The sequence below is a fragment of the Opisthocomus hoazin genome, chromosome 2 (genome assembly GCF_030867145.1).
Source record: "Opisthocomus hoazin isolate bOpiHoa1 chromosome 2, bOpiHoa1.hap1, whole genome shotgun sequence".
NCBI classification, from domain to species: domain Eukaryota; kingdom Metazoa; phylum Chordata; class Aves; order Opisthocomiformes; family Opisthocomidae; genus Opisthocomus; species Opisthocomus hoazin.
The window spans coordinates 78,822,638-79,044,590 of NC_134415.1; the positions used below are offsets into that span (position 1 = coordinate 78,822,638).

General features: G+C 42.7%; 3 protein-coding genes across 9 annotated transcripts; 2 read left to right on the top strand and 1 right to left on the bottom strand.

Moving 5' to 3' along the window:
* The first annotated feature begins 12,363 nt into the window (after nucleotides 1-12,363).
* METTL24 (methyltransferase like 24) lies at nucleotides 12,364-60,671 on the top strand. Its single transcript, XM_075447090.1, has 5 exons — nucleotides 12,364-12,729; nucleotides 34,545-34,643; nucleotides 38,114-38,253; nucleotides 43,769-43,997; nucleotides 59,164-60,671. Exons 1-5 carry the CDS (start codon nucleotides 12,427-12,429, stop codon nucleotides 59,476-59,478), a joined length of 1,086 nt encoding a protein of 361 aa, XP_075303205.1. The 5' UTR covers nucleotides 12,364-12,426; the 3' UTR covers nucleotides 59,479-60,671.
* A 9,205-nt stretch (nucleotides 60,672-69,876) lies between these two features.
* On the bottom strand, nucleotides 69,877-115,917 carry CDC40 (cell division cycle 40). Its single transcript, XM_075414222.1, has 15 exons — nucleotides 115,492-115,917; nucleotides 102,369-102,455; nucleotides 100,678-100,807; nucleotides 88,882-88,965; nucleotides 86,735-86,874; nucleotides 86,028-86,124; nucleotides 84,168-84,307; nucleotides 82,547-82,621; nucleotides 81,836-81,881; nucleotides 80,338-80,439; nucleotides 78,923-79,038; nucleotides 78,706-78,839; nucleotides 74,049-74,125; nucleotides 72,165-72,309; nucleotides 69,877-71,212 (listed from the first exon to the last, which is right to left on the bottom strand). The coding sequence occupies exons 1-15, from the start codon at nucleotides 115,681-115,683 to the stop codon at nucleotides 71,035-71,037; spliced, it is 1,743 nt and encodes a 580-aa protein (XP_075270337.1). The 5' UTR covers nucleotides 115,684-115,917; the 3' UTR covers nucleotides 69,877-71,034.
* A 493-nt stretch (nucleotides 115,918-116,410) lies between these two features.
* WASF1 (WASP family member 1) lies at nucleotides 116,411-214,116 on the top strand. Of its 7 annotated transcripts, XM_075414224.1 has the most exons (10): nucleotides 116,411-116,775; nucleotides 183,839-184,001; nucleotides 184,103-184,263; nucleotides 195,687-195,821; nucleotides 205,319-205,472; nucleotides 206,170-206,287; nucleotides 207,078-207,250; nucleotides 209,353-209,532; nucleotides 210,881-211,515; nucleotides 213,217-214,116. In XM_075414224.1, exons 2-10 carry the CDS (start codon nucleotides 183,982-183,984, stop codon nucleotides 213,372-213,374), a joined length of 1,734 nt encoding a protein of 577 aa, XP_075270339.1. In that variant the 5' UTR covers nucleotides 116,411-116,775; nucleotides 183,839-183,981; the 3' UTR covers nucleotides 213,375-214,116. The 7 variants fall into 7 exon arrangements, with proteins under 7 accessions (XP_075270339.1, XP_075270340.1, XP_075270341.1 ...); XM_075414225.1 differs by lacking the exon at nucleotides 183,839-184,001; XM_075414226.1 differs by lacking the exon at nucleotides 183,839-184,001 and having other exon boundaries at nucleotides 116,411-116,736.
* The last annotated feature ends 7,837 nt before the right edge of the window (nucleotides 214,117-221,953 follow it).

Genomic DNA, 221,953 nt, shown 5'->3' on the forward strand with positions numbered 1-221,953 from the left:
CAACATCTTGTGACAACAGTTTTCACAACAGGAGACAGTTCTTCTCCCAGGCACAGAGCTCTTTGCCTTCATGTTTGTCTTGAACATGGAAACATCGTTTGATGCTCCTTTCTTGCATCTTATGAGAAGTGGTGACTAGTTATTCTCCATGACCATCTTGAATTTACAGAGCCGTAGCATTTTCCATCTTGGACTCTTCTTCCCCACCCTGAAGAATTTTGGTTTATGTAGCTGTTGCCCACATAAAGTCATCCCCTCTCTTTGGTCTTCCTTGTTGCCCATCTTCATGCCTTTTCTCACTCTACCATACGCTTTTTGAGATGGAGGAACCAGAGCTGCACACAGTACTCGTGGTAGGGGGTGAATCCTGTATTTACTTGATGACATCTCTCTTCCCTTCCTAATAATTCCTAATATTCAATAGTTCTATAGTCACTAATGAGGTTTTAACTGTCATTTGAATAGAACTACCTAACTCCAAGATATTTGTCCTGAACAGTACTAGGTGGTGGAGACCATTGCTGAGACTGGGTAGTGAGGGGGTCTTCTTCCAGGGCAGTGAAACACTGGAACAGGTTGCCCAGAGAGGTGGCAGATACCCCATCCCTGGAAACATTTGAGGCCAGGCTGGACAGGGCTCTGAGCAATCGGGTCTAGTGTAAGATGTCCCTGCTCATTGCAGGGGGATTGGGCTAGATGACTTTTAAAGGTCCCTTCCAACCCAAACTATCCTATGAGTCTATGATTCCCAGCTCAGCCATATGTTTTTATTTGCTGTTATCCACACTGAATTTCACCTGCTGTTTCATTGCCCAGGCTCATGAGATTTTTTTTTGCAGCTCCTTGCAGGCAGTTTGCATTTTACTACCTTGAATAAGCTGGTGCCACCAGCAGTCCAAGCCTCTTCACCATTCACCACCTGACTGATGGGTATGTGGATTAGCGCTGGCCCTACCACGGATCCCTCTCAGATATCGTTGGTGACTTCTCTCCACTGTGAAAAACAGATGATTTATCTCTCTATCCGATATGCAGTTGCTGACTCATGAGAGGATCTTCCCTCTTACCCCACGCCAGATTAGCTTCTTTGTGAGTCCTTGGTGACAAACATTATTAGAGGCTTTCCAGAAGGTGAGCAGATCGTACCGAGCGGATCACTCTAGTCTGCAGCCTCGCTGTTTCCTCTGAAGCCGTAAGAGGATGGTGAAGCACAGCTTCATAGCTCTTCACCGCAAAGCTCTGCTGATTCTTCCCTCTTAGTCCCTATCTGTCCTTGCAACTATTCTGTTATCATGGCTTTTACTGTTTGCCTGATACACGTGTCAGATTCAGTGGTTTGCATCTCTCTAGATCCCTCACAGCACTTAAAACACTGCCACGTGCCATCCTCTTTTTTCTTTTTAAGTAAAGGATCATACACCAGCCCTAACAGTGCAAAGATTTCCCATTAGAATTCCTTAAAAACCCATGAGTGAGTAACATCTGCTTCTCATGAATTTGTTACTACCCGTTGCATCTATTTGTTCTAAACCCTCGTCTAATGGCCCTTCAACCGGAGGCAGGCTCTCTGTGTCAGCCCCTTAACAAATGGCTCTGCCATGGGAATTTCACCAAGGTTTTCTGTGCTGAACGCAGACACAAGCAATCTGTTTCGCTGTTGTGTTCAGACTTGGTTTCTCTCAGTGCCTCTGCCACTCCGCTCGCCTGCTGACGGCGCACCCCAGTCACCTGCAGACCCGCCGGCAGGCTCCGTGCTCCTGCTGGGGTAGAGGAAGCTTTTTGTCTATTAGCAAGTTATTTCCTCAAAATCTTTTTTTAGTCTGCCTTTCTGGTTTTGCTTTCTTTTCTCTGCTTTTAATCTGTCAGAGTTCGTGTCCTTTTCCATTTCCTCATTCGGACAAGAACTATTTTGGTTCTTTCCCATGTAATTTTTATCATGCTATTCCGATCAGCCAGTAATGAACTTTCTTCTGCAAAGTCTCTGATACTTCAATAAGCATTTTAGTCCCGCATCTTATCTTCAGACTTACAGGAAATATAAACTTCCATGACTTTCCATGCTGATGAAAGGTGCCCTTAAAGAAAGGCTTAGCTCTCACCTGTGCGAAGCATTTTATACTTGTGCCGTTCCTTAAGCCCGTGCATGTCCGGACAAAAGTTAACCAGACCGTACTTGAGTATTCCCTTCTTATCCACACTTCCTGATTTACATTGAATAGGCACTGCTGGCAGATGGCAACCGATCTGTCACACTCACACGGAACTTCAAAGGCATAATTATTGCATAGAAAGGGAACGATTATATTTTGAGACATTCCTATCAATCCTTGCGATTGCAGACAGCAGATGGGCTGTATGATGGATCTTAGAGCTTGAGCACAAAATAACAGTTTTCTGCAACAAGGAATTTTGTTGATTTTCTTTGCAGAAACAAAGCCATAAAGACCTATTGTCTCCATATAGGCTTTTCCCTATATTTAAAACAAATTTGCCAAATTTCTAAAAAAATACATTCGTTACAATTCTTTTCTGGTCGAATACTATTTGAGACAAACTTTAGTGTGATATATTCAAATTCATTTGGAATAAATGCAGTAATTAGAAAATCATGGCCTGGACCCAGATTTGTATTGTTTTCACTACTATCTTAAATCAATGTGTATGTCGTACGAGGCTTTCTTCCCTGTTTTCCACCAGAGGGAGATGTTGGATCAAGCAGTTGCTGAGAGACGCCCACACACTCCATCTCCAACAGCAAATGCAGTGAGGCTGAGCTCGGTGGAAATGTGGGTGCCAGTCGGCCTCCCACATACCTATAAAGCTTGGAGGACTTGGGTGCTGCAGTGGAGCTTAAGACATAATCGTGAATCAGTTAGGGCTGTAAAATGTCTGCTTAAAAAATAGGCACGCTGAGGAAACAGAAATGTGAAGGTAGCCGCACACCCAAAGCTGCTGTTAATAAAAATAAGGGATTATAATCCTAAACAAAGCTGTTGCTATAGCAGCGTGTCCCAGAGCTTTTTCCCCCACCAAAAGGCTGGAGGAGAAACTGCTGCCTTGGGTAGTCTTGAGTAGCCAAGTGTCCTTGCTTCCTCGTGCTGTTGGGCCTTGGGGTGCCTCAAGCTGTGCCCGGGCTGGACGTGTGGCGGGGGGTCCCTGCGGGGCTGCAGCCTGGCCCCTGTGTCTGCTGCCTGGCCCGGCTCCCCGCGAGCCCGCACACCACTCTGGGTGCTCAGCTATCAGGAACTGTCACCGGTTTAAGGCTGATCTGAAATGGTCCGATTTCTTTCTGGGAATTTTCCCCCCACACGCCTGTTTTTCTCAATGAAGAAGCTGAAGTTACATATTTGGTAAAAGCAAAAGTGGGCATGAGTCAAAACTCCACTTCATGAGGAAAGGGGGCAGCTGGGGAGAAAAGAAAGTGGAACGAAAACTTTTCTGAAAGTGAACAACTTTATAAAACCAGTATTTTCAAATGTAAAGGAAATTTCAAGGGAATCTTTTTCCTGAGATTTGTTTTTCCTCCTCTGAGACTGTCTCACACTGCTGACAGCAGCCAGCACCAGGAGAACACTGTCCCACACTGCTTTCCTCCGTTCCTGTTCACGTCTGCTACCTACCATGGGGCCAACGCGTTTCTCATGTAGCAAGAGCTGTGCACCACGTGCATCACACGCTGCGCTCCTGTCACTGTCACCTCTGCTACCTTTTTATTTAACTTCTGCAAAGTCTCAGTGGACCAGCTGATACACAAGCCTTCCATTAGCCTTTACTTACATTTATGAGCCAAACAGGGGAGTGGAGGTTTGTTTAGTTTCTGTATCACCAAAGAATTCAGCAACTGAGCCAGCCGCAGGTGTTTCTGAAGCACTTGCATGCTCAACTCCAGCTGGCTTTCTGGCTAAAGTGAAGGCCTGGAAAACAACCCTTCCCTCAGGGAATGCACTATAGCCACGGAAGGAGCCTCACGCTCACTTTCCTTCTTGCCAAATGAGTGCACGGCTGGGCTTCAAGGAGATGAAGCCTCTCCTCCCCGCACGCCTCGCAGCCTGGTGAGCTGAGTGGTCTGCTGGTCGGTGGGACAGCTGATCTCCTCTGAGCGTGCAGAGAACTGGATTTGGGCTTCTCACATCCTGTATTGCTGAGAGAGTGGCTACAAGAAGAGCAATTCCACTTTCAGGTGTGCTTTGAATAAATAAGCTCCTTTCTATTTTTGAAAGACAGGGGCTGAGGCACCTAAAGCTCAGGAAAAGACTCCGAGAAACAACCCGCTTCTCCACAGTGGTTAATAATAAGGCAATATTTCACTGCAAATGAGCTTTTGAAAAAGCTAGGTGGTTCTGTGGCAGTTCTGTTATCTTGCTCTGTAGCAGTTCCATAGGATGGTGGCTTGAGCACAGTGAAAGTGTAAGTTAAAAGACCTTGAGAAGCACTGGCTACCCCACTTCTGAAAATCCCTCCGCAAGCCTTGGTGGGCAAAGTCCGCGCCTTTCTCTGTGCAGTGAGTGTATCTGCACAGCATCAGCACTCCCGGAATAATCATGGGGTGAATTGCTACAGAGATTTGCAGCAGGGTAATTGGCTCAAACAGAAGGATAAATAGCTTTTTCTGTCATTTAATGGGCCTCTTAAGTGAACAGCAATAAACTCTGTGCGAACAGATGTTTTCCCTCTTTTTTCGTCCTCTTGCATCTCGTCCATAATTATGCACTAAAATGTTCTTGTCTGGGTTGCTGAGAGCAATCTTGCTGCTGTTTGTCTTCCCAGCGTAAGGCTGAGCACTTCAGCACAAAGATTGAGCACAAAGCCCTCGATTCCTAAAGGCTCCGGTTGCTGCACATCAGCGATCATCGTCTTCCCTTCGCATTAAGCCTGAGGGAGGAGTAAGAAGCCAGTGTGAAAATTTGACTCCTCCAGCCACTGCTCTGCAGGTCCCAGCGCTGGGGTCTCTCCCTGCCTGTGCCGGGAGGTTCCTGCGCTCGCCTGGCTTCGGGCATTGACCCAGCTACGGCCCAGAGCAGTTGCTTCTCCTTTGCCTTGTGGGAGAGGTAAGTGCCCTCAGAGACAGTCCTGCCTGCTCCGTGCCACCTCTGCTGCGCTGACAGGACAGACAGCAGGGCAGGCTTTCCTCCGCAGCTTTGCCTCCAGCCTTGCCACCAGGACAGCTGCAGGCACCACGCGTGCTCTGAAAAGAGTCTCTGCACTGTTAGAAGCGCGTACTTTACCTCCTGGCAGAGTACAGAGAAATGACCTTGTTCCTGAAGAAATTCAATGCATTCTGGCAAAGGGTTCTCCTCCTAACAAGGAGCCTGCAAGCAAGCCGGGAGCTGGGGCACAGCCACAAGCGTTAGCCTGGGTGAGCGTTCATCACCCAGAGCGATGGCTGCAGGGGTGTCTGCACCTTCACAAACCTGCTTCGTCCTTCCCAGTGCGTCTTCAAAGAGCCCGGTTGAACTCCTGCTTTCTGTGTCCACGGCTGAGGACGGAGGCAGACACGCTGTGGGAAGACACATGCCGAAGGGATGACCCCTGCGGTAACACCTAACCTACATACAGACTCCAGGCTAAGGAGGTTATTCTACTTTGGATCGATTCTGATATCTGCACAACACCACTGCTGCTCTAAATGGTATTGAGGGCAAACTGCCCTCAGAGGAGCCTGCGGGAAGAGGACAGAGTTTTATCCTCACCATCTGGTCCCGGCCAGGCTGCTCGGCTGCAGGGGAGCTGTGGCATCTTTTCTGCTGAGGGCAAGGCTATTTCTCTCCTCCTCATTAGGATTTTGTTTCAGATATTTAAAATGCAACCAGTTGCAGGAGAAGTTTGGCTGGCCACATGGCAAGAATTCAGAAAAGCCACCCTGTTGTTACAGATTAAGACAGTGATACTGAATTTAGTGCGCTGCAAAGATGGGACACTTTTCAGACACGTGGGTGAGACCTTTATTAAAGGTGGATGCATATTATTAAATTGGCCTGTGTACTGGTCCAGGACATTTTTGCATGCCTCCTATCCTATGAAAGCTGCTTTTTGCCCATCAGGTCCATCAAGGATGCTGCCAGCCACTCCCAGCTTTTATTTTATCCTGTTGCCTTTAATGAGGCATAAACTGTACAGACACATGCCAGTATATCAAATAACATTGCCAGACAGACTGCAGAAAAAGTGCACAGCGCATTAATTCTGGGTCTTCGTTTGTTTGTGAGACTGCTACCTGGAACACGTTGCTGCTGTTCATCTCCTTAGCAGCCCCCGGCGCTCTGCCTCGCATCTCTTCACCCCTTGGAGAGCTCTTTTCCCTGAGCGCTTGCAGATGAAAGTCGCTCTCAGTGATCAGATTGTGACATCTGCTAGATTACTCCAGTGCTGTTGCTATCCCCTGCATAAATACTTTGGCATTTGTATTGTACTATGTAAACCCATTAAAAACATGCAATAAAAAGGTTTATATAACTCCTTAAAGCCGTAATTACTACTCCAGCTGTGGTGTTCTGTAGAATTCTGAGCATTATAGATTAATCTATTTGCCAAATTACATTTTTTAATGAAAGACATTAATCCTCGAGCTTAGAAGTGTAAAAATGACAGTAAAATTTATTGCATCCGAAAAAAGGGAGAAAGATGAGCCCAGAGTAACAGCAAGGTAATCTTTAAAACATACAGAAAACAGGAGTTTGTAATAGAAATGCGGGGTAATTTTTAAGCAAAGCTGGATATCTGTTTGGGATTACAGTATAGATACAGGGGAAATACAGACAACCAACTCATATTGCAAAAATCTTTGTGCAATAGCATATGAACTGCATATGAGCTATCACTGTTTAATTTCTGTAAACTGGAATGTTTTTTTTAAAAATGGCGATACCTGTTTTCAATTTTTATACCAGTATCTGCTCAAGAAAATTGCCAGCCCTTACTTTAAAAAGCAGGCAGAGCTTTCCTTGTTCTGAATGATTAGACAATTCAGTAGAAGGCAGACCGTAAACTCACTGTTGCTCCTCTCCAGGAGTGAAATATGGCTGCTGGAGGCAATAGCTGCATTCGTAGGTACCACGAAGACTAGGGTTAAATAAATAAAGGTAAGGCCCAGGGACAGCAGAGAGCTGCAAAGCCTCTGCTCCTGAAGGACTGTCTCATCACCCTTCTCACTCCTGCAGCGAATGTATGTGCACAGGTACAGGTATGTATGCGTGCAAATGCACGAGAGCGTCACTCGGAGGTAAACCTTGATCTACAGACTCCTCTCCAGGCCATTAATTATCAGATATCTCTTTCATCAAATCCGGAGAGTGCGGCTAGGCTGCGATGTTTGAATCTCTCTGCAGCTGGAGGGAGAGGAGAGCTGCTGCCTGTGCCTCGCGCTGAGCTGCTGAAGAGCAAGATCAATCTTGCGTTAAGCTGCCTGAACAGCCCACGAGCTTGAGGAGACCTAATGGGAGACTGCATGAACATATCTTTTTTTCAGCTGTTATCTTCACCCCGACCAGTGGCGAGCTGAGAAGTGGTTTTACTGATCCACGCAGCTGAGCTTTAGCCTTGACAGCTGTTCAGACGCGCATTTCTCAGCCGCGGTAAGTGGGTAATAGACCAATGTGGCCAATTTAGCTCTCCATTGCTAACATCTAAAAGATAACATAAAGAGATTCTTTCTCTGAGTTCTCAGTGGGATTTAAGGCACGGGAAGGAGTAAGGGCTGTACCTCCCTTGAGGAGCTGCTGGCTGCGTGCAGGCTCCAGGGAGGTCTGTCGCTTGGTGCACAGAGAAATACTTCCCAGGATTTCCAGCTGCAGTTTTAAGGGGCAGAAGTGAGACCAGGCTTGCAGCGAAGCCACCTCTGAGAAGTCTCCTGGGGAGCTATAAACATTTCATCCCACGTTCCTCAGGGCTGTGGCAGAGCTTTGGCATGTAAATGTGCAGGGCAATAAAACAGACTTGGACCAAAGCTCCGCCTCTTGCAGGCTCGGGATCAGAGGCACACGCATCTGATCTGCGGGGAAGGACACACTGTGCTTCTCTTCAAGCAGCCACTTTTAAAACGACCTTGTGAAAGTTTCTACACAAAACCTCTCTGTTTCCATGTACACGGACTAACGTCGCTCCGGTTTGCAAAGCATTAGCCAGGAGTGTAGGAGGGAGGAAAGGAGAAAAAAGTCTTCCATCGCTCTGTCCTGTGGATTTTGGCAAGTGGCTTGTACCAATTCCAGTGGGGTTGTTAAGCAGAGTCCAAAATAGTATTTTTATTCATTTATTCATTTTATAGGAGGAATGTTTGACTTCCATTAACAGCCCTTGGAGAATCCAGGGAATTCCCAGTGGAGTTTTTCCTGCCTGGGGTTTAATTTTGCGCAGGGAGCTGGGCAGACATTTTGACTACCCAGAAGATAAACAGAAGCCCTGACAGTGGGCGGAGGCAGAAGACGGATGGTGGCAGGCAAGATGTTTGAGCTGAAAATGGCCATAAAACAGAACAACATGAAGTAACTGCTGCAAAGGAGAGATTTTGCTACCAGCAACATCCCAGGCAAAATGTAATTCATAAGCAGCAAAGACAGCACCGAAGAAATGGACATTTTCCTTCTAGACGTTTAGCACTGTGCTCTTACCATAGACAAGTTTGTAAACGTGGGAAGAATCTTACGTTTTTAAAGACTTTTCCCGGAGAAATTAAGGGAGCTGTAGAAATCTGTGGCACCTGCACAGAAAGTAGACACAGTAGAACCACTTTCTGATTTGGGTTATCAGGGCATAATGCTCGCTGCTCTCAGCAGAAGTTGCATGCTCATGTTCAGAGTCGCTGTTTCGGTTACTCCTTGCATTACACGGCAGTACTTTGTGCTCTGTTGGATCCAGCATGTTATATTTTCCTCTAACACTATACATCTTGGTTTGGGGACAACAGGGAGGGGAGGCTATTTGCTGCCTGACTCACAGAGTGAGTATGTTTAGGAGAAGCTGTGAAACTTTGCAGAAGCTGTATTTCCCAGCAATCACTTCAAAAAGGCCCATCTCTCTAAAAGAGACTGGGGAGAAGCATGAGAAATTAAATCGTTTGTTAAAATACAAAAGCAAAATGAAAACACCGAGTTGAATTCACAAACTGTTCTTTATCAGCATCACTCTTAGCAAACTCACAATTTTGGGGCTGATCAGCTTTCTAAGGAAGAGAATGTCTCTTACAAGGTCAGCACGTCCAGTTACAGCTCAGCGATGACACGAAGAGTGGCTGGATTCAAGTATTTGAACTTTCTGTTGAAGCTATACAATGAGAGAAGAACAACAAATGAACCTGTGATGCTAAAACCAAGGAAGACCTTGTGGTTTTTATTCTGCTCAGTCAGACCTCTTTTATTTGAGTATGCATTATTCAAGCTTTTAGGAAAGTTTTGATTTCTCAAGGATTAAACTTCCAGAGAGAGTTCTAAAATTTATTTGGGCACTTTATACTTCTTGAGTCTTGACCTTTATACTCCTGCCTTTAAGGTTTTCTCCATAACCATGCAAAGACAAACTTTTATTTTAATAAGACCTTCACATGCCATTATTTATTGACCAGATGCTGATAGTTTAAAACAACCTTAGTGCTAACAATTTTGTGATATAATGATTCTGGCTAAGCAGTATTGCAAGTCTTGTGTCTTGTCATGTTTATCCCTGCATCTAGTGTACTCGGTGTATACACAAACCTCTCTTCCCTGAGCAATGACGTTGCTTCTGTCCTCCAGAAGAACGACGCCATTTCACACGGAGGAGCAAAGTGATGCACAGGTGGCCCTGTGCCTGCCTGAGTGACCTTCTGTTGATGAACTCCAGGCAATGCTCATGGATGGCGTTGGGTGCCCGTCTCTCTTAAGCTGGTATCAGTCGTGGTTGTTGCAGCCACACTCTCCCTCTGCCCTCATAAATGTGTTCCTCCTTCGCACTAGCACCAGGGCTTGTCTGATGCACTCTTGAGCCACCTAAAGGGAGTGGAAACAAAGCAAAAGTGTTGTCAGACAGGTCAGCTGCCAGAGCCAGCTCACTTACCTGTGGCAAGCACCAGCTCAAGGGAGGGACGGGGACCCCTGAGCAGGGGCAGGGGGAGGAGGGCTCTGATCTGCACTGCATTTCCCTGGAGCCATAAACCACCCGGAGGCTGTCCCACATTGGCTGTAGGCTGACTATAAGACAGGATGGTACCGAAAACGGTGTCTGGGTCTATTAGGAAGCTGGTCCAGATAGAGTTTTTCTTGAGTCAGTTTTCATCTGGGTCATTGTCCTGGTTTGGCTTAGCTCAGGACAAAGGAGTCCCCCTTCTGCTGCAGGAATGGCAGGCAGGGCTGCCACCTACCCCCTTCCAAGAGGAGCCTGCATTCAGGGTGGTTGAAAACAACCATGGAATTGCTTTAACCTAATGTAGCAGAATAGTTTACCTTAAAAAAGACAACACCAATATTTAAATGGCAGGGAGCATGCGGCTGGCCTGCCAGTGGACCTGTGCTTGGAGCCAGGCTTGAAATCCCACATCTGCAGACAGATCACGGCTCCCTCCCTTATCTTCCCGAGCACAGCTCCTCTGTCCTGCTGCCAGCAGGTCCCGGTTGCTCGGCTGCTGCAGGGCTCCACTTCTCCCAGTGCTGCTCTCTGACCTGCTCCCCTAGCAGCAGCCAGTTCCGGCTCTGCCCCAGGCTGTGGACACACGGGAGAGCTCAGAGAGGAGCCATGCAGGCTGCTGCTGGCAGAGAGGACAGCGGAGAGGAGAGAGGAGGAGCTCAGTGCAGAAAGCCTCTCTCTTGCCAGCAGAAAAGCCAGGGGCACTAGAAGAGCAGTGCTGCACGCAGGGGACAAGAGTCACAGCCTCCCTCCCCTACTCGGTGAAAGAAATGGGGATTAGGTGTGTGTCCGTGTCCTGCACGTCCCACCTGGGAACACCCTCCTGCCACCGATGCCTCTCCCCACCCATGGTTCCTGCTTCAGAGAACCCCACCAACCACCACCACTCAGTGACGGTTTAGCACTGTACCTTAAGACCAAAGCTGGGCTGCGCACTTCGGTATTTCCGTGTGGCGTGTCCCTGTTTGAAGACAAAAGGCCCTCCCTGCCCCTGCACTGCCTCTCGGCCCTGCTCAGCTCACCCAGAGCCCTTCCCTCGTGGGTGAAGCCAAACCGGGGCACCCGAACTGCGGCTTCATGCAGGGCTCTCACACCCTTCAAACGTCCCAGTCCAACACGATTTGACTGATGACTTACACCCACGCCACCTGTTACTAATCACAGTAAAACTTTGCAAAACAACTCTATTCCTGCAGCATTCTTGCTGCTTTCCTGTTGATACAGATGTCCCTGGAGCCAGCCTTGCTGGAGTTACTCATCCATAACACCAGGCGATGCTGGGAGGGCTTCAAAGACGTGTCGGAGGGGCTCGGGTGCTGCCATGGTCTTGGCTGTCCAGGGGTGCCCTTTATCCTTCATGGACAGCTCCAACCTTCCACAAAGTCCTTACTTCCAGGGCTGGGCTGCCCTTTCGTTTACTTAAGCATGAACAATACCACAGAACCACAGAATCACAGAATGTTCGGGGTTGGAAGGGACCTCTGGGGATCATCTAGTCCACCCCCCCTGCCAAAGCAGGGTCACCTACAGCAGGCTGCACAGGACCTTGTCCAGGCGGGTCTTGAATATCTCCAGAGAAGGAGACTCCACAACCTCCCTGGGCAGCCTGTTCCAGTGCTCCGTCACCCTCAGAGGGAAGAAGTTCTTCCTCATGCTCAGATGGAACTTCCTGTGCTTCAGTTTGTGCCCATTGCCCCTTGTCCTGTTGCTGGGCACCACTGAAAAGAGCTTGGCCCCATCCTCCTGACACCCACCCTTCAGATATTTATAAGCATTTATTAGGTCCCCTCTCAGCCTTCTCTTCTTCAGGCTCAACAAGCCCAGCTCCCTCAGCCTTTCCTCGTAGGAGAGATGCTCCAGTCCCCTCATCATCCTCGTAGCCCTCCGCTGGACTCTCCCCAGTAGCTCCTCATCTTTCTCGAACTGGGGAGCCCAGAGCTGGGTGCAGCACTCCAGCCGGGGCCTCACCAGGGCAGAGCAGGGGCGGAGGACACCCAGCCCTCCGGCAAAACTCCACCGCCTGACGAGGTCACAGCGATTAACGCGAAGCAGCACGGACGCGCTAACGAGCGAATCCTTTCCACACCGCGAGGCCGGGCTGAGGTGACGGGAGGGCAGCTCTGGCGTGGTCCGGCTGCCCGCAGCCGCGTCCCCCGGGCCGGCCGCAGGCGGGCACCCCCGGCGGCCCGGTACAGCGGCAGGGGCGCGGCGGCCCCTCCCCGGCCGGCCCCGCTCGGGGCGGGGTCTCCCAACTTTCGGCGGCGGGCGGCGGGGCCCGGCCCGGCGGCGGCATGAGCCCCGAGGCGGCAGCGCCGGGCAGGGCGAGCCCCCGCCGCCATGCCCAAGGAGCGGCCGCTGTGGCGGGGCCCGGCATTCCGCCTCTGCCTGCTCTCGGCCGCGCTCTTCCTCTGCCTGCAGCTGGGCATCAGGCGGTCCCGGTGCCCGGAGGAGAAGCCCCGGGCGGCAGGGGCGGGGGCGGGGGCGGCGGGGCGGGCGCCCCCCGCCGCCCGGGGCGCGGAGCGGCAGCCGGGCGCGGCGGCGGCGGGCAGGCGGCGGGTCACCTACGTGCGGAGCGGCCGGCGGGGGAGCGCCGAGCCCGGCTGCTGCTCCCCGCAGCCCCCGGGCGGCCGCCGCGGGAAGGTAGGGCAGGGCAGGCTGCGGGGGAGGAGGGGGGGTGGATGTCGCCCACTGTGTCGCGACAGGAGGGGGCTTGCGGAGCCTCTTCTCCCCGTGAGGCGGAGGTGAGGGTCATCGGGCTCCCGGGGTGCCCCCGGTCGGGGCTGGGCTCTGCGGCCGCTGGGGGACAGCCGAGCCCCGTTGCCCGCTGCGGAGGGGTCGATGGTGCCCGGGGAGGGGTGGCCGGAGGGTGTCGGTGTGGTGAGGTGAGGTGGCCTGAGGTGAGGTGGCCTGAGGTGAGGTGGCCTGAGGTGAGGTGAGGTGGCCTGAGGTGAGGTGAGGTGAACTGAGGTGGCCTGAGGTGAGGTGAGGTGTGGTGATGGCTTCCCAGGAAGGCATCTCATCGCCAGGGGAATTGTTCTGGGGGATGCTGCTCGGCTGCAGGAGAGGTGGAGCGTGCCGGTGCGGGGGCTGACCGGGGTCAGACCTTGGTCTGGAGGGGTGGCCTTGGCCCGGGGTCACCAGGCTTGCCCGGCAGGCTGAGGCACCCCCAGCAGCAGCGAGCTTGGGGAAGCCCTCGGCCCTTTGGCGTTCTCGGTATCCAAATGTCACTCCGTTTGCAGAAGGATGTCAAGAAACGTTTCTGAGACGCAGTCCCCGTGAGGGTTAATGTGTTGGTAAATGGACCTGTGATTAGGTTCAGGCGTGGCAGTGGTTGTGAAGCCTTTTGGAGACGTGAGGACCATCTGAAGTTTGGCAAGCGCGAGGAGCGCCAGTACTGACCTCTTCCCCCAGCGAGCTGCCGGTGTGACTGGCAGCGGGATGCTGCCTGCTTCAGCAAGCTGCTGCGGCAGGTGCCGGTTTCTCAGCAGTCACTTACAGATTCGGATGTTTCTTCTGCTGAGTTTTCTTTGCAGTCTTTCAGGGTGGGGGAGCCAGTTTTCGAAGGCTGGATAAGAGTGGTTGGTCACCTCTTTTGAGGCCCCGCTGTCCAGTGCGGTGGTAGTGGTTTGTGCGGAGGTGTGCAGATACTTAAAGGAGCTGGAGTGACCATGAACAGAAGCAAATGGGATTTTGCTAGATGTGGGACTGGCTTCGTGGTCAAAGTAAATGACTATTTCTGATGTTTGACTTGGCAAGAATAAAACCAGAGTTATCTGTGGAATGGGTAATCCTTCTTCTGTTCTTGAACTGAAGCTTTATCTGGGTTTGCTCGGGCTCCCTTGAGGAAGAGACCTCTCGCTAACATCCAGCCCACCATTGGAGCAGATGTCCTGTGATCATGGGGTCTCCTTTGCAATTCTGCTTCCTTTTCTTTGCCTGTGCGCCCCCAGTAATTGATTTTTTATTTAAAGAGGAGATGGACAACGAACTCATGTATAGTTTAAATTTTAGATTCGCTTCATCTTCCATGGGGAGCTGTGATGGAAAAATAAAACTGTTGTTTTCTGTCCCTGATTTCCTGAGAGGTTTAGGAGGAGGAATGAGATAATCCCTTACTTCCTTCACCACTGTGGCAACGATGACGATGACATTGTCATGTATTTCTTCAGCAGAATGACTATGTGGCATCCTGATGTGCTGTGGTATTGATACCGTGTTGAGGCATCTAGATTTTGCAGCGTCAGTTTTTGTGAGTTTTTGTTGTCAACGCCATGTTGCTTGGTATTCTCCTAAAGCCCCACTTTTAAGTGATTGTAATTATGGAAGAACTTTGGCTTTCATGAGGGGGAAAAAGGTATAATCATGTGGATTTCTTTTCAGTGGTGCCCAGTGACAGGACAAGGGGTGGCGGGCACAAACTGAAGCAGAGGAAGTTCCAGCTGAACATGAGGAAGAACTTCTTCACTCTAAGGGTGATGGAGCACTGGAACAGGCTGCCCAGGGAGGCTTTGGAGTCTGCTTTCCTGGAGATATTCAAGACCCCCTGGATGCAGTGCTGTGCAGCCTGCTGTAGGAGACCCTGCTTTGGCAGGGGGGTTGGACTAGATGATCCCCAGAGGTCCCTTACAACCTCTGCCATTCTGTGGTTCTGTGGATTCAGATAGTTTCTTGAAAATATGTGCGAAGCATGGCATCAAAGAACAGGAGGCAAAAGTAAAGCATATCCTAATTTACCTCAGGAGTTTTGAGGAAATCATGGTGGAGAAGCAGCATCAGGAGAGGCTGCTCGCCGTGCCGGAGAGGCGGCAGCGCCTCGTGGCGCTGGAGAGCTTGAGACTCTGGAAAGCCCACGGCATGTTTTCGTGCGTCTCCGGGTAAAACATCACCGCTGTGGTTTGTGGTGGTTGGCACGTTGCTCCTGTGGTCTCATTTGGATCCCAGTAATTAAGTCAAGTGAATAATATTAGTAAATATAATATAGGGTGGAGTTGTCAGGTTAAGTTTGAGACCGTCAGGTGTCTTCTGCGTTCAGCTATTTGGCTTGAACACACTGCTTCGGGCGAAGAAAACCTGTTCCATAAAGTGAAGATAAGGCTTTGGAGACAGTGGGAGTGAAATTCTGGGCATTACTGGTTCTGAAGTAGAGTTGTTGAATAGAAATATACTGGGGGGGAAAAGTGATGAGAAGTAAAGCAGAAGTGGTCAGACTAGTGCCATTTTTTCTTGTGGAAGTGGAGATCGTGTGTGATAGCTAAAAAAAATAATGGATGATGTATTTTGGTTTTATATTTGTTTTTTTGATCAGGAAACATTGCATGTCACTTCAGACTGTTTTAAGACGAGACGGGGGTCTCTTAGCAGAAAAGGCCGCTGAAACTGGCGATCTGTGCCTTCTGCCAGCACCTCTGGGGACAGGCGGCAGCGTGCTGGCGCGTGTGAACGCTGCCTGGGGAGAGGGACGGGCTCCCTGCTGTACCAGCTTGGGGTTGCCTTTTGCTGTGGGCTTCGTGTGCTTTTGTCTCTTGCGTCTGCCCATAAACCATTGTCAGTCCATTTCTGAGGATGACAGATAGAGCATTTCCATAGGTCTAGTTGAATATACTGCTTTGTGGCCACATAAAAAAAAAATGGCAAAAACATGCAGGGAAATTATTTTATGCCTACTGTGACTCACTGTAAAATTTCCTGAAGCAGAGATGTGTTATTTATTTCCCAAGAACAACTGTAGTCAACCAACCAACAGCACCAAAAGGGGAAAAAAAAGCAAGCCCCGGACGGGGTGGGAAAGGCGCAGAGCAGACTCCTCCATCCACGGCCCTCGTGTCTGCGGGAAGCTGCCCGTGCAGTCGGGCACTTTTCCTGACTGCTGGTAAATCTCCAGCGGCGGAGAGGGTGGCTGCGCGGCAGATGGAAGGGTTTGACCGCCGAGGTTACAAGTGCCTGTTCGTGCATAAAAATTGCGTGCCTAAAAATTGCTAACTGAAAGCAGCGGGGAATGAAGTAACTGAGCTACGTGGCGGCTCTGGGGGCTGCCGGAGCTGCCTGCTCTGGTGCCTTTGGGAGCTGCGTTGCTCCCAGCTGTTTTGCTCCCGGTGGAGCTTACCGAGGAGCAGATGCTGCTGCTGCTCTTGCTTGACAAATAATAAAGAAAATTCAGCACTGAGAGCGTGTGATGGTCGTCTGAAGAATGGGAAGAATGATACGTTGTGCTGTGAATGTAAAGCAAATGGAAGTTTGTAATCCTCATTTGTATTTTGGTGGGAGTGTGTAAAACTGTGTTGTTGATCATAAAACGCCCAACAGTGTTTATAAACTGGGATTCTAAGCTCTGGTTGTGTTAAGCACTGGTCTGGCAGTGCATGGAGCAGATAAAAGCTCCAGCTGCATGGAAACACACAAATTTTGCCACGTGTGCCTGCTCTTGCCATAGATGTTAGTGAGCTCTGCACCCACATAGCACCACAGGTGCGAGGTGTGTTTTAAAGTATTATTGCAGGGTGTGATGATTTAAAAAAAAAAAATTTAAAAAATTGTTGTGTTTGGAATTTGAGAGAACAGCTAATTCTTATCACAGTGATTGCAGTAACTAGGGTATGTTGGCTCTTTTGCTCTGAAATGGGGAGGAGCCCTTTCCCGGAGTCTGGTTAAGAAAAGCTGGACTTCTTTGCTTTCTGGGCAGATTTATTTCCATGGAGGAGGAGGAAAAAATAAGAAGTTTCATATGGTTATGGATGAAAGAAAAAAGGCCGATGTTAATCCAGGCAGGTGTTTTAAGTTCCTGCAGTTCTGCTTGCTCACGTAGCGAGCGCTGTGACCGTCTCCCCTAAAAAACGAGGTTCAGGGCCTTGCTTTCTGCATGGGTGTAGCAGAGCTGTGCAGCGGGGGACCCCTGGAAGGCGCGCTCGGAGGAACGTCGGAGGCTGCTGGGCTGCAGGCACGGGTGCGTCTGCGGAAAGCGTGCCGGTGGCAGGCAAGCAAAGTACTGAGTTCGGTTTGAGAATTGTAGTATCAGCTGGAAATCATGTCGTCTGTTGTTCTGGCAGCCCGAAGGTGGGGAGTGCGGTACGCTGCCAAAGTTAACCTGGCGTTATTTTGGATGCTCTTTCATCTCATATCTAGGGATATAAAACAGTTTGCCTTCAGTGATTAAAAGCTGCTGGGCCCGTTTGTATTTTGTCTTGGGGTTGTAACATAGTTTGAAACATGAAGTATCATTGCCTAAACCAGAACAATCTTATGAGATTATATTTTTATGGGCATTGCATACACTTTTGTACATTTGTATTTTGGTTCTTTGTAAATACGGACTAATTGTTTTTTGCTGTTGCTTGTTGGATTGCAGGTTTTGTTTTTGTTTAGATAGGAACTGTTTCTGAGAGGGTACCACTTCTCTGCAGTAATGACTGATAACAGTCTTGTCTTTAATGTAATTGAAATCTACAAATTATTTTGAAGTCGTGGCTTCAAAGTTATGTGGAATAACTGCCTGGTAGTTAATAATGCTGCAGGTTCAAAATAACCTCATGCAATTTGGCATTACATTATTGCTAAGATTTTACTTAAATTTTGCATTAGATTTTAGTTTAAAAATGACAATGCTACTAATGTTTATGTCAGTCATATGTAGGGCTTATGCAGAGTCCTTTTTCATTCTTCTACAAATCTGGTACAAAAATGTGTCATGTTTTCATAGTCTATTTGTATGTATAGTGTTTTCAAGCTGACTTCAAATCTGGTAAAGTTTGGGCACTACTTGCCTAGGAAGATACTCTGCCTCTTGATGAGCAGGAGCCAAAATTCTTGGAGAAAACTTGGTTATTCGGAAGTCAGATGTATCCGTCTGTTTTTCCGTATCCCACGGTGTAATAGCTGGCCCGTTTTGGACTGGGACTTGACTTATGTAACAGTTTATTCATTATGTGTGCCTGGAGCAATGTTTTAACATTGCAGCGAAGTTTAACACGACAGGGCTCTGGAAACTGTGCTGCGAGTCACATCAGGCTGTGTTTAAAGGGGCAGATTTGCCCGGGTTGAGCCAAAGCAAGGGAGCTGCTGGGCCAGCCTTTTGGGTGTCTGAGTGAATTTAAATCCAGAGCTTATTCCGGTCAGCTCGCCCCTGCACCAGGCCTGACAAGCTTCACGGCGTGCGGCACTGTTGCCCGAGTGCTGCGGCCAGGGGTGAACAGCGTCCTGGCTCTGGTGAGCGTGAGTCGCAGCTGCGATTCTGCTGTCGCGGAGGGGTGCGGTGCTGAAGAGCTGGATGTCGGTTATTCTTCGGAGCATGCCTGCTTCTGGGCACCTCCGCTGACAAAGGGTAGACAAACCCAAGAGAGTCTCAATGGGGGTGAGGTAAGAAGGTGTTAAGAGGTGCAGGAAGGCAGGCCTGACAGAACTGGCACTTGTTTTGGATGGGGAAAAGTAGGTTTGGAGAGGAATGTGCCAAGACTCTTCAGGCTGAAAAAAAATAATTTTTTTGAAGGGCATAATGACTGATTGTTCCCTAGGTCCGCTGCAAGTAGGGCAAGAAGTAACTGGCTTAATTTTCAGGCAAGACGTTAGGAAAATCTTTTAACTCTGCGGTTGGGTAAGCAGTGGAAAGGCTTCCTAGAAAAATGTGAACTCTGGGTATCCACACAGGGAAGGTCTAGGTATATTTAGTTGCGCTTTCAGGGCAGGGAGGTAGAGTCAGTCAGCCTCCTGAGGTCCCTCCATCTATGTTTACCTGCACTGCAATTAGAGAAGCAGTCTGGCAGGTACAAGGTGATTAGCCGAAGTGGAATTTAGCCTGAAGAATGATCTAACCACTGTGTAATAGAAAGAGGTGATGGGGTCTTTAAAGACTGTAAGCAATCCTTGCCCTGGCTTAATACCTCACTGGAGAGACCAGACCCCACCATAACTGTCCTGTGATGACTTAGTGAACCCCAGCGGAAAGCACGCTACTTGACAACATTTTTCCCTCCATCGCTTGGAGGTCTCTTACCAAATATAAACTGACCCAAAGTTGCTTAGCTTGTAAGATTAGCACAAGGTAGGAGCTGATGACTTAGGCCATTAGTACCTAGAAAACAGCTGTGGGAGCCTTGATTATTTTTGTTCAAATATTCAGGTTAATAGCACAGACTGAGAGAGGTTATTGTGTGTAGAAGAAAAGAACAAACTTTTATTTTTAGCAGTTTTTGATAGCAGACAACCAAATCTGGGGAGCACCAGCCAGCTCTGCCTTTAGACAGGGGCAGCTGAGGCACTGGAAGGTGCCCAAGCACAGGAATCCTTCTCCAAGTAGCCAAGCAAGGGAAATACTGGCCTTTCGCTGTCTTTTAACTGCAGATGAAATATGTTTATGGTAGACCGTAAAGAGGAGATTGTTATGTTTTTTCTGACAGTGATGTTGCTTGTGAGGTAGATGATCACTCAGAATAACCTTGATTCTTACACGCATTACCTAAAATAGCTTCTTCCTTTGTGAATTTTTGAGAAGCAGCTGGGGAATATTATCCTTCAGAAAGTCGTTACAGCTTCATGAGACTTAATTATATCCAATAATATAGATTTCTTTCATATACCTACTCAAGTCTTTCTTTCGGCATATAAAGACAGGGGAGTAAATTTTTCTGAATAGCTGTGGCACAGGAAAAATGTTTTTCAGGATATATAAGCTTTTCTATTGAAGAACATCACCCAGGGACCATAAACTTGTGGCTGAGCAGCTCTGGACATGGGCTCTGTGTCCCACAAGGGCAGCGATTTGTTAAGCATGTCCTCTGCTCTCACCTTGTTCTTCGCCCCTCCATGGTTCACTATGTTTAGGGTACTGGACTGAGTTGTGTGGCGTACTGCTGGTTATCGGACCTGATTAGCAGCGGCCAGGCAGGACTCCCCTTCATGTGCTGTGTATGTGCTCGGATGAGGGAGGACGTCTTCTGCATGAGAGCAGCTGTCGAGCAGGAGGTGGGAGGAGGTGAGCACTGGTGTGAAAGTCAGTTGTACAGCAAGTCACAGTCCTGCTGTGGGAAAAGAGCAAGAGTCCCTGAAAGTGAGAAATTTTGCCAGCATTGAAGAGAATGAGCTTAGTACCAAAAATCATCTTTTGTCATGTTTTATGTTTTACATGAGAAATAATAGAAGTGAGGACAGTTTTGAACTTGTGGCTTTCCTTACTCTAGCAGTTCTCAAGGTGGCCAAGCTCACTTCATTCCTATCCAAAACTTCCTTCTTTGGAGAGAGAAGAGGCCAGAAAGAGAGATCTGGGACAAGTAAAATTCTCCCAGAAAGCTTTAGGGTCTTTCCTTTGCATCTCTGACCTTTAGCTGCTTTCTTGTGAGACAAATATTTAACTTTGTCGCTAGTAAAGTTTACATCCAAGCTTGTTCAGTCAATTCACATCAATATTTACCCATCCAGCCAGGCAGTTAAGAGGTGTAAGTCTGCTTCAAAGCTGCATGGTAGTTGCTACCGTGCCGGCCATCTCTCTCGTGCCACTTTTATGGAACTGTGGGCACAGCTGAGACTCAAGTGCAGCTGATGGGTCTTTGGTGCGAACCCAGAGTGAAACTCCAGTGGCCCATGACGAGGGATGCAGTACTGAAATCCAGCAGTGAGGAACAAAACCTTCTAACAGCTGCCTTGCAGACTCGTACAGACAGCATGATAAGTGCATCATCTCACTTACAGAACATATGTAGAATTTGGAGCTTTGGATAGCATTAGTGAGGGACCTCCAGTCTTCACACAAGCAGTTTGATTTGGTTGTGGTAGACCACACTGTCCTCCTCCTGCAGCCTGGTAGTGACAGCTGTCACTCACGGCACAGCCTACATAAGAGACTTAACGCCTAGGTGAGAAAGTCTGTGTGAACCACTGCTAATCTTTGATGGCATCCGCAGCAGCCCCCTCTTATCGCTTGTTCTAATATTAACTTGGCGCTGTGTTTGTCTTGGGTGGCCGTTCAGCTCCTCAGAGCTTCGTGTGGTGGATGTGAGTCATTTAATCAACTGGAGTGTTCTTGTAGTGAGCAGATACAGAATCACAGAAGGGTACTGAGATACTTTTGTGTATGATGAAACATTGTCCAGAGCGCTTCCGCACGGTTGAAGTCTGAGATCAAATAGCATTCAGTTCAGTGGAACAAGTAAAAGGGGGAAAAAAAAAGAGATTTGATTTAATGTTTCTTTTAATTGTGGTATAGCATGTATATCCTGGAATCCATAACATACATTACTCACCCCAACATTGTTTATGTGAGTGTTTCTGTATACAGAAGTGACGGGGTGAGACACTGTTCTGTTTTGAGTTAGCAAATCTCTGAGGGTAATAGAAACCATGTGCGCAGATGGACTGACGTCTTTGGTAACAGACAGATGAAAGCCGTGATTCTGAACTCGCTTTTACGGCAGCAACTTGGTCACTTTGAGGAGGAGATGGCAGAAACATTCCCAGCTGTTTATGCAGTACTAAGTGGAAGAGTTTGGATCTTTAGTGACACATGTTTTTCCCTGCCTGATCTTTTGTACCGTCTTCAGTAGTCTTAATTTTAAACGTGCCATCAGGCTCAGGTGCCATCAAGAAAAGGCTGTGAGGGAATGGGTGGACGGGGTGTCCTTGGGTGACTGCTGACCCCTTGAGGAGCACAAGTCCTGGGTCTGGCCCTGGGGGAACCCTCTGGTGGTTATTTTGCTTGCTTTTTCATTTTTTTGCAACATTTGAAAACTAGCCCTGTAATTTATGTCCTCCCTGACACATGTATAAATACGATAAATAAACCTTTTCTTTGTGTAGTGAAAAATACATTAGTTCCAGCAGCTGTTACCACATACACAGATATCTTGCTTCTCATCAGTCTTCTCTGTATGCTCTGCAGACAGGAACGGAACGTCTTTGCAGTGTTCTTCAAAAGTCAGTACCGCAGAACTGTTTTGGCTTTGCAGATCCCAGATCTGGGGGACCCTTGTGAGGGATGTTCCTCCTGCCGCCACCTCTCCCCATCACCCAGTGGGGGCTTCTCTTGTCTCTGGGAATGTAGGACCAGGAGGACTTTTCAGTGAGCTGTTGGCTTCTGAAGTCTTGTAGGATTTTCAGGTCAAGCCAACTGCTTCAGATATTACATGGAAAACCTCTGGGTTGCAGAAAGAGCTGATCAACAGCTCGTTTAACAAGTGACCCACTGAAGGTTGCTGTGGGTTCCACTTTCTGACAGATTTCAGGTGCAGCTTCAGGTGTGTTGCTGTAGGTTTTCTTGGAAGTGACAAAATTCTGGGTCATTTCCAGGACTTACCCTGTGGCTCCTGCAGACTGAAGGAGTTGAACCCTCTGCCTTTCTTGGGGTGTGGGACGCAAACTTTGTGGGCCTTGAGAGCTTAGCTAGGAAAGGCCTGCAAAGAGCCAGTTAGGCAACTTGTCTCTCTTGGGGATATTGCTAAAGTAGTGGATGCTCTGTGTTCTTGCTGTTGGTTTTCATGACTTAGTAAGTCACTTTTTTTGTGTATGTGACAGGGTGGTCTGCTGGGGAAAATTAACCTGGACAAAAAGTAAGCAAAGAAGCAAATATTGGTGACGTGCCAGGGGCTGGTTGGGAAATGCGTGCAGTTGAAAATGGTGTTAGAACGAGTGAACTTTAGCATCGTAGAGCTGCTGTCTCTGCTTTAACCTCCCTGGCTTCACCCCATCCATCCCCAGCCCTCTTCCTCATTCCACTCCCAGCAGGTAGCTAAGTCAAATAGTGTAACTGCAAGCTTCGAGCTTCGAAGTCAGCGCCCTTTATTTAGCATCCTCTTTCATGTTTTACAAAGAGACACTGTTTGAAATGCTAGGGGGAAGAGATGGTAATGTCTATTGATGTGGCATGTAATGTTGAATAATACTTGCCACTTAGAAGCCAAAAAATGACAAGAATCAGTTTGAAATCCTTCCTGCTCCCTGCAGAGTTCATGGCACTAGTGGAGGATCGAGATTTATCCCGGAGGTGAACGCTGCAGGGTAGGAGCTGCCTGAAAAAAACCCAAAGGAACAATAAAATTTGTTAACACTCATGTCGCGTCTCTTTTTGGGCTTTGCTCGTGGTTGTTCTGCAGCACTGAAACTTTCAAAGAAGTGAACTTTGTTTCATCCTGAATAGAGCAAAGCAATGGCATCTTGTTCCTTTTCCCTCGCTCTTCTGAGAAAATTAAACAAGAATCAATTATGTGTCAATTGACTGCTGCTGAGCTGATGTGTTTCTTCCTAGTTACATGTCTTGATTAATGGTTTGATCTTGCAATTATTATTCATTATGAAATCTGTGGGAGTTCTGGGTACATCAGGAGTTCAGGGTCAAACCGTGTAGCTGTTCAGTGCTATATTCTGTATAATGCTTAAAATTAGCGATGAAACATTGGAAATTGTCCTTAACTAAAGAGGAGGGTGACTGTTTGCCCAAGCCCATCCTGCATGGGCGTATGATACCTGGGTCTATACTTGTCTTGAGCAAAGTAAAATCAAAATTGTGTGCTTTGAAATGAGCTTGATTTTCTTCTTTATGAATTGGAAAAGAAATGTATCATCTTGTACTTAAAACTGTGACAACTTTTAAGCCAGCTCTTTTTCCCTTTCTAGACATGGGGAACTAATTGCACAACATACTGTTTTATTTTGCTTGGAAGACTTTTACATAGCTCTAGACTAAGGGCAGTAATCCATAATCATATTAAAAACAAGATAGGGAGTATGTTTGTAGACATTTAAAGCTAGTATACATTTCGTTCTGTGGAGTTCCATTACCTTGTTTTATTAACTAACGCTTGTATGAAATAAGGAGTTGAAGAAGAAAAAAAGTGAAGTTTGGCTTTTTAAGTCTTCCCTGGCTATCCAGTAAAACGCAGGGTGATGAAATGAATTGGGGGTGCGTTGGAGGGACAGAAGCCCCTAGGTACCTCTTGTGAATATTTTCTATCTTACCTTAGGTTTTATGCTACAAAATCTAAATACCCGTAGAAGTCACTCCGCCTGTCGGTTTACCCATGGATAAGAATTAATGCTCACTTTCTTTATATATATATTTTTAATATATATATTTATATATTTTTATAGCTGCCCAGTGACAAATACTGCCCTCTCCTGCTGCCTGGGCGCAGAAGGTCCTCCTGGTCCCTGCCCAGGAGGGGCTGATGAAGGGGAAAGGGTCCGATGCTGCAGATCTCCCTTTAGGCTGGAAGGTGTGGTGGATCATTTCTGTTTTAGACATTTGCCCTCCACTTAGATGAGAAAGCAAGCTGCACCAGTATGAAATGCTCTTATTTCTGTGAAAGCATGAAGTCTGGCTTTAAAGCACCTTCTTTTTCCCCTGTTCTTAGCCTCAGGCAGAGCCTGCTGAAGTCAGTGGATAGGCTGCCAGAGGCATCCCTATCTGTAAATCACAATTAGAGTGCTGGAATTTGCACAAGATAAACTCGGCTTATCTGGCTAGCTGAGCATTTACTGATGGATTCTGTTTGTTTGTTGTATGCTGTGGTTTGAATGTTGCAATGAAGTCAGCCTAGAGGAAAACAGCTTATGTTTTTCCTGTTGTATGGATTATGACATCTCCTGTATTTTCTCAAACAAAGCTCTTCGTTTAAAGCAGTTACGAATACAGGTTGAAACCATGATCTTGCCTCTGCTTAGCTAAAGTCTGAATTTGACAAGTAATGACCAGTAGTTGCTGTATCTGTTTTTTGCCGTTATACTAAAGTGTTGGCAAAGGCATGCAGGCACTGGAAATAATTCAGCTGATTGAGTATTACAGTGCTTAAGCAGTTTCGAGAATTTGCTTCCATAAATTTCAGTCTGTTCTGGCTCCTGGTTTTATCTCTGTCAGATATAAATTACCATGCTGTCAGCCTCTGGATAGTGCTGGAATGCTGCTGCCTGATTTATTTATTTTATTTTATCACTATAGCAGAGAAATCCGACTTGACTGTTTTCAAAGCCGTGTGTCTCTTACCAGAATAAAATCAATCTCTCTTTTAATAAAGGTATATTTCTCCTTGATGTTGCTGGGATTTCCAACGGCACCTGTCAGTCTTTGGTGAGCTTTAAAGGTCTGAGGAGGGTCCCCCGGTGCAACGCTGCCCTTCCCTACCTCTGCAGCTCTGAGCTCCTTTGGTTGCAGTGGATTTATTCCTCAGAGGTAGCGAGGGGTGGCAGTTATGCTGTATAAATAATAAATTAGATGCAATACTTTCCAAATTCATAAGTACCTACAAACTAGTATTTTGGCAAGTGTTCTGAAACACGTGCTGCCTGTAGGTCACAGACCTGCACCTGGGGTGATGTACGTTAGTTGCTGAAGACCAGGTCTGGCGCTGAATTTACCGGGGGGGGGGGTGTGTGTGTGTGTGTGTGTGTGTGTGTGTGTGTCCACAATGGCTAATTTAAACCTGGTAAGCTGGTTCCCAGTCCCCTTTTCCTGAGGAAGTCAGGGTCTCAGTTTGAATTCAGCAGAGCATTAGTCACCTAAATTCCTCTACAGATCTGGCCGTGTCATGTTAGTTTTGGAAGGCGCTCCTTATTTTTCCAAAGCTATTTCTTAATTTTTCAAGTGGTATAATTTCTGTCACTTAAAGTCACTGCCAAGCATCCTCTTTTTTCTGCCTATGCTTTTCTAATGAGACACTTGTTCGGGGGAAAAGACACAAAACTGAAAGTAGAGCTGGAGAGAGCTGGAGCGAGGGCTTTGCGTGTGGAACACTGAACCTCCCAAGGCATCGAAGTCGTTGGTGTTTTGCATCGAGGTTGCTGGCGTGGGCTGCCTGCGGGTTAGGCCAGCAGTTCCCTCGTGAGCACAAGAACTGTAATTTGTGTGCGTGTGGCTCCGTTTCATACCATCAGGTGGGAAATTGGAAGCAAAAGGAGCAGAAAATAAACATGAATATTAACAAAAGGAGAGCAGAGGTGAAACGCTTGGTGATTGCTGCCTTTGCAGGGGATGTTATGTGTGCATGTTCAGTTCACACTGATTTGCTCTGCAAGGGTAAAGACATTTTTGGTTTCAATTACCATGCAGTGGCTGAAAGCTTTTGTAATGAGAATCCAAGTCAAAAAATTGTTTTCTTCATTTCGGTGTGAAACTTTGCATTCAAGGTGTATTGCTTTTTTCCTTTTCCCTGCTAAGCCTAAGAGTTTTATTTAGGGTGCAAAATGCAGCCTTGGGAAGCAAGTGCTGATGAACTGCTCTCTGGCGAAACCCTCTGGGTGATGCTCAGAGCTGCCTGAGCTGGCTCTTGCAGCAGTCACATCCTGCTCTTGGGCAGACAAACGTGTGCTGCACTGCAGAGGCTTGGAGGAGGTGATGCATAGAGAGCAAGGAGCTGGGGGAGAGTTAAGGGCATCCTAGAAGTTCCCTCTTCAATAAAACAAAACACACACGTCCAGATGTAGAAGCACCTCTAGGTATTAAAACTCTTCATACACAAGTTGTGTCGAAAACTCATTTAAATTGGAGACACCCACTTATTAGTGCAGAAGATGCTCTTATCACAGGACTAGTTTCCCTAGGCAGGGTTTACTCTGGTAAGTAGCCTTGCTGCACGGGAGAGCCTGAATGTGTGTGTTATCTTGCTTGCTTGTCTTGGCACAGGGCTTTTGTTCCTCAGCCTAATGTTCTCCCATCAAATCTTCGGATAAGATCATGGAGTAGATCCTCCTGAAAGATACGTCAAAACATGCTGAAGACAAGGAGGTGGTCAGGGACAGCCAGCGTGGCTTCATGAAGGGCAAGCTGTGCCCGACTGATCTAGTGGTCTTGTACTGTGGAGTGGCTGCATTGGTGGACAGAGGAAGAGCTGTGGATGTCATCTGCCTGGACTTTTGTAGGGCCTTTGACACAGTCCCCCACAACATTCTTTACCCTGCTTCGGCAGGAGGGTTGGACTAGATGACCCACAGAGGTCCCTTCCAACCCCTACCATTCTGTGATTCTTACCTCTAAATTGGAGAGAGATGGATTTCATGGGTGGACTGTTAGATGAATAAGGAATTGGCAGGATGGCCGCATCCAGAGAGTTATAGCCAACAGCTCAATGTCCAAGTGGAAACCTGTAATGAGTGGTGTCCCTCAAGGGTCTGTACTGGGACCGGTACTGTTTACTTTGAGCAACCTGGTGCAGTGGAAGGTGTCCCTGCCGACAGCAGGGGAGTTGGACTAGCTGACCTTTAATGGTCCTTTCCAACCCAAACCATTCAGTGGTTCTGTAACGAACACACTACGGTTTTACAGTCCTGGAATTGGTCTGCAGGAGGGAGTCCCTACGTGGCCTGCTTGTCCCACCACACCAGTCCGATGCATGCAGAGGATGGGGCAATCCTGCAGTGGCTGGGTGTGAAGAAGGCTGCGTGGCTTGCGTGCAGTGTCATCAGAGATGCCTCTGCTTCAGATAATCTCGGAAAAGTAAAAAATGGGGAAGTAGAAAGATTTCCTATATTAAGTTTTTTTCATTTCATTATGGACTTCGTGCAGTGCATGGAAGTTTTGCTGTTGGAGTGGAAGTTCTCAGTTTGGATGGCTGCAGGACCAGACGTCAGCTGTGTTCCCTGTGATGCTCCTAATGCCTGGCACCTCAGCGGGAACCTACTGCTTATCTCGCAGTGCGTGCACGTATACAGAGCAGGAGTGTGTGTAACAACTTCTGCAACATGTTTTTTTAGGCGAAAGATGCATATGTTTAAGAAAGCCAAACTGCAAGTAAAAATAGAAAATAAAAGTAATAATACAGAAAAAAAAAGGAAGGAAGCAGTTCAGACTTGTAGGGATGAGATACCTGTAAAGCCAGCCACGATCAAAATTAATCCACTCGGAGCTTTAAAGATGAGTCATATTCACTTTGTAAGCCTGTATTTTAAGTTACAGCTTACTGAGCTTGTGTGTGGCCCTGCTACTTCTAAACGGACGGTGTAACGTAGCCTGTTTTTATGGACATACCTCTTGTGAGGCCTGTGTATAGTGCTGATTGCGTTTAGCTGAAGGGGAGCTGCTGAGCTGACCTTTCTCAAGGAGGTCTTCCCTGAGGCTGAGGCATACTCTTTCTTTCCCATTGAAATCTCCGCTTTGAGGTGGAGTTCGTTTTACTTGTGCCACGTGTTGCTGCTCCAAACGTGAAACGTTTGGTGTTACTCAACTCCGCTGAAGAATAAAGCGCAGTTAAGTGTTGCTTGAGGCTCACAACCAAAGAGGAGGCTCAGCCCTCCGAAGCAGAGGTTTCTCTGCAGCACAGCGTGTGTGATGGTCTGGGCTGGGGTTCCTCTGCTGTGATGGTGAGTGTCTTGTGGTTTAGGTGTTTCTGAGCCCATCCTCCAGGCTTCCTTTGCAGGTTGTGGAGAGACATGGACGTTTCCAGTGCATGACTCATCTTCCTTATTTCAGATGTCTATTTTATACTGAGATGAATCATTCCCTTAAAGAGCCTGTCTGCCTCGTCTGTCCCATCCAGTAACTCAGCTCCCCAGCCCGCTATGGGAGCTTGGTCCCTGGTTGTCCGCACTGCAGGAATGTTTCTTCGCTCCCAGCTCTCCCTTGGAGCCGACCAGCTGATTGCCTCTGAAACCAGATGTGGGCGTTCACGAGGGATCGTTCATCGCTGGAGCGGCTCTGCGTCACCCACGAAAGGAGCAGCGTGCCAGGCTGGACCGCCTCCACCTTCCACAGCCCTCCCGCTTCTCTCAGCAAAGCAACAAGACCACTACAAAGTAATATGCTTAAGGCCACAGGTGCTCCAGAGGGAGCCCAAAGAAAACGATGTCCAGCCCCTGTAAATCACATCTAGGGACAATCCGCTGTCACAGGGACAAGCCTTCAGTAATGCAATCCAGTAAATACATGTTTGCCTGGCAGATGTCTGAAATTTTGCAATCGGAATCCCACCCATTATGTTTTCAACTGATGAAGCCCCTGCAAAATTTCACCCCCGAGCAAGCTCTGTTCCGCTGTACCCTTCCCAAAGGGGTGAGCGTGGTGGTACACAGAGTACAGCCAGAACGGTTGGAGGCGAGTATGTGTGTGTCATTTGTTTCTATGGCTAGCAAATATTTATGGCTGTTGATGGGGTTTATTGCCACAAGTGCTTTCCACTCACATTTGGTCCTGCCTCAAATGTAAAAAAAATATTGTTGCACAGTTTAGTCAGAGGATTTTATATTTTTCCCTTGATTAAGGCATCTGTGTATGTATTGACAAGTCTTTTGTTACTTCATCGGAAGCAACAGACAGCCTGGCAGGGCAATAGGATTCCCAAATTTTTGGTTATAAATATGGCTAATATGTTTCTGTATTTTAATAGGCTGCTAAAAAGGAAGGAGACTGAAAGGAGGAAAAAAAAAATTTAGTGGGTTAAAAAAGACAGAAGTATGGAAAACTTACTAATTCCCTTGCAAATGTAAGCAGAAGGGAAGGGAGGGGTTGGGCTGTTTGAATTACTGCACTGAAACTAGGATTGATCTGGAAAGAATTTAATGATTTACGTGTTCAAGTTGATGCTAGGACCTGCAATTTTACACCTGCTCGTTTGTGAGCCTTTTGCACATGTTAATTTAAACTTTATATTATGATTTCAGATTTTTAGGACAAATGATACCATAGGTATAGAATCATAGAATCATTAGTTTGGAAAAGACCTCTGAGATTAAGTCCAACTGTCAACCCAACACCACCATGCCTACTAAACTATATCCCAAAGTGCCACATCTACACATTTTTTTAACATCTCCAGGGATGGGGACTCAACCACCTCCCTGGGAAGCCTGTTCCAATGTCTGACCACTCTTTCAGTAAAGAAATTTTTCTAATATCTAGTCTAAACCTCCCCTGACACAACTTGAGGCCATTTCTTCTCATCCTATTGCTAGTTACTTGGGAGAAGAGACCAATACCCACCTTACTGCAACCTCCTTTCAGGTAGCAATAAAGTGCCCCCTCAGCCTCCTCTTCTCCAGACTAAACAGCCCTAGCTCCTTCAGCCGCTCCTCGTAAGACTTGTTCTCTAGACCCCTCACCATCTTCGCTGCTCTTCTCTGGACACGGTCCAGTACCTCAATGTCCTTCTTGTAGTGAGAGGCCCAAAACTGAACACGATATTTGAGGTGCAGCCTTACCAGTGCCAAGTACAGGGGCACGATCACCTCCCTACTTCTGCTGGCCACACTATTCCTGGTAGAAGCCAGGATGTCGCTGGCCTTCTTGGCCACCTGGGCACACTGCTGGCTCATGTTCAGCCGGCTGTCAACCAACACCCCAAGGTCCTTTTCTGCCAGGCAGCTTTCCAGCCACTGCTCCCCAAGCCTGCAGCGTTGCATGGGGTTGTTGTGACCAAAGTGCAAGACCCGGCATTTGGCCTTCTTGAACCTCATACAGTTGGCTTCGGCCCATTGATCCAGCCTGTCCAGATCCCTCTGCAGAGCCTTCCTACCCTCAAGCAGATCAACAGTCCCACTCAACTTGGTGTCGTCTGCAAATTTACTGAGGGAGCACTCAATCCCCTCATCCAGATCATTGATAAAGATGTCAAACAAGACCGGACCCAGAACTGAGCCCTGGGGAACACCACTTGTGACTGACTGCCAGCTGGATTTAACTCCATTCACCACCGCTCTCTGCGCTCGGACATTCAGCCAGTTCTTTATCCAGTGAAGAGTACACCCGTCCGAACCATGGGCAGCTAGTTTCTCCAGGAGGATGTTGTGGGGAACAGTGTCAAAGGCCTTACTAAAGTCCAGGTAGACAACATCCACAGCCTTCCCCTCATCCGCTAGGCAGGTCACCTGGTCATAGAAGGAGATCAGGTTGGTCAAACAGGACCTGCCTTTCATGAACCCATGCTGTGTACTACAGATTATTAAGGGATTATCAGATAACTATCATAGATGGCTATGAGGGGGAAAAAATCTAGAAAGAAGTGGTCTCCAGAGAGAAGTCACTGCAGATTACTGTCAGATTGGTTTGAAGGAGACATCAGTCCTTATCCTTAAGTGTGAAGTACCTGGGAAAAACATCAGACCTTCAAACGCATGCTGGTTTTCCTAACAAAGCAAAGGCATTGCGTTAAGATTTTCTTTGCTCTGTGGTTATCTTAAGTGGTTAAAATTTAGATATGACTCTGGATAACAATTTCTGGATATCCGTTACCCTTCTAGGGTAGCTGAAGTCAGTGTCTGACCAGTGCCTGTGATAAAGCCTTTCTGAAGACTGATTTTTCTCAGTGCTAATTTCAGGTAACAGATCTGTAAGTGAAACTATATAAATAGAGGGATACTTCAAGATACTCAGTATGATATTTTTTAAGTGGTGTTGTAACTTTCCAGCTACTGTCACCTCTTTATATTGCGGAATCAGGGTATATTGGTGTTTGGGAAACACAGTCATGGTGTCATGGTGTCTCCTTGGCTGAGTCCTTACCCTGGGGAGATAGCACAGCGGTGGTGATAGCCAGGGATGCAGAATGTCTGAATCAGTTTTGTGGCTCCTTCTGGGTGACGGTGGGGAGGTCTGTCTGAATTTCATATCCATAATATGGGCCATAATACCTCCTCTGCTCCTCTTGTGTACTTGCCGTAGAAGCTCCCTTTGAAAGGAGCTGCTCCTCAGCCTGCTTTGTACAGCAGCTGCAGGGACCTGCTTTCAGTTATTTACTCTGGAGGCTTCTGTGATACAAGTGGGAAAATCCAAATTATGATGCTACAGTCAGGTTTGCTTTGAGGAAGTAAAATTGCAAAGACTGGAGGGGAAAAGTTCCTGAAAATAAGGAACATGTGTTAAACAGGAATAAACCTGATTTTCACAAAGCAGTTGGTTCACAGGGAGCGGGTGCATTTTATCTGCAGAGTTTGTTTGAGAAGGGTTACATGGAAAAACTATGCAACAGGCTGAAAATTACCTGAAAAATAATAAACAAAGGCTACTGCTGTACATAAAGAATGGCTCCTTCAGGAGGATATTTTGTGAGTGCTGAATATACCCATACCGCATCACCGACATTGGCGGGTTACCCGCTGGGAGGGTGTACCGGCTCCAAGCGATGTACTGGATTTTGACCCCGGTTTATCGTCTGTGAATCTCATTGTGATGCAGCTATTGAAGCGCCCCGTAGGGGTGTTAGGAACAGACCTCTCTGATGAATTCGTTAGTGAATGGAAATGGGCTGCTGCTTAGGAAGGAGCCGGGGACCAAGTGTGAAGTTTGAGAAGCTATTCAAAAGCATTGCCGTTTAGCGGGAGCTCAGGTCTGATCTGTCACAAAAGCAGCGTCTATGTAGTGCTCCTGTATTGAAAGAACTATATAAAACGTTGATATATTTCTGTTTTTTTTCTTTCTTTCTTTTTTTTTTTGAGTGAAACTGCATTATTAAGTCACAGGGATTTTAATCTTCATTTTCGTGTTTATTGATACATTTTGGAGTCAGTGGGAAGGCAGTTTATCACCTTTGAGATTTTAAGAACTGGAGAGTAAACCACAGTGGCTCTTGGATATTGCAATCTGCTGAAAAAGAACCTCGTTCACATGGTTAATTATAGAGATTTTTTTTTCTTCCCTGTCAACTCTATGCAGAGGGAATTCTTGCTGAATAGTGCCACAGTGGCCACCCTGCAATTCCTCTACTTAATGAGCTACTCCTCACACAAATAGATTTCAGAATAACTGGGCACAGACGTTTAGGTGTCTGGGGTTTGGGGTCTTTTTTTTTGCCTGAAAATGATTGTCAGTCTTCATTTTAATTTCAGCTTTCAAGCCTGTTGAAACGGCAGCATTCCTGTCATTGCAAACGTTATTCAGCGCTGTGAACTGTGACTCATTCTGAAAGATTACAGGCGTTTCTCTCCCCGGCGTGCACCTATCCTCCCGCTGTTAGCTGCTGGCGGGCTGCCTTCTGCGGTCAGAGGGGCAGGGGCAGGGGCTACTGCGGAGTTTGCTTGCGAGCTTGCTTCCAGCCTTGTGCTGTGCAGGGTATAGGAGCCCCTGTCTGCTGCAGGCAGCAAGTTTCAGGGTGGGAAATGCTACTTTTGTCTGCTTCTGGGGAAAAAAAATATCTCAAATGTCCATTTCAGCATCTCTTTACAGTAAAAAAAAAAACACAAACCAAAGAGCAAACCCTAAAGGAACAATAAACCTCATACAGACCTCCTGGCTCGCGTTCACTCCAGACTGTTTACTTAGGCTGCAAAAATACCAATTCATGATATCAGCTCAAGGCAAACTCCATCTAGTCTCATGATCGCCTTTAATCATCTTCCTTTTCTAGTTTCGCCTTCTCTTTTTCTTTCCTGCGTTCCTCTCTGGCGTCGGCAGATCCCTGCTGTCACCGTGCTGTTTCTTCTCCTGGTGCCGCAGACTGGTCCTGGCCGGGGGCTCAGCACCTTGCCACTCTGACCCGCCGCCATCCTTGTGGGAAGAAACCCCATCCTGTTCATTATGGAAGCTCAGTTAATTGGGGATGGTTAAAAGGAAGCTTGATACTACCTGCCCAGCCATAGACGTGAGATGGCGCCTGAAGATGAAAAGCCACGAGGAATCAATCTTAATTTAGTACAACTTAACACTTTGCTTGTATTTTTATCTACTTGAGGGCAAGAGGTAACACGTCTGAACTTCCCAGTGTGACAAAAGCGGGCAGAATTTGGAGAAGGTGGTGCAGATGGGAGCGCAGAGCCCCGTTGTTCTGAAAGCATGTGTCTGAAAGACCTCTTCTGTCCTGCTCTGTCTATGTGGGAAGTGTTGCTGGAAAATCTGACGGGATCCCTGAGGTTCAGAGCTGAGGGGCCTTGCAGGGAGTGCAGAAAGCATCCACCAAAGCTGCATCCCTGGGGCTAGGAAAACGAGGAGTGGTAGGGCTGCCGGCAGCCACGCTGATGGTTTCTCAGGAAAGCAAAAAATTCTGGTGTATCTCGTCAGGCAAGTGTGGGAGAGGAAGAGGACTGATCTCAAGGACCACAAGAAGTTTGCTTTTCTATTGAATCTAGGTTTTAAAAAAGGAAAAAGATTGCTTGCAGACATTTCCTTTGGTGATTAGTGTTTGCAATCCAAGTTCTTGTTTCAGTGGACATTCAAGCGGAGATATGCAATAGATATAAAATTAAAATTATTTCACTGTTTTCAGATGTTTGCTAGAGGATTTAGTTATTCAGATCTTGGTTTTCTTCATGTGTTTCTACAAGCCAGGGCTTGCTTGGGTGTCCTAGGATAATTGTGTTGACACATGTATCCTGGATGAAGAGCCCTTTCTTTCTGAATTACCTACTGCTTTCAAAGCTGATCATGATAAATTATAGTTCGGTGCTCTTTCACTGTAGTTCAAACCCTGCTTTATTCTGAAATGACTTTCATGTGTAGACAAGCCCCTAGGAAACTCTTTTTGTTTGTAATTAACTCTCCTTCATTTATTAGCGTTTGCATTTTATGCTTGTACAGAGAAATGAATCCTTTTCCTTGAAGATGTTTTTGCTTTTGCTTTGCTTTGCAGACTGTAAGATGGCACATTGAACTACAGCCGTGGGCGAGTCCAACTCCTTCCCTCAACTATGAGGCCTTGAGGTTCCTGAAGTACATTAGCACTTCTCAGGTAGGTTCTTCATTTCAGTCTCCTTTTACAAAGCAGTTTGCCTAGCACAGGCTGTTCTCTTTCAGATGAGAAATTATCCTCACACCACACAGTTTTCAAAACTGCTTTATTTCTCAAGTTCCTTAGCCTACCAGTGATGGTCAACATGAATGTAAAGGTCAAAACACAAGAGTAGAAAGAATGCGTGATTTCTAAGCTTTTTATTTCCAGATGGGTTCGTGTCCTGACAGGAGTACCATACGGCTGAAGCTCCAGAAGCGGTTCCTTTCCTGCTCGCTCTCTCTTGCTCACTCTCTGTCAGACACAGAAAAATACAGAGCATCTGTAGCGAGAGAACTGTGTATTCAGCCACTCCACCTCTCAATAATAATGTGATAACCAGACTCAGTTTAGCTTGAAAGGATGCATTTGAGGTTCCCAGTAAAATGAGAAGACGGTATCAGTCCCTAGCTTGGACAAGTTGTCTCAGTGGTACCAATAGAATCCTGATATTTTGATGCCGAAAATGATGACCTGGAAAATTAGTGGGTTTATGTGTTTTTTCAAAGGTGACATTTCCAAATCCAGATTGCATTGACAGTTACTTCCAGGGTTCAGCATGTATGGAATTGGGCTGACGTGTTAATGGAGGCATCACTTCTGCACAACAGCATTTACACATGCATTTCCTGTAATAAAAAAAGGAAAAGGTCCTGGATGCCTGTGGTTCTGACAGGGCGAGCCAGGTCTATCAGCATTTGACCCTTGAACACGGATTTAACTGCACCACCGCCTACACTGGAGAACAGCAAAAAGCCTCAGGTGCTAATGCCAGCAAAATGTCATTCACATGCAAAAATTTTCGTCAATGAAATGCTTTCAAGGCTGAGACAAGAGATTTGTTTGAAACAGGTCTAAAAATAGACTGCTGTGCTGGTGGTGTGGCAACTGGGAGGGCAGCAGTGTTCACTTGTCCTCCAGCTTGTGGGTACCCCTCTGCCTCCACTCGTGCCAGCACTGAGAGGGCAGGAGGCAAGACGATGCATGTGGAGACAGCAAGAGATCTGTGTAGAGCTGCTTGTTTTGTGGTACAGAATTTTAGGCTGCGGCAGGTGTATTAAGCTGAAAACATCCTTCATCTCAGTGACTTGATAAACAGTGGCAGACGCTGCTAAACTCCACTAGTTGGGTCAAAGCCTACAGGGACATCAATTAGCAGAGAGTTTATTGCTTCTGACACACTAATCGAGAAGTTTCATTCCCAGAGAAACTGACCCTGGTGGGGGGGACAAGCGAAAGTGAAAGCAAATAAAGGAGATAAATCCTTGTTCCTGACTTGGCAGATGTTTTAGGATTAATAACTGACAGGATAACACCATGACTGGTATGAGCACTTCTGGAAATGGGATCTTGCTGATGTAGATGAGCGTGGGATCTCATTTTCCTTGTTTGCTGAGCAAGAGTCTATTAATTACTGTGCCTGAGTTCAGCTCCCTGCCATTAGTGCAGAATGACTTGAACTGCTGGAGAGGGAAAGATGCCCTGTCAGCAGGGTTGAGGTGTGGCCAGAAAAAGCTTTTTCAGTGCTGGTATCTAATGATCAGAAGAACCATCTTACATGTGCTGGTTTTTGTATGATGTTAGTGAGTAGAAGCCCAGAACACGACCTGAGCTCGGTGCATCAGGGTCTGTAAATCATGCAACAGACAGGTGGCGGTGCTGAAGGCAGGGTTCATTTTTCTTTTTTATTTTTGATAGCAAGAACTATTACGTAGCAAGAGCTAGTAAAATTGCTCCAAATCCTGAGTGTTGTAATTGCTCATAATGCCATGAGTCAATTAAGTGGCAGCACTGCAGAATCTTAGTTTTCTGTAGAGAGCACATTATTCGTCTGTGTCTTAAAATTAGTGCTTGTTATTGCAATGCCATTTATTCCTTGATTGTTATGTGACTGAAGGAAATGGGTAGTGGGGCGCAGTGCAAATCATTGCTTAAAACTTAGTGAATCCTGAGAGCAGCATGAAGAGATACTATATTAGCTTTTATGAATTTTCCGTGGGAATTATGAGCTGAGCAGGAGCAGGGATGTGGTGGTGCAGCACGCAGCATGCAGCTCTTTGGATGCAGTGCTCCAGATAATGATCTTTCAGAGCTTAAGCTTCTTAAAGAATGAGAGTTTTATTTATCTATTATAAGGCACATGGTGGAGAGTGCCTACCACGCCAAAGGCTGGGTTCCAGTTTTTGCTCTCACCCTTGTGTAAAATTGTTCCATTTCTGTGGTTCTAGGTGGGGCCAGGCCAGTGGTTTTTAGTTTGGCTCAAACCGAGAGCGGAGCCTGGGCAGTCTGCTGTAGAGGAGGGAAGGAAGGAGCAACAAGAGAACAGTCAGTTCAGGACTGATGTTTAACCTGGGCTGGTCTCTACCGCTGTTCTTTCCACATTTTTATTGTTGGCTTTCTGGCTGTGCCAGCTCCTGTCGCTGCAGCCAGGGTTGGTACTGGGCCCAAAGAACAGCTTTTCGTCATGGTGACTCAGCTGGGTTCCTGCAACTCTTTCAGTCTTTGCTTTCCTGTCTGCCTGTTAGCAGCCTGTGCCCTGCAACCTCTGAATTTGATGGCTGGGCTGCACGTGGTTTGAAAAGCCCTTCAGCAACCAGCTGTGTGCTGATGCTGGGGCCATGGCTTCTTTAGCTCCATCACCGCTGTGTTTCGGCTGTTTCAGGCTGCTGCTCAGCTGCTGGCAAAGCTGCCTTCACCTCTCAGTTCAGTGGTTTTTGACATTTGCAAGTTTCTGATGAATCCAGCAGGTTTTAGTCCTTGCTTTTGTGGTCTTTAGCAGGACTTTGGCTTACAGTGTTCCTCCCTGCAGGGTCTCTATCTCTTCTCCTTTTGCGGTGTTTTTATCCTGGCTTTCGACTCTAGATGTCTAAGGCAGCACAGACACACGTGCTATGACTCCTCTGTTTAGTTAACCACTTGCTTAAATCCCTTTGTGATTGGAGAGAGAATATGTTGGGATAATCATTAAATCCCTTCTGGAACTGAGATCTAGGACACTGTAGGTAAGGTATACAGCGTACATTGCAGTGAGTGCAACTAATGATTACAGTCTTGAATTATGACATGATGTTAACATGATTCAGGATGCAGAATCTACTTGAAGGTTTGAAAAGAAAAAATTGAATATTTTAATGCCGAAATAACTTGTTCTCCGGAAAATTGATTTTTGGGTATAGTACTAATGCTTAATTATTTGCTTTTCAAACTGCATTGCTCTCTGGGGGATTATGCAAGCCTTAAATTTCACCAAGCAGAACAGACGAACAAGGAGAAAAAAAATCATCAGATCTCCATAACTGTGTATCAGATTGACAATCAGAGTTAAATGAAACCAATTAACATTTTTCTTCTTTCCACTCTTTCCCCAGAAGGCAAATTAAAAACTAATTACAAGTCATGTCTTAAAACAAAACATCCTTTGATATTAACAGATTTCATGTGAACACATGAACCTGAACAGCCTGAGAGGGTACTCTGAAACCGCAAAGAAGCCCTGGTCTATCTGTCTTGACGAGAGATTTAGCCTCATTCATCGAATCAGAAGCAAGCAATGCCGTCTCTATTCCCTTGGGTAAGTGCTCTCTTACAGCAAATTGTTTCATGACACCTAGCTTCAGAAAGCCCTATAAATGCAACACAGGCTGCAACAAGGTTGTCTTTTAAAATACAGGCTTTGTTCAGGTGTGTTTGTTACGTGTTGATGTGCTTCTGTAAACTCAGGAAAAATCTTTCTCCATGAGGGTCTCAGTTTTCCTTCACCTTTCTGATAATCAATGAAAACAAATAGTTTGATGGTGAGTAGTGAGTGGTAGTTCATGTAGAGGAAGGTGGAAATTAATGAGCTAAACTGAGAAGCCTACAGCAGCATCCCTGAGCAGAAATGACTTGTATAATGGCCAGGTACTTCAGCAGTATCATTACAAAACTTCATTAACTACCCCTGGGACAAAATAATACATTTCCGTATGAGAGGGTGTTTGCTGAGCACTTCAGGGGTGACATGTGCTGAAGAGATAATAATAAAGGCAGTTACGGCTTTGTTTTAAAATGTTTGCAGTGTTTATGATATTTACAGCACTTGAGATTGAAGTTTTCACTCTTCACAGATCAAGTGCTTTCACAGGTAGTAAAATCACAGATGCAGCCTGTTTCCCTGCTAATAAAACACTCTGCTTCCCAGGAGGACGGGGGAGGTCAGTCCTCAGAGTTTGTCAGGCTGCTGGCATTTTGCATTGCCCATCAGTGCACAGTTGCCTGAGGAGAACGATTGCTGGGATCTGGAGCTCATTTCACACAGATTACTGCACGGCTGCTGCCTAATAAAACAGTCTTTGCCGTCCTGGTAGCCAGCTTTAGGTTAGAGGTGTATGGAAAGGCTTCATCTCCTTGAACCAGCACAGTTCATTTCTGTGACTTTGCTGCTGTGGGTTTACAAATGTTGGGTAGCAAGGAACTGTGTCTGGGTGGCATTTCTCAGTGATTAGCACGTGGCAGTTCACACCAGCAATTGATGTAAAGTGGATGCAGAGTGCACCGCGGTCAAAAGGACTTTTTTTCTGTTGATTTGGGTGGGCTTATATTTGGATCGAGCTTATATTGAGCTGTAAAGGCCAAACTCAGAGGGTGAGGAGCTCTCGGGTTTTGTTCAGCTGCATCGCTCGGTGGCAGAACAACAACAACATGCCCCTCAGAGACAAATCACATATACGGAGAGCAAATGCCTCTCAACTACTGTTGCTTCTTATTTTCTGAATGTTCTTTGCAATCTATTTCAAAATGATGCTTACCTGGTTTTAATGCAAAATATAGGTTTACATGGGGTTTTGTTTCTCAGTTTTTTACATTAGTGTGAAAGTTAGGAGAGATGCTGTGTTATCCCATGCTCAGGTCCAGACTTCACCTGCTTGACGGTAGTACTGGCTCATTGCCTGAGGCTCCTTCTGGCAGTCAGTAGGGAGAGGCAGCCGCATTCAGGTGGAAAATCAGCTAAGCTAAATAACATTCTGGAGGTAGGTATAGCTTTCCTTTGATTATAGAGGAAGTCTGGGATAAAGTAGCTGATGACTTTGGATGTCTTGGCAAAGTACTCGAAGTTCAGTGGAATTAAGCTAGACCTTGCCCTTGAAGTTACATGACCGTTAATATTAGACCTGAGCTCCTGTATTGATGTCCCTCTTCTCTTTTGCTATGGACCAAGTGTGGGTTGAGAATGATATTTTTGTTGAATTGGCCAGTAGGCACAAACCAGAGTTGATTTCATCTGTGCTGTGAAATTCAGATTTGGCATGAAGCTGACCAGCACGAAGATAACTTGCTAATGGTTTTGGACAAATCTGAGCTAATGCGCGTGTACCAGTGCTTTATATGGGGTGCTGTTTTGGGTATGGTACAGGGAACCTGGAGGCCTGGTTTTCTCTACTGGTGGAACAGTAGGGCTTAGAGATTGAAACTGATGTCGGCTCTCCCGTCAGTCATCAGATACACATGTGCAGTAAATACCCAACCATGGCGCATCACATGAAACAGCTAAAAAATAAAAGGGAAATATTTGAGGTTAAGGAGGAGCAGTCTTCAATCTTCCAGTTTACTTCTGAAGCCTTTTGAGCTCATTACTGCATAATTCTTCTCTCAGACTCACTTCCTTTAGTTATGACAGGCAGAAAAGTAATTTTGTTCTGAGTAAGACAAAAATCCCCTTTAAACGTTTTTCTTATCTCATACACTTCATAAAGAGCAAAGGGGGAGCAGCTGCTTCCAGTGAAGAATGTTCTCTGTGGAGAGGATGGGTGGAGGACAAATGTGAAAGTTCAGTGCGAGTGTGACTGGGAATCCTGAATTAAATCCATATATCATTAAAAATGGAACAAAACGCTCTGCTTAGTCTTTGCCTTCTTGAATGCTGTAGAAGAGGTTAATTGTGAATGGGAGCGAGCAGCGTCTGAAACGTCTGGAGATCTTTATAGATTAGTATTAGTTGCTTCCATTACTGTGAGGCAGCAATGTTTTTGCTTGGGGGACAGGATTTCCCAGTATGATACATAATTGCAATATGCATCAGTGAGCTCTAGTTATTAGTTCTAAATCTGCTTAGATTAAGCTAAGTCTGCTACAAACACCCCAGGCAGGCACTCAAACTGGGATAATATAAATTAATAGGATTTCGGAAGGCTACCAGTTCAGGCTTAAAGAGTCTTGCTGCAATATTGTATAAAAGCCCTTTCAGGGGGATCTTAAAGTATAGGGGCTTCAGGATCCACGCAGGGGACGCTGCTTTTTTGCCGAGCTGCAAAGCTCAGTTCTCTCCCTTTGAGAAGGAAGGGGAGAAGGGGGAACACAGAAAGGGAAAGCTGAGCCTTAGCGTGCGTGTTTTTAGAGCTCTGTCCCGCGGTCCCTGTGGGAGCTGGAGTCCCTGCAATTATCGGGTTGGATCAGCTGCAGGTGCCCACCAGAGCTGTGCTGGAGGAGGTGAAGCAGCTGTTGTGCCCCCTGCGTGCTCGCTGGGCTCCGTGACGGCACAGGGGCCCATGCGATGCTCCCTTCGGTGCGAGCCTTGCTCCGGTGTTCGTTCCAAGCATGAGGCTCTGTGTGTCGGGGTCCCCTGCGAACCCCAGGAGCAGGAGACAGCCATTTTTCAAACCAGTTCTTTTGGAGATGACCTTATTTTCTTTCTTAAATATTTGTTGTTGATTAGATCTCTCTTCAGGTGTACATTTGAGCTGTTAGCTAGAGTGCCAGAAGATATAGAAGCACCTTTTTCACCCTCATCGCTATTTTTTGTCTGTTTTGCACTGCTGTGAACCTCCATTTGCAGTCCACATGAGTAGCAGTCTGTTTGGAGGAAGCCTGAGGTTTGTCTACATCAAAAGCATTTGGCCCTGTGGATTTTACCAGCTGGTACGGTTAGAAGTGCGTCACGGACACGTGTCCATCGGTCACTGCTAGGCTCATCACCCTAGTGCTGTAACTGTCCCCAACAATTCGTGTGTTGTTCATTTTCATCCAGCTTCTCATTCCTAAGGGATTACACTGGTCTTTGTTCATCAGTGTGCCTTCTGTAGAAAGCCATATGCAAACAAATATGTCAATTCACTTTGTTAACTTCTGAACTTTTTTCCTAATGTGTGCTGAATGCATTAAAAGAAAACTCCTCTCTTTCCCTCCTACACGTCTGTATGGGCTGGAATCCTGTGAACTTAAAAGCATGCTGGGCTGGTTTTGTTTTTTGTTTTTCCTGTCTCCTCCTCCTTTCCCAGGACGCCTGAAGGGGAAGATGGTTGAGGAGAAGACCTTCCAATAGGAAGGTGCTTAGCTGGTATTACAGCAAGCGTCGTACCACATTGGTAACTTCCAAAACATACCCTCTTCCAAACATCGTTCCACAAGCGGCATTCATTTTAGTTTACCAGTATGCCATCTGCGTAAAACATTTAATGCTGGCTTAATGTCATACCATAGTGCAGCATGATTGAAAATGCATCACGTTTTACATATTGATGCAAATAGCGAGAATAATTTCAGACCCACACCATTTCTAAGGATAATTGTGGTGTAGCACCTGGTAGCAGGTGCTCTGACAGTACATCTAAGAGTACTGTCCGGTAATCGCTTGTATATGATAGATAAATGCCATGCTTGTTAGTACATAGTGAGATTCTCAATTAGTACAACTGGTTGAAGCGCTGGTTTAAAAATCTTGATTCTGTTCCCAGTGCTACATGTGTGTGTATTGAACAGCAGAATTTTGATTAAGCTTAAGGTTTAGTGCATGATTTGAACGACATTTGGAACAAGCTTGGAGGAGTAGGAATGAGGAGGACATCCCATTTTACGCAGTAGGGGAGGCCTGTGGTCCAGACATGTGATTGCAATGGAAAATACCAGAATTTTTTAGTTTTAGCGTACCCTGTGTGAACCAATGGGCTGCAGGAGGTGGGAGTATGGCATAGCCTTGTAAAGTACATCTTCTGCTTGCAGAGACAGGGACCGAGACAACACTGCTGTAGGATCGGGCTGTTAATTTTTCTTCTTCTTTGAGGTCTTTGCCAAATTAGCAGCAATCTTTCTCTTAAGTCTGTGTAAAAAAACTTTGCTACTATTGTGAAGGGGTTATTTTTAAATTTGCTTTTTTGTCTGTGTCTTTCTTTGCACAGAGAAAGAGAGGCAGTTGGTTCTTGTGTTCTTGTCCCTGTTGGTGGCTATTGTGGCTCATATTTGCAACCCCAGATTATAGACACGGTGGGAAATATGCCTGATTTTTACAAAACAGCATTGTATAAATTTTAAATATATTTGCTCCTCTGCTTATGACTTGGTTATTGGAAGTTTGTGCAGCGGGGACTAAGGAAAGTATTGTAATCTTGTAAAGAAAAAGCAAATTGAAAATTTAAATATAAAATATGAATAGAGGAATAATGACAGCACAAAGGTTCTAACATTTTATTTACTTTCTTATAAATGATGTCAACTTCTGAATTAAGAAAAAGCTCTTTGGGGAAGGTTATCAGCCTGGCTAAAAGTGGTTTAGTTCTTGCCTTGAAAGGAGCCCTTCATTCTTAATCGTATGTAGTATATTGCTTTGAGCTTGAATTTTCTGGTGAAATTAGTTCATCCAATCCACTCCAGCAGTTTCATTATAGGAATGAAAAATTCTGTTAAAAGTTTCTTAAGGTCAGTTATGAATGTGACATTGGGAAAAAACACATGTTCCTTTATATTTCCTTTATCTAACTCATTCCAAGACTTCAGCAGGTGTTATTGTGTTATTTCTGGTTATCTCATCAGAATTGGGGTTAGATTTCCTGCTTGGACAAGGTCCTGTGCAGCCTGCTGTAGGCGACCCTGCTTCAGCAGGGGGGTTGGACTAGATGACCCACAGAGATCCCTTCCAACCCCGAACATTCTGTGATTCTGTGATTCTGTGCTCAGTGCTGTGGATGTATCCCAAGAAGGAGCACAACATCTCTTCAACTTTGCTTTAGAAACAAATAGGTTGGCTTTTGCCTTCTTTTACTGTGAATCCTCAGAATATCCGACTCGCCAATAGTTCTTTTTGCAGCATTAATAGTTACATCTCTTTTGTTTTGCAGGCTGGGCAACGATGACAACCAGTTTGAGATCAGCATGGCCAACAGTGGATGTGAGGTGCATCGCTTTGACCCCAGCATCAAGTCAGCTCACATTCAGGAGGGTCGGCACCTCTGGTATCATCGCCTGTCCATTGACTGGAGGGATCCCAATCCAGCCATTGCTGCTCACAAACTTCACAGCAACACAAAGAAGCTGGGCACAATATTGAATGAATTTGGACATCAGAAGGTAAGGACTCGGGGCTCAGGTTTCCAACTGCAGGATTAGGTGTTGGGAAAGCTGCAGAGCCTCCTCTTTACCATCTCAGGAGTTTGGGCATTTTCCAAGGTTATCTCCTGACAATGGGTCTTTCTTCAGCAGTACTTTTAATGCATTTCTTGTAGGGGTGCCTTTTCTGTCTTGCTTTTTCTGTGTGCTCATGACAGCCACCTTGATTTTAAATCACTAGCCATATACTAAATACTTTCCTCCTCCCTTCCTTTTCCCTTTGACTATATGGTGGCATTGGGTGCTAGAATTTTCAGTCCTGTGGAAGTTCTGCTCTTTGCCTGAGTATAAGCGCAAAACTACTCATACAGCCAAGTTTATAAAGAGGAAAAAAAATTTGCAACAATAATTAGAAGAGAAGAGGTAACAGACGGGTTGTTTACATTTTCGAGGTCACTGGTCCTAATTACAGTCGTCAACAACAAAAACATCCTGTTTTGAAATTGGCAGCAATCTGTGAGGTTTTTTTAACATTTTCCAGTTTGTTTTTAAGGAACTGTAAAGACATCAGAAATCTTCAAGTCTCAAATAACTGTTGCCAGAATACATTTGAGAAAGTAGCTTAGGTTGCTTTTAAGAGAATTTTGCCCTCAGAGCATATACAAGCATGAATTCAAATGCTAATACACTTCATTGCCTGTAGCTAGTTCTGCTTGTCTTTGTTTTTTAAGAAATAGGCAGCCTGAGCTAAGGAGGAGCTTTTCTGTGAGATTTACAAAGCAAGCAGTGCAATGTTTGGTTGGTTATAAAATGCAAGATGTCCTTTTCAGTTCGCTTCTTGCTTTTCTTTAGTATTTTCTTTTGCTTCAGCTCTACTGATTGGACCATTTTGAAGATAAGAGCAGAAAAAAGAAGCTTTTTCCTAGTTCTGAGTCATACTGTAACTATACTAGGCTATGCATTAGTGAAACATCTGGGGAGAGCGAGAGATGACTCTCCTTTGACGTGTGCCTTACATTGATTTTTTTGATTTTAGAAGAATTAGTCACAGAGCAAATGATTAATGACCTGATCCAGAAAAAGCGTATGAGTCTTGTGGTATACCAGACCTGCTGAGACCAGTCAGTTCTCAGGTTACCGTGGTAATACAGAGTGATTGCAAGACCTTCTGTGAATGGGAAGGCTGTAGCTATGAATTCTGAGTGTAGAACTTTCTGGGTGAAAGTTATCTGACATGAAAGCAGCCAGCTGGAGGGCAGCCAAGGAACATAATGCACATGTAACACATGCAGTCAGGCTTTTCTCTAGCTGTGTACACATGGCTTTGAATTTGGTTAAGTGTGTTGGTGCTTTATGAGCAGTGTGTACAGCCTCTTGCTCTATTACCATTCGGGTAGCTCCCCGGTGCAAAGCTATGGCATTTGTGAAGCCAAGAGCCGTCTTTCTCCCAGTGAGGATAAAGCTGTTATACACTCTGCAATCTTCTGTCACTTGCTATTTGTGAAATACCTGAATGGCCTGACTCTCCTCACATTGTTCTGTTTTGTTTTTCTTTAATTTGGAAGGCAGCCTGAGAAGCTGTGTGTTGCATAAAGACACTGATAAGCTCTAATTTACGAAGAGAAAATCAAAGTAAATACTGTGACATTCAGGTTTTTATTCTTCCAGTGAACGTCAGTAGAATGTTCCCTTGACTGAATAAATAAATTAATTCAAAACAGAGTCACAGAGTATTTTCCAAAGCACTTTTTTCAATTAGAAAGTTAAAACATGCTCTTCGCCCCATTCTTTTTAATTTTAAAAATCCTTCCGCCTACCCTCAAAGTCGTTGCGTTCCCACTTCAAGGCAGGAATTTCAGGCAGCTGCATTTGAAGTTAATGCCTCATTTTCTCCTTGCTTTTATCTTTAAGATCTGGGACTTGGTCCAAGGCCCTCCAAGTGACTAAGACTGTTTCCCCTGATGTCAGAGACTTTGGATCGGGCTGATGAAGAGAGGACAGACAAGGCCTCCTGGAGTTCTTGTCATTGTAGCCTTGGAAAGAAAACGTGCAGTTTGGGGGGTTTGTGTGCAAGCGAACCAAAGAACTTGGATGGCCTTATTTACACTCTGGCTTGGATGAGAGCACACCTGCTATTCTGCAGTCAGTACTGAGACCTCATCCACAGAAAGGGAAACCCATCCTGATATTATGGCAGGAAATACAAACAGGTTTTTGGTGTTCAAGTGGATTTGAGGAAAGATTAAAGGAACTTGATCTTTCTAATTGGCTATGTGGCATAACAGTCCTCAGTTCTCTGGTGAGTGTAAATAGCCCGGAGGTAAAGGACTTATCTAGTACTACGTTAGGATGAGGCTGACAAAGAAAACATAGTCAGAGTATTCTGGGGAACTGTTAGAGTGTGAAATCTTTTAAGCCCTGGAATAATCTCCAAAGGGTGTCATGAGAGTCCCTATTTCCTGGTACACGAATCTGCACTGAAAATTTACCCATGTATCTTCTGAGAAGAGCAGTATTTTATCAGCTACAGGAAAGGATAAAGATGTAAAAATTGACCTTGCTCATCTTCCCTCCCCCGGCCCAGTTCCTTTGCTGAACGTGCACACTCTGTAGTGTACTGCTGGGGAGCAGTGGAAAAAAGGGAGAAAGCCACTGAATGCGCAAGATTTTCTTACTTATTGCAGTGGTGTTAACTTTGTGAAAGCTTTCACTTTTGTGTTCTCTAACTACCTACTGGGATGAGCATGCTACAGTATGGGTGTTCTCCATGTACTGGTAATAGCTGAATGGGGAATTTCCTTCATACAGAGTTGCTGGATAATTCAAGTCAGAAGGGATGTTGAGAGGCCTGTAGTTCAATCCCCTGCTCAAAGCAAGGCCAGCTGTGAAGTCAGACCAGGTCGTTCAAGGCTTTACCCACTCTGATCTCGAAAACCAGAGAGTTTTCTCCAAAATAGAGACTGCACAATTTCTCTGGGCCAGCTGTTGTCCTACTTGACTGTCCTCATAGTGAAAAAATTTCTCGTTATATCCAGTCTGAAAGCCCCTGATTTCAGTTTGTGCCTGTTGTCTCTTGTCCTACTTCTATGCACTGCTGAAGAGCCTGTCTCTGTGGTCTTGATGACTTCTTTGTAGGCTTTACAGGCTGATGTTAATCCCCCCCCACAAAGCCATGTCCTGCCTGGGTTGAGCGAGCCCTATTCCCCCAGGCTCTCCTAGCAGGACAAGTGTCCAAGTCCCCAACCATCTTGGTGGCTCCCAGCTGAACTCAGCTCAGTTTATCATGGTCTGTCTTGTGTTATGGGGACCAAACCCGGATGTAGTATCTGGATGCAGTCTTCCAAGTGCTGAGTACAGGGAGACAATCGCATCCCTTGGTCTACAGGCCATGCTCCTGCTAATACATCCTGCGATGCTGTCAGCCTTCTTGCACCATGACCCCCCAGGACCTTTCTGCAGAGCTGCTCCCCAGCCAGGCAGGCAGTCCCCAGCCTGTATCATTGCAGGGGGTCGTTCCTCCCCAGGTGCAGGACTTGGCATTTGTCCTTGTAACTGATAAAGACATTAAACAGGATGAATCCTAGTATAGACCCTGTGGCACTCTGCTTGTAACTGGCCTCCAGGTAGAGCACAGCCCATTAACCGCTGCCCTCTGAGCCCAGCCACCCAGCTGGTGTCTTAATTACGTGGTTGTCTGTTCATCCAGGCTGTAACGTCCTAGCTTGGATGCAGGACTGCTGTAGGAGACAGTGTCAGATACATATCCCAGTGCTCTTCTAGACAAGCCACAGCCGGTTCCATGGTTTTGTGAGGGGAAAGTCAGTCTGAATTTCAGTTACAAGGGGGCCAATTCAGCTGTCTAAATAAACCATTCACCTAGTCCCAGCATAGATTTGCGTTGTGTAGGGTGTCAGTGTCCTCCTCAGAAAGTTGCTATGTTCAATGTAGCCCAGATTTTAGTACTCAATAAAAGCAGAAGGGGAAGACCGTGCTGAAATATGAGCTCCGTCCCCCCACTCCAACATTGTCTCCTCTACAAAAAGTCCAAGCCCTTTACCACAAATTCAAACCAAGCCAGTACATGTGTTCTGTATTGCGAAGGTTATGCTATAAAGCAAAATTAAAAACCTTTGACAGAAAGGTCCTAAGCAGCAGAAGCAAGCAAGTGTTCATTCTGTTCTGAGCGGGCATGCCTGAATAAATCACCCGTGTTCACACATACAAACTCTTCCTTCAGTAGCAGTTTTCCTCTTTCCGGAGCTCTGTAAGACAAATCTTGTGTGATGCCATCAGTAAGCACTATGAATTTGCATTCCTTGGCAGTATAGCTGAGCAGTGGATGAGATGGTTTCTTGGAAAACAAAACAAGCTGGAAAGGCAAATCTGAGAATGCGAAGTAAAACCTTCATTTAATCAGGAAAGTGCCTACAGGTGTAACTTTCAGAGGACAGCAGGGTTGCGTTCAATTTCTGCCATTTAAGTCATCTTGAACAAATTGTTTAAGAGACCAAACTCTGTGATTGCTTATTATGAAAAGGAACGCAAAGCAATCTGTAAGTCCTGATTTTGGTTTGAAGGCTTTAATTTACACTGGCTCTTCATGAAGATTTTTTTCTGTGACAAGCTGGCTGACAGGTGTTTACTTCATTTAATTGAACAGGCTTAGATTTAGGGTTTCAAAAGGAAAAACCTCTTCCCTTTCACCTGTTATTTAATACTCAGCACAACTTCAAAACACTATGACCCTGGAGCCATTTTGAGTAATAACCTCACCTTCTCCTAGGCAAGTAATTTTTCACTTACTCCTCTCCTACAGCAGATACGATTGGGTCTATTTCGTGCTGCACTTTCAGTTTTGTGAAGACTGGTGTGAAAGAGCAAAGACTAGAGAAAATCGATTTACTGTTTTAGTTTAAAATTGGCTCTGTTGGCAGCACACAAATAAATATAAAATAAAAGCCTTGGGAAAGCTGTGTAACAACTTCATTGTGTGTGGAGATTTGATTAACAAAACAAAAAAAATAACTGTCCAGGTTGGGAAAAGTCCATGTTCAGGTTTTGAAGCAACCAAATCCATGCAATTACTCTTTACTACGCACACCTCGGGACTGCAGGAGCCAGAATAGTCTGTTGAATTCTTGACCCTGCCTAGACAAAGTCATTTAACTTTGATTGTCCCTTGCAAGGGTAGACTTAGGTATTGCAGAGGGAGCCTGGGGGTTAGTTAATGTGAGTTACATTCACTGAGGGGCTGCCGTGCCCAAGTTCAACGTGTGCATGCCACCGGTGTTCATAAGCTCAGCTCTGCTGCCACCTTAGCTCACAGAAGGTCCTCGGTACCAGCTGATGAGCACCTGCAGACTGGTCTGCATCCTGATGTGGAAGCCTGAGCTTGGGATGAGAAGCCAGGAGCTCTGAAGCCTGGGACCTCTTGCGCAGAGGCAAGTCCTTGTTGCTGTTGCTGCTGCTGCAGCCGGGGAGCAGCCCCCATCACCTTGCTGCAGTGGGAGGCACAAGTTCAGGTCTGCACTTTGCTCCGTTTGGCTTAGCATCAGAAAGACCAAATGAGACCAGATCTCTTGAATCGCTGCATCATGGAAATCCTTAAGTAAATGTTTGGAGTTCTGTCTTGAAAGGGCTTAATTTTTGCTTTGCTTTATTAGGCTTATTTGGGGCTTTTCCAGAATTTCAATTCTAGAAGGAAAAAACCCACCCTTCATCTGAATTTTAGCCTCTTTATTTTCACATCCAAGTTTTCTTGTGTAATCTCTGGTGTTTAGGCTTAAGTGGCCCTTTCTCTGCAGCTGTTATTTTACCGTCCAGATGTATTTGTACCATCCAGATCTAGCTGTGAAGAGCAGCCTTTGCTTTGGTAGGGTTATCATACTGGCCTCTTGAAGTTTCCTCTGACATGAGAAATCCTGTATTTCCCATAACATCTTGTTAGTGTTTCGCTGCCCGTCCTGCAGCTGGAGCATCATTAACCAGTACTACATGGAAGTCCCAGTGGGGTCTCTGCTAAGGCTCAGGCTGTCACCGCCTTATTCCCCTTCCTTCCCCGGAAACCTCTGCGCTGCTACTGCTTGTCATCTCGTTTGCTTTTATGTGGACACATCAGACTGTCTCTTTGTTTTATCAGTCTCTGCATGACACCATAGAAAGAGTCCCAGAGCACTGATTTTTTTTTTAAAGTGTAAATGGCTGGTCCTAGCCTATTTGTAGTCGGAGTAACTTTGCACAGTAAAGTCCCACGTTAGCCCTGGACCCTTTTGCACCAAGCAGATGTAATACCATAGCTGTAAGAGCTTATAGGCATGGAGGAGAATGGAACTCACCTCCATTAACTTAAATTTCTGTATTTGAGATAGCTGTTGAGGTCCTCATAAACTCAAGGGAAACCATTAAGGTGCAGTTCATCTCATTCAAGGGCAAGTGTTTAAAACAGGCTGGATGATGTGACCTGCATGTCTCAAATTGCCCTTCAGAAGTTCCTGTTCTTCTCTGTGGTCTATAAAAGGAACTTGGACAACTGGTTTGCATTTAGGTGTCTATGGCTGGGTGAAGTACATCCCATCTTTTGTGACTCGTCCACAAACTCAGCTCTTTGCTCAGCATCTGTCTGTCCATGATGCTGTCTGTGCTCAGCATCTGTCTGTCTGAGGTGCCATCTGTGCTCAGCATCTATCTGACAAGTCCTGAGATCAGGAATTCAAAGTTCTGCAAACCTGTCTCACACACCTGATTTCCATGCTGGTTGTGCTGAACGGGAGGGCACTGGAGAGAATAACATTGGGCAAGCTAGCCAGAAAATGTAATTTTTCTTTTTAAGTCATCCTATTAGAGCAAAAGCTCAGAGTGCTGAAGAGCGTGTTATTCTTACAATAAGCATCTGCCTGTAGCTGTGTAATTTGATTTATGAGTTATTGTAAGGCTTACTGCCTGTAACACACGCATTCAGTCCCTTTGAGGTTATGTTTGTACATGCTGGGCCAAATTTATTCTCTGTGTAATGCGACCGATTTCCTTGGAGTTACAGCAGAGCTGCAGTTTGAGCACGAAGCGTTGCGTGTGTGAAGCTTTTATTTGGCGTTTCATCAGTGAGCTGGCAAATTCTACTCCAGTTGCTGAAAAGGGGCAAGCAAGCTGGTGCAGATGTTTCCAGCTGCAGTTGGAAATGCTGCCTTCTGTAACCTTGTAATGGTTGCCCCTGAGTAATCTACAAGCTCCTGACACACAGTGTTTCTTTCCTGGATGATATATTTTTTAATTTTAGCGATAATGAAATCAAGGTGGTAATTGCTCTGTATCTGCTTAGTCAGCGGAGGCTGCTGCTGTGTAAAGTATTTTAATTGTAAATAGATTGAAGAGTTTGTCTGCAAGGAGAAATGGGCTTGACAACCTCATGTTTCTGGAAGCAAAGATCTTTGGACAGTGATTTACTGCTCACCACCTCTCCCACTCTGTTGTTGTATGCAAGGAATGCCTCATGCACATCCCTTTACGGGGGCTTCTCTTGGTCGCTTACATCTCCTTTTGCCTAATTCAAATTCCTTCCACCAGGAGCAGTTCTCAAGACATTGTTACGAATAGTGGTATTGCTAGGGAGCGATCCGAAGGTGCTGCTTAGTATGCAATCGTCACGCACGGAGCGAAGATCTTTTTAATGATACTGTTGGCTGAACATGGTGCGATCCATAGCCTTTTCTTCCCCTAGGAAAAAGGCTAGTGCAGTGCCTGAATTGTAATGGAAGTATTTGCTGTTGAAACAGAACTTATGCAGGTCATCTTAAAAAAAAAAAAAGCACTTTCAAAGCATATTATTGTCTGCTAAAAATTAGAAAGGAAGGAGGATTTTTCCTAGGGTTTTATTTTCTTTTTTTGTTGCCTTTCTTGTGGTTGTTAAGACCCTTCAATAAAAATGAAGTATTAAATATCTGCTTTCGCTCAGCGGTACTCGAGGGCTGCACAAGCTGTGTTCAATTCCCAGCACAGTTCGGTGCACTAATACGCTGTTGCACCTGCGTTTCGGCGGCAGCGGCAGCGGCGTATCCACTATTTCAGCGTCAAGCAGTAGCATTCAGGAGCTCCAGGCCCCGTGGAGACATCATTGGTATGCTGCTGCCGTAAGAAGCCAGTCGCTCCCGGTTGCCTCCTCCCATGGAAACTGGAGTTCGGCAGGAGCCTGGGGAACCTGCCCTGCTTCGCAAGGTGGTACCAGATGCAGGGCACCTGCTGAGGTCAGACCCGTGTTCCTGCTCCCCAGCTCCTGCTTTCCAGGGAGTAATTGACATTAACTGGTTCTTCAGATAAATGTCCTGTCCGGAGCTGTGCATTTAATTGGAGCTACTCAGCTATACGGGGGCTGCATGTTCTCATCCTGCAAGAGCTGTTCTTTGAGGTGTGGTGAACATTTTCTGAAGATGGGACTCTCAGCCTCTCTTCAATTAGTTACATTTTGGAGGACCCCATGGGCACTGCATTAATAGACAGCAGCAGGTCGTGCAGCCAGAATGCCCTTTGCTATGCACAATCATTTTACGGTAGCCTAAGCCTTCTGTCGCTTGCACACACGCACACGCTCGCAGGTCTTTCTCCTCAGGGCTTCGGCATCAGTTGCTGCTTAACCTTCAGATACAAACCTCCTGCGCCAACTGCCCCCTCGTCCCCTCGTAACGCGTTTGCCGTGACGCTGCCGGCTTTTGCCTTTAGCAAGACCGGGATAGCACGGTTCTGTGTAAGCATGGAGCCGGGTCCGACTGTCCTGGCTTGGTGCTGGGGCAACACAAGCAGACTGCAGATCTTTGTTCCCCTGGAGTGAAGAGACTTGAGGGTGCAGCGTACAGCATTTATTCTTTTGAGTAAACATCCGTTCCCACAGGCGTCCAGCAGCGTCTGGCAGAGAAGATCAAAAGAGCAGAAATGAAAGGATTTTCTCCCCTTTGCGGGAGGGCATCTCCTGTGAGATTAGATGGCTGAATGCACTCTGTGCAAAGCAGCTCGGTGGGCTCGGCCAGGGCTGCACACAGAGCGGCTGCGCTTCCAGCCTGGGCTGCTGGCTGCTGGTGGAATAAATGCAATATTTAAAATGTCTGTTTGCAGCACGGGCTTTGGCTGATGATCAGGCCGATGAATAATTTAAGATCGAAGTTTCTGCAGCTCCCTTGTGAGGTTTTTCCCACTTGGGCAGTCAAGCCGTCGGGTTGAGGGACCTGGTGAGGGGATGTTGTTTTCATCTTTTTCTGTACAACAGAAGAGACGTGCAAACTGGAAAAGGTAACATAGTGCACATGGGAGCTGGGGCGCAGTGTTTCTGAGCAGGGATGCACGCTTGTGAGCTGCTGCCACTCTGAGCAGTCGAGGTCACTGTTTGGGGGCTCATGTCCTCACGGTGGGTCTTTGCCCTGTTTCCTCTGAGAAAGCATCACTTTGAGTCCTCAGCTGGTGGTGAGGTTCCTGTGAGGTTCCTGTTGCCTGCTCTGGAGACTGGTCTCGGTTTCAAGAGATGGGGAACTAAGATCTTTGATGCTCACAATTTTTGTGAGGGGAAGGTCGTCTCCCTCAGCATTGTCTGCGTGTAGTGCTGGCCTGCCCCATGCTGAGGGCTTGTAGATCCTGTTCTCTGGGTCACTGTACAGGAGCCTTGGTCTTGCTGGGTAGCAAGCTAGACAAGATGTTAAGCACAATGCCTCTAGCTTTAAGGTTATTATAGTGCAATGCTAGCTAAACCCATCAAACCTGTCTGAAAATCAATTCAGGCTTGGGGACACGTATTATTTTATGACCAGAAGATGATTAACTAATGAGCTGCAGTCTCTGGCTGGTCCAGTGCCCAGCATGAGTTAAGATGGGAAGACGCCAAGAACTAATCCCACTGCGAAGAAAGATGTTCGTGGTGACAGGAAGGCCACTGGTGAAACCCTGCAGCCTCCTGATCGAACGCAGCCAGGGAGACAGGATTTCAGGCTGTGCTGACCAATCAGGTGGCAGTTGTTTGTCCAGAGGTTATTTTGTCCTCTGGTAAAGTGGCATTGAAAAAAAGCCTCCTGACAGTTAAAAGGCATCTTCTCTGCCTGTCCACTGGAATAAGTGGCATTGCTTAACTGGGCTCGACTGGAGGAGATGGAGAGGGAGGTGTCTCCTTTTCTGTAATGAGTCTTCGGAGAGAAATTGCTTCCAGATGGAGAGAGTATGTGGGAAACATCTCGGTATCGGAGACCAAGGGAAGAAGTGGGGAATAAAAGTGCCAGGCTGCCCCCACGCCTGGGCTCTGGGGCTGTGGGAGGGAGTCACTTGGGGTGCCCGCGTGGGTCCTCGCTGGGAGCCATCTGCCGGGGGACAGCACAGGTGAAGCGCTCGTGGTGCTCCTGAGCATTTGGCTGAGATTGATGCCTCCTGCGTGCAGTGGGTGGGCTTTCCACGTGGGGACGTTTGTCCGTCTGGGGCCGTGACTGCTTCTGGCAAGCTGTTGCTGTACTGACAGTTGGCCATCAGAGAATGTTAAATGAGTTTTCTTAATATGATTTTGAAACATTTTCTCCAGCTTAAGTGGTAAACATAAAACGACTTCATATCCTGCCCCTGGTGTGTAACGCTTTCACGGAAACACATCACTGAAACTGGGAGAAAAAAGACCTCTCTGTCGCTCTCGAGGCTGCAGAGGATCAGCGTGAGAGCAGAGGAACGAAGCTCATCTGCAGTCGCTGCCGGTGTTCTGTTTCGCCGATGTGTGCATTGTATGAGTGACTTCAACTCGACAGTTGCCCTTTACTGTAAAAAAAAAGACCAAAGACCATGTAAGCACCCAACTACACAAACCAGCTTTGTGGCTTTGGTGCCTTAAGCAGGTACTTGAAGATGTGCCCAGTCTGTCAGGTTGGGAGCGAATAATCTCAAACGACATGTTTGTCCCAGAGTTGTTTTGAAGGTGGCCGTGCAGACCGTGACAGAGGGGGTGTGAGCGTGAGTGGGAAGGAAGGGAGGTGATTTGAGTGCTGCTGTTTGGAGCTGTACATCGCTGAGCAGCAGGCAAGGACGTTTCTCCTGATTTCGGTATCCGTGTTGCTCAGCCCGTGCCCGCAGCAGTCCCAGTCCCCGTTGGACGGCTCGGAGAGAGCTGGGCTGGTTCCCCCTCCCGCCCATGCAGGGAGCGTGAGGAGAGGCAGTCGCAAGCTGCTGGGAGCTAATTTGCTGTTAGGCGACGTGGCGTCCTGTCTGCCATCAATTACAGCCTGGGCTCGGAATAAAAGGGAACGAAAGGGACTTCACATCCAAGCGGTCGTCCGCTGGTGAGGAGGGGCTGCGGGTGTGTTTTGAAAGGAAATAAAGCGAGGGGAGTGTCGTGCTGAAAGGTTGCAGATGGGAAAAGAGGGAAGCTACGTTAAAAAAAAACGACACGCTCCAGAACCAGTTTGTTACCTGCGATCATGTGCTATCAAAATATGAATTAAACAGCTTTTTCTGGAGTTTTGTCTGATGAAAACAGAGAGTTGTACTTGGGTGGAGAGGGGAAAACTGATGCATAAGCGAGCGGAGTTCGTCTTGCTGTACAGCTGATGTCAACATGGTAACCCGGTATCAGGGAGCTGGAGCAGAGGGTTATTTCTCACAGTCCCAGGTTATTTCTCACAGCCCCAAATCCCGAGTGCAGCACTGTGGCTCAGGAGGATGGGCTGATTCTGAGCTCCGCTCCTTTGCTTGAAAGCCGTGACCAGCTCTCCTCTCCTTGCTCCCAGCTTACACTGCAGGGAAGGGAGGGATCCCCATGCCTGACCTGTGCTGTGTATGCTGGTTTGGCCTTTCCTGGCGGCTGCTGCCACATGCTGAGCTGGTGCTGGTGGTAACACAGCTGAATTGCTTCCTCCAGCGACTCGCTCTCGGTTGACTCTTCTCCACGGGGAGCTTTAAATGGTGCCCACGGGGCAGCACAGAGCCTGAAATCCCTGGTGACCCTGGCGTTCCAAAACCGATCAAGGCCAACAGAGCTCTGATCTCTGCTTTAGGAAATGATGCATGGTTGTAACAAGTCTCATGACCCTAAAAAAGAAGAAAAGAGCCTTCATACAGTACGTGTGAACCTTCGCTAACTAAAACACATTCTTTTTTCAGCTGATTTTTATGCTCTCTTATGCATGAGGAAAGGCCTATTTTTTTCTCCAAAGTGTAACTAACTGCTACAATGCTGCAGTGCTTTTCCAAGAGAGCTAAACACTGAGAAAACATTAAAAAAAAATCTATGTATTTTACTTTTCTGTGATAACCTAGTTAGTCTGTGGAAGATAAGAGGAAGCAGCATTAGTCTGTGGGTGCTCGAAACCAGCAGGCAATAGACTGCCATCCTTTACCTTCAGGCACTGTAGATCTTTGCCCTCCAGGATTTACTCCCAGCAGCAGACTCCAGCTGTGCTCCCAGGTGAATTAGAGCTCTGAATTTATGGATTTGTCCACTAATCCCTCCAATGGCACTTTGAATCAAGGCGTCTGGAAGGTGGTGGTGCGTATCTTATCAGTAGTGCGCTGCTTATCACTGAGGGATGCGGTGTAATCATCACAAAACTTGCATTAGGTGTTAGCAGGACGCTTGTTATTCACTCAGATACTCTGACATAAAGGTGTTCTGCCGTTTATTTTTCCCTATCCATGGCGTAAAGTGGAGACTCTGAGCTGAGATGGACATCTTGCCTGGAAGGCAGTCACCAAAGTTGGTGGCTAGGGACAGGTCCCTTCCTCCCTCTGGGTCTTGGGGCAGTGCAGAGGCACTAAAGGCAGCAAAGAGGGGTCATGTATGCAGCACATCCCCGCTAGCCTGGTGTTTCTGTCCTGGTCATTCCAGCATGTGTTGGAGCCATTATGGTGGTAACTCGTTTTATCCTACTGAAACATTAGTTAGCAGCCACTTTTCGGATCAATTTTGCAAATAGAACGCAGAGCGTACAGAGTTCCTGCTGAGCAGCCAGAGCGGCAGTTAGCGTCACGAGAGAAAAACAAACCAACCTGGATGATGGCTGGAAACATTACCATGGGAAAAAGACCTCCTGCTGTTGCCATAAAGTCAAATCGTGGGAAAACAAAAGCAAACAGAAATATTTCTCCTTCCTACCCTCTCCCCCCCAGAAAAGGTTTTGAATAATTTGTCTCCTTTCAAAGTTACAGAAGTCTCCCAAAGATAAAAATCTGTGGTTCCTCAAGTGCGGCAGCACAGTCCTATGGCAATTGCACCCATGTGGAATCAACTACCTACAAAACTGCATTACAGGTAGAGCTGCGAGTTGGTATCTGAAAAATAAGTAACCTATTTAAATGTATAAAGGAAAACAAGTGAGCTCAGCCATGAAGTAGTTCTCAGCTGAAATGTCACGAGCAGCATCATTTACATTCAGCCTCCCCTTGAACCCGGAGCAGCGCTGTGTTAAAACGTTTCTCCAATCCACGGATGGACAGACCGACAGGCTCTTTCTTGCAGAGTCAGCTTAGGAAATACCAGAGCTAAGGTTGTCTGTGGAAGCTTCCTCTCCACTCCTGATGCAGACATGCCACAATGTGGGCTTTAATTCAGTAACCCCTCAGCGTAGAGGAGGCACAACGCCGCCTTAATGAGCAGACGAATGAGCAGGGGCTCGGTTTGTCGTTACTCGCTCTGTGACTGTGGACCTCGTTGGAGTCCCACTCTCCAAGCCCTGCTCTGAAAATGCAGTGTTTTGGTTTTCAGCTGTTTCACAGCTTGTCGCACAAAACTCTGGCAGCCAGGGCCGCTGCCCGCATGGACGGGGCATGGCCCAACGCCAGCGAGGTGTCCTGGGACCGCACGGCTGCCTTGGAGATGCTTTTACATCGCCTACCCAAATTTCTCTCCTGTTCCTGCACAGGTGCCTTTCCCAACACGACCACAACGGTTAGGGTAAGCTGCCAGAGAAAATCTGGGATTTTGCTTTTTGTTTTTTTTGACTATTCTTGACTCTCTCAGTTTTTCACTTCAAACGCATCTTGAGCATGAGCAGATGGGCAGCAGCAGCAGCTCAGGCGGACCCGGCGCAGGCAAACCCCGCTCTCACGTGGGGAAGCTTCCCTTGTTCAGCTCTGGAAAACACAGGCCCCTCGCCTGCGGTCATCGCTTTCTACCTGGTGGGGGACTGTGATAAAATGCTCTTTTTTTATTAAAGCATGCGATTAACAGGCTGCCCAGGGAAGTGGTGGAGTCCCCAGCCGTGGAGATGTTCAAAAAACGTGTAGATGTGGCACTTCAGGACATGGTTTAGCAGGCATAGTGGTGTTGGGTTGGCGGTTGAACCTGATGGTCTTAGAGGTCTTTTCCAACCTTAAGGATCCTGTGACTCCCCTCCTCCAGCTAATCTCCAAGCAAAGCGAAGTCGCTGTTGTGTTGGGCTGTGAGAAGTCGGATTGCTGAGTATCTTACTACAAAATCGAATAACTGTCTAAAACTAAAACAAGGTGCTTTATTAGATGTATTTTTCCCTTCAAACAGCTTCACGAGGTCTTTCCTGCTATCCCTTCATCTGTGGAGGAGCTGCCCTTAAAACCCCGCGGACTCTTTGCCTAACTCTTTTTTGATTTGGCCCTCCTCACTCAATATCCGTAGCGATGCCTGCAAAAGCTTCAGAGGGCAGCTTGGCCATGGGTAGCTGGCGACCTGAGCTGCTCATTCTATTCATCTCACTTTGGCCTTCTCCTGCGCTTGTGTGGTGCGTGTAGTGTGTAGTGTGTGGCACACGAGGACCCCGCTCTAATGCGATATGGTAGTCGCTGTCAGCATGCGTTGTTCTGTTGCAGGGTTTTGTGATGGAGAAATAAGGAACAGTAATGCCTTAGTTTAGTTAGGTGGGTTTCTTTTTTCCACAGCTTTGATGGCACCACAAGATTTGTGAAGGAACAGTAACATGCTTTGGTTGTAGGATGAGCTGCATCGGACACCTCGGGTGACAAAGCTTTTCAGACCAGGAGTCAGAGGCAGGAGGAGAAGGGCTGTGAACAGGCAAGCGTTGAAACTTCACGTACAGTCCATCTTAGCCATAGGATCCTCCGAGATTTTTTTAATGTTTTTTCTTTAATACAAAAGGCATTGTACATGAGAACAATTATGTGTGTTACAAAACGGACAAGCCTGGCCTCAGATGTTACTGATGGTAATTGCAAAGCCTCTTATTTTCACCTAGTAATGGTGTTTTTGTTGCAGATTGATGTCCTCAAGGCAGATGTGGAGAGCGCCGAGTGGAAAATACTGGAAAACCTGATCCTGGAAGATGTTGTTGAGCAGATAGGACAGCTGGTCTTTGAGGTGCACATCCACTGGCCTGGGTTTGAGGTCAGCGGCAATGACAGCACCGTGGTGAGGTACTGGTACAGTCTGCTCCGAGAATTGGAGCTGAAGGACTTCAAGCTTTTCCATACCTACAAAGACTTATCAAAACCACAGATGTTTCTGAAAAAGGAGGCCTTCAACGCCAGTAGCTGTTACACACTGAGCTGGGTGAATACAAGATGGAAATAGCAGAAAGGAATTTATGATGCGTGACTGCGAGCCATCTGGCCCCGTAGCGTTATTGAAGAGGCCTTTGGCATCACTGGCTAAAGTTGCTAAATATGCACACAGCGACTGCAAACAAAATGGACTGGCTTTTATTTTTGTATGTTGTCAAAAGAACCGGCACTAGGAGAAGATACATGGTGCAGATTTATGTAGCAAAATATTTGCCAGCAGGTACACTGTCTCAGAGGACAGAGGTTTCTGTAAAGCGCTGGTTAGCAGTGCGGCTTTCCCAGGCTGCCTGGTGCCGGAGCGTGCTGGCGCGGAGGGCATCCCTCTGGGGCTGCCCCAGGGCTCTGTGCACCAAGCTGCACCAGCCCTCGGGCAGCAGAGCGCTGCTCAGCCAGTGCCTTTCTCAGGAAGGGTCAAGTGTGACTTCTCTGTTGTCTTTGATTTGCACCTTTTTTACGCTGGCCTTGTTTCCTATAGAACAGATTTTAGGCAAGAACAGCATGTTCTTCAACCCACTGGCAAATTTCGGCTGGATTTGGCAGAGGCAGAAATCACCACCAAACTAAATTCCTACCTGTTTTCGTTGAGCAGCTTCCGAGTGCTCTTGCCTTCGGCTCTTCAAGGCAGCCTGGCTGCGCGAAGCGAGTTCGGCGCGCCCGACGCAGGAGACGGCCGGACAGGGAGACTCAGCTGCAGAAGAGCTGCAGCCAGCGCTGCCCCTCCTCACCCTTCAGCCATGGAAGTCAGGGCTTCCCGAGTTCATCCGCTCAAAGCACAGCCTGTTTTCAGTTACTCTTGTGATGACTGTAGCAAGTGGGTTTTCATCTAGCGAGGTACTAGTTTAAAAGAGCTGCAAGTGAAACCTGGTCTCTTTTGTCCGTTTGTTTCGGGGTTTAGTTGAACGTTTCACTGGGTGCCTTCTCCAGTGCTGCGCCTGGACGCCCGCTACCTCCAGCACCTCCGTGGCCTGGCCGCCTCTCCCTGCCGTCAGCAGGCACCAGCGGGGTCTGCACCGACGCTGGCTGCGGGGGTGGCACAGGCAGCCGGCGTGCTGCGGCTCTGCACGCTGCCGGGCGCTCCCGGGAACCAGCCTTGGCCCTTCACCGGGCAGCTAAGGAACGGGGAGAGCTAAAAAATTGACAGCAGGTTGGGTTTTTTCTTCTTTTAAAAAGCATTTTGACATTAAACTTTGCATTGAAATACAAGTTGACACCACTTCCATGTCTTCTTTGATACGTGGCCTTTGTAACTGCCTTTGGTTTCTGGGGTTGGACTAGATGACCTTTAAAGGTCCCTGCCAACCTCCTTCCAGCCAGGCGAGCCAGCTTTCTCCCCGAGGCACCGCTTCGCCTCGCCATTCCCCTCACCTTCCCCAGGCTTCGCCACGAGCGAGGCAGCTGCTTTCCTCCTCTCCCCCGTCCCTGAGGGCTCCTGCTGCCCCGGGGCGGGCAGGGACCGCTCATCCCAGCAGAAACTGCTTCACCCCATCAGCTCAGCTCCCCCAGAAGAGGCAGGTGACCCTGCTGGGGTGACAACCTTCCTCTCACCACCCTTGCTGAGGGGCTGTGGGGAGCGGCGTGTTCCTCCTGCCCGGACCCACAGAGCCCGGCGTGGGGCCCGACGCTGCTGCCAGCAGCCTGGCTTTGCGCATCCGTGTCGGCCACGGAGGAGGCCCCGCACCTCGGGCTGCTGTGGGGGAGGCAGAAGAAAATAAAATCCTCTCCCTGCCTCGCTGGTGAAGGAGTAGGCTGGTGGAAATGGGGGTGGATTTTAATCTCTTCAGAGAAAGCCAGCTCTGTGCCCTCGCGTCTTCCAAATCACATTTGAAATTTTAACTTGTGGCTAAATGTCAGAGCCTTTCTCTTTTAACAGACACACGCTGGTTTTCAATCTACTGCCTTGCTGTCACGCCGACGGCGCCTCGTGTTATGCAGAGTCTCTGATTTACTGCCTCCCCACTTGGTCTTCCTTTTAAAAACAAATCCATCCACTTCTTTAGCTACACTTGGATTTTTTCTGAAGTGGAGCTTAATTCTAAGAGACCTTAACGTGGGCTTCTGCACATCAAACACCTCGTCTGGGGAAGAAAGAGGACGGTGCAGCCGGACCAGGACTACTGACCGGGTGGTGAGCCCAGCTGTGCCCGAGCGGGTAAATGAGGCAGTGGCAGGCGGCGCGCACAGGCTCTGGGAATGGCCATCATGTGGTTAATTAATGAGATCCCTGGCACAACCTGGGGCTCTCCCAGACGATTCCTGGGCGCAGCTCGGGAGTTCGCCCGAGCCAAGGACAGCTTGGACGCAGCCACCTTGTTTGGGAAGCTGAAAGAGTTCAGTAAACCGACGTGGCCAGGCCGTCTTTGCCAGTTTGCCTCAAGGCTGGGGAGTCCCTCCTGGCACCCTTCTGTTTGCTGGTGTAATTCAACAAGAGCAAGTGCCAGAGGGTGGCTCACCGAGAGGGTGGTTGGTCCCTGGGGCGGGCTCCCCAGGAAAGTGGTCATGGCACCGAGCCTGCCAGAGTTCAAAGAGCAGCCGGACAACACTCTTAGTCGTATGGTTTAGTGTTAGGTGGTCCTGCGGGGAGCAGGGAGTTGGACTTGATGGTCCTTACGGGTCCCTTCCAACTTGAGGTAGTCTGTGATTCTATAAATGTAGCTTCTGTTTCTGCTCCTGCACACCCCACCTGGACCGGGGGGTGAGGGGCTTGGCCATCACCCGGAGCAGGGTGCTGTGGGGGCCCCCCATGTCCTGGGCTCCCCGGCGCTCAAGATGTTGGATTCCCTGTGTTAAAGGTCTTGGGCAAAGCACTTCGTGCGGGGCCAAGCTACGTACTGCCGTCCCTAAGCCAGGTAATACACGACCTAAAGGAACCGCAGCCTCTGCAGATGGGCAGGAAATGCCTTTCCTGGGACAGCCATGCTTGCTGCTAACCCTCCTACATTAAGTACCGAGGTGGTTTAACGATGCAGAGCCATGAGGAGACTCCTTAAAATGTGAGAGGGTGCCAGGATTTTCTAAGCCAGTGTCTAGCTTGTTGGAACGATCACGCCTGCTGCACCGCAGAATGGCTCAACGCCCGTTTTTCAAATAATAGGGTGGCAAAAGCCCAGCTGTGAGTCCTGGATTATTAATAAAGCATAAAAACATGGGCTCTAGCACTGCACAGGTTTTTGCTCCTGATTAGTCTTAGAGTGACTAGCCTAGTAGCTTCTTATCATTTGTTTAAGAAAGCAGTAGATAGAAGTTAAAAAACAAATTACACACAATTTCTTTCAGATGTTAAAGTTCCAAAGGGATGCACATCTTCCATCATTTATTGCCCGAAGGAAAAATGGTGACGTGCATGTAAATCACAGAAACGGAGGGGAGGTCCCTCCTGGTTCTTCTTCGCTGAAGAGTTCAGTAAACCCTCAGCTAATCTCTTGCTCAGGGTTGCCCTGTGGTGTCAGGAACAATTCCAGCTGTACCAAATACATCTTCTGCAAGAAAAGATTCCAATAAATATGGTAATTTTTAAGGAGACCTTATCTCGGATGCAGGACAGATAAAAGCCGTTTATCATTCTGGAGGCAGCTACGTGATATTACGGGAGAAAACGAACAGCTCCTATTTTACGCACCGTGTCTTTGCCTTTCAACTTAGCAGCTCTTCAGGCAGAGCTGCAGCCTTCCTTTCTGAGGTCTCTTGCCTTTGTGCCCTCACCCCTTCTCTTCAGTGCTCCCTTTCACCTGAAGGAGAGCCCCTCAGATGAATTCAGTTCCCATCTCCTAACGAGAAGCCGGTGCCGGCTGACTCTGCTGCCGTGGCCGGGCTGGGCTGAGGGATGCTGGGTGGCTGAGTGTGTGGCCACCCCGGCCAGGCACCCTGCTCAGCCGGTGTCTCCAGCCCGTCAGAGACAGTGCCGAGAGACGGGGGCAGGGATCCAGGACTGCTGGCATCCATGGGCTTGAGCTGCTTCAGCCAGAGCTGAAGATCCACCAGCCACCCCCCCGTAGGTTGGCTGCTACGTGCTGGCTCTTGGGACATCCGCCCAGATTTGGCACCTGCGTCGGAGCCTGCCGTGCTCCTGTTGGATGGCTCCTTGCCGGGAGCACTGCAATGCCCAGGAGCAGCTCTGGAGGAGCTGTTGGAGAGGCCACAGAGCCAGTGAGGAGCTTGTTGAGATGATCTCCCTGCAGTGAGCCCTGCGGTAACCACGTGCCAGCGTTGCACTCCACGTCTCTTCGCAGACCAGACCTGCACAGAAACTGTGGCAGCTGCTCCCTTCTTCAAGTGCCCCGTTAAAACCAGCGTGGGCTGTGCATTCTCCCATTTTAGCTGCAGCCTGGAGACTGGTGGCCATGCCCAGGCAGGAAGAAAGGGCTCCTGGCCTGTCCTGGCATTGCTGAAGTATTCCTGCCTGCGCAGTCTGAGCAGCGTCCAGCGTCTCCTGCAGGCAGGGCAGTGAAGCCTTTATTCCCTGCTGCTTGGTCTGAGAAAGGGCCGCTGCGGGGCCCTGCCCTCGGCAGCATCTGAGGAAGAAAGTGAGACTCGTCCTTCAAACTCCTCCCGCCCGGAGCGGCAGAGGAAGGTGTCCAGGCCAAATCATCCCACGTCCCCAGGTGGCAGCTGGCCAACGCACGCCTCCGGGCCGACCTTCCAGCGGCACGCTCCTTCCTAAGCCATGCGGCTGTACCCTGCCATCTACCAGCTGCTCCTGGCACCTTCTGCCACCCCGGATCTGCTCGGTGTCACCGTTACGGGTATCGCTCAGCTCCGCTCTCCCCCGGGGCTTCTGGCCCTCAGTCCCCAGGAGCCTTGGGCGTCCCCCTGTGCTCCCAGCAGGTGCCCGCGTTGGCTCTTGCGGGCAGCCAGCCCAGCGCCAGGTGACACCCAGCCCAGGAGCCCCCCTACTGCCCACACCTCAGGTCATTCATGGTGGCCACAGCAGAGCCAGCCCCAGCTAACGAGGACAGAATGACCAGGTTTCCTTCCCGAAGTGGAGTCGTTATGGCGTTAGTTTGACACCTCCACCGGGAGATCTTTCAGCCGGGTCTAAAATGGACCTTTGTGTTGCCTGTGACCTGGTAAAGATGAAGAGCAGCGACAGGTTTGAATCCCCCAAGCTACCACGGTTAATACCGCGACACGGGCTTTCTGCAGAGAGCCCACGGCCGCACAGAGGGCGACGTGCTAGGACACTAACACCCTTCTCCAGGGGAACCAGTCCCTTTCTGAATGCCACACTAGCTTCCTCAGAGGCTCCAAAATTTGACCAAAGACAGGTCTGACCTCCTGCCCTCACTCCAAAACCTGATGTTTATCACATGCTCTTCTGGCCCCAGGCTTTGATCCCATCGGGCACTCGCGTTGTTCTTCACAAGTGCCTCTCAGCTGTGAAAGATCAAAGAAAGCCTAAAGGGAACATATGTCTGGCCTTCCTTGGCAGCTGCCGAGAAGACGTATCACCCGGCAGCACACCTGAAGTAATAGCACTCATTCTCTCTGGTGAATTATTCAACAGCTGAGACCATCTGGTTCATTCAAAAACTTTGATTTCATGAGCTTCATTAGCTGCTCCCTTGCCCTTGAAAGGCTCCTCAGGGTTATTCAGTAGGAAATCACTCTTGATTTCTTCCTGCTTGTTAACACAATGTGACGTTTAATTGCGGTCAGTAGAGACCTGGCTTAGTGCTGGTGGAAGTTCAGAGCTGTCCTACATTCAGAGACATATTTACATTTACACTTGTCCCGCTCCACTGGCTTTCAGGGGCAGCATCTGCAGAGCAAGCCTGGTGATAATGCATGGGTCTCTTCCCTAAAATGGAAGTCCCTGTTCACGGTGTAGTTTGACCCCCTTGTTGTGCAGTGTTCCAGCTGGTTCAGAGAGAGCCCGTTGCAGAGACAGCCCGTGCCGCATCCCTCATCCCGGTGGGCAGGAGCTTACACAAGGAGAAAACAGGACCCTGCTTTGCGCTGCCTAGAAACGATGACTCAGATGTGAATACCAGTGCAGGGCCCCTGCCCCTGTTGGGGGATTATCCCCACACACACTTCTTTTTCAGCAATTTCCCAAAAGAAATTCAGTACTGTGCACGGCACAAGACTTCGGCAAGCGATTACAACGCTCCTGTGCCTCAGCTGCTATTTCCCTCCCTGTATTTGAAATTCCGTTTCTGAATCAAACCCAAATTATGTGAACCCCACCCTTGCATCCACCCCCAGATACCTGCAGCAGAGCCACCGCCCTCGCGGGGAGGTGGGGACGGCTGCCCGGCCGGCGTCAGACCTCGCACGCCGCAGCCGCAGCCGCCATGCCCTGGCAGCACCCGCGTCTCTGCTGCCTCCAGCCTGGAGCAGCCATGACGCAGGGGCTGGGAACTCGTCAAACCCTGCGCTGATCTCCCAAACTGACTTGCCAACCAGGTGAGGCCCTCAAATGCCTTCTGACTTCTTCTTCTTTGTGAAGGGAAGGAAAACTGCTCCAAGACGTAGGAGAACTCAGCATCGGAAGAAATATTACTCCGTAATGTTATTTCACCTTTTTAATATTGGGGGAATTATGACAAAAAGCAAACAAAACCGATGGCCTTGAATTGTGCTGGTGAGGTTTAGATTGGATATTAGGAAAAATTTCTTTACTGAAAGAGTGGTCAGGCATTGGAACAGGCTGCCCAGGGAGGTGGTGGAGTCCCCATCCCTGAAGACGTTCAAAAAACGTGTAGATGTGGCACTTCAGGGCATGGTTTAGCAGGCATGGTGGTGTTGGGTTGATGGTTGGACTTGATGATCTTAGAAGTCTTTTCCAACCTTAATGATGCTATGATTCTATGATTGTAACTCACCTCCCTGCCCCAATGTACTCCCGTAGGGTCAGCACCAGGGAGGAGCTTCCTGCAGAGAAGCTGTTCTGACCAAACTCAACATGGTTTGAAAACTCCAGGGAATGGGGCTTAGTTCTTTTTCCTGTAGCTGTCTGGCCTGACAACTGACTTAATTTGGAGTCTGATTTCCTTCTTCCTCTCCTGAGCAAGGAATATTAGAAGGGATTATGTTTTACAGACTATATACAGAGGAGCTGAAGGAATATAAGGATGTGGAAGCAAAATAAAACCAGCTAGCATGGGCGAGCAGTCGTACCTGAGTGGCAAAAACAGCCTGGTGCAAGCAAAGGTAGGAAGTTGAATTGTTACAGCTCTGCTAGCACGGGGCATTTTTTATAAATGTTGCTTTGCAAGAGTTTGAACTCCACTGAACAAAAAGCCTTACTCCACGACTGAAGTCTGGAGTTAAGAGCAACACACCAACTAATTACACTGGGAGAACTGCACAGGCTTGCAGCTCCCAGAACCATGTCTGGGTAACTGTCGGTGGTCTTCAAGATCCATAAAATTGCTATTAATGAAATGACTCCCTGGAGGATTTGTGGTGGTGTCTTCCTTTCCAAATCAGAAGGCAAGCAGACTCAGCGAGCCTTGGCATCTTTCAGACCAACCAAAAAACCCCAAGGCCTGATGAGAACCTCTCATTCCGAACGACAAACCCAACGCATCGGCAGTGATGTTTCGTTTCAGCAGTCTCCCGTGGCATGGCGCGCCGCAGGTAAAAAGGAGACTCAGAAAGCCTCCGTGCTTTAGCATTTAACACATTTTAAATGTTCTGCCATACAACAAGATAACAAACAGGTCTGAGGTAAACTCCCAGAGTACCTGGCGGATGTAGAGGTCCACGCCCCGTGGAAAGTCACCGCAACTCATTTCTACAAGCTTTAAACTCTGCAAGGAGCATTTGTAAACACAACCCTGCTGCGAGCAGTTTTCTCTGAGCGCTGCAAGACAGCCGTGGTCTATCTGGTTGGTTTTTTTTTTTTAATCAGCAAGCCTGACAGACATATTTTACTGCAAGATACGAGACTTAAATGTTGAATGTATGCTAGCGAAGTCAACCTACAGCAGCAAGCCCTCAAGTCGTCTGCAGAGGAGCAACCTCCCTGGCAACTGCTTTTTCTGGTGTGTAGGTTCCACTGTTCAAAGCCTCCCAAGAACAGCTCCCCTCCCTCCTCCGCTCTCCGCGTGTTCCCCCCCGACCAGGCTCCCTGTCATATGGCGTCTTCCTAGCAACCGGGAGCAGGAGTTTGCAATGACCAGCTGGCAGAAAGCAGCAAAGCACGCCGTGTTACCGGGCTGTCAGAGCTGCAACGCTCACTGCTCAGATCAGCCTTTGAAGACCAGAGTCTTGAATGGTATATTGAACATCTGCCTGTTGCTAAAAATTAGCTTTTTTACAAGACAGTCTTGGACTCTTCTGGATGTACAGTGATTTAGAGATTTGTTCCTCGTAATGAGGGCAAAGCCTGCGCAGCCCCTTCTAACTGGGGACAGTTATAAACTCTGCGCAAGACAGATGCCAGGACCATCTGCTTCAAGAAAGACAAGTCTTCTCACCAGCAAGCTGCACGAGGGTATGTGGGATATTTCCCCCTCTCGCATACGAAAATAGTCCAAGAAAAAGATGGCACAAGGCCAAAGGAACGATCAAGTTTCCCAGGCAGAACTCCAAGAATGATGGAGATAGTTCACTTACCTGCAAAGCTTCCACTGTGAAAGTAACTGGTATTAATAAAAGTGGCAACATATTGGCACATCATTTCTGAGAGCTACAGATGCATGATCAAGGTGAACAAAATTACGATGCTGTGACAGCAGCCTTGCACTACAGCTTGCACGAATTCCTTCCCGGCAGTGCGACACGCTTGCCTCAGCCCTCCCAAGAAGCTCCTTTCGGCTTGGATCACTTTGTTGCATCCTCCGCATAGTGTCAGAGGAGAATAAATCGGGGGGACTCGAATTTCCTCCCAGTGCTGCCTTCTCCCTGGCTCTGTCTGCTCACACGCCAAGTTCAGCCTCAGGGGCTCAGTCTAGACTTGTTCTGACCAACATTTGTAACAGACCAATTTCTGGCGACACGTGAAATTGGGAAGATAAGAGAAGGGCACGATTCGAGTTAATTAGCCCAGCAGGAAACCTTTTCCCAGGTGGGGGCTGGAAAGACGCGTCCAGACTCGCGCCGCAGAGACACGCCGTCTGTCCCCACGCACAGCAAGCCCGCTGACAACGGGAGCTTTGGAGTTTGCAGCTCTCGAGGCGACAGGAGGGAATGACCCTCATAAGAATCCCCCCCGCATGCTTCCACGCAGACGTGAGAAATTCCACAAAAGATTAACAGGGCGACCAACAGCGAGGGACAAAGGACTTTATCCGAAAGTTCCTAGGGGAATTTTGATTCCGGGTTTATCGCAAACGTCTAATCCCAATTCATCAACTGCAGCAGAACTGAGTCAAGATTTCTGATTTTATTCTTCTCCAAAGACAACACGCAGTACATTACTACAAGAGTTTATACACTTATCTTTATACTTTGTATATACTCTCTCTCTATATATATATATATAAAGTTGTGCCTGGTAGGTGACACATGGAAGAACACGGTACCAACTACAAAGCCAATCATTTTGTGTATTCTGATTTCAAGGCTTTTAAGCATTTGGGAAAGGTGTTTCCGAGGTGGAAGCTAACACACGTTTCTGTGAGAAGTTCTCGTATCTGCCGTGCTCCCCCTCTGCTCCCCAATTCCCTGTACTTATGAGCTGTTGATGGTCAGGTCGCGCAGTCACACATCCACTTAGGACACGTATTTTAAGGACGAAAACCGTTCTAAATGGTTTCAGCCCCCTTTCTCCCGGCGGCACCCAGGACGCAGCGAATGCCAGAGCTCAACTCCCAGCCTGGGAGCCGAGTCTTCCCTGCGAGAAGAACCACGCTGGAACTTCACCCTGGGCGACGTAGCAGCAGCCCCCTCCCACCCGCACCCCAGAGAGCCCAGAAACGCGAAGAGCCTCTTCCCTCCCTCAGAGGGGACGGTCCCCTGGGCACGCTCTCGCTCCAGGCTCCACCATTTCTACCTCAGGACTCGCACGGGCGTGAGGTTAGGCAATACCCAGTTACCACCGGCCTGCGAAAGCAGGCTGTAAAGTGAAGGCACACGAGGCTGCCGAGATGGGAAAGTGAACAGACACACGTAAACTTGGTGCAGTTACGTGACAGCACAACCAGACAGTGGAAAGACTCTGAAGCTCGGCTTTAGAGAGTTGGTCTAAAAATGCGTAAGCTCCGTGTTCACTCACAAGGGCCAGACTTCAGCAAGCACTCTTTGAAAGAACAGAGTTGTCTTGTTAAACAATCTTTCCACAATAGGAAATTAAAAAAACCCCAAAAAACGAAACACCAAAACCAAGCCCCAAGCCAACAAAAAAACCACAAAACCACTAACCCACTGCCTTCCATCTGCACAATTTGAGATTCTTTGCATCTCGTCTACGTAAGTGCCTTTTCTTCTATCTTGCTGTCAATTAAGGCAATTACTCCTTTGTTGTTGTTTATAATTGATGTGCAGTGATTGGGTTTATAGTAAACAATATAGTGCAATCCAAAACTGTAATTAAAGACTGATCAATGGGATAAATTCGTTACACATTTTTATTTCCATTATGTGCTCAAAAAGGGAGTGGGGGGGGAGCTGGAAGGATTTTTTTCTCTTGCACCGTTCATAGAAAACTATTCACATTTGGAAGCAAGAGACTGAGTTTATCTGAATGCTGGTACGACTGCAAATTAAAATACAAAATGGTAAGAAATATTTTATATGGACATTGCTAGACAGAAAACTTGAATGAAGATAAGCAGACTTTTTATAAAAAGATTTATTAAAAATAAGTTCTTTAAAGAGAAAAAGTGTGACATGTATATACATTAAATTGTCAAAAACTTTATGGGGCTTATAATACAACGTATTCCAAACTGAACGAGAAACGTTCACTTTTTTTTTTTGACGCCATGCTTACTGGGGCATAACAGCGCACGGGAAGAGGAAAAACAACACAACACACAACCATTACAAGCAAAATCTTGACACTGCATGATGCTATTGTTAAATACAGACAGAAACCAAGAGTGTATGAATACAGTCTTCAGCTGATACAGTTTACCTGATGACTGCTAGCTTCAATTAGTTCTTCATTTCTACTGTGAATTAACAGATATTAGCAAGTGGGTTTGTGTTCTATAAAGGTAGAAGTATTTTGGGGACAACAAAATACCACCCAAAACCAGGTAAACAAATGCATCTTTTCCAGCTCTGTTGCAGTAGATATCAAAGATTTCTTCTTAGGAAGAGAAATACACAATTGCTGGTCTTCTCCTTTAACTCCCGACATCTCTGACAGCCAGAACCACAAAAATAGTTTTTCTTAAAATTATTTTATTTTACAAGAGCATTTTGCACAAAAAGTGGCATGACAAACTAACACTTGATTCTGCATGCTTCAGATGACCTCCGCTTCTCACACTCAGAGGTTGCATTTCGAACTACATCCTTTCAGCTGTGTCTTCTGAAGACTTCCCATTCTTTAGTGCATATACACAGCTAGCTCCGAACTGCAGTATTACAGACGCCTACCCATCCTTACAGCAGACCCCGCTCTAATCTCAGACGTGTGCAGGACTTGCATCTTTAGATCTTCGTAGCTTCCCCTCTAGTCCCATAGTTTAATAAGACCATCCCAGCCGCATGTAATGACTTTAGATGTTTCGTGTGGATGCCACACTGCACCGATACAGACTTTGTCATGTGCTTTTAATCTGCTGTAGAGTTTTGTTGTCTTCCAGTCCCAGATGTTAAGTTTTCCATCTGCATCTCCAGATATCACATAGCTATATTAACAGGATTAAAACAGAAGCTGTATCATGTGTGAAGACCGCTTGCATTATAACGCTTTTACACTGTGCAATGGAAAAGAGCTTCACCCAGCGAGCCTCCTGTCTGACAGCCTGCAAACACACCTACCAGGGAATTAGCATTCACGCCATGCTCTAAAGCGCACAAGTCCTGCAGAAGGCGATTCATCAGCTGGGAGGTAAATGTGCTAAGCAATGCGATTATACCGTACACTGTGTTACTGGAACTAAAAAGAACACATCAGCAAAAGAGAAACTGCCAGAAGTTTCTCGAGAATTTATATAGACACTTCTCTCCACCATTTCCTCCAGTTTTGCTGAGGTTATTCTCCAGTTTTTATAGTAATGAATCTCTTATGTATATACAATGGTAAATGTATTGGCATATTACTGAGCAAACAGGATGAAAAAGGACGAAGAAGATTGTTCTCCAAACAATACATGGGGATACCCACACCAGACCTGCAAACTGGGGAAACTGGGCACGTTGGAATCCCCGGTGTTCTGGACAAGCGCATAGTGCGGGAAGGGAGCCTGAAGGTTTCTGGGGAGACTGCTGGCAAGCACGCGCAAAAAGAGCCAGCTGCGAGGCAGAAGTGGAAGCCTCCGGTGCTGCACCAGGGCTGGGCAAAACAAGGGCAGTCTCTGGATGGTTTAACAGCAACGTGGATAGTCTCTGCAGAATGAGGAATCTGGACTACGTGGACTGTTTTTAAGTGTTGCTCAGAGCAACCACTGAGTATAACTCAGGCCATACCATCATAACACAAGAGCAAACTTTCCATTCTGCTGCTTGGCTAGAGAACTCTCTCTGATGCCGAGTTAGTAAGATGGCTGTGCATCAACGAATGTTGCAGAAGATCCAAAAGGAAATCTAGTGTATGTGCCACCAAGTTTTGAGAGGAAGCTCTTTCCCACAAAAACTTACCTCATGTCAGGTGAAAAATCCACTTGACAGGCGTAGCCAGCCACCATGTGACCTTTGAAAATTTTCTTTTTGTTTAATCTGAATCTGTTCTGAGCTCCAAAAATCAGAATTTGGTTATCCATCGACTGGCAAGCCAACCATTTCCCTACAAATGCAATAAACAAAGGTGGTATAAATATTTTTGCAAATATTTAGTATTCCCTACCCTAATGGAATACAATTTAATAAAGATGTTTTAGTGAAAGAAAACAACATGGACTTTTCTAATCTCAACTCTATCTCATTTTTCCTCTTGGCAGTGCATTAACTCCTGCCTGAGAATCCAGTGAAGATGATGCCCTACAGAACACCATAGAACAGAGACTTCTGTCCTGAACTCTGCATATAGTCACTGCCTTTACGGTGTTTTACGCAAACAGCAGTAACAAAATGTGCTGACTTGACTGTAAATCTGATTGCACTTCCAGCTACTGGCTTGGAATTTGAGAATTTTCTTCAGCTTCTCAAAGAAACAAATCAAGTGTGCACCCCAAGCATGTTATTCTCCTCTGCTACTTTTTAAAAGGTCTGTTTTGGGCATCACTCAGGAAGAAAATATTAATTGATGAGATTCATAAATCAGTGTCCCTAAGCAGAAAAGTTCCACGTCTGTAAAATTTTCCATTCACTTTTCTTTAAAGGACTCATTTAACTCCAAAAAGAGGCATGACCTGTCTGGCACAATCTGTAGTGTAACTATTCCAAAAGAACTTGTTTTGTGTGATATTGCACTACTGTAGGTCAAGATAATGTTAGTTAATATGACAGGTCATGTCTTGAGCTGAAAAGATGACTCTACTTCATCCCTAGCATCATTTACTGTCTCATCTCAGAAATTAAATACTCAAATGCTGGCCAGCCAGAACTGGAAAAAAGAGAAATACAGTATTTCAACATGGAAGAACGAGATGAACTGAAAAACTGGATCAGAATAGAGCAAGTTGTGCAATTTCAGAAACAGAGGTTGAAACAGGCCAGCTTGGGAAGCTAACATTTTCAAAAGTGGCTATCTCTTTCTCCAGAACCTTCCTTTTATATCAGAACCCCACTTCTATTGTTAAGAATAAAATATTTGCGCTGCAAAGCAAGTACAATTTGGTGCTGATACCTGGCTGCAAACATTGGCTGTGCAACAAGGTGATCAGCCAGTACTCAGCATACTGTGACTGTTAACTGTAAATCTGGCAACACTTTAATAATGTTGACACTAAAGGTATTTAATTTTGGCCAAAACAGATAACAGAGATTTTGACCTGTTGGAAGGATTTTCACCAATTACTGGAGGCACTAAACCTTCATCCTCCTAGCTTGATTCTAATTGAATAACATAAACACCAGTGAAACACTAACATACAGAAACACTGAGATAATTTGGGATTTCTCTTATGCAAGTTATTTAGGGTTTATGCAGAACAGAAAGGAACAGCAGTAACAGGATCATGCACACCATCAGTCTCTGCTTTAACAGTGGCACCACAAGGACTGCTGAACTTGCTTAGTATTTTGCAGCCACCGTCAGTTCCCACCATTGTTTCTCTTAATACTTTAAATACAGCAAAGAGCACATTGTAGCTCTATGAAAAGAAAAGAGTCCTTTTGCCCTGTCTGGATGAACGTGTAGACTTAAATTAATACAGTTATCCTGATATAACCCCTCATTTTGACACACTTGTTCTTCTTAAGACTTTTAAATCAAAACCAGATCCAGCCCAGCCTTGGAATAAATGCATACACTGATTTCAGGGGTAGTGTGGGGTGGCAGGGGGATGCAACATTACAGAGGTATAATCAGTACAGCATGGCTAGGTAAGCTAGGCTTAAGAAGGCAGTAAAGTGTTAACCTACCATTTGGAGACAAAGTCACGGCTGGCATCGAATGCATACTTGGCTCAGCTATGTACTTGAAGTCTACAGGAATGTCCCTGCAAAAGGAAGAAGTATGTGTTTTACGAAGACATGGAGATGTTCCAAAGGGCTGCCTCCAGTCAGCTGATTTACTCAGCCATGGAGAGCATGTGGTGGTGTCCAAAGGAAGAACGGGCAAAAGCTCAAAAATATTATGAACGTCCATGTAGAGAGCTCCAGCAGTGGAGCCATCTACAGGATAACCTGATAGAGCAAATTTACCCCAATCAAATGACCCAGAGTCTAAAGCAGAATCATAATTCCAATTCTTACGAATAAAACTAACACAAAGATACTCTATTGCCTCCAGTTTAACTGCAGCTCTTACAAAATTGTTAGGAAGAATAGACTGATAAATGCATGTGTCTTACTGGAATGTCTTACTGACTTTTGTTTTAACTAGAGTATTTCTGTCTTCTCTTTTAAAGGGAAAGAAAACAGGAATCTCTCTCTCTTGTCCCTGTGACAATGCCCTTGTCCTCCTGCTCTCCCCAAATGGAATGCCAACCAATTCCAAATGTTCCCAGCTGAACTGAACCATGAATTCCTTGGTCTCAATTCCACACAGGACTGTGCCAGCATATGTTAAGAACATGCGCTGTCCTGTACAAAGGCATTTGGACCTAGGGAAAAAACAAATACAGTCTAATCCTTACTCAGCAGAGCTGTCATTTGGTTTTGAATATATAAATTGAATTACTAATGGGCCGTGCATATTCATAGTATTCCTCATACTCTCCACTAAAAGGCTGGTAAAAAGGGAAGGCATGCAGGTGTCTTTCGCATTAAGCAAAAGAAATCTCCAGCAGAAAATAGATTTGATTAATGTATTCAGCAGAAAACACATGCAAAATGTTCTGTAGCAACATTAATTAATACAAAGGGGATGGTTATGACTTCATTGTCTAATTCACCCAGTAGAAGGGCTGCTGGGACACTACCAGAGCAGAGAGTGTGGGTGGCTGCCTTGTACTCGCTGACCGAGCCTTACTGGATGGGCATACGGTCAACCTTAGCAAGGTAATTACAATTTAATTTTATTGTGGAGTAAGTTATTTCCCATCATTTTGTGTTAAGCATGGTGCACATGGGCAGCACGATGAGAAGCTGCTCTGTTGTCAGGAAGCAACGCAAACAGCTCCTTTGAGTCAAATGTTAAAATCATTTACCCCTCTGCATAAGAAGGGCAACCCAATTAATACACTCTGTGGATAAGAGCACGTACAGGGATAACTGGCTTCCAAACAGGCAGACCTATGACTGCTGCTGGACAGTAAATCTGTAAAGGATTAACAAAAAGCCTGACCAACATGACAGCGCAGGAAGAGCAGCCCCTCGTGCCCCAGCCCACCCTTTTGCATCAATACCCAAACAGCTTCAAACCCCACTGGCAGCAGGACATGAAGTCATCGCTGCAGTAAGGCCAGATCCCAATCGACTCCCAGTATCCGACACCCCCCCAGCCCACCAGTCATCTGGAGTCCTCAATGCCAGGTAAAAGCAATCCCATTGGAAGCCCCGTTAAAAAGTCTCATCACAGAAGATGCATCTGCAATGCCGAATTGTACTGCGGCGAGAAATTTAAACGCAGCACAGGTTGGTCTGCCTTCTCTCCTTCAGAAATGAAGGTAGGCTCATCTAGTGCAATTTATTCAAGAGAGCTCTGCTTTATGTTGAAACCTACCAGACACGCTTAAGACAGCTGCAGGATACCCTGCATTAAACTATTAGGCAGAATAAAGAGATACCTTTATGTTTCACGTTTGCTTCCAGTCAAATTGCTAAATAAGCAATATCAGCCTACTCCTTTAAAAAAAACCACAAAAAACAAGATAGATCCTGTCATGGTTGCCTGACCTCAAAACTCATGTGATATATTGTTTGCTGAAATTTTTAAATTTAAAGATCTTCATGTCCTTTCCCCACTTCATAGCATTTCAAAGGCTGAAAAGTTTTAAATATGAAAAGTAGTATATGCTAGACAAAATTTAGAAACATGATACTCTGGGGTTCTAAGACAACTTCTTCCCCAAGCAGCAGAAAGAAACAATCTTTTTAAAGAAAGAAGAGGGAAAAAAAACAAAACACCCCATACCACCAAACCCAACCCAACCCAATTTTGGGATCTGCACACCACAGAGAGCTCCCTCAGGAGACCACGGTACCTTTACCAGGAATAATGGAGTGAGAAAGGCCTCCTGAGGAGGAGTGCAGCTTTACAGAGATGACAAGCCTCCTAAGCCTGCCAGGATAATAACTAAGCTACTACTGTACTGTTCTTGCTTTGCTAGCTGACTTTAAGGTAAAAGGAAATAAAAGCCTCCAAGGTCAATCGCCCAAATCATTTCACTGTTCATCCAAGTAGGATCAGATGCATACGAAGGAGACAAAGACAAAATAACATTTTGCATTACTAGAAGAAAGAACACAGAATAAGATACCCACGCCAGCTTCAGTATCACTGCTGTAATGATACAATCATGCAAAATGCAGAAGCAGACAAGTTTTAAAGTACTCCCATTAAGAATCCTAAAGAAATCATTTAATCTACAAGAGTCTGTGCTATACTTGCAGTCTGAACCTTCAGCAACCAACCAACTGCAAATCACTGTACAGCACAGTGAAATCCATGCACAGGATGAACTCCTGGGGAACAGAGATTTAAATTCTCATGGGAGAACTTCACTGTGATGAAGTTCGACATAGCATCCCATTACCAGCTCTGGCCAAGTCAAAGTGTTTACAAAACATACTACAAAATTCCTCTAGACAAATGAAACTAAGCAATTAGACCAGCTTTAATTGCTGGCTTTTAAGGCCATACTCAGGTCAAAATTACTTCTGCTTTGTTTCTGTAGGATACTGAAGAAATATTGTGCTGAAGAACATATGAAGAAACGTGCCAAAAGGTACAGCAACCAAATCACCCTAAGTTGCAGATAAGCTTCCTTATGAACTTAGGAAAAAAGGATTTGAGGTGCAGCATGAAATAATTTCCTATGGAAGTTTTCAAGCTCCAAAAGCTTCTGTACTTAATACATTAATTTAGTTTTAATGCATTGTTAAAAATCTGGATCTTGAAATGACAAAAATATGTCTACAGACCGATTAACATGTATCATGGCAAGCTGTGAAGAAAGGTTTCAAGTTATGCCTAGGAAGACAGCATTACATTTGCTTTTTATAAAACCAAAAACATGCCCAACAACTGTATTACACAATATTGCCTACAGTTGAGTTCCCTATTATCTGAACAAGGGAGCTCTTTCTTCAGCGTACAGCAAGCACAGTACATATTTTCTTCTTCAGAAGGAAAAAAAAAATCTGCTACTGGAACAATCAGGTTGCGATGTTCCCATGCCAGAACCTTTTTGCCTCTCCTGCTCTTCTCCACAGGGTGACTAAATCCACCCACTTCGCTATTTATTTCAGCCATCAACACACAGCTCACAAAACAAGGGCAATCCAAACTCAAGGAAACAGCAGGTTTGTGCAAGTGAGATCCACCTCCCACACGCCAGAGAGGAGACATTCCTTAGCAGATAGGATATTGTGAAGATTTTTCTTTAAGGAGCTCAGTAAATACATGGGTCTAATTACGAAGTACTGAACAGAGGCTCTCTTGGAGTGACATATGGTGACAGCATTCCATGTCTAGCCTAAGACTGGGCTCCCAGACTTCGGTCATTACCACTGCTGCTACTGGCAATGATAGCAGCCGATCACAGACATGCTGAGGGTTTTGCTGGCTGCTTGGGTAACATTTAAATACCACAGATTAGAGTCTCTTGTCTAGTGTTGTTTTTTTTTCTTTTTTTAAAAAAAAGCTAGGAAGGAACGGATTAGTCACAGAGCTGTCGAACTAGCGTCTGTATTGTGCAACAGCTTTGCATGTGCGAACAGCAAAAGGAAATGGATAGCTAAAGACATGGGAGTGACTGTTTCAAAAAGAAATTTGAAATCCTAGAGAAATCTTAAAAGTCCTAAGCTGAAAATCTTAGTACCTAGAACCTTGTGGAAAATATTTCCACTAGGAGAGATTTGTTTTCTCCCCAGATATGTTAAAAATTGGAAGCCATTTAAAATTATATTTCTTAGGAGTTTTTCTTGGATAGACTTTTACTTTTCTGTCACCTATTGTATTCATACTGTGGGTATCAATAATTGCCAAAAAAGCCAGACTACCACAAGACTAGAAATGAACCTACACTAAACTAGTTATTTCACACATGGGCCAAGTATTATATAATACTATGCACACCCAAGATCAAAGCATTCAAAAACGACACACACTAATGTAACAGAACAGACATTTCTTTAAAAGGTTAACTTAAGGGCTGAAGAGACAACAGAGATCACTAATAGAGTGCAGCGTGCTTCAGGCTGACAGGGCTGTCTTATGCTTTCTTTGGAGGAAGAGGAAATCTATGTAGTGTCTTGAGCACTAAGCCAGAATAGGGTTTTAAAGCTAGCTCTTCCTCAGCTAGCTAGAACTCAGTACACTCTAGGGTCCTATGCACTGCGTATACTTTTAATAATAAACTCTCTTCCCAGTTTGCTCATAACATTCTTCTAAAATTCAAAATTTTAAACTTACCATTCCCAGACTCTTAAACTCTTGTCATCAGATGTACTCACAAACCTTCTATTTTCATCCACAAACACAATGGTGTTGACAGCTCCCAAATGCCTATCGTATTCCTGCACAATCTCACCACTTCGAATATCCCACTAGAAATAAAAAAGTGAGAATAAGACCTTGGTTTCTACTAAATATCAGAATTTTTAGAGGAAGAGATATTAAGCAGACATACCTGCACAATTTTCTTATCGGACATTCCTGCAACAAAGAGATTTTGTTTATCTTCGTCAGGATTGAACTTGACACAGTAAGGAACCTTTCTATTTGTGAATCTTGAAATACATTGCCCTGCAACAGATAAGCCATTCACAGTGCATCAGGTTGGAAGTTCTACGGGCTGACTAGTTTTTTGCAGATATTGATAAAAACCATTACCTTTCTTTTACTTTACTAACAGCAGAAAATATTTGTTTTAAAGCCCTTGAGAAGATTAGAGGGTGGAATTTACCCTGCTCTTTGATTAGACCTTCTTTCACATGTTTGCATGCACGCACCCGTATAAACACATACAAACTGTTCCATACCTTTACTACAGCTTTTCAAACAATGTAACTGTTCAGTACCCTGTATGTCATCAGAACATGTCAAGGACATCACGACTGGTCAGAATATCACAAGCTGACCACTGTCTTCACAAAACATCACCTCCTTAGGATCAGAGGTCTTCTTGACAAGAGACTTAAACTCGGGCAAGAATTCCTCAATCCTAAGCCTAGGAAAGGATAACAGCAATCCAACTGCAAAACAAACCAGTGACCTCTTCTCATAGCCTCAGCCATAAACACCCTGATTACATGGTATCCACAACTTAGAGGAGCCTGTTTTAATCTGACAGCTCAATACGGGTTTCAGGTGTCAAAATAACCGAGTTCAGGCTCAAGACTGAAGAGTCTGACTTATACTTTTCTGGCTGTCACCTGTATGAGACTAGTGGCACTGCTAACCAAGAAAGCTAGTGTCTTTTTCAAATGTGGAGACTTCCTGTTGTAGGAACAGACTTATGTTTAAAAGAATATTGACACAATCTATCCTGTATCTTATTAGTTTAAGAAACTATTTGGAGCAGAATGTTGCAGAGCATCTTCCAGTGGTTCTGCGAGAGCATCAGATCTACCCTCCACTCCCTGTACCAGCAGCTCAATTTCCACCACCCTTTTCTTATTTGGAGTGCTCTTCAAGTTCAGGTTAACCAAAAGATCAAGTGAAATAATCCTTCTAAATTAAGCATATTTAGGTATAAAGTCTGATTTCATTACATTTTTTACATTCCTTACAATTTTATGTCTGTAAATTTAAACATGCAATTAACTGATTTGGTAAAACTTTGTCTTTTTCCTGAAAATTGTTCTACCATTACAAATAACTATGAAACTTCTCAAATAAAAAAGTATATGAAATACAGGTATATAGGCAGTGTCAATTGCACCATTACAGATAACAGCAAAACATTTCAGAATAAAAGACCATTCATCCTGAACACTGAACTACAAGATGATATTAAGGATAATTAGAAACAATCTGACTGATATTTTGATAGTTACTATTAAACATAGTGCCAAATAACAGTGTTTACAAATACAAGCCTACCTGTTTCAGTGTCCCAGAGTTTAAGATAGCGGTCATATGCAGCACTAAGAAACCGAGTCCCAGCATTATTAAAACAGATGTCTCGAACAGCTTTACCATGTCCTACGAGATAGAAAAAATGCGATAATAAACTTTCATCCATTCATGCTTAGAATTAATGTTTCTTTGAAAAATATTACTTGTGTTAAATGCTCCAGTCTTTAACAATGCAAAGAGAACAAGGAAATCACTTCTTGAAGTTCTTCATAAGCACTAGTACAGAGTGATTGAAGTGAGAAAGAAAAAGTAAGTCCAAACGAACAATGAGAATAAAGCCCCAAAATCTCCACACCTCTAAAGCACTGGGGAAACAAAAGCATTGCACAGAACCAACTACTGTGCATCATTCATAAATTGATACACAAGCAGAACTTCAAGTACTGTTGACTTCAAAGATAGTTCTGGTCACAGTTAAGAGCTGCAAGAGAAGTTTAAAGCACTGTAATAAATGTCAACATCTCATGAAAAAGAGGAGAGACAAACACTACAGGAGACACATTCACAGGAGAAACATTTAAAATTAGAAAACAGGTACAAAATATGGGAAATAGTAGATCAGAAAATTAAGAATGCTTTCGTCTGGTGTTAACCTTGCTACCCCTCAACCCCAATACTTTCATCTGACCACCGCATCAGACTTGTAGAAGATCTCTTTAGTTAAAATGTTGGCACAGTAACTTAAATACAGCAAAACAGCAGGTGAATCTGGTTGATAATAAGGACCTTTCCAGAAAAACAGTGAAACTGTTCAGAAAGAACAGTCTATTGAGAGAGAACTTTTTTTGAGCCATCATCTTTGCCACACTGCTGTCATCAGATATATTAGGTGAAAAAAGACTTCTTTGTTGTTACTCAACGTATATTCACTCGGTGTTCTAGAAATGTTCGCATTTCAAAAGGAGAATCGGCTGCTTTTGTTCTGCATTCAAGGCTGCTAAGAAGTTTATATTTGTCTCTCTCTCGGCTATCTGCTTTAAAAAGCACCTGTTACATGAACAAAGATGGCACTTCAACCTAAAAAAAAAAAAAATTCCCACGTTTTGCACTAGAAACTCAGCACACAAGGGACGACCTCTTTAAGGTGGGATCATCAGACCATGAGATGCCCTCGCTGCATAAATACAGAGGGCTGCTCTTCTCAACATGAAGATCAGGCAATTTAATTTCACAGTTCTGCCTTTGGAAAGGAGTCTTGCATAAAGTATTGAAGACTGCAGTACACTAATGTTTTCTCTTAAGGGTTGTAGGGTGTTATACATCAACATTAAATTGCTTGGAATAATGGCAAAGGTTCACTAAAAACTTCCACCTTTTTAATTCTTATTGCCAGATCATACTGAATACCATTTGCACTGGATGCCTACAAGTACTCTCTACAATAAACTAATAAGTTAACCTAAAGCATATCTTTCCATGCAGTCGTTTTAAATATACATCAGTTTAAAAAAAAGACTATTACCAATAAATGTTCGTAGACATCGTCGATCACCATATACTTCCCATAGCTTGGAAGAAAAAAAGGGATGGGGAGAAAAGATGTCAATCATTAAATAGTAACGGTGCTCAAATTTAGTGCAAACATATATGGCAACATCTTCTAAGAAATCAGTTACAAACATACGACATCTACCAACTAATCATAACTACCCAGGAATTCACAAAAATGTTCTGTCACCTTCTTGTTAGCGAAACCCCCTTAAAATAACTAAGAATCTCATACCATATTCCAACTTCAAAGCCCTGAGGTTTTGCTAGTGAAAACAAAGAAAAAACCTCACAAAACATCAGCTTTCTAATACGACATATGGTGCACTAAAATGAGATCAGTTCAAAACCACAAATGCTTCAGCAAAACACTTCAGCAGAAACCTATTGCTAGTTGTAAAACTAGGCTTTACAGAAAATGAATTATTATAATAACAAAGGCAATAACCTGAGGAAATCGTGACCTTCTAAATGCTATTGCTAAATGATTAACACTGTTCTAACACCCACAGTCTTGTGTATTACTTCTACCTTTGTTTCAATGAATTTGTAATTTAAAATTCAAGTGAGAAAAATAAAAGTAACATGGACAAAAGGTATTTAGAAGTACCAAATGTTTAAGTATTCAAAAATGTATTTTCTGTACCCAATGATGGCATAATATGAAAACAGAAAAATAACTCACCTTAATTTTGCAATCCATAGAGCAAGACAACAATATATGCCCAGAGAGAGGAAACAACCTAACTGCACTGACACCCTGTAAATAAGAACGTAATTTAACAGTAAGTGGAGCATCTAGGCATTTCCTCAGTTCACTTGTCCTCTTTTCTACGCAAAAAGCTAAAGCTTATCTTCATAAAATATACGGATATTGTATCTTGAAAAGAAATAACCTACCCACATTCCATTTGAGGAACAGTGATGCGTTTTGTACAATTGTTATTGGCAACAAATTGACTCACTTCATCAGCTGCTTATATACCCTCCTTCAACAGTCACACTGTTACTGTGGTAAACACAGCAAAGAAATACAAATTGTGGGTTTGGGCGACTGTTTCTGTATAACGAGCCTTTTCAAGTGGGGCAGGTGAGGAATTTTTCCACAAAAAACATTTCTGGCGAGCTCCATTTCTTACATATGCTACCAGTGGCTTCCACCCACTGAATTCAGATTGCCTGGGCACAGCATCTTCCCATCTATCTGTATGTCAGGTACTCCTTCCAGAGGAAGTCCAAAGAATCACCAGGTACTCATGGTTTGATGCCCCTTCTTTCAGTTTCATATCAATTAGTCTATTTATGTTCCACCCAGTTCCTCCCACCCCTGGTTGGAGTTGGGTGCTTAATCCTCCCTATTATTGTGTACTTGTATCCCCCAGCTTTTCTAGATTTGTCAGCCCATGTCTCTGCTTCTCTCATCAATATTGCTATTCATCTCCTGTTTGAAGGAAAAAGCTGTTTTATGCATCAGTCTGTTCTAGTAGGATAACAGGCAGAGGAGTGACTAGTGTTTTGGGGAGGAGATGTTATTCTGGAAAGCAATGATAGTTGCAGCTACAAGCTCTTTGATGCACCAATCATTATAGCAGAGTTCAGAGTTGTGACTCAACTAAAAAAGGGTAAAAACTAAGCGTGTTGCCTGTGTCCTCCTTTCTTCCATCTTTCAGATATTATTAAGGTGCTGTCCATTGCAGCACAGCCTATTCCCTCAAGCAATACTGAAAATTAGAGACAAAACCAGCAGCAAATTGAGTATAAGCTTAAGAAACCATTATGTATATAGTTATGGGCTCTGGCACAAGAAGAAACTTCAAATGTTAACTAGCATCATCAAAGAAAACTCTTAACAAGGCACACCTATCAAAGGTAATAGCTGTATTTGGGAATCCTGTACTGGTCATGCATCACAATCACAAAACCTATATAACTTTTCATAAATTTGATATGAAATAGCCTTTAAGTACTTTTACTGTTTTCTCCGGGATTTTTAGAATTAGCCTTACTCTTTTTCATGTGGTAGTTTAGAAAATAACTTAAAATCTCACAGAAGTCACTGAACAATATTTGTCCCTTTAAGGGGCATCAGAAAGTCACTCTGTTAATGAAAAAGTATGTGCAGTAAACTGCATTTGAGCAGGCAAACACCTTGTGTGAGCAATGCAACCAATTACATGCATAATGTGATAAAGATGAAAATACTCCTTCCAGTGCCTACTGACACTTCAGTTTTACAGAAGTTACTAGCTTCAGACACAAAGTGAAGTGGGTTTTTATAATGCACGCTCACAAACACGACTGCCTACCTTTGTATGTCCAGACCACACATGGATTTGTTTCTTTGGAAGATAGCACTTCTCAGGTGGCACTGTAGAACGGAGATTAACTCCAACGTCTTGAGGGACATGAAGATAAGATCTCCCCTGATAGTCATACATTTCCTTAACTGAAAAGGTAAACACAGAATTCTGAGAATCCAAGAGCCTATATTCCAAGAGGTTATAAACTTTGAAGGGCTCAACAGCCACACACAATTAAGGTTTTTCTCAACACAGCTGCTCTGCTGTGAAGTGAGGGGGAAAAAAAAAAACCAACCACAAAACCCCAACCCACTTCACAGGAGACAGATGGAAATCTTATTTGACATCAGTTGAACTCAAATTAAGTCATCTGAGTTCCCATTAAGTCACTTCAGTAAAGTCTACTTGGAATCTGATAGTCTGAATATTAAGACAATCTCCCCCCCAACACATCTTACTCATCATCAAACAGCACGAGAGTTCCTCAGGCCAACAAGGGTTTGCTTACACTACCTCTACAAGGATTATAATGTGCAACTCTAACCCTGGCATTTGCTTGCAATTCACATTCCAGCCAGCTCTGTGCTGTGTCAGTCACATCAACAGAATTACAAACCAGAGAAAAAAAGATCCATTTGGCCAGTGCGAACCAATATTGGTCAGTGGTAGCCAACAACTGCTCTTTAACTAGATTTAAGAACTGACTGGACAGTCAGACATGCAGGGATGCATTGTGCAAGGAAATGGATATTTCAGAGCAGACTTGTGTTGGATAGCCACGACATTAAACTGTGTACTGATTAAATTGATTTCTCAGCTTCTGGGATATTGTCATGGCAGTTTTGGTTGTACAAGTGACCTCCTGCACAGTATCAATGTTTACATGTCTACAAAATGGCATGTTTCTGGAATGTTTGTGCTTGAGAAGATTAAACTTTATCTTGTAAGGTCTTCCACTGTGAAATTTCAGGTAGACACAATGAAAAGCTGGACACAAAATCATTATTCTATAGGAAGCTCAATGGCTAAAATCTCAGGTTTGTTATGCTTGTCACTATTTAATAAATAGTCATAATCTATTACATATAAACAGAATGAAGCACTAATGTCAGCAATGCAGATCTTGCAGCCTCCTCTTCTTTAACGCATGTAAGAAAGGATGTTCTAGCCTGTGTGTGTGAGCCTGGCTGTAGAAAATGGTAAACAAAGAGGGACTTTGTTTGCCTAACTATCTGTGCCAAGCAATATAAGGCAGGACAGTTTTACATGCAGAGAATTGAAATAACAGTTCCCTAAAATCACTTACTTTTACTTACTTAGCAAACCATTTTCTTTGAAGGTACCACATACTACAGGCTTCCACAGGAGAATTATTTGATAGACAATTATTCATAGTATGACAGCAAGAACATTTACATTAAGAACTGAGGAAGTATAAAGTCCAAGTGATTTTCTAAATTGTATATAAGCCATAACTCAAGGCAGTACCTACTGATGGAAGTACTGACACATAAAACTGCAGTAATTCTGAAGCTGAAACTAAGCCAAACTCATAACTTTAAAATCTTTGCTCTGTAAAATAGGAAAGGGATATGTACATCTAGTATGATTAAAAATAAATAAAGCCAGCATCCTGGAAGATGACATTTCCATGCTGCTCTGCACAGTATGAAGTAGAATTAGTCCAAGTTTCTCTCTTTCCCTGTTCTTTACGCTCATGCATGTGAGTGCTATTATCTCCAATACAGAAACATCAAGGTGCCTCAGCAAAACTGCTGTGACTGTCTGCCATCCTTACTAATTAACATAGCAGGCAAGAAAACACAGTGAGCAAGAAAATGAGAACAGACAGGAAGATGCCCTTACCATGCAATATAGTCTTCTCCTCTCCAGGTTTATCATCTTCCAGTTTTCCTCTCTTCTGCCTCTTAGCTGTTATTTCATCCAACTCTTTCTGTTCTTCCTGGAAAACCAAGCGTGATCTTGACTTTTAAAAATTCAGCATTTGGAATCATGTAACAAAATCCAGAACTGCACTACTGTTTACTTACTATTAAGAACACATTTATTTGCTAAGTGAGATTAGAAATATTTCTAAGCATCAATAAAAACAATACCTTTATCAAAAATAGAATAATTTAAAAAGCTATGTACACTGACAAGAACTGAATACTATCTTTTTATTCATAGACCACAGCTAAGCATCACTGACTGAACAAGAATGCTGTTTATTGGTTGGAGAGGGGTTGGGGGGGTAATTGTTTTTCTGTTTGTTCTTTTCTTCTTTAAGCAAGTTTTACTTTCAGTTCTTTTCAAGCTGCTTCTGTTTATAGAAGTCTTTTAATCCATCTCTACACACTACACACAGATACCATTATTTCCAAACAATCTTGCAAATAATTGAATGCAGAATACTCAGAGCACCTTATATGGACATATCACTTGAAATGTTTCTATTACCCTAAAGCACAGCATGGATCTTCTGCCTGGAAAAACTAGTAGTGCAGCTGGATCTCTTAAAGCCACTGCAATCTAGCAACAATTTGTACCTATTGTGTTAAAGCAGTACTTACTTCTGATGGTTTGGCTACTTCTTTTTCATCAACATACTTCGCCCACGGTCCCAGAAAACCATCAATATTAGATGCATCATTCTCCTTGAATTTCTTCCTTTTTTCAATTTTCTTTTGTCCCGTTTCAAACACTGTTAAACCTGAAGAAAGAAACAATGCCCTGCCGAGCTACTAACACAGAATGCAACATCACAGGTCACATCATAGTCAGTTTAAAAGAAAAAACCACCACCCCTCCTTCCAATACACACAGCAAAATGGAAAAAACATCTGAGCAAAACTGGCCAAAGCATTGCTAACTTTTCTAACCATGAACCCTGCTAACTGTGTACAGGAACAGAGGAACTACTTAAACTGCGTGTCATGCTTTGTTATTTAACCATGCATGTACCCATGCATTTTTAACAATAAGCCTGCAGACCTTATGAATACATCAATTTTCATACTCTAAATAGTGCAGTGTATGAAAGAGTAGAGTCCTAACAATAGGCCTCCCATTCCCCTCACCCCTGTTTCTTAAAATAATCCCCCAAATCCAAAATAAGACAAGTCTCCCAAAACCCCAACCACAACTGTGCATTTTAATTTAGTAAAAAGTCATAGAAATCTTTGGATTGGAAGGGACCTTTAGAGGTTATCTAGCCCAACCCCCCTGCAGTGAGCAGGGTCATCTTGCACTAGATCAGGTTGCTCAGAGCCCTGTCCAACCTGGCCTTGAATGTTTCCAGGGATGAGGCATCTAACACCTCTCTGGGTAACCTGTTCCAGTGTTTCACCACCCCCACTGTAAAAGAATTCTTCCTTATATCTAGTCTAAATCTACCTTCTTTTAGTTTAAAACCAGTACTCCTTGTCCTATCACTACAAGCCCTATTAAAAAGTCTGTCCCCATTGACACGGTCATCTACCTACAAGAACTATCTTGTTCTTTCATACAAATGCCAGCTTTTCATGAATGCTGTGCCCCCAGAATTCCATTTGTCAAAACCATTAAACAATATAGATATGGGAGGAGAAAAAGTTAAAAGATGTTAAAGTAATGACTTAAAAGTTTTCCAAAAGGTTGTAAATACAATTATGTGCAATTTTCAAGAAACGTTTTCCTACAGCATCAGTAATACTCATCTAGTGCAAAGGAGCATAAGCAAGAGAAAATAGGCAATGTAAAAATTAAAGTAATGATCATGTGAAGGAATGGTACATTAATGAAGAGTTTTCTTAAAATACACTGCTAAAATTCCATTATGAAAAGGTTTTGGTGTTTCCTTTTTTTTTTTTTTTTAATAATTTAATCTTAGCCATTTCTGCCTAATGTCTTTAGCAGCTATATCAAAATAAGTCTATTTTCTGTATCTTACTTTGGAAGGAAAGAGTGAAATAACCTTGGATATATTCCATGGAAGAGGACACAGAAATAAAGAACCTTTGTATACACATGTGAATAAGATGTTACAAAAAGACATGCAAGGGAAAAACATCACTGTAAAGTTTACACGGGTACAATTTTCCAATGCAAATAAGTCACTTTGAGTGTTAAATATCTTGTATCAAAGTATAAACTACAAACCCCATGCCTCTGGTAGTCCATCCTCCCAGTGGCACACTATGCCTTTGCAATTTGGCAACCTTCCAATGATTTTACTTTTCCAAACACCCCAAACAGCTTAACTCTGCTAAGCAGAGGTAAGATGCAATTCCCAACGGAATGCTAGAGGCTGCATACAGAGTGATCAGTTTGCTACTGAGTAGCACAGTTAAGGTGATTAGCCCAGCATACACGTATCCTAATGCAGACATATGACAATTCTAGCTAAGACGGAATTTAAGAGGACCAAAAAGCTCTGTTTCAAATACACCGATCGATTCTATTCATGTAATGGCACATGCTAGGTTCCAATTACAAATCCCAATTTGAAAATTGACATAATGATTGTCTGAAATATTTGCTACTTCACGAAAACAAAGACCCCAATATCTCTCTTCCCTCTTCACCTTACAATTGTAACACATCTTCATTTATTGTGCCTTTGGACATCAGAAGTCTCATGATTCCTTCCTTTGCTGATACCTATTACATATCTTAGTGAAGAAGAAATGGAAACAGTTATCAGTTGCAAGTCATTTATATGAGATTCTGAAATTTTTACCTTGATTTTTTTCAGCTTCTTCTACAGAACCAATATATTTGGTAGCAACTTCAGGGTTATCTATAGAGGGATCTAGTGCATAACCTAGAACAAGAGGGGAAATACAATACTGTTATTTCAAGTTTTTTAGTTTTGTACAACTTTTATTACTCTCTCCCCCCCCTACATTCCATATTTTTTTTTTTTCCTGTTGGCTCTCAGTGAGCTAGGGATGAGGAAAGGTTGACACTTTGAAATCACACCCACTTTTCACTTGGCCTGGGTATTAGGATTAGTACAAAGTATTACCATGAGGTCCTTGAGTATGCATTGCTGCCAGAATGCTTAAATTTGCTCAAGCTTCAGAAGCAAATAAACATAATGGTCAACAGTTAACATAAGACACAAAGGGATGGTAGTCACAGGGAGCACAGTCACAGAATCTTTCTAGTGGGAAGGGACCTCAGGAGGCCTCTGGCCCAACACCCTGCTCCAAGCAAGGTCAACACTGAATTCAGATCAGTTTGCTGTAACACAAACATTAGTTGTTTAAAAGTCACAGCAACCTCTTCTTGTTGTAACATGGCATAACGAAAAGACGACTCCAAGCTTATGTTAGTGACATGTGACTTCAAACAGATGCTGCTTGAGTCCAGGGCACTGATCCTTGGTTTGCGAAGCCAGCAAGCCATGCTGAAACCAGCCTGCTGCTGCAGAGTCTCCTTTGGTCCGCAGCCCCCTTGCCCTGCCCACCACCTCCGCTGGGCCAAGGCGAGTGCTGCTCATCTCTGGTTGCCCTGGGGATGGCAGCAGCTGGAAGGAAGGGGACAGAGATAGGGAAAAAGGAAAGCAAATGAAGTCTCCTAGGGCTTTGTGCATGTTCTGTTTTCCCCAGCAGAAATTATTTCACCCTTCTCCTGCCAGAGCTGGGAAAGCTTGGTCCTTCAACTTGAAAGCAGTTGCTTTAACTAACGCGGATGGCATCAGAAGCAGCAGCAATGGCCTTTAATTTTTAAAAGAATTAAGTATTCACATCTTCATTTCCTGATTACAGCTATTGAGTCTCGCTGAAAAAAAAGAAAAAACCCCAAAAAACTGCTGTACCTACTCTTATAAATAATTTATTAAATGCATCAGCATTTCCTAGATATTCCGGGTATTTACAATTTTTGATATTGAAGTTCTCATTTTAATATGCATATCTTACAGTTTTTCTTTATTTCTTCTGAAGTGGATAGCATGATCTTAGGAGAATAGGATAGACAAATAAATTCATCTAGTTTCCAAGGAACAGGTGCACTGAACAGTTACTGACCACCATGGCTTTTTTTTGGGAAAGACTGCACCCTGGTGGACATATCACCAATTTTCATTAAATATTACTCAAGTGACAAAATGTCCCTTGAGGACCCAATGAGAATTTCTCCATATCAGGAAGGGAAAAAAAGAAAAAAAAAAGCACTGAAGATATTAAGAAATCACACACAAAAAAATCAAAGGAATCCCCCAGCATACAGTCTGATTCTTGTACTTTCGGTGATTCACAGAGACAATCATTAACAGTGGGAGATTACCCAGTCCACCCCAGACACCAATGGCCCATAAAAGCACTTGGGTGCATACAAGTTGAGAACCTATCAACATCATCCCAATAGCCAAAAGAGATCATTTCCCCAGCCATTTCTCAGAAAGACTACTGTCCTAGAAAATGGTCCAGTTGATTTTGTTTTAGATGCTGGGAAAAAAAATTGAAATTAGTAAAAGCACCATTCCAAGAACACAGCAAGTGTTCCCAAACAAATGGAGCAATCCACCTGCAGACCAACTCTTGATCTTCAAACCTGGTAAGACCCAGATGTAGAACAACACACGCCCAAATGCTCCATGAGTGTGATACAGGGAGTGAAACACATACCAGTGCCCTCTTAAGAAATATAAATTCCCACTATACCTAAACCAAACCGCAAAAAAATTATTTTAGTCTATTGTTAGGAATTACTTCCATGGATAACTGAAGTGAGCAGACACTGCAATTAGACTTTCCCTAATTTAACTGCCTGCTTTTATTAAGCCACTATTTCAACGAGTTCTCTTCCAAGCTGTAAGGTTTCTGTTAACAGTAGAGAGATATTACTTTGGATTTATGTCAAAATCAATACAGTGGTTTACTTGTCCTCCAACTGTATTGACACAGTCTCCGGGACTCTATTTGCTCGGTACTTGTAAAAGAGGGACAGTATTCTAATGAATAGGGCCCCTGGGCCAAGCACAGCTTCCCGTGGAAATGGAGACTTCTTATAGCTGGGTTGAATTTGGTCCAGCATCATTCTCACAGAAAGGCTCTGAACAATTTCTACTTTCTAGTGGATATCTGAAAGATTCTCTTTTCTTTCTGGCTGGGACTCCTAAACGCAGCTGCAAAAGACAGCTTGCTTTTATCCTACTCAGCTGGCATGCCATATAACGTGCCCCGACTCCTACGTCTCCTTCAGTTTTATTTAGGAAGTAGATATTTCACGCTACGTTTTAGCAAGGAAAGGTACAATTCCACCTACATCCATAATTTCAGTGCATCTGAAAATGGTTGGTTAAATAATCAGACTTTGATGGGCATTCCAGAAAGACAGCTAATTTAAGTGTGTTTACGCCATCCTGTGCAGTGCAGGATACAGAGACCCAAGGCAGCCCAGGTATGCGGAAAAATACAGCTGGACTAACCCATTCCGACTGCATTGGCCTCATCAGAGAATAAAGTGCCTACAATTGTAAGAGGTAACAGCGACTGTAGGTGTTGCATGTAACATGAGCAGATGAAAAAAATCAGAAGTCTTATTTCCAACTCAGAGTCATTTTAAGCTCTTAAAATATCTTTCTTACTGGTGAAGTAATCCCGTTACAACCAAATCACTGAATACTCATAAAGAGCTTTGAGATCATAGACAGCAGACTCTTTCTCATTAAATAAGACATTAATATCTTGTGAAGGAGAGATTTTAAAATACTAAATGTTGCATGAATGAAGCAGTCCGCTTCCAGAATGAGTACTGATCCTCAAATAGCTATGAAATTATTTTTCTACCATATTAATGAACAGTTTAAATGAAGCATGTAAAAATTATCTGCAATTCTGCTTCATACTGAAAATTTATACATACTCACCTAATTAAGGAGAGTATATTGCCCTTTGTGTTTTTTCGGGTTTTTTTTTAAACAATGCTCAAAAGGGAATTTTCAAGAAAAGAGGCTGCTTCTGCTGAGGGCACAGATACAGAATAAACAAGTGGTTGTATTTTAGGACTTCCTAGTCTTTTTGGCCATGCTACAAGGACTACAACATTGGAAAAATAATGCTAGTTAAGCTTTTGACCAATTTCATCGTAGTGGCTTGTGAAAAGAAATTTGTTTTTCTAAAGAGAAAGCCTTCTCTTTAATAGCTGAAATTACATAAGAACATTGTCTTACATCAATGGATTCAAACAGGTGAGACTACCTATGACTGCAATGCTAAACTGGTTACCAACTAAAAAAAGTTCAGACTCTCACAGAGTAATTATTAATGGCTTTCCATCAAACTGGGAAAGGATCTTCTACAAGATTATCAAATGGCCTGCCTGGACTATTTTATACAATATTTTTATGGATTATGCCATCAGCAAAGGACCACATACCTGGAAACCTGCAGCTGACACCAAAGACAAGTGTGAAATATTTCACTTCAGCAAAGACATGCTGAATGACAAATACCAAAAAAACAAAATAACTGATACAGGGGAAAAAAAAATACAGGCTGCAAGGGTAGTGGTGTTGATAGACTTAACAAGTCTATCTGACACCAATGGGAAAAAAACAAACAAACAAAAGAAATCTGAAATCTACTGCAAAGGAAAAACTATATAAAACACGGAACAGCATTGACAAGGTGTAATCTAGATGGCCCTGTCCAGATTTAACCCACGTACTTTAAAGAAAAAAATTGATAAAAATTGAGAGTAACAAAAATGATAAAAGATGGGTGGGTGGGGGGAAGGTCTAGAAAAGCTTGAAGAAACATACTTGTCAGTCTAAAGAGAGGTGAAGGACAGAAGGCGAAAGACTGATGGACTCAAAGGTAGTTTCAATATGTGACACGTTAGAGACAGCAATGACCCATGGCTTGATAGGGCTGCTGAAGGGAATATGAGAAAGAGCTTAAGTTTGCAGCACAGAATATTCAGGGTGGTATCAAGTAAAATCTCAACTATTACATTTGTGAAAAAACTACAACTCAAATATTTACGCAATTTTTAAAAAATGTTTTTACAAATACATTAACAACAAAAAGAGAGCCAAGGAGAATCGCCATCTCTTACTGGATGCGGGGAGGAACATTGCCACCAAGGATGAGGACAAGAAGGTACTTAATGCCTTCTTTGTCTCAGTCTTTAATAGTCAGACCAGTTATTCCCAGGGTATGCAGCCCCCAATGCTGGAAGACAGGGATGGAGAGCAGAATAAACCTCCCGTAATCCAGGAGGAAGCAGTCAATGATCTGCTATGCCACCTAGACACAAGTTTTATGGGGCCAGATGGGATCCACCCCTGCAATGTGATGCCCATCTACAAGAACAGACAGAAGGAGGATCCCAGGAACTACAGGCCTGCCAGCCGGACCTCGGTGATGATGCACCAATTCAGTTTGAGTGTGCTCACCAGGCATGTGAAGGACAGCCAGGGGTTCAGGCCCAGCCAGCATGGGTTCATGAAAGGCAGCTCCTGCTTGACCAACCTGACCTCCTTCTATGACCAGGTGACCTGCCTAGCGGATGAGGGGAAGGCCGTGGATGTCATCTACCTGGACTCTACTAAGGCCTCTGACATTGTCCCCCACAGCACCCTCCTGGAGAAACTAGCTGCCCATGGTTCGGATGGGTGTACTCTTCACTGGATAAAGAACCGGCTGAATGGCTGAGCAGAGAGTGGTGGTGAATGGAGCTAAATCCAGCTGGCGACCAGTAACAAGTGATGTTCCCCAGGGCTCAGTTTTGGGGCAAGATCTGTTTAACATCTTTATCAATGATCTGGATGAGGGGATTAAGTGCTCCCTCAGTAAGTGTGCAGATGACTCCAAGTTGAGTGGGAGTATCGATCTGCTTGAGTGTAGGAAGGGTCTGCAGAGGGATCTGGACAGGCTGGATCGATGGGCCAAGGCCAACTGTATGAGGTTCAACAAGGCCGAATGCCGGGTCCTGCACCTGGGTCACAACAACCCCATGCAACGCTGCAGGCTTGGGGAGCAGTGGCTGGAAAGCTGCCCGGTGGAAAAGGACCTTGGGGTGTTGGCTGACAGCCGGCTGAACATGAGCCAGCAGTGTGCCCAGGTGGCCAAGAAGGCCAGCGGCATCCTGGCTTCTACCAGGAATGGTGTGGCCAGCAGGAGTAGGGAGGTGATCGTGCCCCTGTACTCAGCACTGGTGAGGCTGCACCTGGAGTACTGTGTTCAGTTTTGGGCCCCTCACTACAAGAAGGACATTGAGGGGCTGGAGTGTGTCCAGAGAAGGGCAACAAGGCTGGTGAGGGGTCTAGAGAACAAGTCTTATGAGGAGCTGCTGAGGGAGCTGGGGCTGTTTAGCCTGGAGAAGAGGAGACTGAGGGGGGAACCTTATTGCTCTCTACAACTACCTGAAAGGAGGTTGTAGTGAGGCAGTTGATGGTCTCTTCTCCCAGGTAACTAGCAATAGGATGAGAGGCAATGGCCTCAAGTTGTATCAGGGGAGTTTCAGATTGGATATTAGGAAAAATTTCTTTACTGAAAGAGTGGTCAGACATTGGAATAGGCTGCCCAGGGAGGTGGTTGAGTCACCATCCCTGGAGGTTTTCAAAAAACGTGTAGATATGGCACTTCAGGATATGGTTTAGTAGGCATGGTGGTGTTGGGTTGATGGTTGGACTTGATGATTTTAGAGGTCTTTTCCAACCTTAATGATTCCATGATTTTAAAATCATGCAAAACAGAAAAAAAAAAAAAAAAGGCATGAACTTGAAGCAACTCTCACTTAACAGATCTGACTAGATCACTGGTTTCAAGCTGTTGTCTGTGGATACAAGACCTGAGCATCCCCTGACTCCTTCTGAGAAAGACAAGAAAATCTGGCCTGCATTCATAGTAACAAGGATTCACAACTTCTTGGGGGTCAAGGATGACATGACAGCTCAAGAATCCAGTGTGAAGGAAAAAAATGGAGAATGACTAGAGCAGTCGAAGATTTGGCTTTTCCTTTTGTATCATATGCTTGAACTACAATGTTTTGTATATTAAAGAACAAAAAGACAACAGCAGATATCCAACTACTTCCACATGCTCATATTGCAGAGACATTCCTGATAAAGAAGTCGAGATCTGGCTGATCTGTCAGAGATCTGACATTTGCATTTGTCATGCTCTTCCTCTGTTTTCCATGGACTGAGGGACAGTACAAAAGCGACTCAATTAAGCCATGGTATTTTTTAATTTGTATAAAACACATTCCGGAAGGGCAGCTCATTCTCAAGAGGTTGTTTATACAAAGAGAAGCTGCGGATCTTAACCCTAATGTGGAAAGCACCTCCAGTGCCTGTGTCAACTCTACCTCTCCAAACCTCTGGAATGAAAGGAACCTTACTGAAATAGGTAGGTTTCACCCAGTTTCAAAAAAAGTGTTGTTACTAAGAAGCTTCAAAGACTGCTTTTTAATTAAATACCTGGGGATAGCAAATAATCAGAAAAAAATAAGCAATTTGGAATGACACACAATCTTAAAAAAGCCATATCCTTAAGCAAAACGTAGCACTCAAATCTGAAACCTCAGGTAACAGGGACAGCAATAAGCACAGAATCCTATTTCAACTGAGGGCAGAGAAATGGAAAATCCCAGCATGCATACAAAATAGCAGAGGCTAAAAATAATACACAGTGAAATCTGAATATCTTGTTTTAAATGCAGCAACTAATGTAATTAGTAGGACAATACTGACATAATTGGACAGAATACACTCTTTACCAGTTAGAAAGATTACAGAAATAAGATGGTCATACCAGTGGGGAAAAAACATGCTATATGCTACAAAAAGCTTAAAGACAAATCAGATTAACAAGTTAATAGTGTTAACAAGCATTAAAGGATTCTTTAGATTGAAATTCCTGGTTTAAATAGTGGTGAGTACAGTTGCCAGGACTCCCTTACTGGCTGTTCAGCCAGAAGATGCAATAACCATGAAACGTTAACAGAGATTAAACAGGTACTAGGGAAAGAAGAGATATTTTAGCTGCCTCTTTGTATGAGACTGTGCATCTCTTATACCAAGATGTGACGAAAACAGTATAAATCAACAAGTTAACATTACTGAGGAAGAAAAGGAAGCTGCAAAATCATTTACTACAATGTTATCAATCTCAAAACAGGAGGGCTATGTTAAGTAAAGAAGATCTTAAAAAGGAACAGAAACCGAGAAGCAAAGGGTAAAGCCTTTTCCAAATGCAGGGACGCTTCAAAGGCACCATGTAGGAGAAAAAGAACTAATGCCTGCCAGCTATTAAAAGAAGGCTTTAAAGAGACCAGAAGGAAGTGAGCACAGCTGAACAGTATGTAAAGAGAAACTATTAGAAATAAGGAACTGTTCTTCAAAGAGCTGAAGTTGCATCCGAATGTGAAAAATACAAAGAACCAAACCCTAGCAGACAAAGGAAAAGACTACAGTAAAGCAGTCCCCCTCCAAAAGCGAGGAGCAAATCACACCAGTTATAAAAACTAACACTTGTGCTTTGTCAAAAAGTGCAGCGGCAGAAAGCACACCAGACAGGGTGTAAGCCAACAGATGATTAAGGAACGAAGAGAGAGCATCAATGAGGGTTTTTTAAACACATGTTCATTATGGAGGAGCTTGGGGAGGCTCCTGTGCTAGAACCTTTCTTAATGGGTAGCGTGACAAAACAGCTACCTCAAAGTGGTCAGGAGACGAAAGAGTCAAATAAGTGGTAACAAAACACCGGGACCAGATGGTGGTCATCCAAGAGATCTAAAGCCAAACCACAGCACAAAACCTCTCACCTAATATCACCTCAATGACAGAAATGGAACGTATAAAATACAACGCCAAATTTCAAAAGATGCTTAGGAGGAGATCTGGGGAACTACAGGTCAACCAGTCAGACATATGTACAGTTAGAAGTTTCATGCAGTAGAAACTATAATAAAGAAAACGATGAGTAGGCACTTGGATGAGCATTATATATTGCAGCAGAGCAGACAACACAGCTTTCTGTACAGGTAAATCACAATGACAAAACATCCACAATATTTCTGAGGTGACAACCACGTGAACGAATAAAGCTTGGTTGATGTTGGATACCTTTATGACACCGAGTTAGACTGATTACAGGATGCCTCAAAAACTCTTTAAAAACCCCACAGACCTTTACATGGTCAACTGATTAAAAGTTACTAAAACACCGGCAGGAATAAATGGTTGGTTTCCACAGCACAGGAAAGTTGCTGGTAGATCCGTGCTCAGGCACACGCTGTTCAACACATTAATAAACAATCTGGAAAAAGGGAGCAAGCAGCTTTTACAAAGTTACTCAAAGTCACAGAGAAAAATGCAATGTTAAGAATTCTTAAGACACTGAAGGGAAAAAGCCTCTCAGTTTATTAAGCCACAGAACAAATCCACAGTGAGATTACATGGTAAACGCTGTGCGCAGCTTTGCTGTTCATCTGGGGAATGATCCAGTGGAACTAGCCGAGACACAGAAGGGAAACAAACACAGCCATAGGCATGGAAAGGCTGCAACAGAGGAACAAGAAGATTGACCAGATTTTTTCAGGTGGGGAAAAAAGCAGACTGAAATGAAGTTACAGCCAAGATCTATAAATCAAGGAATGACACAGAAACAGTGAATAAGAAACGACTGCTCATTTTGTCTTCCAACACAAGAGACTAGGGCATATCAAGCCAAACTAGAAGGTTAAGTTTCACAAGTTCAAAACAGAGGTACTTCCTCACACAAGGTGCTGCCAAGCTGCAGAACTGCCTGCAATATGTTACTACGTACGTAGAAAAATTATATGGGTTCAAGAAGCATCCAGACAAATTTCTCACAACCAAAAACCAAACAAACCAACAAAGCCACTGAAAATCAATAGACAGAGAGACATTGCCCTTGGTTGAGAGAATGCATATTGAAAAAAGCATTCAGAGGTATCGTTATTTGCTTGCTTCTTTCTTTCACTCCTCACTACATACTCATTGCTGCCCACCTGCCCTGGAAGGACCCTCAGACATTGACAACAAGGATGTTCTGAGCTATTCAAGCATCAGAAGGAAAAAGTACTTTTGACAGTAAATATTGTCAAAAAATACTTGGGTTTTGTTTGTGGTTAATATATAGTTGTAGGTTTCTCAGTGAGTGTGTATTAACTTTCAAGAAGATATATAAAGGTTAGTGGGTTGGGTTTTTTCAGCTGTTTTGGACATGTGATCTCAGTTACCACCCTCTCTGTCTTGTACCACCCTCGTCCTTCATTCACAGTCACTGCTTATCTACATGCTAACCACTGCAGATTTGTCTGAGATCTCCTCCTGCCTTAGCACAGTGGTGTTAAACAGCCTAACAGGCGAGAGGTCTCAGATCTGCAGCTTTTAATTAAGAGGTTACTCTCTGTTCTTCCAATATGTGATGACTTAGTCATTAAAAACATGTATGACTTAGACTAATGCCTAGCAATTATATTTGTATTTTTATACCTCGTCTTTTCCAAGAAGATATTTATTACCTTCTTCCCCATGGAAGAGACAATATTGAATTTTTTAATAGACAATTTTTTGATAACTTCAAGGAGTGCTGTTTCTAACAGACATTCTAGTGAGCCAGGATACCATGCTCATTTACTGCATCTTCTAGCTTCAACTTCAGCTTCTCAGTGCTTGTTCTTGCAGTTTAAATTGCCTACCTTAACTTATTCATAGCTCCATTTTCACCATATCCTGATCATTATCTACTGAACATTTCTAGAAACCTGAATATGATAGTTACACAGATGCCAATGTTATAAGTCTTAAAAATGTATTTTTATATTCTTTTGTAATACAGCTTTCAAGGCAGTTGCTGTACACTGACAATAGAAACCAACAGCAGGAGCTTTGAGTAGACTTACTGGTTCTACCTTCCCCCAAACTAAACTTCACAAACAAACAAAAAAACCCCAAATCAAACACTGTAGTACACCTACAGACCCTTTTTTTCCAATATCTATTCTACACACACGCACACAAAAATGCACAACCCACACAACGCAACATTTAATTTCACAGAACAAAATCTAATTTGTCTATTCAGATTCTGAATAGGCTTCTACCTGCATTGTCTGTCAAGTTCTAACATCAAAATTGCAATCAAGTAAGTTAAAATTATGCTATGGAACTACAAATTCATTTCTTATATTGGCATTTTGCTTATATTCCACATCCTAGCAACCCAGTGGAAAGTATCTATTGGCTTAAACTGTGTAAAAGAAAAAAACTGTCTTAAATAGATTTCAATTTTTAACATTTACAAAAAAATCTCTAATAAAACCCAAATATGAAGAGAAACTGCGGATGAGGTCTCTGACTTTACGTAGTTTTTTCTTCCAGGTTTCACTGTAATACACGGCTCCCACAGATGTTAGCAATAAAGTCCCAACCTCATCCATCACAGAACGCAATAAGTGAATTCATGCCTGTATAAAGCCCTAATGAAGTTAAGGGAACTCGTGTGCAGGGAGGTGATTTTGAAGCATGACCGTTTGCAGGGAGTAGACTTTTGTATGTAAATACGAATAAAGCAAGCTGCACATTTGTTGTGCAAAAAGTTCAGTGTTGTCACACTTTACTTTTACACAGCTAGTATCAGAACTTGCCTAACACACTGAATTTGAAGACTATAAAGTGATACTTCACCTGAAAACAAAGATTGATATCTGCAAGACAAGCACTTGCAGTCAAGTTTAAAACAGAAATGAAAGCTTACAATGAAACACAGAAGAAAAAATAACTGCTGTTGTCTGTAAATACACAGCAGTTTTGTTCTTTCAAACATGTCCAAAAGAACGCTTAGAATCCATAGTCTTTCCACGTTTTCCTTACTAAAAAAAAATTCTGTTTTTCTTACAATCCATAAAAAGTCCACTTGAAACTCAAGACTCTCCAAAACTCAAACGTTTCATTTTGCAAATGTAACTATTTACAAGTGAAAAGGTTCTTCAAGGTAAGAAAGCAGCAACTATAATGACCACCAATACAGAGATACACCTGTGGGTGTGTCTTTGCTAACAATACTGTAGCAATGTTTTCCCACTTTCTTTGATTCCCGTTGATTCAGCTTGTATCTACAGAGGTAACCACTCTGAAGAGCCTTGCAACTCAGTAAGGCTTCCTTTGGTTTTGAGAGAGCTACCTTTACTTTGAATCACATGAAAGAATCTATTTACATAACAGATCTACAGCTATTTGTCATACTGAAAGTGTGAAATTTTGATTTGTGTTTTCTACACTGGTGCAACTAATGAAAGGATTAAGTAAAAGCGGTTTGGTAGGAGGTCACACACTTGATTACAATTTCAAAGGGAATTTCAAAATTAGATTTCCCGAATTGATCTCCAGCCGTATGGATTCTCATTCAGAGACCTTTCCCCATTTTAACAAGTCTGTTAAAAAGTAATTTACAGAACTTGCAGTCCTATTAACTGTTCTGTAAAGAACAACTTATTTTGTCCAAACAGGGCATAATAAAGATGGAGGTGAATTCCACTGTTAAGGACTTACCATACGTTGCAAATGTTCTTCTTTGTTCTTCAAACATGAAATCATTGATGTGAGCTGGTTCTGCATATCCAGAAAGCATATTTCTAGGTGCAGCCATTTGCTGAGTCCTAAATGGGTTTTCTGGTCCAAACTACATCAACAATGTTAAAAGAAAGTATATCAGAATAACTAATTTCTTCTTTATGTGTGTGTACTTTTTCAGGAAAAAAAAGATTTGTCTTCCAAAAATTCTAATGCAAAATCACATCAACTTTCTATATCTTTATGACTACTGAATAAGCTTCTTAGTCTGTTATTTTACACAATGATCGCTTACACAGTTGCTTCGAACAGCTTATTTCATGATTGAACCTTCTAGCCTGTATTACTGGTACAGAGGACAAATCAGTGTCAACTACTTGACACAGAACACTGCCATTCAGTAGGTGATCAGTACAAGCATTCAGAAGACAAAACCACAGCATACTGTCCCTTGTAAGGAGGACATATCAAGAAAGAGGTATCAGGTCCTACTAAACCCTTGTACATAATACGGAAATTACACTGCCAAAAATATTTACATGCATTTAAAAAGCAATTGGGGACTTGCTGTATTATTCCAGGAAATACACTTATGAAACCCTGACTTTCTTTTCTTCTTGCAAGATGACAAAAGCCAGTCTTCCTGGCCATACCATTGTTGGGGAAAAGAACAGTGAACACAAACAAATGCAATACACTGAGACGAGTATCAAACCAAATTTAATGGTAGCCCCTATGCTTGTCAGCCGTATTTGTAGACACCTGAGACTGTCCCACATTAGGCTTCCCTAACTAAAACACTTACACAAGGTAACACTGTAGTAAGTTTAAATCAGTGTTTTTGCTCACACACTTCATGGCTTTGGTATGTTGCAAAACACAAGCTTGCTGTAAAAAGGACAATTTATGTGGTTCCACAAAAGGTTTTCTACATATAAAGCACAACTGTAGAAATTTGAGATTGATGCAGCCTTTGTCTACCTGGAATGTTAACCCCTGGTCTCACAGAAGACAAACTGTACAAAGAAGCTGAATACTGAAAAAAAGATAAAAGCTTGAACAGCTATTTTTATCTTTCGAATAGCCTGTCAGTTCTAAGAAAACAGCAAGTGGTTCGCATAGCACCAGGCAGTCCAAATTCAGCCTAAAATGGTTTTTCACTATACGCATCTAGCATATCTTAAGTTACTAAAATACTTAACACTGATGTGAATAGTTATACTGAATGTACTTGGACTTTAATTTTATATCCTCTTCTTAAAAGCCATATATCCACAAGACTTACAACCTTACATTTTGATCTAAGCAGGATGATGAGTAAATAACAAAAATGTGAAAATAGTAACTGACTATTTTAACGCAGTTCATGTTTTACTCAACATCTTTATAATGCTATTTTCCTAGCTTGATTTTTAATTTCCATAGCTATAATTCTGATGAACACTTTAAGATTCTTCTTACAACAGCTTTATGCAGAATATTAATATTCAAGCATTAAAAATACTAACACATCTCTGTAGAATCTTTTTTCAGTGTGCCCAAACTAGATTCCAAAATAGAGCAAGCATCCGAAGAAGATATATCTTCCATGAATTTCACACAAGATTTATAGAACCTCTACCGTTTAAGCCAAAGGCATTTCTGCTCTAAAGATCAATACTGTTTCTTACCTCAGGTGCAAACATGGTCTCGTAAGTGGGATTGTATTGAACTTCCTTGATAGCAGGATCAAGGTGGACTCCTGTTTCCACATCCTCCTGAAATAAACCAGACATATTAATAAAACATTTCTCACATACAGACTTCTAACTATATGACATTACCCCATTTCAGACCAAATTTGGGCTGTAGTTCAAGTTGACACTTCTAGCACTATGAAAGGAGAAAAGTAGCTTGGCCAAAGTTTCTATTTTAAAAAACACTGATTGCAAAACCAATATCGGGCCCTTACTGAGAAACAGTCTGAGATACGTGCAGAATTTTGGATGTGTATTAATACTTTTTTTTTAAGACTTCATGCACACATTTTAAAAACAGTAGAAAGACTGGAGGCAAGCGCTTTTTTCGAGGATGTTTGAAAAACAGACCTTGTAAAGAAGAGCCAATTAAAACAGTCACCAATTTAATATAAAAACGTAAAAACTAGATTTCTACAAAAGATAAAAGGCAGAAGTCACAAGTAAATGTTTTAAAAGATAGTTGGAAAATAAGTATTAGACATCAGAGCAAATATATGTGTAATGAGTTTCAGAGAATCTGATGCTCCTTTATCTCAAATTTTTACCAAAAGCTATAAACATGATTCAGCTTCAGTAATGAAACACATTTCCAAGCCTGTTGTGACAAAAATTTAACTTGCTAGACGAAGGGACAAGAAAGAGGGGCTAACCAAAAGAATAACATATCAAGCAAGTCCAAGGGAAAAACTCAGAAGGGCACACGTGGCTGAAGAAGAAGAGAAAGTAGATGGGGAAAAAAAGGGCTGATTAGGGTGCAGTGCTCAAAAAGACCTGGTTTCACAGAGCTCCACAAAGGCTCATTTACATTGATCCTAAACTGACACCACACTCTTCCCATCCGGTCCTGTCCCCCCAATTAAGGGCTCAGTTAATGAAGGAGAATGTTCTTTTGTGGTATTATTACTGGTATTGCTTCCTGCATCTTTATTCTAGAAGAACTGCATTTGAAAGGGATTTACAATGTGCTAGTATATTGACAATATCCCCAGTAATTACACCGAAAAAGCTATCTTGGCATCAATGTTTAATCAGTGCTCACCTACAATAGGATCCAAAAGCACTTGCAACTCACAGAAGGAAGTTACACAGTAGAGGATCAAATTTTAGCAGTCACTTCTTTAATAAAAAACTACCTTGAACAAACTCAGTCTGCTTTGTATTACACTATCTTGAATGAGCAGAACAGCACGTTCTTTGCTTATCTAATTTTGTTAGCTATTCTCTGCCCAGAAGCGTTTATTTTCCCCAATTCAACATCAGGTCAACTACAAACTAATTTGCTTAGGCACGCAAGGTTTTAAAACCTGGTTTTCTAAAGCCCAGAAAAGAAAAACAGTACCTAAAGATCGTTGGCTTTTTGCCAGATTATATTTGGTTAAAACCGCTAAAATAAAAAAAAAAAAAAGAGAATATGACATCAGCAATCCCATCCACTTTCTACCAAGAGCACTGTCTTAGCAGAATTGTTAAGTCATACTAGAAACCTTTACTCTCACTGTCTGTCAATTATCTTAAAAGGCAGGTCCAGCCATTGCACTGCTCTTGCTTGAGCCCTTAGCATTGCCAATTCTCGGCGTGACCTTCTTTCTCTCATCACACCACCTTTCCAATTCACTGGGCTTGGATGACAATGGCTACCAGTATATTCACAGCCCTGACTTTCATACACTACGAACTTGCCCAGGAACAGTACAGAAAGCCTAATCCAGTCATTCAGCAACAAAAACAGACCACCCTCCCCATGCCCAGCTGGAACAGGAGCATACTAAAACCTTTTCCTAACCTGTATTACCTACACGCTTATATTTGCTTTTACAGCTCCACGACCTGAGGACATTTTCCACAGACAACTTTTTCAAGTTGTATCATAACAACTTGCTCTGCCAGCTAAACTTCACATCTTATCCACCAACCTCATAACTGGAAAAAATAAAAATTAGTATCATTCATAATATGGCAAAATTTATCTGATCAACTGTCAGTGACATTTAAACAGTTATCAGTTTACCTGAAATTAAGACACAGGTTTTCTCCTGCTCTTTAAACTGAAAAAGTGAGAAAAATTCAACTTTGCAAAAATGCCAAGAATTTTTCAGTTCTGCTATTTTTCCTCCTCTTTTCTCCCTCTTAAATCCTATTATATGCTGCTCGATAATTGAGAAAAGAAACAGATTGTGCCATGAAAGCTGATCCTCTGCTGGACAATTATAGCAATTCTGGTTCTACTTCGCTGCTGGTGGAACAGTGCTGAGTCACTTGGAAGCCACACACAATATGTTCACTCCTAGACCACCACAGGAACAGTCTTTCTGTGTGAAAACCACCTAGCCTTGAAATTGAAGCACATGCTATATTTATCAGAGCTACACTCCCCAAGATCTCTAGCCTTAGTCATGTTTTCATATATTTGGGCATCAAACGATGATCTGTTAATATGCTGCTGAAGCACACAATGGTTATCTTTTCACTACGTCATTTCACTTTAAAATATGTAATAATTTGAACATGTCGCAACTCCCCACTTCATCTTCTTAGTATTTTAAAGAATCAAAATCTTGATAGGAAAATAAAGAATTGACGCAACATATTCTGAAATGCTAGTCTACTGCACAAGTTCTAATTGCAGCAGACAAATCATGCTTTTGTCAACATCTGATAAATGCCATTTTGTACAGCATTACAAGACTCTGGTAGGTAGCAGAAACATTAAAAATATTAACCTAGTCCATCAAAAATTTTACAAATTGGCAGGCTATCTGCATTGGGGGTTCTTTTTTTTTTTTTTTTTATGAGAGGAAAGAACTCATCAGCAAACTCTGTACATGGTGAAGATCACTGGGTACAACTGCAGGCATCACCAGAAGACCGTTTCAGCAGAACTCATCTTTCTCAGACCCAGAAAGTGAAAAAAGTAAACGTAAAAGGTTTTACGATCCTGTCCTTTTATGCTGGCAACAGCCAACAGAACCTACCTGCATTCTTTCTAGATGCATTTGCCACAGCTACAGCTAACAGGGATGGGATTGCAGGAGCAGCAGTCTGCCAGAGCTGTGACTGAGATAAGGCAGCCTACGGGATCACGTCCCTCTGCTGTGCTGGAGTGTCTCCTTTGGTCCCACATGACACTTCTTGATTTATCTAAAAGTCTAAGGTGAGCAATTCATCATGGAGCTTACGTCCCAATTGTGACACAAGTGGCTCTGCAGGACAGCAGACTGTCAGTAGCTAAGCTGAAAGAGGAGGGCATCTGTGAATTTAATGATGGGCTAAGTATTACTCTAGGTCACTTCCCACTTACAAAGGCACAGGAATCATAAATGGGGGGGGGGGGGGGTTGTCAAGAAGCCATCAGTTTAAACAGATACAGTATTCCTCCAGAGAAAGCTAAAAGTTCAGCTGTAGGACTGGCAGAGAAGCAGACTGTTCGCTGCAGCTTGGAAATTTTATAAATATGGGCTTTATGGCATGCTGTAATATCATTAAAGGTGGTACACCCCATATAACCTGGAAAAGAAGAATGAAGGTTTTAGGAAGTTATGTTTTACTGAATATAGCTTTCTTAGACGACATAATACAATGGAGTTGCAAACTTCAGCTCTAAATGTCACGTCTCTGCTTTTCTCAGCGCTGGTAACAAGAGCCCAGCTGAAATGCAGTGGCCACACTGGGCACCATGTACCAGGTAAGACAACACATGCTACTGAAAAGGGTCCAAAAGAGAAAAATCAAGAATGATCAGAGGTCTAAGAAAATATGACCTGTACAGAATAATTGAACAACCTAATTCAACCTAAAAAAGTTTCAGTTTATACAACTTAGCAGAAATAAGGACAGCGAAATACTGAAATTTCTCAGTCTGTAGATTCACGGAAGTTTGGTAGACATGTTAAATGAGTGTCTGTCCAGGCCCATCACCTTTGATGAAAGGCAAAAAAGAACTATATGATGTCTTATTACTGAATTACCTGGTGGGTTGGTTGGATTTTTGTTAATTTGTTTGTTTTTTAAATAGATATGATGTCTATTTGCTTACAGTATCAGGTTGATTTACAGTTCAAATATCAGAGAATTTTTTTTATCTAATCAAATCATACTTAAATGCTCTCATTTTGCCTCTTCTGTGTTGTGTTTCACCCTACAACACAGTGTCACATAATCATAGGAGAATGGCACTCGGGGGTGTACTCTGGAGTATTAGTATTTCCTAAATTTCACTGAATGTCTAGCTCCTACCAAGGCATCCTCCTTTAGTCCTACCATAAAGGCCATTTGTCCACTTAAAACTCAGCACCGGGAAGAGCACAGGAAATAGAAGGGATTTTAGACTGTAAGTACAGTAAATCAGATTAGCTTTCCTTCTTACAGATTCCTTAAACATGCCACAGTTCTGTTTTTCTGCAGAACAACCCCACCTAAATGCCATAAAACAAAACCTTTACCATCTATGAAAAAGTACTTGATTTATAGAATACAATATAGTTAACTAAAAAAAAAACAAAACTGAAAAAAGCTTGCTAGAAGTGTTATTTTATATGTACGTAAGACAAAAACATCTTTGAATTAAACACAGGCCAAATCTCTGTAATAGGCATCAAAGCAAAACCTTAAATAAAAGAAACAAGCTGCAGCATGGACTACAACAGTGGATGCCAATTCTGCTCCTTAGGATGAATATAATGTTGTTTATGCCAAGGCTATTCACAATCCTTTTAATCTACAATCTTTTTAAATTTCAGCCAAATTCTGTAATAATATGCTCACTGTGCTAATATGTGGCTGCAAGTTCAATTAGAGCCATTTAGGCACTTAAAAGTAGAATTTGACACTTCAATCTCAAGTGTTTGTCTAAACACTGACTTTGTTAGAACAAAGCAAAGGTCAGAGTTTTCCAGTTTCATACCACGCAAGTGAAGAGTTGTGATATCTATAGAGATTTTTTTTCCTGGACATTTTAGATAATAAACCTACAATGTTCCTTTCTCCCCAGCTAAATTAATTACTAATTAGCCAAATAGCTAAAAAGGGCAGCCTGCTTTTCACAAGATTTAATTAGTTTTAATTATCCATTAAATTAAAATGTAGTAAATTAAGACCCTATCCCATGAGCCACGGAGGCTTAAGCAATTTGTCACTTACTCATTCTTGCACAAACCACTAAGGCTGTCAAACACGCAGTATTATCTCATTCCAAAGATTTTCAGATTTATTACCAAGAGATGAATGGCATTTACAGTGAAGTCCCGACATTGAGATTTGGTTGTTACCAGCTTTCAGTCATTCTACCCATTCATACACTCTTAACAGTACATGTCCATCCCACTAACTTCAACAGAATAAAAATAAACCCACCGTACCAAAAGAAGCCAAGGTGTTCCCAACAAATACCCCCCACCCCCAAGTCACTATGGTTCATCATTGCTACAGAACTGTCACACACTGATTTTCTATCTTTCCTCTCTCCATAGCTGTCCAAGCATTAGGTTCTAAAGAACATTAAGAAATGTGACTGAAGTCTATCTCTTCCTCTGAAGTAGTACTTTTCTAGACACCTGCATAGTGCCAAAGGTAAATTGGATTCAAAAGAAAAATAGACCTGAGACTTCCAACCCCTTCTCCCACTACAGACAACACAAACCCTCCAGCTGCTGTACTGGGCCAGGTCTGCCTAGTTGATTTCCACCTAGTTGAGTATTCTCTCCTCAAAACCAATGAAGGAGACATCGTACATAAATATAATAAAATCAGCTCCCATCCAGGTCTCACACTGAATTGATGGAGATCAAACAGTAAATGTTGTCTTCAAATGCAAAGCTTGTAGCTGCAATGCTTCCCATGAAAGTGATTTCTTCACAGAATACGCAATTTCCTGAATTTCCTTCAGCATTTTTAATTCATTTGCGAAGGTAAATACTTTGTGAGTAGTCTTACAATGATTTTTTCGTATCAGTAGAACCTGTAGGAAAATTAATTATAACTGCTTTTGGCAATGTCTAGCAAAATATAACTTAGACAGAATTCTAAAATGAGAGGTTTAGATTGAAAAAAGGAAACTGCTGTGTTATAGTACATGAAACACATGCTGGCCTGCACTTCCAAATCAAATCCAGCATCATTAAAACACTGAACAAACATTCATAATGCACTGGTGTTAAGGACCAGGTACAACTGAAAAAGTCAAACACAGAGGCTTATTATGTTCTTCATTAGCATAATTCACACATAAAAGCCACCACTAATAAACACATCTTACTTAGCCAGTTTCTGGATAGCTAACAGCAAAGGAGCTCAAGATCATGACACTTCCCGGTACTTAAACGTATTCTGGGTTTCTCTTCACTGCATTAATCATAACTGCTTCTGAAGTCCAGGTCACAAAACTGACTGCTTTAAGAGCACAAGAGACGAAGAGCCTGTCTAGCCCAGTGTTACAGGTGCTGCCATGTCTCTGTTGCCAATTCTTATGCTCATACCCTACAATAACCAGAGTCAATACAACTGTGCTGGACCTACCCATCCCGCAGCAAGATGCTCTTACAGAGCAGAAAGGCCGAAGGCCTTACTTCGGGTGGGCTCTACTTCTCCTTAAAGTAGGCTGGAGCAACAGTGTGAGGCCTGACCAGCAGCAGGAAGCCCTGGTGTTCCCGTACAGCAGGGAGGGAAGGAAGGTGGGAGGGAGATAAGCCCCCTTTCCTCTGAAAGCCACATGTGTGGCTCATAGGAAGCATCATAGAGGTTAAAAGGTTGTACCTACTATTGATTGTAACTGTCTTAAATCTCAGCATGAGGCTGATTAAGGCAAAAAACACCCATAGAAAACCAGTACCAAAGCACCAGGATGGCATGTGCTTAGCCAGTGCAGTTACCACAGTCAGACAAGACAGAGGCGCTATGCTTCGCGAAGATCTGCTTATGCCATGAGTGGAGGAACCTACACAACCACCAGCAGGAAGCAGAGAAGAGCCACATCTACGTCAACGAGTCAATGAATCGACACAAATCCTTGCAGAAGTCACAGGACCTGACTTTTCCCTGAAAGTCAACTCATGACGGAACGGACAAGTATAAGTACTGAACCTCCACTCTCATGGTTCAAGTGCTGAGGATACCACAAAGCTGTTCCATACGCCCTACCACTTACCGTGACCACTCCTGGAGGGAAGACATTTCCCAGCCCTGGCTGCTGGCAAGTGGGCTCCCTTTCCTTCATGGAACAGCCTCTATCAACAACACTGTCATGCTCACCTGCCACCTGATGATGTATCTGGAGTAAGAACATCTCTTGATTAATCTATCCACCCTCCCTACAAAAGATCAGCCTTACAATAACTCGGCGCCTAGAGGAGAGTAAGAACAGGAAAAGTGTACATGATACTACTTCTGCACTCTCCCAACAGCCAACTATTTTCAGGTCAGAAGACTTTGTGAGCGTGAAGAAATCTTTGTATTTACTGGTACCTCTTCCTTCAATGGATCTCTTCCAAGTACTTGTCCAGACTCTCCTTGTAACAGCGTAAACTTCTTGCATACACAATATTTCTTGGCACACGAATAGCCCTACTACATGTCGCAGGAAGAACTGCATCCTTTTGTTTCCTTTGAACATAGGTCCTATTAATTAACTTATAGATGCTGTACTGGAAGAGGCAGTGAGTACTCAACCCCCTCTCCATGCCACTTAATGGCTTTGTAGGTCTCTGTCACACTTATCACCTCAGTCTTCTCTTTTCCAGTTTTGGCCTCCTCAATGATTCCTCATACAGAAGCAGCACCTTTGTTCAGCCCTGCTGCCCTTCTCTGGTTTTTCTGCAGTTCTAATGTGTCCTTTTCTGAATGAAGGGACCAGAATTGCACACTTTCTTCCTCTGCTGTCTTCCCTCAGGTACTGTAACATTTCCAGCACTTTAGTCATGCTAAAAATAGTAGCAGGAACATGCACTTTAATCTTGTCATCTTTCCAATTTAAAATTAAAGTAGAAGTATTACTGGATTGAAGTAACCAGTAATTATAACTCAATGTCATTTATTATGAGTAATTTAACATCAAGATGAGCAATAGGGCTATTATAGCAAGCAGACTGTAAGAAGAGACCGTAACAGAAGCAATCCCCTCAAACATTTAAAACACAGTTACAAATCATTAGTATAGTTTTCAATTACAGAAAGATTTTTTTCACATCCATACGATCATATACATGTATGCTGTACTTTGATGCAAGGACTCAGCAGATTCCTGCAGAATAAAAAAATACAGGGGGGTCCAAGAGTGCTGGTCGCTGTTTAGACGTCACTTCCTCCATGCTCAGGAGCGGTGCATCCCCCTGAGAAAGAAATCTAGCAAAGGAGGCAGGAGACCTGCATGGTTAAACAAGGAACTTCTAGCGGAGATCAGGTGGAAGAGAAAGGTCCATGGAATGTGGAAAGAGGGGCAGGCCACTTGGGAAGAGTACAGGAATGTGGTCAGAGCGTGCAGGGATGCGACGAGGAAGGCCAAAGCCCACCTGGAATTGAAGCTGGCAAGGGATGTCTAAAACAACAAGAAGGGCTTCTTCAACTACATCAGCAGCAAAAGGAAGGCTAGGGACAATGTGGGGCCGCTGCTGAATGACGCGGGTGTCCTGGTGACGGAGGATGCGGAGAAGGCAGAGCTACTGAATGCCTTCTTTGCTTCAGTCTTCAGTGCCAAGGCAGGCCCTCAGGAATCCCAGGCCCTGGAGGTAAGAGAAGAAGCCTACAAAGAGGACGACTTTCCCTTGGTCAAGGAGGACTGTGTGAGGGATCGCTTAAGCGATCTGGACGTCCACAAATCCATGGGCCCCGATGGAATGCACCCACGAGTGCTGAGGGAGCTGGCGGATGTCATTGCTGAGCCACTCTCCATCATCTTTGAGAGGTCCTGGAGGACAGTAGAGGTGCCCAAGGACTGGAGAAAGGCCAGTGTCATTCCAATCTTCAAAAAGGGCAAGAAGGAGGACCCAGGGAACTACAGGTCGGTCAGCCTCACCTCCATCCTGGGAAAGGTGATGGAGCAGCTTATCCTGGAGCTCATCAACAAGCAAGTGGAAGAAAAGAAGGTTATCAGGAGTAGTCAGCATGGATTCACCAAGGGGAAATCATGCCTGACCAATCTGATAGCTTTCTACGATGACATGACTGTCTGGGTAGATGAGGGGAGAGCCGTGGATGTTGTCTACCTAGACTTCAGGAAGGCTTTCGACACAGTCTCCCATAACATCCTCCTAGGGAAGCTCAGGAAGTGTGGGCTGGATGAGTGGTCGGTGAAGTGGATTGAGAACTGTCTGAATGGCAGAACTCAGAGGGTTGTCATCAGCGGCGCTGAGTCTAGTTGGAGGCTGGTAACTAGTGGTGTCCCTCAGGGGTCAGTACTGGGCCCAGTCTTGTTTAACTTCTTCATCAACGACCTGGATGAAGAGTTAGAATGTACCCTCAGCAAGTTTGCTGATGACACCAAACTGGGACGTGTGGTAGATACACCGGAAGGCTGTGCTGCCATTCAGCGTGACCTGGACAGGCTGGAAAGTTGGGCAGAGAGGAACCTGATGAGGTTCAACAAGGGCAAATGCAGGGTCCTGTACCTGGGGAGGAACAACCTCATGCATCAGTACAGGCTTGGGGTGGACCCGCTGGAGAGCAGCTCTGCGGAGAGGGACCTGGGTGTCCTGGTGGATGACAGGTTAACCACAAGCCAGCAGTGTGCCCTGGCTGCCAAGAAGGCCAATGGCATCCTGGGGTGCATTAGGAGGAGTGTGGCCAGCAGGTCGAGTACTCTGTCCAGTTCTGGGCTCCCCAGTTCAAGAAAGATGAGGAGCTACTGGAGAGAGTCCAGCAGAGGCCTACAAGGATGATGAGGGGACTGGAACATCTCTCCTACGAAGAGAGGCTGAGGGAGCTGGGCTTGTTCAGCCTGAAGAAGAGAAGGCTGCGAGCGGACCTAATATATACTTACAAATATCTGAAGGATGGGTGTCAGGAGTATGGGGCCAAGCTCTTTTCAGTGGTGCCCAGTGACAGGACAAGGGGCAATGGGCACAAACTGAAGCACAGGAAGTTCCGTCTGAACATGAGGAAGAACTTCTTCCCTCTGAGGGTGACGGAGCACTGGAACAGGCTGCCCAGGGAGGTTGTGGAATCTCCTTCTCTGGATTCAAGACCCGCCTGGACAAGGTCCTCTACAGCCTACTGTAGGTGACTCTGCTTCGGCAGGAGGGTTGGACTAGATGACCCACAGAGGTCCCTTCCAACCCCTACCATTCTGTGATTCTGTAACATCTTAGGGCTATATTTGATATGCACATTTAGGTAACAACAAAAAACCTAATGCTGTGGCTGAGTGCGCTAACCATTATGCCTTGCTAACAGAGACAGTAAGGAACCTACATAGAAGTCTACCATCCGTGTGAGTTAACAGGCTGAAATTCTAACCAGAAACAGGTACAACGATTAGAACTAGCGCGCAGGGCACCAACCACTTACAATTTACATTCTCAGCTGCCAAAAATGCACCTGTGTGCAGCTGACATTTATAGTTATTCTATGACCAACCCTTCCAGACTCCCTTCTCACCACCGTCTTTTCTTATCCATTCCTGGTCCCTTGTGTAATACACGTCATGCACTTAAGAGTACTTGATCCTTGTTCATGTCAAAAGAACATCTGCACAAGCGAAGTGATACTAATGAACTGTAACTCTGCTTTCCTCCTTGCTCAGCTTGCTGTTTTTCCAACCTTGTATTTAAAGAATTCTTGTTACCTACACTTACTTGTCATGTCTTTAATATTTGTTTAGTAAGGGTTTTCTAATCCTGAAGAATTAGGATAAATTACTGAGCAAGCTTTTGCTGCTGGCTGGGGGGCTGCTATCACTTTTAGCCATGGAAGGTGTTAAGAGTATGTTGTCTATGAGACTGGCACTTCTTTCTTGAATCATAAAAGTCTGAAAAGAAGGCACGGTATCACTCTACAAGGAAATGATCTGTTACTCCCCAAAGAAGGTTGTGGTGCTAAAAGAGGCTGCAGTATGTTGCATATTCAGAAAGTCTCAGCTCAAATTCATTATGTTTTCAGCTATATGCATCTAATCTATGATCTCAAATGAAAATGACAGACATTTTAATGAAACATCTCAGTACTCAGAAACACCACCTCTTTTTTATCTTTGTTAGCAGAATGCCTGTGGCAGAGACAGTCCTAGCTGTGCTGATGGATACCCCTATCAGGGCATAGCCTGGTGAACAGCTTTGAATGGAACGTGCTACTGACACCTAACTCCTTCCTCCAGCTGCTTGTTCCTACTCTGGCACTGGGCATTTTACTGTGCTGGCACAGTGTTTGCACAGCTACACTGCAAAACAGATCATGGAGTGGATCCCAAGGACAAATAACTCCACGAGATTTTTTTGTTTTTAAAATCCAGATCAGTTCCCTGACGTCAGCCACTAAGCAACTGCATAAACCTTTGTGCTGGGATGGCAAAGGGAAAACCTGTTGCTACAGCCTTAAGAGTGGCGAAGAGCACAGCCAATGCTACCTACCACTTACCATCAGTCACACGCAAAAGATATGACAGATGGTAATTGGCATTCCTTTCAAAGGCTGTACAAGACAGTCTGCCAGAGGCTGCAAATCAAATATTTTGATATTTCTAAGCCTCTAAGGGATAAGAAAATGCACATCTAGTCAGTACGTGCCATACAACACACACAGGCAAATACAATCACATGTAATAGCATATGAATTAACTAGTGACGACAAAGTGAAAGATTCTATCCACCTCTGTGCCACAAAGTAGAAAACTTCTCAGAACAATTGGAAGCAACACAATACTACAGTGACAGTCACTATGGTGAGACAGGAGCTTTTGATTAGAAATTAGTTGCCTAGACTAAAATGCCCAAAACATATCAACAGCTCCCCTCCCCCTTTCTGGAATCACAAAAGTGAACTGATAGTGATACTTGGAAACGTAGGTTTCCCAAGCAACAGCGGAATGAAAACCGAAACACTGATCAGCTTTCAGGCTGCTCTTTAGAACTGGAAACAGCTGCACTTGGCCTGCCAAGTATCAATTTCACACCTGCAAACCACACAGAAAACCACCTTAAACTGAGGGGAACAGAAGTCAAGAGTGTCAGGGTGTCCTGGTGGATGACAGGTTAACCATGAGCCAGCAGTGTGCCCTGGCTGCCAGGAAGGCCAATGGTATCCCGGGGTGCATCAAGAAGACTGAGGCCAGCAGGTTGAGGGAGGTTCTCCTTCCCCTCTGCTCTACCCTGGTGAGGCCCCATCTGGAGTAGTCTGTCCAGTTCTGGGCTCCCCACTTCAAGAAAGATGAGGAGCTACTGGGGAGAGTCCAGCGGAGGGCTACGAGGATGATGGGGGGACTGGAGCATCTCTCCTGTGAGGAAAGGCTGAGAGAGCTGGGCTTGTTCAGCCTGAAGAGCAGAAGGCTCCAAGGGGACCTTATAAATGTTTATAAATATCTGAAGGGTGGGTGTCAGGAGGATGGGGCCAAACTCTTTTCAGTGGTGCCCAGCGATAGGACAAGGGGCAATGGGCACAAACTGAAGCATAGGAAGTTCCATCTGAACATGAGGAAGAACTTCTTCCCTCTGAGGGTGACGGAGCACTGGAACAGGCTGCCCAGGGAGGCTGTGGAGTCTCCTTCTCTGGAGGTATTCAAGACCCGCCTGGACAAGGTCCTGTGCAGCCTGCTGTAGGTGACCCTGCTTCGGCAGGGGGGTTGGACTAGAGGATCCATAGAGGTCCCTTCCAAACCCTAACATTCTGTGACAAGAGGAACTCCAAGCAAGGCTCGGCTTTTAGATAGTGACAATAAGCTTTAACACGCTTCCCCGCCACAGCGGGATCCACCGGCCGAGCACCCCGATAGACGCCCGCCCTCGCTCCCCAGCTCCGGCCCCACACCGCGGGGCACGGCAAGGCCAGGCGGCAGCAACGTCCCCCCACCGGCCTCGCACCCGCCCTTCCCGGCCCGGGCTACCCGAAGGCCCCGCGGCCCCGGCGGAGGGACGCCTACCTTCACGGCCACTTCCGGGGCCGCGTCGACGGCCAAGGCCGGGGGGGCGGCGGGCGGCGGGCAGAGGTGCAGCACGGCATCGCGGCTGGCGAGCACAGCGGCGCGCTGGGAGCCGGCCTCGGCCTCGGGCTCCGAGTCGGGCTCCGAGTCGGAGCCGCCGTAGGAGGCGAGCGCGGCGATAGCCGCCGACATCTTGGCGCGAGGGATGACGGGACGAGCAGGTCCTGGCAGCTCGGAGGAGCTCTCCGTGCCCCTTCCCCCGCAGAGCGAGCGGGGTGGGGCCGCTCGTTAGAAGGTGGCTCGCTAAAACGGAAAATACGCTTTAAAGGACAAATTGTGGTCTTCTTTGGTATATACAGGCGTGTGAGGGGGGAATGGTCTCCCTTTTGCGCTGTTGGTGATTAACCTTTCAGGACTCCGGGCCGGGACTACAAGTTCCGGCATGCAACGCGTCCCGACGGGGCCCCGGGCTCTGAAGGGGTGGGCCCGGGTGCTACGGCGCGGCTGCCGCCGTTCTGCCGCCCGGGCCGAGAAGCTTTATGGCGTTTCCGGGGAACGCGGCCCAGCCGGTGACAGGGACGCAAGCCCGCGCCGGGAAAAACATCCCACAGGGGGTGGGAGCAACAGCTCGTGGGCGACCGCCCCCCGCCACGGCAGAGAGGCGGCAGCGGGGCACCCGCCCCCAACCGCCCACCGCCTCAGCCCGGGGCCGAGCAGTGCCCAAAGCCCCGCCCCCTCCCGCTGATTAGCCGCCAACACCCGGCTTTGTTTACGTCACGGTGGCGGCCCCGCCCCGCCCGTGCTGGGGAGAGGGAGCCGGCGGGCCGGACCGTACCACCTGCCGCCCGCGGGGTGGGGTGGGCTCGCCTCCCTCACGTCGCGGGGTTGGGGGGGGGGGACGGCGACGCATGGACCAGCCCGAGCGTCGGGCGGGGGGACCGGGTCCGGCCGCCGGGTAAACAGCCCTGCCTCCCCCTCACCCCTCCTCTCCGCCCGCCGCCTCGGCGCGCCGGCAGAGGCCCCGCCTCCCGCGCGCGCTCACACACACACACGCGCTGCCCCGTGCCTATTGTGAAGCCTCCGGGGGAGCTCGGCGCCGCCGGGGCCGCACGCGCCCCCGGAGCCGCCGGCCGGCCGCGGCGCGCGCGGAATGGCAAGCGCCGTCTGAAGTTCCAGCGCCCCAACGGCCGCCGGGGCGGCGCGAGGCGGAGGCGGAGGGGAGGGGCCGAGGCGAGCGGCGTGAAGGTGCGAGGCGAGGCCAGCGCGCGGGAGCCCGGGCGGCGAGTAAGTGCCCCGCGCCCCCGCTTCCCGCGCGGCCCCCGCGGCGGGCGGGACCGGCCCCGCTCCGCTCCCCGTCCCCGGCGCCGCCGGGCGTGCCTGACCCGCCGAGGGACCGGCCTCCGCCAGGTGCCGGCCCCCTCCCCTTTGTCCGCGCCCGCGCGGGGGGCGGCGGCGGAGGGAGGGGGGGAAGGAGGGAGGCGCGTCGCGGCCGCGGAGCCCCTTCCCCGCCGCGGAGCCCCTTCCCCGCCGCCCCCGCTCGCGGAGGGGGGGTGGGTGCCGCGCTTGTGCGGGAGCGCGGCGCTTTGCTCCCCCTCTCCGTTTGCCCGGCGGCGGCGGGGGGATCTCCGGCCCGGCGGGGAAGGTGCGGCCGGGCCGGGGTCAGCGGGGCGGGGGCCGGTGGGGGTGACGTCAGCGCAGCCAGGTGCGAGCGGCTGGCGCCGGGCCGGGCTGAGGGGAGCCGCGCCGCGCCGCTCCGCCCCGCTCTCCCCGTTGGGGCGCGGGCTCGGTGCGGATCTGCCCGCTGGGGGGCCGCTGCCATTGTTTCGGCGGGCCGGGAGCGGGAGAAGCGCGGCGGTCCCGACTGCTCCAGCCGGCGAAGCGCCGAGGGGACAGCGCGGGGGGGGGGGGGGGGGGGGGTGGCTGCCCTCGGCGCCGGGCGGACGCGGTGGCCCGGGTCGCACCTGGAGCCGTGCGCTGCCCTGACTTCCCTGCCCGCCGCCTGCGCCTTCGGGGTTAAAGCGAGCGTGCAGTGACACCTAATTGTGGCACGGTGGCATTTAATCAGATTAAATGCTCTGGCTTGGTTCTTTTTTCCCACCCTTTTCAGCAGTCGCGGGTTTGAACGAATGCCTCAGCGTGACAAGGTGCGACTTGGAGTCTTTTTTGAAAAAAATGACGGGTTTCATTTTGAATAAATGACAGAATAAACATAAAGGCAGATAGAAAGTGTTCGCAGCACAGAGCGGAGCAAGGCGCTGCATTTAGATCTGTTTTGTGGAGCTTAGATATGCCTCTTCTTTGTATGCCATAATTGGGATTTTAGGTAAAAGTCCCACATTTTCAACACTAAGACCTTTATTTGCGTCTCCGACAGCTGAAACACACTGCGTTTAACTAGCATTTCATATGGTAGTGTGTTGATTTTCTTAAATACGTGGCTGATGAATCTATAAGTAAGGAAAGCTATATGATGCTTCACGTGAATCACAGCTTATTAATATCAAACCTGGATCTTCTGCTGCAGTTGATTTCTTTATTGCCAGTAATTGTTAACTGATTCCATGTGACTGCATTCCTCTTTCTCTCGGCATGCAGATGCTGGGGGTTGTGTGAAGTTGGAAGGTGCGCTTCCTGAAAAGTGAAATGTTTCAAGATCTGTTTGTGCAACCAGTCTGTGATATTTTACCTGGAGAATTGTGTTGAAAATGATTAAACTAATTCTACTTTGTTATTCTTGAATCTGAGTTGTTTAATTGACAAAGCTTTGGTAGTTTGCATAAGTGTGTTCAGCTATGCTGTGTCCAAGCATCCCAGATCGCTTGCCAGTAAAATTTAATTATCTGCGATTCTAGATGCTCTCATTGTAGAACCTATGAAAAATCACTTGCTGGTTTAAATTAGTTGCCTTTCTGGCACCATCAAGCTAGTATGTAAGCAAGCACACAAGAAGGCATGCAGTGGAACACCATCTGAAGTTTCTCTTTGCTTAAATTGTAGCAAAGATTAATTTTTAGCAATCATGCAGATGCCATTTTTGAATATGAAATACTGACTTGACTATGCTTTAAAAGCGCAGGTGGATAATATACGTGGTTATCTAAAATCTGCTTTTATTGGAAAAGCTGAGGAATGGCTGCTCGTCGTTTGTGTTGAGAGAATATGTTAATACGTAGTGACTATTAACTGCATATTAATGAATTATGAATGCAAGAAGGGGTTGATAAGTATAAAATAAATCAAAAGACTGTTAAAGCTTTTAAAAAATGTCTTCTCATTGATTATTGTGTGCTGTAAGAATGTTCTGTTTTAGTTGGGTTCCAGAAAATGTATTGTGGTGTATGTTGGATGCTGCTGGTTCTGAAGACAGACTGGAGTAGTGGGTGGAAAGTGATTTGGGTTACTTGCCTTTTCTTTCCATCCAGCTTTTCTACTGCTGTTTTTCCTTGCAGTCACTTTGCCTCTCTTGCTTTGATTGCTCCAAAGGAAGATAAAAATGTCCCACTTTGTACAGCACTTTTGCATATAAAAAGGGCCTTTTGGTGCTTGCTTGTTACGACTCCTGGTGGTGGGTACTATACAAAGTATTACCATGTCTTCCTTTTTTCCCCAGGTAAAAGAGGAAGAAGTATTTTTAAATGAATAGTTCCTTGAGCAGTAGAAGCCTGGCTGCTTACCCCCCTTTGTTTTTTCTTTTTTTTTTTTTTAATCTCACAAATTATTCTGTGCTCTAATGGAGTTATTTTTTTCCTGTTTGAAACATTTATAGTCTCATCCTTTCATGGATCATCTAATGTTTAATAAGGTGTTAATGCATACTGCAGCCTTCCCCTCAGTTAGGACATTAATAACATCCTGATTTCATGAACTTAGCATTTTCTTAAACAATTATCTTTGACACCTCTACCCTTCTGTCAAATTTGATTGAATTCAGCCAGTCAGTTTCCAGGTGGGGGACACACCTTGCCCCCTGCCCCCTTTCCCCCACCTCCCCTTCGTGCATGAGACCAATTTCCTTAAAAAGGTGGGGTAAAATATATTAACTTTTAACTCAACATTTCACAGTTTTTCCTTCACGTCAGTTTTTTTGGCCCTATACTAGTTAGTTAAATCAGTTTTCCTGTGCTTATAATATGTTTTGTCCTATTTTTTTCCCTTTACTTGCTCTTTCATAGTTCTTTTTTGTTGCTTTCTGTGATGAATGTGCTTTATGTCCTACCCCGTGTTTTCTGTTGTTTTTCCTTCCCCACAGAAGATGGTGTGTATAATCCTGCTTGTTCTATTTTTTCTTTATGTGTTTTTTTTTTAACACTCTTAAACTGCCAACGACCCACTTGCATGTACACTCACTTCTCATCCACCAAGATCTGTAAGTCTGCAGTTTGGAGGGAAGGAAAAAAAAAAGCCAGATACTTATCAGACAGAGGATTGAACTAAAATATGAGTCTCTATTGTCTGTGGGAAATACATAATTTGAAAGAAAACGTGTTTTTTTTCCTTTGTTCCTATGCTTTTGACTGCTGAGAAAAGGTATCTTGATGGAAGTCTTATCAGGTTACTTTTACTGCATTCGGATTGGGCCTTTTTATAACCTGCTTGTGTGTCTGATGCATCTCAGTGTACTCAATTTAACTGCTTAGAGAGTGAAGCACCTTTTGTAACCCATGCTCTGCTTTTTCTACCACCTTGGAGCCTCTGACTGCTGCAGGGGTGATAATACCTCTTTTCCAGTTTTTGTTTTTTTGGACTACATCCAGGATTCTCAAAGATACCAAGGCGCCAGATTGCAATAGGAGTTCTGTGTTCCAGTACATCTGTGAATCAGTCTCTTTCAGGTTGCAGGCTATATATTTCATGTTTACAAGACGTGGTTTCAAAGACAAAAAGATCTGGGATAGGAATGGAACAACTTAGACTATCATACTTATTTCAAATGACTTTGCAAACAAAATAACTTTTTTTGTGGAGCCGCCTCCTCCGTAGAGGTCAGAAGCTGCGTAGCCTCTTCGAACTGCTCAAGAGCTTATGCAGTGCTGTGACCTGCGTCTTATAACACAAGTCGAACTAAGAATGTGTCGGAGAGGCAGCAAAACATTAGTTGTAGACTTCCAAAAAATAAACTAATTGGCATAATTAGAAATTCTCATATCTCTAATACTGGATTTCTTGATTCTCTGAAAAATGTTTTTTTAGTCAGTTAAAGGACAGAAAGTGTCATCAAAAGTGTATACACTCTGAAAGTATATTTATTAATTTAAGTTCTTATATTTTTGGGGGGGTGGGAAGCTAAATTGAATGCTACCTTCCCTATGCTGGTGATAATAAATTACCTTATACACACAAAGAACTACAGAATAACAAAAGTAGTTACATTTTAACAAAACGCTTAATGAAGAGCAGAAATAATGGATAGTGTTCAGTGAGTTTATGCCTTGCTGTTGATTGACTTTTTAGTTATATGCTATGGTTGCAACATGAACTTAGTTTTCTGACAGCAGACTCCATACAGAAGTAGACTATTATAAATGCCATAACTGTCTGACACTTAAACTTATTAGAAAATGGGAATCTATTCTAAACCCAGGTGGGGTTTCTTGGCATCTAGTAAAAGGCATTAAATTCTATTGAAGCATTTCTTATAGCTAGGGCATTTGTGCTGTTGCTTTCCCTTTTTTCCTGCTCTGTGGTAAGCTGCTTTCATTTACTGGGAGTATTAATAGAGTCTCTGTTCTCTGTCTGGTCCTTGTTTTCACAATTTTGGAGAACCTCAGTGTACTTGAGTCCAGTTTGGTAGAAATCGGTCAATAGATTTTAAGTTGCTGAGGGAGAGCTTGCAACAAATACTCTGAAAACGATCTCATAAACTTTGTTTGGCTAAGAAACAGGGCTGAAAATTGTTGGGCGTTCTTAAAGAAAAAACATGCACATGTAATTTCTCATCCCTTACAGCTGCAACTGCCTGTAGGTAGAACTATACGATGACAACAAAGACTGATGGTAGACTGGGTAGTATTAACAAGTATTACTAATGTAGTTAGTACTGCTTCAGCAAAGACGATTGTGCTTCACTAATCTACTAGGGTTTTTGATTGCAGTAATAGCAATTTACATAAACTTTTTAAAGATGTAATTGAAGGCTCTTCACACCAGGCTATTAAATAAAGAGGCTGTGATGTGAGAGGTAAAATATTTTCATGGGTCACAAAAGTCTCTGAGAGGAAGTAATAGAAATAAATGTTAAGTTATAGGAGGCTTAACGTTTTGTCTTAAAGCAGGAGCTGTTTCTGTTAATCATCTGCAGAATTTGATTTATAAAGTAGCAGTATTTACTGAGGATTCAAGACTGTTCAATCAAATTCAGAAATACTGGAAAGGTTACCTGGTAAGTCTGAGCAAGTACTATGAAAGGACAGCAGGATGACAGGTAAAATTGATTGTTAGTATATGCAAAACAGTGTGTTTTGGAGGCAGAAAATAAGATACCATTTATATGTCTTAAAAATTTCTAAATTAACAGTATTAATGTAACAAGAAAATTTGTGCATCATTGCAGCTTGCTGAGGTATCATTACCCGATTCATAGCTGTAATCAGAAGTGGGGAAAAAAAGCATAGAGAACGAAGTGCCATTCTGTAGAAATTCCTTAATTCTTATCTGCTATTCAAAGTGTGTTATTAACTGTCAATTAGTTTAAAAAAGATAAATCACGGTATTATAGAGTTTGATTTGAAGGATATGGCAGAGTTTTTCAAGGGATTGAAAAGATTGGAATGATTTACCCAAAGAAGCGAAATGCAGATCAAACAAGTGAGGAGTGGGAAGTTCTAAAATAGATGTTAATTTATGCTCTCCAATAGCAGATGTAAAAGAAAAAAAGCTGCATTCAGTAAAAGACAATTTACTGAAGTCATACTTTCTTTTGCGAGGAGAAGGGAATTGAGAGTTTTTCCCTGCTTCCACTCAATGTACCTGTATTTCTCTCCATGTATGTATGTATGTATCTATCTTATCTGTCATTCAATGTTAAGCTATTTCTCTTGAATACACAGAACCAGCTTAAACTCCTTGCTTTATTTGCTTCAAACCAAGAATTTGAACTTTGCTTTTTCTCATCAGAGATGACTGCTCAAATAAATTAATATTCATTGGAGTGAGGTATTCTCAGTCTTCTACAGCTGAAATGAATTTTGTAATTTCTGTACTTTGAAGTAATTTTCTGGCTGTTTGTTGTGATAAACTGTTTTACACAAATGAAACAGTTCAAATCAGGGGGAGAACGAGAAAAACTATTACGTCAATATGTTGAATATGGAAGTGGCTTGTAGCATGAGGATGACCAGTCTGACCACAAACCATGGATGAAAATCGATTTTTGAAGAGAAGCCATCCTGGGCCAATCCAGCAAGCATATAGTGAAGCATATATGGCAAAGGGACATGAGAGTCCTTTTCAGGGGTGGAGTCTTCTTTCAGATTAACTTTTTTATTTAGTTTCGGCACTGCATAATAGATGCATAGGTTATGGAAAATTGGAAGTGTAATTGACACTGAGGTACTTTGCTGGTAGTATTTATGCTAAATACTGTATTACCGCAGCTTGTCCAACAGCACCCATAGTAATGGCTATGGAGTGGCCAAAATCAAAGTTGTCAACTATATTTCTACAACATGACACTGTTCATGTTTTGAGGGTCCAGAATCTTTTACCTTCTGGCACGATGGTGATGTGGGTTCAGATAGATTGTCTATCAGATAAGCAGGGTCACTATTGAAGAGCCGTTGTTGGTATCTGAGAGCAGTGTTCCACAAAAGATTCTCATTATCATAAGACAAAACAACACCTTCCACAGTAATTTTGGCACACACATTCAAGTAATTAAAAAAAAAATAGGTAAATAACAAGTCATTTATAACTTGATAATATGTGTGAACTTAAGTAGTTCACCTCTTGGAAAAATGGTGCGCAGAGTCAGCTTTTCAGTGAAAAAAGGAAATGCTTAACTTGTTATATCTTGTTTAGCCTCTGAATGGGTGTGCAGAAATGCTTAGAGAGGTCTTTTACACTCAGCTGGTTTTGGCTTTTTGTTGATATTAAAGGAGAAGGCTTTGATTAACAAACTTTTCCAATTGTGGTTCCATGTGCAACAGAGAAACTTGCTAGGCTTGAGAATGCAACCGAAAATATGAATTGAGTTTGCGATAGGTGATCTTTCTTTGGAAGCCTCTCCTAAGGAACAAGGACTTTATAAAAATTGTGTCACTTGCGGGTAGACAAATCTTCTGTGCCTCCCAGCTACCCAGTGTGGCAAATGTCAGTCTCTCGTGGTAATACAAGACAGTGATATTTATTACATCTTAATACTCTGAGCAACCTACTCTAGCTGATCCTGTTTTGAGCAACCTCAGATGTTCAATGATTATATGATTTTCATAGCAGGAGGAAAAAAAATCTCATACAAATCACAGAATGACGGGGGTTGGAAGGGACCTCTGGGGGTGGACTAGATGATCCGCCCTGCCAAGCAGGGTCACCTACAGCAGGCTGCACAGGACCACATCCAAATGGGTTTTGAATACCTCCGGAGAAGGAGACTCCACAACCCCTCTGGACAGGCTGTTCCAGGGCTCCGTCACCCTCAGAGTGAAGAAGTTCTTCCTCATGTTCAGATGGAACTTCCTATGCTTCAGTTTGTGCCCGTTGCCCCTTGTCCTGTCGCTGGGCACCACTGAAAAGAGTCTGGCCCCATCCTCCTGACACCCACCCTTGAGATATTTATAAGCATTTATGAGATCCCCTCTCAGCCTTCTCCAGGCTGAACAAGCCCAGCTCCCTCAGCGTTTCCTAACGGGAGAGATGCTCCAGTCCCCCCATCATCTTTGCAGCCCTCCTCTGGACTCTCTCCAGTAGCTCCTCATCTGTCTTGAAGTGGGGAGCCCAGAATTGGACACAGTACTCCAGATGGGGCCTCACTAGGGCAGAGTAGAGAGCCTGCTTGCCACACTCTTAATGCACCCCAGGATATCACTGGCCTTCCTGGCAACAAGGGCACACTGCTGGCTCATGGTCAACTTGTCTTCCACATAATAATTCAGGAGAATCGATAGGTGGCCTAGACTGCTGTAGAGGTAGTAATGAAAGTGTTTGGCATTGCAGTCTGACCTGAATTTCCTCTTGTGAAAATACATCAAAAACGGTACAAGTATTTGGTGTTGTAGGGATCTACATTGCAGCTGAAGAATGGCCTTATATGGCAGAATATGTACGCATATCATTCTTTTAGGGAATGAACTGATGTTATTCCATAGTCTTGAAGATTCAAGACACTTGTGCTCTGGAAACTGAACATGTGTCTACCCACTTGAAGCAGTAGTGTCTGCGTCCCCGGGAGATGGAGACAACGGAATGCACTCTGTGGCTCTGACTAGCTTGAATGGTCTGTTAAAAAAAAACAAAACTGAGTTACAAAGGAGTTAACAGTTTTTGTTTCCCATGGGAATTAACTTCAAGCAAATCTAGCTTCAGCAAGGTCCATGATACAGGGAGAGGTTCTGTACAATTCAGTTCAAAAAGAACGTACTTTCTGCCAGCTATGATGTTTTTAGTAATGGAAGTCAAATATTGGGGATTATCTGTGGCTAACCTATCTAGCTAGATTTATCTGTTCTAACTATGAGAAAAAGATTTTGTTTCTTTGTTTGGGAAAGGAGAAAATTTTGTTAACAAAGGGAAACACTTTTGTTCGTACTATTTTTCACATTGGAGGAGAATTGTATCTCTGTTCCACACCTGTAGCTACTCTGCTGAGAAACATTGTTTTATTCCAGGGTAACAAATGAATGTATTTAAGCTGTGGATGGGTGTATATTCCTCCTGTACAGTCATCTGTCCAATCTTCAGGAAAGTTCAGAGTGGGGCTTCATTACTCCAACCTCTACAAGTACTGGCAGTATTCATGAAAAAAATTGATAGTAGTGATACTACCTTGAAGGGGAAAAGGAACTCTTACGGCTCCTCAGTCCTTACCTGATGCCTTATATACCAAACTATAGCAATTGAGATACAGTAGGTCTTAAGAACCAATCCTGTCTATCTGATAGATTCTTGAAGCACTGATGTATTTATAGGCTTTCTTCTGGTAAACTCTAGGTTCTTCACAAGTTTACGATCTGCTTCTTCATTAGAGATCTGATCAGTGTTGCCAAAGATGATTCTCTTGAAGCCTGTGGCCCATATCTTTGAGTGTCTGTTGATTTAATACAGCACAGTATGCTTACTTGGAATGACCTTCTTGTGGTGGATCAGTGTGGTCCAATGGTGGGACATATTGATGAACGTATACACTTCTGTGCCCTAAAATTTTTCTTAACTCTGAACAGAAGTTCAGACAGCAACTGAACATGCTCTCTGCCTAGATGTTAGAGCATTCACATAGGAAATAGCCACTTAGGGATAGCGTTTTCCTAAAGCAGTACTTGATAGGAGGTTTCATGCAGAGTAACCTATTGGTAGAGAAAAGTTCTTCTTACTTTGAATGCTTTCAGACTCTTGCCCAGTCACATAAAACAGTCCTTTAATTCTGTCTTTCGTTGTTCCTAGGAATACATTGAAAAGCAATGTAATTTTTGTGTAGAAGCAATCTAAATGGGTCGGCTTCTGTGTCTTGAGTATTTTCAGAAATGTAAGCCCTTTCCCCTAGCTCAGTGCTTGCATATTGGGCACTGGCTACCAAAGCTGATTTTTGAGCATGAATGTAGCATCCAATCCTTTTTATGTGTTGGGAAGCAAATGTTTCGGTTTTTCAGAATCCCAGACCATATTCTTGTTGTAGATATTCTAGTCCATCCTTGATTATAATGAGCTTCTTTACTCATAGTTAGTAATTTTTCCTTTGAAACATTCTGTATCATTAGAGAAAGAATCTTTTCAGAAAAAAGGCTAGCTTTATTAAGCAAAGAGATAAGGATGTGATTCAAAAATGGAAACAGCTAAAAAAGAAAATAAAAACTGTATGATGCAGTCATAAAACATGTTGAATGTTGATGTACTGTTCTGGTTGTTGGTCATTTTTTGTTCTGAAGCATGTTAGCTAGAGAGGGCTAAGGACTCTGCTTGATGGTAACCTTCTAGAAGGCTGAGGGTTTTTTGGTTTTTTTTTGTTTTTTTTTTTTGGACAGATTTCTTCTCTACCTGTTTTGTGCCTCCTTTTTCAGGAATTCATAAGCTTGCATTGCACACTTTCAAACATGCCCTTTAAGAATTTTTAATTGTGGTTTCCCACCTTCCTCAAAGGTCTGGCTTGCAACATTAAGCCTTTCATATGTTTTTTCTGACTTGCACCTTGCCTGTATACCATTTTTGCAGGTTAGCAGTTTATGTTAATTTTCAAGACATTAATGTCCATTTAGATCCCAAGACACATCTTTGAGCCTTATTTTTAGAGTACTCAGCTGCCTGAGTTGCAGACAAAATGATAGATGGTTTTCATTTTGTGTTGGAACATGAGGAACCCTTTGGATATTGCTGCTGAAAGTATTCTGGAGAAGCTTGATTAACCTGTACATGGGAACAGTAGTTTAATTCAAAAGATACACTTGAGAAAAATATATATATGACTATAGTAATGTTGGAGTCTTATAGAAATCTGGAGTCTTATAGAAAGGAAATGCATATTCTGTGCACAGAGTTACAGCCCTTTAAAAAGTGCAAACATTTTAGCATGCAGATAACAGACAATGGAACATTTGAATATAATAATAATTATGTTGTAGTTCAGAGTGGTGGGGTTTTTTTTAACTTAATGAAAATTTATAGCTGCTACATGGTGGTCTCGCTGTAGTGCATGTGTTAATTTGGGGTAGAATTATGCAAGCTTTGTGATAAGATTTAATAAGTGACATGCAGATCTATTTAAAAACTAAAATTGTAACTTAATTTCTAGATTAAATTGGACAAAACACTGCTAATTACTCATACATAATTATTTTTCTTTTGTTACAGATGCTGTGGGTTTAGTTACATAGATGTAGTTACAATTGAGTGCTTCAGAATCACTTCTTGTCCCAAGTTAGTGAAAGTTTATTAGTAAAAAGGAAATATGTTGTAATTATTACATATTTGGAATATACAGTAAGATTTTAAAAGTATATTCTGTAGTTAGTAGATACACTAGGGAGATAAATTTGTCTATTAAATATAGTTAGCTAGTTCAGGAATTGGGCAGATGAGTGAATGGCATCCAGTTTGACTCTGGTCCAAGGCCAATGCAAGCCAAAACTTAGTATTTTCAGTGGATGTGTCTGCACATTATAAAGCTCATCATTAGAACTAGTATTAATACTACTGTAGATACACATTTAGATCAATTTACTCCCTGGTTATTAGCTTCTTCTGTTGTATTGTTCAACTCTTCTATAAACCAATCGTGTGAATTCCAAACTCTCTATCTCAAAAGTATGTTTGAGTCATATCTTGCAAAGTCTTGAGTTTCAATTTTTCTTGAAACTGCATTTATTTTTAGCATATCAAGCTTATTATGGAAGTGTATTTTGAAGAATATCAACATTAAAACCTATTTTAAAAAGCATAGGCTTTAACAATTTCCTCCCTACATAGACTGTTATTTCTTCTTCAATTTATGTGTGTCAATTATATGTCGAGCTGTCTTTTGTTGATGAAATCAGCATTAGATCATGATACAGGACTCCTGCTTAATAATTTTAGTGTGCTGCTGCTGGGCAAAAGAATGCCACTTTCTGACTTTCCTAGACATTCAAGAACTAGTGCTTCAAAATCTCAGGTGACTAGTATGTTAACATCAATCGAAGTTTCATCGGCAGGAGTGGAAATACTTTGGCCTGTGTCTGTCATTTGGCAATATATTAATCCATGAATATGTATTACTAGTAATAACATTTCTGTGGTGTAGAGTCCTAGTCTTCGGAACACCAATCCTGTTCCTGGTACGCAGCCTGAATAGTTGAGTTAGATAATTTGGTTGTGGTAGGAAAGGAAATAATCTGATCCTACATGTCTCTGGTGTGGCAACGCATGGATAATCGTATGTGTATGTATTCTGTGGAAAAACAATTTTTGGTAAGTATGATTAGCATTGGAGAAATTCACGTGCTGAATCTTTAGTACACCCAGTGATATTAAGAAGATGCCTTACTTGTCAGTAAACAGGAAGTTTCCCTGACTACGGAAACCAACCTAAGCTCAATAAGTTTAGAATTTATACTTTCCATTAAATAGCTATAATTTATCAAGTATTAATAGAAAATAATAATATTTTTTGTCCTGTTTAATACACAGTATGTTTCAGTCCCTCTGCTGCAGCTTGGGTTTTGTCAGAAAGTTGCAGAATGAAATTAATGCCTGTCAACTTTGTTGAGGCTTAGGCACGTTCTTCTCTCTGCTGTGTAATGTGCATGACAATGAAGGGAGAAAGTTGTTTGGCCTTGGTTTAGTGGTAATTGAGATACAGTGTGTCCAGTATATGGGACCTTGGGATAGAAAACACAAACTTCAGGGATCTTGTTTTTCAAGAAGGAAGTGGTAGACTGTGACTGAATGTTACTGATGGTGGACCTTACTTTTTAAAAAAGGTGTCAACTGCATGTTGCTTTGGACTCTGTCTGGTAATTGTCAGGCAAATCATCGGTCCTTGATACTTTGTCCTGTTTAGTATCTACCTACTTTTTTCTAACAAATAAAATGGAAATAACAATGTCAAACTTCCTGATGATATACTTCTGTATTCAGTTTTTGAGGACATTGCCTGTGTGCTGAGTTTGTAACATTTTTTGTTGTAATAACAGAGAATTTTAGAAAGTTTTTAAATGAAATACAGAAAGGCTTTCAGGAGAATGTATTGTGTGTCCTAAGCACTGAGTCATGCAGTAATGCTTGCTCTTTTTCTGTTATTGTGAATCTTGAATTGTTTTGTGGTTAGTGGAACAACTGTGAAGGGAGGGTGAATAGTCTTCTAGTTTCTGTTTGCTTACGGTGTATCTTCAATATATGTATTCTCCCTCACGGGAAGTAGGAGAGATGTTTTTGAACTCCCAGAAAGCCAAGGAAGATGTTTCTGTTTGTGGGGGACAGACCTACTATCAAAGATGGGCAACCCTCTCTCCTGGCCACATTTTGTAAGAGAAAAGTAGGACGTCTACTTTGTTCTTTGAAGGAATGAATGTGAACAGCTGTGTTCATCTTTAGTGGATAAAGAAGTTGTCCTATAGATTTAAATCTGATAGATGAAATGTAGAAAAGGGGTGGAATATGAAACTCACTTGTCTTTACTGTCATCTGTAGTTTTTTAGATTGTACCCTCTCCACATCATACCGTGTATGGGTAGTCTAGAAGCTTAAATGAGGATTCTTCTCTGAAAGGCAGTACATACTGCCATGGGCATAGGATGGGGCTGAGGCATTGTTAGAGCTGTTAAGGCTGGCTTATTTCCAGACACCTTGACGGATAGCTGTCTTCAGCTGTCCAGGTCGACATACCCTAAATGTTTTATTAGATCTCGGCTTTAATGGTATGATCAGATTTGACTGGATGGTGTATAATGCAAAGTTGCTTCACACAACATGTAAATAAAAGCAAGTTGGGTTTTTTGTGTGAGAATAAAGCTGTCTATGCAGTACTGAAAAAATGTATCTGTTAAAGGTGACACATTTGTATCTGTGGAAATACAGTCATTGTGTCTCATTCTTAGTGCATTTCGTAGAAAAAATGAAGTATGCTTGAAAATAAACACTGGTTTTTAATTTTTTTGTTTTTAATACCTCCCCTCTTCCCAATATTTCAGTATTGACCAAAGCAAAGTTGTTAGATGCATTTTGGGTAATTTAAGTTTGTTTCACAGCATATGAGTAATCTTGAATGCTGTTTTGGGACAGACAATAAAAATGAATGACCAGTAACTGTCATATCATTGTTTGGTTGGGAAATAAGAGTTGTTAGAATGTGGAATAACGTTGCATGTGTGATTACAAACTTCCCTCCCTCATGCAAACTCTAGTCTCAAAAGATCGTGTTCTTCCCTGGACATGTGAAATTTAAAATCACACCATTTTCCTCTCAATCTTCTAAATATGGCACTTCCATAAGTACTGATTTATTATCAGCTTTTTTATGGCAGTGTAGCATGAATTTATGAAGGCGATCCATTTCTATAGGCAACAGAGAAACTCTGAGCAGAAAAATCAACACCTGTCAGTCTTGTTCCACCATTTTCAGTGCCTGATATCCTTACTGTCTTCTCCCTGAATCTGGTGGTGTGCTGCAAACCTCCACTCCTGCAAGGAAGCTAATAACAATACGAACAGAACCTTTTCTTAAACTAGCAGTTTTCAAACCTTTTTCCTTGAAGCTGCTGAGCTTCTGTTTACTGCAGTTTGAGAAACACCGGCTTGGTTTGCCTGTCCTTACTCTGTTACACCTCTGCACATACCCACAGCACACAGCTGAGAATGAGGGATGCAGAGCGGCAGTAGGTTCACTGCTCTCAGTGGAGAAAGGAAGGTGCTGAAAACTGTTGTTTTTCTAAACCGCAGCGATGAGCTTCCCTTGGAGAACGCCAGCTAATGCCTTTCTTCTCACCTCAGAGTCTGTCACACCTACCTGAAGTGGCCCCAGTGAGAGCCTTACCTGTAAGGGTCGTCCCTTAAACTGTGCTTCAGTCCGACATTAAAAGCCCCTCAGACTGACAGCTGCTGTCGTGGAGAAAAAGATCTCTGCAGATGTTGTGTGACGGCTGCTTTTTAAGAGCAGAGGAACTTTCAGTCGCTTTAACGTTCTGTTGTGACATGTAGAAAATGGATATTTCATGGAATTCATAGGTTACTCTCTGTCAGAACATTTTGAACTTCAGGTATTAGAAACTAATTGAAGTGAACATTTCACTTCAGCCCTTGCTGACCTCTGCAATCCACATTACTGCTTGGGATAGTAGCTGCATTCACTTGGCCATTAAACAAGTTATGAAGCTCTACTCTCTGATCTCGAGAGTGTAGTTTTCTTAATGGGATTTTTTTGAAGGTGGTGATAAAGACAACAGCTACTGTCAGAAGTATTAAGTAGTAGTGTGCAATGTGAACAGGCTAGTTTAACTCACTCCTAAATACAGTTCTTCTAGATTCTTCTAAAAAGAACACTCCTCCAAACAACAAAAATTGACATAAGTTGACAGCATGTTTTAGCAGATATTGACAAAATGTTGATTTCTGCTTGCTGAGCTTGAAGATGAAGAATGTAAGCAAACAATAATTTAAATTATTCTTAGTAGATGTTGCTATATTACACTGTCCTTGTCTGTTTTTTGTGTCAGAGGAACACTACAAATAAGCATCTTTTCTTCCAATTCTTTTCCTCATCTCACCGTTCTCTTCTCCTCTTCTTCTCTTTTCTACAAAATTGCAATATTTTACTTGCTGAGATAGTATCTAGTTTGAGCAAGAGACAATAGCTTCAATTGTGGAAGAAGTTACTGTTCAGAGTTCTTGCCTTTTTGTTCCTTGTCAAGTGAACCAGTAACTAAAATGCTGTGTTCTCTTTGTGTGGTGGACGTAAGTCTCTGCATGATAAAGCAGAATGATGACATGCAGGACTTGCTTTAATGTGTAGATATCATAAACAAGGCTAGGCAAGTAAATGTATTAGAAACTCTTACAGCAGGTGTCAAGCTATGCCTATTTACATTGACAGGTCACTTTAAGCCTACTACATACTTGCATTAATCATTTTAACAGACTAAATAATGAGTTTGTAAATTGAAGATATTGCTTCGATTTTTTTTTTTTCTAATTGCTATAAATTGTAATACATAATTTTCTTTCCATCATTATTCTAGTTGTAAGGCTTACCACTTTTTCAAATATGTTAAAGGTAGGAGTGCCAATAAGATGTGTTACACTAAGGATGTAGTAGTAGGAGGAAGTGAATCTGGGGGCTGGAAAAGGGAGAAGGGAAGATAGATCTGGTGTGTAGATAAACACTTTGGGAAAAAGTAAAAGGTGAAGGAGCTCTAACATGCTGTGATCTACATTTGAGAAGAAATAGAAAACAGCAGTAAGGGAAAGGAAAATACCTTCTGGGAAACAAAATCTTGTATACAAATATAATAGGTGAAAAATGTGACTGAAAACAGAAAGTGGAAGGAGAAAAGCAAGCAGAGAAAGATAACAAGAATACTAAGGATGTAGAGGATAAAAGCACATATCCATCCTAAATCAGGGGCTCATTTAAGAAAAGAAAACCACCTGAATTTACAAGCAGTCTTACAAAAATATGAGGGAGGAAGAGGGATAGGGGATATAAAACTAGATTAAACTACGGCTTGAGGTTAGAAACCCTATGCAGATCTGAAAGGCATGTAGGTAATAGTGGAGCTTCTTTATGGGCCATATTTGTTTTATTCAAGGGAACATCTAGACAGTCAGACTAGTGTCTTGTTAGCCATTCTCATTCATCCTGTAATCTTAAAATATCAGTGAGGTTTTCATCTTGCCTTCTGGCAGATGCTTTTTTCCTGAAAGATAGCAACACAAGATTTTGCAGAGCCAGTTATTAAAGTGTGGGTGTGTGGCTTCAATGCCTTGTGTTAACAATCTGCATGAGGCCTCAGCAACATCTGGTTTGAAGAACATTATACGATCTGAAACTTAACGACTAACTTAGGCTAATTGTCGTGTTGTATAAAATTCTTTCACTGTTGACGCTGAACTTGAGGCAGGAACCCTGTCTCTATGTCTCTTCTATGTCTGTATTTTGAAAAAGTACAGATTTTATATGGATATAATATTTTAAGAAGGCTCAGTAAGTTTCAGAGATGTGTGTGTAATAATGTAGATTGTCAAGATATTCTTGTGGTACCAATTTTGTTAGGCAGCCCCTGCTGATGGTTCTTGCATTCATATCACCCTGCAGTTGTATGGTCTTACAGTAAGCAGGATTGGGTACTCATCCAAGGTCTTTTTGATTTTGTTTGCTGGGTTAAGTTTTACATGGATTAATTTTCTGTTCTTCTCAGCCAATTTTACCTGTGTGCTGGGGGTAGAAAGATAGGAGAAGGAACTGCAGAATTTCTGTCTGTGCTGCTTAAAAAGTGGTTATGGTTATCAAATTATTACCTAAGTATTCATTGCAGATTTAGGCAAAGCTTTACTGAGAATTCTCTTCAAATCTGTTTCTGTACTTGTGAAATCAAAGGAACTTTGCAGTTGATTTCAATAGAATCAGGCTTCTTATAAAAAGAAGTGGACTGGGGAAGCTGGGTGGCTGGAGGGGATTCCTGAGGTTTCTCTTTCAAGACACAAGTCGTCTTTTCCATTTTCATCACAGTATGCTTAGTTTTAAACTAGTGGAGTAAGAAAATAAGGCATCTATGTAGGTTTGGAATTGGACTTTACATATCAGTTGGGTTTTGTCAGAAATGATTATGATGAGTATTCTACACAGTTACAACATTATTTCTAAAATCATAGCTGTAAATGGTCCTTATTCTTCTTAAACTCGGACTGTTTTTCAGAAGAAAATAGTTCTGGCAAATATGTTATTCCAAGCTGGAGACACCCTATTCTGTAAATTCCTTAAATTAAATTCTTAATTTTAAGTGTGACATTATTAATGGGGTAGCTTTATTAATGAACTTGGGCATGAGGGAGTTTGGAATAAAATAGGCAATAAGGATAACAGTTGACGTGAGATTTTATGCTGTCAGTTCTGTAAGACAGTAGAGATTGTTCTAAAATCGAATAAGCAGTTTGCATGCATAAGTTAGTTATCAGTAATCTGATGGTATGTTGAACAGACTTCTGTAATTGTTTATTTTTTTCCAGAAGAATGAAATACGTAGTTGATATTAAAAAGTTAATGTGGGGCAGGGAGGGGGAGGAAGTTTGTTTTGCGTTACATTCTTCTCACAAAATAATTCTTTAATGTAGCATCAGGACTGGTTTAGTTCAGACCATTTCCTGTATATTATATGCTTCAGGTGAAAGGATGCACTTTATTTTAGTGGTAATTCCAAACATCCTTCCTGTTTCTTTTTGTATTGAATACGACTACTTTAGGGGGAGGTAGTCCCACAATTCTTACATAATTATTGTAACACTAGGAAAACCAGGTTCATTTTTCGGTGTCTGCCTCTACCTAGTCTTTAAACCCTTTAGCAGTTTTAATGTCTTTTCACAAGATAAAACCATAGACTTGATGACTAGGACCTCACTTCATGTAGTGCTGACTCCTGCTCGACTCAGAACTATGGCCGGTACTAAGCCAGGCCGAGTACCTTTGTGGATGAGCCTTGAAATACTTGCGAGGATGGAGCTTTCAAAGGCTCCTCTACAACCTGTTCCTGCCCTGCACCACCCTCCTATTCAGAAATTTTCTGCAGAAGTCCGATCTGAACCTTCTGAGTTGCACTTTGTGGCCATTCACTTCTAACTGTCTGCTACTACCAGGAACAGTTTGACTCCATTGTCTCTGTAACTCCCGTCCAGTAGTTGTCATTTACTGTTATTAATCACTCCTAAGTCCTTTTGGCTGAAATGGTCTGACTTGCCCAGTCTTCTTGGAGGCTGTGAGTTCTTTGCCTCTTAACCATCCAGAGGGGACCCTCTCCAGTTTCTTAATAGTCTTTTTGATATGGGAACCCTAAAACCAATATTCTAGGTATTGCCTTGCTAGTGCTGTTAGAGGGGAATGGTAACTTTCCTTGTTCAGTTGGTTCTTGTTTCTGTCTTGTTCTTTTTCTTCCCAATATAGCCCAGTGTGCTGTTTGCCTTATTTGTGATGAAAAAGCATTGTTGACTTGTTTTCGGCTTGGGGTCCATTGTAACCCTTGGGTCCTTCTCAGCCGGACTGCCACTCGGCCAGTCAGCTTGCAGCCTGTACTGATGTGTGGAGCAGCTCTACCACCTTGTTACTTACTGAGCTTCGCAGTTTCAGAATGACTCACTCCTCAAGTTTCTCCGTGTCCCTTTTTTTACTGTTATACATTGAGTTTGGTTGTGGGGTTTTGTGGGGTTTTTTTGTTTTGGTTTGCTTTTTTTTAGCACAACAAAACAGGATCAGAGCTAGATATCTTGTAGAACTCTGCCTATAATCTGTGGTAGTCTAAAGATGACTCAGGAATCAAGGACTCATCAAAGTAAAAAATGGCCCTGAACATCTTGAAGGCTCAGTCCCCAAAGAAGGGCTTTTTTAGATTTTTAACTTCGAAAAAAAGGACACATTTCTGAACTTGTAAATTAAAGAGAAAAGGAATGTTTGTATTTTAGGTTTTATCTTTGTAGTGGTGAGAAGTTATTGCTACTGAATAGTTGTATAGTGGCGTGCCTGAAATTTCTTAGTAGTAGCACTAGCAGTGAAACTTGAAAGTTTTTCTGATTACTTAATCTAGTAGTTTATTTTTTTTAATATTGCAGCTGAAATTAAAAGCATCTGTCATAGTGATGTAGATAAATAAAGAAAATATTCCTCACGCAGTTGTTATTACAGGCTAATGTTCACCTAGTAATAACATGGTTAATAGCAAATAATTTGATTTGTGATTGCACAGAAAGCTAAGGTGACTGAGATGAAGAATGCAAGAGTATTTCTGCCTGGAAAATAGGTACTGAGATGTACACAAATATGACTTTCCTGTGACTGTGATTGTTTTGTTACTGTTTTACCAATTAAGACTGCAAGATTAAGACCTGAAGTGCTTCATGACAAACACTGGTAGTAGCAATGCAAGCCTCCTGCCCACACACCAAATGCTATTACTTGCTTTAAATTCGTATTTAACAAAGTTGCTTTAAGGATGTGAAAGGAAGCTGGGTGTTAGTTTCTTTCTTCAAACTCAAAGGTTATTTTCCACCTTTGCCAGCACTTTATTTTGTGTTTTAAATTGAAGATGCGCAGATATGGGTGGTCTCTTGCATTCTGAAAAAATATCTTTCTGAATTTGTAGTGCATGTGAATTGAAAGACAGAGGCCTGTTGTGATTTCTCTGCACTTCTGTTTGAAATCCACATTCAATTTTACGTCTCTGTATGCTTTGGTACAGTGATAGCGTATTGCAACCAAAAGACTAAGAAGTGTGGTGCTTCTGATTTCTGGGCAGGGAGCATTTTTGATTGATACTGAAGGTTGATTTTGTTTGGTTGTTTTTCTCAGCTGGAAATGTAGTGTCCATGTGTGTAAAATCTCAGAATGGAGTGCTCAATTCCCAATACACTAGTACATCTCAAACAGAGAGCCCCAGGTAGAGTTACTTATCCATCTTATGTTTGTCTTACCTATTAATTTGCCACGACCTGGCTAATTTAGACAAAATTGTAATCCCTGTAGGTATCATGACAATCCAGACAACAGTGACCCTGGAAATAGATTGTAGGATATTGTGTTCTCTATATTTCCTCATTTTTACTGCAGGGCAAACAAATGCATATTCTTTTGCTTACAATTAGTACACGTGCTGAAATACAGGACATTTCCTCAACACTATTGCTCTGTGACAAGAGCATTATTATAACTGTATTTTTTCAGTCAGAAGAGTAGTAGGAGGAATAATGCATTTAAATATACCAAATCATGTTTCATTTGTTGCTTAGCAGCCAAAGCAAATTATGGAAATCTGAGACAAATCAAATATTGCTGTAATAAAGGGATTTCAGATCAGTTTGTCCATTTTTGTTATTATTTAATATTACACCAAAGTTCAGAGTTTGAGGGGGGGAGGTGTCTTTTCCCAGTTACTGATGTTCTCATTAGCCAAAATCATTTTGATGAAAACTGAAAGGGCATCAGGAGAAAAGCAAAAGTGAATATTAAAACAAAGAGGGGGAGTGGGAGGAAGACATGAGGTGAAAGAGAATAACAACTATGTCTTTTGAAATCTCACCAGGTGTGTGCTTTAATTAGGTACATAGGGAGAAAATGTAACATATCCTTAGTCTGGATGTTTAGGGAATTCTCTGGATGCCAATTTAATTTACAAGTTTTTTCACCATGTAAGTTTAAGTGTTTGGAAAGTACATTAACTAGTCTTTGCTATGTTGAAGATACAGGTGATTCAGTTGCACATTGTGCATAGGGGAAGCTATGTTACTTGTGAAATTTTAATCATTTGGTCTTAATTTAGTTTTAATGCGTATAGTTGGATACAAAGGATCATAATTACCACAGCAAAAGCAAACAAAACTTTGAGCACATCCAATTCTGTCGGGGTTTTTATGTCTCCAGTATTTTGCGCATGAAGGAATTGCTATGAATTGACGTTTGGGGGTTGGAGATGTGGAACATAATGAATATTTAAAGATAAAAGTACCTCCAGGTTGATTCAACAGTAAGATACATATATAAATACATGCAGAATAAAAATTAAAAAAAGAGAACACCTTCAATATACAGGTAAGCGTTGAGGTGTATGCGAACAGGGCCAGACTGCTCCGGGTTTACTGAGGAGCAGGCTGAGCTGAGGAGGCGGTGTTCATATGTGACTAATGCGAGATCATCTGAGGGGCTGGTATAGCTATAGAAAAAAAACCAGCAAAGCTCATGCAGTGGAGAAGGGCAGAGATTGGGAATTTTTTTTTTTTTTTTGGTGTGTGTTGGCTGCAGTCCGGTCGGATGGCCTCTCCTGTGTTCTTGATCCCAAGCAGCAGGCAGTGCTGGTAGGGCTAATCAGGCCAGCCAGCGCCATCTGAATTTGGGGTCTTGGAGCGTGAAGGAAGCAGCTGCTGCAGTGCCTGAGAGCTGGGCGCTGTAATGGAAGGTGCATGTGCATGTGTATGTGTGAATAGAGGAAATTCCTAAGGTTAAAGCATGAAAATGGACTAATCTTAAATCTCTGTTTTGTGGTCGCAAACCTGTTGCTATCATGAATTACTCTTCGTGGAAACTTAAACCTTTTGGAAAGAAAAATCCTTTTAGTTGGAAGCTTGATGTACACTAATTTCTTTGTTACCCAGCACACAGGCCACAGTCTGTTTTCTTGATTGACAGTAAGGAAATAGGAGCTGAAGTTGTCAGGCTGTGACCACAAGCATGATTTTTGACTTTTACCTCCTCTAGCTCTTTGGGCTTTTTTCTTTAAATTTCTTTCGGAGTGAAGATAGTGTTTCCCATTCTTTTAAAGTTTCTCTTTCTGGTTTAAATGAGTAATCATTATGTGTGGGCAGCATCGTTTTGAGGGCAGCTTTTGACGCATAAGCAACTGCTGCAGAGAGATGCTGGATATTTATGGAAGTTGGTGGGTTTTTTTTTTAATCAGCACAATATTTCTTATCCTAACATAGAAAAGGAAATACATACTTTTCAAAATAAGATGCAGAAAATGTTAGCAACTTTTATTTCACAGATACTTATTTTATGAAGTAAAACCCAAACAGTACAATCTGAATGCTTAATTTCTTCTTTACTGTGAAATATTTCTGCAGTTTGTATGGTCTTCCAAGAATTCTATTTATGCAGCATCTTTTGTTTAAAGGTATTTATGTACTTCAAGGCTTAATTGGATTTATTAAAACATGTGAGAAACACGGGAACTATCTTTTCTTTCATATTGAAAAGCTAAAGGGATGGAGAATCTTTGTGGACTGCTTAAAGTTAACACCATGTGAGAAGCTTGGAAGAAGAGCAAATCTCCAGACTCCTTAATTATTTTTCATTTTTTGGCATTCAGAATTTAATTTCAAAACTTAATTTTAGACAGTTGCAAAATTCCAGGTTACAGAACAATGCTGACATAAACATCATATTTCTCGAAACATGCTTGGATACTAAAGCTGAAAATTGACAAACTAGTTTAGCTGTAATTGAGGGAAGGGGCTCTTACTGTGGTGTGTTTGTGGGGTGGTTTCGTTTGTGTTCCTGACAGAAACAGGTGCTATCATTATAGTCTACGGTTTCAGTGGAAAAAAAAGACTGAAAAGCATGCAGGCAGCATCACTTTGGTGTTTCACTGATGAAACTGAAAGGTAATGTTGCTGGTCAACAGTGAGCATCTAATGGACTGTTTGCTTACTGACAGAAACCTTAATGCAGATAGTCTACAAATTAGCTGAGAAACAGTCAGAAGTGATCTCTTTCTGTAAGGTAGTACAGTTTTTAGTTTGAATCGTAGGACAAATTCCTTTAGCTGTAGAGGAGCTCTGTTTTTCTCAAAACTTACCATAGGTAGGCTTTTCTCCATGTCTTCCGTTATGAGCCATATAGTAGCCAACTGTAGACATTTACGGGATGTTTTTCACAGGCACCTTCTTGTCATATGCTCACTTTTAGGGCATGTCATCTGTATATTTCTGACAGCACCAGTGCATATTGCACGTGTACAGTGCAGCAGAAACACTGAGGGATTCCTGCTTGTGTCTGTTGGAAGGGCAGCATCCAGAAGTGACACCACAACAATTTATGTAGTATGCTCCCAACCATATTCTTTCCTGACGACCGTCAAAAATACGTTGATGACGAGTTAGGCAGCTGCAGTCTGTATCCGTCTTCTCTCTCTTCTGGAGTCTCTCCTCTTTTGTAGGACTGGATGTGCATCTCTCATGTGGAGGAAGTGAAAGACAGGTGTCAGGAGCAAACTGCAGCTACAGAGCAGTTTGGTTCATCTGCACCCCTTTTCCCCTGCTGTGTTTGACAGGTCCTACATAAAGAGCATGGTCTTCACATCAGGTGAATTGGGATGGCAGGCTGCATGTGTATCTTGAACTATGTCATTCAGAAAATGGTCTTGTTCCAAAGAGGCTGAAAGTATTCTGTTGATCATATTTTTCTCTCAGTGTTTGGATCTGACCAACCACGTGCAAGATCTGTTGAACTGAAAATGATTTGGCAAGGACAATGTTGAATCTTGTTTTCTAGCCTGTGGTCTTGTGATCAGGGCAGAGACTCGGGATTTGTGGGGTGTTTATGTGCACGTGCTGGTATTTGGAATATAAACTTGTGAGAAACTGGTTTATCTTGATTTGCATTGAAATGCATTTGAAGATTACATCATCCTGCAGGACTGGATCATTAATCTTTATTGCTAAGTTTCTTCATTTATGAGCTTGAATAGTATTGCTAACCCTCATGCAGAGAGAGTGAATTTGACTGCCTGCCTGCATTCGTATTCTTAAAGTAATAAATTCTAAGCAAGCAGAAGATGCCATGATAGTTGATGTTGTTCAGAGCTGCAAAGCTGTGGTTGTAGCAAATATGTGAAATTGTGTAGTTTGCACAGAGAGCTTTTGTGCTTATGTTTTGTGAGCTCAGGTAATTCACACACACACACCCCACACCCCCCCAATGCTTAGCTGAGGTTTACTTGAAATTACCAAAGATAGATCTCTTTCCTGCCACTTCTCTAGGTAAATTCATTGTAATTGCTTTTCAGGAATGTAAAAAATTTGCTGAAGGCTTTCTGTGAAATTGTAGAGAATGCACTACTCTAGCTTGGCATATGCACTATTAACAGTAGTCATTCAGTGATGATTAGGTTAGCATTATGTTGCCATTGGAAGTCTCTGAATATTGTAGTAAAGTAAAAGTTAATTTTCATTCTAATGTCCATAAAAGTTTCTGGAAATGTGGACTGTGTGAGAGTGACAAACCTTGGCAGGTTTTTATTTTCTTGTGTAATCATTTGGATGCCTTTTAAAATTGTTTTATTTATCTTAACACTTGGATGTAAAAAGAAGAATGCCACAGTCACATTCAGGTGTCTTCAAACATGAACACTTTTCCAACATTCTTGGCACCCTGCTGTGAGAAGTTCCTGTATACATTTTGATTAGGAAGAGCACCGTATTATGATGTGATTGATCATATTAGATCACAAAATGGTTGAGGTTGGCAGGGACTGCTAGAAGTCATCTGGTCCAACCACTCCTGTCAAGGAGGGCTATCTAAAGCCAGTTGTCCAGGACCATGTCCAAGCAGCTTCTGAAGATCTCCAAGGATAGAGACTCCACAACTTCCCCGGGCAACCTGTGCCATTGCTCAGTCACCCTCCCCATGAAAAAGTGTTTCCTGATGTTCAGAGGGAGCCTCCTGTGTTTCACTTTGTGCCTGTTGCCTCTGGTCCCATCACTGGGCACCACTGAGCAGAGCCTGGTTCCGTCCTCCTTGCACCCTCCCTGCAGGTAGTTACACACGAGGATGAGATCCCCTCTGAGCCTTCTCATCTCCAGGCTGAGCAGTCCCAGCTGTGTCGGGCTTTCCTCATATGTGAGGTGCAAAATCTTGTGTATTCTTCATCTGTTTTTCCATCCAGATTTTCAATATGTAAATAGAGATGAGTTTCTGAATGTATTTACATTCTTTAATTGAGTATTCGTGAAATTGAAGGAGGAAAAAAATTGTTCCCTCTGTATTGTGGCTATATTTCTGTTACAGTTGTGAAAAAGCTGGTGTGGATGCATTACAAGTGACTCAGAAAGCGTGAGTAGCAGTGTGAATGTTGTAAATACAGCTATAACATCGATACAAATGTTGAACTTTTATCTTTACATAAATGAAAAGTGAGAAATCAAGCTTAGAGACCCCAGCATCTTGATGCATCATTTTGTTGAAAGTTATTAGGAGTTCTTTTAAGTTAATAATTTTGTATTTATTTTAAATCTTTATTTTTTGAGTGGCAGTCTTAAAAAATTAGCAGTAATGGTTGACCTTCCTTTTTACAGAGTAGACCATTTAATGTTTTTTATTGTTATACGTCCTTTTAAATTTTAATGGTTATTGGGGTGTGTATAAAGAACACTTACTGAAAAGGGTACTTACTAGAAAGGGATGGTTCCTGAAAGGGGAAAAATGTGAAAAATTAAAACAAATACATCATTTTAAGCAAACCGTTGTGTAATCTGGTATAATCTGCCCTTTCTCCACCCCTTTTATGTGAAGAAGTAGGGCTTGGCCCACGGTGAAAGAACAGGATTTGCACCTTTTTGTAGTTGTCTTAGTCCTGGAGGTGTACATAAAGGTGACCGTGAAAATTCTTATGAGGGAGCCCCGTGCTTTCTCATCACATGATGCCCTTAGCAATCTGAAGGCATTCATGGGAAAAAGGGAGAGCTGTAATAACATCAGGAATCTTCTCATATAATTTGAATTTACCAGCTCTGAATTTTTATCTTGGAATTTATAAAAATTATTTCATTGAGTCACATATTAGAAATCTATTATGTGCTCCTTCTGCTATTTCTTCTCGCCTGATCTTGTAACCTGCCTGTTACATCTCAGATTTTTTTCCTGCTCTTATTGCCAGCATCTCTTCCATCATCTCATTTTATTCCTTTTTTGAGATTCCATTATTCTCTCCAGTGTCCAGAGGTGACATCTATAACTTTGCGTATATATATAAATTGAACTATCACTTCTGTGAAGCTATTATATCTGAATGAATTGACCAGATTTTCTTGTATTATACTGGGTTTATGTGGCAAGGTTTGGAGGGAGGCTGCAAGGATGGCTTCTGTGAGAAGGCACCAGGAGTTGCCCCCATGTTGGACAGTGTCAGCCGGCTCCAAGACGGGGTCCTTCATTTCCTGTCACATTTTGAGGTTTTTGGAACAAGGAGTAGGCTACTTATAAGTACCAGGTAAAAATTAGAGGATATGTACATTGTAAAGTGAGACAGGGTGGTAAGGCACTGGCACAGGTTGCCCAGAGGAGTTTTGGTTGCTCCATCCCTGAAAGTGTTCAGAGTCGGGTTGGACGGGGCTTTGAGCAATCTGGGCTAGTGAAAGATGTCCCTGCCCATGGGCAGAGGGATTGGACTAGATGATCTTTAAAGGTCCCTTCCCAACCAAACCATTCTGTGATTGTGAGGAACCAGGGAGGTTTACGGTAGGTGTACACAGTAAATGAAACTGAGAAAGTCAAAGTACATTTGTTGGCTCAGGGATCTTTATCTTAATCTTACCTTAGAAAATGCAGATAAGGAGTTTTTAATTGTTTGCAGTGAGAACTAATAAAAGCTATAATCTAGTCTCTAAATAAATTGTAATGACTGAAAAGTTATAGTATAGTTGCAGGGAAAACACTAAATTTAATAATACTGCCTGATGTTCATATATTAAAAACATGAAACCTTTAAAAAGCATTCTTTAATAACATTTAACCAGTTGCTGTGTTCTTATTGGGCACATGCATTACTGTAGGCATATTGAGCTTTGCAAAGATGAATTTAAGAATCAAATATATTTTAATTCAACAAAGCACTTGGTGTTTGAATGTTTCATGTTCAGAAAGAAAATAGCTCTAAAATTACTTTAAAATAAGTCTGTATTTTTTCCAAAAATACATTTTATGTATTTTTTCCAAAAATACATAAAATAAAGGTGTATGTGTGTCTAATGCCTGTGTTGGGTTTTTTTTTTTATTTTTTCCCTCTAGTGAGGAGAATTTTCCTGCAGGGAAATACAAACCATACTCCAAAACCAAGAAGCTTCCCGGAAGTGTCTGTGCTCTTTCAGCTCCCTCCAACTGAGGAAATGTTAATTTAAGAACCCTGCCTTTTCCTACCTAACAAGACCATTGAGGTATTTGGAGTTGATAGTGCTAGAGACTTTAAAGATTAAAGTCACTATCTTTAACTGGGTCAGGGAAACAATTGGTGGATTTTTAGAGAGAACAAAAGCTATATTATGATTGCCTCACAATAAAATTTATGTAGAAATAGGTGCAGTTCTGTTAGTTCCTGTCTTTTGGCCTAGTGCCAGCTGTGTGTAAACAGAGACCCCACCAGAGTCCAGCAGGCTGTAACAATTTGCTAAAGAATAAACACTAGAAAAAAAGATCTGGAGATCATGTGATTTGTTTAATACAAGATAGAAAACTATTTCAGTTCTGTACTCAAGCACATGGTAAAGTACCTATGACTTCTAATGATGGTTATTGTTTGCATTTTGTTTAATGGATGGAAAGAAATCACAATCATAAAGCTCAGCCAAATGCTCATCAAGGCCAAATGCCTTGGTGTTAGTTATAATATTTTATTTTTGTTTCTTCTGTGGTTCATACACATTTCAATATGTCTCCTTCAGAAGATCATGAAAAAATGTTTGACCAGAAATGTTTGACCTCCAACCAAATGTCTCTGTGATTCTGTGTCTCCCTGTGAATTTTAGATCCATGTGTTCATGAGACTTGACTTAGAAAGTGAGCAAGGATTCTTGCTAATCACCGTGAATGGAGTCAGCGTGATTAATTGATCCAAGCAACTTAACGTCGTGTAGCTGTAGTTCTTTGATGGGCTGTCATTATACACGTGGTGACCTACCTTCTATCCCTGCTGTTCAGAATTTCTTCAGCTGAGGGTTCCTGCCACTGCACATGTACAAAGAATGACTTCATCTGTTGTACCTGCAGGTGTCGTAACATAGAGACAGTGCAGCAGAAGGAAATGCTTCTGGTTAAAAGAAGCCCAAGTCTGCTGGGGTGCTTGCAAACCAGCAATGAAAGGTCTGTGATCAATACATCTGAAGTAACTGTTTGCTTCTGGATCAGTAACAGTTTCCCATTTATAAAACAGGTTTAAGTTTATGTAACAAAAGTACTTGAGTTCCACTGCTCTCTCTTTTCCTCTGCAGTAACATGGAGAGGTTGTTACTGTGGTGAGGATAGTTTGCTTCTATGCCGATACATTTTTGATGACTGACTGCAATAAATGAATCATACTGAATAATCAAGTCCCTTCATGTTAGCTGCTAACTAGCTTTCGCTTTAGCTAGTGTCACATTGCCTATACTATTAGATAATGGTAAATTTTCATGGCTTTTCATACCTATGCTAGTTACATCATGTGGGGTTGTTTTTAATGCTGATTATCAAATGGAAGACTGTCCTCACTGTTCTGTTCTGCATTTTCTCCTCTCCTCCCTTAGGAAATGGGTGGCAGGTGGGGGAAGGAAGGAGGAATGAGGTAACACTGAAAATCATGTTGCAGCATGTCATCTTCTGGAATGGTAGGCGGTTTCACATTGCGTGCATCTTACAAGAGACGTTTTCAGAAGTTGACATAAAACTGCAGCTGATGAAATTATGCTTACTCCACTGAGTGATCTGGTTGCATAGTTGTGCACACCCTAGCACATAGGTCTAAATTTACTTTTTCTTCTGTAGTAAGTGTTTCATATCAATATGTGTGGTTTTGAAGTAAAAGACATAAAACATGTTTTTCACATTTACAGGTAATTATAGCTCAGCATACTTAGTTGCAGTCAATTGTTCACAGTGGCTTGAAAGACTCACACCCCCACCATTTCTTTGCAAAGAATTTAGTAGTTACTCGTCTTTTTATTTCCACAAACAAAAAAGGTATCATGAAGTATATTCAGTACAATAAAGATGCGCATTTAAATATGAAAAGTACTTTACTCAATGCAACTTTAGGCAGTATACACTGTACACAATGTTTGTTCATCTTAAGGTTCTCAGGCTAGTTTAAACAGATACAGGACATGGGACAAAAAAATAAGTGGTTTAGAAAGTTAAGATCTATGTGCACATACAACACAGAAAATGTTACCAGTAGGAAAGTAACAGGTGTCTTCAAAAAAAGATCCCGTTTTCCTCTCCAGTTTTTGTGTTAGTCCTAATGTTGGCTGCAGAAGCTCTGACAATAGATCACAGACCTAAGCCTCTTTTATGTTCCTTTGGCACTCTGGGTGAGGTAATGCATTTCTTCACCCGGCAACGTGTAGCTTTTTGGTGACTGGAAGAAGGAACAGTTGGGAGATCCAAGCTGCCGAAAGAGAATTGAAACGCAGAGGAGAGACAGTTATTCAACTCAAAAAAAAAAAAAAAAAAAAAAAAAAAAAGAGAGAGAGAGAATACATGAGGAAATAAGATGAAGCGAGAAATGGGTATAAGGATATGGACACCGGAAAACTAAATAAGTTGATCTCAGATCAGATTTATCATTCTCAAGACAGATGAACACAAGCTGTTGGATTTAAAAAGAAAACAACAAAGCCAACAAGTAAAACCCTTCTCTTTCCTCCTCATTGTATGTCCCCGTGAAAGGTGTCACTGATACTTGTCATTCTAGCCGTGGGTTACATAACACTTTAAAAATTAGGGAAAAAAAAATGAAACCAACATCCTGAATGATTGGTTAAAAAGCTTGTAAATACATTCTCTCCCTCTCGATAATACCAAATAAAATACTTAAGTACTGGTTTGACATCTTCTGGACTGGTAGAGAAAGAAAACTTACCAACTTGCCTGAAAACATAGCTTATACCCTAATAAAAGTGGTTTCACTTTCATCTTCATTAAATATAGTAGTGGAGGAGTCAGAAAATGAAATTAACTTTTAAATCAGTGTTGTCTGAGTTATTTTGAAAACTCAGCAAATTAGTTGCATAGTTGAAGACCTGAAGTGGGCAAAATTGCACGTACAAGGAAACTATTGTTTGGAGTTGCACAAAGCACTTCAGTTGCATTTATATGCAACAGTGGAATTGGAAGGCATAGGAAGAGTAGGGCTTACATACTTTAGCACAACAAAATGTGAATAACTGTATGTAATTTACATGCAGCTATGTGTTTTGTGGTTGTTTTTTTTAATCACTTTTTCAAACAAGACACAAATACGGAAACTAAGAGTTTTTTTAGTGCCCCTGTACTGGCAAGGTTTAAGGTTTTTAGGAGAGGCGTAACCTGCTATGAAAAAGCTGAACTGCGTAGTTCAAGGGCAATAGTTATGTTTCTGATTTTTATACTCACGAAATAGTAGAAGTGATTCATGAAATACCATGCTGTTCAGCCTGAATGAGTTATTTAATTCTAGGTGAATGGCTGGATTTTTAGTTGATTGAAAATCTTAGAGAGGTGTAATGATTGAAATACATGGATTTTGTCTTTATTTACAGAAGAGTGTTTTATTTGTGGGTTGGTTTGGGGTTTTTCATCAGTTCTGATTTCCAATTTACTGTACTCAAAGACTGGAAAAAGAAGAGAGAGATGAGAAGCTGGGAGCTATGTATAGCAGGAGGAAGATGTCATTGTTCCCTGTAAGGAATACCCATGATCCGGTTTGGACCACTGGTGGAAAAGATGGCACGCTTCCATTTGATCTAGCTGCTGGTGCTTTAATAAAATTATGTATTATGTACAAAAGTGTACAGACTTACTGAGGCATAATGGATTAAAGATGTGAGGGTGGTCCATTAAGCAGCTCCCCCCCCCCCCCCAGTAATTTAATGGGGGGAGAAATAAAAACAGACTTCAGACTGAACATGTGGTGTAATTATATGTTCTAAATTCTGCTCTTTTGACTAGATCCCATCACTGTGCATACAAGTGGTCATTGAAATGGTTGCAATATTGATAGACTTCACAGTTATTGGATTGTATCTTTGACTTTTAATTTTTCTAATGTAATTGTTAGAACTGAACAGGCCTTTCCCTTAGTTTCTACAGAAATATTGAATGGGCTGGGATTTTTCAGCTTCGAAAAAAGACATTTAAAAGCTTGAAGAACGTGAATGAGAAGTTGTTTCCTGAAGTAGGATTGTGTAGTGAAATTATGATGCAGATGTTTTAAAACAAGGGAGGGGGTTTTCATGTAATGCTTAAGCTGTGATGTTAATTACTGCTGGATGTGTATGCTGACAGTATGATTTGTCCTAACAGGAAAATCATTAGATAGATACACAGTTAGGAATTGCTAATGTGCATACACCTTATGGTTTAGGGAGTACCTAAGTTGCTGGTTGTGAAAAGTTGTGAAGCTATGCAAGGAAGTGTATTTTTTACTTGCACTGTTCTTGGATGTCTTTCTTAGACATTCATAAGTAGCCACTCTCAGAAACAGGATCCTGAGCTGGGTATTTTGAGTGGCTATGACTGCTCTTCTGTAAAAGGCTTTAAAGGAATGGAAAGAAAGGTTCTGCACAATAGATAATGATACTAAAAAACTTGTGTAAGGGAAACAGCATAATATATTTTGCAAAAAAAACCCTCATCAACCAACCTGCCTGTGGAGACTTGTCATATAGCAAAAATGCAAACTACTTATCCTGCAGGTGGAAGGTAAAAACTAGATATAGAGGAATGAAGAACTAGTGCTACCTAGGAACCTCTGAACCCTTGAATGTAATTACCCCCTCCCCCCATTTTGTAGACCAAACCAAACCCCATTGTCATTAATGCATTCTTTATAGATCAGTTTTTAGGATGGGGATTTCCACTGACTTTTGGGATAGGGACTCTGTGATCTCCTATTTCTTATTGAGAGGTTTCCTTTCAGACATTGTAGTAGAGCGTGACGTTTTATTTTAATATGACAGTTGGGATCTCATGCATTCTTTTATATTTGAACAATACCTGAGTTAGCTATCCGAAGTCTTCAGCTTTCCGTTGCTAAGAGGAGAGCAGGAGGAAAAAGATAGGTAATCATCTACAAAGGTGCCAAAAGCAAACCAGCATTTGTTCCCTGGAATCCACATGTCATATTTTTATGTGACATAGTAAATGTATTATATTTCATAGAGTGGATTTCTAAAAATCATCCATTAAACATTTTTATTTCATGATCATTTTCATCATGACTTTATCTTAGTAGAATTGATCTGATAATCTTGTCCTAGACTAGTTTGGGGTCTGTATTGCAACACTGAGTAACTGCGTTACATAATGACTTCAAAAAAGGTACATACAGCCTTCACATCTTTTATTCTTTGCATGGTATGTCCTATGGCAAGCTTATTGTTCTCATTATTCTTTTTTTTTTTACATAGTAATTTTAAAAGCAGTTTTGTGCCTGCTAATTTAGCTATGACATTTTAAACTGTTATTAAAAATTATATATTTTCTTGGCTTTTTAAAAAAATATGATTTAAACAGTTTACATGCTTTTAACCTGGCTGCTTGGCATGATCACCATCATCTCATAATGCTAACGACCCTATGTACATAATTGTGACTACAGGTATGGTGTGCATGCCTCTTTTATTTGTTTTGTTTTGCTTAGCGGAATTGGCATCTAGGCTATGAAACATTCTGTGAGCCTACCCTCCAAGTTATGTCAGTAAATATTAGCGTCTTAGAAAAATTTTAGCTAAGCATGCATATCAGTAAGAAAAGAGAGTAACTGAGGGTGTGACATTGATGCTGGTGCCTTCTACTGAGAGGAATAATGTTCAAAGAGAAGCAAACATTACTTTTCCCAAGCCTTTTCATTTCAGGAAGGCTTAGAAACACTAGTGTTTCATTTTCTTCCCAAATTACCATCTTTGTTTGCTTTCAAGATTTACATAAACAGAACTCAGTTTTTTAGGGTTGGCTTGTAATGGTGTTTTGTCTTGGTAACATCACTAAGGAAAGGTTGAAATAGCCTTTTATAGTTAGATATATTATGATCTACATGGAAGAAGAAAAATTAAACATAGATCCTTTTCTGTTAGTTCGCCTGTCTATAATCAACTAAGTAAGTAGGGTGACTGTGATCTTTTATATCAGTTTTCAGAATCTACATTTTAAGATTCTGTTTCCCAAGCTGTTTTTTTTTTTGTTATGTTACTGGCAATGGAAACCACTGTATAAAACTTCAGCTCTGTGCTGGACTGTATACTGCTCTCAAGGACTGAAGGTACTGTAAGAGGTGCATGTACCATTAATCAGGAGTCCCTGTTCATGAAGAGACTCCTTCCACTGGAGGCAGATTGAAGAGCACCTTGTAAAGTTGAGAATGAAATAACAGTGTGTTGAAAAAAAATTATCATCACTAGTTCGCTGCGTATTCTGTTATATTTTTGGTATGATTTGATAATCAGGGATATGTATCTTAGTACCAGATGTCTGTAAAACTCTTTCTAAATATATACATTACCCAGGGTTGTTGAAATGGTTTGATTTGGAATTCTGAATGTGTCTGAAGTAAATATAAATTCACCTTTTGTGTTAGCCTGTGTTCTCAGCTGTTTACAGAACTGACCAAATGCTGCTTTCATAGTCTTAAATTAACTAGCAGTTCTTTCACAAACTGTGTCCCTTGAATCTGTCTTCTAGAGAGCAAGAGCTTCATAATTTTCCCTTTCTTTCCTTCTCAGAGCCAGCTGGCGTTCCATTGCCACACTATTGGGAAAGTTGCTCCACAGAAGGCTCCCAGGGATGTGTGTGGAAGGAGTAGCACTGCTTCCTAAACAAATGTTAACTTTATCAGTGGAAACAGCTTTTCAGATGTGAATATCTACTCCATTAATCTAGTAGATATACAATGAATATTTAAGGCAGATTGGTTGAAATGTTTATTCCATAGTGCTGCTTTTGCAGCTAATGCTTATTAAGGAGAAACTGCATTTTTAAAGTGCTTGAAAAGACCTTTCAGATTTTTCAGGCAAGAGGATTAAGCCAGATTTATTTTCGCAGGGTATGCTGCTGCTTCTGTGCAAGTCACAAATCAAAAATATTTTCTCTCTGCCTTGATCTACACTTGTGTGGTGGTTGGTTGGTTGGTTTGTTTCACATCTACTACTACCAAGAAATGGTTTTAGTAGATGGAGTAATAAAAGTGAATAATAGAAGCCATTTTTATTTCTTTACAGTAAATAACGTGCTTTGTCACTTACCCGTAGAAAACTATCTAACCACTAACAGAGCTGCACTTTGGGAAGTAAAGTGATAAATAACGTGGTGTGCTTGCATTGGGGAGCGTGTATGTGTTTTGTTTGTTGGTTGGTTTTTATAATTCACATGTAGACATGAAGCTCTGGAATTGTGGAAAATGCAGGTGGCAAAAAATTGACCAACAACACTCACACAATAATCCTGTATCTTAAGGGCCTCAGTTGACAAACATATTACCATGTTGTGACAAGAAATCTGTCCTTCAGCTGTTTTTGCACGTGTCTGCGTGAGTACACTTGCATCTGCGTGCTTATATGTATTCTGTGTTGCAGAAGTGGAGAATGCCCTGCTATTGTAATGGAACAGCTTTTATTATCCTGCAGTAATTCATTTTCATAAGCCTTAAAAATTCCTTTACGGTGTGAAGTTGCTTTTGCCTGTTGATGCTAAACTCCATATATTTCCGTGGGAGGAAGAGGGATGGAAGAAATCTTTTTATATGCAGCTGTACATACAATACATGTACAACCTTGACTTAAGATCGAAGTAGCCACAGAAACTGTCAGAAGCCTTGAAAAGCATATGGTTTTGTTGAGATAAGCCTTACAGTGGGAGAATCCACTATGGTGGTGGGGGAGTAGAGAATAAGTATATTAAAATAAACGGCACTTTAAAATTTCAGAGACTGTTTGAGCACAGGTGTATAAAAATGTGTATGTTGATCATATGTTAAAAGAATATTAAAGAAAGCATGGTGCTGAACAAATTTATTATTGACATTTCCTGTCATCACTGCATTATGCAGATATTTAATTATAATCACAAATGACAGCTAGTTTCTGAGGTGATAAATAGATTTGTCTTTCATACTTGAAAAGTTTTCTGAAACAGAAAATACCATCTTTATAGATAAAGCATCAATTTTGAGGTTGTTAATGTAAAGTAACAGTAATGGTAGGGGGGAGGAAAATCACTAATGTTAGGAAAAATGCATGTAAAATATCAAACTTAATTAAATTCATAGAACCAAAGGTGGAATTTCCAGAAACACAGATGTGTGAAGTGCAGCTTACGAGTTGAAGAGCTGTGCAGAACCAAGCCAAAATGGAGGAAACAAGTCTTACACTCTATGGCACTGGCAAAGAATAAGAACAGTGAAGGCATATATACAGCTATTCTCCTCTAAAATACCTTCCCAGCTTTCAGTGCTGCGTGGTTTGCATAGGGTTCAGATTTCCAAGGTCAAGAGAGTGATCTGAACAACTGAAAATGTGAAAAATCTAGTTAACTGTCACCAATGTGTAAAGTTTCTAGTAAAAACTTTCAACAAACTTTTAAGACTGTGCTGAGCCCAGGTCTGGAGGTGCAGCCATCAGCATGCTTAGGTGTGTCTGACTTCCAGCAAAGGCTCTTTAGAAACCATGGGAGGACATCTGTACTGCTGTATTCTTTCAGGAATGCGACCCAGGAGGAATGAGCTGAGCTCATTTAATGTGCATAGACAGGAGGGAGTTAAGCCCAAACCACAGCTCTGTTTTCTTTGCCGGATTTCAGAAACATAGGGTACCAGTGCCTGTATCCTGGTGCTTAAGGCATTCTCCTAGAAAGTGAGAAGGATGGAGCTGAATAGATGGGAAGTTCCTGTCTGTGCGTCAGTGTTTCCTCTTAGTGCTTTAGTGCCTAGGCTATTAGGTGAGAAATGGCAATAACCACAATTAATTCAGTTGTCTGGATACAGATAATATGGTTGAGAAAAAGAATTGTGTGAAATGTTTAAAATAATTTGAGGTGTTTACTTCAATTGTAGCTTAGGTATCTAAACCCATGAAAGAGGTAAAATTTCAGAAACACGTTTCTGTTGTGCAGTTCGTTTTGGTGGTTGTAGGTGTTTCTTCCACTCGTGATACTGACTATGGTGAATACTATTTTTCTGTACCTAAGGCTGTATATTCAGTGTGTAGAGAATGCGGGTGCTTAGTGGAGCCTGTGAATTCCATCGCTAGAGCCAGCGACCTGATTTCTCATGCTCTGGCTGTTAGTGCTGAGTCTTATTTTGGATCTGACCCTTGAATACACTTTAACAAAAGCAGTTAAAACTGGTACAGTTATTTCAGTGAGATCACTTAGGGCACATTTGTCGGCTTTGATAGTTCTGTACACAGAGAATAAAAGATTCCATTTTTCAGTTATATAAAAAATTCATTTTAAACATTCTGAAAGCAACCTTATATTTGATTCCTGATGAGTGTATCTTTAATGGAAAAGAAACAAGGAATGAAAAGAAAAATTGAAAAGGTTTTCAGTGCACAGTATATTACAAAATGGGTAGTGCGTATGTAAAGAAAACTTGCCAGGTGCAATTTGCATGCATAGTCATACAGAACTGTGCTGCTTGTCATGCTTATGTTAGTGGAATTCACTATTTAATACCTGTAAAAATATGTCACTGTCATCCATCAAAACCCTCCTTATAATTTGTTGTCAAACACCTACCTATACAGGCATAGGCGATACTAATGCCAGTGTTTGTCTCCATGTTCTGCTGTCTCTTACTTTCTTGTCTCCTGTTTCATATTTGCAAGCCTCTTAAAGGAGATACCAGTCTTAATCAGTACACAGAAAGCGGGAAGATGTTGGTGAAATCTGTAGATGAGACAGTGGGAAAGCATCATTAAATAGTGAAAGTTCATGATGTTATAGAAGAAACACTGAGTGTTTCTGAAGACTGAATTGATTAGGGTGAAATGTAACAGAAAGTGCAAATGTCAAAAAAAAAAAACATTTTTACATTTGTCAGTAGAGGAGTCTATGAGAAAACCTGAGAAGTGCTAGCTGACCCAGACGATAATTGCCAATCAAAAATGAATCTGAATTCTGGAAAAGGCACATTTGATATTAGGCTGTATTAGATGAAGTATTTCTGAAATAGCTAGAAATAAAATTGTGCCATTTTACAAACCACTGGTAAGATCTAAAGTAAAAGTTTGTGTTCAGCAATGATATATTACGATTGTAATACATGCAGCTAAGGACTAGGAGAGTGATTTACTTGATGTACAAAGTTGAAAGGAGTTGTGACACTTCCCCCCCCCCCCCGTAAGTACATCAGAGGATAAACACGGAAGGAAGAAAAGTTAGTTAAGATAAAGGATGATTCTGGCAAAATAACAAATATCTATAAGGTGGGGCGTGAATACATTTAGGTTGGAAATTCAAAGGAAGTGTTTAACCACACAGAGTTGTGTGGTTCTGAAACAGCTTTCAGTTAAAGTTGTATCTTTTATAGCCCTGAAGCAGATATCAAACAGAACTCGGTTAAAAAAATCGTATGACAGGATTGGCCGTGTTGGACTTTCTTACCGAAGTCTGGCTCTGTGCTGCTGTTTGAGCAACACAGAGCAACACAGCAGAGCCTTGGTCTACAGCTGTGGCTCCAAAGCAGTACAGTAACAGAGGAATGATAAACATCACCCATATTCTCTAAATTCTTCCATCTGGGACGTTTACTCTAAAGTGAGCTGATTTTCTGTGTATAACCTGAAGGAAGTTCAAGTTCTGGTTAAAATGTTCCCTTTTGCAGAATGGTATGTCAAGTTTTTCAGTGTCAGTATAATCTTTAGTCTTCGATACTTTTTTTTTTTTTTAAAAAAAGCCCCAACCCAACCTTTTCTCCTTTGTTGATCACTGAATATTAACTTGGAAAATACAAACATTCAAGGCACCTATCTCAAGTGGACTGGGCTTTCATAGCAGATAACAGGAATTTTATGTAATGTACTTATTGGTGCAATCCAGTGAAAAAATAGAGAAGGAAAATACATCCATGACTTGACGAATGAATGTGCTACAGTAATATACAGAAATTCTGTTGATGAAAGATGAGAATAAATGTATGTTATTTAAAAAGGATGTAAAAAAGGAAAATATCTAAAATCCAGAGGAAACATGATTTCAGATAAGTGATTATAGATAAACTATTTATTGTACTAGTAATCTTACCTAGCTTTCATAGGTTCAGCAACAAAGTTGCACAAAGGGTTTGGACTTCTAAAGATAGGAGCTTCTGCCTGTTGAAGGACAGCGGAATGCAATTTGAGTGCTTATCTTTTAAATATTTAAGTTTATGTAAGGTTATTAGATATGATTGTACACCCTTGTCTCAGCCTTTGTAATGTGAATTGTCTGTTAGTACTTTGCAGAAAACGTTGCATCCAAATAGCTAATCAAATAACAAATTCTGCACCAAACTATCTTGCTTAGTTCAACAGCAGCTACCAGCAGATGCCTAGGGAAGAGTAAGAATACGATTAGCCCATACAGTGCTTCCTAATATTATTTCAGCTTCTGAGCGTTTTCAGCTTGAAGGTTTTGTAAACTTTTGGGGCTTAGTCTGTTCAGGTACCTGCAGTGACTCTCTCACAAGTGCTTCTCAATTTTTTCCTTGACCTTGTCTTGTGAGCTGCTTGCGGGGGCTGCTGCTCATTGTCTGAAGTCCTACCCCACGTTTGCTTTGAAATTGGCTCCTCCGGTCGTTATGTGATACCCATTCATTTGTTTTACTGGAAGTAACCATGAATACTTAATGCCTATCTAAGGTGCTGCCACTGAAGATTTTGTAGATCTCTGTCATGGCAGCTCCCAAACTCAGGTATTTTGCAAACAGAAGGGTCCCAGTCTATTTGAGTGTTCCTTGTATGGGGGCAATTCATACCATAAGTTATTCTTGCCCTCTCAGAATGCTTTCCACTTCTACTGTGTCCTGTATTGAGAGGAACAGGCAAAAGCTTCATGCAATATTTAAAGTATGGAACAAACGTAAGTTTATGGAATTATATAGAATTACCTTTTCCTGTTTTATACTCTTTTCCTTTCCTGTTATTTCCTAATTTTCATAACACTTCTTGAATTTCCTTTTTTAATACTATTTTTCCTAATACTTTAATAATTTTTAGTATGGCCAAGCACCGAGCTGATGATTTAATGAAATTAGCTAGCATAGCCCAACTCTTCTGCGCCTTAGTGTTACTGGTCTACTCGGAGCCTTTTGTTTTATATATGAAGCTAGGATTAGTTTTCCATACATGTATCGTTTTACATGAATCTAAATTGAATTTCACCAGCCATTTTATTACCTGATCACTCAGACTGATAAGGTGTTTTTGCTGTTCTTTAAGGCACTCATCCTTACTATTTTGAATACGTGTGTACCGTCAGTAGATTTTCTCACCTCCCTGATCTACTGCCACCCCTTTCTCCCGCTCCATTGCCCTGTTACTTATGTGTGTGTTAAACAGGGCAGTTCCCATTACAGACCCCCGTGCTAGTGACTTCCAGTGTGAGAGCCGAGTCTGAACTCCTGTCTTCTGGTTCCTCCATTTTAATCAGATATTTTTCCATTACACAACCTTTACTTTTATGTCTTGGCAGCTTAGTTTCCTTAAAAGCCTTTAGTGAGGAATTTTGTTTAAAGTCTTTTTGAAAAAGCGAGCAGGCTGTGTGAGCTGGATCACCCTTGTGCACAAGGCTCTAACCCCTGCAGAGAACTTCAGCAGGTTTGTAAGGTGGGGCTTTCCTTCACGGAAGCTATGTTGGCTCTTCACAGATGGATTTTATTTAGTGAGATGTATACTAATTCTGTCTTTTATTATAATTCCTATTACCAAATCTCATGCTTACTCAAATGTATTCCCCAGTACTTTTTTGTTTGAAGCTTGGCATTGCGTTTGTCAGCTCCAGTGTTTAGGTACCAAAGAAGCTGTAGTCATTTGACTACTTCATCCTGTATTTTATTAGAACCCTTGGGTGAATGCCGTGGACCTTAGGCGGTCTGTTACTTGTGTGTTTGTACCACAGCTTCTTCCATAGTTACTTTCATTTTAAACTGAGCCTCTGCTTAGTGACTTAATGACGAAGTTGTTTAGTCAGCTGATTACACTTTACCCTGTACCAGCATTTGCTTGAGTAAGTTGTGTACTCTGGCACTGCTCTTCCAATACGATACCCTTCAGTTGTCTCTACTTCTGCTGTGAGGATTCAGTTGTTTTAGGAGCCCCTTCTGGCTTTTTAAAGTCATCCTCATTTTTACATACTTCCACTTTCCGAAGATGACGACAACTGCGGTGATTTTTCTTGGCCATTGTTGCTCATGCAGTGATACTGATTTTAGGTGCATCGCAGTCACTGCTTCATTGGCCCTTCCACTGTGAGGCCTTGGACAAGCTCGACATGTTCTCAGTGCAAGCATGTTATGGGTTGTGTTTCCTGTTTTGTGATGCTAACCAGGAAACAATCTCTGATCTAAATAATCAGTGGGATCTAAAAAAGTCATATTTATGATATTTATTCTATCTGCATAATGTCTAATACAATTAAATGTTCTGCCTTTGCTACGTTTGTGATGTCTGTTAGCAGGTGATGCCTCTGCAACTGGTGTCGCTGTCATGGTTGGGCAGGTAGCAATATGCAGCAAAATTTTTTATTTCTATCGGAAATTTCAGTTTATGCAGTTTCTCTTCTGGTCACTGAAATGGTAGTTTGTTACTTAGATTTGATTTTACAGTCTCTTTTTAATACATAGCTCCATTATGCACATTACAGAGTTTACTGTTATCGTTATAATTTTGTTTCCCCAGTCTTCCTTTCACAAAGTTTCCAATATGCCTGGTATATTGATGTTTTTATTTAGGACAAGGAATTGATCTAAAATGGTCCTTTGAATTTTCAATTCCTGTTCTAATGCTGAAGGTATAAATATTGTATTCTGAATGATTAATGCATTCCGTAAATGCACAGGCATTAATAATTTGATAAAACTAAGCATTTAAAACATAGTTTAAAATGTATATCAAATGAAAGTTAGAAAAGAAAAAATGGCACGGAAAAGAACAAAATGAAATGCCTTAAGTGCTATGCACTGAAAATGTGAGCTATATAGACATGCTTTTAATGTGGAAACGCTGGTGATGTAGAAATATGCACAGTTTTACTTTTCCCAGCTCTTCTGTTGAAAGCCTAGATTTAATAAAATGGAACAAATAGCTGAACAGATCAGCCAGAACAGTACCAATAGAATGATATACTTGACAGAATATTTTTGTGTTAAATGTATATCCCTCTAATTTTAAGGGGAAAATAATTTATTTTGTTCAAAAAAAAGGAAAAGGCCGTTTCTCTTAACTAGAAAAAAACAACGACAACCAGGTCACGTTGTAGCATTTTTTCCTGCTGATCTCTCGTATTAGGTGAGTCTGGTACCAGTAGGTCAGGATTCCACAGTTATTTGGGATTTGACCTCTAAAAGTAAGTAAGATCTTCAGGGCAGGAGTAATCTCTTTATTCAGCATCTAGCACTAAATAGAGTCTCAACATGATACCATAGTAAAAATACTAATAAGCACAAAAAGAAAGCATTTGCAATTTTCATTATCACTTCTTTGCCCTTTGTTCTGTGTGTTCTACTATGAGAACACACAGAAATCATTTGGCTTTTTTCTGGATTAATTTTATCTAAATTTAACACCCTGAGCAATTTAGAATTATCCTAGCAGAGAATTTGTAGAGAATGTTCGCTACCTATACAGATTTAGTGTATGATATTTTGAAGCAGTTACCCATGCATACACTAGGGATGCCTGGTGAAAGTTCTTTAATCCGTGCCTCAGAAGACTTTTCAGCTGATCTGTGGAATTTACTGAATGTGTGAGATTAATCGTCCTTATTTCAGTGAGCAAGCTCCAGGAAGCTTGCAGTTTAAATGATGTAAATAATGTAAGTAAATACTGTCTGTGTTCCCCCCTCTGCCCCCCAAATTCTTTGTTTGAATTTCAGCAACCCTTCAGAGCTGTGCAATGAAGTGCTTCCATTTTCTTTACATTTCGGTATTGTCAGAAGAAATTAAAAATAGAATTATTAATGCAGTAAATAAGCTGCTAAAATATGTAACAAACTGTTTCAAGACTTTCTAATTGTCTTATGTTCCATTAATGCATGAGGAAATCTTCCATAGTGCACAGGAACAAGCAGTTACTTTATGCTTAATTTATGTAGCATCTTAAAAGAGTATTTTAATACAGTGAGATGCTTTCTTTAACACAGAAATGTGGCAAATGTAGTGTATGCCCAGACAAAGATGATAATTTAAAATATATTAAATATTCAATATAATGTTTATGTACTTTCTGGTGACAACTTTAGCTTGAATTTCTCAGAACATTTATACAGCTTTATCACTTGCTCTTAGTTTTACAGTGAAATTTTCCCATTATTTGCTCCTTTCTGCAGGGGAATATAAGTGAATAATCCAGTAGCACTACCAATTGGAATGAAGAATTACTTTTTTGTGTGTGCACAGTATTTGTAACTATTGCAGTTTGCCTCCCAGGTAGTGCATATGTTTATTTTAGAAATAATTTAGGAGATTCAGTATTTTTGTTGTTGTACTGATTTCTCTGCTTTGAATTATTTTAATTAATCCCTGAAAAATACTTTGACTATTTTTACCACCATTGCTTACTACTTTGAATTGGCCCCATTACAATTACAAGAACTATCAGGGACTTCTCTAGGAGAGAGAATCTAGAGGTGAATTGGCAGTCTAATACACTTCAGCTTCCTTTCTGCCCTCCCTGATGAGGTTCTTTATGGAAATTAGTAGGAATATTTCTTCTCTGTGCGTGTTTTAAGGGTTATCACAGACCCGTCCAAACTCCACAGTTCAAGACGCTGTTGCAGTAATGGCAGGAGAGCGGCTGAGTGATCGGGTTGTTCATGACAATGTCAGGAGGAGAGCCGGGGACCTTGCTGCCGGGGCAGCAGTGCCAGACAGCGTTAGCGTGTTTAGTCAGAAAGAAGCATGTTCCAACTTCACAGGATACCGTGCAGCACATAATTATGCTTGACAATAGTCTCTTTCTCTCCCTGTTTCAGTTTACAGAGGTGAATAAAATGCATCTTGGTATGGAGTACAATGATTATATACAGTTCTTCACAGTGCTGTTTTAAAAACATTCACCTTTAAAGTGATAAATCAGCGAAAATCTGAGTGTAGTCTGAGTGCTGGTAATTGAGGGCAGTGCACAACTAGAGACTGATATTGAGACTGGAACCTGAGTGCAGGAAGCGGTCTCTAGACCAGAGCTTGTGTTAAAAGTTCAGAAATCCTCACCATAAGACAGGCTCAGTTTATTTTTCTGGCTGCCTTTCAAGCAGGTTTTCATTTCCAGGCTAAAGTTAGTATTTTCATACAAGAGCCGTTTAACAGGTGCAGTAGTTGGTGAAGGCAAGCATGTTCTTTACAAGTAGTTATCTTCTCTGCCCTGAGGTTGTTGCACCAACATAGAAGAGACTCAGCATAACTGACTTTCTGAATGATGTCCTTAGTCTGTGACTAAAAACATAATTCCGATGTTTCCACTGGGCTCTTTCACCCCTGTGTAGCTGCTCTGATATGTGCAGTTGTAGATAAAGTTGTTGGAGCAATGGAGTTTTATCATCTATGCACTTGGTTAATTGTCTCTTTCTGCACAGGTCACTGAAGAGAATTACATAGTAGTTATTGCCAGCCATTCCCAGTATAGCTTGGATTTCAGATGAGATGTAGGAGACTCAGGGACCATTTATTTATTCCACAAGCCATCCAGTGATCTGAGAAATGAGTTTGGTTTGGGTTAACAGCAGAACTATTCGAATTCCGTCATATTTACCTTGGACTTAGGTGTATCTGAGATTTCTTTTTTTTAAGCTGTTGAATAAAAACATGATATTTTGATCATAGAATCTCATACAATGGTTTGGGTCGGAAGGCTCCTGAAAGGTCATCTAGTTCCAACCCCTCTGTCATGGGCTGGGACACCTTCCACTAGACCAGGCTGCTCAAAGCCCCATCCATCCTGGCCTTGAACACTGCCAGGGAGGGGGCATCTGCCACCTCTCTGGGCGGCCTGTTCCAGTGCCTCACCACTCTCACAGAAAGGAATGTCTTGCTTATGTCTAATCTAAATCTGCCCTCTTTCAGTTTGAAGCCATTACCCCTTGTCCTATCACTACAGGCCCTTGTAAAAAGTCCCTCTCCGACTTTCTGGTAGGCCCCCTTTAAGTACTGAAAGGCTGCAATAAGGTCTCCCCGCAGCCTTCTCTTCTCTTCTCCAGGCTGAACAGCCCCTACTCTTTCCTCATAGGAGAGGTGTTCCAGCACTCTGATCATTTTTGTGGTGCTCCAACAGCTCCATGTATTTCCTGTGCTGGGGGCTCCAGAGCTGGACGCAGGACTCCAGGTGGGGTCTCACCAGAGCAGAGCAGAGGGGCAGAATCACCTCCCGCAACCTGCTGGTCACGCTGCTTTGGATGCAGCCCAGGATACAGTTGGTCTTCTGGGCTGCGAGTGCACACTGCTGGGTCATGTTGAGCTTCTGGTCAACCAGTACCCCGAAGTCCTTCTCCTCAGGGCTGCTCCCAATCTGTTCTTGACTCAGCCTGTATTTTTCTTTGGATTGCTCCGACCCATGTGCAGGACTTTGCACTTGGCCTTGTTGAACTTCATGAGGTTCGCACGGGCCCACCTCTCGGGCCTGTCCAGGTCCCTCTCCATGGCATCCTGTCCCTCCAGCCTGTCAACCGCACCACACAGCTTGGTGTTGCTGGCAAACTGTCCATGTCACCGACAAAGGCGTTAAACAGTGCAGGTACCAATACCAATACCAAACACCAATACCAAACTTAGTTCATTATGTAAGAGAGGGATAAAGGACTGTAGATTTGCTGTCATTCTGGCAGTTACCTGGAGTGTGTACACATCCTAGAATGACTGGCATTTATGCTCCCGACATAGATGGCTGAGACTGTTGACAAGCAAATTCTGTTAGAGTTTGTTATGGAGGTTTAAGATGCTGCTCTCTGCTGTCTGCCCTGCCTGTCTGATGCCCATTTGCAAGGGTAGAAGAAGATCTGTCTGCTTTTCACCTGTTCTCAGTTCAGTACATCAGCAGATACCACTGACAGCTTAAACTAAATTTGCCAGAGCTTGGGTGGTTGGAGTTTTGAGACAGGCAGAAAGCCAGGATACGGTTTTCTGGGGGCTAGTTATTTCCCTAGACAAGCTATTTTTGTTGTGAGAACTCTGCCCGCACATGTCCTTCTTTTCTCCTGTGTTTGCCCAGTATTTTATTTGGGACAAGTAAGATTTGTTCCCGGGTATAATGAAAGATACTTGTTCTCAAATATGTGGTTTTTGTGAAACATTGCAGCAACTTTCTTTGGGAGTTTGCCAGACTTTGAGACATCTGTGGATGTTTTTAAAGACAGGATAACCGCTGATTTACTAGCAATATTTTGCATATAATCGATCCTTCCTTAGAATGGGAGAATGGACTGCAGATGACCTGAAACTTTCCCTGTTCTTGTACTCAGCTTTATGATTTTTAGAGTCTTTTAGAACTCCCACAGGAGCACTTGGGATTTGCTCATTGTGGATTCCTGCAGCCTTCAGTCTCCCAAGCGTTTGGGTGGGTTCAACACAGAGACAGATCTTCCCGACTGAGCTCTGCAGGGTGGCAGGCTGAAGAGAGGAGTGCTTTGGCAGAAGGTGCCTTTGCTGCTTCCTCCCCCTCAGAAAGCCTGGAAGGGTTAGGAAAGCAAACAGAGACACAAAAGATGCTCTGCTGAACACGACTGGTTAAAGAGTCCAACTGTCGAGCTGGGGTCACTCCAAAGCGACTCAAAGCAGCAGGGAATTCTGCCAGCTGCCCCTTGGGGAGTCTCCTTTTGGAAGCCCTGGCAGAGCTCCTCGTACTTTCTGCAGTGGAGTGTCTTTATCTTGCAGGAGATGTCAGGGCTTCCTGAAGTGGAGATGGAGTCTCTGGGTAAGATCACATTTTTGCCAGGGAACTCACCCTGTGGAGCCGTTTCAGCAGGCTTCGTGCTTTTTGTACCCACCTCGTGTCCACAGGTGCCCAGTATCACATTTTTAGTACTATTTCAGCAATCCTGACCAGAAGCTGAAAGGGGATTTTTAAAATTGGTGTTCTCGTCTACAGTTATGTTTAGAAAGAACAGGCCTTTTTAAGCAAGTTGGAAGTGGCAGGTAGGAAGCTGGGGCGTCTTGAAGACAGAAAATAAATTGGTCTCGTACAAAATTTTGAGAACTGTGGAAACTTACTTTCTACACATTCTGCTCATTCAGTATCGGCTATTAGAAAGGACTAAAAGAATATGGGAGTGATGGAAAACTTAGAATCAAATGAAACATTCTCAACAAAGTGAAATTACCCACTTTTGTACTGAGAAAAGCCTGTTCCTAAAGCTCTTTTGTTTCAATTTAATTGTTACTGTGCTGTTATGTTGACATAACAAGAATCTCTTCCTCTTATCCTTGGTCTCGAAGTTAAAAGTTTTGCTCTAAGTGTTGTGTAATAATTTGGTTTTTTTCTCTAACTCTGTGACAAGATGCTTCTCTTTCTTCAATAAGCAGTAATATTTTTGAGTTACAGCAATAGTAGGGAATAATTTCTTTACAGGGAATAATTATGGCTCAGTAAACTTACGGCCTTCATTGTGAATGACTGTGTGACTACAAGTGCCGGACAATCACTTTCAGCCTTTTTATTTATGAATAAGGTTGTCTAAATATTTACACAATGATAATTTAATGGTATTACTGTAAAGTCTTGTACAATGTTGCTTTTTGGTTTTTGATTGTATTTTTTTCCTTCCTTTCCTCTTATATGAGCAAAATGTTCTCCCTGTAGTGGTGCCTGATACAAACTGAGTGTTGGAAGGAGATGCTTTGAACTTGTGATACAGCTTAATAGCAAAACAGAAGGGTTTTCTTCCTCCTGTTGTCTTCCTCTTAGTTAGTTTCTTTCTCGTTAGTTCTCTGGAGGAAAGTTAGTTCAGTGGATGATTGGGATATAAGTTTTGAAACATCTTCCTTCATGTTGCCTCCCTCCCCCGACTCAGCTACCTTGGAATGGATCATCTGGACACTAAAAGAGTAATTCCAAGCACGTAGGAGTTGCCGTATTAGTTAAACCTTAGTTATCCAAACATGTACTTGGCAAGGATCATCTCAGTACTAATAGAATAACTCCAAGCACATAGGAGTTGCCATTTGAGTTTAATATTAATTATCTAAGCTGGTATTAGTCTTCAGTTATAGCCAGGAACTTAAATTGGGAAAGAAAATGTAGACATGACATAACCACAAGAGGTTTATTTGTAACTGTTTGCATATGGCTTTTTCCACTGGAAAATTAGCATGTGCGTGTATTCCATAATTTGAGGTGTTCTATTGTTCCTCTTTTTGCATGCACGTAGTTCAAAGCAGAAGTTCTGATGTTGGTGCAAAAACTTTAGGAGCATTTCTACAACCTGTACACTGCAGTGAGTCAGAGTTGTTAGTCTTTCTAGTCATTGGTTCAGGTGTGAATTTGATAGTATTTTTCCCCACATGAGAGTCTAGCCATTTGGGAACTCTACTAAAATGAGGTTATGGATTGTAAAAACATAAAGTTGGCATGTTTTTTGAGAAATGTGCAGAAATCATATTATGCGAAACCAAGTTAAATTTTCTTTTTTAAATCTGTGCTTTTAGATCTCATCTTTGGGACCTTCATTGTCTTTCTATATAAATATGAAAATATGTGTTTGTTTAGTGAATAAACAACAGTATCAGTTTTGTTGCCAGTGTGGTATCTCTCCTGCTTACTGTTGGAAAGTATCTCCAAACTATTAGTAGGAACTCGTTGTCTACTCTGTTACATCCATAGCCATGTCTGTTTTCTTTTGTAGTATTGGTCTGGAAGTAAGAGAAATGGCATTTGGTGACTGCTTTAGATTTTACTTGTTGCCGTCAGCAGCATTATTTTCTTTCAGATTGCACTAAAGGTGGTAAGTTTTTGAGCAAACTTTTTACTTCGTAGTTATTTTCTGGCCTTTTGATAAAGCTTTTGATTGAAGATCTTGCAGTAGAGCCAAGCAGTTGTTCTTTCATTGCATCTGTCAGTGTGGTATATAGGCTAAGGCAAGGATTTTAGTTACAGCTTGTATTTCTCATATTTATTGGGAAAATCCAGAAATTTAGCTTCAGCTTATTTTTAGATTTTTTTCAAATTAGTTGCTAAGAATTTTAGTGGTATAAAATTATTCTGTCTTCTCGCACTGAAATCAAGAATTTACTACAGGGAAATATTGCTTTAATTAATTTCACGTTGTTAGTTTTTACTGACAAAAAGACAAATGACCATCTTAATTTGCTGTATGAATATTCCTACTTTGTATGAATCGGAATCATTTAGGTTGGAAAAGACCTTCAAGATCATCTAATCCAACTGTTAACTTAACACTGCCAAGTCCACCACTAAACCATGTCCCTAAGTGCCAAATCTACATGTCTTTTAAACACCTTCAGGGATGGTGACTCAACCACTTCCCTGGGCAGCCTGTTCCAATGCTTGATAACCCTTTCGGCAAAGAAGTTTTCCCTAATATCTGATCTAAGCCTCCCCTGGCGCAACTTGAGGCCATTTCCTCTTGTCCTGTCACTAGTTACTTGGGAGAAGACACGAACACCTACCTGGCTACAACTGCCTTTCAGGTAGTTGTAGAGAGCAATAAGGTCTCCCCTCAGCCTCCTCTTCTCCAGGCTAAACAACCCCAGCTCCCCCAGCTGATGACTTGTTCTCTAGACCCTTCACCAGCTTCGTGGCTCTTATTTGGAACACGTTTCAGCACCTAAATTAATGTTTCCAATTTGCGTGAATGTTTGTGGAACTTTCCTGGAGATGCTAGTCACAGTGAAGCCTTTATACTCTCATCTGCCAGTGTCTCTAAGAGACAGTTTAGGTGGGAGTTCTGTTAAAGAGGAAGAAAACTTCTTGGGTTTTATTAGTCTCCTGGCATTGATCAGTGGAGTTCTCCCACCTCCAATACAATATATGAAGTATGATTTGCATAGGCATTTACCTTTCCCTTTCAAAAACAGGCTGTGAATATGCCAAAGTTCTCAAAACTGAGGATGGGTTTATCTTCAGTAGCCCCCTTGAGAGTCGTGTCAGCCCTTGCACAGACCATGCAGAGGCTACTTTGCTCCTCTTCACTCCTCTCAGCTGTCTGTCGAGGTCAGAGGTTCAAGTGCTTATCTACACTGCCAGAAGAATTTGTAGGCAGTAAACTCTGGCTTTTGGGGATTCCCACTTATTTTTTTAGCTTTTGTTTCTTGCATTCTCTTTTGTGGTGTAATTTTTATTGTTTGTTTGTGTGTGTGTATCCCCGTTCCAGTCTAATTGGTTCTGGACCTTCTACTAATGACACAGTTTTCTTCAGGGTTCGCCCTTTTCCTTGTAAGAAGTTCAGTGCTTGCTGCTGTAAAGTAATCTTCAGCTAAGTCTGTGAGCTTTAAAGTTTGGACATTGAGTGACTGCTGCACTTCATTATTTGAACAGACATTTCTATGTCTGCACCACGTCTTTGGCAAATGCATTTGCAGTTGCTTTGAGCCAGGTGCAAGAGAAGGGTTCAAGGAGAAGCTCTAGATACAGTCTTCTGAGAAAATCGTTTTGGTCTTAGATCCTAGACCGAACTGTCAGAAGTTTTCCCACTTCAGCCAGACTTTTTATCAAGAACAAATAAGACTGCTTGTGATTGTGAGACTACTGTGCATTTCAGGGACAAGTTCTCAATCAAGCTGTTTCTGTTAATACTTTAGCTATTTTCTGCTAAGTATGACGGATTTGCTTTCCTCATTCTAATTTCCTCTATTAAAAACTGCTCCAAGACTTGTCAGCTTGCAGAGCGCCAAAGAGGCATGGCAGGGAATTTCCTCACTTCCAAAAATTTTGATTGACACTCTCGTGTGCGAGCCAAAGAAGGGAAAACTTTGGATTACTCTTGCTCAGTGGATACAAGTCGTGCATTTGGTAGCCCTGTTACTTGCTCTAAAGTTCTTACTATTACATCTCAGTGCTTTACAGACGTTCATGCCATAATATACTTACTGTACCTACAGCCACTTCCTTGGTTGTTCATACAAAAGTTCAGCAGTTGCCCAGAGTTGGAAGAGTTTCTTTGCTGCTGAGACTTCAAAGCCTCCAGTGACATACTCTGAAGAGTGCTGCAGGTTGCTTGTCTCAGATGTCTGTGAATCAGAGATGTAGACTGTGTTTCATTCCCTAGTGGTACTAAGGGAAGGACACTAGAAGAACTTGTGTAGCTACCCAAATCCCTAGTCTGCTCCTCAAATGACGTTTGTTTTCAACCCTCTTGAAAGCTTTGCCCTAAGCACTTGTCACAGTGTGAAGGAAATCTTACGGTATAAGAATACAGCACTGTAGGAGTGATTCCACCCAGTAAGTGAGTGAGCTCAAACGCAACTGTTCTGTTCTCACGTGGGCAATGGACTCTGTCTTATCTCAGGGATATGAGGACTGCTATAAGCAAAGACTAACCCTCGTTAAAATTCTTTGGCTTCATATATAACTCAGAATCAATCAGTTCTCAGCAATATTTGAATTGGGAGGTCAAGGGATGCCTTCCTAATTGCTGGTTTTTGTCTGCTTGTTGTCTTTCACTTTCTTATTGTGTCACCAAAAGTGTGATGAACACAGAGCACAGATACTGTCTGCTGCATAATAAATTTTCCTGTAACACAAGGTCTACTTTTTAGAGACTAAAATATGTCTTTTATATATCTAGAGAGAGAGAGAGTGTTTAGTATTAGTTGGGTGCTGTTTTAACTTTCTTTTTAAGAATTCAGTGGCTACCTTGGTGTCCTTTTTGGAGTCTTTCCTCTGGTTCTAAGATTCATTTTTCTGAATGTTTTCTTCAACCTACTGAGTTTCAAAGGCATTTTAAGACTGTGACTCTCAGTGGAGGAGGCAGCAGTTCCACTGCAGCAGACAATTTTTATGCTCGGTGTTCATTGCACCTCAGACATCACCTTGTATCTTTGCTTATGATGTGCTTCCCCTTAGCGCTAATTCTTCCTCCTGACCCCTCTTTGGGATCAGTCCTGAAGCAGTTTCACCTTGAAGGGAAGTATTCAACATCATTCTGTTCTTTCATTTTTTTTTAACAAAAGACTGAAATAACAAGAAGCTACTCTTCTAACCAGAGAGATATAGAATTAATCCTTCCCACTCAAGAGAAGAATTTACTGCAATTATTTTCTCATGCCAAAGAGAAAGAGATCTTGGATCAGAGAAGTCTGGATGCCTGTATTTGCTGGTTCAAGATAATGTGCAAGGCACGATGATACTGTCACTTTAGAAGAGATATTGGCCCACATCTCTTGGTTTTCAGGACGCTTACTTCTATATCCTCTGCCTGGCAGAAAACATCTTGCAGTCTGTAGTGATCTGGCCATTATCACTGTGTGCCGTTGGGGCTGGTATGTTCTTGTGCAGAAAGTATCCCTTTGGTGGTGTAAAAAGAATAGCTCTTTTCTCTTGATTAGTTAAAGGCTCCCTGCAAATCAGTTTGGGATATTAGTAAATATAAAAAAGTCTGCTAACCCCTGTGCAAACCCCTGGAGAATAGCAGAACCATTCTGGACTTAGTTTCCGCCTATACTTACTTTCCCCATACATTGATGAGCTCCTTAGGTGCTCTGGGCATCATAACAGCCTGCCTCTATGCTGAATCCAACGCTAAATTCCACATTCGCTGCTTTTCAGCCATGTCTCCGGATTATGTGAATTCTCGACTGGTGTTTCATCAACTGTACTAGTTACAGTCTCCTGGTCAGTCTTCTCATCTGTAAGTTAATAAAACAACCCGAATCAGTATCTGAAGAACACCTCTTGACTTGAACCAAAGTCGAAGTGATAATCAAGGTATTCTGAACTTCCTTGACTACGCAACTTGTCCTTCCATCGGAAAGGCATAATGCTGACTGGTTTTAATTATATTAAATTTAATTACATTATGTTTTAGTTATGTAAAACTGGGAAGATAGTTAAGGACAGAAGTACAGTTGGAGAGACAGAATTTTCTGAGGAAGATGGGAATGGAAAAAAACCCAATACTAATCGTAAATCTAGAATGGAATGGCATATTATCTCCTGTCATCTGAGTGAATTGTGCTTAAGTTTAATATCGGGGCAAGGAATTAACTAAATTTAAGATGAAGCTTGATTAGTTTAGTTCATTAATATGATTATACAGCATTGTCTTCTGCACTGGATAGGATTAGATTTGTGGTTGAAGGATGACATGGTTCTGCCCAAATTGCAGTTTGGCCAATCAAAATATTCACATCTTGGATAGTTAAATCTGTTTATTTTCCAAGACTGTGTAACACTGTGTATAAATACAGTAGGCTCCTCCTTGCCTAGCTGAGACATTTAACTTGAGTCACCCACACATGCTTAGAGATGCTTAATTTTTCTAGGTACCTTGACAGCCTTCTAAGTTCTCTATCACTCCCAGGAGAAGCTTGAAAAGGCAAACTGGTGATTAGATCTATTTCATCCTGTTTCATCCGATGTGAGAGTGGTCATTACTGCCCCTGACTGATAGAGCATTCAGTTGGTTATGCCGTATTAGAGCACTGAGGAACACAGGTGCAGCACTCAAACTAGGTGATTTAAACCTATGTCTTCCACTTTCTAGGAGAGAAAGGGCTAGGCAATAGAGGAAAAATGCCTTTCAAGGAACAAGGACATTAAACTGGACAGATACATATCTAATATTCTAATCAGTAACTCTGGATATGGTTTTACCTAATGACAATATATGATTTTTTTCAATGCATGATTATTTTCTGGGATTAAGATCTCTGCCGCTTGCAGCTAATATCTCAATTTCTGGGTAAGATTTTTCTTCCTTATTTGCTTGCAGTTTCAAGCGCTTTCACACAAAATGTTCTGTGCCTTAATGCTTTTGATTACTACAATAAGGGAGGCATAAATTCATTCCTCTTACTCTGGCCTTGGTCCTTTAATCAACCCTTCCATTTCTCGAGGGAGTTTTCCGAACAGCAGGCTGTTGTTCAGGAGACAAGAACCATCCTTCCTTTGGTGCCTGTACTTCAAAGAGGGTAGGCAGAGTTAATCTGAATTACAGAGGCCTTTTAGATTGCCTGTTGGTTCCATACACCCTTGGTAGAAAAAAAAATAAAAAATGTAAATGGACTGGATTGCTTTTTATAGGCACCTGGGATTTCTGTGCATTCTGTGGCAACGCAGACGTTTAGCTAGGTACGGTGATTCCCCACTGCTGTCCTCAGAGACTGCTGAAGTTGCTGCGTTGCTGTCTTCCAGCCGTGCCCCTTTCCTCCCTGTTTCTATGCTTGAAAGCAACATTTTGATGACAGCACCAGTATTTGATAATTTGAATTTTATACAGTTTTATTTCCATATTTTGTCGTAAATTCTCTGAATATCTACAGTTAACATATCTTAAATGCAGAAGGAATTACTGAAGTTACTGAGTTCTTCGTTCTTACGTTATCTACCTCCTTATTTTCCCTGATAAATACATACATGCAGGTTTTTTGGTCATAGTGATTTAATAATGTTGATGCCATAAGCCTTGTAGGTGTACCTTTGCTGTCATTTATTAAAAAGTCTGATGTGAGAGGAACACACAATTGAAAACAGTCATCTCACCCCTGTGAAGTTTCCGTGCAAAGCTTCCAAATGTGACGTCTCTGCTTGAAACTGAGGTGGCATCTCCAGTTCAGTGACTGTAGTTTTCATTCCCATGGATTTTATATTTCCAAGCCCAAATCAGAAAGTACAAGAATGTGTGGATTTCAAAATGTTCTTACTCCATGTTTGTGCCTCCAGTTATCTGAGCTAGTAACTTTAAATAATTGTTGTTTGAAGCATAGCACAAAACCAAGTTATTTTCGACCTGGATGACCAAGTTATTACGACCTGGATGAAGAGTTAGAATGTACCCTCAGCAAGTTTGCTGACGACACCAAACTGGGAGGTGTGGTAGACACACCAGAAGGCTGTGCTGCCATTCAGCGTGACCTGGATAGGCTGGAGAGCTGGGCAGAGAGGAACCTGATGAGGTTCAACAAGGGCAAGTGCAGGGTCCTGCACCTGGGGAGGAACAACCTCATGCACCAGTACAGGCTTGGGGTGGACCTGCTGGAGAGCAGCTCTGCGGAGAGGGACCTGGGTGTCCTGGTGGACGACAGGTTAACTATGAGCCAGCAGTGTGCCCTGGCTGCCAAGAAGGCCAATGGGATCCTGGGGTGCATCAAGAAGAGTGTGGCCAGCAGGACAAGGGAGGTTCTCCTTCCCCTCTACACTGCCCTGGTGAGGCCTCATCTGGAGTACTGTGTCCAGTTCTGGGCTCCCCAGTTCAAGAAGGATGAAGAGCTACTGGAGAGAGTCCAGCGGAGGGCTACGAGGATGGTGAGGGGACTGGAGCATCTCCACTACGAGGAGAGGTTGAGGGAACTGGGCTTGTTCAGCCTGAAGAAGAGAAGGCTGCGAGGGGACCTTATAAATGCCTACAAATAACTGAAGGGTGGGTGTCAGGAGGATGGGGCCAAGCTCTTTTCAGTGGTGCCCAGTGACAGGACAAGGGGCAATGGGCACAAACTGAGGCACAGGAAGTTCCGTCTGAACATGAGGAGGAACTTCTTCTCTCTGAGGGTGACGGAGCACTGGAACAGGCTGCCCAGGGAGGTTGTGGAGTCTCCTTCTCTGGAGATATTCAAGACCCGCCTGGACACGGTCCTGTGCAGCCTGCTGTAGGTGACCCTGCTTCGGCGGGGGGGTTGGACTAGATGACCCACAGAGGTCCCTTCCAACCCCTACTATTCTGTGATTCTGTGATTCTGTGATTTTAAAAATGAAGTTTCCAAACCTGGGATCCAGAAAAGGAGGTGAATGCAGTCATTCTTTGTCTGTCTATTTTTGATTCCTATTTCATCCCAATAACTTCTAAACTGCTGTCTGAGACAAATTTCATAGGGGAACAGATATTTGAAGCATTTTTAAACTCCTGCACATATTATGAAAATGTATGTCTTTGCAAATGTTATGGGCAATGGAAAGGTGACCGTGTTAGTTTACATGTAAATAGATACAGGAAACCAGAGAGGAAAGGCATCTTACAGATATCCCAATTATGGGAGCAGCTTTAGTTAAAGCTCACAATCAACTACGACACAAAAGCCTTGAGAGGACTAGCTTTAATTAGGTCCAGTGTTCACACACACACAAAAAAAATTAGTTTTCTGTGCAATATTTATTCCTTTCTTGGCAAGAATATTTCTGAAATTCAGACATGGACAGTGAAAGTAAATGCCGGCTAGAATTGATTTTAGTGTTTTAATTTAGGGAAAAATATATATGTAAATATGAGGTCGGTGCTTATGAAATTATGAGGAAATCTAAGAGGTGGCCACACTGCTTTGGGTGCAGCCCACGATACGGTTGCTCTTCTGGGCTGCGAGCGCACATTGCCGGCTAAACAGCATCCTGATGTTTAGATTTGTTTAGGTATGCTCATGTAACACAAACGCATCCAGAATACTATTTTCAGTTTTGGATACTACATTGCTAGAATAATGCTGATAATTTAGATGGTACTTGAGTAAGAGTAATAAACATTACTGGAATTAGTAACGCTTTAATTTTTTTTTCCTGCTAACGAAGAACAGAAGTGTATAACTTGGTAGAATTGCTGGCAAAGAAAGGGTATATGACATCAGTAAATACCTGAAGGTTGCAAACAACAAGAAATAAGAACTAATATGTGTAATCTGAAAGTACAGGGCAACAAAACTGAGAGGACAAGAGGGGGGATTGACACATTTTCCCATGTATGAGATGTAGCTGGTTGTAGAAGAGTTTGCTCAAGAAATTACGGGAAAACCCCTGCCTAAAATGATGCCAGTTGAATGGGAAAAATACTGGGAAAATTACTGTCCTAAACAGCACTGCACTGGCTAGGAAACAGGCATGTCTGAGTGCTCCAGTCTTTGCTTAGCAAATCTTTTACTCGCTTTGGTGGGGAATTTTGACATTATACTGAGTGAAGAATGAAATGATCAGTTTGTAGCCTTCAACAATATAAATAATCAGTGTTTCTGGACTGTTGAATATTTAATAGCACTTCTGTTCAAAAGTAAACAACTTCTCTGTGAATGTTAATACCTTTTCCCTGCAGCATGTCTGTTCAAACATGTTAAGTAGCATCAGTGGCAGTAGACAGGGCAAAATGTTGTTTATGCACATTCACATTTTTTTGCAACAAATCCTATTCTGTGAAATTTTATTGTTCACAGGGGGGGAAAATTCATCTACAAAGAAGCTCAGCTAGTAATAATAAGGTGATTATTACACATCTGTACATCCCATTTGATTGTTGGCATATCTTAATTCTTCCTTTAAAACTGTGAAAAGGGAAATCAAAACCAATAATCTGTCATTGGTGGTTTCGGTATCCTAGCCTAAAATGCATTTAGGCATTTGGTATCATAGCATGAAGTGCAGTGAAAATTTCATTTTTAAATGCGTGGCTTATCTCTTGGAGTGCTAACATTACTTCTTCAAATCTGTAGTAAAGTTTTGAGGCATGAAAAGCTGACAGTCATTGTTGACACCTGTTATTTAGTTCAGTAAGTGAGTACGAGTTAGTGTAGTGTTTTATCAGCGGTGGATTAATATATGGGAGCTGCATGTGTAGCTCCTGCCTTGTGTGAGGTTTCTTAGTCACAGCCCTCTGTACGTTGGTCTCATTACTACTGTAGATTCCTGACATTATTTATGATTTCATTAGCATCCAATTTCCTTCTCGGATTCAGCGGTAAGGTCAACACGATGAAAGGCCCAGACTGTCGCATTCCCCTTCCTTGCTTTCCTCACCCACACACAGCCACTCATTTCTTTCATTTTTGGCACGTCGTGATTTAATATTTACCAGTTGTAGCTTGGTACCAAAGGAATAATTATTTCTTAATCACTCTGCCTTCAGGGGGTTCTCCGTTTGTGTCTGGGGAAGAAGGGCAGGCTTTGGTCACCGGGGCGAGCGCTTCTGTGTTTCCTTTGTAAGGACAGCTCTGTTGTGAAGGCAGGGCACTGCCTGCTGAATTCTAATTCCCTGGTGCGAGGGCCAGGCTGTGCCGAAGCGGCCCAGCGCGGGAGGTGTTGGCTGCCGTTCATCGCGCCGCGGCCCGGGGACTGCTGCCGGTCGGCGGTGCGCGGCGGGGGGGGAGCGTAGCCGTTCGGTGCCGCGGCCGGGGGGGACACCTTGTCTTCCCAGCACCCACCCGCTTGCCTTTCTTAGCAGCTGGGAAGTTCAGGTACTTTTTCTTTACATATTTTATTATTTACTGCCACGAAATACTGCCTGCTCAGAAGCAGGTGGTTGTATCCGTGCAACAGAAGTGTATTGGCATTCATTTTACGTCCATCTGGTAAATTGTATAAAATAAAGTTACAAAATTGTCACATGCGTTTAATAGGTCTTACCTTAACTGGTGAAGGACTATGTAACAAAGGTAACTGTTAGTATATAGAAAATACATTTTTCAAGAAAATTTGTAGAAAACTTTCAAAGGTAGTATGTTATGACAAATACGCTGAAACCACAGAAGCTGTACCCTTAGCTCTGGTATGAAGGTTTTGATTTTAAATTAACACTGGATTAGTTATCTGTCTCAGTCAAGACTATAATAAAGAGCTTTTGTTGCAGTCCATCATAGGGCTTTTGTGTTGTACACCGTATGCAGAAACTGTTAACAGGAAGACTAGACTAATGCTGAGAGAAAAATGTCATCAGATAAAACATAGGTCTCAAAAAGCAATTTAAATCAAATAGTATGTTATGCATTAATACATTTTTAGCCGTTGGGGAACACAGGAAAACTTGTAATCAAAAATTAAATTGAGCATTCTTGGCAGTACCTAAATTGGAACCCAGGATACTTCCAAACTTGTTTTTAACCAAGTGACCTGATATGAGCTCACTAGGAGAAAATGAATGAGTACAGGGTAATCAGAATAATATTTAGTAATGCTGATAGGAAATTTTGCTGCTCTTTTTTCAAATCTTACGTGTAATAATGTAAAAGATTTCTATTTAGAGGTAGCAGTATGTGTGTGCGTATGTATATAAGGCAAATACATTGTGCATATGTTTTATATTTTTCAAATTAACTTCTTCAGAAAGCTTAACAACAATACAAGTGCAAGGAGTCACTATTTTTTTTCTTGATTAATATGCTAACAATAAAGTGCAATGTGGTTCCACATGACTTAAATATTTCTTGATTATGTATGGACACATAATGTGAATTTCTTTTTTTTTTGTTGTAGTCAGGTGTCGTTAGAGCTTGTGCCTGTTTGAGGACAATGATTCCAATCTTTTCTGTGAACTATTCATAGGATTGGTTTTGTAAGACTTTAATGTAGTATAATGTAGTTTAATACTGTTGTTTCCGTATTGGAAGGAAATGAATTGGTGATTAGTATTTTGTGCCTTTAAGATTTGTATTTGGACTTGAAGAATGCAATTATATTCTATTCAGTTTCTGATTGTTTACTGTTTTGTAAACTTAAAATATCACAGGTCCTGAAGGGATTGGATCAATATATATAAGATACTGAGAAGTAGAATTGTGAGGGGGAAAAGAAACCAAATACCAATCAATTCTAATCTAACAACCGGAAATCTTTAGTGTTTGCGGTTTTTTTAAATATACTGAGAGATTTTTTTGAATCAGAAGTTTTGTTCTTAATGTGTTGTGTGGTTTTTATGTTATATATTCGGAAGTAAGTTGTTACACCAAAGTAAGTTCACAATCTTTTTGAATTTCCATTTTTGCTTAAATGTTTCTTCCTGTAGACATGCTAAACAGTGTCGCATCTAACTTTGTACACTGAGTTTTGTCTGTGAGCCAGAAATGCAGCTGGCTTACTGGCTTGGTGCCTTATTGCCTCCAGCAGTCCTGCTGTTCAGGGTAGGCAGTTTTGACCCTCTCCCCCCCTGCCCCACAAGAGCAATTCAATTTAAATAGTTTCTTTATTAAGACAAACAGAAATGTTTTTAAAGTTATTAGCAGGACACATCAAGTAACTGCAGTTATTGTGGCTGGATTTTTTTTCTTTTTTTTTTTTTTACTTTTGCTGTGGATTTGTTAGATTTGATATAAATAACTTACATTGAAAAGACACCATAGTAAGATAGAAGCTGTTGGTAATGCGGAAAAAATGAAGGAAGCGACATGGTTAAAAGAATCGATGCTCAACAGATTGACAAATCAGTAGGTACTTTTTTACATTCCGGAAAACCAGAGGTGAAAACTAAAGGAAAAAACTTAAGTTACATGAAATCAAGCTGAGCTTAGCCTTCTAAAAAGAAACCATTTAAAAGAACCATAGTTTGTTAGCTGCTGTGCTCTGAATTTTTTGTGTTTGAATACCACTTCATTAATAGGAATTCTGCTTAACAAAAGTGAAGCGATTTGCAAAATCCACATGCGGTTTATTTAACCTTACTGTATTTTGCACCTGTATTGGGAAAAAGAAACCACTATTAAGCAGAATATTCTCTCCTTGTATTTAGGATACCTTAGGTTTTTGCTCTGTACACATCATCGGGGTGAAATCTTTCATTAGGGCCTGAGGGGAGGAGAGGACTGTGTAAATGATGGTGACAGACTCCGTCATCTGCATACTGGGACAAGAGGGGCCACAGACAGCACAAACGAAACACGGGAGGAATTTCAGACAAGTGTCTAAGGACCCTGAGCAAGCTCAAACCCATACAATGGATTGTAGCTGGAGTCAAGGTTTAAAGATGTTCCCCGACAGAACTGGAAGTGATATGGAAGCCCTGGGGGCTGGACTCACTCAGTAGAAACGGGTTGCTGCATGCTATGATGCTGTATTTTTTGTTTACCTGTAGCTTGCTGACTCGACCCAGATTGCAGCATCTCACTGAAAATAAGCCGTTGCCTCCTCTAAAAGTTGAGGTGGCCCCTGTAGTGGCAAATTGGTATGTCGGCTTTCTCCCCTGAAATACTGCTGCTGTTGCTGTTAATGAAGTTGTACTTGCTGCATTAGCAGTGCTATTGTGCTGTTACCAGAGGGTCATCCTTTGCAGTGTTATCTATGCTGGGAATTCTGCTGTTGCTGCCATCACTGGAGTTATCTCAGTGACAGTAACTATTCAAGATTTTTTGGAAAAAAATAATCTATCACAGGTAAAACTCTTAAAAGTCAGCATAAAAATCACTCCATTTCTTCTCACCTATAACTTTCCAAAGCTGCCTTAAGTTTTATTATACTGTTTCATGATAGTCGCAACGAACATAGAGCTGAAAATACAAACTTGTTTTTTTTCCAGTATAAAAAATTATTGCCATGTTTTTCACTTGTTTAGCTGAATAAAGGTGGAACTTACACATTTTGGCAAGGAAGTAGATGTAGCTGTATTTGGTGTCTATAATGAAAGCCATAATTTTCAAATGTTTTTTCCGTGTGCTTTAAAGATGAGTGTGCCTGTGCGTGTGCAGGTGTGCATGTATGCATGGGGGAGAGATTGTGGTCTTATGATGCACATCTGGGAGAAAATTGGTTGGATGGTAGTAGCTGAAAAGTAGTTTTTTAGCACTGTCTGTAATTATGCCTTAGAGATTGAGTGGAATTCAAGTCCTACCCGTTTTTGTGGCTGCATTGTCTGTTTTCTGCTTATCTGACATGACAGATGTACTGAGATGGCTACAGATTGTTCTACAGGAAGAAAATAATAATTGTCATGGACAATTAATACAGAAGTCAGTATTAACTACAGGACAAAAATTACAAGTGCATTTTAAAATACATTTTATAATTTTATGAGTTAGAAATCTGTTCATTATCTTGCAAATCAAATACTTTCCTATACAACGTTACTGAGATAGAGACTTCAGTAGCCCATTGACATATTAATCTGTCCCTGCATAATCTTCTCTTCAGTTCAGCAACAGAAAATTAAGAAAATGTTTGGGAGGCTGTTCTTGGTATTACTTCAGTAACACTATTTTTCATATTTGTGACACAAATAAAGTAAGAAATATTTTATTTATGAGTCTGTAGTTTAATAAAAAAAGAAATTATCAACTTCCTTTATATACCCTGTATAGTCATTGCTCCTTATGTTTACCAAACGAGTAACGACTTTTTTGACCATCTAGTACAGGAAGTGTTAAGATGTAAACAATTCATTCATTTTACACTCAAACAGCAGCAATGTCAGCATCACTTTCTAGTAATATATTTTGCATTTGTTTCCTTTGACACTGCTTTTTAGTTGCGATAAGGTCGTCTTTTCCTAGTCATTTGCAGTTAGAGAAATTTTTGAGAGCAAGTTGCAGAAGACTGAGATTTGAGGGAAGCGTTCCAAGCAGAAGATCTTTCATTCTGTGATATGGTTCGTACCAGAAAGGTTTGCAAAACTGTAATTTTAACAGATTTCTGTTGAGTTGTCAATTTCAGATGTCAGTTGTCATCCTGTCAGTTCCAAGATGTATCCTCTAAGGGATGTTAATTGCCTTTAGAGTTCTAAAATCTTTCTGTTGACTCAGCAGTAGGTGGAGATGGCCTACTTTCTTGCAGGACACCATACTGTTGGTGTGTGTTTCTTCTCAAGCTTTTACCTGGACCTTGATCTTGCAGTGGGGGCTGCAGAGAAACAAGCTCCATTAAGTCTCTGCACATTTACCCTTTCATAATAGAGGTGTGTATTATAAAATCTTTATCTTTGGATTTTCTGCAACTGCTGTAACATGATGTCTCGTAGTATAATTAGAAGAAAATTCTACAAGAGAATGAGCTTGTTTTGTTAACCAATACAATTCTGATTTTATCAGATTCATTAACACATCTGAGGATTTTTATTAGCTATTTCATTCTGTCCCAAAGTCTGTACAGTGTAGATGCAGTTAGTACATGATTATATAAGCAAATAGAAAAACTATTGTAGATTCTATTTCTGTTTCCGAGGGTGGGTGGGGGTAGTGTCAAATTGATTGTTGCATTTCAAACTGTGGTCTGTTCTGCCAGCAGCTAGAACGTGATCAATTAAAGGAGGCATATAAAAAGCATTGCTGTAGTGCATTGTTACAGGAAAATTACAATTAGTATGGTAATATTAAGGCAAAGATATGCTATAGAAGCGGTTGGAATTAAATTTAACCCCATGAAAGCAAGGGCATTCAGTGCTGCATTATTCGTATGTTATATAAAAGTTATAGAAGAATGTCTTTCATTAACGCTAAGAAAATAATGTCAAGTTTAGCAAGGCCAAAATGTAACCTGATCAGAAGTAAATTTTTATTAAAAAAAGACTTGCAAGCATGAAATTTCATTAGTCTTCTGAAAGGAGAAGTGACGTTTAATTACCAGTTAAACTGTTGGGCAGGTTGGTTAGTTGGCTTTCCCCACCTTGATGTTGCACTTTCATTCCTGCTTGCCTTACTGTATTTGCTAGAAAACCTGAACCATTGCTGGGACAACTGACAGTTCAAATTTTTCACGAGCGTCTAGTAGCGTAACATTTCTCCACGCTTCTCGTGCTTCCGAGATGTTTCCACAGGGGTGCGTTGACGGGAAGGCGATGGTGGCTCCCCGCTGTGGTGTGGGATGAGGCCTCTGCAGTGGGTGCCACGGGGTGAGGCCGCCATGGTGGGTGCAGTGGGGCGAGGTTGCCGTGGTGGGTGCCGTGGGGTGAGGTCACCGTGGTGGGTGCCGCGGGGCAAGGCCAAGCGTTGCGGGAGTGCTGGGTGGCGGAGGCAGAGGAGCGTCGCCCCTAAGACCCCTCACAGCCATTGTTCTGCAGGCTTTTTGAATAATAGGGATTAATTGAAAAAGCAGCTGGAGCGTTTTACCTAATTCCTGAAAAATTGTGTACCAAAGCATGATAGATTAATAAAAACACTAGATACTCCGTACATACACACGTTCATATTCCGTACTCATACTGGCAGCGGACGTGTGGGGCTGAGGTTGTGCCAGCCGTTGTGCAGCTGAAGTAACAGAGGGGTTTGCGAAGAAGATTAGAGCTGGCTTCTCAAGTGGGTTCAGAGCGCTTCCAAGGGCGCACAGGGAGCGAGGGAGGGGAGTCTTCAACAGTGGCTCTTTGTTTCGGTTTGAGATCACGACAGGCTAAAACTCGAGTGTAAACCGGTGCCGCCTCTTACGGATGGCCTCAAAGGGACGGTGGGGAAGCAGAGACACGTGTGTTTGAGGGTTGCCTTCCCTTGGCTGCGGTCCGAGCTGGGGAGCAGCGGGGCCGAGGGGAGGGCGAGCCCTGAGACCTGCGGGACCAGCTGGGAGCTGGCAGCCTGGCAGGAGGTGTCACGTAACCTTCCCCTCAGCCTCCGTGTCCTCCTGGGCGCCGGCGAGCCGCTGCTCTCCAGCCTCGATGGGGTTATGAACGGCTTCTGGGGCTGGCTAGGGAGCAACATGGTAACAGGATTTTATGATCTAGGAATGAGTTTTGCTTTTGCTGCCCGAGCGGCTTGGGTAACGTATGATTTGGGAGCGGGGGGCGGGGGTCTGTGTGTTTTTTTGCTTTTAACTTAAAGGATATACTAGATCGTAACAAAGCCCTTTTTTTTTTTTTTTTTCCCCCTCCTTCACAGCTCTAAAGCTGCATAATAAATATAGTGCTTTCAGATTTTTTTCAGCTTTCTTGAGAAGAACTGCGTTAGGAAAGACATCTTTCATAGGGCTGAAGAAGTTGTTCGGGTACAGTAAAGTTCAGTTTGCTGTTGCACGCCCATTTCATGAGCGAGGGCTCCCTGTTCTGGGATCGCTGAATACAACTGGGGAGGAATCTCACGACCTTCCAGTGGTTGCAACAAACTGTAAAGAATATGGGGTCCATGGTGGACAAGTTACCAGCAGGTATTTTTGCTGTAGACAGCATCCTATGGCAATGAGCTACACAATTTGTTAAACATTGTATGGAATTTTTCCTTTGTTTTAAGGATGTTTGAGTGATATTTTCCTTGGTTGCCTCCTTACTCTTGTTTCTCTGGGAAACCGGGAAATATTCTTTGTTCAGACTTTGCATAGTTTTCAAACATGATGCATAATTTGGAAGGTGTCAGTTATATCTTGGGACATTTGTGTCCCTTCCAAATTTATTCCTGTTTTAAAACTATACCTTTTACCATACTTACTGTTCCCTTTGCTATCCTTTCTTGTTATACTGTATCTTTGGGTAGCCACAACTTCTTTTTTCAGATATTAGAAAAGGGTATTTGTGGGGTTTGGGGGAGGAAAAAAGGTCAAGGAGTAGATTTGCTGCAAATTCTGGAGAGCTCAAAGCAAGAAAATTTCCATTGTCTTCAGAGGACTCGTATTCAGGTTCAGAGTTGTACATTTTGAGGTGCAGGGAGTTCTGGCTCTACTTGTGCAGCTTCTTTTTATGCCTGTTGTAGAATATGTTTGGGCTAATACTGCATCTTTTCAGCTATTTTTTTGAACGCCCTATCCTAGAGACAAATCAGATAGGTAAAGGGCAGTACACGCTCAAATGCTGTTACTTGAAATCTAGCTAGCAGTTGGCTGGAATTAGTTTTAAATTTGTGTGTGTGTGTGATTATTGCTGTTATGCACAATTTTGTAAAGAATCTGTCACTTAAGCATCTGAAGCTTTACGATCTATACATGCTATAAATTTGGCAAGTTCTTTCATGAATGATATAAAATCAAGGAGGGAGAGCAATATCATCGCTTGTTAACATCTTGATTATAAAGACTTAACAAAAGAAAAAGTCTACTAGCCATCAGCTGCTTTTATGCTTGTTATTTACAGATTTTTCCTACCTTTGTAATGCAGATCTATATTAGACAGATAGAAATAAGGACTATTTCTAGTTTTTTGCTTTTTTGGCAAAAACGTTTTTTTCACATATTTGTTTGGACCTCTTTTTAGAAGACTTGCCTACTGTGCTGTTTATACAACAGTATCACTAAAGCAGTAATCAAGAAAGGGCTTAACTCTGGAATTAATATTTAATTGCTTCTGTAGAACATTGCTCAGGTATCATTTGTTGTGTTTCTTTGACAGTGACAGAATGGTTTCTTTATTTTCTGTTGGGGAACCATGATAACGAACCTGTAGTTAAGGGTTTCTTCAGGGTCTTGTCCCTGGGGGAGAGGGGCTGCCGGCTCTTAAGACAGCAGAAGCTCTGCTGGTAGGGCCCATATATCTCCCTTGCTTCATGCTACACCTGTGTCTGGCACCAACAGGTATAAAATCTCACTTCAATTATCAATGCTTTGTCATTGCTTCTATCTAAGACAGTGTTCAGTTTTGCACTTCTTATTTCATTTAGCTTGTAAGTAGCACCTAGCTTTGTAATACTCGGGTATTTAGGGACTAGAAAGATTTGGGATATTCCTAGAAAATAAAAATCTGTTCTTATAACTTGCCACTAGTCCATGCACAGTTCCATAATTTTTACTGTTAATACTGAGAAACTAAATTACATAATTTTAAGAACTGTAAAATCTTTCCCTTAAGCCAGTGACTAGAAGAATTATTTTCATTCATTTTTATACCTCAAAAGCGCAAAATATTTTTTATTTGTTCTCTCAAGAAAATAAGGGCAGTAGACATGGTGTTAAAATGCAATGAATGAAGTCTAATGAGATCCTGGAAACAGAGGTGTTTCTCAGGTAGACTGAATGATCCTCAGCTACAAGCCCTGTCTTCAGTGAAAGAATATACTCCCACAAAACGTAGCAAGGAGAAATCTAAGCAGTCTGTGAGAGGAAAATACTCCATTACAGTTGTCTTTGACTCTTTTAATTCCCTATGCCGCTCTAGGTCAGCAGAGTTTCATCTCTGCCACCATGGCTATGTGTTATTCTTATCTAAAAAATCTCTCTGTTTTGACCAAGTAAGGATAACAGAGGCTGAATATATACTGTCGGGAAGATGCATTCTGTAGCACAACACGAAGCCCTAGCTGCATTCTGGGAACATTCTGGGACAAAGCTTCTAAGCACACGACAGATGAAGCTGTGGCAGGCTGTCTCGTTGAGGGACTAGGACTGCAGGTTGTGTTGTGGAAAACTTGTCTGCCTTGCAGGCTGCAGAACGTGTCGTCTCTTCTGCAGTGGGAAGGGAGACTAAGCTGTACCAATACCAAGTGTATCCATTCTCTGCGTATCACATGGGAGTTTTGCATTTGTCATTCAATTTTACATGACAGATGGTGGAAAAATTACAAAGTTTTAGAGAATCCATTTTTCATGAAGAAAAGTTTTAGTCTTAATAAGCAGCACTAATAAGATGAGAGGCATAACCTGCCCCCTGGGGAGACTCCTTCCAATCAGTGCCGTGGGTGCAGAAAATTGTAAGCCTGGGATTCACAGCCTGAGATGATTCTTACGCTGTCTGCAGAGCTAGTAAATTAATGATTTGATTAATGTAACGTTTGTGGATTTGGAAAGGTGTGGAGGGGTAGGATTTCTGAGTCGTGGAGGACTTTGCCCTACAAGTTTATTGAGGAGAATTTTGCATTCAGAAGATGTGTTCCTAGCTGAATTTATTGCAAGTAGCAGTGTAGGTGGAAGAGAAACATCTTCTCTTTTCTTACCTTGATTAGATGTGATTCAGAAGTGATGTTTAGAAGGGTGACTCCTGCTAGTAACATGATATTACATAATGGATGGATCATATCTACCTTTCAGGTGGAACAGGCAGCTAGTTTGACCTCATAACAAAGGGAATTTGTTGTTGGACTTTGCCTGGCCTGAATAAGGAAGTAGTCCATCAAGAAGGAAATCGTTCTTGAATGTTTTTGTACCGCGAAGATTCTCCTGTCTTTTTTTTCAGGGGGAAAAAAGGAAAAAGCATGAACTGTAAAAAATTATTTGTCACTTCACTGGCAGCTGAGTCAGGTAAAGATTTAAAGACAGAGAATGAAATAGTCTTTCACTGAGCAAAGAAGAAAAGATCATGTACTCACAGAGCAATGAATGCCACCAGTACTATGGAGGTATATTTATCTGGTTAGGATTAGTCAATTTAACTTTAGACAAAATCTGAATTTAAAATGTAATTAAACTTATAATAGTACTTTGTCTCCTTTCTTTACAGGTTTGCTGGTCCTCTGATACGTTTCAGAATGCCACTGGTAAAAAGGAACATAGACCCCAGGCACCTGTGCCACACAGCTCTGCCCCGAGGTGTCAAGAATGAATTGGAATGCGTCACCAATATTTCCTTGGCAAATATAATCAGACAACTAAGTAGCCTAAGTAAGTACGTTGTCCTAATAGATGTATTTGGAACGAATGCATTTTACAGTCACAGTTTTTATGGTTGAAGTAGGAACACCTTTTCAAATTCTTGGTAGAAAATTGTGGCTGAGCATTGAATGTACTCCTTAACGTGGCTAGTGGCTAGTGACTTCTGTGAAAGAAAGCTAGAAGTTTTTCCAGCAGTATGTCTTAAAACTGTTCAGCCATATATTTCTGTTACCAGTGGAACATGACAGAAAAAGATATCTGGTAGTTAATGAAGTCGGTAATTGCTAACCGTAGAGCAATTCTTGAGTAGGGAATATGGCATAATGAGGAATATATCACTGGTTGCTTAATTCTCTTGACTTAAACCCTTGGTCATGTTGTGGTCATTCAGGAAAAAAAGTAGTTGCCTTTTGAAATAAGAAACACAGAAACAGAATTATTACATAGTATTTCAAACAGCTAAAGATTTTTCTTCCTTCTTCTCCCTTCTGTCAACAATTTTTCCCGCAGTGCTCTTGAGTGAATACTTCTCAAGCGCTAGAACTCTGAAGGAGTTTTTCTGAAAAGGCTGGTTTCTGGGTTGTTTTCTTCTTTAAGTTACAGCAACTTTAAAAAGTTGTCAGATGAACCAGCGTGATAGCATTGTGAATTTCCAGTACTACAGGTGCTTTTTAACCACCAGGACATTAGTAAGACTACCAACACATTGAATATTAAAATGTGCATGTATATACATCTACAATGCAAAAAGCCTGTCAGCCCCATCAGTATCTTAGGGTCATAGGTGCTGTAGCCTGTTTTATTGATTAGATTGATCTAGTTATTGGGTTGATGGTATACTGTATGGTGACTCTGTTTCAGCAGCCTTTCAAGGCTGTTAGGGTGCAATTAGTTTGAAGACTCTAATTGTGGACACTGAATTATGCAGTTGAGACAGGAATGCTTACAGCACATAAATATGAACATTATTAGTACAGCTGCTTCAACAGCAAGGAAAATAACTGTTAAAATTCTTTTGAGTGAACCAAGAGCATGTCAGATTAGCATGCAGTATATGATCACCATCTGTGGTCTTGCTTTGTTCTGCCAAAAGCCCTTCTCAGACTAGCCACTTGTGTACTAGCCTCCCCTTCCAAGTCACTTATTAATATTGTATTCATTTATTTTAGTTTGCTGTGTTTAAAAATTGTTGTTTGATTATATACTTCATCTAGCGGAATTTCCTTTTGTAGGTGGCATGCCAAATTTACATTTGATGTTTTCATTTGGAAGTTTCGTTCGACCTTAAAAAAATATCCGACAAATCACTTGGTGTTCTTTGAAATTGAAAAACCAACTTCTAACTCAACGTTACGGTCTCAGTACCTATCTATGGAGATTCAGCTGCCTGTGCTGTGTTTTCTTGGTCTACAGAGCTTATGCCTGACATTGTGTGTACAGCTGCTCAGGAGGAGGTCAGGATGAAGCAATACCAGAACAGAAAGAGCTCAGTTAAGGAGGGAAAAAAAGTATTGAAGAATATCCATTGAATGCTCCCACATTTGTTATATGGCTTGCCTAACGTATAGCACAGTTAGAGAGATACTTTCAAGGGTATGTAACCGTAATTATGTAAACGGCTTTTCTGTAAAAGGAATGTGGTTCTGCGTGAAGCATGCATACATAGGGATGAGCCCTAAATGAGCTGTTTTCACTTGAGAGGAGTTTCTGTCACGAACTTGTGAGTCACTAGTCATCAAAAAGGCATGCGATGCTGGAAATTACAAGGAGGGAAAATGCGCTAGTTTACTCTGCAACAGCAAGCCCAGAATAGGTCATTCAGAATTTTTTAGAAGTAAGTTAAACACTGATGAGCAGGACCTGTTACTTCAGTCTTTTGTTCTTCCCTCCAAACAGCATCGTGGTGTTTGTACACCTGTGTACAGTGAGGCCTGCTGACACGCAGATAAATTTTAGTAGCTGCCTGTGAGTCACAGCCAGCAGGCCTGGTTTCACAGCACTCCCCTGGCAACCAGCTTCTCTGCAGTCCTTCCCTTTTCGGTTTCTGTAGATGATGTGTGTGTTTGAGAATCAACCTTTAAGTTGTAGATGAAACAAGACTTCACTTACTCTGAGAGCGGAGACTGAGTGTTGTGGTAGGGTTTAATTTCCTTTAGACTAAAGCTGCTTTTGCTTTTGATGGTAAAGTTATGCACATTTGGATGAATGGTCTTTGACCTGATTAGCACTTATACATTTCTGCCTCTAAGATTTTTCACTTACCAGCCCTCAAGCAGAGGATTACTCTCCTGCCCTTATGACTCTCAAGACCAAACATTCTTAACCTTTCTCCTAGTATGATAGAGACAAAGAATGCTGTGATGGAATTAAAACCTCCAGTACTTTAAATGATACTGAAAAGCATAATTTAGAAAAGCTAAGTGTAGAGTTTTGTCATGTATGTGGTTAGATGTACATTCTTGAAGCGATTAGTAACTGGACTGGATTAGTCAACAGCTGGATCTAACTGGATCTGCTATGAGCAGGGTGTTGGACTAGATGACTTCTGGAGGCCTTTTCAACCTGAACAGAACTGTGTTTCTGTGATCTTGGATACTATGTGTAAGTAGGACATGCCTGCAGAACCAATACCTATTAAACAACAGGAATTCTGTTTTCCTGGGTTTTAATATAAAATGAAAAGATCTTTACATCAGTATGTCAGCAATAGCTGTTATGTGTCTCCATACAAATTCTCAATCCTTTCATAGTTTATTTGATGTGTTGTTCAGTTTGAGAAATTTTTTGACCTTTAAAAGAAGTAGAGATGAAAGGATGAAATATCTATTCCTGCTTTGAGTGATAGTCCTTTCCTTTCTCCCTGAAGCATGAAAACACATCATTCTGTCTTCATACAACATACAAAATTGCCAGTAAATGATTTTTTTTTTTTTCTTCTTCCTACCTATTCCCAGTCTGCTCTAAGTTCATAAAAGGATCTGTCTTCTGACAGCTTTTCTTAGCACTGTGGCAACAGAAACTCTCTGGACAACAGCAACAGCTGTTTTAGTTTCCTAGCCATTCTTCCCTGTATTTCTTGCTTTCTGACTGTATCTGCTCTGGAGAAGTGCTTACCTATTTTTTTTTTTTTTTTCAGCAATATTGCAGATACATTGGTACTCCAGTACTGCCTGGGTTTGTATATGTTGGCGTAGCATTCCAGCATACACAAAACGCAACTGATAGCACTGTGCAGCTGTACCATTGTTAGACGACGGATAAATAGTTCTCTTGTGCATGTAAACTCCTCATTTTGTTCATATCTATTGACCAATCTTGTTTTTCCTTTCACTCAGCTGTTCCCTGTACACAGAGTCATAGTACCACATAAGAAACCTAACCGATGGGGTCTGTTCTTGGTCCTGGTCTCTGACACCTCCATTTGGGGACAAGAATATTTCTCCTTTTGAGTATGTTCCTTTAATGAATATTTATATTGCAGGCATTCAGACCAAAATTTTTATTCAATCATAGCAAGATGTCATTTCCCTTTTTTTCCTTCTGCATCTGTATAAAGAAAGAGAATGCTGCATGACTCTGTTTGCTAAGCTGGAGTACCTTTTATGTTAGTGAAAACAATTTTTAATTCACATTGAACCTTCAGTAGCCTTTGTCCTCTTTCTATCTTTTCTTTGTACTATTTACTATTTTTACTATGTTCTCCTAGTTAGCTGTTTCTTTTCCTCACCCCTTACTTGTTGATTTTCAGGAGTGAAACCCTGGCTTCTGGGCATATTATTTTTCCCCTTTTTTTATCCCTCTTAGATAATTTTAACTTTTCTTCTTTATTTTTTGCTTACCATGCCATCCGCTAGAGGGTTTTAAACACGGCTCATCTTATGAGAGACATTTTCTTACCTCAGGAAAACCTTCAGTTTGCCATGGCTTAAGGTGTTAACACTCAATAAGTAAGAAATCTTTCTCCAGAAATATTTACCAACAGGGTATCTGGACAGCAACTAATCTTTAAAACCAGGCCTCTTCAGCTCAAAGACCAGCCTCTCTCTCTTCATCCTGTCTGTACAACATCTTAAACACATGGTGAGACCCCACATGTTGCATGATCAGAGGCAGGGCTCTGCAGACCCGCAACTAGAGCTTCAGTCAGTAATTGAGAACCAGCAGAATCCCTAAGGCAGGTCCTGCCCTGGGAATCGAATCCTGTTTCTCACTGCTCTCACAAGCATATTCAATATTCTCTGTGAATTTTCTTCATTAGTCACCCTAGAATCGTAGAATGCTTTGGGTTGGAAGGGACCTTTAGAGGTCCTCTAGCCCAGCCCCCCTGCAGTGAACAGGGACATCTTCAGCTGGACCAGGCTGCTCAGAGCCCTGCCCAGCCTGGCCTTGAATGTTTCCAGGGATGGGGCCTCCACTACCTCTTTGGGCAACCTGTTCCAGTGTTTCACCACCCTCATGGTAAAAAGTTTCTTCCTTATACCCAGTCTAAATCTGCCCTCCCTTAGTTTAAAGCCATTACTCCTTGTCCTGTCGCAACAAGCCCTGCTGAAAATATTTTGCCTATCCGTCCTATAGGCCCCTTCAGGTACTGGAAGGCTGCTAGAAGGTCTCCCTGGAGCCTTCTCTTCTCCAGGCTGAACAGCCCCAACTCTCTCAGCCTTTCCTCATAGGAGAGGTGCTCCAGCCCTCGGATCATTTTTGTGCCCTCCTCTGGCCCCGCTCCCACAGGTCCCTGTCTTTCCTGTGCTGAGGGCTCCAGAGCTGGATGCAGGACTGCAGGTGGGCTCTCACCAGAGCGGAGCAGAGGGGCAGAATCCTCTCCCTCGACTGGCTGGCCACGCTTCTATTGATGCAGCCCAGGATACAGTTGGCCTTCTGGTCTGCGAGCACACATTGGTGGCTCATGTCCAGCTTTTCATCCTCCAGTACCCCCAAGTCCTTCTTGGCAGGGCTGCTCTCCAACCCTTCATCCCCGAGCCTGTATTGATAGCAGGGGTTGCCCTTCTCCCTTCGTTATTACTATGATTGCCAGGGAACAGCAGAGAAAGTGTTCTTACGCACATGAGGTAAGGGAACTAACGGACTTGAAAACTAAAGGCTTACTCTGCTTTTCAGAGACCCCCATCCTTTCAAAGACTTTTCTCATTTCATTTTCTCATTTAAATGATGTCTGAGATCCCCATGACTGGAGATTCTTGAATGCTAACTTTTTCTTCCTGGATGTCAACAAGAATCATCAGACTTGCTCCAGAGCCGGCCTTTGCCAGAGTTTATTTGATACTGTTGATATCCCGGTCAGGTAGTCTGGTAAATGCCTGATTCCAATTTTGCTGGCTAAAGGAACCAAATTGTCTCTTTGGTACTCTGACGTTCCTGCTACAATCCTTAAATCCAGTTCTTACGGACTGCCTTTACACCCTCATAATGATAGGTTCATAATTAGCTTTGCTGAACTATATTTAGTACATCATTTTTCAGATCTTCCTCAGCCGTAGCCACTGAAGTTCTCCAGGATCTGCTAAGGTTCATATCTCCAAGCCTGGGAGGCAGTTCAGTCTCCTAGTTTTCAGTCTGTCTCCTAGCCACTGAGCCATAAGATTGAAATGATCCTGATGAGGAACAAGCTTAGTGTTTCAAGTGGAACTCTGATATACCTTGATTTCTGCTAAAACATTCAATTAAATAAAATTAGTGTAGTGAAGATCTGAAGCTGTATCAATAGGCAATGGGTATGTCAAATTATGTGTCAGAATAAATGTATTAATAGAAAATATGTATTAATAGAATAACTTTCTTGTTTTGCTTTAAAAAGGGACCCTGGTAATATATTCTTAGCAGTTTATGTGGTAACTAATTATCCTGAAAGATTATTTTCTAATACATACACTGTATTGTGTAGGAAGGAACTGTTCAGTAGCGAATAATGTCATTTTGCATAGTGTAAGTATATTGGGAAGGGATTGTACAGGAAGACATGAGACAGGTTTTACGGCTACTTTCGTTCTATGCTTTTATTTTTGAGAAAATGTACTGGACAAAAATATTTACTGTGTGAATGGGATTGTAATAATAGAAATCAAGCAATGATAGCATATAGGTGGGTAACAGTCTGAATTCTTAGTTTATTCTTTCTGATATTTTATCAATTTCTACATCATCTTAAAAAAGCAAATTGCCAAACCTGTATTTTTAAACTGTAATAATATTTTGAGGTTTGTATGTTTCAATATATCAACATATTTACTATTTTAATATCAAAACAACATATAATAATATGAAAAATAATGATATAACACCTCATTATACATTGCATTTAATAATGTCATATTTAATATATTAAATGTTTTTATAATTTGATTGCAGTGTTAAGTATGTTGGACTAGATTTTGTTTCCGTACGTGTTAATCCTGCCCCCTCCCCTCTCTGCTGAGCTCCAGAAGTTTGCCAGAGTACTTAAGGCTAAATTAAGTAAGATTAATTCTTTTGGCAACATTGAACAATTGTCACATTTTGATTGTCCCACTTGATGCAACTCACATTGGCCTGAGATATACCAGTCATCTTCTTGAATTTGCAAAAATGATGTTGGTTTATGGCATTGAGCACTTTAGGTGCTCAATTTATTTATCCAGACAGCTACATAAAATTTGGACCATGGTTCCTAGGGGCTGCTGATGCCATAACTGATCTCCAGGGTGCAGTTTCAGCTTTAGGTGCAGTTGAAGGGTTTGGAACTCTTTTTCTTTAAAAATGGAAAAGGGTAGTGAAGAAGTGGCTTCTTCCACAAGTTCTGCTTCAGGACTCGTGTCCCACTCCTTGGCTGAGAGCCTGTAACTAAATCTCATGGTAACTGATCTGGTGTTGCAAAATGATTAATTTAAATGTGCCTTCCTTAAGGTTTGCTAACGGGCACAGCGTAGAGAATGCGATAGTTGAGGTGAGTTTAAGGACTGGAGTTTTGAGGGGACTGCTAATTTATGCCCTGGTTCTGCAGCATGTTAGAGTGGTTCTAGGAATTTGTACAACACGTTATGTAAGACTTATAAGATGCCTGAAATAAGGTTCAGAACCTTGTGTGACAACTGTAGTTGACATCAGTTCATCTGATGTATACCCAGTCTCCCAGAACAAGACAAAAACAACCTTTATTTTTTCTTGGTATCCCTTCATATTAGTGTATTGCATAGTTAGAAATTACTCATTTGTGCACAGAAGCCAATGCTGGACAAATGTTTAAGAAATTAAGGGGGAAAATTAGGAGATAAAACAAATTAAGAGAAACAAATGGTGAAGGAGGCGAACTGTAAAACTGATCAGTCACTTTTTCAGATTGTATAAGCCATTGTACGCTTTCTGCCACAGCAGTGAACAGGAGCAGACGATAAACGTTTTGGTAGGCTTAAAGAAAAAAGAGGAAGACTGTGAGCAGTATTATTTTTATTGTATTTTCAGCTAGTAGCTACTAGCTAGTGTTCTGTTTTCAGCTTGCAGATCTGTTTTCAATGTCAGGAAAATAATTGTTCAAAAAAGGCTATCGAAACACATGCACATTTTTAGGGGAGGAAGGACCACACGTTGCTTCCAAGACATTTTATTTGGCTGTCACAGAAAGGACATTGACGGACACCAGAGGGAGCTGCATTTCTGTATCCTTTTCTTACTGAAGGGTTAATTGTGAATAGAGCCCTTTGAGACAAGAAAAAAGTTTTGAAAAGAATAATAAGGTGAATAATACATTCCTTAATTAAAAATAAATAATAATGTATCCTCTTGTTTAAATGAAAAAAACCTTGTTTTCTGTTAATAAGTGCCACTGTGATGGTCTGAGAAGAACAGCTATTAATATTGGAGGGAATATGACTTGCCTTTTGAAAATGACAGATTTTTGTATATTTCTGATCAATTAAGTTTTGAAAATACATTAAAATAAGCTTTTCACAGATGTTAAAATAATTTATTTGCAGACATCTATACTGTAATTTAATTTAATAAGCAAATAAGATCACTGGTCTTTCTGATCTGGTATTATGTATCCAGCTGTGGCCAAGATCCTAAGGCGTTACTATTTTAATTGTCATAGTCAACTATCATTCTCTTTATTCTACTGCATGAAGCAAGAGTAGAGTTTTTCATCAAGCAGTCCCATAGTAATGTACATTTTCTGAAGTGTTAATAATATTTTGGAATATTTAGTCTATATGATGCAATTAATTTTGATGCCTTACTCTTCTAACATATTGCCCATAAATTAAGTGGAATGAGATCAGCTTTGTTTACTAACGTTTTTTTTTTCTCATACTTTTTTTTACTTATTTGATTTTGTGATACTTGGTTCATTGTTATCCCCTGTAATAGTATTTTTTGGAGTCCATTCAAAATTGAAGGTATATTCATATAGAATACACACAAAGATGGCAACATAAACAGATACTGCAATATAAATGTTGTGTACATATATACATTCACATACAGTATTCTTTTAAATGAAAGTTGTACATTTCACTAAAACCAAACATTTTGCTTTGCTTGAAAAGGCAGTTAAATACACTTCAGGCTAAATAGACTGCCAACAGGTGTGTAGGTAGAAACATTATGGTTGGTAATCGACTTCAAACAGGACAGGTTGTTTTTAATGTATTTCCCATTTGAGGATTAGTGTTCGTAAGCATAGGCAAATTATTCATTGCAATATGTTTGTGGCTGTATGCAACATAATGAAAAGATTTTTGAGGCAGATTATTTGCAATTGGAGCTCGCTAATGAGGTAGATGAATTGTAAGCCTGATGAAATGATATAGATAAAACCAACTGTAGCCTTAAAATACACCTATTAAAAGGAAGTTACTGGACTTTAGAACCCTGAAATTTACTTCTTATTCTATACATGAAGTTTTATACTGATTTTAATTTGCATGTCTCTATTATGTGAGCTGTCTAATTAAAATGAATAATATCTTTTAATATATTATCTGAAATGCAATAAATTTGTAGTAAATGTGTATTAAAAGTTTAGTAATCTTACTTTTAGTGTATCACATTTTTAAGTAATTTCTTCAGATACAGGTTAAAGAACATAAACTTTTCAGAGTTTTAAGACGTATATTATAAAGTCTTATGTTAGGCGAGTTGCCAGCTAAGCAGACTTTACCGACTTTCCATCTCTGTTTCACTGTGGAGTGGTACTTAAAGACAAAGGTCCTAAGAATGGCTGCCCCTTTGATCTGCTTCTCACTGTGGCTTATAGCAGATGCTCGAAGAATGAGAGCAAGGCAAACATGTATGATACTCCTACTAATCTCTCAGCCTCCAGCTCTTTCCAGGGCGGAAGCCTCTTCAACCAGCTGGGGTTTCTGTGTATTTACTAATGCTCAGTGTGTTTCTTTTCTGTGACTTACTATCATTGGCAAACTTTAATCTCATTTATTTCGGGTCGTTCATAGGTATCTTGAATAGCAAACGTCTCAGGACAGAAACCTATGAAAACGCACCTTTTTTAACTGTGAAGACCAGTGATTTACTCCTATCCTCTGTTTTGTACCTTTCAAGGAATTATTTATCTGTGCCATGCTGTTTTTATGCCACATCTGTTAAGTTTTCTTAAAAAGCTTTGATTAAGGACTTTCAAAACTCTCTTGGAAATCTAACTAGATCGTAGCTCTCCATTCGTGTGCTTATAAACCCCTCAGAGATTTCACTTTACAAAAACCATGTTGTCTTTTCTCTTAACAAATCATCCAGGTGTCTGCTAATTCAGTTCTTCATAATGATTTATCCTAATTTGTCTGGACATCAGACATACAGGGCTGTAGCTCTCAGGATGTTCCATGAAAAAATTTTTGAACCTTACTGTTGTGCTTGCCGCCTTTCGGTTTTTACGAACTGATACGAATATTTTACTGGTCATTTTGTCAATGTAGTTTTGTAATTTTTATATAATCCCTTCAGTTTCTTTGAGCCTCCCACAAAGACTCTGGCGTGAGGGTCTCTCCAGTTCCTTTCACTGAACACCAGTGGAAAGCGTTAAATTAGCTTGTCTGCAGGATCTTGTCTTCCCTGAGTGTTCCTTTACACCTTCATTACCAGTTGGCTCTACAGACTCCCTGGCAGACTTTCTTGCTCCTCACGTCTTTGAAGGAGCATTTTATTATTAGTTTGCTAGTTGTTCTTCAGGCTAGTTTTGGGGTTTTATGTTTAATATGTCAGAATTTATGATCCTTTCTATTTTCTTCATCTGTACATTTCTTCTAATACCTCCTTTTATATTCTGTTGTTTATAGTTGTGCTGGTTTTCTATTGCTGTTACCTAAGTCTTAATAGATGGTATGTGCTGGCCTTGTGCTTACTGCATAGTTTCTGTAAGTAGTTTCCACAGTACCTGTAGGGATTTAATTTTTGTCCTTTTGATGTGTTTATTTTAAAATGTCCTCATTTTTATGTATACTTCCAGATATATTGTTCACCAAAGGCAAAATTTTCATAACTATCCTTTCCTATTGTACCTGTCAGAACTTGTGTGCCAACCATCTAGTTAGCAATCTGTGAGACTTACACTTCCAAACCCAACGTAAGTGCACAAACAGCACACAAATTACATATGCACAGTATGGTAGGAAGTTTTAAAAGCTGTCACATGGTATTTCAGAAACATGACTACAAATTTTGCTAGGCAGTCCGGTGGGTTTTTACAGTGGCCTTGGCAGACTACTTAAGTTGAGTCCAGGGGCATTAGAAGCACTATGTGGAGTACTGACTCTGTAGAAGAGAAACTCGGTATTGATTCTTTTCTCCTGGCATTTGAATCTCCTGCTCTTTTGGGCTAAATGTGTGGTGTCCATTGAAGTGAACAAAGGAGATTCTTCTTTTACTTTAGTATAAATTGGTCAGTTACTAGAATTTTGGTCCTTCAAAGTAGCATTTATTGGTTTTGTGTGTATTTTTGAATAGGCTGGTTCTGATTAACCTAGATGTAAATGTCTGATCTTCTGTTTTTGAAAGGTCCTCTGTACAGTAGGAGTGGAAAGCTGTGCTTCATTTTGAGAAATGTTGAGATAAGTTTCACTTGGAAAGGTTAGTTATTGCGCATACAGGACCAGCTTCAGATGCTGGAAGTCATCCTTTTACACATATCCAAGAAACTAATCAGCCTAGTTCCTTGCATATCAGCATAGTTAAATCAATTTAGACCAGCTGAATATCTGTCCTGTAATGTATTAATTTAATTTCTGAGAAATAAATTACTGAATAAATATTTTACATGTATTTACTTTTCTGAAGTATTCTTAATGGACTTAGTGACTACAGGTTGTTACAAGTGATCCTCGTGCATCTTAGATTTACTTAAACAAAATAGTTAGAAATCTTTTTCAAGACAAACTCATTTGGCTGTCCTGTGCTATGCTTGAATATTTTTCTTTTTTGTGTGTGTGTTTCAGGTAAATACGCTGAAGATATATTTGGTGAACTTTTCAATGAAGCACACAGTTTCTCATTTAGAGTTAACTCCTTACAGGAACGTGTAGATCGCTTATCTGTCAGTGTTACACAACTCGATCCAAAGGAAGAGGAATGTAAGTTCACTCCTACATTGAAGTTTTCTTATTTTGTCACTCAGACACCACTGATACATGAAATGGAGATAATAATAGTTTAAATTATATTTATAGGAACATAGACCAAAGCATCATGAGAAAGAGGTGCATTTCTGTTTCTCCTACAGGTTTCTTTTACAGCCTTGAGCAGCTTTCTGAGATCAACATTTTCATGGTTACCAAATAGTACTGTTACCCATGAATTTACATAAAAACTGCTACGGGAGTATGTGTCACTTCCGTAGTGTTATGTATTAGTGTTAATAATAATATTAATACACAATATTATGTGAATGCTTGGAAGTAAGTCTTTACTCTTTTTTCCAGCCTTCCTGCTAATTCCCATGGGATGTAACCATTTGTCCAAGTAGGGTTTTTGCATTTATCTTATTACCATCTTACTTTCTGTATGAAGTTATAGTTGTGTAGCTGCATTTATTGATGCTATATATCCCCTTGGATTCTTCCTAAATAGCTTTAAGTAATATAAGTATTGGTTAACACTGAGAAAGCAAGTACTTCCAAAAGTCAGTAGGGTATGGCTCATGCCTATAAGATAGAATTTGTATGGAATTTAAAAGATGCATAGGCTTTGTGATGGCTACAGGAACACTGCCCACCTAATATGCAAATACCATGAAGCTTTTTTTGCCTTCCTGGATACCTGTTAGTTACAGGTGAAAGTACGAAAGGTCATGTAACTCCAAACAGTTTTAAGGTGTTCTAGACTATATGGCTAAGACCTAGAAAGTAGAGCAACATTCTATCATGAAAAATTAAGTGTCAAACCAGGAGCATGGTCTTCAGGCTGTCTGTAGCTACCGATGTTGAAATTTCACTATTGACAAAATGAAGCTAAAGAAGTTCTGATGCTGTATTTTGCGTGACATTAATTTCAGAGCAGGTTTCAGAAGAAAGCTGTTCACAGCTTGTAGATGATTTTCCACAAAATCGTGACTTGCCGAGGAGACGTGACTCCCCATGAATGGGATTTTCCAAATCTCTTGACAACTAAGAATAAATCATACATATGCACCTCTGTTTCCAATAAAATACCATGTTTACTGTGATTGGATAATGAGAAAAATCATTTTTGTGTACCATAACAAATTGACAGCAGTTGTAATCTTATAAAAGCTGTAATACTCCAGAGTGTTAATGTAACTTGTGCATTTACCCTTGACAGCCTAGTTTTCCCTTTAAATCAGAGTGGGATATATGTTTATACGGCATATCTAGTATGGCAGCTGTTCACATTTCAGGAAGATAGAAAAACCATTTTAAGTCATGGAGTTAAAGCATCTAAGGATGTTACAGGACACAGAGATGGAAAATTGTTCTTTCCTGTGTAAGTGGCCTTTGACAAGTTTGGCTGTAGGATTTAGTACTAAATATCCATAACTATTTGATGTTAGAGAATTGCTAGCAATATTTTTAAACAGTATGTTGTCCCAAATGCATCAGATCAATAACTTCACACAGTACGGTGTATACTGTAGCATTTGCTAAACTGTGTAGTTAAAGAAAGGGATAGACACCACAATTAAAGAAAACAGGGCTGAAAAGAGATCTACTTGATCAAGTCCAGAGTGCCTCCAGTCTGATACCCTGGATTTGTCTCTCTCGCCATGGAATAGCAGTAACTGCTAGTACTTCAGAGGAACACATGCAGTCTTCAGTGTCAGGAACTATTAAATGACTATTTTTATCAGCCTAAGAATATCCAGTCCTTGAGCCATAGCCAGTGTTCCTTATTGACAAATGTCTGCCCAAAATGAGTCACCAGATGAGGATAAAGTAGATCACAGAATCACAGAATAGTAGGGGTTGGAAGGGACCTCTGTGGGTCATCTAGTCCAACCCCCCCGCCGAAGCAGGGTCACCTACAGCAGGCTGCACAGGACCTTGTCCAGGCGGGTCTTGAATATCTCCAGAGAAGGAGACTCCACAACCTCCCTGGGCAGCCTGTTCCAGTGCTCCGTCACCCTCAGAGAGAAGAAGTTCCTCCTCATGTTCAGACGGAACTTCCTGTGCCTCAGTTTGTGCCCATTACCCCTTGTCCTGTCACTGGGCACCACTGAAAAGAGCTTGGCCCCATCCTCCTGACACCCACCCTTCAGATATTTGTAGGCATTTATAAGGTCCCCTCGCAGCCTTCTCTTTTTCAGGCTGAACAAGCCCAGTTCCCTCAACCTCTCCTCGTAGTGGAGATGCTCCAGTCCCCTCACCATCCTTGTAGCCCTCCGCTGGACTCTCTCCAGTAGCTCTTCATCCTTCTTGAACTGGGGAGCCCAGAACTGGACACAGTACTCCAGATGAGGCCTCACCAGGGCAGTGTAGAGGGGAAGGAGAACCTCCCTTGTCCTGCTGGCCACACTCTTCTTGATGCACCCCAGGATCCTATTGGCCTTCTTGGCAGCCAGGGCACACTGCTGGCTCATAGTTAACCTGTCATCCACCAGGACACCCAGGTCCCTCTCCGCAGAGCTGCTCTCCAGCAGGTCCACCCCAAGCCTGTACTGGTGCATGAGGTTGTTCCTCCCCAGGTGCAGGACCCTGCACTTGCCCTTGTTGAACCTCATCAGGTTCCTCTCTGCCCAGCTCTCCAGCCTATCCAGGTCACGCTGAATGGCAGCACAGCCTTTCGGTGTATCTACCACACCTCCCAGTTTGGTGTCATCAGCAAACTTGCTGAGGGTACATTCTAACTCTTCATCTTGGATGAAGAGTTAGATGAGAGGAAATTCGATACTACATTTCCTTAAAAATTAGGGATCAGGAGGCTGTTTCTCCTCCAGTATCCTGGTTTGGGCTTGAAGTTTAGAAATGCATCAGAAACAGTTTTTAGTCCTGATCTGCGCTTAAATAGGTGCAGGATGTTAATGCATGAGGGTGTGGGGAAAACATCTGGATTTGCCTTTCTTAACCCTCTGTTGCAAGAATGAAGCAAATTTCAGTACTTCTACTCAGCTAACACCAAGTAAGATGGGCTGTACTTGTAAAATGAGTCTCATTTGCTAGTTCTTTGCCAGCAGGCAGTAATAGAAGATTTAATGTGTTCCTTTGGGCCCGTGCTATTACACAAGAGGAAGAAATTAAGATTCATTTGAAGCTAAATGACATGAACAAAAACAGCCCAAGTCAGATTCATTGAATGAGGTGCAGATACTTGACAAGATGTTTCTGCTAGAGTCAAAGTAATAAAAAGCTCTGAATTTTTTTAATAGTCTATGTGTTTTCTCATTTTGAACTATTACAATACCTCTGTGAAAGAATAAAACCAAATGAAATCAAGGTTAGGATTGAGTGCTGGAGGAACTAGCTCCTGGTGCACAATCTTTCTGTCACAGAAGAATTGCTATGAACTTGGTTTGGTTTGAATTATTACACTGTTTTCAAATTCTTGATTTCTCGGAATTATTAATTTCATATTTTAATCAATTTTTTTACATCCTTTATTCTTTTTACATACATGTGGGTTTTTCCCCTTAGAAGAGATACTGAACTTGCATATAGACCAAAAGAAATCTGCTGCTTTCCTTCAGTAAATTGAACTTTATTTTAGTTGTATGGGACACTAGCCTATATGTATTCAAGAGGTCTCATGTCTGGGGTCTTTTTAGGACTGGGAAGGCACATTCTTGTTATGGAGAGGTGAAATAAGGTTGACAGTTTCAGTAGTCCTGGAATGTAAGATATCCTCGTAGGTCAGAAAATAAACCCCAAGAGCATAGTTTCTTTGCAACCATTTTTAATTTCAATATTTACTTGATAAATAACATTACTAACTCTCTCCATATACAGGCAAATTTTGTAAGTATAATAATAGATTTTTGTTAATTTACCACATTTTTGTGTGTTTATTTGTGCCATTAAGCTTGAAGTACTACTACAAGTAAATAATTTCGTATCTGTAGAAATCTGACATTTTTTTAAAAAGAATATTTATTTTGGCTTTTATGTTGTTCTTTTTTGAAATGCTGATACATGGTACAGCTCTGATGTACAGTGTAACGAAGTATTAGTCGTTGTATATCACTCAGAAGTAAATGGTATCAAGGCAGAAGGAGAATTCATAAACTAAGAGTTTATCTGCATATTTTGGTATTAATTTAGTGGTTCTTATGTATGTGAACTGCCTAATTCTATTCAAATCTCAAACTGGAGAAGATTTTAATCTCAAAGGCAGTGTATCAAATTCTTGATTTCTGCAGTTTATCTGTTACAACTGTGACAAGCAACTTAAAAAACTTAATGGCAGAAGTGCTACGGGGGAGCAGCCTGGCATACTTCAGGAGAGGAATCAAACAACGTTGTGAATTGTATTTCAGTAGGTTTCTGGTTGCAGTACACATGCTTTTTTTTTTCTGAACGTTCCAGAAGTACTGCCCTGTCATAAAAAGGATAGCAGTTCAGAAGTTTTGCTTTTGGATTAATGGTAAAGATAGATTCTTTTGATTAATGCTGAAGAGAGATTTGATATTTCGCTATAGGCAAAAAAGGTGGCATCTTGCGGGGAGAAACCTTAAAAGCTTAACAGCTAATTGTGGTCCATGTAATTCTGAAAATGGGAGACCCTGTCAACTTTCAAATCAGGATACTCAGCCCATTGTGAGACTTCAACAGAAAGGGTGGTAAATCCCGCTTTAAGGGGCAGCTCACTTACTGTCTCTAGCCTCTGAAGAGGGATTTGGTGACTTGAGTGTAAATGTAATCAAAGTTAGGAAGAGGGAGCACGTGTAAATTAGGTCGTGATCTTCATGTGTAATATGTTAATGTGGAGAGTAACACTACTGTAAATTAATTCATAAGAATTTTTGACCCTAAAGTCAAATAAAGAAAAAGACTGTTAAATTAAATTGTATGGCAGGTCACTTTTCCTGGCACATCTCCGCTTAACTGAATGTTGGATTTGAGTGCGTCTTCCTCTCAAAGATGTGTGCAGATGGGCTGAGCTCCAGCGGCTCTCTGTGCTTTTTCTCCAATTTTCTTAGCTCTCAATTCAATTTACGGGTTATTTAGTAAGTAAATCAGTTTTAAATTAGTGTGCCCAAGGCTTAATAGTCCAGTGGTAAAGCCATGATATTGCATGATTTGTACGTTGTGTGTAAAAAGAGGAATCTGGACAAAATGTCATTTGCTCAGTAACGTGGTGGTTTTGTTGAGATTCGCGAGCAGATTCGCTGCTTGGTGCTGCTGGGTGCTTCACATCTTCCCTGACGGGCTGCTCGGGGCTCCCCGCTGCTACACGCTGCATTTAACGCAGCTTCTGAGTCCTCTCGAAATGATTGCTCGAACATTTACATCTTCTCTTTGTTTGCCTGCAGTAATTAAGCTACATACATTCTCTATCCAAAGAGTGCTTGACTTGTTTTGGATTTTTTTAAATCAATATTTCAGAAAATTTGCATTTCTTTTGTTGAGGACAAGCCCAACGGAGAGCAGTTTCTGTTCTGCAGAAGCAGTCTCTCTGCTTTGCAACTATTAAACCTCCAGTGACCAGTCAGAAGTATTCTGATGGCAGAGAAACCTAAGATGTGTGCGATTCTAGGCACTGTTGAAGTGGATAATCATGAACAAAATAAAATATGTAAAGTAGAAATCACACTTCAAGATTACAGCATCTCGAGGAACTGAATCACACAAATCTTTATCTGAAGAGAATTTTCAAGCCCTCTCAATTAACTACCTTTAATTAGAATCTTATGACAAAGTTATTCATTCAATGTTGTCATTCTTTTTTCCCTGCATTTTTCAAATCGCTGTGTAAGATTTTGAACAGTGAAAGGGAATTGTGGGCAACTGAGTTTATTGATTTGTCTATAATTTCCCCATAGTCATTCAGTTCTGCAAGGAGTCAAAGCTGTGGCATTTAAGAGTTTGTGGTCTTAAAAGTTGTCAGGATGAAATTCTGCAGAAGGTGTTGAGAGCGCAAGCTTTTAAAAAGAATATGTATTATTTATTTATTTACCACCTTTAGGAGAATGGTATTTTTTGACCTAGAACCTCATCCTAAATTGTACATCGGAGTGAGTTTAAAAGAATAAAAAAGTCTAGTAACAGAGTTTTTTTCTTCTGGTAAGGTAAAATAAAGTGTAATAGTATCTTTGAAATGTGTAAGTGGCTGCTTTCTGTTGGCACGCTGATGTGCTTCATGCATGACTTTTACTACAAATGAGGGATTGCAGTTTAATAAGAGGCTTAACAGGAGGTAAAATGTTGTTATGTGTATATATTACTGATGTGTTCTTTCACTTAATTTGTAGTTCTGTCCAAAAGAAACCCTGTTACTGTAGCTTATTAGAGTGCAATTTAAATACCTTTTTTTTCCCCAGTTCATTGTTGATTGCAGATAAAAATGGATGGGCATCTCTTTTTCAAAATCAAATGTACAAAAGGTTGGTAGTTTAGCTTTCTGACAGAGATAATTTTTAACTATGTGGAAAATATTGTCATGTACAGAAAGTTACACTGGCTGATACAGTAGGTCTTTTCATACAATCCAAACAACAGACACAGTAAAGAAAAACTGGCATTTGTTCAGATTGTTGAATGAATGTTTAACTTAAATTGTGAACATCTTATCATATCAGGAAGTTATTTAAGACCCTAGTTTTTATTCACTGCAGTAAACACAAGTGGTGTAGCAGATGGACTTTCAGGAAAATGTATCCGTATGAAATTTAGGCTCTTGGGCTGTACAAAGGTTCTGCTGCTAGTTAGGAATTAGGCAACTGGAAGCTTAAATTTGCCAGCATTGAGTCAAATGCCTGCAGCATTTCCAGCTCCTCCTTCAGTGTCTCGTCTCTTCTCACACCTGAATTCATACGTCCAGTTTGTCGGACCTGTCTGTCATCCTGCTGAGCTCGTTTGTCAGTCAGCCACAGCTAAGGGGCTGGGTGGCCAGCCAGGTTCTCGCGTATGCTCCCCGCTGCGGTGGCAAGCCGTGCAGGGCTTACCCAGTTTCTGAGCCAGCTGGCAAGCTGAGCAGAGGGCTTTGTAAGCCAAACCGTGCGCAGCCCAGGATTATGCTGTGCTGGCAGTGTGGGATTTACCTGATCTCTGTCTGCAAGCGAGTTACATTGGTGTCGTGATTCCAGTATTTTGTGTGCCATGTCCTTTTGTTTCCTTAGCAATGTTGTCCTACTACAGTCAGTTGTTTTGAATAATGGTGTGCTTTTCAGGGAATGTCGGTCATTGGATATCAGTGCAGGAAATTGTTAGCTGTTTGAAATTCCACAGTGTATGTTTTCTGCAAAGACCTTGGCTATGTAGCATATTTTTAGAGAGAAAATAGTCTATGCTTATTGTTGGGGATTGATTGGTCATCCTCTAGTGTGTTATCCCCTTCTACAACTTTATAAGAAGTGGAGATTTAAACAAGAAAACGGAGATTATGAATTAGACTGACTGTATTTGCTCACTCAGGAGACTCAGGAATGCTAATAAAGAGTTTATAGAACTATGTATGTCTCAATAATATGGTGTCACACGCTGTGTGAGCATTTTAATATTAAACCAAAGAACTGTCTGTATTTATTTATTGGAATAAATGAATTTACTTCGTTGCCTTCAGAATGTATGGAGGTTCGAAGAGAAGTATGCTAACTTTTGTTTTTGTTCGCATAGTCTCCAATAAGTGACAGACAGTTGAAAGACTTGCAGGATTGCCAAGCATCACTGAACGTTTACATTTGGTGAGATTTGTAAAACCAACAAGCCAAAGGAGAAACAGCTGAAATATAAAAGAATCTAAGACTAGGTTTTTAGATGAGGTAAACCCCGATTTGTTTTAATTGTGAAATTCTGCCAGCAAATAACAACCTGTACTTCGTGACAGGTACAAAAGATAAATGATTATTTATAAGCGCAAAAATACCTGCAGAAATTGAGACTCCTAGCTGACATTCATTCATTATAATACGTCTTTCACACACTTAAAAAGGCTTCTGAGCAGCTAATTAAAGGTATTAAAAAGAATAAAAGACAGTGTAATGAAACAGAACCTAAGGGTAAAAATGAGGAAACTTCTCCAGGAACACACAACCTTGCCAACTGTAATAAACATGAAAAGCTAAACTGAAAATCAAATAAACCACATCTTTAGCCTCACAAAGGATCCTGCCAATACGCTTAGGTAACAAGATAGAACATTCTAGGAATTGCAAGCCCTCTGAAAGAAATCGTGCCTTCTGCTTCTTTGTGATCAGACAATAGAAATCCAGCTCTGTGTGTGTGTATACGTAGGTGTAAATGTTACAGGAACCAGAGTAAAATGCAACTTTCACCTTAAACAGACGTAATTGTTTAAAAAATTGTTGCCGAAGGCCCTGGTGATACGGGTTCAGAGGAAGGGTTCCTCTTATCTTGAGAGAAGGGGCACTGCTATCAACCTGTTTGTATAACGTAAATATAATTATTTATAGGAGAAATGCATGTGCTGAAAATACTTTCTTTGCAAGCATGTCTTAAAACTGTCTATTTTCAATATTGTTTGTGATTTTTAAAAGCCCAAGCCAATGAAAAGGGCTGCTGCTTTATCTAGTAGAAGTCTGACGCTGGCTGCATAGTTAGTCTTGAGGCACACCTGAACTTCACAGATGTTGTAACCGAAGATCAGGGAGGGAGAGAAATACCAGACTGAACAGGTACACGGTTTGCAGAATTAAAAGTGCAGGTTTCATCAGCTGTGGTCACTTTTCCATTAATCTTTTTCTAAATTTTAATGATTGTGAAATAGAAAAAGATAAATGGGCTTTAACAGCAGTAAATCAATATATTTCAAATCACTGTTTTATCTATTGTGTTCACCTAGTGTCACTTTCCTTTGAATCTTACATAAGGATAATTGATTTTTCCCAGCTACTGTGCTTAAACACTCAAGGTGTCTCACCCGAATTAAACAAGAGAAGTCTCCTCTTGATCAGACAGTCTATTGAAAACCAGCGTTTGACTAGTTTCATGTGTTGGAACGTAGTGTCACCTCCCATTAAAACTCACCAATACCAGTAGCATAAGCGTAAGTGATTTGCGGGTTTGGCATGTCAGTGTGCCTTCAGTGGAACTGCTGCCTGTGTGCAAGGAATGCAGGGTTTGGCTTGTGGATAGTACAAAGGTAATCTGTACCTCAAGATAGAGCGTAGTTTTTTAGTACCGAAAGGATTGTGAAATGGAGTTGGTAAATGTTATTAGGTACTTCTGAACTACACAATGATATTTTGTAGCTACAGTAAGCAATTTGTTGAACTGCTTTGGAGAGCAGAGTTCTGATATCTATCCAGGTGAGCAAAAGTTTCCTGTGAAGGTGAATAGAGGATAATGTGCTAGAACGTTACAAGCATGTTTTTCGCATAATCTGACAATATCTTGCTGTGGCAGGAGTGCTGGATGAATTACTTGCATTAAGCAATTCCAGATTAATTCAACTAAACTATCTTTGGTGTTTGGTTTTTTTAAATGGCAATATCCCCTTTCAGTGTCACTGCAGGACATTACAATGAGGAAAGCTTTCCGGAGTTCCACTATTCAAGATCAGCAGCTGTTTGACCGCAAAACTCTGCCTATTCCTTTGCAAGAAACTTATGACATTTGTGAACAGCCTCCTCCACTTAACATTCTCACACCTTACAGGTTAGTAAAATAAAATTAATCAAAACCAATTCCTAGCTTATTTTATGTAATAGAGGTGCTAGACGCAGGCACTTTGCTCGTGTTGAGTAGTACTTGAGTATTTAAGGAGCCACCACTAGAAAACTGGGAAGCTGCTGGAGGAATACAGGCAGCAGAAGTTGTTACAAATGTTAAAGCTTTACTCCACTTTACGTTGCGGTAAAATTTGAGTAAAAATGGTAAGAAAAAGCCATTTTTATTATCTGTATTTATTAAACTGTGTAATGCTCTTGGATGTGAAGAAAATAAGCAGCTAAGGATGTAGAAAGAAATTTATTTCTAATGGAAATAAATGTTGTTTGCCTTCCCAAAGTCAATTTGAATCAGTCTTTGAACACGAGCAGACACAAAAATTTGCTCATTATTATAAGAGCAAGATTTGAGTTACCGGAATGGGGGTTCTCTGACGTATGATACTTTTTTTAATCTACAGCTTGCGTTAAAGTTACTTTTCTAAAACCAGGACCTTGAATACAAGGAAAGGTAATAAAGAATGATGGCACAGGTGGTCACTGTTCATCTTTGTAATGTTCTTCGGTAAAATATTTCAGGGTCTGAGATACTAGGTATTCCTTAATATGCCTTTTCTTTGCCTCAATATTTGGATTCATGTGTTGTCAAATAAATAGTATGCCCTGTTTGTGTCATTGTATTTCAGGGACGATGGAAAAGAGGGTTTGAAGTTTTATACCAATCCTTCATACTTCTTTGATCTGTGGAAGGAAAAAATGTTGCAGGACACTGAGGACAAAAGGAAAGAAAAGAGGAAGCAGAAGGTACGTATGTTAGCTTTGTATAGCTTTTGGCTGATTTTTCCCAGGAGGGGTTTACTTGCAGATATGGTACTTTTTTAGTTATGCAATTAATAACAATCCAAGCTTTACAGAGTCGTCTTCATTCAACTAAAACTACTTGTATTCATTCAATTCCATCAACCTTAACAAACAAATATTTAGTAATAATAAAATAATATAGAAAGGCCTAGAGCTTTCATGCTGTCTTAATGTAATTGTAAGATTTTCCAAGACTTGTAAGTCTTCTAGCAATGACTCAAAAAGGAGGAAAAAAGGAGCAATACAGCAAGAATAAAGAATTTCACTGGAAAACATACAAAATTCTGACAATTGTACGGGTGAAAAACTTCAATGGCATTCTAATAGGTGTGTTTAAACTAGGAAGAAATCAGTAGGAATAGAGCACTTGGTTTATATTTTCTTCAAATTAAACACTTTTGCAAAGGTAATGCTACTTTTTTGTTTCATCGTTCTGTATATTTCATACACAGAGACAGTAAACATAAGTGTTGGATTCATAAACTCATTTCAGACTTAGAACAAAAAGCTACTTATACAGTTATGTTTCTCTATATTGCTCAGCCAGTTGTCCACTAGACTGAAGTTTCTGCCTCTTAGAAGTGTTTTTGGTTTACATATCATATTTCGACAGAAAGTAAATTCTTCTTGCACATGAATTGAGATTGTTTTTCATTATTTTGTGGCTGATGTTTAAATGCAAGTAATTAAAAAACACTTAGTTGTCAGTTTTGTTTGCACAACTCTCCTACAGCAGAAAAATCTAGATCGCCCTCATGAACCAGAAAAAGTGCCAAGGGCACCTCACGACAGACGGAGAGAGTGGCAGAAGTTAGCCCAAGGTCCGGAGCTAGCAGAAGATGACGCTAACCTCTTACATAAGCACATTGAAGTTGCTAATGGCCCAGCTTCACATTTTGAATCAAGGTTTCTTTTGATTTTTTCTATCCTTTATTAAGTACAGAAATTCGTACTACATAGTGAACATGCTTGAGAAATGGCAAATGATGAGATGCTACCGCTATTCTTGAAATGCACTGGAAATCATTGATTTAACTCAATCAAAACTCGCTTTTAAAATACTTAGTGTGTCCTTAAAGTAGTAGGTATTACCTTGTTATTGTTGAGTAGCGTGTATCCTTGGATTTCATTGTCTTCTTGAGGATGTGTGGTCATCTACAGCTTGAAGAAGGTGTAGTGTTCACTGTTGTGACCTTGCACCCAGGGGTGCCCCTGCATTCCAGTCTTGACCTACAAAATCCCTATTATTCCAGTCTTTTGATTTTTCTTAGACAGACACTGCCAAGACTATATGGTGGGCGTGATGCGAACAAATGTCCACTTGCAACTCAAATGAGAACATTGAGCTTCTCTTCACTCTTGAGCAACTCCAAGATTTGATTGACATTTCTGGTTACAGTCTATTACAAAATCAACCTGTTGGATTCTCATTTCACAGCATGTATTTGCTGGTGGCTAAAAGTAACATTTCACACAGCAAACACCTGCTGTGTTTATGCTTCTGGTGTTTGTGCAAAACCAAGTCCATTTTACCAGCCAAGAAACATCTGACAGGAAAGAGGGCTGACAAGTAATATTACGAATTTGGGGGGTATTTTGGGGGGGCTTGGGATTTTTTTAATTAAAAAATATTCATTGTCCTGCAAAAAAATAGTTATATTTTTCCCCTGTCTTTCGCTGGCCAAAAACACACCATAAGAGGGTATTTTGTTTAGCTTTGTACGGCCTTCAATCAAACTTAATAGTGACAGTGGGTAATTATGAGCGCTCTAGGTGATGGTGTTTGCTGCCTGAAGAATGGAAAAACCTGCTTGTAGGAAACTTCGCTCAATTCAGAAAGTAAAAATGATCTCAGTGCATTTCACTCAGGAGGGTACAACTCAAGTTACAGTGATTAGCATTTTTCTGGGAACAACTTTATTGTATTTTATATTTGTAAACTGCTGTGTCAAGTTGTTGACAGAAACATCTGCTTTCCTGCTGCCCTTCTGTTGTGTTGTACATCAGATTCCGCATTAGACCCACTTGTTGCAGGACTCCTTTTATATGCAGGACCCTGGCCTAAACCTTGATTGCCTCAGTACCAGTAATGCAGTTATGAATAATGCTGTAGTGCTTGGGAGCACTGCGTGTGCAGAGCATGTTGTTCAGATACAGAACAGCACCGTGCTTTTGACAGAGGAAGAACTTCACCCCGGAAGAACTGAATAGGCTTAGATACTACAGTATCTAAGTGGCAGTATGTGGAAATGTAGAGTATTACTTTACTTGTTGGAAAGTGTTCTGCAAACACATCTCCTCTGAAATCAATAGAGAAATTAAAAAAAAAAAATCTTTGAGTAGTTAATTAAAATTTCCTAACTGATCAGGTTCTTGAGGTGTGTCTAAAGTTGTCATTAACAAGTAAGTTGAATCATCTTTATTTACTGCTGCTACTCAATAATAGTTATTTAAATTATCTTCGTTATATCTGTCATATAGCTACAAAGTATCAGGTCTAAAGTAGTGAGTTCTCTGTGTATATTGGAATATAGATCCTCTGACAGAAGTTCTGCTAAATTATTCAGTTGTGAATTCTACCATTTGAACACTGATGGATGTTTCACTGATGTTACAGAAGACTATGGTTCCATATATGTAGGGATTGAGGAGCAGAAACGATTACGGAGTACAATGTCTGTTTTGTAATACACTCTGGTATATGTGTATTTCTGATTGTATTGCTATGTTTACTTAAAATAATGTGACTAATTAACACTAAGATCACACACATACTGTAGAAATTGTTTGATACACCTGTCAAAATCTTTAAACCCTTGAGCTGCTAGAAGCAGTGGCATGGAAAGTGAGATAAATTATTAAAAAGCCATGAAGTACAATATGCAACATTGGTGCAGAGAAGATACTTGAATTCAGAAAACAAACTGAAGTATAGAACAATAGCAGAGGGCCCTAATACTTACTTTTACTAGAGCTTACACTGGATCATTTTTGCTATTTTCCTACAGATCTCAAGCATACGTGGACCATATGGATGGGTCATATTCGCTTTCTGCATTGCCCTATAGCCAGATGTCTGAACTTCTGAACAGAGCCGAGGAGCGAGTGTTGGTCAGACCACATGAACCACCACCGCCACCTCCGATGCATGGAGGAGGAGATGTGAAACCTGCACCTCCGTGTGTTAGGTATGGTGTGGTCAAGCCACATGCAGATTTACTGGGGCATTTTAGTTTTCCATCACCCCACTAATAGCCATTAGTGTTATTTCTGTACAGCCCAGGCAGTACAGACATCCTAGGGGCTGCATCGGTCCACAGCTGTGACGTGTCTGCAGCTGCAGGGCCACGCAGGAGCTGGAGAGAAAGGCCAGAATCTAAGCCCCGTAGGGTGCCGTTGTGGAGACGGGCCTCACCTTGCTATCAATATTGTGACTATGCTGCCTTCTGAGTCAAATGGCAAGACGAATAATTGTATGGAAAATGTTTCTGTGAAAGACGTTGGAATCTCAAGAGTTTAGCTTTGGAATTTTGGAAATCTGAAATCTGTACAGCTGAGCTGTGTTTCAGCCTGCACGAAAGAACATATCGCAGTAAGACAGTCAACTGTCAGAACTATATATTCATCACATTTGCTAAATTACAAGTGCTTTCTCTTCGCCCACGTGTTTTTATTTTCTATTTCTTTGTGCCTTTCCAGAACTGGATACTTAAGAGTTTTCTAGAGTTAGGCTCTGGTTGTCAGTCAGGCTCTGGTTGTCACTCCCCTGATGTTTTATACCCAAAATCAGGTACATACATCTTGGAATAGAGGACAGTTAATTCAGACATGGTTTTCACATCAGCAAGATGTTAGTCTCTCACGAAAAATGTCTTTTTACTGTCCAGAAGATTATACACAGGAATGTGTAACTCTTTAGATTATTTTCCACAACAGCTGAAAGAAATCTCCTAGTGTCTTTCAGGAAAATAATTTTACTGTTCCCTTTTGTTTTCTTCAATTCACCTATTCATTGCACTGTAATGAGTATCTAGCATATAAATTTACCTCTCTGTACATAGGATTGATGACCTTTGGCATTAGGCTTACTCACCCTGTCATCAAACCTCAAGTATGCATTTCAAATGTAACTCATCCTCATTGCTCGTACTGTTTTGTTTTGTTTTTAAAGTTCTGTGAATCGAAGCAGTTAATCAACTGCTAGTTCGCTTACTTCAGAAGAATAATTTGGATTTACTTAGGGATGGGAGGGGAGAATTATACTAGTGCAGGAACCTTTAATAAAGATGCAAGTTTGTATAAGAGCATAAACTTGGTTAATATCTGAATTTGAGCAAAATTCTGTTGGAAGACTGATGCAAAGTCCATACTTAGAATTAGATTTTGACTTATGTGAGGTATGAATACCTTGAAATCATCATACTACAAAATGCTCTTTAATGCCCAGTGTTCAATATTCTCAAGTTGCAGAAATGAACTTATTATTTTTTTCCACTCTCAGCTCTAATAACGTTGTCCTGTTATTGAATGTTTCAGTTCTACTACTGGCTTGGTAGAAAATCGTCCTCAGTCACCAGCAACAGGCAGAACACCAGTGTTTGTGAGCCCCACTCCTCCTCCGCCACCACCACCACCTCTTCCATCTGCTTTGTCAGCTTCATCACTAAGAGCTGCGATGACTTCCACCCCTCCACCCCCAGTCCCACCTCCCCCGCCCCCTCCCACCACTGCTTTGCAGGCCCCGGCTGTGCCACCTCCACCAGCTCCTCTCCAGATAGCTCCTGGAGTCCTACATCCAGCTCCACCTCCCATTGCTCCTCCCCTAGCACAGCCCTCTCCTCCTGTCACTAGAGCTGCCCAAGTGTGCGAAGCTGTACCAGTTCACCCAGTTCCTCCACAAGCTGAAGTACAGGGTCTTCCTCCACCACCCCCGCCTCCTCCCTTGCCCCCTCCTGGCATCCGACCCTCCTCTCCTGTCACAGTTGCAGCCCTTTCTCACCCTCCTGTTCTGCACCCTCCTCCCACAACCATTGTCCCCAGCCCTCACGCCCCCCTAATGCCTCCGTCTCCACCATCCCAAGTGATTCCTGCTCCTGAACCCAAACGCCATCCATCAACTCTTCCTGTCATCAGCGATGCTAGAAGCGTTCTGCTGGAAGCAATACGGAAAGGTAATGTTTGGCTGTTAAGGGGTAAGAAGAACAGTCTCGGAAACTTGCTAAATACACATTAGCTTTGAGAGATGGAATGTGTCACTTGTCTAAGAAGTTAGTTTAGAGGAATGCCTCTTAAGTCTCTTTCTGCTTTCTGGTCTCTACAGCGTATGCATTACCAAGTAGATTTTTTTCGATTTGTGACTGCACTTGCCAGATGTTTAGTTTGGATGGCATAACTGGTGCTCTGTGGAAGGCAGATTTTTTTTTTTTAAAGTACATGTGTTTATAGATGATCTGTGGAGATTATTTCTTCCTTTCTGTTTACCTGCAAATGTAGATATTTCTGATAACTTATGGGTTGTGTAGAAGACAAAAACATTGTTTTTCACAGACTATTAGATAAAAGCAGAACAAATCAATTGGCATTGGAATTTTGATCATATATCCATGTATTACAGCAACATATAAATGACACTCGGAAATCATTGATTAAGACTTGAAGCTGTTAGGTGTCTAAGCTTGACAAGTCTCAGCGCAGCAGTGGAGCGGTCTGTACGTCGCGAGGTGCCCTGCTGGCAGAGTGCAAGTGAACGGCAGAGGTGCAGGGCGATGCTTTCCTGACGACCTGGCAGGGGGCTGCGTGTACGAGCTGTACCTCTCAGCGTATGGGCCTACGGCCGGAAACATCCCCACTGCACCGCCAGTGCTGCCGTTCGGCTGTGCGGTGTCTTTGGACAGTTAATCTGTCTCAAATATTTCGAGTACTACGCTCGTCTGGTTTTGCCCCTGCACTTACTTAGAACACAGTACAGAATCTGTATGGTACCGTAATATCAGTAGGTAGGCTGTAATACTAGTTCAGAATATTTTTAAAGCATCTGTGTGCGTATGAATTGATAACATCACTGAATCTAAAAAAGTATCAACGACAGTTGAGTACAGCATCGGTATGTGAACATCAGTAGAGAACATCAGCAAAAACCTAATATGGGAGAGCCTGCTGGTATAATTTAGGCGATTGCTGAAAATGCTTTTGACCAAGTCTTGCACAGGAAACAAAGGCTCGAGTTACCACAGCGTAAATTCCACCTAAGGACCTGTGCTCGCGTTGCCTGTCAGCTGACAACAGGGAGTGTTAGGTACAGGATGCAGGTCATATTTAGACTGTGTCAGTCTGTGGTGATGTGAGTATAAAGCCAGAACGTATAATATCTGTCATGTGTTTAACCAAGTTACTGATTTTAACTTTCTCATACTGTCAGGATGTGTTATTTCTCCTTAGTGTTTGATCTTTAAGTAATACTTTATCCCGAAACAGATCATTACACGATCAAAACTGGGTTACAAGAAGTCCTGTCTTGTTAGGATACTCAAACAGCCATACCTTTTAATTGGAATCATGAAGAGAGAGTATAGAAAGTGTCTGGAAATGCAAATAGTAAAATGGCTTAATCACATACAGTGGTACCAGAAATGGGGGTGTATTTTTAGTGGGGAATCAGAAGCAGGATACCATAGTAGAAGGACTGATGATCTAGTCTGCCACTGAAATTGTGACGTTTCTCTCTTTAAAACCTTGACAGAGAACTTCTCTCCGAGGAGGACTCTGTCCTCAGCCTTCATTTTTGCTTGCAAAGCGTTTTGTAATTGTGAGCTAAATACTTTGTCTAATGGTAAAGGAGGAGAGTAACGTGTTTGTGATTCGATGTTCTTCAGGTATTCAGCTACGCAAAGTTGAAGAGCAACGTGAACAAGAAGCTAAACACGAGCGCATTGAGAATGATGTTGCTACTATACTTTCTCGTCGCATTGCTGTGGAATACAGTGATTCAGAAGATGATTCAGAATTTGATGAAGTGGATTGGTTAGAGTAAAATCACTACATTGCTGTACACTGCAAAATCGAATGCTAATGTCCGTTGTGGTGCTTGTTCTTTGAAAGTTTGATGGTCATTTCTAGTGTTTTTTGTATTCTTTTCTTTATATAATTAATCCACGTTTTTCTACTTTTCAGTTTACAAAAAGCTCCTAGTGCATCTTTAACCTAAATGTTTTACGGTGGCTTTTCTTACACATCTTTTTTGAAAGAACATACTTTGTTCCAATAGACCACTAAGTATTAAGCATGGGCAGCTGTTGGTAGAGTAGCAGTTTCGATTTTTTGGCATATCTTAACTGTGCACTTTGTGAATTTTAAGTTAATGAAGGCAACTGAGATTGACATTCCAAGGGCAGCTGTATGTACTAATGAGCCTTATTCCACTTCTGATAGTGTTTTAAAACATTAAACCTAGCTATCAAGATGTCACTGCCTCGATTACGTCTGTACGCTACAAGTACATATAGTTAGCAGCACTGAACACACTGAAAGGAAAATGGATCGTTGGGGGTTTTTATTATCGTTTTATTGTTGTTTTTAAATAATTATGGCCTTATTTGAATGTTTAGAGATTCCCCTTCCCTTCTTCCCTCCCAGGTACATATTGTGTGGTACTATTTTTGCCTGCATAATAAAAGTTTAAATTTTTTTTTTCCTTGTGAAATCTTTTGACTTAAACATGCTGTGTAACTTATGTAACTGTTAAAATAACAGTTTGATTTAATAAATGGTTCATTTTAAGCGTTCCTGCTTGTTGCTTTTCAATGGAGCCTGCTTTTCACTGGTGTACCTGAGGGATCCTTGGATTTCAATGATTTAATCTGTGGTCTGCAAAGTTACAATAAATATTCTGCACTTGATCTAAGGACCCATATTAAACAAGAAAACATGTATCATCAGATGATATCTGTAGGCATGTCTATGAAAAAAAAAGCTGAAATCTTTCTGCAATCCATTAGTTTAAAAAAAAAAAAAACCAACAAAATTGGGAGCTTGTGGCTTATATGATTTGGGGTTGTTTTTTTAAAAAATCTTTACCATCAGTGTATGTTGAGAAGAGAAGGGGAGATGCAGCAGTCAAAATGAAAGGTGACAAAGAACATGGGTGATAGTGCAAAGTCATTTTCTAAGCGCTATCTAGCAGCGTGCTGCGTGTTGCGCAGGGCTTTTGTGTTTCCCCTGCCTGGAATAACTCCTTCAAGTCTGAGCGCGTAGTCAAAAGCCTGTTGAGAAGGGAAGCGCGAGAGAGTGTAAGTGCACTCTCACCCGCGAACTCGTTCCTGGAAGATGGGATTGTGTAACAGAGGAAAACAAGCTGAAAGTCAGAATGAGATTTCTGAAGGTGGAACATGAAATATTCTACAGGCCACGGAACAATTTACAGGGGCAGGTGGTTATTAAGCTACCCTTAGGACTGGATGAAACTCCAGAGGTACAGACTGGAGCGTGAAACCCTCCCACCTTTACTGTCCCCATCTCAGCCGCCACTCTAATGTGCACGGCCTACTGTAGTCAAGAGTTTTTCCACTGCAACAATAATGCCTTTGTCGTGTTTGTGGGAGAAAAATTATTGTCACAGTTTGAATTTACATGTTTACACCTACGGATGCAGTTCTTCTCTCCACGCTATTCTCTCTGAGAGTTATTTTCACAATAACGCTGCCTGGTTTATTCTGTCGTTCTTAGTTGACGTTCAGTGTGTGCGTCCTTCTTAACAGCTCCTCATAAGAAAAGATGGCGGAAGCATCACTGCATGAATGGTGTTTAACCTAGGTGTTTCCTTGGATCTCAGTAATCCCAAATTGCCAAATCTGGCCCACTAGCTGAATGTGTGAGAGCGTTCTTGCTTATGCAGCGGGAAAGGACTGATCTCCTCAAGGAGAAGTGCGGCACGCGCACCTGCAGCTACGCGTTAGGCAGGGAGCCGATCTACACTGCAGGCAACTGAAGGCAGAGCTTGTGGCTAAATTCTGTGTGTAGGCAGTCCTGCCATTCACAAAATTACTTTTCAACTGATGTTTGTACCTGTTGCTTGCGGAAGTCTCTAAACTCTTGACTGTGCTGGTGGGTATTGCAGGCAGCAGCCCACCGCGGCACTTGGATGGAGCAGCAGCGTGCCTGTGCCCGGGCTCTGGGTGTTCAAAGGGGAGGATCTCCCCATCGCGCCTGCGCTGTGGGTGTGCTCCGAGTGCGTCCCGGTGCTGTGACCTGGGTACTAGTCTAAAGCAAGGAGACAAGCTGGCGAAAAGAAAGAAAAAAAGCAATGAAAGCGGAAAGGCCGTACGTGACTGTAGCTGTCACATATTGGACTCAAAGGTATAAAAAAACTCCTTACTGACAAATGGTTGCTATTGACCTGCTTCGCTGTCCCAGTGATTAATAATATCCCTTCCAAACCGGTACTCGGGGCAGGCGAAGCACTCGCTTAATACGATACGGTCACATGAAGTAGTGAACCTTGTCTGCGAAAAGCCAAGAGTTAAATTCCGTTAAAGGCAGTTCAGAGGCGGGATTCTTGGCCTTCTGCCACGGCTACAGCTTTCTGCCATAGCAACTAGTCTCCGGATAGCAATAGCGTGCTTCACCACTAGCGAGAGGTGATTGCTGAATCCGAGTATTTGCCTTTCTAGATCTGCTCCAAGCCATGCATTTGCAGTCTCCGTGCTTTGTGTCCCCCTTCCTGTGGTCTCCTGCTGCCCTTCTCATTCTGTGGAACGCTGTGCAGAGGGCTGCTGGGCTATTCATGCCCCTGATTAGATGTGTAATAGATTATTGATTGCTTTGTCTTGTAAGGTACTAAATCAAGTCTTCTGTATTGAACTGTTTATAGATTCTGTTGTTTACTTCTGTACATTTACAGCAGCAGGTTAAAATCGAAGACTCAAAGTCTACACAGAAGTAATGTGTCAGTAATGTTCAATGTAAGTGAAGAGAAACTTTTGTTCAAATTCACACCTTTCTTGAACTGTAATACGGGACGGTTAAAAATTATCCACCTCTCCTACTGCAAAACAGGGAAATAAGATAAAAATAAAAGCATAGAAAGGAGAAACGAAAGGGACACGGCAGAACAGGAGCAGCAAACTAGGGAGGTGCAAAATTTGTCACTTCAGGTTTTTATCAAAAGATAAAGCAGTAACAATGACACAGCCATCATGGACAGACCAAAAATAAATGGCTAAATGGAAGAGAACAAGTATGGAAGAAACAAAAATGACAGAGACACATAATTCTGGTTCTTTTTTTAGTGTTACGTTGTGAATAGCAACCATTAAATACTAGACATCATTAAAGGCTTACGTAACATCCCGTTAAATTGGGATTAAACAAGCAGGAGGTGTTTTAAAAGACCTTTAGTCGATTAAACCATCCTTCGCTGCGTGTGGCACAGGCGTGCGCTCCTCAGCGTCCAGATGGATGCTGGCATGCCATCCCCGGGCTGATGAATGCGCAGACCCAGCGCAGGGTCGGCTTCGAAAGGTGCCGTGGGACCCGAGCATGCAAGCAGGTACCGACGGCCCCAGTTCTATTGCGACGGGCGTTCTCTGCGCTGCTGGGACCACCTCGGCCTGGATGCAGCTGCCACCCCTGCAGCACATCCCCGCTTGCTTTACCTGGCGACCGTGAGCCCTCGGACTGCGGCCAGGATGCAGACACAGCCGCGGGCTCTGTGGTGGGCTGCCACGTCTCGGGCTCCCCAGCCCATGGATCACTGCGGGGAGCCCGGGGTCAAGGCCAGCTCCGGAGCACGGTGCAGGACCCCCTGCCCGGCAGGTGAGGCAGCAGGTAGGGCTCTCCGCAAAGCTGCGGGCTCGAAGCAGCCGACCCGCAGCGGCGCAGGACTGTGTCAGCAGTCAGAGCCCCGAAACCCGGCATTTGCACAAACCAGAGCAGCTCCAAGAGGAGACGCCGCGGCAAATCCTGGCCACAGCCTCTGCAGCCGAGATCTGCGTCAGCCAAAGCTCTGACACAAATTCGACTCGAGCTCCATCAAGCGTCTGCTCTGTCTCCTCAGCTCCAGGCTGGAGAGAGTTTTGCTCTCTCTCATTCTCTTCTGCAGGTGGCAAGGTTAAACACCAGGAGAGGGCTCGCAACCAGAGGCCAGGGGCGGCAACAGCGGTCTCCCTCTTTGGGGCCACTCAGCTGCTTTTTTGCTCCTCTCCTTTCCACTCCCGACTACTTTGCCCACCTGAACGATTCTCGGGGGTAGTCGCCTGCCCGTGGGACACCTTTCACACACCCTTTGTGGCTGCAGCTGGGACAGACCTTACGGATTCCCAAACGGTTTCTTGGGTACCTCACCAGTCCCCAGCAGAAGTCAGTGCCCCCGTCTGTCCCTCGAGCTGCTCGGGACAGCGCTCCCTCACCCGACCCAACAGTAATGACCTGGGGTAGGTTGAAGTGCTGAAAAAAGAGGTTCCTGGCAACTCGGGAGCCTGCTTTTTTGACGGCACGTGTCCAGGGAGCGTTCCTGTGAGCAACTCGGCTCTCAGCTCTGAGGGCTTAGTGAATGTTGGGCAGCACGCCACCAGGCAGCTGCAGGGGAGTGGGCCAGGGACCCCGACCCTATCCCAGCTGCTGCTAGAAGAGGACACACGAGCAAGCCCCGGGACACAGGCGCTGGGGTACGGAGCAGATCCCACGAGGCTGGGGCTGCGCACCTCAACCTGTTCCTCTTGGTGCAGTAAAGCCGACAGTGCGCAGCCCGTGCTCCTCCATTGATCCCAGCCATGCTGCGAGCCGAGGTGTCCCCCCCGCTAGCCCCTTCGCCTGGAGAATGGGTTCTGCCACCTTAGTCACCGCCCGTGCTCCCCGACTGCCAGCAGCCCCTGACAGCAGCATCAGTAACAGCCTCTGAAGAAAATTGCACCCATCCTGTTTCTTCAAAGATCTTATTTTTAGAGCATTCGCAAGCTCTGTGCAGTTGCTGCAGCCACCTTCCTTTTGGCACTTGGAAACATCTGAGTACGGATCTGAGGCCATATCAAGGGTCTCTCGACAAAGCAAGCTGAATATTGCCCCCCTTATGTTTCTTTCTCTGGCAGTTCAGTAGCTTCGCTTTCAGACACAGCACAGCTGAGGGGCCCCTACAGACAGCTTGTTTCTCTTTTCTGTCCTCCATCCTCCCCGTTTTAATGCCTTCAATGACAGAGCATTTGTTACTGCAAAACCTGTGTTACTTTATTACAGCTTCACAGAAGTATCACTCCAAGAAAAGCTTCAAAAATTATCTCCCTTCAGTGCGGTCTTATACCATGTTTTAGGCACTTCCACTTCTCTGCAAGTTTTCTTCACCACAATTTAAAAATCTCAGAACAGGAGTCCTTGGGACCCCCAGCACCACTCCCACAGAGAAAGCACCCATGCTCGGTGGCGCATTATAACAGCTTGATTTTGCATTTCAGTACCAGCCAGAAATAACTCCAGCGCACTGCCCCGCGTTTCTGACCTCACGAGAAAGCCCAGGTGTTGGCACGCCAGTGTAGCTTTAGCGCTGCCCCTTCGTGCCAAGCCAACAGTGTTGGCTGAATTTTCCTGGCTGCGTTTTGGCAAATGCCAAAACCAGTTTGCCATCTGCACCGGCAGGACACAAGGCCAGCACATGGAGGGACACAGGGGACCATCAAGGAGCCCGGTTTAGGGGCTGCCCTCCCACACTGCGCCCTGGAGAGGGATATGTCTTCTGGTTTTTAAAAGCGCAAAGAAGTGACCGATGCTTCCAAACGGGACAGGTGTTGCCCACAAGCCAGCATCGTTTGCTGGCCAGCGGGATTCCTGGCAGTAATTCAGCAGTGATTAATTAGAAAAAAAATATTAGGATAACTCCGTTGCTTCTGTGTGCTTTGTTCTCTGCAGGACCGGCGTGCCCCCACGCCTGCCGGGAGGAGTTTCAGCGCCAATGATTCATCTTCAGATGAATCAGAGGTGTAAAGCAACTCAGCCCTCGTCCCCCCAGCAGGGAGAGCTCGGCTTTGGGAGCCACCGAATATACCTGGGGTCCCAGGCAGCTCCTGCACGTCACTCTCTGTAGATGTCTCAGATGGAGATCTCTAAGGTTGCATAGAAAAGCTACAGCCCTAAATCCCAGGGATTTTCAGGCCAGGTTTGGATGCCTCTTTGGTTTTTGAAAACTTCCGCTGACTTGCCAGCTCTCTGGGGCTTGCAAAATCCAGGGGGGGGGTAAGGGTCTCCAGAGGACCCTGCAAGTGTTGGGTACAGCCAGCCCAGCTCCCACAGCCACGGCAAGGTGGGCTTCTTGCCCCTCACAACCAGGAGCCGCTTCTGGGGGATCACCACGGCTGAGGCCCTGCCCAAGAGGTGCCCACCCTGCCCTCTGCTGTGAGGCCTGAGCAGGTCCCACAGGGGAAAACCGGAGGGGCTTGCAAGGCTGCAGCCACACGTGGCCGTCACCCCTGCATTCCAGCTAAACAAAAATCCCGCTGGAGCACCCTGCCACCATCCACACCAGCTCCCAGCGGTGGCACAGTCAGTGACACCGGTAAGGAGGTGTTTAACAGAAGTCTGATGGCAAAATAGCCTCCCAGCACACATGGCAGTGATTACTTTTGCATTTTTTTCCCCCCAATTTTAATAGTCCTTATACTCTACATAAATTTCATTAGCTGGTTTACGTGGTCACTAAACTGCTTGATACACTGTTATATTCACAGCGGGAAATTGTTTGCCATTCTGGTGAAAATGAGCATTTCCTAGCTCTGTCAGCGCAGAGAATTACATTATCAGAGATGTAACAACCAGCTGAACTGAAGGAGGATTTGATTCATGGTAATTACTGATTATATGCGGATTATTTTATGGCTTTAATTCTTTGGTCTCCCACTGTTTGCTTGCTAAACCTCTGGGAAAAAAAAAAAAAAGGGAGCGAGGGTACGTGCGTCTTGTTTGTAAGGTAAATTACAGAACTTAATTTGTTGATTACATGAAAGGAAGCAGAGCTCTGCACAGACTGGGACAGCAGCGGGAAGGAGCCGGCGGCGAGCCACGCTTGCCTCCATCGCTGGCTGCTGCCGCTTCTGTGCTGCTCTTCAGCGCCCAGCTCACACCCCCATGGCTGCAGCCCTCAGCTGCGCCTGTGGCTGATTTTACTGGGGCCACAGCAAGGGCTGGCCCCCATGAAGCACCCGTGAGCGCAAGCGGGGGTATGTGAAGGTGGCTGCTTGCTCCTCCAGCTCACAGCCCCCCCCGTCTGTCTCTTTTCTGCTTTCACTCCCCTTGATCAGATGCAGGTAGGTGGATGTATCCATTCATTTGAGCTCAAAACGCCCCTGAAAACACTTCTTCCAATTAAGTGCAACAGCAACGCCCTTGCAAACCTTCAGTTTTAACTAGCACCATGCTTTGAAACATTAGAAGCTAGTTAGAAAACTACAGGCTGCCTTTGACAGAAAGCTATCCAAAAATAGAGCAGCGTGTCGCCGCCGTTTCTCAGCCACTCCAGCCTTTCCATAACAGCTCTTCTCATTTCCTATAGCAAACCTTCCGCAGGCTCACAACCCCCGGAGACGAAACAGGCCTTTTGATCATATGCATTATTCTTAGCACTGCTGGAGAGAAATTCCAGCTCCTGCTCGCTCTGTAATGGCGAGATGGGGAGGGGGCCCGTGCCCCCAGCTGCCTCCCCTCCTGGCTGGGGACTGCGGCCATCCCCGTCGTGCCCCGGCAGCGTGCTGACTGCGAGTTGTGTTCGTTCTTAAAATGCGTATCTACACCCTCTTAAGTGACCAGCGGGTTGCTGGGGTTTGCACCCGAAACCGTCGCCCCGTGTGGGAGCAGGCTCAGCAGCGTGGCCGGTGCCTGCAGCCGCTGCCAGGCGTGCCGGCTGGGATCTCCCAGTGCTGGGATCTTCCAGCTGCGAGCGCTTCATCTAAGAGCCAAAAGGGAGAGGGAGGGAGGGAGGGAAAGCCATGTAATCGCCCGCACAAACACCAGCCCCCTGCGCCAGCCCCCAGGGAAGGTAGTGTGGCGGAGCATGGGGAGCAGCACCCACCGAACCACCCGGGATGGGTGCCCTGGCCCCTTACTCGGTACCAGCCGTGATGGCTCCCCCGGCCCGACCACGGGGCCATGCTGTTCCTTCGGTCCGTGTCACTGCCCTCGCTAGCGGAGATCCCCCTCCCCGATGCGAAATCGGATTTTCAGCCCCGGCAGACGAAAGGCCCTGACTCTGCGCCCCGCTCGCTGCAACCAGCAGCCCCACTCATGGACAGCGTGGGATGGCATCTTCATGCCTGCCGTAATGCCAAGGGGGAGGTTTTAGCCTCTCTGCTTTGCACAGGGATTGCTGAGGGTGGGCGGACCTGCCAGCAGACTTCTACGCGCCAGTGCAGGGCAGCCACCCCTCGGGTGTCTGAACCTCTCCCTTTGCAGGTCGTGAGCCTTCAGAAGAACGATACATGCCTGGACGCGGTCCTGTGCAGCCTGCTGTAGGTGACCCTGCTTCAGGAGGGTGTTTGGACTAGATGACCCACAGAGGTCACTTCCAACCCCAAACATTCTGTGATTCTGTGGTTCTGTGATTCTGTGACCAGTAAGAGCTACTCATCCCCACCTTTG

Bases quoted from the DNA above. Each gene is read 5' to 3' on its own strand.
- METTL24 (XM_075447090.1), top strand. From the start codon at position 12,427: ATGCCCAAGGAGCGGCCGCTGTGGCGGGGCCCGGCATTCCGCCTCTGC. The intron at 38,254-43,768 runs GTAAGTGCTCTC...TTTGTTTTGCAG, and splicing joins TGCCGTCTCTATTCCCTTGG to GCTGGGCAACGATGACAACC. The intron at 43,998-59,163 runs GTAAGGACTCGG...TTTTTGTTGCAG, and splicing joins ATGAATTTGGACATCAGAAG to ATTGATGTCCTCAAGGCAGA.
- CDC40 (XM_075414222.1), bottom strand. From the start codon at position 115,683: ATGTCGGCGGCTATCGCCGCGCTCGCCTCCTACGGCGGCTCCGACTCG. The intron at 86,875-88,881 runs GTAAAAATTTCA...TTCTTTCTTCAG, and splicing joins AGAAGCTGAAAAAAATCAAG to GTTTAACAGTGTTTGAAACG. The intron at 78,840-78,922 runs GTATGTCTGCTT...TTTTATTTCTAG, and splicing joins CCGATAAGAAAATTGTGCAG to TGGGATATTCGAAGTGGTGA.
- WASF1 (XM_075414223.1), top strand. From the start codon at position 117,562: ATGCTCTGGCTTGGTTCTTTTTTCCCACCCTTTTCAGCAGTCGCGGGT. The intron at 184,264-195,686 runs GTAAGTACGTTG...TGTGTGTTTCAG, and splicing joins CAGACAACTAAGTAGCCTAA to GTAAATACGCTGAAGATATA. The intron at 211,516-213,216 runs GTAATGTTTGGC...GATGTTCTTCAG, and splicing joins GCTGGAAGCAATACGGAAAG to GTATTCAGCTACGCAAAGTT.